Source organism: Amblyomma americanum, chromosome 4 (genome assembly GCF_052857255.1).
Source record: "Amblyomma americanum isolate KBUSLIRL-KWMA chromosome 4, ASM5285725v1, whole genome shotgun sequence".
NCBI lineage: Eukaryota > Metazoa > Arthropoda > Arachnida > Ixodida > Ixodidae > Amblyomma > Amblyomma americanum.
The window spans coordinates 145,120,590-145,408,252 of NC_135500.1; the positions used below are offsets into that span (position 1 = coordinate 145,120,590).

At 46.2% G+C, this 287,663-nt stretch overlaps 11 protein-coding genes across 22 annotated transcripts; 5 read left to right on the plus strand and 6 right to left on the minus strand.

Annotated features, from left to right (window-relative positions):
- Positions 1-401: 401 nt before the first annotated feature.
- On the minus strand, positions 402-33,861 carry Hmt4-20 (Histone methyltransferase 4-20). Its single transcript, XM_077661920.1, has 9 exons — positions 33,233-33,861; positions 32,291-32,455; positions 31,232-31,385; positions 26,713-26,825; positions 24,113-24,299; positions 20,983-21,119; positions 19,030-19,199; positions 9,536-9,613; positions 402-2,913 (listed from the first exon to the last, which is right to left on the minus strand). Exons 2-9 carry the CDS (start codon positions 32,434-32,436, stop codon positions 1,163-1,165), a joined length of 2,736 nt encoding a protein of 911 aa, XP_077518046.1. The 5' UTR covers positions 32,437-32,455; positions 33,233-33,861; the 3' UTR covers positions 402-1,162.
- Positions 33,862-33,984: 123 nt separating this feature from the next.
- Positions 33,985-124,173, minus strand: Orp8 (Oxysterol-binding protein-related protein 8). Of its 7 annotated transcripts, none has more exons than XM_077661916.1 (18): positions 123,905-124,173; positions 123,367-123,406; positions 91,179-91,280; positions 69,792-69,859; positions 69,356-69,421; positions 68,124-68,315; positions 65,911-66,033; positions 65,394-65,745; positions 63,287-63,468; positions 60,401-60,585; positions 57,155-57,335; positions 55,114-55,210; positions 51,191-51,387; positions 50,057-50,182; positions 47,782-47,882; positions 46,069-46,254; positions 43,393-43,778; positions 33,985-39,700 (listed from the first exon to the last, which is right to left on the minus strand). In XM_077661916.1, exons 1-18 carry the CDS (start codon positions 123,917-123,919, stop codon positions 39,396-39,398), a joined length of 2,904 nt encoding a protein of 967 aa, XP_077518042.1. In that variant the 5' UTR covers positions 123,920-124,173; the 3' UTR covers positions 33,985-39,395. The 7 variants fall into 7 exon arrangements, with proteins under 7 accessions (XP_077518042.1, XP_077518039.1, XP_077518045.1 ...); XM_077661913.1 differs by having other exon boundaries at positions 69,356-69,445; positions 123,905-124,095; XM_077661919.1 differs by lacking the exon at positions 91,179-91,280 and having other exon boundaries at positions 123,905-124,095.
- Positions 124,174-124,341: 168 nt separating this feature from the next.
- Positions 124,342-125,719, plus strand: Vps25 (vacuolar protein sorting 25). The gene has a single exon (XM_077661922.1). The coding sequence runs from the start codon at positions 124,492-124,494 to the stop codon at positions 125,017-125,019; it is 528 nt and encodes a 175-aa protein (XP_077518048.1). The 5' UTR covers positions 124,342-124,491; the 3' UTR covers positions 125,020-125,719.
- On the minus strand, positions 125,431-143,018 carry LOC144128487 (protein saal1). The gene is made up of 11 exons (XM_077661921.1): positions 142,847-143,018; positions 142,647-142,768; positions 142,317-142,439; positions 139,576-139,659; positions 138,981-139,060; positions 138,845-138,904; positions 134,490-134,605; positions 129,247-129,370; positions 129,018-129,103; positions 127,465-127,617; positions 125,431-125,639 (listed from the first exon to the last, which is right to left on the minus strand). The coding sequence occupies exons 1-11, from the start codon at positions 142,857-142,859 to the stop codon at positions 125,458-125,460; spliced, it is 1,143 nt and encodes a 380-aa protein (XP_077518047.1). The 5' UTR covers positions 142,860-143,018; the 3' UTR covers positions 125,431-125,457.
- Positions 143,019-143,093: 75 nt separating this feature from the next.
- Positions 143,094-147,599, plus strand: LOC144128489 (non-structural maintenance of chromosomes element 4 homolog A-like). The gene is made up of 2 exons (XM_077661923.1): positions 143,094-143,721; positions 146,632-147,599. Exons 1-2 carry the CDS (start codon positions 143,200-143,202, stop codon positions 146,983-146,985), a joined length of 876 nt encoding a protein of 291 aa, XP_077518049.1. The 5' UTR covers positions 143,094-143,199; the 3' UTR covers positions 146,986-147,599.
- A 4,574-nt stretch (positions 147,600-152,173) lies between these two features.
- On the plus strand, positions 152,174-170,529 carry LOC144128490 (tRNA (guanine(10)-N(2))-methyltransferase TRMT11). The gene is made up of 14 exons (XM_077661924.1): positions 152,174-152,324; positions 152,390-152,455; positions 152,528-152,598; positions 152,857-152,938; positions 153,015-153,110; positions 156,807-156,941; positions 159,021-159,177; positions 163,734-163,814; positions 166,046-166,210; positions 166,293-166,362; positions 167,200-167,331; positions 167,602-167,722; positions 169,053-169,153; positions 170,419-170,529. Exons 1-13 carry the CDS (start codon positions 152,259-152,261, stop codon positions 169,146-169,148), a joined length of 1,338 nt encoding a protein of 445 aa, XP_077518050.1. The 5' UTR covers positions 152,174-152,258; the 3' UTR covers positions 169,149-169,153; positions 170,419-170,529.
- Positions 170,530-171,604: 1,075 nt separating this feature from the next.
- Positions 171,605-179,305, minus strand: LOC144128491 (ER membrane protein complex subunit 2-like). Its single transcript, XM_077661925.1, has 8 exons — positions 179,195-179,305; positions 178,550-178,663; positions 178,200-178,264; positions 178,018-178,103; positions 176,859-177,144; positions 175,247-175,357; positions 173,991-174,095; positions 171,605-171,794 (listed from the first exon to the last, which is right to left on the minus strand). Exons 1-8 carry the CDS (start codon positions 179,232-179,234, stop codon positions 171,726-171,728), a joined length of 876 nt encoding a protein of 291 aa, XP_077518051.1. The 5' UTR covers positions 179,235-179,305; the 3' UTR covers positions 171,605-171,725.
- Positions 179,306-199,211: 19,906 nt separating this feature from the next.
- Ythdf (YTH domain-containing family protein) lies at positions 199,212-212,489 on the minus strand. 4 transcript variants are annotated; one of them, XM_077661926.1, is made up of 5 exons: positions 212,070-212,489; positions 206,252-207,643; positions 202,685-202,749; positions 202,543-202,604; positions 199,212-201,048 (listed from the first exon to the last, which is right to left on the minus strand). In XM_077661926.1, the coding sequence occupies exons 1-5, from the start codon at positions 212,098-212,100 to the stop codon at positions 201,045-201,047; spliced, it is 1,554 nt and encodes a 517-aa protein (XP_077518052.1). In that variant the 5' UTR covers positions 212,101-212,489; the 3' UTR covers positions 199,212-201,044. The 4 variants fall into 4 exon arrangements, with proteins under 4 accessions (XP_077518052.1, XP_077518055.1, XP_077518053.1 ...); XM_077661929.1 differs by having other exon boundaries at positions 202,543-202,601; positions 202,685-202,746; positions 212,070-212,480; XM_077661927.1 differs by having other exon boundaries at positions 202,685-202,746; positions 212,070-212,480.
- Positions 212,490-220,347: 7,858 nt separating this feature from the next.
- On the minus strand, positions 220,348-241,129 carry IntS9 (integrator complex subunit 9). Its single transcript, XM_077661930.1, has 19 exons — positions 240,889-241,129; positions 240,653-240,780; positions 236,087-236,150; positions 235,953-236,015; positions 234,350-234,489; positions 231,322-231,405; positions 231,077-231,197; positions 230,576-230,665; positions 229,870-230,026; positions 227,916-228,096; positions 226,772-226,875; positions 226,542-226,673; positions 226,383-226,438; positions 224,669-224,818; positions 223,990-224,076; positions 223,596-223,694; positions 222,450-222,560; positions 220,593-220,649; positions 220,348-220,504 (listed from the first exon to the last, which is right to left on the minus strand). Exons 1-19 carry the CDS (start codon positions 240,895-240,897, stop codon positions 220,385-220,387), a joined length of 1,953 nt encoding a protein of 650 aa, XP_077518056.1. The 5' UTR covers positions 240,898-241,129; the 3' UTR covers positions 220,348-220,384.
- A 214-nt stretch (positions 241,130-241,343) lies between these two features.
- Fip1 (Factor interacting with poly(A) polymerase 1) lies at positions 241,344-268,380 on the plus strand. 2 transcript variants are annotated; one of them, XM_077661931.1, is made up of 5 exons: positions 241,345-241,509; positions 242,760-242,951; positions 254,008-254,352; positions 262,524-262,709; positions 265,631-268,380. In XM_077661931.1, the coding sequence occupies exons 1-5, from the start codon at positions 241,363-241,365 to the stop codon at positions 266,432-266,434; spliced, it is 1,674 nt and encodes a 557-aa protein (XP_077518057.1). In that variant the 5' UTR covers positions 241,345-241,362; the 3' UTR covers positions 266,435-268,380. The 2 variants fall into 2 exon arrangements, with proteins under 2 accessions (XP_077518059.1, XP_077518057.1); XM_077661933.1 differs by lacking the exon at positions 262,524-262,709 and having other exon boundaries at positions 241,344-241,509.
- A 1,067-nt stretch (positions 268,381-269,447) lies between these two features.
- LOC144128496 (protein ILRUN) lies at positions 269,448-285,157 on the plus strand. Of its 2 annotated transcripts, XM_077661935.1 has the most exons (7): positions 269,448-269,749; positions 270,197-270,351; positions 271,691-271,845; positions 273,169-273,355; positions 275,846-275,985; positions 277,320-277,376; positions 282,443-285,157. In XM_077661935.1, exons 1-6 carry the CDS (start codon positions 269,595-269,597, stop codon positions 277,356-277,358), a joined length of 831 nt encoding a protein of 276 aa, XP_077518061.1. In that variant the 5' UTR covers positions 269,448-269,594; the 3' UTR covers positions 277,359-277,376; positions 282,443-285,157. The 2 variants fall into 2 exon arrangements, with proteins under 2 accessions (XP_077518061.1, XP_077518060.1); XM_077661934.1 differs by lacking the exon at positions 277,320-277,376.
- The last annotated feature ends 2,506 nt before the right edge of the window (positions 285,158-287,663 follow it).

Here is a 287,663-nt window from a genome sequence, read left to right on the forward strand (position 1 = left end):
GTCAGTCAGCAGCACCAAGAAACACTCCAGCACCGAGGCTTCCTTGAAACAGCAGCAGGAACGGAATGCACTACGAACGCGTCTTCACTACTAAGCTGCTCACTCGTTGTTGTTAAGCCTACGTTCAGGTATTTTGTGGAACTACGCAAAATGCATGTCCACACACACAAAAAAAAACAGTGATCCAGAGAAATTGCAGCGATTTGAATGTACCAAAAATTAGTAGAGAACATGCACGACTCTCAAAACAGGATGGCTGAATGCCCATCGAAATGATCGTGTCCACCAATAAGTCCCGAACACGGCCGCAGGTGTTCGCCCAACAACTCACTTTATTCGCCGTCGGAAGTTCAGTGCACTGTGAAATAAAACAGAGCGGGCATATCACGTCACCCCAAATGCAAGTGATTTGAACATTTTTATTACAGGAAGGCCTAGCTTTCAGACGTACGCGATTACGCCAAGAGAAGGCATAAAAGGTTAACTTGCGATATCCACATGTCTACAAGAACTTTAAATTCCTTGGCTGCTAACTTCACAGTGCTTTTCTCCATCCAGTAGGAAAGTGTAGTAAATAATTTAGACAACAATAAATACAAGTGATGCGAAAAATAGGCAGTCACCTTTGAAACTGAAATGAAGGCAGCAATGTTCAGTTCGGATCGACAAAAAAGAATGAGGAAATACTATGCCAGCACGACTGCAAAATGCATACCAAGCAATACATCACTTTGCGCTCATTCCTGCATTAACATATCAGGTAGTTAACTATAAAAGCCAACAAGGTATCAGACAGCACACAATTTAGTGAACCTGTTTCCAACAATTTCCAGAAACCGGCAGGCTAACGGAACTTTGTACACAGAACAGAAACTTTCCATTGCAATCCTTCATTTCAAACACCACTGGCAGTGTGCATGCTATTTACAACACTTATACATTACACTTCTTTACTGCTTCCAGGAGTACTCAGAAAATGCAAAACAAATGACAACAGCCAGATGTAAGCATGTGCTACGGAACATTTCTTCACTGTGTGGGCAGAACTCAATGTCAAGAGCGGGAGTTCACAACACAGTTTCCTTTCAAACCACACATTTCGTAAATCCACTGCATCACATGGCAGTCTAGCCCACAACTTGCTGCAGCCACTCACAGCCTGTCAACAGCGCTTCTTACACTTGTTGGGTGGAATGTCAATGTCAATTGCATCATTGCCCAAGATGAGCCGGATACGCTTAGCCCCTACGGTCACAGGGGATGGCTTCTCTTCCCGCCTCCGGGCATGTTTTCGATGTTCACTTGCCTTCTTTTTGTCTTTCTTCTTCTTTTTCTTCTTGCGTGGTGACTCAGGAGAGAGGAGTGGAGGTGATAGCACCTCATACACAGTTCGGCGGCGTGCCGTAGACACTGGTGAGGTGTCGCCACGTGCGTGTGGGTGTAGCCGGCGTATCGTCAGCTTGAGGCAGCCCAAATGAGGTGGCACAGCAACTGTCTGTGCCTTGGCCTGGCTTGCGGGTGGTGGCAGTGACTTCTTAGAAGGAATGGCCCGCATGCGGGGTGTGCTCCTCGCTTCTGCATCAGTTTTGGCTTCTCTTTTTGGTGTTTCTCTCTTTGGCTCCCTCTTCACCCTCTCCAAAGGCTCTCGGCAAGTTGCACTGCCTGCCTGCAGTGTTCTCTCTGGCAGCACGGTGACCATGGGTGCTTCGAGAATGGCAGTGTCCAGTATCTGAACTACCGGTTCCTCATCACAGAGTTGTGCCATCTGTGGCAGTTCGGGCAGTTGCTCAGTCACCTCTAGCTGGTCAGCCTCAGGCTGATTGAGCTCTGGCAGGCACACTTCTGGCTGAATCACCTCCTCGTGAGTGACCTCTGGGACCAGTACCTCTTGTTGGAACACTTCAGACTGAATCTCTTCAGGCTGGAACACGTCTGCACCAAAAATCTCTCCTAGAACCAGGTCTTCTTGACTCTCTTCTGTTTGAACCACTTCTTCATCAATCACTTCTGGCTGAATCAGTTCAGGCTGTACCATTTGCAGTTCAATAGGTTCCACAGTACTTGCATCCCTTACAGCCACCTTTATGGCACCCCCTTCCAGTATGCCCACATCTGACGCGACCACAATTGGTGTACACTCGCCTGTTTGCTCAGCCTTGGTTGGTTCCTCTTCCTGCTTTTCTGCAGTGGAAAGTAATGTGCCCATATTCTCCTCAGACAATATGCACGCCTTTTCTTCTATGACTGCACTCTTGCCTGGCAGCACAGAAGCCTGATCTGTTGATTGTGCCCGAGTGCATCGTCTAGGCTGCCGTCTTTCCCTCCTTGGGGGCACAGGGCCTGATGTTTCCTTCATTCCTGATGCTGGCTTCTTTGTCTCTGTGGATTTACTCAAATCTGGAGGGCGTGCTGGCGTGCCCGAGACTACTTCATCTGGTTCGATTGCCAGTTCAGGAGACGTCGCTTCGTAAGACTTTTCAGAGTCGATACAAGGAGCTTCATAATGAACATCCACAGGAGACTTTGGTGAAGAGCCCTCCAAAATGGGCAGGCAGGAAGATGTCAGTTTCTCATGTTCAGACCCTGGCACCTCGAGAGGCTCTGCTTCCTGTGCTTTCTTGGTGGCTGTTGCAGCCTTGTTTTCAGTCCGCTGCTGGTTTCGAGCCCTTGTCATGACTGTCACTGCAACGGTGGCCCCGTTCACCTTCAAGATGCCGTCGCTCTTTTCTGTGGAATGGAGGGTGCCGTTCAAGCCTGTCTCCTTGATGGCCAGTGCTGGTGGGTTGCCTGGTGATGACTGCACAGAATTTTTATTTGCTAGCACAGGCTTAGATGACGCATTCTTTCCCATGTGGCCAGGGACCTGTTGATGTTCCTGCAATACTTCAGCATTTCCCAGCAGTTTCTTGTGACCTGACATGCAGGAGACAAAAAAAAGTGGCATTAAATAAACAAACGGCATGCTAAAGAGACTACGAGACGTGTGCAGCAAGAATAGATTTTACAGTAGAACCTCGCTGATACGTTCAGAATACAGACAATTTCCTGATTCACAAGCTCAAAATTGTGAGCAGTAAAAATGTCCCATAAAGTTGCACTTTTTTCTTCTGGTTAATACATTCGCGAACACAGCAGTTTGGCATATGTCTCCTGATCCCAAGGTCATGGATTTAATACCAGCTGCAGTGGCCGTATTTTGACAAGATGAAATGCAAAAAAGCCTGTGCGCTCTGAGCAACGTCAGCACATATTAAAGAACCCCAGGTGGTCTAAATAATCCAGAGCCTTTCACTGCAATGTTCCCATAGACCATGCATTGCTTCGAGACATTAAAAACCACAATTCACAATTCCCGGATAATACAGTTTTCCGGTGAGCATGTTCATAATTTCACCAAATTCTTATCGTCTCCTATGTTTAGTGAACAATCGTTGACGCGCTAACATACCAGCGGGCAGAGCTTAGGAGCACGCGACATCAGCAAAAGCCCACAGGAGTCAGGCACCACGGCGGCTTCGCTACAGTGAGTCACTGCGATGGGGCAAAGCATGCCTAAACAATGAGGAGCGAACACACAAGTGGGCCGAGCCTGAGGCAACGTGAAACGAAAAGCACCACGAGGCATTCAGCTACCACAGTGCTTTCCCCACAGCACATAAGAGCAATGCGGGTCGAGAGCAACATCTGGAATGTTGCGCTCGACCATCACAGATCTGTACAAAAAATTCATAGGAACTTACTGCAACGTGAAGAAGCGTTACAAGGCGACGCAACTTACGGCGCAAGAGCTCAACGTCAAAAATATTTTTGTTGCTTGAAACAAAAATATATTGATTAAAAATTCGGAAATGAAAGAAGGCAGTAATCTGTTACACTAAACTCACCATCATTTGTATTTTTACTTGGACCACCTCATGATATGGGTGTTTATGGTTCAAAACTCAGTTTTCTGCAACTGCAGTATTTTATTTCACTTTTACATATTCAGTTTCATTGGCTGTAACATTTTTTTTTAGGTAATAGACATCTATGGAAGCAAGATGACAATTTCCTAATTTCAGAAAGGAAGTTGATTTTTTTTTTAAATGTCAATATAAGCACAATTTTTACACGTTATTTAAATTCCAAGAAAATATTTAGACTGTCCAAAAATATATGATCTGAATCATATCGAAAGCAAGAATCTGTACAAAAGTTACTAAAAAATTTATAGTGTTTTCTAAAAACTAGGATTTTTTATCAATTATTGAGCAGAGCTTGGTTTCACGGCCTTTTGAACAGTTCAAACTGAGCTCACCTCATGCATAATTTTTGGCGGCAAAAATATTTTAGGTTTAGATTACACGTGCTGTGATAAGTTTCCGTGAATTTTTTTAACAAATCGGAGATGGCCTTATGCAACGTCTGGGACATTTGACGTGGAATGACCCCAAAGTGACCTCAGCTACTTTCCCATCGCCGGATTGGAAAGGTTACTGGACAGTCTCTTCCACACTAAGGACCTCACGAATGAGGATATACTGCATATACTCACGTAATGAACCCACCCCCCCTTCGGTCGGTGAAAATTAACTTTTCTTTTTTTAACCGTTAACTTTTCGTAAAGCATTTCTCAGTTTTTGTGCCGTCCGCAGTACACACCTTGGTACGCCGATAAATCCACATAGCGTTCATCTTTTGACAAAAGCACCTATGGAAGGCAGGAAGAGACGGGGAGGGGGGGGGGGGCTCCACGAACTTGGCAGAGCACCTTGACAAAAGTGCCAGCGGCAGCGTCTTGGTCGGCGTGATGCTGCGCGCAGGCTGCGCTACCATATGCTTAGAAAGCCGGCGAGCGCTGGAGCATCGGAGAGGACCATAGCAGTTTAAACCAGTATCCTATGAAACAACCTCTACACTGAAATGCTATGAAGGAAGCAGGACCTTTTGACCTCCAAGCAATTTGGCGAGCTCAAGATAGAATTGGTTTTTTGGGGAAAGGAAATGGTGCAGTATCTGTCTCACAGCTGGGCCCACACCTGAGCCCCATAGGTAAGGGATAAAGGAGGGACTGAGAGAAGAAAGGAACAAAGAGGTGCCATAGTGGAGGGCTCGGGAATAATTTCGAGCTCCTCAGGTGCACTGACATCGCACAGCACCGCCCCCATCGAAACGCGGCCGCCGCGGTCAGGTTCGAACCCAGGTACTCCGGATCAGTAGCGAAGCGCTCTATCCACTGAGCCACCGCGGCTGGTAATGCGACCTTGAGATCGGGAGCAAGAAATGCCTAACCCCTCACTGTCCTGCGTGTTTTTTTCAACCTCGCATAAACGCGCACGTGACCTTGAGGGCCAGTGTTCAGCATGTTCGCTTTATCTTCGCCACGATTTGCCGGCGCCGCCGGCTATTACAAAATAGTTGGATCACGCTGTGATACAGCAAACATCTTTTGAAGAGACAGAGGCTAAACACCGGTGACAGGAACGCGTCTGACCATGTGCTTTTGTTGCTGATGGATGGACGGATGGGCGGGCGATACGAAATTTCGACTCTCCCAAAAACATGTGTTCAAACTTTTTGAACTGAAAGCTTCACTACGCCAGGTTTTCAAGAGGGTAGTGTAGTTCCGTTTATGACCTTGAAAAGCTTTAGAGGTCAAACCATGGAGCAAAGTCACGTAGGCCATGGTGGCGCATATATGCCAAACCAAGATGATGGGCCACCCCCAAATCTCTCGAAGGTCAAGGTCAAAGGTTGAAGAACTGGGACAAATTGCGATGTTGTACGATGGTGATGTCATGTCAAAGGAATTTGAGTAAATAAGCTCATCAATCATGCAGATAGATACTCTGCTTGACAACAGGGGCAGAGCCACCGTCTGTGACGTCAATGGAGAGCTGTGCATATATACCAACGGCGAGCTGGTGGGGGTAGAAACCGGTTTTGCGATGGAGGAGGAAGAACATCCTGCTGTGACAACGCGCCAGAAAGCAAAGCTTCAACGTTTCAATGAGGCCAGGAAGAAACGCCGTGCCAAAAAGACAGAAGAAGAACGTGCGACACGCAACAAGTAATGACAGAAGAGTGCTACTGCGAAGGAACAGCAGAAAGTACTTCAGGCGTTACGTCTCACCAGCGACGCAGATTAGGAGGTTTCTTTCGCTGCTCACCAGGTGTAACCAAAACTAAACCACAGTTAATAATGACCCCCCCCCCAAATTGATGTCAAATTTTCTGAAAAAAAAGTGGGTTCATTACATGAGCATATTTTGAAAGCCCACAAGTGCTGACCGACCTTTTTAGGGAGTGGAAGTGCCAATAAATACCTTTGTGCTTCTTCTTAAGTAACGTTTTTCAAAATCATGCATTTTCCTGCATGACATGCTTTTTTGTTTCACAATTTTTTAGAAAGTGAACCAGCGAGATTCTACTGTATTATGGTGGCACATTTGGTGTGTTGGCACAAGCGACATGCTTTAGTGACTGAAGTGCAAAAAAAAAAAAAATTGCAGCCTATTTTGCTTACTTGGACAAATGCAGTTTTGCACTATAGTCGGATACAACTTAGGAACGCAGCGGCTTTTCCCCGTCAAGGGACACCTTCCAGCCAATGGCATCGGCCAATTCTCATGACCCTGCTATTGTGACAAAGCAGGGAGTGATAGATGAAAGAGGATAATCCCTCCCCTCTATGGTCGGGGATAGACCCCTCTCTCTAGTATTGTCATGAGAATTGGCCGACGCCACTGGCTGGAAGGGGGTCTTTTGATAGGGAAAAGTCACTGTGTTCTTGAGTTGTATCCGACTATAGTACACTGGTGGTCAAATGTTTCAGGGGAAACCCCCAAGGTGGTGTAGATTCGTAATAAGGGAGTAATTACTCATTGGCATCCACCCAAGCGCAGCCATACGGCTACAAAACTTCGCAGTTAAAGAAAAATTCGTCCTGGTCCGGGCTTCGAACCCGGGACCACCGCTTCACCACAGCAGTTGCTCTACCAACTGAGCTAACCGGGACAGCAAGCTTATGAGAGGGCGAGAGTGAATTGATCAATAACTCGAAGTGGGAACAGTGTTGGTCAAATGTATTAGGGGAATCCCCCAAGGCAGAGTAGATTCGTAATAAGGGAGTAATTACTCATTGGCATCCACCCAAGCGCAGCCATACGGCTACAGAAGAAAGCTATAGAGCTTTCTCAGAAACTCTGCAGTTAAAGAAAAATTCGTCCTGGTCCAGGGTTCGAACCCTGGACCACCACTACACCGGAGCAGTTGCTCTACCAATTTAGATAACCAGGACGGCAAGCTTATGTCGAGAATAATTACATGCCAATATTCATTCTCTCGATTTTTTTCAGAAGGGCGTGGAAAGGTTATATATCAAAGATTTAATAACTTCCTCGAGAAAAACAACATAATAACTGACTCCCAATATGGATTTAGGAAAAGACGATCGACAGATATGGAATTACTTCTACTAAAAGAACAGATAGTTCAAAATAAAGATTCTGGTCTTTTTTTTTACTCTTGGTCTGTTCATTGACTTCAGTAAAGCCTTTGACTCCCTCAACCACAATGCATTGTTAGGTAAGTTATCACAGTATGGAATACGGGGTGGACCCCTCAATTTAATTATGTCATACCTGAAAGATAAGAGTCCACTGCGTCCGTATACATAAAGTTGAGTCTTCTCTGCTGCCCCTATAAACCTGAGTACCACAAGGTAGTGTTTTAGCAGTAGCATTCTTTTTAAGGGTGAAGATCCAAACGATTTAGCTCTACAGTGCAACCGAACACTTGAATCACTATCAGGGTGGTCCCACTCTAACTGCATAATAATCAATCCCACTAAGACTAAGGTTTTACTATTTAGGCCAAGAAAAAAGTTTTCACACTGCAAAATAAGATCAATTATAAGAATAAAGATATAACAATAGTAGATGATCATAAGGTTCTTGGTGGTACTTTTAATTCTCACCTAAACCGGGATCACCACATTAATCACGTCTGCAAGAAGCTGTCTACTGTTGCAGGCACTCTGTCCTGCTGCAGAAACCTCATTCTCGAAAAAGTTAAACTCCAGTTGTACCAAGCGTTATTTGCACCCCACAAATTATTGCAGTCTTGTCTGGAGCTCAACAACAAAAAGAAATATGGATAAAATTAATGTGCTCCAGAAGAAAGTCTTGTGCTATGTGGCAAATGTTGGAACGCACACATCTACAAACAACCTATTTCCGGAGTATGGGATCATTCGTTTTCATCCGGCTTTATTTTTCGTCCGTTGAATCTGCAAATTTTCTTAAAACTGCTGCAACATTACAACAGCGAACAACAGATGTATTCACTAGAAACCCCCCACACTGGCTAGTTCCCTACTTCCGCACCCAAAACAAGTTTCCGTCATTAAAGCATAATGTTCCATCACTTCTAAACAAATATCCAAAGGATTTTTTTCCATCTAAGAAAGAATGTAAAAATTATTTCTGTAACGTCAACTGAACTCTTACGTGTCACCCTGATCTGATGTATCTTGCCTTGGTTTTAAACTGACTAATTGTCCTTTGACTGTGTGCTTCCATATCATCTAACAATTTTTTTTTCTTTTTGTCTCACTGTTTGTTTCGTGTATATATACACTTTTGAGACCTGCTTTATTGCCCCTATATTTTCAATGTGATCTTTGATGAGTGCAGTTTTCTTTCTTTTGCTGATAATCTGCATCGACTGCTGTCTGGTAAGGTGGCCCCTGGGCCGTCGTCAAGTTGCTTAGTGCAACTTTTAGTCCAGGGGACCATTCAGAGTTTGCGTTTGTACCGCTCTAGAAAATAAACGAATTGAATTGAATGGCAGGGTGAGAGGGAATTAATCAATAACTCGAAGTGGGAACAGTGTTGGTCAAATGTTTTAGGGGAAGCGGTGATCCTGGTGCACCGGTGAAGTGGTGGTCCCGGGTTAGAATCCCGGACCAGGACGAATTTTTCTTTAACTGCGAAGTTTCTGAGAAAGCTGAAAAGCATGGCTGTAGCCGTATGGCTGCGCTTGGGTGGACGCCAATGAGTAATTGCTCCCTTATTATAGTACACTGCACCCAGGCGCGGTACAGTCACGGCCATATTTATTTTATTCCTGCAGGTCTAGCTGGCTTCGTGATTGGAAGCCTTAGTGCTAGTGCACCAAAAACAGGACTAAGGACGAAAGAGTAGACAAGGACGAGCACTGACACTCATCTACTCTTACAACATTAGTCTCTTTCTTTTTCCTCTCTTTTGCGCAGCAGCCACTGCGACATTAAGCTTATACACAGGCATTACTGTACAAGGGCTACTGCTTTGTGACTCTGCCTTCTACAATGCCTGATAAGTGGGTGCAGTTGCCACTCCTCCTCAATGAGAAAGGGTAGAAAGTTTAAGCGTCATCATTACCACTTGTGTACTTTCATAAACAGAAGGGTACATGTAACATTTAGGTACACAATCTTTGAAAGCCAACAGCTGAGTGCCAGTGTTCTAATGCATTTCGCCATCTACGATTTACGAAGTGCAATGCGGCTTACCTGCATTTGCCCTGGTAGTGAGACGATTACTCTGGTTGTTGCTATGCCGAGAAAGTGCTTTCCGAGCTGGCTTGCCACCTGCACAAAGAAAAAGGAACAATACAAAAATACGATGGCCCTTCAATAAAATGATCAAGCTAAACATTTCCAGCTAAGCAACTCATAATCTTATCTTGGTCATGGACTACTGTGATGCCCTATAAAAATTAACGAAGTACAATCGAATCCCGCTTAAACGAAATTCACGGGACCCGCGAAAAGTTTCATAAAAGCGGAGCCTTCAGTGTCGTGAAATAGGAGGCCACAAATTGACAGATAGGGCCGGATAGTTCATGAACAATGTTTATTTTCCAAAAATTTGTCAGTTTTGGTTTTTCGCCGTTTTGAAAACAGTGTCGTGGCAATTTTCTTGGCACTCCGAAAATCTCGGAATCATGTAATAAACGCGCCCGCAACATTTGCTATCAAAACTAATATTTTTTTTTTGCGAATGAGTTTTAAAAGCGCCCTTGCTTTCGTCGAGCGAGAACACGTACTTAGACCTCGCTGACTGGAGGCATTTCAGCGTGTACAATGCGCACATGTGCCGCCAAGAACCGCCAACATTCGCAGTGGCTGTATTCGGTCAGTGCCGAAGTACACCAGACAAAAAAAAAAAAAAAAAAAAACCACGCTAACACGATGCTCTTCTGCGGTGCAAAAGCGAGACTAGACTGGCATAGCCAGCGTCAGGCTTCTTGCAATGACGTGCCGCCCACCGCCGTGCTGGGCGACAGCAGATCGTTGCGCGCCACTTGCTCGGTGTCGCTAGGCCTAGCACCTAACGTGTTCTGCAAAAAAGCGTCGGAAAAAGTGCTCTGGAACTAGCCACTGTGGAACCTATTGAACCGCAAACGTTACAGCCTGATATGATTCAGCCAGAAATGATTGATGAAGAAGTGGTTTAACATTTTCATCGATTTCTATTGACACGACTGCTTCACACTGATATAAATGCTGTAGAACTCATTTCCGTTTTGCGTTCGTCAGCGAAGCAAGTGAAAGCTGCCATCCACCAAGGACCGCGCTTCACAAGCACAGAGTCCAGGCTCTCGGCAAAACCATCGGAGGCAGTCGTACGCCACATCAAATCTTTATGCGTACATGACTGCACATTAATTCAGATTCTCCAGGGAATGTCACATCAAATCTTTATGCGTACATGACTGCACATTAATTCAGATTCTCCAGGGAATGTCAGCTGCACTACTGAAACTATAAACTGTCTTCGGCATCTGTGTTTGGTAAAACCTAACGAGATATGGGCACGTGTGGGTGCATAAACAAATGAAAAAAATCGGCCTCTTACTTGAAAAAATTTTGTTGAAGTGGAATTTCGCTTTGAAAATTGTTCGTTGTGACGAAAAATAACTGCATTGCTTTGTATGGTATGCTGACTGGGAATCGGAAATATTTCGTAGTGGCAGAAATTTCGCTGTCACGGTGTTCGTTGTAGCAGGGTTTGACTGTACACCAAACCTTTTGCTAGAAGACCATGAGTCCATGACAGCACAGATCCATGAGGTCATAAAGACCATTAAGGGGGAAGAGGGTCTTAGAAAAAAATTTTTGTTTATGAAGTCACAATAATTAAATCTTCAGAGAACATGTATTTTTGAGTGCTGATTCCAAATATGCCATTTAATTTAATCTACAACAAATCCTCGTGCACTTATTAAATATGTTATGTAACTTTTTGTGGAGAGCTTTCAAGGAATTCTGCTGCAAAGAGCTTGCTAGGATGCATGCCATTGGTTTCTCTTGACATTAAGCTATGCAAGTTCAAAACCCTGTAACTCGACTTCTATGATAGGAAAGATAATAATTTTACCCTTATTGCATAGCTTGATGTCAAGACAAGCCGATGGCATGCATTCTAGCAAGTTCCATGCAGCAGAAGTCCATTAAAGCTCTCCACAAAAAGTTACATATTGTATAAGTGCACAAGGACTTCTTGTACATTAGGCCGCCGCGGTGGCTGAGTGTTTATGGCGCTCGGCTGCCGGCCCAAAAGATGCGGGTTCGATACCGGCCGCGGTCGAATTTCGATGGAGACGAAGTTCTAGAGGCCCATGTGCTGTGCGATGTCAGTGCACGTAAAAGAACCCTAGGTGGTCGAAATTTCCAGAGCCTTTCACTACGGCGTCCCTCATAGCCTGAGTCGCTTTGGGATGTTAAACCACCATAAACCATAAACTTGTTGTACATTAAATTAAATGTCATATTTGGAATCACCGCACAAAAATACATGTTCCCTGAAGATCTCCTAATTGTGACTTCATTAATAAAAATTTTTTTTCTAAGACCAGCTTTCCCCATTAAATTTCTGCTACTGCTGAATCCCGGCACAACGAATGCTGCTTCAACGAAATTTTCGCCACAACGAAGTATTTTTCATTCCCCGCGAAATCCCCATAGGAGTTAATGTATTAAAATTCCCTTGAAAACGAATTACTTTGTGAGCACGCATTCGCTTCTACGAATTTTTTGCGAGCCTTCACCGGTCAGTGGCCTGCCTTTCTTCAAAAGTTGGGTGCTGTACGAGATTATTCCCTGCTAAAGCAGTGGCTTGGAGCAGCTAAATAATGCACGGAATGTATTTTTATTACATTTTCATGTATTCCTTATTAAAAAAATTTGGTTGGGAGTCGTTTATTCGTCATAGGGAAGCAGCGAGGGGACTTGTCGGCGCCGTGCGAAGGCCGCCGGCCGTACGAGGGCAAAAGACGAATCCAAATCCAGTCGCCAGCCTCCCCTCCCCGCCTTCTCCGCAGCCCTTGCCGCCATTTTCTCGTGTGTCGGTGTGTGTTGATCGTCGATCTCTCGCTGCAGTCTGATCTCGTCGATCGCCTCTGCCATGTCGTCTCCAACGAAGAAGTGAAAGTTTATTTCGCTAGAAGAAAAGGATAGAATTATCGCCGAAGCGGAAAGAAGAAGGTAATTACTGCCACAGATTTTGGCATTGCGCCGAGTTCGCTATCGACGATTTTGAAGAGTAAGGACAGCATTAGGAAGGCACTTTCATCGGGCAGTTCAGCGCAGCACAAGAAAGTGATGCAACCAACATATGAAGAGCTCGACCAGGCTGTCTAAGCTTGGTTCGTCGATACGCGAGCAACAAACATGCCCCTGAGCGGTACAATTGTACAGCAGAAGGCCCTAAATTATGCTTGTTTGCTAGGGCTGAATGACTTTAAGGCAAGCATAGGATGGCTGAATCGCTTTAAAGAAAGGCATAACATCGTTGGCAAGGTTTTTTGCGGTGAATCGGCATCTGCGGACGTTGACGGTGCATCGGCATGGGCGGTGGACAACATGACTGACATAATGAGCAGTTACGCTCCATCTGATATTTATAAAGCAGACGAGACGGGCCTCTTCTATGAGATGCTGCCAGCGAAGACGCTTGATTTTAAAGGGCAACGTTGCCACAAAGGCAAACATAGCAAGAAACTAGTGACTGTGCCGCTGTGCACAAATGTGGATAGGTCTGACAAACGCCCCGCGTTAGTTATTGGCAAAAGTGCAAAACCGCGCTGCTTCAAGGGGAACAGGAGCCTACCTGTCAAGTATGTGGCAAACAGCCGGTCGTGGATGACCCGTGCCATTTTTGCTGACTGGGTGGTGGCACTTGACAGCGACATGAGCAGACAAAATCAAAAGGTTTGATGCTCTTGGACAATTGTTCAGCGCACCACATTGACGACGTCAAGCTGTCAAGTGTGGAGCTGAAGTTCTTCCCGCCAAACTGTACCTCAGTCATTCAACCCCTGGACCAAGGCATCATCCGGAGCATGAAGTCTTCCTACCGGGAGAGGTTGATCCAGCGGCTTCTCCTGAACACCGACACTGGTAGGGAGACGAAAGTCGATCTTTTCATGGCTTTAGAAATGATGGCTGCGGCATGGAGAGCAACACGGTGCAGCGTGATCCGCAACTGCTTCAAGCACGCCGGGGTTGTCAACAGCAAGGCGACCAGCACGACTGCAGCCGCGCAAAGTGTACCATCGTCATTGACTCCGGGGATTGACGTTACTTGGAAATCGCACCAGGAAGCTGGAAACGTCCCTGCTGACATAGCGCTGGACGATTTTCTCGACGCTGTCGCGGACGTGATTGTCCACGACGAACGAAGCGATGAAGACATCATCAAAAGTGTTCGTGAGCCGGAAGAGCCGTCCGATCATGAAGACGACTCCGCTAAAGATTTACCTGCCCGAGCAACCTCATCGCAAGTACTGGATGCCTTCGACGTTATTAGAAAATTCCTTGGCACACACGATGACGACGTTGCGATGTCGCTGTTAACAGAGTGCGAGAGTCGCGTGACGCCGCTGCTGGCAGTGAAACACAAGCAGGCTAAGCTCACAGAATTCTGGCAATAAACTTATGTTTTGCTGGAGTTATTGCCTTGCATTTTTGGTTAATTTCTCGACAGCGAAATTTCTCGTGCGTCCCGTTGATTTCATTGTAGCGGGAATCAACTGTATTTATGCTGCTAGTCAATTTCTTGCCACAGATTTCTCACATCAGAAAAGCAGTGCATTAACATCACAAAACTACAGAGTGCCATATGAGAGCACACACTAAAATGAAGTTGATTCACACAGGCTCCAAAGCATGTTGCAGCACGCTCTGGGTACAAATGCAATTGAACAAGTACAGTTCTGCAAAGGCAATAGCCATACTAGTATCCCAACCAAAGGTTATGGGGTGCTAAATCTACAAAAAATAATGAACTGCACCCGCTTCAAGCAAGCAGCCTGCAAATGAATGGTCCAGTGTGAACTTGAACAAGCTAGCACATCGATCAATACAGAACACAAGCTGTGACCACAACTATCCTGCTCACATAACGCTGTGCAGTAGCCAGTAACGCCACATACATCCACAAGCATGTAAAGGTGGTGCGCTACCCACAGCAATCGGCAGTCGTGGAGTAATCATTCGCCTCAAGTGCAGTAGAATCTTGGTGATACGAATCTCATGGGGCCGTGAAAAAATTCGTATCATCCGAAATTTGGTATCACCCAAATGAACAAAATATGTGTGCAGAATCATAGAAAATGCATGCACGCAGATCTGTTTACGGCTGACAGGATTTATTCACGACCGTGCGGCCACGCTACTCGAGGTGCGTACCGCACGATCAGCGAATTTCGGCGATGTGAGGGTTGCACACCACCGCTCACTGCTCGCGGTGCACACCGCACGATTAGCGGATTTCGGCGATGTGAGGGCCACGCACCGCCGCTTACTGCTCGTAGTTAGCACTGCACGATTAGCGGATTTCGGCGACGTGAGGGCCCCGCACCACCGCTCACTGCTCGCAGTGCGTACCGCACGATTAGCAGCTTTAGGCGATGTGAGTGCAGCGCTTAATGCTCGAAGGTGCGGTCGCGGCTCGTGTGTTTGTATCATCCGATGTGGTGCAGGAGAGAGTTCGGAACATTAGGAATTCCGAACGTTGTGCACAATGCACTCCAGCCGGGGAATTTTACGAATTCGTATCATCGCAAAATTCGTATCAACCGGGTTCGTATCACTGAGATCCTACTGTACTAAGCAATGGCACACCCAGACATGCATACATTCATGGGGTCAACTTTGCAGCCACTAAGGATATTTGGGATTCCAGAATTCCCACCAGCCATAAAACAAATTTGTGTGAATGCACTTTGAGCTTCAACATGGAGATTTTATTCCGTTTTTGATGATACGAATTACGGGCCAAATGAATACTGCGTTTACACGATTAAAAGCTGACCTATTTTTCAAAATTTGAAAATCCAAAGTGTGGGGGGGAGGGAGGGTCGACTTGCAATCGAAACAAAATCATGACACCATAAATAAAGGCGAGAAAAACGATATACAAGCATGCTACAGCGCGGTTGCATTTTTGCTGCCACCTCCACTCTCCACACATAGCTGCAGATTGCGGCTGCTGATAAGCGGCGGCTGCTCGATAACTCATTCGCGTTCTACTCTTAATAGGCGTCCTCCAAGTTTTTTTTATTAGTACTTTCAGCTGCGCACTTGGCGCTCAAGGAAGCGCCGATAGTTGATGGAAGGGCCGCTGTTCCAATCGCGGCGGCACCGCCACTCGGACCGGCAGCGGCGCTGGGGAGTGTCAGTAGCCGACGGAGGAGGCGACGCTGCTCGCGCGTAGTTTCTCTTTGGCTCTGACGCATTTGACTACTGCCGGCCGCATTTCAGAAGTTTTTAATGTAGTGCTTCATCATTCGTGATTTGTGCTCCGGGTCTGGTAAGCGATCGGCGCTTGTGCATGGCTACATTCAAGATGGCTGTCATTCTTTACGCCGAGGAAACGAACAACTGTGCACTGGGTTTCAAGTTCGACGTTCACAACGGGTGATACAGATGTGGCAGCTGCAGCAAGGCAAAATTTTCAGCTGTTCCACATGATGTCGCTGTTTGCGAAGTGCGGGATTTCGCTAAACGTGCTGTGGGACTGCAGCAGCGATCACGACGGCAGCGCTAGTGAGGACGATGGCGCAAGTGTGGACGAGTAGTCGAGTGACTGATACACATTCGTTTTGGAATGCGCCCACGGGCAAGCCCGCGCGCGGCAGCGGATAGCAGCTGGCAATAAGCGGCTGCCGCAGGTTAATGCTGTCGCGTTCTATTAATAAAGGCCAAGCTTAAACAACCTCCAAGATTTTTTTTTTTTGTGAAATGTGATTCAGGGAGGGAGGGAGGGGGGGGGGGGGGGGGTCGACTTACAATCGTGTTAATACGGTATTTTTCATGGCCACATGCATCACTGAGATTTTACTGTAGTAATACTGTGTGCTAATTGCTGTGTACAAACTTCCATTTTGGCTTTTTTGACAAGTTACATGCACTAGAGGGGTTGCTTTCCCTACAAGCTTTTCAGAAGCACGGATATTTTGGTGTGATGTAGGCAAAATTTGTTGGGCCACAATGCCTACAGTAACTGCGTTTTCAAAATTCTAGAAACTGATATGAATATTAGTTATGATGAGCTACATGCCTCTCATTAATTAAAGAGCCTAACAGTAATAGTTAACTATTCAATATTAGCTAACCAGCCTGCTATTTAGCACATCTTAGCTGTATTCTGATGTACTACACCAATGACAATGCTATGCCAAATAAAGCACTCTTCTAAATAAAAAGCCTATTTTTAAAAATTGTGTTAAGTCTTAGGTGAAACACCCTGTATATGGACCACAACGTGGAACTCGCCTATGTCTGTTAAATAATTTATATTTTAATTTCTTCTCTCATGCTGTTTCGATTTACATTTTAACAGTCAAACAGCGTCTATGACATCAAGATCGACCTCAGGTCACCTGAGGCATAAAAACTGCGACAAATGCGCCGCTTCGTCACTTAATTAAGTTCTTTTGGCATCCGGCCCCAACAGCCAAAATGTTAAGAAAAATCAACAAGAAGCTTTAATGTTCCAGTTTTTTTTTTTTTTTTTATGGCTAACATAACCTGGAATCAACTTTGATTCACAGCCGTCGTCTGACTGTTGAAACCAAAACATCACAAGAGAAGAAATTCGGTTATACAGTTAAACCTCGATTTAACGAAATCGGTAAAATCGGCAGTTCACTTTGTGATATTTAAATATCGCAACATTGACATTCACCTCCTAGCATGCTAAGAATCCGCCAGAAACATGCTGTGGATAATCACAGGAAAAGGCTTCATTTGCGATTAAAATGCTTATTCTGCCCTTTCTTCGCTAGCAGCTACGGCGTTACGTGCATCTTATGTCGCGAGCCGAGCCGCCCCAGCACGTCCATCACGTCGACCACCACGTGGGTGACGGGAACGACACAATCGTCTCGAGTTTTGCTTTTCTGTCATCATCATCCTTTTTTAAATGCTCCAAGCACACCGCAGATATGACGTCGCGTTCCGCCGCTGTCACCGCTGCAACCTCGTGGCAGTCGACGGTGGCCTCGCGACGGGCCATGCTGTCGGCCCCCTCCGTCCCTTGCATTTCCCTTACTCTTCAGTCTTTCTTCATGTAGGCGAGAACGAGTAGAGTGTCCTCCAGTCGTCAACCAATGAAATGAAATCAGGCCAACCCCGCTTCTCGTTTTCTGCCATAAGCGAGTGTTTTTGCACATACGCGCATCATCTGTGTTAGAAGCAAGGTTGTCAGGTGTGATGCGTGCGACGGACTTCAAAGCTGACGGGTGTGCCAACGGCACCGACTTTCCAGTCCCTTGAGCATCTGTAAACGTGATAAACGTGACGCACCGACTTCGAGCACAAGCAGCACGTCACAATCGGCGTTGATTCGCTGATTTTGGACGAGCTAGCGAGAGCCGCGGGCTGGCCTGCCAGGTTGCCAAGGCTGCGCAGACGCTCACATCAGCCTCGCCCGTACTGCCCCAGATTGCATGGCTGGCGGCGTGCTTACTACTACGTTCATCACCTTATTTATATTTGCCATGCGCTCTCTATGTGGGAGCAGTGCGGCGCCCATATTATGGACGCGCCACGACACACGCTTCGGCAAACGCTCCGCTCAACCACTCGCGCCCGCGATACAATTTTTCCGCAGGTTCGTTTCCAGCCAGCAATGAAATTTCGTTGCATTGAAAGTGTGCCAAAATCTACTTCGTTATATTGAGGCTAAAAATATATGGCGTTCTATGAACGCGAACTTATGAAAAGTGGAATACTTCGTTATACTGAAGTTCGTTACATCGAGGTTTAACTAAATTATTTTACAAGTGTTGACAAGGGAAGGGAAAAGAGGGTGTTGAAACTTCTTCATCGACAGATGTCATCATCATTTGCATTTGCGCGTTCACGTGGAGCGTATGATGCCATACATTTAATACACTGTGGTGCACTTTCATGTAAGGTCTCGTCGTAAACCCCAGGTCAAACCCACGTTAAATGTTTGGCTTCATCTTCATAAAAAATAAAGAGAATGCTTCATTCCTTTCAGTCGTGGCCGTCTCGGCTCCGCTACTTTGAGGCGTACACGCAACAGCAGGTGGACCCTGAAGTCCACCACAGAGGGGTTTGTTATCACATAAATGACGGAAGCCAACAGTCACAAAACCTTAGGATCATGCTTTTTTTGTGGTGTTTATCAATGAGAGATCGATAAGGTAATGATTTTATTAAAGATAATTAGAAAGCAGCAGAAAAACAACCACATGCCGTCGCTGGGATCCGAACCCACAACCTCCGAATTACAGGTGTTGGCGAGTTTGCTGTCTTGGCGAGTTGGCTGTTTGCTGTCTTGTGCATCATCACAAAGAAAGAATGCAAAACCAGAATTTTGTGTCTATGCCACTTTAAAACCAGGCTGTGACATGCAAAAGCATTAGAAGCAACATGATACATGCGGGTTTGACCTGGGGTTTACGACGAGAGCTTACATGAAAGTGCACCACAGTGTATTAAATGTATGCCACGGCCCGACACAAGTGTACCTGGCTGGTGGTGCGCCTGCGGCTGCATTTGGGGCCTGTGCTGTGGTGACTTGATCTGTTGCTTCCACCGGTTGAGGCGGTTGTCTGTCTCCCTAAAACTGTATGCCAACCGGCTCTCCATTAGCGTTTGCTGGCGGCCTTTCTTGGTGCTGAATGCCCCTGTCCCTCGCCTGCAAACAGATGGCAATACAAAGTCAGTTCTCAGTTCTCAGGACCAACAGTTTTGGCCACCATGATCAATGTGCACTCTACGCGCCGCGGCGGCGGCTCAGTGTTAATGGCACTAGGCTGCTGGCCCGAAAGACGCTGGTTCGATCCCGGCTGCGGCGGTCGAATTTCGATAGAGGCGAAATTCTAGAGGCCCATGTACTGTGCGATGTCAGTGCACGTTAAAGAACCCCAGGTGGTCGAAATTTCCGAAGCTCTTCACTACAGCCTCTCTCATAGCCAAAGCCGCTTTGGGACGTTAAACCCCCATAAACTAAACCATAGACCAAACCATAAACCAAAGCAATGTGCACTCTACTGAGTGCAGATTTTTATTTTAAAAACCGCGAGAGATATATGTTGGTGCAGTCTGCAGGTGGACTGCATAGCAAGGCAGACATTATGCACATAATACAGCTCAATTAACAGAACACAATTTATTAACTAGAACTAACTTGTCAATTTTTATTTTTATTTTAGCACAAAAGATGACATTGAAAAACTGAAGGCAAGCCGAGATTTTTAATTTTCTAATTTGGTATTGTGGTTTGAAATGCTGAGAATCAAAAGTAGGCTTTTGAAAGCTCACTAAGTTGGCTTTCCTGCAGTGCATATTCTTAAAATGGCGTCGCTACACAATGTTTAATCGCCGAAATAACATTGACTTCTTCTATATCATAAAATACACGCTTGAATTTGCTGTATTACAAATGCTAACAACAACTTTCTATAAATGTGCAAAGCGGGAAAGCCAACTCAACGAGCATTCAAAGGTGTATTTTTGATGCTCAATGTATGAATCACAATGCCAGTTTAGAAAATTTTCAGAAAACTGGACTTTCCTTCAATGTTGCCAGCCTTCAATTTTGCAATACATTCTTGAACCCTGAAACCAGAAATTAATGATGTGGTTAGTCAATTTAGTCGATGAACCATCTATTAATTCAGCCCTATCACATACATAATGTCCACCTTGCTGCAAAATCCACCTGCACAAATCTCATCTATGATCTCTAATGATTTATAAATAAAAGTCTATAACATTATAAAAAATTAATCCAAGAGCATTGCAATTTTCCCTATCAATGGAAGGCAGTGGAGTCAGCATCCAGTGTCGATGTTGACGCTGGACTATTGTCTACTCATGGCATGCAATTTGTTTGCGTCATAAGAATTATCAAAACACAGATTTGTGCGAGCTGGTAATGGTTCACACTGATAAAACAGCACAAAAAAACAACTGACCAGAAGGAAGATACAGGACAGTGCTTGACCTTCCTTTTGGTCATTTTCTGTGCTGGTTTACCACCATGTATCATAAGGAGCTTGCACCCGCACATGCATTAGGTTTTTTCTTTTTCCTGCAATTCTGGTTTTTTGTTATATTTTGTTACCTTGATTTTGCTTTTTTCTTGAAGTTTGATTACGGTGCTTGCCATGAGAATTTTGCGGCTGATACGTTATATGTTAGCAGCAGCTACAGTTTTCAATGACTGTTACCTGTCCGTGAAAAAACGCCTAGGCAAGTTTCGACTTTTGGTCAAACATTATTGCACATCTAACTTGTGTTGCAAACAATGAACAATCAATGACCCAACTGAATAACAGAGTGGCCCAGCTCACAGGAAAGTACTAACAGCCCCCCATCCATTTTGCCCATCAACATTTTCGTCCTCATGAAACCTGAACTGGTTGACCAAGTGTTCTGGTGGCAGTACGGAAATAGAAGTGGGAAAAACTGTTCACCTTTCACACGTTTCACACTCGCAGTAGCTGTTGCCATCACCGAAGAAGTCCTCGCCATAGAAACAGGTGATCTCCTCGCCCTCCTCTATGTCTCGCAACACCTTCACACATGCCGTGTCCCGACCAGTTGACACAAACTGTGGGGCACAGCAAACATAAATGGTCCATTGAATGAGGCAAGACAACTGCCCTCAATGTGGCCACAGCAACGCCAAAAGCTGTTCCCGCTTATGAACACTGACAACAGTGCATACATTCAAACCTCGTTATAGCAAACAGATAAAAATTATAAAATAGCCGAAATTCGAAATTCATAATGTAAAATATCGCCGTACACCCAAGCAGGAGAAGCACAATCTAGACAATGAAAGGATGGCAAATGGGAGAGACCTGTCCCGAAGTTCTAGCACCATTTATTGGCGGCGATTGCAGAGGCCGCAAAAACAGAGCGCCAAATGCCAGTTAGGTTGTCTTCTCCGCATAGCACCACCAGCACGCAGTGGCGGCAGGTCAAACACGAGCTAGGGTAGTTTCCCCGTATTACAGCGGTGTTGCGTGAAAAAAATGTATGCCTGAGCGAAAGCTATTGCCATTTTCACCACCTCTATTACAGCTGATGGCTACTCGAAAGCTACAACCGACCACGCCGCAGGCTCCAGGGCACTATCGATGGGTGTGAGAGCCACAAATGGGTGCCGACTGCCTGGCTAACCAGCTCTCCACGCCATTAATTCTTCCGTGGCGCTGTTGGCAAGCGCGACATAAAGCGTGAACTGTGGCACGAATACTTGCCGCACCACCACCAATCACTTGTGAAGTGGGGAAAAGCCTGCCGCCTGTCATCCTAGCAGACACAGCTTGGCGCTCTACTTTTCCATATATCTGTTTTATGGTAAACCGCATTCGATATATAAAGCAAGAATTTCATGTACCTGTTAAAAATACTTAGAAATAGTTCGATATAGCCACTTTTCGTAACATCCGGCTTCACTACATCGTAATCAAAAACCTAATGGGTATTGTTCAAGCAAGAGGAAGCATAAGCCCGAAAAGTCAGGTGGCAGTCCAAGAAAGCTTTTTTTGATACGGCTACATTGATCAGTTGCTAAGAAAGTCCTGTGAAACTAGGTCTAAAAATATAGAAGGAAAGCTTTCTATATTTGGCCTTTGTACATCTGTACTGGATGACAACAGAAGCATTGAATGCCAAGTCAGTACACTCGAACCTCGCTACAACGAAATTCACGGGCTGCGCGAAAAATTTTGTTGAAGCGGAAATTTTGTTGTGGCGAAATCAGCCCAAGAACACTCTGCCAGGTTGGACAACATAGTCCCAAAACATCATTTATTTCCAAAGAAGTCGGTCAGCTTCTTCTGCTTCTCTTTTTTTGCCACAAGTACCGTGGCGCGACTTTCACACTTGATGAACAGTTGCATCGCGACGTCGTCATTGTGAGCACCAATAAATCCGCGAAGCACATCAAATGCTTCCATCACTTTTAGTGCAGATGGTGGTGCTAAATCCTCTGCATCGCTGTCATCATCCGATGATGCGTCGCTGTGGCGAACGCCCTCAATTATGACTTCATCACTGAGCTCCTCGGAAGAAAGGAACTTCCGCTTCCTAGACAAAGTTGCCATGCTCGTGTCGATTGCAGCGCACAAGCACGAGAATGAAAAAAACCAGGGCAAACAGGCTGCTGCTGTTGCCAGGCTGTTGCGTCCTTTGGCGACGGATTGGTTGCGGCTCTGGCTTGGAAGAAAAAGGGATCTTACACCCGCGCCTTGTCGCAAGGCAGCCAGCCTGATTGTCATCGCCACAAAGCAATGGCAGTCTTCATATGCGCTTGAATGAGTGAATAAATTGGTTCCAGCAAAAGTTTAGTGAAACAAAGCAGCGTGGACCTACGTAAGTACACAGATGGGCAGCGTTATGCTCGTTTTATTGTAAGATAGATTTTTAAAACCAGCTTCACATAGCAAAATTTTCGATGAAGCAGAAACGCGCCCCAAAAAATAGTTCGTTGTGATGAAAAATTTGTTCCATTACTTTCTATGGTGAGCTGAAGGGGAATTGGAAATATTTCGTTGAAGCGACGTCCGTTGTAGCAGGGTTCGACTGTACATGTATCTGTTAAGAATACTTAGAAACAGTTCGATATAGCCACTTATTCGTAACATCCGGGTTTGCTAATTCAAGGCTTGACTAACAGGACATTTAGGGAGGCTCAGGAACAAAATATATATACTAGAAAAATTAAAAGGCTCCTAGCCTTTTCTCTCTGCCTAGAGGCATGAAGTGAAAATGAGATCTAGACCTCACTCCTCCTCGCCCCCAGAAATTTTTATTCATGATATACTCCACCAAAGGACTGTGAACAATGCCCTAAACACCAGGGAAAGTCCCACACACAGCATGGGTATAAAGCAAGAACACCTAACAACACAGTGTACACTAACTAACATGCAGGCTTTAATTAAAGCTTTAAAATGTGTTTCAGAATACTGACTGTGATGAGAAATTTGAAAAAAAAAAAAAAATGAACACGCACAGCATTGATAAAGGATTGAACACAACAGATTTTGCAGAATCTCATCATAATATGAATATAAAATCTCCTGAAGGCATCTCAGTGCTACCTCATATACGCTACGCTAAAACAATACATGTACACTGAAAATGAACTGTTGGATTATTTGACAGCCGCCGCGGTGGCTCAGTGGTTAGGGCGCTCGACTACTGATCCGGAGTTCCCGGGTTCGAACCTGACCGCAGCGGCTGCGTTTTTATGGAGGAAAAATGCAAAGGCGCCTGTGTGCTGTGGGATGTCAGTGCACGTTAAAGATCCCCAGGTGGTCGAAATTATTCCGGAGCCCTCCACTACGGCACCTCTTCTTCCTTTCTTCTTTCCCTCCCTCCTTTATCCCTTCCCTTATGGTGCGGTTCAGGTGTCCAAGATATAGTATATAGTGTGAGACAGATACTGCGCCATTTCCTTTCCCCAAAAACCAAAAATTGGATAATTTGACATGCACTAATCAGCTTCAATCCATCAGATTAAACGGATGGTCCACAGACAGTGTTGAAACTCAAGTGCTTGTGTTTGCAAGCACACCTGCAGGCACTCACCTTGCAGTTGGGCCGGCAGTCGTGGTTGATGAAAGCAGCTGGACCCAACCATAGCTGGGCACAGTTCTTGCGGCACGAGTACATGACGCTGAAGTCGTTCTTGCCTGGGCACAGCAGCTGACACTCTTCCTCTTCCGTGAGCTCCGCAATGCAGCCCACCAAGTGCGGGATCTTTTCGTTCTTGTACCTGTACACCCCGGACAAATGGGATACATTGAGGTTCAACAAGCATTGACAAGAGATCAGGACATTTTCTCTCAGTGAACCATGATCACCACCTCTTCTAAATGTAAAAGGTATACCATATGACAGTTGATCTGTAAAGTGGTCAGGTAACACAAGTCACTTTGATGGCTGCAAAACAGTCTTCCACATTACCCCTCAACACAACAATGACCAAAGAAATTGTATTATACATAGGTCCCTTCGTTTTCAGGTAAAACCAGATTTTACCTGACTCTTAAATCCCCAAAAATTTAAAGAAAGTTGGATAAGACCAGATTCTGTCCACAAATGCGCCACTAGAGAACCCAGTTTTTTAGTGCACAAAGCTGCAGACGTCGGACAAAAATGAGCGAATATATTGTCCTTATACTAGTGGAGAGCGGTTAATTTAACTCATGATTTTAAACCTCTTCTAACGCTTGTCATTATTCATGATGCAGCTTAATTTAAGGATCAGCTCGATAAGTGCATTTAGAAGCAAGAGGCCAAAACACAAATGCTGACCACATGTGCTGTTGGCATCAATGTGTCAACACTACCCTGATGGCGACATCCTACTCCAAGGCTCCTGAGTGTTTAAACCATGTTGCATGGATGTTTTCGCATAGTACACAGGCAGGAAGGTCTTGAACGGATGCAGAAGTGCGTCATAGGAGATGGTAATTCATGTAGCAAAATAAATGTAAGGTGAAACCTTGTTATAGCCAACAGGTAAAAAATCGTAAAACACCTTGATTTAGTCAAAATTTGTAATACAAAATTTCGCCAAAAACTCAAGCTGGAGAAGCTAAATTTTGTACGCAAAAGAACTGCAACTCGGAGAAACCTTTTCCGTAGTTTTAGCACCGTTTCGAAGCCATTCACGACAATTGCGGAGGCAACAATATACCGAGTGACAAACGCCACTTAGAGCGGCTTCCCCGAACAGCACCGCAGCATGCAGTGGCAGCAAGCAGGTCAATTGCTAGTTAGGGTGGCTTCCTCGCATCACAGCGGAGTCGTGTGAAAAATTGGATGCCAGGACGAAAGCTATCACTGTTTTCACCACCTCTGTTCTGTGACAGTCAAAGTGAGCAGAGGACAGCTGCTGGAAAGCTGCAACCAACCACGCCAGAGGTTCCAGGGCACTATTGAAGGGTGCGAGAGGCACAAACATGTGCTGACAGCCTGGCTACTAGCTATTCTTGCCGCTGCATTTGCCAACTAAGGTGCGGTTTGGCAAATGCAAAGTAAAGCGTCAACCACGGTGTGAATGCTTGCCGCTCCACCAGCAGTCACCCTCGCAGTGAGGCAAAGCCTGTTACCTGCCATTCAAGCAGGCACAGCCTAGCACTTGGCAGTTCGATATATCCGTTTAATGGCAAACCGCTTTCTATAAATAAGTAAGAAATGCATGTGTTTGTTAAACAGTTCTATACTGTCAATAATTCGTAATATCTGTGCTTGTCTTAATGAGATTTGACAATTTTATTTTTTTAGTGTAGTTTTTAGTGCAACCTGCCACTTCCATACTGTTTATGAAAATAATGAGCAAATATAGTATATTATGTAGCGCACAAAAATAACTGCTTGTAGTATGAACTCATTTGTTGCAAAATTAAGATCTAAAAAAACTAAACTTACGGATTTTTTTTTTTGAATAACGTACCTGAATTTGGGCTAAAAAAATATTGCCAATTTTTTGCCCTCGAATTAAAAGAAAAAATAAAACCTGAAAATGAAAGGCCCCTAATTATACATAATTACAAATCACAAGATGAACAACGTTCCACCATCAATTGAAAAAAAAAAAAAAAAAAACCTTCCTGGACGGAAAGCCCCTGACCCTAGGGAAACATAGGGAAGCTCAATAAAGGAATTTGTCCTTGACAGAGATGGAAGCAGCAGAGCATCTAAGAAAAGAAGAACAAATGGTACCATTAACTGCACCCAGCATATAAAATGCCCTGCAACTGGTACCCACGGTGGCTCAGTGGTTATGGCGCTCGGCTGCTAGCCCGAAAGACGCGGGTTCGATCCCGGCTGCGGCGGTCGAATTTCGATGGAGGCGAAATTCTAGAGGCCCGTGTACTGTGCGATGTCAGGGCATGTTAAAGAGCCCTAGGTGGTCGAAATTTCCGGAGCCCTTCACTACGGCGTCCCTCATAGCCTGAGTCGCATTTGGACGTAAAACCCCAATAACCAATAAACCAAAATGCCCCGCAACAAAATGGAATAAAAGATGCAAAACTGGTGCCTTCTGGCAGATTCTGTACTTTTTATTTGCAAATCCTTAATCTTACAATATTAGCTGTGCTTCTGCTCACTATAAATAAAATTGTCACAATAAGTAAGCCCCCCCCCCCCCCCCCTTTTTTAACTAGACAAATGCTCACCATTTCTTGGTTGCACATATCTTTGCCCCGACATTGCCCTCCATTGAGTAACGGTCACATCGCATGAGCTGGAACCCAGCTTCCTTGTCGAACATGCGAAGGTAACGAAAGATCTGAAATGCAAAATTGTGAGTTTTCGTCAATACTGGCCACTGCTGGTCAACACAATGTGTTGCAAGCAACATGTCATGATAAAAGAAAACCATGATAGATAAACGGCATGATAAAAACCGTGATAAGAGAATACCCAGGCTTTTCACCTTTACCTGGTGTGAAGAAGTGGCCCAACCCCTGGATGAGGTTCTCACTGGCACGCACGTAAGCGCGAGGATTTTCAGTGACACTATGGTAGTGACACCAAAACGAAACAATGGTAGCTCAGGGGGTTTTTCGAGGTTACCATATTATAATGAAACTTATAATGCTGAAGGTTTTCCTCTCATTCCTGATTACTTCCACCAAGTCTGGCAGCCACACAACATTTCATTCTGGTGAGAATCGATCTTGAAGTTCGCCATTTCCGTGGCCTCAGCTCAGATAATTTCTATGGGCAACACTGCATTTTTGACATCGCAAACATTCTCCACTCGTTAATACCCACTCCCTACTTCACTAACAAAATTTTGAGGCATGTATTAGGTCATCTCAGGTGTTTTATCAAAGGACTCACCATTTTCAGTAGCTACTTCAGCCGTTCAATATGCGTATGAGTTTTTCTGGTAATGTTTATGATGTTGTGGCTGCGCCACACAATGCACTGTCCCTAGCTATAGGCTAAGTTTCGGTTTCAGTTCGCTGTTTTCACTGTTTCGAAATGGTACCACTGGTTATTTTGATAAATGGCCTGGTGTTGCACAAGAAGGGTCTCAAAGGAATGTGACGTGACTATCAACTCAAAACCTTTGAAAAACCTCCGGAGTTGCCCTTCTGCATTGAAGAAAGACTCTCAAACATCAACCATGCTAAAAGGAACAAGTTTTGAAGTTGGCAGCTGCGCTTCATGCAAAAGTTAGCGCTTTAAAGCAGCACAGTCCGCCATTTAACACACGCATCAAGATGTGTGCTTGAATCGGCATGGTTCACTTGTGTGGGAACAAAATACGCTATACATAATACATAATGCAATATATGAAGCATTCCCAAAGAAAACTGCACATGTGTGTAGCTGTTATTACTTATGACCAAACTTATTCAGGAGAATTTGATCGATTACTCCTAAGAATGGCATATATAGCTAACAAAACGCTACAGATTTATGCATGCATCAATCTCTTATTCAACTTTGCAGGTGTAAGCCATAAATGTGCAGCAGGTCATCAATTATATGCCATTCTTAGGAGCAGAATATCAAAACCTTGAAAAATAGTTTGTCAGGAATTGCACAATTAGCAAAAGCTACAAGCACAAGTGACTGTCTCTAAATCTGTTGCGAGAGCTCAACAAGAGCATTTCATAATCACGTTTAGCTCTAAAATAAGAAAGAGTGCCAATGATGTATTTTCATAATTGCTATATGATGCAAGATTAGACCAATGGTGTGCCAGAAATGTAAAGCTCTGAAGAAAAAGCAGGAAAGAAAAACATTTAGGACCGGTTTGTATATTACATAACTCAGCATTTGAAATGACTGGAACACTACAAAAGTGACTGCATAGCATTTGGAAAAGCTACATTGGCATCTCCACTTAAAGGGACTATGCAATAAATTAATTGGGATTACGTAAAGCAGACGAGAGATGGGCATTTCATCACTCGTCACCCCAAAGCAAGAATTTTTAAGCTAGCATCAATAGCACCGAAGATATAGACGATTAAAAATTATGCTCCTCAACTCGTACACGCGGGGCACCAGACAAAAATTAAGAAAACAGCTCTGGGACTGGGCCCCGCCCATGAATACATCATCCGCTGACGTTCCTTTTGCAACTTCCAGTTGTCGCTCCTAGCACCCCAGCAGCAGTGTCGGCGGCGTGATTATGGCGCGCGTCGGGTTTCTTTGCTTGTCGTCTGATGTAGTTAGCAGTAATGGACCCAGACTTCGAGGCGCGACTTCTCGCTCTTACGGCCACGATGGGCATCGAGCCCTATGCGTTCACGCTGTACCGGCTAAACGCAAGCGACGACAGTAGCGACTTGGCGAGCCACTGCGAGTGGCTCCGGAACTCCTGAGAGAAGGAGGCGGCAGAGGAAAATTGAAACCATATGCGCGATGCCGTAGCTCGCGCTTGCCCGAGAGGGTTTCGCGGTGGCACGAGCAAACGATTTTCACGGCTACCGGAAGTGCGCCCGTGACGTCGTAGCTGCCGTGGCTCCAGTGAATGAGAGCGTGTGGTGGCCTGGCGGTGTCATGGGTAGAGTGACGTCTTTTTTTACGATTTTAGTTTCAAAATTGGTCACTACGAGCACACCAATCGGCCCGCGAATTTTAAAAAACACGGTTTTTAAAAATTCATAACGAATTGCCAACTCAGTTCCGAAGACTGATACTTGGTGTGAATGCTTCTTAGTATCATTTCTAAGCATTGAAAACATTTACAGGCGACATTTTATTCATTGCTTAGTCCCTTTAAGATCAACCACACAGGCCTTGTCAACATTTTGGAGTTTTGAAGCCAGACAATGGGTGCTTTGGATATTATGAAAAATAAATGTAATAGATAAATATATTGCTGCTTTTATGCCTCGAAATACAAATCCATGTTTATTTTGTCCCAAAGCACTAACTATTGGCTACGGTGGCTGCCATACGGCAAAACCATATGGTGGAAGTTAGCACTCATAACAACTGCTATATACATAAGCATTAAATTCTGAAAATTTTTTCTTTAGACAAAACAGTGTTAGTGAAAGAAAGGTCCAAGTAAGACAGGAAAAAAATGGTTTTAAGTCTATACTTCATTTCATACAACAGGAGCATGCTGTGAAAGGTACAGAAGTAGTCCGCAAGAAAAATTGAAGGGAGGCGTGTTACTCTGTGCTTGTTTTGTGGATAAGTGGTCTAAGGCATGAGGAAGCACAGCGTGTTGTCAGCAATAAGAGCACATTGAATCAAGCTCATCCCAAACATATCGTGTAATAAGCCAGCAGGCAAAGCATTTATTTTTTGCTCGCCACAATCAACCCACTGCTTTTTGATCACAGATGTAGGCAGCACAAATAAGAAAATTGGTTTCGAGGAAAGGAAAGGTGCTGTAACTGCCTCAGTTCATGGTGGACACCTCAACCGCACCATAAGAAACGGGAGTAAGGTGGGAATGAAAAAAATTGGCAGTGACTTAGGGGAGCTATGCCAGGCCATACGTAGCCAGAGGTGTGTTTCCCTGGCTGAGCTTGTTGTCGTCACTGTATGTTTAGCAATGAGAGATATATTGGCTCCATCTCCGTGGCTATGTGCCGTCTTCCATAAGCTCCATCTCTTCGGCTATGTGCCGTCTATTACGCTCGGCATTCTGTCATCTCCATTTGGCAAGCCGTTCCTCTCTCTGTTCGGGCATCTCTGCTGCTCTTTTCGCCTTCTTACACTCATTCTCTCTTTGTTGAGTAGCCAAGTGGCAGGCGACAACTTTAGGTTCGGAAGAGTTAATCTTCTCTTGTCTATACCGCCATTTAGGAGCGGCTGGACTCTCCTTCTCTGCATCCATGTCAAACGTTGTGATACAGCCATCCATTACATCTCTGCCTTTTATATGGAATGCTGCGCATGCGATGCGCGCTTCGGGTGATAGAGCGGCATGCAGTGAGGCGGTGACGAAGCGTGCAGCGCGCTTCGTTCCGACAGTGGAGCGGGCGTGTGGTGGCGGCTACGGCGAAGCGCACGCCGCACCTGCTGCTCCTCTCCAGTTGCCATGGTAACGGCACATGTGCACAACTGGCCTCTCCCAGCCACCGTGAAATGCTCGACTGGTAGCCCAGTGTAGCTCTCGCTACAAAATGAATGCCCTAGCTTTGACGCTATGTATGGAACAGAGTATAACACAGCTAAGCTCACAATTTCTTTTTTTATTGCCTAACTAAGTTTGCATTTCCGAAAATCGAAACTCCCAACCAATTATTTCAAGAGAAAAAAAAAGGTCAGAATCACATGATGCACAAAATAATTCTTTTCCATGCATCACAACAATGGTGCTCACAATGTCAACACAGCAGAAGTAACTACATGAATGCACAGCATTATTCCAGAAGGCTCCGCTGTGTCCCCATAACCATTAGACAAAGGCTTTTGTTTCGTGTCTGCTGTGTAAGAAGTACTCCAATGAGACAAACACTTAAATGGACAATACTTTACTGAAACACAGCTGTAAAGAAGACGATCAAATGGTGCATATGGGCATGGAAGAGAGAAAATGTAAGTTCATCCCCCTCCCATTTCAGCCCCTCTAGAGTCTTCTGCATCGTTTGCATAGTTCACATGCCAACTACTAATAAAAGCCCGGCCAGGTGCTCACAGCTTTCATGCCCCAAAAATGGATCATCCACACATGACATGCACGCAGAAAGCAGAAACGTGGACAGCACTCACGTGTTCCTTGAACGGACCCTGCCGAGCCTTAGTGAGAAATGAGGCCGGGACGAAGTCCGTCAACTTGGAGAACACCTTCTCATACTGATTGTGTTTCTTGAAATCTGTTATCAGCTGCTGCAGCTCCTGCTTGTGGGACTTGTAAGGGCGAAACCTGGGACCAGAAGAATAGATAACTGAAACAATGCAATATATTGTGTTTAAATGCCATCAAGGCTTTTTAACAGATTCAGAAGACAGTTATGTGCAGTGCACCAGATAATATTTAGCAGCAAGCATTTATGTCAATTAGTGCAAATTGGCTTTTTTTTCCCACAGTAGACGAATAGTGGTCCCAGCAAAAAAAAAATAAAACTTTATACTTACAAAACGGTACCGCTAGAAGTGCAAGAAAGATGCAAATGCATTCGCCAGGTGTGTAAAAAAATTTTTACATGCAGGGCATACACAGGCACAGTATCATAGCTCAATGCAAAAAAAAAAAAGCTTACCAGCCACAATTTGTATTTCCTAAACTAAGTGCAAATTCTGAATGAAAAGTAGTTAAATCATGGCACAGCATAAGCCTATATTTAAGAGAGTGTTCCGATTCTGCAGATGCACACAGGAATCTGTGAATGCACTTGCAAAAAATAAGTCTGAAGTTATCAAACATGCAACATCAGTTCATAGGTTGCCCCTAAGGCGCAAACGACTAGTGACTGTGTGGACATGCTGTGTGAGGACAGCACGCTGCTTTAACCTACACAGCTTTTGTTACAAACTTCTTTAAGCACTACACAAGTCAGCTTGCAGTACGTGACAGGCACGAAGTTCAGGTCAAAACAAAAATTCGTATACCTCACGGTGGCACGTATGTTTGCAATGTAACATGGCAACAGATAACTGAAAAAGTGTTTCAAGCCGCTCGTAGAAAAAAAAAGGGGGAAGTTGATAGGCATGTAACGCAAGGTTCAGCTCGCGAGTTCAGTGCGCGGTGTTGCGCACAGAATTCGCCGCAGCGTACAGCACGCACTGAGCCGTGGCAGTTTGACGCTGCGTTGACAGCCCGACGCTAACCTGAGGTTCATTTTGTGTGTAGCGAAGCCCAGGTAGGGATCGAGGATGAGGCTCGTGGCCTGGTCGTCGCTCTCGCATAGTTCGCGAGCAGTCATGCCCGTTGACGGGGCGTAGCGGCCGCCGCTCCGAGGTCCTTCCACCACCATGGTTGCGGCGGCGACGGGGCTGGAAATGCACAAAACACGACTTGGTTGCCACTCTGTTCACCGAGAAACAAGCCCTGCACACCTTTGGAACAGCGCTATAGCCGGCACGCTTCGCTGGCACAGAAACGGGACACGCAAGATCGCGAGAAGCTAGCGCGAACAGGCTTGGTAAAAAGCGGGGACGAAGTGGAACACTGCGCGATCGCTGCATCGAAGCGGCAACAGCCCGATCCCGACCGACACATTCAATGTTTAATCAAAGAATATTACTGACTGACGTCCAAAAACATTTCAGCAGACTCTACCCCCAACTGGGGGCAAGTGTAATTCAATGCATCTCCCACATCCGCCACTTTAGGAGCATGCTCTGCAGGCAAGTTGGCGACGCGAGAAATGAATGCCGAGGCATGCCGACACCACGGTTACTGCCGAACCCGAGCCATTAAGCCATATTCTATGCGTGACTGAACACTCATCAAATGCACGCAAACACGAGTGTCTCGCACAGCAAAAACTAACGAGAGGAAGGTATGGCCCCGTAACCCTGGTTTCACTCATCCCACATTTTGACACGAATCAGCACCAGTATCTCACCGTTACATTATCCTAGACGATACGTTGCTACGTGATAATGCACAAACCGTTATGCTTAGCAAAATTTCTTTTGTACTTTCTGAAAAGAACGTTCCGAAAAAGATGGAGGGACAGGGGTGATGCAGTCGGGACATCTTCGTTCCGTCGCAAATGACACCGGTCAGACTTTGTGTTTGATGTTATTTTCCAACTAGGCACTCACCTCAGGTCCCGCGATGCTAGTCAAATAGTCTTCTAAAGTTCCCACGAACTCGTAGCACGAATTTAGTATACATGGGACTGTCAGGTAGGCGAGCGACTCACGAAGCCCAGACAAACAATCGCACAGCGCAGCTCGCAGCACCGTGCCATTCGCCGCGTTCGGCACTGCCACCCGTGCACACACGCGCTAACATTTTTCACGCTATCAGTCTAGATAAGTTTAAATCGTTGATACGTCCTTGTAAAGTCGGCTAAGCATATTCTGTTCACCAGAAACGTAAGTTTGGCCGAGGATCGCTCTGTCAGTACACAGTAGGCCTAGGAAAGTTTTGAACTCAAAATTTTGCTCGGCATTTCCGAGCTCATTTGACACTATTCGAGAATTTAACAAATTTCTACATTTTATATCACCGCAATGCTTGTAATGCATTCCTCATATAATATAATATGCCACAGTAAATATAAACACGGTTTCATTGTTTGCAGGCGCTACTTTTTCGGTCGGATGATCGCGGAGGGTGTTAAAAGGTCGGTCGACCATGCCGAGCCGCAGCGGCGCTGCCTCGATCAGGCATTCGTGGTTCATTCACCACGTGCAAACGCCCGTTTACTTGCTTGCTCGAATTGCGCAGCTTACCTGCCGTGGCGAGTTCACGGTTGCGACGAGGCTGCCAGCTGTATGCTGTTCCAGTGCTTCCAGCGAAAGCAGAAAACGGAACCCGCATACAAATTAATGGGGGCCAACACAGCGCGCGTTGCTCGTAACGTCTTGTTTATTTACATGCTACAGTAACCAGCTCTATAAAAACAACTCGACAGGTGTCCAACGGTACTACACAGCATCACCGTGAAGGGATGTCGACCTGATCAGCTGCACACGCCACTTGTAAAAATCGTACCTTCCAAGTTCCAACACTTGATCGAGACATACAGTCAACAATGGTGCAGCAATATGAACACAGTAAGACAGTAATAAAATAAATGCTCGTCTGCCCATAATGCCGACAAGTAAATTCAGGTAACAGACACAGACTGCACAGCAAATACTGTAACTCATGGCACAAAGATGCAAAATGATGTGCGCCTACAGGAGAATATAACATTTTTTTTACAAAACATGTAAAAGCAAGAAATACTGAGCCACTGCTAACAGGTACAGTACTACAAACAACCGTTCCATAACAGAATGTGAAGATTCAGACTAAAAAATTGGAGCAAAATAGAAAACAACAATACATGTGGACACAAAATATTTACAAACATGCGGGTGGGTGTTACTGTGCTCATAAGAGAAGCACGTTTCAGCAACATGGTCACATGTAGCCACACTATGCACAAATGCCATTTTGTGATCGACTAGCATATTGGGCTTGCCGCAGTTTTTTCGACAGCGCCTCACTGTAAAGTAAATTGCAAGTTCCCCAAAAGCTCTTCATATATCACATGAACAAAGTCATGAATACATTCCAGTGTGAGGTCCAAAGATCATTTCAGACCACTCTTGTATCAAAAGCAACAGACAAAGTGCGCTCTTGGCTTTGCTTACCGTTCATGGCCAGTAGTATGCCTTCCTCAGACACGTTGCCGTTCCAGCATCCAGCATGCACATATGGCAACAAGTTCAACTTTCAAGCCTCTATCAGAGTAGACAATGTCAACTTTTAAGCATACTAACAAAATGTCAGGAGCCTCCTGAGTTGTTTATAAAATGCTACAACTGCATGTACTGAGCTGAAGATACAATGCTAGCATGCTTTAGTTCAATAAATTGCTGTTGCCATTATGCAGACATGTATGTGGTGTAGCAAGCATTAGGAAAGTTGCAAAACTACAGCCAAGTATTTTGGAGAAACGTGAGTGGCATTCACGGGAAGACTCGAAAGTGTACGTGAACACTACATGTACAAGGCTGGCGACCAGTAACAAGCCAATTGGAGTTTCCATAGCTGAAGAGGGAGCTGCTGTGCATTTTTGAAACAAAGAACCAAACACGATAACCTACGAAGCCTTGTGCACAGAATAAAAACAGAGGCGCAAAAATGAGTTAAATACATAAAAAGAACTACAATTCTGTGTTTCAACTATCGATACATCACTAGCATCTTACTAGTATGTAAACAATTTCTTTTGTTGCACATCAACTGCAAGAATTTGCCGGACATGCATTACACACGCCTACAACACGAAACGTGATAGCTCAGATTACATCATGATACATAACGGATTCTGTCGACTACCCAAAAAATAAAGGCGCCAGCATTTTACAATAGGAGAGCAGGGAATAAGGTCATAACTAAAGAGACCTCAATAAAATGAAACCCTGTGGCTGCGCGATCTACCAGTTGACTACAGTGCCAGCTTTAAATAAAAATGCAACTTTGCAGTTTCGAGGAATCGTAAAAACTTCTCCAACTCTCTTAAAACTGGAATTATGCAGTCAAGTAACTACAACATCCCCTGTTCCCATGACCACTAAGAAAATTTGTTTGCACAAAGAAAGACCTGACATTGCTTTTATGTTCACCTGGGGAGCATACTTTGAGAATGGGTATAAAGAGTTGCAAAGCATGTCACATATCAGATAAAGAAGAGACTAAGTACTATATTGTCTTGTTCTCTGTAGGCATATCTGGCACAGATCCCTTTGATATGCAGTATGCAAATATTTGTACTGCCACTCAGGATAAACAGGCTACAAGCACAGACTCCTGTGCACTGAAAGTTCTTCGGACAGAGAAAAGCAAGATTACTTGGGCTTGACAACATCAACTAGCTAACCTAACCAAAAAGCTCCACGCACAATGCCTCAATACAACTTGCTCTGCAAAACCATGGTTAATAACACCAGACGAAGGCCCTGAGCTACAACCACAATCCAACCTTCCAAGAAGCGTCCAATCTAGTATGTGCTGACGGGAATTTAACAGCACAGATTCAAGCCAGGTAGGAGTACACACATGTTGGAGCAGCCCAGCAGCACTAATCCGCAACATTATCTGCTCTCCATTCTTCTCAGAGGGAACCCATCTATTCCAATCCTCAACAGCAAAGCGCCAGCCCAAAGCACATCAACTGTAGCCATTCTATTGCAACTGTGCATAGATTGGTTAACGCCTCCCCAAAAAAAAACACTATTGTTCGGGCTATCAAAAATCTAGCACATGTCCCTTGGCATGTGCCCCTTCCTTAGTGTACACTAAACTCCGGTTGTTGAAGTCAAGTTTACAGATGACATTGCAGCAAAGGAGAGAGTAACAAGCTTTCAAATCTAAACACTACAAATCTGCTCACCTTAAAAATCACACATTTACATTATACCCTTCACGACCCATGCAAACAATTCATTGCACACCTATGACAACACAACAGCATTGAAGGAAGCCTGTAAACAAAGCATTTGCAGCTTCTTATGGACTGACTCTCATATTCCACACACACAGGCAGGCAGTTATGTGTGGCCTGAACAAATATGCATGTATGAGCCTTAGAGTCATTTCACAAGGATGGAGACGAGCAGAAACCTCTTGAACAATGCTGCTTTCCTGTTTGTTGTTGCACGCAGTTTTCTGGTCACACAAAGTCCAATTCAGAAGGACCACTGCACCAACAAAATTCAACTGCTTTTTAAAAGCTTACGAATGCCAGATTAAAATCTTGGACCCACAGAAAAATGAGCAAACACATAATGACCATATCCTTTTTGCCAGAATAGGCAGCTTTGCCTCACAGTTCCAGCCAAGTTTGATCTGTTTGCGATATTGCACAAGAACAGCAGGATAGAGTTCAAGTAAAAGAAACTGTGTTCCATCACTGATGGAAATAAAGAAGTTATTATTATTATTAATGCCTATGGCTTTGAACACTGATTGAACCTGCCTTATTATTTTGACTTCTTGCTATGAGACATTTTTTCCAAATCGTGCAAAAGGAGCCTGGAAGAAAAAGCTCTCCAGTGCCAAGGCTGTCATGGCTACTGAGGGCAGGTGGTGCGACAGCAAATAGAACTTCCAAACTTCTGAAGTGAAACTTTTTCCCCAACAAACAGAAAGCTTGAGCCCAGTAAGAGCAAATGTTTAAAAGTTGCAAGGAAACATATGAAACATTTACAAACCTTCACCTCTTTCTAACTGCAACAGAGGCAGGTGAGAGGCTCGTTATCCAATGCTTATGTAAGCCAAGCACCACAGGAATAGAATTCCTGCATTTGTGCGGTTGTCGATGCCAATGCCAAGTGTGCAAGTGCATTGGACTTCACTATGGCTGCCAGAAACATGTCCTGCTGCTTCATTTCATTTTATCTACTCAGAATTATCATCACACTTTGCAAAACCCCATGCAAATGCTTTGTTGACCAGCTTGCATTCTAACATGTATGGCACGACCAACTTTATTCACATCTGATCAGCCATACTGCTGCACCCCATGAGAGCTACTATTCAAAAGCAGCAGTAAACATTGCCTGCATTTTTGCTAACAACTAGATGCAACGTGCTATTAAAACTATCACACTTAGGCTTCTATGGACAGTGATTCCGTTGATTAGATGTGCTCACCATTCAATTCCTTTTGCTCAAACATTGGTACTCAAACACTGGTACAGACTCCACCCTAGCTCACACAGCTCTCTCTGTCTTTTGTTTCCGTGACTCTCTGTCCAACAGCATACTCATGCATCAAAGCCATGGCCTGAACAAACAGTCACTGGCAATGTGGCAGCGGTGTTTTCTGTTTTCCTCAAAAACCTCTTGCATGTTTTGCATGAATAACAATTGTGTACCTCATGCAACTTTGGTGACTCTCTGCACAAATTTGGCCGTGGCAGCCACTGCATCCAACTGAGTGAGTGCATTTTCACATTCGAGGTACACTTGCACCACATGTATCAGCTATGTGGAATCATATCTTGAAGTGGTCTTGATAAACTGCTCTGCACAGGCACCTGATGGCCTTTTACCTCAATTAACCAAGAAAAAAAATCGCTAGGAAATCAAGATGTGGGCTCCACCATATGCATACTTTTGCTCAAGGCTATAACTGTGAGAAAGTTTAATCGTGTTTACACCAACCTAAGAAAATGCAAAAAGGCAGACTGCATGAGTTGAAGGCAAAGTACAGTAGCAGGAAGACACCTGCTGTTGCGCATTTCAGCTAGTTCAAAGCCACAAGAGCTTCTCTTCTTTTTCCTAACACCAATAAGGTTACGCAAGGCCAATAAGTTTTCTGCAGTCAGCCTGCCCAGCTGGTAGAAAACAAACCAGGCTAAAACCAAGTGCTAGGCTTTGTGTCCGAATTCCATCATGATGACACAAAAAGGATACCGATGGCAGACATTTTTGTCTGCGCTCCACACTGCAGTATGACAACTGCACAACAATCACTGCTGAGTGCTTACCTCAGCGGTGGGCTCACTCACATATAAGGCTCTACTTCTGAAAGATTTGCTATATTTCAACAACTTCTTCCGTAGAGGAAGCATTTTTTCCCCACATGTGTAACACAGTGGAACTATGGTAATGTTATTGTGAGGACTGCTATGCATTTAAGCACTCTACTTGTTTAAGCACATTCAAAGCATTTGAAGCAACTTTAGCTTCAGTTGTGCTGATGAGTATAGGTGCCACACAGCAATGCTCACGCCAACAGTTTTTTTCCTTATATACAAGACATGCAATGCCAGAAAACACTGCTTCCGTTGCCCTTCCCACTCCCAAATTCCTAGCACACTGACACCGGAAGACAAAGATCTTCTTTTCAACCACAACAGTTGCAGCATACAGCACAGTGCCACATCCCTTGTTTCTGCAATAGAACAGTTTACCTCATTCTTCTTCACACTGCAGAACATTTTCCCTCGGAAAGCACACTTTCTTGGCAGTGGCACTGGGCAGTACAGTGACCACATTCATGACACACTAAATGTCACAAACCACTGTCTCTATGTACAAAATGACCTAAGGGACCAAAGCCCTTTCCGAAGCTTTCAGCAGCGGCAGCAGCAGTGGCAATGTTTGTACCCGCAGACAATGCTTTTGTGGCGGTGCCAACAAATGGTGCACTGCTGCCACAGCATGCTGACTACATGTCGTGTGCAGACATCACATACTGCATGTGTGCCTGGGCGGGGAGTATTTTTCTGTCCTCATGAATGGGGCAGCGGAGCGCAATCAGGAGGGGAACCAGGCCCAGAGGAAAAGGTGCAGCGCCAGCTGGATGCCCACAATGAGGGCGACGGAGGTGACGTCGCTGCGCTGGCTCAGCCGGTGTTCAAGCTGTCGCTGCTGCAAAAGCACATGCTCCAGGTGCCGCTGCAGCGTGCTCAGGGTGGCGTTGGCCTCGTCCAGAGAGCGCTGGAGCGGGGCCAGAGTGTGACCGAGGGACTGGGAGATGGAGCTGCCACCGACCACCCCTGCCCGGCCTGGCTGCAGGCCCAACCGCGCTGCTACGCCCTTGCCCGCCTCTGCTGCCAACACTGGTCGAGACGGAAAAAGAAACAAAGGGAGGGAAGAATGAGGTCCTCATTTCCTGAGACAGCTAAAACCTCAAATTCGAAGAAGGACGAATGAGTACTCTTTTGACCCATCGCTATTGTCAAACAAATGTGAAAGGCCAGCCAACTGAATGCTTTGCCACTCGCACTGATGGTCGATTCGGCATACCCTTGCCACGTGGGCTGGTATAATGCTATTTAATCAAGTGCTGCATGACCACAATTATAATGTGAGGGTCACTTTTGGCAGAATGGAAAAGAGAAGAATGACCTGGTATTCATTAGTATTGATTCAATTATTACATAAGAGGACCCTTCTCAGTTTTACTGTCAGGACAACAGACCCTCAATACATTCAAGTAATATATAACAATTCAGTTACATTTATGTATTTCCTGCCACTCATCAATGGATGAAGCAAAGCCACACCCCTGCTAACAAGTTGCTCGAGCCCATAAAGATTAAGAGAAGGACAGAATGACAAAGGGGAGAGAAACACACAAAAAAAAAGAAAGTCAAAAATAGAATGGATCTGGTTTCATAAATTCCATATTATGTGAGCCCTGATATCATCTGCTAGCTAGTTAGACCATTTGGGTAAGTGACTGCCCTAGTACGGCAGTGATGCTGGGTCAGTGCCATAGCAGGACAGATTTATCTTCAAATCTGATAAAAATTGCATGCATTATTTTCATAGCTGTTCAGCTGCACTCAAATGGATGCCAGCTGTGCAGTCAATCTCTGCTAATGCAATGAAAAACCATGTTACAACATACCTCGTGACACCACGGAAAATCTACGCACAATGCGGCAGTACGCTCAACTGAGAACAGCTTAAATGCATCCACCTACCTGATAAAGGATGATATGTGAAGTATTTTATAAAGTATAAGGCATAAGAAGAAGTTCCCATTCATGTAGGACTACAAAAATCCGTAACTTTTGTTCGGCAGCAAGGCAGTCTCACAGCCTTAGTGGAGCCTCAAAGGTACTTAAAGCACGTCCCAACCTCTCAGTTAGGCCCCTTTTTTGAAAACAGGTGCAGCCCTTTATACACACGCAGTTTCTCCACCTGTAGGGCCTGGACTGCCTTCAGTTTCCTCGCTGGCCTGACTTACTGAATCTAAGGAGCACTGGACACTAGTCATGCGAACCAGCTGGACACCAGCCCATGTGAATGGGACGTATGTGGGGACAGCAAAAGTATGCTGACGCCCCCAACGACAGGAAGGAGACTGCACCTGCAAGGCTACGCTTTCTCCGCACATCCCACCAGCTCCAAGCATACTTGTCATGTACCGAGTTGTATCAGTACTAATTTATCAGCACAACCTACACATCACGAGCATTGGTGAAACTTCTTTGCAATGTGTGGTGTAGCACGTCGCTCCTTTACAAAATGCCCTTCAGCCTCGTGTGCGTGATCGTAGGTAAATGCTAACCGTGACATCTCAATGAGCCACTATGTTGTAAGTGGACACCAAATATAGATGAGGCCTAATGAAAGCAGTGATGCAGATTTGATGCGACTACATCCTAAGTGAAACTACTGCTTATTAAGCAAGTATGCTTCGACAAGATTTTACTATATCAGTTATTTCTCTTCGCCACTGAACAGGCAGTTCAAAAGCCCTGACAGCTTTTCATGCCAACTAGTTTTACTACTGGAGCTGGCATGGTTTTGAAATAATGAACTTTCTTTCTTTATGGAAAAAGGCTTAAAATACCAGATATCACTACAAAACATAAAAGAACGATTAATCAAAGGATCCGTTATAAGCACTATTCATAGTGATTTACGTTACGTTTACGTTTTCACGTTCAAAATGTCGGGCATGCACTGACAAACTGTGTTTCAATTGCAAAGATTGCAGAAAATGAATCAAATTGCAAATGCAGTTCAATTGAACTTGGGGTAAGACAGGAAACCTACTTTGCCTGCCACATCCCTAAAGGACAATAAGCCCACACAATGAGGGGGCCTCTGGGGATATTTTGAATAAATAAATAAAAGCTTCATTTTCGGTGAAAGTAGCCTCTATCATTAGAAAGCGATAACCTATTAATACAAGACAACTTTCATTTGTCCTCAGTGTCCCATTAATGCCCGATAAACCCCCAGACAAGAAGGCTTAGCACTTTGTGCCTGAGCACAAACTGCTTGTTTCATGAGCCCTCTCTTGTGGCGATGTTTCACCTTCAATGCAGCATGCATCTGTTATCTTGCATTGCACAGTGAAAATTTTGGCCTCCATGAGTGGGTGAGAGTTCAATGAGTACTGTGCAGCCTCACGAGACACTTGCCGAGTGTCCAGTGCACTGGCATGGATTACAAGGCTTCACAAGGGTTGGCTGTATGTGCGTTTGTTTCTTATTGTTGAGATTAAGATTTGATACACAAAAATACTATATAAAGTTCAACAAACTGAACAAAGAAACTACCACTTCAGTGCAAATAGCTGTGCAAAAAATAAGTAGTGAGGCTAGGCATTTTTGAGAAGTGAATGAACAACAAAAAAGTAGTGCTTGAATGAACCCCAGGCAGGCACAAACTTTTGCGGGCCTTCAATGTTGTCAGAACATTAGACAGGTGATGCTGACAAATGCACAAGCAGCACACATGACAAACCTTTTGAGAAAATGCAAAGCATCAGCATGGCGAACCTATTAAGCCACCTTTTCATATGAAGCAATGCTAGTATTATTGTGCTGAAGTCATTTGTTGATGGGCTCAAGAATCTTTTGTTAGGTTTTTCCTCCAGCCTCCTGCGATTACAGTTTATCGCTAAGAACAGAAATATAGCAGTCTCAATAGCAAAACAGGATTTCTGATCAACTCTTTTTTAACAACAAAGACTCTGACCACAGGGTACACCTTAGTTTTGAAATGGCCCATCATCCCACTAGAGCCTCGTGGGAGCTGTGATTGTCCCTCCCCTTGTCCGGCCAGCAGCCTCTACTGGCCCCCTTAGAGTCACTGTATACGCTCCCGTAGTTGCAAGAAGGTACACCAGCTCTATCTCCAAGAGAAAAGCGCCATTCTAGCATACAGAAGCCATGCTTGGTGCAGCAGCTACAGCGAGTAGTACTCATTCACTTATTTTTGGCTCTCAAACTTGCTTCATTCTAAGAAAAACATGCTCCCAGTGAGCGAGACAGCTTGTTAGTAGAGCACCAGCTGCAGCAAGACCTATCTCAACAAGTTATCAACAGAATTTTTGCCGTGTGAATGATTGGTGTTATATAAAGAAAAAAACTTAAGGAAAAATTGTGTGTTCTCTGTACAGAAACAACGCTTCAATGAAAATGGACGCCAGGGCAAAAAGAAAGCCCTCCAAGCACAAGAAGAGAAGGCAAACCAATGGACATTCCACGGCAGTCAAGTGCTAAATGGCGCAGAGGTGTCAGCTTCACTGCAATTTTGGAGCCATGTGATTGTGCTTGGCGACAAGTGGAGCAAGCAGTGCGTGGAAAAGAAACATGCAACTCTGGCTCCACTGGGGAACCTGTGGAGTCGCCGCACGAGGGCCAAGGCAGCCAGTGCTGGGCTTCTGAGTTAAGACCACCCTCAATCTCAGAACTCTTCAGTTTCCCCTCTGTCTATAATGTCTGTTTCGTTTAAGGTGGGTATTCTTTTGAAACCTAATAGCTGCGTGTTGCAAGTCGGAGCTCACCCTCGCTATCGGTCGAATCGCATGAGAAGCAGGCTCCCCGCTCTGCTGAGGAGCTACCGCTGTGGGCCAGCCCCAAGGCCGGGCCCACTTTCTTCTTGCGCTCCTTCTTGGAGCCGGCCACCCCAGAGCCCTGCTGCTGTTGTTGCCTGTGGTGGTGGTGGTGATGGTGGTGGTGGTGGCGGTGGCCGAGGTGAGCAGCAGCCTGCCGAGGGCTTGAGTGCAGGATGCGCCTGCGCAAGCCTCCCTGGGGCTCGGGGGGACTCCCCTCGATGCTCACAAGGCTGCCTCCCGAGGGCACGATGGGCGTCTGGTGCCGCGTCTTGCTCTGGATGACTCCGTTCCTCTCAAACTGCACCACATCGTTGCGGGGATCCCAGGGACGAGAGCTAAATATGAGAGGAGAAAACGCAAAGCTCAGCAGTCTGACAGCACCCCGGAGCAGAGGTAAGCAAATATCGAGAATTTCGAATACAAGTTGAACATATCTGTTGTTCGGCTCACATTTGACTCGGGAAATGCAATTAAAAAATGTTTCGATACCTGGCAGTGACCGAACACCGCCAATTTTCAAAAATCCAAAAGAACAGAAAGTTGGGCTAGCTGTACAGAAGTATTCATTTTAATTTAAATATTACTAAAAAAAAAAAAGACAGGAGGTAAACACAGAAAAAGACAACAAGATTAGCATAAATCCGACTGATTCAAAACCACAACATCTGGGAAATACGTCCTCTACACTGTTCCCTGTCGTTTATCACATGGGCTGGTCACAGCTGTACACCGCTGGCCTTGAACCTTACGCGCAATTCCGCTAGTGGGCTTTCCCACATAGAACGTGATGATACCAAGATGGCAAACTACCCGCTTTGAACAGCCGGGATGCGAGAGCACGCATTTTTTTTTGTTTACTCCTGCCATTCGCATTTAACGCCCACATGGCATGACATGACATGGCGGGCAGGAGGCTTTACTGTGCCACCGTAATAAAACAAACAAAACACCCACGGCACTCATCCTATTGCCTTCCCAACTCTTCTAGTGAGAGCACAGTCATCTCATTTTTCGGGAAAGCCCACTTGCAGAACTTCGTATGGGGAACCGAAAAGGGGCCGAGTTGAGGTGACCGCACAGTTTCGTTTTCTGAGCTCTACTGTCAGACCGTGGCGACAGCGGCTATCGGCCACACAGATGCCTGCCGACTGAACCTGGCTGCTCGTAGCTTTTGAATGCCGAATGGTGCGCCCTGGTTATTTCTTCATTTAATAAGCAGTCTTGTCGTTCTGGCACCAACGCGTGTTCTCCAAGCTTATGGCAGCTTTGTTCTTCCATCCTTTTCAGCATGCCAAAACTGCACACTTGTCATGTGCTGTTCGCTGTTTGTGCGATGCAGCGTTCTCATAGGGCTTCACAAGCTTGTGAGGAGGCAGCAGTACAACAGTTATTTTTTCTTTCCAGAGGGATGAGGCATTCAATGATTCAACCTTCAGATAAGTCGAATACTTTTTCCAGTCCCTTGAAGTACGAATTAATGAAATTCTACTGAGCGGTATGGCTGCTCATTTTAGCCGCCATGTGGTCATGGGTCAATCAGCAATTTCATTTTGCCACTCACTTTGCATGACCACATTACAGGCTGCATACTGTGAAGCTGTCTAGTCAACCAGTGTACAGATATGTGCACATCATGTATTTTACAATTTACATGATGTAGTGTCAAGTCTAGTTTTGTTTAATTTCGGTTGCAGAGACCATACACTATTTTGAAAAAAATTAAGGAAAAAAATATCTGCCTATTTATCTTTGTGAATTTTTTTTTTCACCATGAACATATATTCAATTCAAAGCCATTTTTTCTCCTTATTCGTATTCAATTTGTACTCAAAAATTTTAATATTCGCGTACCCATACTAGAGACCCATTTGTACAAATTTGAGCAACAAAATCTAGTAAATAAAAAAACTGCCTCTGCCTTTGACATTTCCCAAAGCTGTCTTGAATGCATCGGTGTACCAGCATGCCAAAACTGTTCCTTCAGTGACGTCTGCTTCCTTGTGTTCGCGCACAAAGAAACGAAAGAAAAAAGAAAAAGACTGCCAGATCTGGAGTGCTTCTGCAAAGTTCACACCAGATTCACTGACACCTTTTCACGGAAAAGTGTACAATTACATCTTCGAGCATTTATGCCAAAGATAAAGGGAGCCATAAGTTAGACAAAGGGACACTGAGGATGATTCTATGGAATTCTTGTTCTCAGAAAAAATAGATCCTGTGGCTCTTTCTGGCTATGTTGATACTTGTCTGGCAGAAAAGGACATATCGGTTGCCTAAAAAAAATGGATATAAAAATGGAATTTTTTTTCCATAACACCCGATTCAAACTTGTGTCATCAAGACTAAAAGGCACTAAGTGATCACTGAATGGAATTGAATGGCAGCGAAGCCTGGCAACCAGGATCCAAGAGCAAAAAAAACTGCCTACACATCACTGCAGCTACTTCTTGAAAACGGCCAATGCCGGCCCTTTATTTTTAACCTCTTCTAGTTTACAGCAGCTCTGTTTCCATCAAGAGTACTCTCTTCGTCATAAGAAAGTGCTTATCTATTGACATAGTCCCTTCAAAATATCCATCCACACAGATTACTCGAAAAAAAAAAAAAGCACACAACAGAGCTTACTCAGCATGCTTGTAGAGGTAGTCACCCGTGAGCAAGTCCTGGATAAAAAAACGAGGCACCCAGGGCTCCATGCGTGCCTGGCGCTCTTTGGTGCTCCTGCGCTGTGCCTCCTCGAGGATAGTCTTCTCCTCAGTGGCAGCCACCTGGTCACCCCGCACTATGGCTGCTGACACATGCTGCCACATCCTGCATGGAACACAAAACAGCACGCACCACCACTGCACCTCTGAACAATTCTCAATCACAGAATGGCAGAAATATGGCTTCCACCTGACTCTGCAAGCACTTAGTCAACTGGCAGGCATACTCTGCATGTATGCGCCTTTTTGTCCCCCGGAGCCCACCTGCAGCACATGGTGCATGCACAGTGCCGAGGTCTAGTCATGCTTGATTGCTGTGTTGTGCACAGGCCAGCGCAAATGAGCTATGCTTTCCCTACCTGCACCTTTGTGCACAAGCACTGAGAAGCTACCTTGCAGGGTGAGCTAATAATGCGGGGAAGCTCTCTTGCAGGGTATGCTTTCTGGCAAGGAAGCGTTCTTAACAATTTCCTTCTCTAGCTTGCTCTGAGACTGCATCGTGGCCACACCACGGGTGCCGCTGCGCAGAGTTGCCATGAGTCACTCTGTGGAAGTTCGCCTTACCCAACGGACAAGCGAATAGTTCGTCTTCAGCGAGTCTCTTTTGCACTGAGTCTATGGGAACGCAACCAAATGTTCTCATATTGTTCGTCTCATCCAAGAATTCACCTCAGCCGAGTCTGTCTTAAAAGAAGTCTACTTCATTTTATCACAAAAATTCTGTGGAGCACTAAAATTAGACAAGGCAAGCTAACACAGCTTCCATTTTTATGAGTGCAATACAAAACAAGCAAGACCGCAGCGGTGGCCTAGTGGTCTGAGCATCCGTCTCGCATGCGGGAGACGCGGGGTTTGATCCCCAGTGCCAACGGGTACCCATTGGTGATACAAAGGGTACAAACTTTCCCCTGGTCTGGTGCTCGGCTTATCTGGGGTGAAATGCTTAGGACATGGGTCTTTGACCCCGCCTTGGGTAGAAGAAAAATACCTTGTGCCATGGCACTCTTTGGCCACAGATGCCCTTGCGCCATAAAAATTCATCATCATCATCAAAACAAGCAAGAAACGGAGGGATTCTCACTTCAAGGACTGCTATAAATATGTTCTCTGCAGCAGATAGAGGTAAATAGGAATAATAAAATTGAGGCGCTCATAAGAGTATATATGCTTGAAGATTACAGACCTTGAAATCAGGGAAACCTTGAGGAAATAACTTTTTATCTAGTGAAGGAAACTACTAATTTAGTATTCATTAAGAAAAGAGATCAATTGGAAGTACTAGAGGAAAAGACAGTATGCCATTAGGGGGAACTGAACTCATGACTTCCACATGCCGCATGTGGTGCTCTTCTATGATTAACTATGCATCTCCCATACTTTTCAAACATAAGCATTTCACTTTTGTTAACTGCAACAAAAAGTCAACTATAAGGCTATATACTAAATTACCATATATTGTCGCATACAAGTTGACTCTGAATACAAGTCAACCTCCAAACTCACAGCCCTCGATGACGGAAAAACTTTATTCGAAATGTAAGTAACAATATGTGCACAGCTAGGCAGCCCTGAGCCGGCAAATTGTAATGCACGTCCTAGTACTTGAGCATGGATACAGAGGAACCAGCCTCACCTTTCAGATTCGTATTCTTGCTGGAGCTCCACCGGCACAGTAGAACGTTTGAGGCGCTTAGCTCGCACATCTGGGGTTGGGTTCCACAGCACCTGCTCCTCCTGCAATTTTGATAACATACCACACAGTTCCAACTAGAAATACTAGCAATATGCTAGAGCCACTTCACTAAAAGGCAGCTATGAAAAAAGGAAAAGAAGGATGTGAGTGAGTTTCTAGAGAATAGCGAGTATATACATTCATTAAAGATTTATCCGGTGCAAAGTAAAAAACAAGATGCTAATAATGGCACAGTTTAAATGTTGCTACATTAAAGGTTTATGAGGGTTTAACCTCCCAAAGCAACTCGGGCTATAAGGAAGGCCGTAGTGAAGGGCTCTGGAAATTTTGACCACCTGGGGTCCTTTAATATGCACTGACATCGCGCAATACATGGGCCTCTAGCATTTCGCCTCCATCAAAATGCGACCACCGCGGCTGGGATCGAACCCGCATCTTTCGGGTCAGCAGCTGAGCACCATAACCACTGAGCCACAGCAGCGGCTGTTGTTACATTAAAGCTCAGCTCACACAGAGTGCATTCCTAGCAAATGACCTAAGAAATCAATGACAAATCTAAGAGATAAAATGCTGATGTTTGGTCTCAAATGCCTCACCTGTTGTGTCGGCCTCTAGGGCATCAGCTACATCTCACACTAATTTTGGTTCAGTACCATTTAAAACAACTGACATAAAAAGGCAACCAGTTCCTTTAGCTTATTTATATTTCAAACAGTCCAGTGATAAGGTGCGTAACTCTGTTGGTCTTTAACAAGGAATACAAAAAACAGTAAGGTGCAGACTACCTAAACCAGAAGTTCTCAAACTTTTTTGCCTCAAGAAACCCCAACAGCCTTCAACATGCAACAAGGAACAACACTCCCCCCAGGCCTCCACGTCACAATCTGTCATCAAAAGTGTTACAATAGCTCGGGGTTTACTTGTCAACGCACCCTTTGTTTCTGCTGTTTCGTTCACTTTTGTGCATACCTGTTGGCTTTCTTGCTTTCAGCAACCAGTTTTTTATTGAGTGCCCGTCTCACTCATGCTCGGACCACTAACCCCAAGACAAGAACACAGAAAACTACAGTCACAAGGCAAACATTACACTGCATTCATGCACACGGTTGGCTGTGCGGCGCACACAATCACTGCTCCCTGTTCTGGCATCAATGCGGCATCGATGTTTTCTTCTTTTTTTTAATTTCTACAGGTACTGGCTTTCCGGCGCAAATAGATGCGCCGGCGGCAAGACTTCGGCCCAGCATCGCTGACCCCATCAAATCGCCTGGAAAAACACTTGATGAGGCGCAAGCTTTTTTTTTGTCTTGTCTGGGCTCTGCTAGCACAACGGTGTGGACCATACATTCAATCACCACATGCACTAGTGCTTGTGCCACATGTCACCTTGTGTGCCATGCCCCTTCCACACTATCCTGCTGGTGTTCTAGACATATGCACTGGCGCAGCTGGGTGCAGCAGTGTCTAGGCATACAACTAAGTTCCCCGGGCAAGCCGCTCTCGTTGGCGCTCCCATCAAAACATAAGCCCACGGCACCGTTACATGCATGCAGCATCTTGACGCACTGCCAGGGTATGTGCTGCCGACACGAGCAGCCTGTGGAACCCAGTCTGAGAACCCCTGACCCAAACATTACTGCTATAGACTATAGAACATTGGAAAGGCCATCTTCAAGACAACATCCCACATGTGCTCAAGACAGAGTCCCTGCTTTAATCTGAGCAGCCAATTTCCAGCAAGTAGCCTGGTCGACCCCACAATCTTCCAGGCGTTACATAAATTGGGTGGCACTTTCCTAGGCCCCACTGAACATTTTAGGACTTACTGTTCCTAACACTAACATTAACTGAACAAGCAGTCCCACTACTGTGACTTAGGGACACCAATGAATGGCTGCACAAAGATAAGGAAAGCCATTGTGTGCATGTGCAGATTTATTATAAACAGCTCTGATCAACAAGCACAGCTAATGGTCTTCAAGAAAGTGCATATATTCAAAAAAGCAAAATGTTCTCCATTTTTCCAATTCTACTAATAGTTTTTTTTTTTTTTTGCTGGTAATTGCAACTTTTAATGCATCTATCTGAACACACTGCAGAATACACTCCGAGCAATAAATGCCACAAAATCAGAAGACCAAATGCAACAGCAAATTTCCTCACATTTGCTCAATATTGAAAAAAGCAGACAAGGTTGTTGCACTGATTCCCGAACCTGTGTTCTTTTGTCGCGCAGGTAAATCTGGCCATCCCAGTGACCCTGAATGAGAAACAGGGTCTCCTTGCCAAGTTTCAACTTGCCCATGACCAGGTTGCACAATTCAGCTCCACCCAGGAATGGCTGCACAGAAGAAACATGAAGGGACATGAAATCATGTGCATGCTTCCACTCCTCCAGGAACAGGAAAAGGTGCAGGCACCAGCAGAAAAAAAGCGGCTGCAATGCCATTAGCACTGTTTCAATAATCATCACAGGAGCTGCCCTCATGTCAAAAGTCAGTGAAAACTATATACCCGTACACCTAACACTGAAACAAGATGGTCATCACAATGAGAAACTGCTCACAGCAAGGGGTCACAAATGCAGTCTTTAATAATCCTGAGGGTAGACAAGATACAGAAACAAACGTGGCATGAAAAGATAAGTAATATTCTTTTTGCATTTCAAAGCCCTCACAAGCACTCTTCGGCTCCCTAGAAAGAGCGAGTTGACAAAGACACATCAGATACAATACCAGTTTTATCAAGGAACTGCTCCTAGACTCCACTTTTTAAAATTAAACCCATCAAACCAAGCAGAGCACATACTAATTTAGGGGGGGGGGTAATCAGGATGATGATGATAACGGATCAATGAGGTTATAGCATGGCTCAAGCACTTGTCTGTCCCCAGCACTAGGTTACTTATTCCATGTGCTAATCACTAGTCAGTAAACATTTCCGCACCATAAGTCTCTTAGACACATCTTTCAATGACGTGACTCAGAGATTAAATGACCTGCATTCTTTTTTTCTCGGGGCCAGCTGCTATTTCATTTTCATGGGCTTCCTTGCAAGAGTGAAGTTTCTTTTATTATTATTAATACTCAATAGGTCTGTTAAACACCAACAAACTATCTCCAAGTTCGAAGACTTCTCCAATGCTAAACGTTGGAGATTCTTCTTGCCTAGCAGCCACATTATCAGACTCATTGTGCCTCGTCACTGTGCAAGAATTCATAATAGATGTGTAAGGCCAGAACACACTGAGAGAACAAAGCAGAGCATCAGAAAAACCTTGGAGTTTCGAGAACAAACGCCTCCTAAAAGATTGTCCCCACTGGCTACACTGCGAAACGTGCTCACCCACCTTCAGCTTGAATTCAAGCTCGGTGCGGTAACCGGTCTTCTCGGAGACTATGTTCACCTTGCCCCCCAGCTCCATGGTAAGGGTGCCCATAAGGATGCCTTTGCAGTGAGCATAGGGCATGGTGATGGTGTATGTCTCTCCCCTGGTCAGAAAGCACAGCTGCGCCGTGCCTTCGAGGATGGCCGACAGTGAGTTGCCTGCAAGAAGGCACCACACATTACAATCGAGCGCGGCAAAACATCTCCATGCGGAAACCTACTAGTACTTGGACAATATTTGAAGGTTATTAAAAATGATTCATTTGGCTTTAAAACAAGAACCATGTCACACACAGAGGCTAGGACCATGAATTTTCCTTAAAGACAACTTGAAAAGGTCCAAGTCTTAATACGCATAAAAATGTCTGATACTTCTCCCATGGCCATATGGCACATCTAGAGGTAGAGCAATTTCCGGTATTTCTTTCTAAGCAGCGCTCCTTTTCTCATGAGCACTAATACTTTCGTCAAATGCGCTTCTTTTAATACAGAATAGTCATCTGTGAGAACCTTGCCCATTAAGAGCGTTTCCCATAAGTCATGCTTCTGAATGTACCACTGAGCTGGATCTAAACACATACACTGCTGGGCATCACTCCTCAGGTGTGCAGTAGGAATCAATGCACAACTGGTTAAGGAACATGCACTTCACAGCAACCTTTGAGCAGAAACACGAATCGCATTAACTGCTCACTGCAGATGAAGTGAAAGACTGTGTTGTGTTCAAGGGCAGCCTTCGCTTTTCCTTCCATCCCGACAGTACACAATTCAGCTGCACCCTTTATGAAAGTTTTGTCATTCGCTCTTCAAGGCATGTGTCTCATAAGCACCCGGTCAGCTTTCTCAGTGACAAGCAGCAAGGAAGGAATCATTTCATGGTTTACGCAAAGAGCGTACAGGCGCTAAAAGATGGAGACAACACACACACAACAAGACCATGTCATGCTACAACCAACTAGCTCAAACCATAGTCTTGCTGCAAGGAATAATTTGTTTTCTACCTGTGGCCACGTCTCATGCATGAGACTGGTAAGCATGACAACACCACAGGGTAGGAGCAGCAAGGTACAGCATGCACTAACATTAGGAAGCTTATGGTTTTGGTTTAAGGGGGTTTAATGTCCCAAAGTGACTCAGCTGCTACGAGGGACACCATAGAGAAGGGCTCCGGAAATTTCAACCACCTGGGGTTCTACTGACATCGCACAGTACACGGACCTTTAGAATTTCGCCTCCATCGAAATTCGACCACCGCGGCCGGGATCAAACCCGTGTCTTTCGGGTCAGCAGCCGAGCGGCATAACCACTGAGCCACCATGGCGGCCTAAGACTAGGAAGCATTCACCCCGTAAGTTGTCTCTCTCACTATCCTTTACTCCTGAGGTTACTTGACCGTGCCACTAAACCTAGTTCCTGCAGCAATAAAAAGCTGCACTTCCAACATTGTCAGCCTCCTTTAAAGTCAAACAGGTTTTGAAATATGAAAGGTGATAAAAAAAGTAGTTATTTGTGCATTTTTTCTTCACTCAGCTGAGCACTACGCTGAGGTTAACACCAAAAAGAAGACAAATGGAGTACTACTATGAAACACTTAATCAAAACAAAAGCTAGACTATTTTTCATTACTAGTGGTAGGTGGGAGGCACACATAAGGATGCACAGTAGAACCCCGCTATAGTAAACTCGGTTATAGTAAAAACTCGGACATAGTAAAGTGAAGCTGCAGTCCCATTTCGCCTTCCATAGATGAGATTTTTTTCGATTATAGTAAAATTTTTTTCGAAGAAACGGCTATAGTAAAGAGCCAACAGGGCAGAAAACTGAGCTAGTTGGTATACGTTCATGATGATAAACCCAGGCACTCACAAACAACGACACAGAGGGGACACAGCGCTTACTCGCAACTACAAGAGTTTTTATTCAGAGGCTTCTATATGTATATACTACAAAAACCAAAACAAACCCAGAGAAATCGCACGCCACATGCCGACCGATGAGCAGGGAAAAAATTATCTCCCCATCAGACAAGCCAACTGATGGGTCACTAACACATGTATGTCCCGTTTCCACGATATGATAGGGTTCAACTATCTCGGTGACGAAAAAGAACACATGTTTTGGAAAAAAGGGGGGAACGTTTCTTCTTGCGCTTGCTGCAGTCACGACAATGAAGAACCATATTGTTTCAAGTGTTACCTTTTTGGAAATCTCCGGCATGCTCCATCAGCCGCACATTCAAACAACGACCACTCTGGCCTATGTACACTTTTCCGCACGACATGGGGATCTTGTACACTGTGCCCACTTTGCAGGCGACATACGATGATACATGTCTGAGAGCACATCCTCCTTTTCTTTTCTTCGCACCCAGCTCCGCCTTAGCTTGAATCGCGGGGCCTAACGTTGACAGTTTCTTGGGAGCCGAAAACATGACATGAATGCCATACCTGCCAGCAACTTTCTTAATCCCGTGTGAAAGTCGATGCACATACGATACTACCACGGGTTTGCTGCGTTCTTCTTTTTTGTCGTTTTTTCCCCGGCCCTTTACCCAGCGAATAACCTTTTCGCTGGCTCTGCCGATCACATGATCTGGATACCTGCTGTTAATCAGTCTTTCCACCTGATAATTGACACTTTCCTTGATGCGATGGTGGCAAGTCTTTGATGCAGCTGACTTCAAACACGAGACCGCGATTCCATCCTTGATGAGCTTCGAGTGCGCTGACGCAAAATTTAACAGGCTTTTCGTGGAATGCGGATGGTAACTCCAACAAAGATTTGTTGGAGTTTGTTGGGATTCGTTGTCTGTGAGCGCCTGGATTTATCATCATGATAATAGTAAAGAGCGCCTGGCCATGGCGATGTACTTTCCGCGGAATGATGACATTGCGGTACGCGCGAAGTCTAGGATCGCGAGTTAGTGTATAGATACCAAATACGACAAAACGGCGCTCTTTGAGGTAGCTTCATCACCGTGCTTGAAAGGCATGAGGAGAAGCTAACATTTTGAACACCTTGATGCCGTGAGGCGAAGCGCGCGGCGGGCACGGAAAAAGTAAAGCTGGCTATCAACGTAGAAAGAAGGCGGCGCGGGTCGCGAGAAAGGAAAGGCAGTAAATGTGCAGTGAGAAGCAGAAAAGGGAAGAAATGGGCGTACGTTCGTAGCAAGGCAGCACGAAGCATGGGGAAGCGGCGGCAAGCAGCAGAGGCACGGCGGCACTGCGTAGGCGGTTTTGCCACTCTTGACAGTGTCGCATGCATTTCTTAACTACTGCCTCTTAAATGACGCTGAGGCCACGGAAGAAGACGATGCGGTGATCTTTCACATGGTTTTCACATGGAATCAAACTGGCGTTATATTAGTAGCCACATTGTATTCGTGCAAATGTAGTGCTTCCAGAAGACGTAAATCAGGTCGAAAACACGATAAATGTGATCACTGATAATAAATAATTATCAGATGAAGGGATGATAAGAGCAGGATGCAAGATATTCCTGATTGTTTGTTTCATAAACCAACACTTCGTGCTTAGTAAGCAGCTAGAGAGCATAGTCAGAGCCATACCATCACCAACAACTGATATAGTAAAGACCCTAGTATAGTAAAGATTTTTGCTGGTCCGAGCCACTTTACTATAGAGGGGTTCTACATTGCTTCATAAAGGAGCTGTCATCATGTGGATGTAAACAATTTGAAACGACCAGGCAATATACGACACAGATGTTTCCAACTATGGCAGCAAGTTAAATATGGACCATTTCCTTTCTCAAAGAAAATCTGTAAAAGTCATCACTGAATAATGGCATCATTCCCCTCATTATGTATAAATGTCCGAGGCCATTAGGCAGAGCAAGCTACACTGTTCCAAGCAGAGGGCTCACCGTAGAACTTTGATTTTGCCAAAATGGTGCCACTGATGCAGAAGCCGTCTGGCCGGTTGCTCACATAGAAAGAGGAAATGGGTGGGTGGTGGGAGACCTGCAGTTGCAAGAGGCCACCAACACATCAGGCTATTGCGCTGCTTGCTTTAGTATGGAAAAGAGCATTTTCGTCAGCAAATCCTAAAATCTACAAAAAGCAAAACTGACAGAAAAAATTGACTTATTTAATGTATGTTGTGAACAAGACTCTCTAAAACTTTCATGCAAAGTGTGATCTACAATCTAAATTTTGTCCATATACAGTCGATGACCAAAAATTCAGACGACTAATTTTTCGAACATGCTTGATTATTCGGACTTTTTTGCGGCACCGCGACATGGCCCATGGAGCCAATGTATAAGAGCGCCTGAAATTTCGAACGCCTTGCAACGGACTGCTCAATATTTCGGAACTCGTTCGCATCCGCCGCCAATACCAAAGCAGCCATACAATTTGTCAAACTGCAGGAGAGATTGAAAACTTGATCAAACAAATCGAAATTCAAGCTTAAAGGGAGCCTCTAAAATTGCGACGCTGAAATTCTGCGCGAGTTGCCACATTGTGCCCGCGTGGTTTCGAATTCATACTGTTCTTGAATGTCTTCCGCCGCAAGTAGTCAGAGTTCGCTGAACTCATCTGTGCCGAATCTTTCTTCCCGAACATGAGAAGAGGTAGCAGCAAATTGCGTGGGAGGCGTACAGCTCATGCGTAGACGGCGAGGTGAGCGTACTCGCGGCAAAACGCACCGCAATTGAACTGTCAACTTCCGATCGCAAAACCGTAAATAACTGGCATTCGATGACAGGCAAGACGGCTCTCATTAAACGCAAGCCACTGCAGAATGCATACCACTGGATGCGATGCCGATTTTGGCTCCAGTCACTAGGCCTAGTGATGAAGGCCAATGCCGACGGAGCACTTGCTTCGGCCGTTTTTCGGTTCTTATTGTTTCGCCATACACTTGTTCTCATTCCGGGCCCATCATATTGCAGGCGCAGTGCAGTTCCCGCAGTGGCATGTGTGCTTTCCCGTTTAGACTTTGTCCCAACCCGTGCGTTCACTGGCTACATAGCGAAAGCAGCACAGCAAGGCCGAGCTCATGAAAACGGTCGCCGCCCGTTGTCTGTGCACATGACGCGCTGCGAAAGTTAATCATGAGGAGCTTATTTCAGAATGTGTGCAATACAACTGACCCCTTCCTCCAGCATACTGGCAATAAGTTGTGATTTTTTGTCAGGGAAATTTGATTTTCCAGACTGCCCAATTTTTCAATCCTTTTCGCGGTCCCCAGAGAGTCCGAAAAATCGGTTGTCGACTGTACATGTGCATTTACATATTCATACACAGGGTGATCCAAAAGTCACAGAAAAGTAAAAGTTCAGTCATTCAAAAAGCAGAGGCAGTAGCACGATGCGGTTTTCGTAAAAATGCTTAGAAAAATGCTGAAAATTGTTTTCATTCCCACTGAAAGCTAGTTATTTACCCTTTCAGTTGCATCAACAGTTCGGATAATGCCGCTACAGCGCTACTTTTCAACGACAATTGTGGCAATAAAGCTTTTCATTGTTAAAAAAAATTCCATATCTTTCAGTACACCTCTGTGGAAACTGCATGGCACTATTGTCATTACTTTTTGAATGATCAAATTTTCACCTTTTCTGTGAGTTTTGTATCACCCTGCACATAAATAGATGTGTTCACATACATGCATATGTGTAAACAGACCTGAACATGTGTATTTACGGAATTTGAAAAAAAACCTTTTGTTACAGAGATCCAGGCCCATAAAAAGAGCAGTTAGACAGTTATGAAATTGCGGACTTCCATACATTTCCTTGCAACAAAAAAATGACGGCTTTAAGTCCTGCTTTCATCAGTCAATAGGTATTTCACCCACATTAATGCTATACAGCTGAACTCAAAATTAACCCTCGGCCATCAGAACCAAAAGCAGGAGAATTAGCAGGGCAAAAAGCAAAGAAATGAAATGAAGCCACCAACCTGCTCGGCAATGTAGAAGGTGCGGCTGCCAGTCTCAGGGTGCCTCCAACAGCACCTGAACACCTCGCCCAGAATGGGGTTGTAGGGCTTCTTCAGGCCTCGGGGCTTCTTGTAGAAGCCAGACAGATACCACTGCACCACCAGCTTCATCCGAGTGAGGGGGTCATCCTCCTGCACCGCCCTGTCACACAACGAGATGCTGCTGACGAGACAAGCGCTCTCCTGTGGCAGGCATTCTCCTTGAAGCACCAGCTCTTACAACCAGACTCTCCCTCCCGAGATGATGTGCTTGTTATTTACGTGAAATGACCTCATCACATGGCAAGATCACATGACCCATTATCATTAGTCAAACTACCAGCATGTCCCATGACCCATTTAAATGTAAACCACTGGTGTAGTGTGATGATGATAGTGAATTTTTATGGCGCAAGGGCATCTGCGGCCAAAGAGTGCCACGGCACAAAGTATTATTTTTTTTTGCTCAAATTGGGGTCAAAGACCTATTTCCCAAGCATTTCACCCGGAATAAGCCGAACACCAGGCCAGGGGAGGCTTGTACCCATTTTATCACCGGTGGGTACCCGGCGGCACTGGGGATCGAACCCCGCACCTCCCGCATGCGAGGCGGATGCTCAACCACGAGGCCACCGCTGCGGTACTGGTGTAGTGTGTTGGCGATTGTGGTGGCCAGAATCCAAAGCATTTAAGTCTTGGTGAAGAGTTAAATGGGCTCTGAAAGGAGCTATAATAAAGTTGCGGTATGCCTGGAATGTTAAATCACGCCGCTTGACAAATATTGTCCAGCAAGAATTTTTTTAATGCGCTTTGTACAAGCCGAGTTACAAGTAGTCAAAATTTAAATTTCAGCGTCTTCACACCTTTCTCTCTCCTCTCGTAACTTTTTGCGCGCTGGAAGGTCAGCGCTCCACAGCCGGCCTTCCCTCTGCTGCGTGTAGAAGTGTATTATTTGGCTCAGGTTTATATGACAATTCAATGCAGTTATTGAGCGAGTTGATGTGCTCTCCTCGGAAGCTGTTTCAGAGCCCATTTAAGTAAAAAGAAGCCTAGCACAGAAGACAATGATGAGCAAGTGAGCACTGCTCGCATTAGAGATTGGTGCCGGCGCACGGTGCATACTCCTGCACGGAACATCAGAAGGAGGTGGCTTGCAGAAGAAAAGCCAGCAACCAGCGAATGACCAGGGCCAGGAATTCCACTAGGCCACATCAGCACAGTGATCGTGCTTTCTGGACCATCCACAGTTGTCGCCAAGTCACCACATCAATGCCAGTTTATCATCAAGCCATCGTCAAGACATAAGGTCCTTGCGAAGCCATCACCTCGCCATGGAGTGCAGCCATGTGACAGAAAACTGTGAGATGCCACCAGAGACGCAGGGCTCTCATGCTTGCTGTAGAGTATGCGCACATTTATTCTGCTTGCCTCTCGTGTTTTTAAAAGACAGCACAACTTTCTCCACAACGTTAGTTCCAATAAGCACTAGTTTCTCCGCAACTGGTCGTTGGCGAACGACAATAGGTCAGTGACTGAACCCCTGAATGCACATTGTGGTCACAGTCTCTGTTCCACATCCCTTTTAAGCATATACAGCAGACACTGAAACTCAATTCACATCAAGTTTTGTAACGATAGCTACATTATGGTAGCATTTCGAGCCTTCAGCGTGGCGGCGCCGTGGAAGTGGCGGTGCCACCACGCTGTCACGTGGTTGGTCACATGGTGCGGAGCAGCTGCCGGCAGCGCAGCGCCATGGTTTGTCACGTGGTTGGTCACTTGACCAGCTACGTGGTGCGGAGCAGCTGCTGCTGCCGGCGGTGCGGTGCGCCGGCGAAACCGAGCTGCCACAGCTGTGCGCAAGTGCCGTATCAAGTGGGACGAAGATGAAGAAGGAACGCCCAGCGAAAGGGAGCGGCGAAAGACTGACTTTGCAATTCAACTGAGAAAGTTCCACTCGGCCAACTGTAGCTATCACATCACTCCAGGTTTAACCAGACCTAAACCGCCGCCAATTTTTTCTTTTTTTTTTCAGTTTTATGCATGACTGTAGGAGAAAAGAAGACAGCAGGAAACCTGCCACTTGGAAAGTAAAGCAATTCCAACTGTAGCTACGATTCAGAATTAATTCAATACTGTAACTGTGGGCAGTAGTAAGCACTTTTTTTTTGTAGACGTATTGTAAAACTGATGGTAAAACTGACCAACTGAAATGAATCTGATTCGTTGTAGCACCATGCATTTTTCTGTTCACAAATAAAATGTGGTCTGTTTAGACGAGCTGTACGATTGTGGATTTTGAAATCTGTGCTACAACTTCAAAGCCTCAAGATCATTTGCTTCATAACAGGGGAGTATATATGTAGTAAACACAACAAAAGCCTCTGATCCAAGTTTACTATTAAAAGATGTTCCAATATGCAGCCAATAATAGCACTGCTGCCATAATTGCAAAGCTGTGCTGAAAGCCAACAATACTTGAAATGTTACTAAATACAGCTCACAGATCGGCACCTCAGTACAGCAAAAGCTACAAAAAGTTAAGGACAGTGAATCTGGCTCTAAACTATTATCCGAACACCATTCCCAAGTGCCTCGCAGGCTCTACCCACCAAAGCATGACTTCTGAAACTCAACACTGAAACAGTGCAAGAGTGCAACAAGTCATACCACACGCTAAATCCAGTTTGGATTTTACAGCGCCAGCTGTATAGGCTACGTTCCTCAGAATCATGTCAATGGTGGTGGCATTCACGCATGCTGCACTCCCATCACCCCTATATCATACAACCTACGCAGCCACCCCACTAAACTTCAAGGTCAATCTGGGTAGCAACACCCACTTGTGCACCATAAAACCACAACACAACCCTACACCCACTCACTCCTTACTACATTTGGCTGCTCCAACATTGTCAGTGCAACATTCCTCCACCCGGGTTACCTCTTTCGCCATTTCTATGGATGGATGAATTATGGATGGATTAATGACTGTGCATGACCGTGACGCATGGTCGCAAGCATGACGCATGCCTACCTTACATCCCTACACACACCCTCCTGCTCAGAGTTGCTACTAAACACTTGGTCCATAATCAACATTCTGCAACCCCCCAGCTGTCACTGATGTTCGCATCATCACAAGCGTAAATGCCCCGTAGTTTTTTTGGATGCATCCCTGCTTCTAAAAGCGGAATGAAATTTACAAGGCGAGCAACAAGCACTCACTTGGAAAGGATGTCAGCGTGGTAGTAGTAGTCCGAGAGCTTGTCGAGAAAGGATCGTGGTTCAAGGATGAATGTGGGCAGCACCACTTTGGACAGGTCCATGCCTGGCCGCACCTGCTTCACCAGGGCCCAAATGAGGCTGCGGTTTTCCTCTGCAACCTCCTCAGTCTGACCTGCATCCCCTGCCTGCACATTAAAAAAAAAACGCTTTGGGACTCCTTCTACAAACAAGACAAACAGAAACGGTGCTGCCTTTACTGTCTACTATATATTGAAAAATTGAAAATTGGTTTTGAGGAAAGGGAATGACACAGTAACTGTCTCACATATCTCTGTGGACACCCAAGAAGGCCATGCACTTTAAGGGAAGAGATAAAGGAGGGAATGAAAGAAGAAAGGCAGAAAGAGGTGCCACAGTGGAGGGGGCTTCTGGAGTAGGGGCTACGGAATAATTTCCAGTAATTTCAACCACTTGGGTATCTTTACCATGCACTGGCACTGACATAGCATGGGCGCCTTTTGTGTTCTGCCTCCATCGAAACGCGGCCGCTGTGGTTGGGTTCCAACACGGGTACTCCGGCTCAGTAGACGAGCGCCTTAACCACTGAGCCACAGCGGCGGGTAAGTCTGTCTGTATATTTAAGGTAGTTCAGTGCATATTTACGGCAGTTCGCTGCAACACTCAACCACAATTCAGCTCGCTGAGGCAAGCACTACTGCACTGAGCACTTGCTTCTTGACAGCATTCTAAGGTTTTCATCACGTACGCAAAAATTGCTGTATCCTGCCTACATTGTAAATTTGCACACCACTTCGTCTGCTGCCAGGATGGTGAAACACTAAGAAGGAGGCAGAAGAGAACTTGGCCACTGAAAGAGGGCAAGCAATTGCTTGGCCATCAGCCGACCCTTGGCACCAGCATGCTATTGTTTTTGCAGAAGTATGTGCTTTTTTAAGAGAGCACAATTTCAATTAAATTTCAGCTCTTTTATGACAAACTATGAGCCCATTTGGGTTCATAAAGTTCAGATGCTCCTAATAACATCAAAACCCCAACTATGCAGACTGATGGAATTATACAGGCTTTCACTATTTCAAACTTCAACGGACCAAAGGTTTTTTGTTTGAATTAGCAGCAGTTCACCTTAATATGATCTAAGACCAGCTTATTTTTCTAGATATGTGAGTGCACAAATTATATTTTGGAACTTTTTCTGGGTAAGTGTAGTTGTAATCATTAGCACGTCATAAAGTATACGTGATGTTTACTTCGTTATTCAACCTGCAGCCTCCAACTGGTTGTGTGGTTGAAAAAAAATGTTAACAAAAATGCACTGTTTTTTTTAATACAATAAAACTCCGTAGCATGGGACTTCGATGGACAAAAAAGAAGTCCAAATTATTCGACGATTCAATCATTGAGTGGCTCAAAAGAAAACTGAAGAATTTAATTGAAAGCTCTTGAGTGAAAGCTGAGCACCAATGACTATTTTTTTCAGTTTCGTAAAAGGCACCTTGCATGCACACTGTCAGGAGTGTTGAGCTGAAGCAAAACTGCTCCAGAAAAGCAATGGTATCCATGGCCTTTTTCACAGTGTGACCAGGTAGTGATGGTGTCTGCTCTCAAGCAGTGGCACCAATTTCAGGAAGGCTTCACCGCCTAAACAGTGAGTAGCACACGAGCACGAAGTTTCAGCCATGGAGTTAGGCTCAGCGCATTGGAAAACAGAAGAACCATGTGTACGGAAGCGAGGGCAAAACACATGGCTCAGGAACGTTGAGACATCTTCAGAGAAGATAAAGAGGAGGCTAGGCATTCATCAGCAACTGAAATGGCACATTGAAATTATGCAACCTTAATGTATGTAAGCTCTGCATATAGCTTTCGGCAGATTTGCACGGCATTCGCGAATGCCATCTCTGCCAGAACCAAGGGCATACCACCTCACTATCCTCTCCCAGCTTCCACTGCACTTCCCTTCACACCTGCTGGGAAAGCCGAGCACATACCTTCCTCTACAAGCTTTCACCCTCACCCTTAACTGCTTTTCCCCCCTCACCTATAAGCAAACTGTCGTGTGTGTTCTGGGAGGACATCGCATATACGGCTCTTTGTAAAATGAAACTACATGGTGAGGGGGCAAGTGCATGTGTTTGAATGGGTGAGCACCCATGATTAGCTGACTGGCACAAATACAACACTCCATTCTAGCAGACCTGTGGGCTTTCTTCCCAAGAGTTAATCCGAGTGCTATAGTGCGTGGCATGCGAGGCTGCAAAGATGTGTTCACTAGCGTATTTCATTTTTCTGCAGTCTTTAAATTGGAGATGTTGTGGGTGCAGTGATGGTCCGAAGACTAGACAATAGAACAGTATGCTCGACGGCAAACACACTGCAATGTGTGAAAGATACCATAGGCTCAAGCTGCCCTGCTGCTCTCTCAAGAACATCCTCTTACCTCCAGGCCCAGCTAGCAGAATGCACCGCGCCCTCACACTGGTGTTAACCTTCACGGCAGACACCAACTTGCGCAGCGCTGCTCTAACTTCACGTGTCCAGGCTGTGCCCTTGCTGCAGTGATGTGATCTGCCTACATTGTCCCTGCGTCTCCCCTCGCCCTGACCACCCTTCTCACCCTATCCTTTAATTCCATCCCCCCTGCGTAGTGCCGTTGCAGTGATCCCTACAGCGGATCCAGTTGTAATGCTGCGCTCCCCCCCCGATTTCACTACCGCTATCCCCTCCATTTATAACTATTGATACCTACCACCCTCCCCCGTGGGGATCTGTCCCGAAACGAACAAGCCTGAACAAGTGTCAGTGTCTGAAAACAAAGTCACAAGCCCACCCCACAGAAGAAGGTGGCATGCAGTGTTGCTCACTCACCACACCCAGTTCTTCAGTGCTCTCCTCCTGGTAGGGTGTCTCTGGCACTTCCTCCACTTCTTCCACTTCCCCGCTATCCTCCGTCAGCCGCTGGTGCTCTTCCTCTTCGGAGTCAGTGTCGCTCGAGCGCAGGCTCTGAGTGCCATCCCGCTGGTCGTCCGTGGGTGCATCATCACCAAGGTCTGCACGCCACACCAAACAGGTGCTCACTCAGAAAATGCTAAAGCACGAAAGTACACCAACCAGACACGGCACTTCGTTACAGCATCTACAGTGTGGCATACTGTTAAAAGGCATGAGCAGAGAGAGGCAAGTTATATCTGGAGTCAGATGTAGGACGGCCTCCTTACTGACACCGCATACTGTTATTCTATCTCCAGCAAATGACCCAAAGATTAAAAAAAAGGCTTGAAAATGCTATTAATTAAAGCAGTGCGCTAGCATGCAGGACTTAGCCTGGACTGCTATCTCCGTCACGTGCTGTCAGGAACAGTAGTCATCAGCTTGGAGAATTTCTGAAACTGGCTGCAGTGTTTTCATGATACTCCATGTTTCTGACCAGGCAAAGGGAGGAAATGCGCACAAAGCGCATTGAGATAAAGGGGCCAATAAATGCACCGTACTGCATGCTGGCCTTTTGCAAGGCAACACACTCTGTGGCCTCTAGCCTGGTTTTACGGCTGGCCTTTAGCCTGTTTTTCAATAGAACAAGTTTCTAGTGACTGCTGCGAGGCAGTGAAACTTACAGTAGTCCACTGCATTGTTACGCACACAATAATCCACTGTTATGCTTCCAGTAGTTTGCATTTGTCAAAGTGCTTTCTCTACTCAGTGGTGACAGGCAAGAAACACGGACTATTCAATGCCTCTCCATGTCACCACACTACAATCAGAACTAGGCAGATGTCAACACTTCAGGTCAAAGTTTTCACAAGTTTCCACCATTCTTCTCTGATAGTTTGCACATATCTCTATGAGTTCACTATCTGCCGACTGCTTGGAGTTTAGCTGCAAAACTTGGCAATGAAACATACTTATTTTCGAGTTGAAGTATAAGTTGTGCTTCGTTCACAAAAAAACACTTCATTCCCTTGGCATGCTGCATGTGTTCGCGAGCTAAGCAGTAATTACTCCTTTCTTCTCTTCTCTACCCTTCTCTACCCAGTGCATACCGCAGAATTCATGGGACTAAGACTAAATTCTATGTGCACGAAGAACAAAAATGCCCTCTTGGTGCTCTTTGCTATCATCGTGCTAAAACAAAATGCAAAAAGGTTGCGAAAAAAAGTTCGCGCATTGATGGTCACAATTCCACCCTTCATTACAATGCAGTGATCTCCAGCATCAAAGACAGATCTATCAAGAAATGATTTCGCCAAGCAATTCCCATGTGTGATGCGCAATGCATGCGAAGAGATCAACTCAGCAACAGAATGCCATACTACTGTCACGTGGTATGTCTTTGCATGGGAAAAGAAAAACGGCCATATAATAAATCTGGCCACTCTGTAAACGTTAGCAGTGGCAAAGCGCCACGGCGTCCAATATTCACAGCGTGGCAAAATATCTCGGAGGTTGGAGGCCACACTGTTGGGACTGGTCACACTTGACATTGTAACTTAAAAATCCATGCAGTAGAAGGTCAAGGTGAACTGCTCAGCAAATTATTATCGGGCTCAAATTTAAAAGTTGATGATGACAATGATTATGCTGATAACCACAGCTACAATGATGATGTTTTAATGAAGGGCAGCTTGGCCAAATAGTGGCAGCATGGCTAGTGTGTTTTGGTCTGCATGAAATTTGGTCAAAGACCTAGTTCCTAGGCATTTCATCCCAGAGATGCTGAGCATGAGGCCAGAGGAAAACTTGCACTAGCAGCCATTGGAAGCTGGCGGGTACTCAGCGTCACCGGTGATTGAACTGTGAACCATCCGCATACAAGGCAGATACTACAACCTCTAACCTAAGCAGTATTTTTGAAGCTTTGATATCTCTACACTGCCAGCAAAATCCCATTTTTGAGCTCAATAAATTTATTTTGCCAGTACAAATGTGCCTAAAATGCCTATCTCTCCACAGCAACTTCCCTTCAATGCCCACACACCTTGGTCTCTGAAGTGGTTCTCAAGGTCACTCTCGTTCCAGTGCCGCTGCTGCGACGGGATAGCGGTGGGCGTGCTGGCCACCATCGAAAGCTCTGCCTCAGCCCCACCACCCCCAACTCCAGTCACAGAAGCAGAGTCCCGAGCAGTTCCTCCGCCTCCAGTCGCAGTGCCACTACTGTTGCTGCGCAGGTGTCCCGACGTCATGGAGCGCAGCAGCAGCGAGGAGCAACGAAGCGAGAGCTCCAGGGCGTCCATCCAGCACTTGCCAGCTGCCTCCGAGGGTGCCCGGAAGATGAGGTGGCTCACTGGCAGTGGCTGCACCAAGGCCCCAATGGCCTCATTCCGAGGACCCTGTGGTTTCCAGCGAGAGCAGGAAAGGAGAGTTAAAACCCAGACCATGTGCATCAACTCCAAATCACATGCATCAAACGGCTGTGCTGAGAAAAATATCACAAAGCTACGTGGGTGTAATAACAAGGCCCTATAAAAACCATAAATAATTATCGGACAGCATACCCGTGACGCCCAGATGGACTGTTCAAGTGGATGAAAGATCTTGAAGCAAAATCCGTCCTTCTTGGAGGGCCGCTCTATCAGCTCACACGCGTTCAGCAGCACAGTCCCAACCCACTGACTACTCTGCAAAAGGAAGAAAAGAAGGCGTTTCAGAACGGCGTCCCGTCACTGCGATCAAGAAACCCAGGCGGGCTGCATAAAACAAAATGTGACCCCACTTAAACAACAAGCATGAAAGATTAATTCTGTTTTAGAACTCAGTAAGAATAACGGTAGCACTAATAATAATAGGAGAAAAAGAACCAGCTGACCTCCACCTAGCGTATGCAGAAAGCAGAAAATGAGTGAAAGAAATGCAAATAGGTGCAGCTTCAAAACAGCAACGAGCTTCCGTGCTTTGTTAACGCATCAACATTCAGAATGCAGAAATTACACCCATGGTACCCCAGAGGTAAGAAGAATGTAAACACCAAGGGCTTTGGCTGCACCACAGCCTATTCATTCTCACAATCACAGCACTCCCATACATCAGATGTCTCATGCACATAAAAAAATTAGCTATGGTTCAACTACTGCTGAACCTAGTTAGAGCGCGAAAGCTGTGCTGTATCGGGTAAGTAGACATGGCTTGGCCTGTAACGTTGAGCGCATTCCACACACTGGATAGGCAATGCGCCCACCCTGCCAGTTGGGGTTTTAATTCATGGTTGATCATAAGAGGTTGGTCACCCAATGAACCTTGTTGCTCATTGCTGCAGTGGCACCTGTCTGCCACAATGTCATCAGCGCTAATGTATGCAGCCCACATCTCTCTCTCCCCACCACCACCTACCTCAAAGCATGATTGAGGCATCCACGACTGAGGCGTCCAGGGAGCCAGTTATGCACCTTCCTTTCCTCAAAATCATAGGAGTTTACAGCATTGTCAAGCCAAAGAATGCCAACCAACCATCTATAGCTTCAGTGCTACTTTTCTGCTACAACTTGTCAAGCATGAAGGGCGCATCTGTCATCTGAAGGTCAAAACCAAATTGTTGCAAGGTAGTGTAGTGAAGCGTTGGTAGTCAAGCTTTCCCTTCAATATGATTTGAGTTTTGTGTGCAATTTCGTGCACAACAAATGCCATGGCAAACAATGCTGTCTAGAAGGACAGCACATTTATTATCTTTCTTTTTATTTACCTAAACATTCTGCAAAGCTATAAGCAGACAAACCTCAGGACAACGAACGGACTGCCGCACTTGTTGCCTCAAAAAAAAGCAATGAAATGAGAGAGATAGAACTGTAGTGCACCCAATCTCAGGCCAAAGTGAATCACTTGGCCGCAGGTGGTGCACTTTCGAGAGCACCCACACCCTGGCTCACAAACCCCTCATGGCTCGAATCAACCTGGGCAATACTGCCTCCTCTAGCTAGGCCATGGATGCAAGAGTTCTTGATTGCAACTTCATATGACGGTGACGCCAACGACGTTTACTCTGCTCAATGCCCCTCATCGAGCTGTCACTGTCGGACACCCTTTAAAGATATACCGAGAACACACTGAAGTTGGCCTGGAGCGATAAATTACCATGCTCTGGTGACAGAGACGTACTTTCACCGAGAGCTGAGCTTCATTAAACTAGAAAAGGTTAAAAAATTAAATACAGTTTTTGCCATACTTGACCCTTTTCACATGAAAACTGCAGTGCGCCGATGCAGATTTTACTGTGTGCAGATCTCTAAGGCTCTGCTGCTTAAACGTTCATTTCCAAATGGTGATCACGGAGTCCTTTTTGGTGTGAACATCACAAGCTTGAATACGAGTGGCAGGAAAAATTTTAGATGCAATTTTCTTCGCAATGTCTTTTGCAGCCGTACAAGTCAACAAAGCCAGGAAGAACCAAAGAATCAATTTTTTCCAACAGCAAAAGTTGGCTGGAGTTGCCCTTTCAGTGCTCCTTTTAGGCCTGACATCTTTGAATTATAAAACAAACATGGTGCACCAGTATAACATGATAACACTTCATGTAAGAGGTGGCCATGGCAACAATTGTATTTCATTATGGCTAAACCACAGGTGCAATGCAATGCTGCTGAGAACACTATCAAGTGCTCGTCTTCATCACAACCAATGCAAAAAACTGATTTTCTTGCAAATAGAGGACCATGTTTAAACCATGCTGCAATGCAACCTAGAGATTAACATGAGCACCTACTCCAGAAGCACTCACCTTGGCAATCTTTGGGGTCTTGTAGAGCAGAAGCAAGCCAGGCTTGAGCACACACCATAGTTTTGTCCAGCCCTTGAGGGTGCCCCTAACCTTCAGCCAGTCAGCCAGCACAATGATGGAAGGGTCCGTCAACGTGCTGGACAGCTCCATGGCAACCCGCTTCTTTTCGCATCGATAGTGCTTCCGCTGGGCCTGCAGTGTTTCAGGCAAAAGCTCAAACTCTCACCCTATCCTATAAGTAATTTCTCACATACAAAACATGACACCTTCAGAAAGCTACTCGGAGTTAAAGCATAAGTGAAACAGTGTACATGTTACACTTAAATATAAATGATTCGGTTACTGTCTGTTACAAGTCACAGAAAGATAGCAGACACAGTCACACTTTCTGATGATGTGAGTGAGAAAGAGAACTAGGCAGATCGCAGAAGCAAAGAGAAGCTATGCCTGGCAACCTGCTACTGCATATACTGCAGCATAAGCATCCAAGCTCAACTGAGGCCACTCTCATTTCTGCTCGTCTCGTGCCATGCCTGACACACAAAGATATGGAACTCTACAAACCGAGTGCTCATATCTCACCATTCAGAGTGTGCTCTTGTTTTCGTCATGACCCAAGCTACCCATGCCAGTAGCTTTTAGTAGCACAGCTGAACGATCACAGCATCATCTGGGTAATTTATGCCACAACTGTGGAAAACATTTCTTTCATTACTGATCCCATACTAGTACCAAAGCCTCAATCATAAGTATGCCTCAATGACAGTAGGGAAGGGGTTTGTGTGTAGTTGCTATTTTGTAAGTGTGTGCAAACGATCATGGCCTCCAAGAAAATATCGGCTATACGCCCAAAATTCAATCAGTAAATCAACAAATAATTACATTACTAAAAAAATACCGCCAATTTAAGCTTAACAATGCCAATCAGGTCCTGTACCAAACACACCGGCATATACAAATTGCACTAAAAAGAAATGCTGCAGGATAGAATGCAGAGCACCCTCCCGCATTTAGGTGGAATCTCCCACCCTTAAAACTGCAACAGGCTGCCACAGTATCCTGAAATCAAAGTCACGATGGAATACTCAGCAATAATGCAAGAGCATTGTCTACACTGTCAACAAAAAAGTTCGTGCATTAAATATAGCAGGATAAGTGCTCAATAGTAATTTTTTGCAAATTCATAAAGCAAATATGACAGTTAGAAACCTGAAAGGACATGTAACACTCACCTTGTACGATTCCCTCTTGGCGATTTTCGCAGACATTTGGGACGAGTCACCAGCCATGATATCCCCCTTAGAAAAGTCACAATTAGATTGCTGAAAATCCAGAAGTCGCCAGCAGAGAAAATATTTATGTTAATATTGAAGACATTTATACATTACATGCTACTGGTATAGCCGTTTTGTACATGATATTAGGTTCATAGCAATGAACCATCTACTTCTCTCAAAAGAAGAAATCAATCTCTTTCTAACTAAAACATCTACTTTTTCATATCCTTGTGAAAGCAGCTGGCTCTAATAAGCCACTTTCAGTGGGTTAAATGAAGCAGCACACAATCTCTCCTTAGGCGTATGAGCTATGAATGATAATGTTAGGGGGAAAAAAAGCAGAAATGCCCAAAGTAAGCCAAAAGTAATGAAAAGCAGATTTAAGGCTCACCTTTGGTGATAAAGATGTGGTACTCTGTGTGTCCGAGAGACGAGGTTCTTCCCCGCTAGCCTCAGGGCCTATACAGATGAAAGAAGAAAAAATTTACTGAGTGCGATGAACCCAGCACAGAAATATGAGACAGAACAGATGCACGAATGGACAATGCAATGGTCATCTGCACATGAATGCAAGCATAAGGAAGGAATCCACATATACAAGTCATCACAGAGACATGCTACCTCATCTTTACTAATGCACTCATCATACTAACGCATATATTGCCTCAGTGAAACATCTTGAAAGCTAAAAAATTTTGTGTACTTTTGCCTCAGGGCGTCTGTTGAGATTAATGAGTTGATAAAAAAGCACTTCAAGTGGGTGGTTGCCCAGCCCTCCTTTTTGCGAGTTGGCACATTCCCTTAACCTATCACTGATACACCTTCCCATCTGCAGAATGTACACAGATCACACAGGGTACTGGTCACATGCCAACCAGCCTAAATTAGTTTACTGAAGGCTTGGAAGACACAAAATTATCTCGTAATACTCCCAGCAAAATAGCAACAAAAGCATTCTGCAAGGAAAAAAAAAATTTGGAGGACGCTTTGGAGGCTTTAAGAGTGAGACCCGACAGCGAGACCCGACAGCGTGTTGCAGCCCTGCCAAGGAGTCCACGCAAGGGAACACCAACCCCCATTCTGTGCCGAGGACGCCGCCCATTGGACAATTTAAAGAAAGGACGCCTGTCTCACATACCTCTGTGGACACCTGAACCGGGCCATAAGGGAAGGAAATTGAAATGAAAATTGGTTTTAATGAAAGGAAATGACGCCTGTCTCACAGTTCTCACTGGACACTCATACCACGCCATTGAGGAAGGAAAATCCCTTCCCTTACTGTGCTGTTCAGGTGTCCACCTAGATGCACCATTTTTCTCTCCACGGGCTTTTCTGCAACATGAGCTCCTTAACGCTGTCATGTTAAAAACTAAGGAGAAGTCACTTTGTACAGATAACTAATATGTTCTCAAGAAGAACTGACATGTTCAAGAGATGTTAACAAGAAAAAACGTTTCTGTCATTCATTTCATCTTTCAACATACATATATTGTACTAGAATTTGTGTGGACCCTAAAACCAACAAGAAACAATGAAACTACAGCTGCACTAACTGGCACTTGAGTTGACCAAAAGAAACAAGTGCTTTTAAACATGTAACTTTACTACACAATTACTAAATACAAGTACCAAGGCAAAGCAAAGGAACTAGTTCCATGTCTTTGCTCGTAAATCCATGCACAGCAGCAGGAAACAGTAGTGATGATAAACATTATTATACAGATGCTAGTGAAGATGAATGATGACTGCACCCTTTCTTTAAAAAAAAGAGAAACCTTTAGGAACAGATTTTGCCGACCAAGCTCGTTTCTGTTTTGTAATGCCATGAAGAAGCGACAGTGAATTTTTAAGTTCTTAGCTGTAGAAAGCATCAATGGACTGCTTTTCGTAACCTTATTGTACGTTTTTGTGAATGCGTCTTCGGGTGCATGCACCGACTCCTGCCCTATGTTTGATGCCAACCGCCTCCAAATAAATAAGTTATTTGCTCGCCTTATGTTTTTGCTGTGCGTCATCATTTATTGCAATTTCTCATGCCTTTACAAAATAGAGGGGAACCACAAGCTCTAATAGCCATACGATGTATTCTCTCCCAGTGCATACAGCATATGAACTCTGTGCAAGCCAAGGCTATCCCAATCCAGTTACAGCGCTGAGAAATCTGAGTACAGCCTCACATAATGTGCTAAAATATATTGCACTGCATTAGGTTCTCCATGTTATTTATTACATTGCTGACCGTCTATAAGACACACATGCAGTCGCATTAAAATGCATTCAGCTGAAGGAGTAACCAGCTCTGAAGAAAGGGAGCAGCATTACACTACATATTTCTTTTTTAAATACATGCATGTTCAGCTGAACGCTACTGAAGGCTTTTGTTGCTTTTGCTATTATCACTAATGCCCCCAAAGAATGCCTACTGTAAATGTAACCATGCTGAACTGAGATTTAAGACATTATTTTTTAAATGGCCCTCATGTTACAACAGATGCCAATACTTTGGTATAGATGCACCTCTCTGCAAAGACTACTAATCAGTCTAAACATGAAAAACGTCTCACAGAACCTTCTGGAATGGCCAACAGCAAAAACAGCCCATCAGAGTCAGGAGAGACTCTTGCTACTGTGCAGCCTCTTCACAAGACTGTGTGTGGCATCCCAAGTAGGTTGCATGCAGGATATTCACACATGACCAAAAGCACATGAATTTAGACACAATACATCTGAGAAGAGCATTACATTCAACTCAAGCATGTCATGTGTGTTTTTGTGTCAGTCCTTCAAAAAAAAGCACTGAATTTATTTTCATTGCAAAAGATAAAATGGTTTGTCTAGTTCAAAGCTCGTTGACCAAAATTATGAAGTGTACAGGTCACACACGCTGACCAGAACCACAATCAAGGATAAGTGCATAGCAACTACATATGGGAGAGTGGAAACTACACATGAATCAGCAGATAAACAGCATGCAAGCTGAAATAGTTTGGAGCAGTACTACCAAAAGCAAAGTGCCAAGTGAAGCATGTGCTCAATGTTTACAAATCTGTCATTTCATACAGCTACAGCTACCAGTCCTGCCATCAATAAAGTAATGCAAAATGAGAAAACAATAGCACAAGAGAAGTGCATTAAAGGTAGTATTCGACAGTGGACATAACCCAAAAGTACACAACTATGGTATATCCAATTCTTACTGAAAGTAAAGCTTAAACAAGTCAGTCAAATCCAGCCAGCACAAAACAAGCTTATCTGTTCGAGGTTTGTCGCCACGCAAGCAATGAACACGCGTTAACATCCTTACGACATTCAGCCTAATGCAGCACTGCATTAAACTGTGAGGAAAAAAGGTGTTCAAGCGCAAAAGCACACAACGGCCGAGCACCAGGCGCCATCAGCGACACGGTCTCCCGATAGCCACGGGAAGGTTCTCGCAGCACACGAAGCGCACGGGCGCCAGGACCCCGACCAACCACTTCTACACACGCAGACATGCACACACACACACACACCTCGGGCGGACGCATAGCCGCCTCCAACTATGCACGTGGGTCGCTTGGCGATCTTGTGCTCACTCGAACCCCGCTTCATGATCGAGCTACACGGAGCAGGCAAGGGCCGCCGTCGCAGCAGCCGCCACCGCACTCGGAAGTCAGCGGCAGGCCTAGCGCGCCCAGGCAAGCGCCGACGCGCCCCCTTCTCTCCCTAAATCCCCCGCCTCCGGATCCCTGTTTATCCGGCCGCTCCTCCTCCTCCCGCGAGTGGGGGCAGCATCCATGAGCCGCATCCCTCAAACAGGAGGATTCATCCGCCCTCTCTCCCTCGCGGCACCCCGGCCGCAAAGAGCCGCTCGCGACAGAAAGCGAACCGACCGCGTGAGCTCCAGCGATCGCCGCTAGGAGGAGCCACTGTTCATCCTTCCGCTGCCCGCGGCGCAATCGTCTGCAGCTCGGCGAGTGACGACGGGCGCAGTAGCGTAGTAGATGCCGCACCCCCCTCGCCCTTAATGCGCCCGGACACAATTATCGACACTGGCCCAGCTCTGGCGTGCGCCCGCACCAATTAAAGCAGAGAAACCCGAGTGACCCACTGACACCGCCCGGTCGGCCGCGCTGTCGGAGTGGAAACAGTTGGGAAAACAAGCACTTTTTCAACAAAGGATACATGATTGATAACTATGTCGCGCTTCTTTCTCACAAGGGGCAGTGGCGAACCAAAGCGATATCATGGCATAATTTGCAAGACCTCTCTAGAAAAAAATCGATAATTAGGTAATTAAATAAACAAGTCGCACCCGAAACAGAAAGGATCATATGCAAGACTCGCGGGTTAATCGACAAAACACCATGGCAAGGCGCACGACAGTGTGAACAGTCTAATACAAACACTTAACACAAGCAAAAAAAAACAGAGACTAATTAACTTACAGTCACCACATTCACGAATGCACTGAGGCTGGGATAACGTATCGGTGCCATGACCAACTGCGCGGCGTCTTGTTCGTCGATGCAGCATGCAACAGCATAGCCTTCCCATATTCAATCGACAGGTGCGCAACGAAAACATTCTTTCCTATTCATGTATTCATACTTTCTGTTTCTTTCTTCGCGTGCCAAAGTAGAGTGTTCGAGCTCGGCACACGCTACAACAGCTGGCATCACAGCAGCTGCTGGGGTAAGGACGTCACGTAACGTCACCAAGCCGTTCGCGCAGGCGCACAGCGGCAAGTCCGAGCACTAAAAGACAAAACGGAGCGCGGCGGCAGCAACGAATGCTTCCGGTATCAAAGCCAACTCCATCGGCATCGAAGTCAACTCGCAAAATCTGAGCGAGCGCGCCTGGACGGCAAAACGCAAGCCGCACGCGCACTCTCACCTGGGCGGCGCGAGGGGAAAAGAAATGAGAAAGAAAGCAGCCAAGCCTCCGGAAAACTGAGCTCCGACGAAGCATCCCGCCGGTCGGAGCAACTTCTTCGCGGCAGCGCCCTTTCGTCTTGGAGTCGATACGCCTCAAAATACGTCCCGGGATGCGTGGCGAGCGCGCCACGGAAGGCGACATTCCTAGAAGTAGCGTCGCTCCACTGCAGAGCTTAAAATGTCGAGCTTACACACAGACACACTCACCGCCGCTTACGGGCAACGACACCTCCCCCCGCAGGCGGCCAGGGCAAGATGCGAGGTTCGCGCGCAAAGCCAGCCGCTTCCCGGTACAAAAGCCAGAGAGCGGCGAGTCTTTGTCGTCTGCTCCCCGAGGCGCCGATCGCCGCCAGGTAGCGCGGCGATGACAGAGGGCCGCGAGCCACGTATAGTATGGAGTTTCCATGCACCGTTATTACCGCGAGGCACTCTATAGGGAGTCGCGCGGGGCGCAAAAAAAAAAAATGCGCAAGAAAAGATAAGCACGAGGTACACGCTCGCTAGAGCTTTCAAATTTTGGAGCCAGATTCCAATTTTTCTCTCGGACTGGCTCCGAGCATTGTTATTATTATTACTTCTTTTTTTTTTTTTTACCCTCCGCCGCCAAGGCCCGCGCGCGGCCCGGAGGCAGATATATCGCAAGCAAAACAAGAAGAGCGAATGGAACTGAGCCCTCAAAAATAAACGCTCCCTCTTCTTTTCCGACTCCGCAGCCCCTCTCACTTCGCCGTGCTCGCCGCTTCGGGAAAGCACGCGAATTCGACGACCAAAAGGGCGAAAAGGGTAAACGCGAGGCAGAGAATACAAACAAAAATTAGAGCTGCGCACATGGATACTTGGCACTCTCCGGTGAAAGATGGAACGGGAGCTCGAGAGAAAGGAAGACAGAGGCAGCGCGGCTGCGTTCGAGCCTGTGACACACTAGTGTGTGTGTGTGCACGAAGCGGAGGCGAAAGCAAAAGAACGCGCAGAAAGCGAAAGCAGAACTGACCCACAAGTCGCTGAGGGGGCGCGCACGCATCGACAGCGCCGCGCATGCGCAGTCGTCGTAGTCTGCTTCGTCGCCGCCCGATGGGCCGGATGGGGAGGGGGGGGGGGGGGGGGGCAAGGGCAGAACAAAGCATAGGGGGGGGGGGGGGGGGTGCTCAAAGCTGCGCTATGGGGGAAGAAATTATCCCGCGCCGACTCTCCAGTGTTGGTTGTTCCTCCCGCGTTGCGCCAGCAAGCGCTCGCGCCACGGCCGACGTTTGTTCGACCGCGCTCCAGCCTTGAACTTTTTCATTTTCTTTTTTTCCAGACCAGGGTAGGCGGAAGACACGATTTTCAATTTAAACGCGAAGGCCGAAGGAACAGCTGGAGACGAAAGCGAGCAGCAACGACAGTAGCGACGAGGACATTGATAGCCCCGACGTTTATACGAATTGCGATGCACTGTTTATTTCGGCCACGCGGCGGGTACGCATCGTGCCCTGCTTATTGCTTTTATTTCCGAGGCAAATATAGGGAGAGGGTTTTGAATTGAAAACTGTGCGACAAATAACCTTACATCCGCGGAATAAAAAAAAAAAGAACTCGAGGCACTGGCGATTTTAGCTGTTTTTTTTCTCCTCAGTCCGACAAATTTCGAAACCGCAGAAGTGCGATTCGTATTACGCGGGCATTGTAGAAAGTCGGCTTTAGCGCACACTGCCTGGAATAAGAAAGAAACAAGCTAGAGACAAAAATAAAACTCTTCGTTTCAACTTTTTGTCTGAACAAGCTCAACAGAAACCGGCGCCCTCATTCGAGTCTTACTTTCTTGTTATTCCCTTCGTTTCGTTGTAAAACCCCAGATGAAAGAGCAGAAAAAAAAAAAAAAGTCTCGCAAGAGGGGCTTCACATTACGCACAAGATGCATGCAGAGAAGCGCGCTTGCGGGTATCAGACATCGGCCGCGTTTATTTCATGGTTGTATTTGTGTTTCCTGCGCTATTCATCTGCTCGATAATAACCTGAAACGTAAACACTCCCTCCCCTCCTTCCACCGCATATTTTATTTACGCTACATTTACTTCGAACACCCATCACGGCACCCAATGCTTACTCAGCATAGCCTAACCCGCAAAACGTCTATGGAAGTAAAGCGAGACAGAAAAATAAAAGTTATCCGAGGCCTTCTAGGCAGCGTACACGTGAACACGATTGCAAAATAACAGCGGCCAACATGAAGTAGGTTAGAAGGTAGCTGCAACATTGCAATGCCCGAAAGAGCGAGCGAACGCAGTGACGCAAAAACGCGAGTCAGAAGGGAACGAAATCGAACAACGCGATTATGCATGCAGAAAGCACGCGCGCGCGAACAGCCCCACTTTGAATATTCAAAGTTTACACTTTACTTTCGACATAAGGCGCAATCCAAGGACCGTGCGCGTCATAGAAAAGAAAAGACAACCTTCCGCCTTCCTCGAAGAGACCGGAGATTCGAACATGCTAATACCGCATCGGCAGGGCGGCGCTAATTGCTAATGCGAACAGGCGGTGTGTCCCTACTTTGCTTGTGCCCGGGAGATTTCGCAAGGGAGAATAACGATCGATGAGGCCCAGGAAGGAAATACGGTAACGAATACAGAATTGCGCTTTAAAATGGCATCGAGTTCATTCCGCTATACAAGGACGCTATGCGCCTTGCCCAGATATCACATAGACCAGGGAAACAGGGGACGAATTGAAGTTTGCCTGCATCGCCAAATTACCGATTTCTAAAGGCAGATACGCTAATTTCACTAAAAAGTGGAGCTTAAGACAGTTTTTTTTTTTAAGTACGCATCCTTGAGGCTAGGCTACACGATCGATTAGGATCACCGCTCAGGAAATCAGGAAACGGTGATCGCGGAGCCCTTTCCGGCCGTGACATCACGAGTTTGAAGCTAGAGGCGAGAGAAATTTTTTAATACAATTTTCTCGTCAATACATGCGTCTTCCGCTGCCTGACAAACGTCAACATAGCCAGAAAGAGGCACAGAAACGATTCTTACTACGAATGAAAATTGAATGGAGTCATGCTCAGTGTCGCTTTAGACGTGGGTGGAGTTTCAATCTTATTGTTCGTCTACAACCGTATATTTAAATGCGCTGCGTAGCCATGTTCCATGTTAGTGATGCATTAAAGCTTTTTCTTACGATGCGTTATCCTGCTGCCATGTTCCGAGTGCCAGTTATACGCTGTTGATCGCTCTATTCTAATGCTTCACGGGCGCTGTTGGGTAACTGCAATAAATAACTACTATAGTACATATATTACACCTTCCCGAACCGCGTCTCTTGGCGCCCGTGTTGTCTGCTCGCATGAGCAGGAAAGCAGACAACGCGAAAAACTTGCAGCGTTTAAAACCGTGTCTGCAAACCTTCTCTTACGGCGCGGTTCAGGTGTCCAACGATATATGAGACAGATACTGCGCCATTTTCCTTTCCCCAAAAACCAATTAATAATTAATAATTAAAACTGGGGGGAGGCTACCGTAGTCGCGTTCAGGCGTTGAGCGAGCTGGTGACAGAAGCGACGTACAAGCGAAGTCAAAACATAAAACCGTACTCTACGAAGCACTTTCCGGCACAGCTTTCGTGCCGTTCATTCAGACGAGTTTGTAAAGAGATGCAGGTGCTGAGGAATAGCCGGCTGCTGTTCCCTCACGTTAATAGAGAGCTATAGAATAGGGTGACCCTATCGCTCAAGGTGATCGGGGAACAGCGGGTCGCCAGTGCGCATGCGCAGAAGCCAAACGCGCACTGGGTCGTTGGGTTAGCGCTCGCGGTAAATGAATGGCGCATGAAACTTATTTCTCTCAAGATGCCCGCACCACAATACTTGAGCGGTAAAACGCCTCAAATTTTATAATTCCTTCTGGAGTTGGACAGCTACTTAGGGTTAGCGAGCACGGGTTGTTTGGGCATCATGAAGATGCGACGTCTGAAGGCGCGGGATATTCAAACAGTTGACGTTGCTCTTTTAAAATAAACAGGTCACGAACTAAGGAGCTTCACGTAATACTTTGTTGTAGTTATTTATTTGCTTACGCGGGAAGTGCAAAGAAAATCAAATTCGGCAGATTTGCAATTGAGAGTCACTTAAAAGCCGAAATGGCGCTGCGAGCGTCTAATGTATAATCCAGATGCGGTCGACCCGATCGCAAGGCCGCCTGTACGCGGCGCGAATAGGGGGGGCGGGGGGGGGGGGGGGGGGGGGGGGGGGGGGCTCAAAGTTTGGGTTCCCTAAGCTAAAACTCCCTAATAAGAGCACGAGATCGGCGATAAACCGGACGTCGAAAGGAATACATGGATACTACAGTATCGACAAAGTCGACGCCCACATGAAGAGAGGTATAAACTCGGCGCGCAAAGACACTGCTCACAACTGTGATGTGCGCCAACGGGAGTGACGAACGCGGTGTCACCAACCGGGCCATGCGACTGCGCGACAGCGGCGGAGTGCTGCAGAGCTGAAGAAACCACGGCACTGAACAGAAAGCAGTAAAAAGGAAGTTGTCCTCTAGAACACTCCTTTTTATAAAAGGGAGTGGCTCTAGAGGACAGCTTACTCCCCATTTACTCCCATTTAAGAGGTTTCGCGTTTAGGTTTATGGGGGTTTAACGTCCCAAAGTGACTCAGGTAATGAGAGACACCGTAGTGAAGGGCTCCGGAAATTTCGACCACCAGGGGTTCTTTAACGTGCACTGACATCGCACAGCACACGGGCGCCTTAGCGTTTTGCCTCCATCAAAATTCGACTGCCGCGGCCGGGATCGAACCCGCGTCCTTCGGGCCAGCAGCCGAGCGCCACAACCACTGAGCCACCGCGGCGGCTAGGTTTCGCGTTTAGAGTGTACCCAGCGCTCAAATGAGGTATGTATTTTTCCCCGCGCGCACACACAGTCAGCTGACGCAACCGAGTGTCTGGAATCGCACGGAAGCAGCTATGGGGAGTGGCTGCGGCCAATGGTTGACGCGAGCGGAGATTTTCAAATGTTCCCAGGCGATCACTGTCACTATCTCATTCAATGCCACGGACCATGCAGAAGCGCTTGACACGGAGTACAGAATGACTGGAGAGCACCAGGACAACGTGACGCCGCTACAGACAGGGAAAAGGAGGAGGGGGAATACAGACGACCCGCGCAACAACACGAAATCCACTCGTGAATGACGAATGTGAAGGATGCAGCCGCTGCAAGACATTCCAAAGCCATGGAGACGAACCCGAAAGGTCGCACGAACAACACTACCTCGGCGCGCGAAGGAATACTCGCTCTGCACACAGCACATGCGCAGCGCTGCATCTGAAAATAACGGCAAACCCGAGAGAGAAAAAAAAAAATGAAGAGAAGGAGTTGTCGCATATAGACGGCACACAACGTGCTTCCCGGCAGCGCACATAATTTAAGCTATACATAGTCGGCGACATTCGCAACGCCGGGTCTCCTGCCGTGTGAGTTTGTTTGCGCACACACGGAGAGGGGGAAAAAAAAAGAAAGGTCGACTCGTATCGATTCCGCAGCCCACGCGCGCATCGCGGGAGACGAAGACGCAGGCAGCAGCGACCGACTACATCCGCCGCGTTGCGCAAGCGCGCGCCGACGGTTGCCGAATTCGGACGCAGAGTCGCGTTCAGCACGACCTGCAACACACGCCGGCGGTGACTGCAGCGCCGTCTGCGCTTCGCACCCTCGTCGGAAGCCGGACCCTTTCGAATGGCACCGAGAGGTGCGTAACTTTACACCCCCACCGGGCTCTCACTGCTCTGTGAAGAAAGAAGCTCCGGTCACCCTTTGTGTGTTGCAAGTAACATTAAGCGCGGCTGTACTTCGACCTGAAGAAGAAAAAAAAGGGGGGGGGGGGTGGGGGGGATAAACACTTTAAGATGGAGGGGAACCAGCCCTCAAACGGCTGCATGTGTCCGTTGCTGCTGTTCCCTCAAAACAATCACAAATGCGATTGGTCGACACACTATCGAACCACTGCATTAACACACAGCTCGGACGCTGCACCACGTCGAACTAACACCCGAAGTTTACATCGAACGCTGCGGTGACTCAACGAGCCCCACCACTCGCGCTCTACCTGGCATGCCCAACATTCAAGCAACGCCTGGAAGGTGGCCGCTGGCAGCAAGCTAGTTGCAGTACGGTTATGCGGAAAAGCGACCTTTACGTTCTCTTTCTTGGAGGCGGTGGTGGAGGGGGGTTATCGGGAGGGCATGCGAAGCGATAGGCCAATTCTGATTAATAGAATACGAATATCCGGAGGAAGAAAGAAAAGTTAAAAACCGAGTCGAACACCCAATAATCCACTATTCTAAAAATTGAAAAAGTGAAGCACGACGGTAGGAGAGTAAACACACCTGGCAAATATCTTTCAAAAACACCCAGTAACGTTGACAGGAGGCGTAAATATATAAGCTTCAGCGAAGAGGGCTTCTATTTCTGTCACCATGACAAGAATGATGCAAAACAGGCTCTCACAGCACACGACTACAAACTGCACGCAGAAAGTCCGAACTGTAGCGCGTTAAGACAGCTGCACACAACGAGTGTGTGCTCGAAATGGGAACAATCGCACCCCCTAAACATCCCTCCGCCGAACGAGCTCCACAATGAGAAGGGCCCATAAACGCGCCGCGTAACGACTGCATTACGTCCGAGAAGAAATACTCGCATGCAAAAATTTTCCAATTTAACACGAACAAGAAACACACTATTAGCGCCCGCAATACGGGACATTCACATGCCCTCCACATTTTGGAAGAGATTAACGAGGCTTCCCTGCGTGTCCCGTACGCCGGGCCCTCGGATTACCCCACAGGCGACACTTAATCCGGGCCTGATGAGAAGGAGCGTTAATCGAAAAGTGGAATACCTGATTTCCAGCGTCCAGTGCCGACGAAGTTGGAGCTGGATGAGCCATGTTACAGAGATTGCTTCGCGCTTAATGAAACCAGCATCACGGTGTAAGTTACAAAATAACAGAGACAAAACAAGATCCAATTAAAAGAGCATTTTTTTTTTCGCACGCCTTCAGCAATGCGTCCTGTTTACTTACATTGGTGCTGCTTCATTTCCGGTTTCTCCGTCCCTCAAGTTCCCGCCTAGCCCTTCTAAGTACATTCGTTTGACGGCTAAATGGTTAATGATGTTTCAAGCGTCACAGAAACACTCAACAGGGGGCTAGATCGACTATATATATCAAGCACCTTAAAGGAAGACAGTGACTGGAACTCTAAAAGGCTGGCTACGGTAGCTTACGGTACGACAAAAGAACTCCCGCAGAAAAAAAAAAGGGGGGGGGGGGGGTTACCTCAAAGCAGCACAGTGGCTATGACGCACGACGTAATGGAGAGGCTCTGCATCATTTGGCGCAGCCTGCGCTTCGCTAACGTGCGCCGAAACATCGGTACGCGATGCTACCGTTGCGGGACTTGTGCTCAGAAGACGAACCCACCGAACGCCAAAGCCGCTCAGCTCCTTCCCTACACGACCCCGATCAAACGCCACGCGACGACCCAGTGATCGGTGATGCGCACAGTGGCTTTATCTGTTGAAAGATTAGCCTCATCGGCTCCCTTTTGTTTTTTTAACGCGATAGCGTTAAAGGACTCGTTGTCCAGAAAATCTGGCGTCAACGGTGTCGGCGTTGTGAGCAAAAAATCACGAGCACCACTCTGACAGGCGGTGCCCAGAGAGCAACATAGGAGGCAGGTGGGCTACCTAGGTCAGTCATGTGACCTTGCGGCGTCATCAAATACTCGCATACTCTTCGCGCTGAGACCTTTTGTCAAAATGAGCCCAACTGTCCACGCCATATCAGCAATCGCTTATTTGCTACCTCGAAGCGAAGGCGAGAAAAGGTATCAAAGCAGTCCGGATAGGTTTAAAATTCAGCAGAAAAAAAAAAGAAAGACCCGTTCCGCAACAGTCGCGCCTTAATTATCTTTTAAAGCTCCGTCCATAAAACTGTCATCCACCCATCGACATAGCCTTCGTTTTTGTTGTTGTTTTTTTTCTGCCCCGGACACCGCGGGAGTCCTTCGACGCGATCGGCATAAATGAGGCACCCCGCTGCGTGCTCTCTCGTGCATGGGTGCTCCCTGAACCCGACCCACTTTTAAAGGCCGGTCATTACCGGGAATTCGAGACAGCGCCCAACTGCAGTACCACTAAGCCTAGCGGCCTGTGCACGTTCCGCTGTGCATCCACTCGATCACTTTCTCTCTTACGTCACGGATGACGTCAACGAGCTATTTTTCAATGTCCAAAGCCATGCGACAAGTGGTATAGCAGCCAAGGGGAACCAGGAACGCCTGTCCGGAGTTTACGGTAATGTTTAACGCGCCTTTCGCACCCATGCACCGCACCGTCGCCGGCAAAGCTTCCGTTTAAAGTAGATGAATACGAAAGCAATAACAAAATACCAGAATGTCGTACCAGTTAAGCAGAGGCTAAGGTGCGTCAGGGCAAGTAATCAACGCCTTGACGCCCGCAATGTGACAACGACAGAGGCGTCCTTCTCGCGCAACGGGGTCGAAATATAAAGTTCGAACCCAAAGCGGTCGGCGATCTGCTGCTGACAGGCACCATCTGCGCATGCGCAAGATGCGTGACGTGCGGGCGCACACCTTTCACTGCGCAGACGCAGTTTGGTACTCCCCTGAGCGGAAGACGGCCGTGGAAAGCAGATCTCCCTAATGTAATGCCCACTCGCCCTCCCTGAGCCGAGACTGACATAAATGCGGCAACCGCTTGTGGGTAACACTTATTGCATACGGGTGTGATTGGCGGCTACATGTCACGTGACGCTTTCTGTTGTGCCCGCCATCACTAACGCGCCACTCCCGATGTATACCTCCCTAACTCAACGAATGAGGGCTATTGTAGACCAATGGAACTAACTGAATGTCGTGACCCACCGCGGTGGCTCAGTGGTTAGGGCGCTCGACTACTGATCCGGAGTTCCCGGGTTCGAACCCGACCGCGGCGGCTGCGTTTCTATGGAGACAAAACGCTAAGGCGCCCGTGTGCTCTGCGATGTCAGTGCACGTTAAAGATCCCCAGGTGGTCGAAATTATTCCGGAGCCCTTCACTACGGCGCCTATTACTTCCTTTCTTCTTTCACTCCCTCCTTTATTCCTTCCCTTACGGCGCGGTTCAGGTGTCCAGCGATATATGAGACAGATACTGCGCCATTTCCTTTCCCCCCAAAAACCAATTATTATTATTATTTAATGTCGTGAGACATGTGCGCTACCCATTCGTGTTTCATTTTTTTGTTCGTCTAATTTCGCGCGATAAATTAATTACATTACACTAATTACGGTGGTCAGAACCACTGCCTACTCACCAGTCTGTATACTCTGAGTTCATGTGCACAACAGGCTGCTTTTCCAACCGGGTAGGAATGTTTCCGCTAAAAGGCCCAGCCAGTTGGTATACTGGCCGTTTGGGCGCGCAGCCAGCCACTCCACGGAAACACATACCCCCTTTTCCTCCCTATCCCTCTCTCTCTCTACTTTTTTTTCTTTCCTTCAGAGCAACATGGTTCCGGCTTTGAGAGTTCAGATTAAAAGCCAGAAAGGTTCGAGAACGGTCGCTCGCGGGTCGAAGGAAAAGAGGAAAGCAAAAAAACTCCGTGCAGCAAAAAGCGAAAGCAAAGCAGACACAACGACTACCGAGCGTTGCAGCAACAGAGATGATTAACGAGGAACGGCGAAAAAAAGTAGCAACACACCGAAATTAGGACGACCAGCGTCCTAACTTCGGCCCAATTTCTCGTTTTGGGAAGATGAGAAAAACAGGCAGCGCGAATGAAATAGAAACGGGCTGCGGCCTCTACTGCTGATGGCGGAGTTTCCGGCGTCTACGCTGAAGGAAGGCAGGAAATGGCATTTGCATTTTATTTTTTTTTTAAGGACGATACGAGACGCTAATAACGCGCAGGGCCTTCCTGAAAACAGCGAGAGAGCGCGCCCTGATTCAATCGCAGTTTTAAGCCGTAATGAAAACCTCGGCGTATACTGAAATATTGAATATCACTCGTTTACCCTGAATACGCTCGTTTAATTAATGTCCTCTCTTTTCAATACCTTGTAATGTGATCACCATGTTATGTCCCTCTTTTTACACAATTCAACCCGCACCCACGCCCCCTGACGATGCGCACAGAGTATACAACCTCGGTAAAATGTCTTCAGGCTATACACAGTTTGATTTTAAGCAGTGCAGTGAAGCCCTTTTTAACGAACACTGAAGACATTTTCATCCAATCTCTGATCTCAGTAAAAATTGATTCACTGGCTATTACTCAAGAGGGAGCCTGAGGACATTCCCATAAGACATGAATGAGATTAGCTCTGGCTTTGCATAGCTTTAGACTGGCTAGAGTGCTGACCCGGGTAGCAGAGGCTGCACAACACCGGGTTCGGAAATGAGCTGGTTTGCAAGCGACGCCAAGTGGCGGTTTGGGCTCCTGTTTAAGGATGTATCAGTAGCTTGGTTTGGGCTAGTTGGTAACAGTTCTTAGAAAACATAGCGCAAAAAGGACACGGACGACACAGCGCCTGTCCTGTCCACTTCTGTGTCGTCCGTGTCCTTTTTGCGCTATGTTTTCTAAGAAGGATGTATCGGCTGGAGGGTATTTCAACCCGCCCTATTATGTATAGTGTTTTGTGATCTCTCCGTAAGAAGCTAAGCGGTCGCACCCCGTGAAGCCCTCGGCGAGCCCACCAGCTCGGAAAGTAAGTCCTCGAACTAATTCGTGAAGAAGCGTAAAGTCTTTAGACCAATGGGAGGCCTTACTCCTCAGCTCCTATCCGGAGATTCAACTGAAGACCGTCCGACTGGCCAAGCACTATGTTCCAAGGACTCCTGGCTGTCGTCTTGGTGGGAAGGCTACAACCTTCCCTACATCTGTTGAACAAATAAAGTTTTACACTCTTCCCCCTCCCCCCCCCAATAAAAAAAAAGAAAAATCTTTGGCTCTACCTAAACAAACGTTTCTCTTTTAAGGGCATTTTCATTCTGTTCCTCCCTTCTCTCACGGCGCAGGCGAGGCGTCCATTCTGAGCAAGGCAGTTCCCAGAAAAGAAAACGACACATTAACACATATTTCGCTTAATTCAGCGGCGTAATCGGAAAGCTGTAGGGCAACTCATAGCAAGTTTTACGCTACATGAGGCGACTCGCTGTGCGCTTCGAGTTAAGACGAGGAGTGAGTTTCCCTCTGCTCACCCCTCGTCTTAACTCGAACGAACTTGAAAGGTCGTTGGAGGCGCGACTCGGCTGGCAGGACCTTGGAAGCCAGCAGGCAACCTTGGACCAAGCCGAACGAGCCGCTAAACCCAGTGGGGCCCTGGAATAAGGGCTTCAACCGCAAGACCCACAGTCTGCTTTTTCAATAAAATGTTTATTCCTCCTCCTCCTTAGAGTTAAGATCTTTGGTTACGATTGTTGCCATGACGACGTGAATGATGCCCCTAGAGTGCAGTCGCACCCACGGAAAAAGCAGGCACGTAATTGCAGGTAATGCCTTGCGTTAGCAAAAAATACTCAGAAACCTCGGTCGGCATAGCATAAAGATTCCTTCGCAAATCGATTCTATTTTTTTTTAATTTGCTGCCCTTCGCCATCGGCTGAATTAACTCAACGCCCTGGACTTCAGCCAACAGCGAAAAGCGGACGCTGGGCGTGCCGTTCCCTCGGCCAATGGCGAACAGCGAGGAATTCAAAAATGGAACACAATCGGTCTGAGAATCGCCATATTAAACCGACGCCGGTGCGTTCAGGCAATGACTATAAACAGCATGACTGGATTTTATAATTATAAGCACAACAGGACCTAACCTAAACGCACTGAAACGCTTGTAATGCAAAACAAAGCAAGAAGGAACAAAGACTGCGATCCCTCATATAATGAATGGTAACCGATCGTCGTTTAAAAATTACAGGCCCGTTTAAAATAAATGCCTCGCCGGAAGTACTCGGTGCTCAGCGAACAGGCCAAACGCCGTTCAAAATTAAAAATAAAGAAGAGATTTCCAGGAGAGAATAATAATAATTGTTTTTTTTTGGAGGAAAGGAAATGGCGCAGTATCTGTCTCATATCTCGTTGGACACCTGAACCGCGCCGTAAGGGAAGGGATAAAGGAGGGAGTGAAAGCAGAAAGGAAGAAATAGGTGCCGTAGTGGAGGGCTCCGGAATAATTTCGACCACCTGGGGATCTTTAACGTGCACTGACATCGCACAGCACACGGGCGCCTTAGCGTTTTTCCTCCATAAAAACGCGGCCGCCGCGGTCGGGTTCGAACCCGGGAACTCCGGATCAGTAGTCGAGCGCCCTAACCACTGAGCCACCGCGGCGGGAGAGAAAGTTAAAAAAAAATGAACGGCGAATAAAATTAGCAGCGCGTATTCTTTTCAAACAATCACGATAACCGCCGAGTGCGCTAGCGGGATGTGCATACAATGACGCGCGCGTAAATAAAGGGGGCTGGATTCCACGAACGCTGCCCTTTACTCGTCGTCCCTTTGTTTCGCGGACTCCACTGATGTCGCCAATAACAAAATCAGTTTTCAAACGCGCACTTGCCTGCGGTTCGTTGTCCGAGCATACCGTCACCTGCGCGAGACAGTACAATTAAAATCGCGGAAATAGAGCGGAAGAGGTTGGTCCGGCGTGGTGCCTTTTTTTTCTTCCGCCGGCTGTCACATTTACGAAGCTGATCAACGTTGCGTTATCCTCTTCCCTTCTTTTCGTTTCCTCTGCCTCCGGTGGGGGGGGGGGGGGGGGGGGTGAACGTCCTAAACTATAATTGAAAGACGTCAAACGGGGGAAAGGGAACACGTACACGTAGTTCCAATACGAAATGGAACAAAGCAGTTAGCCCGAAAGAACTAATTCTGTTGTTACTTCTGCGCTAAAGTATAAAATGCCTCGTGGGCATTAACCGTGCAGACGAAAACTATAAGAAAGAAAAAGGCATGATTCTCCCTCCTATATATCACTCACTCATACATAACTGGATGTGCGGGGATCACGTGCTCGCTTTAATATTTAAGCCACCTGCAGATTTAAGTCGAAGCCTAATTCGCCCACAATCCGCCTTTTTCACGAGATGCTGTGCCCTCTGGAGAGTGCGCGAAAATTCGTCTGCTACCCAATAAATTGGTTGAAAGCAAACCAGCATGGGCGATGCAGGCGGAGCCCGCTTCCACAAGGCGCAAACTGCTTATGGCAGCTTGACAGCTGCCGCCATCTGTCGCCTGCCCCTGTCACCAGCATCAACTGCGCATGCGCACTAGAACCTGGTGGGGGAGCTCGGGAGAAAGCAGATGAGAGGCGAGTATGTGTGAAGCCGCCGTGTGAGAACGGCGGACTGGCAACACTTGCCGAAATTCACATTTTTCTGCCACCAAAAAAAATTTGAAATTTGGTTTGCTTCCTTCAGATTTCCTCGGATCTTTCGGAAAGGTATAGGCAATATAGTGGCTAAAAACAACAAATCAAAGAGCGAGAAAGAATAATCGCCCCAGTCTGCAGACAAATGACAAGGAGGCAGAATTTGACGACATGCGTCAAACAATAAATTTCGGACGGGAAAAAACTGCACAGGAGATCATACGAGGTGATGCGACAAATCTGCTTTAGCAGTGTTCGTTTTTACGCTGATCGTCTTTCAATTTTTCTTTGAGTTTGCTTTCACCGAAGGTTTCTGGTGGGCAGAAGTTATAGAGGTATGTCGTTGGGTGGATTGTGGAGGGTCGTAAGTGTTGCATGCACCTTTACCGGTGGGTGCCCGGAGTTGCACCCACTGGAGGGTGCACCGGAGGAGGTAATAAAGGTCCGTCTTTGCTCTAGGCGGCTGTGATCCGAAGGTGCGGGGTTCGAATCCTAGTGCCGCTGGTGCACACTGGCTTTCCAATAGGTACCAACTTTTCCCCCTTGCTGGTGATTGGCTCCCATGTTATTAAAAATCATGCGAAAATGGGTCTTTGACCCTACCTTGTGTAGTTAAAAAGCAGGTTAGCTATGGTGCTCATCAGCCAAAGTGCCGTTGCGCCATTAAAAACAAATCATCAGGTGTCTGTTCCAGTTTTATCACCTCTCGACGTTTGATTCCAGTGCTCAGGGCAATGTTGACGTTACTGTCGTCCGGTCCTGCATCTTCCACAGCCGCTCGGTATACAGATGTGCCGGTCCTCTCTACGAGATGTGCACGTTCTTTCGCTTGTAAGCCTACATTTAGCAGCGGCAGAGCGCATACCGCCCTCGCTTTCATAACACGAGATCGCCGCAGCAATCACAGTTAACAACCGCGAACACATACTGGAGGCCGATGTTTGCATGAAGTTCGCCCCAAAACGATGACTGCGCAGCGCCAAGCGCGGTCAGAAAAGTCGCGCGCTTTTGTGTTCTTTTGCAACAGATTTAAGCAACCGGAGAAGAAACCTGTCAGAGGCAAAATCACACAGGGTGTATAAAACAGTCTTTATGCCCAGCGCAGATACACCGTATAAACAGTGTATAGTTAATGGTCCGGGATGAACATCGGCGTAATCCGCAAGCGACGCTGACCTCAGCAGTTTAGCCTAAAATCTATACTCGCGCTGATCGTAGGCGGTGAAGGCCTCCAAGGCACTGCTCCGCTTCTTCAGAACTTCTGGCCTGCACGATAGGCTGCGACTTACCGAACGCTTGCTGACTATTCACGTGACTTCAATTTTCTGCTGCTCTCTTTTCTCCTTCCCTTTTTTATCCCCTTTCCCCCCGTTTAGGGTAGCAAACCGATTCTTCTTCTTCTTCTTCACTTCTTCTTCTCATATACTCGTGCTGACGACATGAACCTGTTCGCTTTGTGAACTGTTCCAACGAGGACATGGTCGCATTTATTAACGAGTCGGCCAGCGTACAAACCAGGCGAGAGGGAGACATTCAGTAGGTTAGACGCCAGACAAGCGCGTGGGAAACGCATATCGCCATTGCTCTATAGGTTTGCTCGGAGTTGGTTAGGTGTACGGTTTGAAACCGTTTCTTTCCGGGCCACCCATCCAGTCATGAAGCGCGTGCTGCATTAAATTAATAATGAACAGCAGAAAGAACGCGGACGCCCAGAGTGAGGAGGTTATTACATCTGAGCTACATCAGAGCCTACAGATCAAGTCTTCGCAACGGTCATAAAGTGCGACGTGAGCGCACGCGTATACAATGTAGCGAACCGTCATCGACCGCGAACTCGGCGCATGCTTGGCTATATAGGGTATGCACGAAACGCGTTCACGAAACATAAGAATATAGCAAATGAACCACGTACATCGCAGACAGCGCAGAAAGGCGTGTATACTTATGACGGCGTTTCCGCACACAGGCAGAATTTTGCCAACCAATGTAGCCGCATACATTCACAATAGGAGCTATAAGCGAATGCGAATTTAGTCTTCCACGACTCAAGGCTGCTTCTCGAAGCTATTTAGCCACACCGTGGGTCGAAAAGCCCTCAATTTAAAGCCCCCCCCCCCCCCCCCTTACCTTCCCGTTACCTTCCAACCTCCATTTTGAGGAGGTTACTAGTGTTATACAAACACGTTTCATCCGTCCATATTCCTCACACATCACGTCGAGCGCAGGTCGTGATCTGCGCGACGCCGCCACCGCCACCTTTCAATGAGGCCCTATGGGATTGTTGGTTAGTGCCGACCCAACTATACACTTCCATTCCCGCGGCCTCAGAGAGCAATCAGAGCACCGTGCGCCTGCGAGACCACGCGTGGCAGCAGGCACGAGCGCTCGATCAATTCGGCGTTTCCGTTTAATTACAGCTAGGAAACTAATCCGGCATTCATGGAGCTTGTGGAAATTACCTAGAGGGAATAGTGGCGCCACCCAGTGCGCTTGGAAGTGGAGCTCGGGCACTGTGGACGCAAAGATTGGCGGTTGTTTAGCTTTGATTAAACCTGGAGTGACGCGATAACTACAGCTGGCCGAGTGGAACTTGGTCACGTGACCGACCACGTGACGAAACACGTGATCGGCCACGGCGCCGGCAGCTGCTCCGCACCACGTGACCAACCACGTGACAGCGTGGCGGCGCCGCCACGCTGAAGGCTCGAAATGCCACCGTAATGTAGCTACCGCTACAAAATGTTTCCGCACTACAGCGGAAGCAGGAGTGGATGAGAACTGGACGTGCAAGCCAAATAATGCATTCCTGCATTACAAAGAAAAGCACGCCTCACACAGAAGCATAGTAGTGGTGTGATCGTGCGGAGCGTGCAATCAACACGATCCATTTTCACATTCTATCTCTCTCTCTCTGCCTGTCCGTCTGTCGTCAGTGTGTCTGTCTCTCTCTCTCACACACACACATACACACACGCGCGCGCTCACACAAACACACACACACACGCATACACGCACGCACGCACACATATACACACACACGCACACACACACACGCACACACACACACACGCACACACACACACACGCGCGCGCACACACACACGCACACAAACATACACACGCGCGCACACGCGCGCACACACAAACACACACGCACACGCACACAAACATACACACGCGCGCGCGCACACACACACACACACACGCACACACACACACGCACACACACACATATATATACACACGCATACACACACACGCACACTCACACAAAAATACACACACGCGCGCACACACATATACACGCACGCATACACACACACGCACACTCACACAAAAATACACACACGCGCGCACACACATATACACGCACGCACACGCACATACACATATACACGCACGCGCGCGCACAAACGCGCGCACGCACACACACAGACCCACCTCTGACGGCGGAGGCGCCGAGGGGCGTGGACCTCGCCGTGGGTCCTCCGCCCTGGGAGCCCAGGGTCCGGTTGGCTGCCGGCCCCGCCGGAGTCGAGCAGTCTGCGAAAAGGCAATTGGAGGACGTGGTATATATATGCAGCACAGAGAAACCGCCAACTGCCGCAACGCTATCCGCACAAGCCAAGTAAAAGAGAAAAAAAAAAGAGGGCCCTGAAATATACGCACGCTCAGCTGCAGCGGCAAAAAATGAAGCATTACGCATCAGACATATCATAACCCGATGCGCCGATTACCCTCCGAGGTTACCGCTTACAAGACAGCGGCTCCACTTCTGCGCCAGTCACGGAGCAGACGAAGGGCGCTATCTCGTAGCGATCGCTTACAGCAGAGAAACAAATTTGAAGGAAAACTTTTGCCGCTCTACAAACAAATCACTAGGCGTCGCACCACCGCGACCCTCGCCCAGCATTTGCTCACAAAAATTTAGGCGTTCTCCGGCTTTCGACGGCTGGAAGAAAAGAAAGTAGATCCTTGGAGGAGTTCGCAAAACCATGCAGAAAGATTTTGGAAAAGTTTCCACGTAGGATCATTATTTGACGGTCGCTATGTATTCGCTGAAAAATGCGAATGTGTTTTGCGCGGGCCTCTGAATTAAGAGTTCTGACTGCATGCATGCTTCACCGGAAGCGCGTCAAACGACCTCCAGTTCGTTTGCCAGCCGTAGCTGAATACGACGGACTTCCTTCCGCGCAACAGCGTTGGCGAACGACCCTTACGAAATTTCTTTGGGAAGACTATGTACAGTCTATCCCCAATCCGTCTACAGTCCGCCCGCCGTAGTCCGTCTGCAGCAGTCTGCAGCAGTCCGTCCGCATTATATAGCCCGTCTAGAGTTTGTCTACGGTCCGCTTATAGTTTGCTCACAGTCCGTTCACAGTTTGCCTGCGCACTCCGTCTATCGTTTTATCCACAGACCGTCCGTCCACAGTTTGCCTACTTGTTTATCCACAGTTTGTCCACAGTCCGTCCACCGTTGATCCCAGTCCATATCCGCAGTCTACGGACAGTCTAAAGTAATTTTTAAGTGCAGCATGTCGAAACCAAAATCTAATGCTTTCATCTACTGCCCAAAAGGGAATGCTGCTGCTGCCCTGATGTCCGTGAGTGGGTGCTCCAAGGTGGAGCTGACAGCAGACAAGGGAGGAAGAAGGGATCGGTGCAGCTGCTGCCACTGGTCACCTCTTCACCAGTCACCAAGATAGAGGGTGAAAAGTATGGCAGTGTCTTGTTCTCAGTGACCTGCGCTCTTTGCGGAAATGGCAAAGACGCCGCATCTGCATCAGGAGTGTCGCCGCGGCTTGCAGGGAGCCCTAATTTGGCGTCACTACCCCCCCCCCTCACCCTCCCCGCAGACAGAGAGGAAACCTGATTCTGCGAACGTACCAACAATTTGCCCCTACCAGACGCGACCGGAGCGAACGGAAATCGAATCGGCAAGCTCGGCTCGGCGGGCGAACACCACACATTTCCTCCGCTGCACTTTTGTCGGCGTCAGATCGAACACGACCTCAGCAGAGCGACAGCGTGACAGAGACGGAGCGAACGCTTTCCAACCGAAATTTTCTTCTTTAAAGCCGCACGCTTCGTGAGAGACTCACTACGGTGAATAAGGTCCGGTGAAAAAAAAAAACAAGCATCTACATCCGGTATATCATAGCGCAGAATTCGACTAGTACGTTTATTAGGGATTGATCGAAAATTTGTAACTCATTCTTAAATACAAAAATTTTCGGTACAAACAGCATAGAATCGGCGGCAATGACGGTAGCTACGACACTGCAAACAGCATTAACGACGGAGCAGAGAAATAAAGGCCTATTTAGCATCATGATGTAAGAGGCTGTGTGTGTGTGTGTGTGTGTGTGTGCGTGCGTGCGTGCGTGCGTGCGTGCGTGCGTGCGTGCGTGCGTGTGTGCGTGTGCGTGTGTGTGTGTGTGTGTGTGTGTGTGTGTGTGTGTGTGTGTGTGTGTGTGTGTGTGTGTGTGTGTGTGTGTGTGTGTGTGTGTTAAGTGAGGGGCTCGTTTGGCCAACATATGAAGGAAGCCAAGTCACCGAAACCAAGATGCACAGGGGAATGTTTCTTTTTTTTTTAAATTTGTAGTGCCAATCAATTGGTTTTTAAAGAAAATTACTTATAAAGCAGCAGAAAAACAACCATGCCGCCGGTTGTTGTGACGTCGAGCCCACGCAGGCGGTCAGGCACGCGCGAAAGCAGCGCTGATCCGCCACAGATCCATCTTATTACTGCAGGCTTCGGGGTCTGCCACGCGAAGGGGGCGAAGTCGGGCATAATATGCGAGCGCAATCACGCGCTTCGGCGCGCCGCACTGAAGGAGAAGAAAGGGTTCCTTTCCGGAACGTCTCTCTTGTGTTTGGGCAGCTGAACTTTTAATTTTTATTTTCATTTTTCCTCGGGAAGGCGTCTGCAAGCTTAGCCGCTCGGCAGATGACCTCGCTAAAGAGAGAAGACACGACGCCGGACGGCTGGCGTGCACAGTGACGCGGAAGAATGCGGTGCGACGACGATTCATCACCGAAACTGAGGGAGGATCCGATGCAACATTACTACGCGCGACTGTTGCCGCAAATAAAAACAAAAAAGAAACTGAACTCAGCAATATGCGCGCGAGCTTAGTTGACGCATTGCTCTGGAAACTTCCGCCGTCTTTTCCAGGAGCCTGCTGCACTATCCACGCATGCCATTGACGATTTAAGACGACAAGGAAACACTATTCCATTCGACAGCCTCCCCCTCCCAGACATAAAGGACGTTCCATTTCATTCAATACAGATTTTTACACGCAAAGCACCACTTTCCATGCTGGGTTAGCTAGTCACGCGGACATCTCGTTCAACCTTACTTGCGACTATTAACTGAAGTGCATAGCGCACTGCATTCAATCATTTTACTGCGCAATATGAAAAACCTCTATACATCTTGTAAAAAGTTTGCGCGTGCGCGTGCGTGCCTGTCTGCGGTAAAACTTTTTCTAAGATCGATATGCACCAACTCGCCCAAAATGTTTTCACGAAGTCCCCTCCCCAGGTGGTCGAAATTATTCCGGAGCCCTCCACTACGGCACCTCTCTCTTCCTTTCTTCTTTCACTGCCTCCTTTATCCCTTCCCTTACGGCGCGGTTCAGGTGTCCAACGATATATGAGACAGATACTGCGAAATTTCCTTTCCCCCAAAACCAATTATAATTATATAAGTCCCCTTGCAACGCGCGCAGCTGGCGCACTGGCGTACAACGGTTTCAACGAAGCACGAACCCCCCCCCCCCCAAACACACACACAGCTCTTCAACCTAACACGCCACGCACCAGTGAGGAAACCTGTATCCCGTATTTCCTAACCACTCTCAGGAAAAACGCACGGGATGGCGCAGCTGGCCACTCGGAGCTCCTTGCCGATGCCCAGCACACCTCTGCGTACGAACGGGCAGGCACTGTGTCCGCGTCGTCACGTCGCCGTGTATATCACGGACTCCGCCCAGACTCGGGAAAGGAAAAGCTGCGCGCACTGCGTGAGGCTCGAAAAGAAAGCCGGATTTTTTTCGACCCCTCCCTCTGGCGAGATCGATAGCAGTGTGACAGCGGTAGCGGTGCAAGGCTACTGGAAACGAGTTGTATACCTCGTCCAATCTTGGCCACAGGCGCCGAATTCCCGTGGAGAAGCGTAAATCTTATCCACCTTGAAGATGATAGCATTCCTTGCGTGTACGATGGTGTATATTTGTTCGTGTTGCCTTCAAATAAATCAGTTGTGAGTGGCACGCCGTCCCGTCTTTCTACATTGTGCTGTGTCTGTTTTCGCGCCTGTAACCAAAAAGATGTAAAAAAAAAAAAGCCCGTGTAGTGATATTCAAGTGCACGCTAAAAGATGTCCTCCTCACACAGTGGCATCTAAGCGGTCGATTTTAATTTGCATGCCGTATGCGTGCTCGCTCGGCAAAAGAGGGGGAAAAAAAAACTCCGTTAACCACCAATCAGGTTCACGTAATGGGCACAGCAAAACAACACGCGAAGTAACGCCCCGATACTAATACAGTGTCACATGGAAAGAATGCATGTTGTTGCCCGCAGAACAGTGATGAGCACGATGAGCATGAATTACGAAATATCGTGCACACGCGATTGCTGCGGATACTTTTTTTTATCCTAGCAACTTGAGAGGCCACGCGCAATGACAACATGCAGAATGTGGGTTTATGGGGTTTAGCGTCCCAAAGCGACACAGGCTATGAGGGAAGCTGTAGTGAAGGGCTCCGGAAATTTAGACCTACCGGGGTTTTTTAACGTGCACTGACATCACACTGTACACGGGCCTCTCGAATTTCGCCGCAATCAAAATTCGACCGCCGCGGCCGGGACCGAACCCGCGTCTTTCGGCTCAGCAGCCGAGCGCCATAACCACTGAGCCACCGCGGCGGCTCCACGGAGAGCATGTATGCAGTGAGCTCTTGTTATAGCAGTCTCTGAATAAGGCCTGTGCGACAGCGAAAAATGGAAAAACAATGAGGCCCACGCAGCGAGAAGTCAGCCCGGAAGCGGTATATACGACTCCGAAAGACAGGCCACATTTTCGAGAAGTGGAATGGAGCGCTTCGCGTTCCTCGAATGACTGCGACAGCTGGGGCAGATGGGCCGTGCAGCCAGTCGTGTATATATACGCGACTGGCGCCAACAAGTCGCACAACGGGCGCCTCTGCGAGCTTCGCAGACATGCAATTACAGGCGGAATTTCTTCGCGCAAGCATCCGTCAACGCTACGCTCAGCAACAACCATCGCTTGTAACTCCAGCTCCAGCTGCCTGCACACAACAGCGTGCGTATAGGAGCAGCGTCAGCAATTGCGGCATGTCGAATCTCACCAACATGTCACATCAGATGTTGGTAAGAAATTCATTATACGCACCTGGTGGAGTACGCATTGGATATACTCACTTCAGTAACCGCAAAAATTTTGTGAGCGCGCTCTCGTGATAAAAAAAAAAAAGCATTCTTACGCCAGAGAGATTCACTTTCGGAGAAACCGTATATAGTGCAGGGTTCGGGCGATCGCCGACATGGACTGCTCTTCATCAACAGGAGCCAAAAACCCGCAGTACCCGCGAGAGTTCTTGCAATCCCGAGGGCAGGAGCCAAGCCCGCGTGCAGGCTCGAGCTCGGTCGAATGACGTCACAAGCGCTGGCCGCGTACAGTCGCGAGTAAAAAATCAGTAGTGACGTGCCACCACAGCAGGGAGGTTGGCTTCCTAGCCCTACGGGACTGGGATCTGGGGCTCTCGCACATGTGCTGAGGGCTCCTTGTCACCGGGGGTATCTGTTGCTAAACCGTCGTCGTCACTTCAGATGACGCGGTTGTTGCGACGCCCGTCTTTTCTTTCAACCTTTCCCTCACATCTCTTTCAACTCTCCTCTGTCTGCACGTGGTGGCGATTATGGTTCAGCTTGAGCCAGTCGGCAGTCCCGCGCACTTTCCTTTTTATTCTTCCTGCAGTCGCAAGAACAACACCGGAGCAGCAGATAGCAACGCTCGGCACTTCTGTCACGAATACGCCCATAACAAAAGTGTCGGGTGTGTTCGCAAAGCACGGCGCAGCGCCAGCCGGACGGCGCGATTTTCGCTGCTCCGCTGAGGTCACTGTGCTAATCTTTTTAATCGCGTCTGTACATCATTTAATTTTAGCCAGCTTCAAAGCAACCAAAACTAAAAGAAAATCCAAAACTAAAAGAAAATGTAAAGACTAAAATTGTGGCCCAGCCTCGTTTGTATCGTGCATGCATAACGAGCGCTTGGAACATCAGTTAGCACCGCTATACAAAAGCGTTACCCAAAGCCACAGTGCCCGTCATTCTCTCCATTTCAGTGCGATTTGGTGCACACTGTACTTTACCACGCATTTAGGTCGCATGCGCTTAGGTTGTAAAACAGGGCACGCGTTTTACCCTCCACATAAGTGTGGACGTCCAACCACATAAAAAAAATTTGAACCCTTAAAGGTGAAACGCCAATGACTGCACCTTTCCATACCTTTCGTTTTCTTTTATTATGGGGAGGAGGGGGGGGTGCACTGAGCACGTTAGCACCTTTAATGCACCCTTCTAAAGTGCACGGGTGTGTAAGGGTGTAACGTGAAAGTTACTGAATTATTTAAGCTGAAGCGCGCAGCATTACTGCCTGCAAATAGGGGCTCGCTGCAATGACATATATAAACTTGGACAAAGTATGAGCGTAGTGGCGAGTATGTATTGCGCGCAGCAGTGGTGCCTTCTCAGCTGAACTCTCCTCAGTAGCTTTGTATGACTCATTCCAGTCACGCTTATACCTGTCGATGTTGCTTTGGCAAAAATACGTGGCACATTATAGCATCGTGTTACTGTGCGAGCGGGTTTGCTGAAGGTTAGCCTCTTTTAGCACGCCTTTATTTTTTATTTTTTGGATGTATTAAGCCGTGAACATCATGCAGACCGCACAAATGTGACTCCACAGCAAACAGGTTGAGAAGCACCGTGAAAGACACATCTGGGTAATATAATTATAGTTGGGGATGGCCGTAACTGTAGTCCAAAGTTAGAGAGGTCATCGGCGGCTTTTCGTAGCGTTTAGCTTCCAACCAAGAGTGCATCAAAAAAAAAAAATGACCAGCGCCTTTTAAAGCACTCAAACCATATATGAAAGCACTCGAAAAAAGGGTGCAACTGTAACGATCCCACCCTTACTATGGGTGTGACAAGCATAATTTGCACCCTTTTGGGAGGGCGCACGGGCGCGAGTAACAGACATGAAAATGCACCCTTAGGGGTGCAAATTTTTTTACGGTGAACGCAGAGTCCCATACTCGATTTCTCTTATGCACGGCGACGCAGGCCGCTACAGATCACGCATGCACGCAAAAACGGCATATGCGACTGTAGGCCTATAGGTCGCATGCCCGCACATATCGGGCAATTTTTGCGGCGCTTAAGCTCCGGGGGGCGGAAAATTCAGTCCGAACAAACCTACCGCGTCTGCCGGGGCGAATGCACCCCCCCCCCCCCCCCAAGTCCGCCAACCTGGCTCTCAGGAAACGGGCAATTTTGCGGCGCTTAATATGCGATGCACGCTCAAGCCTTTTAACGTTCTGAACGTTTTAACGTTCTTCAATGCATACGCTTCCTTCGGCAGATGCGGAGAAACGCGTTTGCGCACGGGCCCATGTATATATATACCAGCTCCGCATGAATGATGGGGCGTGGCCAATGCAATGCACGGAGGCTATTCTCCTCAGATTTGGTTTGGTTTGGTTGATGGGGTTTTACGTCCCAAAGCAACTCGGGCTATGAGGGACGCCGTAGTGGAGGGCTCCGGAAATTTCGACCACCTGGGGTTCTTTAACGTGCACTGATATCGCACAGTACACGGGCCTCTAGAATTTCGCCTCCATCGAAATTCGACCGCCACGGCCGGGATCGAACCCGCGTCTTTCGGGTCAGCAGCCGAGCGCCGTAACCACTGAGCCACCGCGGCGGCTCGCCTCACTGAGACAATGCGGCGGGTTGTATGTAGTACACACTTACTCCAAACCCCTCGTTTTCTTCCACACTCTAAAGAGAAAGGAGTAAAGAATGGAGTAACCTGTCCTCTATAGCGCACTCCCTTTTATAAAAGGGAACGCGCTTCAGAACAGCTTACTCCCTTTTTTTACTCCCATATAAAGCATTCGTCTACAGAGTGCAGGCAGCTGCCAAAATTAGAACCTGAAAAAGCTAGCCGCTTATAGCCTCTTCTCCCCCTTGCCTCAGTCATTCAGGCGGACCCACACGGAGCAAATTTCCTACGAAGAAGCGACCAACTTCGTTCGACGGCGTCCGTCCAACGACACGCCAGCGTCGGAGAACCGACTGTGCCCCCGTGCTTCGTATGCGATGACCACCACCATGCACATTTCCTCGAATAGCTTCGTTTGTAGTGCTGCCACGTGCGCCTGAAGCAAGCACACCAGCTACAATCTGCTGGATCTCAAGGCGTTGATTTCAAATCTATAAGGCACACAACAGCGTTCGCAGACGTTTAATCCAGCCACAACCGCGCCGTTCTAAAATTCTGCAAACATATATACTTCCAATCTGCAGTGCCTACAAAACGTGCAGCTCGAGAGCTGCAGTGATTTCTGCTTTTTCTTTTAACAATAATGACTTTATTCCCGTCGCTTATACCCGACGCTTGGGGCCTGCAGAAAAATCTCCCACATCGACAGCTTGACAAAGCCGCAGGCCCCCCGCACTGGCAACATCGCGTTGCCGTAGCCAGAAAACATTTAGTATAAACATACAGAATACATAAATACAATATACATATATACATACAAAAATAGCACTGATTCTAATACTGGAGCATACAAGGAAAGGAAAGAGAATACATTACATTTCAAGGCACAATTTTAAGAAGTGAAGAACTATAAATGCTGGCATTGAGATCGAAGACACCACATTACAAAGCTTACATTCAACGTGAAAAAACACGCAAGGTATAACACAAACAAGGTAAAATAAATCGACAAGAAAGCTTGGCTCAACAAGAATGCAGAACAGTTTGCCCAAGGATTCAGTGCCGCAGACAGAGTACTATAATAAAACTATAGTATCTGGGACGCTAATGGTGTCGTTTTGTGGTCTTGTTTATGTATTTTACAACCTTCCTCTTTCTTACCTGCAACGAAAACTATTCAATGTTCAATGTTGTGATTAACAGTTGGGTTCATGAGATTTCTTTCTTTCGCATTTTGCAGTATCTTGAACTTGCGCCTTTTGTCCCAAACCTGCCACAGCCTCAAAGGGGCTGTATACTCGTCTGCACCGACAGTATAGGTATGTTACGAAAGTAGCACCGAAATTGTGCTGCCTCCTAATCACTATCTGCGGATGCGGACGTTCTTGCGTCAGCGGCGTAATGTTTATCGCGCTGAGCATCCGTCTCGCCAATAGGGGTTGCAGTTCCTGTGACGGCGCATTCGCTTCCAGATCTTGCCCCTCCCGTTGCTACACTACTGCACTGCACACGGCTCGCTAACAGGCCACGGTCCATTACGCTCACATATGCGCAGAAGAAGCGCAAAGTACGCACGCTCTCGTCTGCTTAACGGTTTGGAAGGCTGCGCAAGAAGAACGACGCCAAGCGACGCACTTTTGGTATGCGGAACGGCGAAGATCGCAGTGCAACTGTCACTCATAACACGCACCACAGCGGCAGGGCGAATAAAAATAATACAGAAACGCTAAGAAAATTGGTGGGGACACTTAAGCTTCACCTTAAGGATATGACGCGATAGATAATGGGTTAATGCCCATATATGAGAATTGGGCATTCTCTACACCCGCCGCGGCGGCTCAGCGGTTAGGGCGCTCGGCTACTGATCCGGACTTCCCGCGGGTTCGAACCAGACCGCGGCGGCCGCGTTTCGATGGAGGTGAAACGCAAAAGGCGCCCGTGCGCTGTGCGATGTCAGTGCACGATAAAGATCCCCAGGTGGTGTAAATTATTAACCGATGACCTCCACTAAGGCCACTTCTTTCTTATTTCACTCCCACCTTCCTCCCTTGCCTTACGGCGCGGTTCGGGTGTCCACCGAGATATGTGATACACTTGCTGCGCCAGTTCCTTTCCTCAGAAACCAATTTAAAAACCAATTAAAATTAAAAACGACCACTCCAAGAAGGTGCGCGAATACAATTCTAATACAAACAGTTTTTATAAATTATTCTTTCCACAAACTGTGAAAGACAGGAACTTGCTGCCGGAAAAGTGTGTTTCAGTGTTTGATAATCGCGATTTTTATTGTCGTCTGTATTGCTGAAAATCCGCTCCTGTCTTACTATTGCTCAAGCTTTCTGTTACCTTTAATAATGTTCACTGATTGTTTTGTTTTACTTTGATGTTAACAACTTCGCTTAATGTTCTTGTTGCTTTTTTCTGTGAAAAGAACACGTTGTTTTCAAACTGTCTCCCCTGCGATAATGCCTTCGAGGCGACGCAGGTATTCTGCAAATAAATACAGAAATTCTCTATTTTATATCTACAGATCCCTGGGAGTCGTCATACCACTGCGCCAGTCATACCCCTCCTGACGCAGTGGTGCAGCGGTTAAGCGATGCGCCACTGCCCTGCGATGGCAGGTGCTGCCCCCGGCGGCCCATGTTGCTCTTCCCGAGCAACCAATCATTAATTTAGCTGCCACCTGCCACGGTGGGCAGTTTGCTCACTACCCGATGGGCATGATGTGAAGTCGCGGCAAGGTCACGTGACCTAGGTGGAGCACCTGCCTCCTAGGTTGCTTCTCTGAAGATATTTCGGGGATTTTTCACTCACGGTCAACGACGCCGACAAAGACGCCGTGATTTTCTGCTACACGCGAGCTCCCTAACGCTATCGCGTTAAAAATATTGCGAGTCGGGCAGCGAAAACCAGTTGCCGACGAAAAAAAAATTGTCAACAATTACACGGCATTGGAATAGCATCTGCGCCATGAATTCTAACTCAGGATGTGCTTTCGATTTTTCACGCACTGATGTAATACGTCCGCTTCTTATTTTCGTATTCCTGTGGCTTGTTACAACCTTTGCCCGTGAAGTTTCGAGACTGACTGTGCGTAAAGTTTCGAGATTTAGTTATTTTCTTCTCTAGAAATGATTCCCCAAAACAAATGTTGGTGCGTATGTGTAGAGCCATCTTTTCAGGCTAACCTGAGCGATTTACGTTAATTGCTGTGGCAGCCGCTAGATGGCACTACATGTAGAAAAATACGTTGTCACTAGTCGTCTGCGCATTCTACTGTAAGTGAATGTGGAGAGATGGACGTCCACCTCGAACAGCGTGTAAACATAAAATTCTTTGTGAAGCTTGGCAAGACAGCCACACAGACGTATGAGCTCCCTCGTGACGCTTACGGCAACGAGACGTTATCGCGGGTGCGAGTTTTCGAGTGGCAGAAGAGGTTCGTTTTGCGGAGAACGTCGGTGGAAGACGACACAGGGCCGGGGCGCCCTTCAACCCCACGGAATGAAAACAACGTGGCTCGGATCAGGGAAATCGTACAGCAAGACCGCACCTTTACAGTCCGCATGCTATCAGATGCTCTCGACATTAGTAAGACGACATGCTACCAAATTTTGAGTTAGAACTTAGGAAAACGAAAGCTGAATGACAGACTTGTGCCGCACTCCCTCGCACAGGACCAGAAGGACACGCGAACATCAGTGAGCGCTGATTTGCTCTCCGATGCAGAGAAGGATGCAGCATTCGTCGGCAGCATCATTGCTGAAGACGAAACATGGTGCTTTCAATACGACCCAAGAACAAAGAGGCAGAGCGCCGGATGGCGGTCCACAAGCTCTCCGGAGTCGTCAAAATTTGGCTACGTCGTGCCAAAATACATGCGCTTTCAAAAAGCATATGCAGGCCAACCAACCTTTCGTGTGCACGTAACTAGTAAAAAAAAAAAAAGAAAGCCCAATTTTTTCGAGCCACAGCGGCGAGGGTAGTCGCGTTTTCGAAATTCTAAAAACTAATATGGTCATTAACTAACGGCCGGCTACAAATCTCCCATTGTCATCAGGTGCCTATTGGTGAAAGTTAAAAGTTAACTATTACATTTCAGTTAATCACTTTACTAGTTAACATGACTCGCCTGTTTTTTGACGTCCGCCAACACTGGCATTATTTAAAGCTTCTCTTTACCTCGGAAACCCTATTCTTAAAAAAATAAGCGATCACCTCCCCTGAAATACCCGGTATACTGGTACAAGCGAACAGTCATATTCGCGCGCGCAAACGCACACGGCGATCCCCTAGCGACAGCACGGTGCAGCAGAGCGGGAGAACAGACGTTCGTGCTTCCCAATGTGCGCAAAAGAAATGAGCATGTGCGCCGAGAACGCGGAAGAAGGAAAAAAAATAAGGATAACACTGCCAGACCAAAGAGGCGCGCGCCATGTTCGTAATAGTATACGTAATCGGCAGATGGATGCCGCGAGGGCCAACACATTGTGCTGCCGCTGACTCGGCCACAATTCTGCAGGAACGTACCGCGCAGTGCTGATTTTTATTCGCCGAATTACCGGACTGTCCGGCTCTTGTGGTTATAATTTCCCTCTGCTGCACAGGCTCGTTTTGCTCGCTCGTTCTGCTAGTCTTGGTTTGTTTTCGCAAGTCCTAGTGAGGTGAGGGCCGCTTCGGCAGAGCTCTAACAAACGAGCTAAGATAACGCGGCTCCACTGTAACAGCAACTTGTAATTCTGCGGATCGTTTCATACCCCATTCGTTGAAAAAAAATAATGTGTCAGTGACAGCCTGACGCAGGACAACGACGAACTGCGTACTCACTAGATAAAACACCAGATAAAGCGTATATACGAGAGTAAGCTGTCCTCTGGGCACCCCCCACCCCCCTTTAAGGGGCAGGTTATTCTGCCCGGGCCTCGAGGCAGAGTTCCAGAGATGAAAATACGGAACACGTACGGTTGGCAACAGAAACAAATTTATTCCCTCTCGCAAGCATGCGAAGTTCTAGAAGCTATACGTAAATTTTAGCCCATGTCTAAGTCCCCTCTATTTGCTAACCTAAACACCTATTGGGCCGCGCTTAAAATTTAACCTCCACCCATTGCTGACTGCATCAAGTTACTATGCTTTACAGTGGGAATACGCCTCCGTTTGCCAAAAGAATGCACTCCGTATATTTAGTGATCGAAGTCTACCCCGGTGCTTTGGCAGCATACCTTGCCCCTGAAACAGAGTGCGCTAGAAGACAACTTACTCCCTTCACACTCCCATATAGGCTAACTTGTGTTCGGAGTGTATAAGGCATCGGTTAATACACATGGCCACGCGGAATTCGCCTAAGTGCAGCAAATGAATTGTTTTTTTTTTCTCCTCTCATGTTTCGGTTTCAGCTTCAGCAGCCTAACGGTGGCTATGGCGTCACAGACAAGTTGAGACAACGTTGAGGTCCCGCGGGGCGGGCCGAAATTGCGGAGCTGTTTGGTCCATCTGTTGACGTTTCTGTCCTGTTGTCAAGCTGCGCTGTGCTTAACCCGTGGCGCCGCTGACAGTTCAACACCGCGGCAAACGCGAGCGCAGAGCACTCGGCGGCCCCTTCACGAAGGCGTTGACAGGCTAAATTAACTGCACGACGAAACCGAGACGCGACTTGTTGAGAGCCCGGCCTACGTCCTTGTACTGCGCAACGACTCGTGAACAATTCCGCAACCCGCGCTCTGCCTCCGGGCGTCTCTCTGTGCGGAACGCGGAACAAACTGCGCTATAGCTGCCAAGCGAGGACGCACTCCCACCTTCGCTTTCAAACGTACAGTCTAACACCCGCCGCAACCATAGAGTTTCTTACTATTAACTATAGAGGGAAAGCTGGCGGCGCTGCACCTGCCCCTCTATGGGCGCGCAAAGCATCATGGGGCGATGAGCTACTTGGTGCGAGACAGTAGATTTTTTTCAGGAACACAGAGTGGCATTACTGAGATGTCCCATTCCGGTCCACGGCGCGCCCCGCGCGCAGACGACTTCGGCGTAAAAATAGTGTGCAAAAGCCACAGTAGCGAAAACGCAACATCACACGACGCCAATAAAAGGTTCTTGTTTTCCGAAATGCTGTGGAAAAACCTTTTAAAATTTTGAAGCGATAACATTTTTTTCAAAAACATATTAAGCACGAAATATTGGCTTTTGTGGTCTGCAATGCTTGGCCAACAGGAGAGCAAGCCATTGCCTAATTTGAGCAAAATTTGCATTTACATGCTTTCTCCTCGTTTGTTACGATTTATAGACAGGAAATTGAACGGTAGGACATTTTTAATTATCGAACAACGTTTGTTTTTTCATTTTTTTTTTGGCCAAAAGTGGTAGTTCTGCAGTCGGTAGCTCTCCACCCCATGATGCTTAGACCGCCCATGGTGGTACAGGTGGCCTCGAGGAAGCTCCATGCAAACTCCATAGGCGGGGCGCCAGCTTTCCCTCTAGTTAATAGTAAGAAACTCTATGGCCCCACCTGCCCGCGTGATCTACAAAGGCTTCTATAACCACAGTCGACGGCACACACATAACGTGCACTCCGTAACACGCGTGTCATCAGAGGAAAGAGCGACGACGCCAATAACCCTACTGTAATCCACCCCTCGATACAAAAGGATGCGGCGCTGACCTGGGAGCTGCAGTTGGATTACACGTGCTATTATTGCCCTTCTCGCATCGCGCTAACGCCGGACCTGTTGCGAAGCTGGAACCGAAACAGGGCAGATCGGTATGCAAACCAGGAATACAAACGACCGAGCGCCCCACGAGACGCCAGTCACGTCCGAATAAACGGTTGTCGTTGTTAACCAGGTCTCAGCGAAGTTGCGTCGTTTTAAAACCTAACCTAACCTAACGAACGCGATAGGGCCTGCGACTTGTCTGAGCTGACGCGGCCCACATCAGGAGCCAGAGGTAACGAGGGGGCACTCGCTCGAAACTTGCCGTCACGTGCGGAATTCATTCTGGCTACTTCGTAAAAAATAGGTGACGTACGGCATCGCGCATCGGTGCAGCACCAGTAGCGTTGCACGTGCTACACCTTCGTGGTGTCGGCAGCTTACAGCACGTTTCTGATGCCGAGACGAGAGGAATGGAAAGGCACCAATTTCGCGCAGTCCCGTTTTTTCACACAAATATTCTACGTCACACTGTCTGCTGCATGCACATACCCTCAGAGACAGCGAAACGACAGGTTAGATACAAGAGGAGGAAACCGCCAGTGCAAAAAACGCGCGACGAAGGGAGTTTTCGCGCTTGTGTGGAGCGGGCTACCCACTAGTGCGATAAATTTGATGAAAGGTGGCGTCGGGCTCACTTGAAATTCAGTACAGCGTTTCGAGGGAAACGAATTAGTCGGGGCTTGTTCGCCACGTACTATCCGGGACAAAAGTCCACGGTATATTCCACGCAGCGGGAGCCGGAACAACGGAAAACTGCATCGTAACGCCACCTAACGCGCGAAACATTAAAACGAGTCAAGCGACATGCCTGCAGATAACAAAGGGAGCCCATCGGCTGCCTCGATCCCAGATGCCGCCTGCAGATGGCGTTACGGCGCAGTTTTCCGTTGCTACGCCTTCCGCTGCGTAGATTATACCACTTTTGTCCCCGATAGTATCTACATAGAGAGCCGCATAAGTCGCCTTCCTCGTGTAAACCGGCCGAAACGTCAATGCGATATACTTTCGCTTGAATACCAATTAGGAAACCATTGATAACGGGCTACAACTGGAACTTTGCGTGAGAGAGCTGCAGGCAGGAGGTAGAAAAATGGGAAGAGGAGACATGCGACAGAGAAGGTCCGCCAGTTACGCAGAAAAAGCAACGGTTCCCAACAAACGGGCGCAAGAGAAACAAAAACACGCACGGTGTCGGCACGAGTCCAGCCTCTCCACACGGAGACAGTGGCGCCACCAAACGTTTCCCGATACGGCATTGGAAGCGAGAGAGAGCTCTTGCCAGAACGGCGGCATGCAGACGAGACCCTACGCCATCGAGGAGACAGCCGCGACGGCCGTGACACTTGGCTACAGTTGGGTGCACTAGCGTGGTGTTCATTTACGGCCCAACTCGAGTCTCAAATGGATCGCGCGCAGCAGAGACGCGATGCCGCCAAGGCGAGACGAAGACAATGCCCATTCATTCTTTTTTTTTTTCCCCTCGATGTTCTTCAGGCACCGCGATATACTATCCTGGATATGCTATCTGTTGCGCATAACCCTACCGCCAGGCGCGCATGTCCCTCGCAGGCGCACGATGCGTGAAACAGCGAGCCCGTCAACGTCCTATGAGGGAGCCGGAGGTAGTGATAAGTAGGTCGCCACTCCGTTCGGCGTCTCGCGGTCACTTATCCCTGGGTATTAGAACATCGGCAGAGCGCACTCGGCAAAGAAGGCTTGACAAAGCCCTCGGGAGCCGCGGACTCCGAGCGAACGCCACAGACACGTATACTGCGGTCGCCAGGCGCCTCGGAGGGCGAAAGCCAAAGAGAAAAAAAGAGACACACGTTGGGGCTGTTGCACAACGGTGGCTGATCCTCTTCTCCCCATACCGGACGAGCCCTCTCCGGTGTAGCACAACACCACTGCACGGAAACTCTACGCCGAGCCTCCGCGGACAGCCCGTACACGTGGTCGTCGCTGTTCCTCACTGTATAAACAGGCGCTCGCGCGTACACAAGGCGGCCGTATACACATCCGCCGGACTGTATAAACACCGCGCACAGCGTACACGCCGAAGTGCGTAACGCGAGAGGCGTTCCGCGTCGCCCGGCCGATCCCCCCCCCCCCCTCTCCGCCATCGTTGGCGGCATATGTAAACGCGCGCGCGTCAGCAAGGAAAAAGAAATGCATGTGGCCATCCTCGGGTTTTCCTTTGGGCCGGCGCGCGCGCGCCAAGGCCGCGGAAATGTGGCAGCGGGAGCAGAAGACGCGCCGCGCACACACAGCCTTGGGTGCGGGTCTGGCGTCTGCGCGCGAGCGCGTAGGAGCCACCGGAACGTGCGCGGCCAGCGAGCCGTTGCGCGCAAATTTACGGACGCCGATTGGGCGCGACACGCACACGCGCGCGCCATTAGGCACCGCGGACGGGGGAAAAAAAAACAGGAAAATAAATACAGGACGAGTGTGCTGCAGGCCACTATAGTAGGTGGGGTTCTGTCTTTTATATAGGTTGGCTCCTATTCCTGTGCCTTTACCGTCGCGGCAAGGACGACACCGTCCGAAATAGTTCGCGGAAATATGCATCGTAAAAGTGGTCGCAAGATCGCACGCAAACCTCCTCTCTTAATGTGACCACAAATACATCCAGGGACTGGTTAAACAAGCCGATACCGCTCTCCACCTGGGTCCCGAAATGTGATCGACATCTTGCACGTGGCGCCGTCCCTTCATACCCCCCCCCCCCCCCCCCCGCTCCCTTTCTTTCCCGCCTCCCTTCCTGAAAGAAAAAAAAAAGGCTGAGCGGTAAAACATGTCGGTTATTTTGTGGCAACAAAAAAAAAATGAACGCAGTCACTGCCTTCTGTGGTCTTCATTACAAGCAGGAAAGCTACCGGCGTGATGTTTCGCAATCCCAGCGCAACCGGTGACCTCGCAGCGGAATAAAGAAAAGTGAACGGAACAAAAGGGTGAGGCGGACGACCTAGGAGGAACGGCCGAGATTTCCATCAACTCTCATTTCAGAAGATGTTGCGCAATATTTAAAAAAAAAAAAAAGGCTTTTTGACTCGGACTCTTTCGGCATAACGTTCTCAGTGGTGCAGCGCATCAGAATGCACCTAAGACGTGCTAACTTGTAGGCTGGTTAACTTACATTCAATTGCTAACTTTAACAATTGTTGTTAATACAGTTATTTATTGAGAGGCGTGTAGCCCACCGTAATATCGTTATATCCATGTAAGTTTTTAGAACTTCGAAAACGCAGTTACCCTTGGCTCTGCGGTCCAACAAATACTAGCTATTTCGACCAGTTAAGTGCGCTGAAGGGGTTGCTTTGCCTGCAAGCTTTTCGAAATCACCTGCACATTGGCGGACAGTAGGCAAACTTTGTTGAGTCACAGGGCCGAGGGTAACCGCGTTTTCGAAATTCTAAAAAAATGATACGGATATTACTTACGGTGGGCTAGACGCCTCCGAATAAGTAAAGCGACTAATAGATGAGTCCAAGGGAGGAGTACTCCCCGCTCCAGTTAAGTACCGCGGGGTGTTACAGTAATAGTTAAGAAATTAATTATGAAATATTAGTTGACCAGCCTTCTATTTAGCACGTTTCAGCTGTATTCTGATGCGCTACACCGCTGACAATGCTAGGCCGAAAAAAGCGTTCGTCTAACACAATAGGTCTATTTTTAAAAATTGCATAACATCTTAGGTGAAACGCGCGGCATACAGTGCAACCAGCGTAGATGAAATCCCGCCGCGCCACAAGCGCCAACCGGTCGAGGAAACGACTCTTTAGAACTCGCGAGACGCAAGAAGTTGCGTCGCGCCATCGCAAAGGTTACACACCGGTATTGCTCGGAATAGTCGGAGGAAACTTATACCACGCACCACGAATAAACTGAAGTTGCTTTGTGCGTGTGTGTGTAAAAGAAAAGCCTGGGAGGCCAACCCGACACCACCGTGACTCCAAATGAGAAAAGGGGGATCGAGTCTGTCAACAAGTGTACGTTATCGCGAACATCACGCGAGACCGGCGCGGCCGTGTGCTAACAGTCTTGATAAAAGAACCGTCGGTTTGCATTAGGGGCCAATAGGGAACGTCCGGAGCGCTCGCGTGTACGGCCTGGGAAAAGGTGCGCCCATCACGCCACACACACATCGCTCCGGCAATTGACCGCATACTGGAGCATGGACAGAGGTCAACTCGTATAGACAACGTGCGCATCCAAGCTGTCGGGACATCCGCGAAGACTCACATATGTCCCATCAGCACAAAAGCCGCCTTCCGTCGGCGTCACACGGCACGAAATTTCCCTGTGACGTCAGCAGCAGACCACAAGATAGTGACGTCTACAGCAGAGAAGAAAAAATAAAAAAAAATATTCCGAAGGTGAGGAGGAATTGAAGCGATGAGGTTGCGAGGCGAGCACGCCACCGATGTAAGCCACCAAACAGCGTTACTTCTCGGCGAATGAAGGTGAACCGAGCGTGTGAATTTCCTTGCGACTATATGCTAATGAGCAGGCGTGTCAGTCGAAAGGAAGGAATCTTTAATCAATCTCTCAACAGAGCTCACGATGAGACAATGATTTCGCATTCGAAGCGCGCAAGCAGTGCCCCTCCGTATTTTTGCTTTTGCTTTCACCGATTTGCGTGACTATTTTAACGCCTATATATATATATATATATATATATATATATATATATATATATATATATATATATATATATATATATATATATATATATATATATATATATATATATATATATATATATAAGGCTGGTCCTTATATATATAAAAAGGCTGGTCCTCCAGCTGAAACGCCGTGAATTAAATCCTGTTATGTTTCTTCAATTTTTGGTGATTTTATATTATATTGACCAAATCAGCTGCCATAAATCACTTTTGGTATATATATATATATATATATATATATATATATATATATATATATATATATATATATATATATATATATATATATATATATATATATATATATATATATATATATATATACAGAGCTCGGAAAAACATGCCCGCACACCCCGTTACGTGGAAAGCACGCAGTCCGGAACGCGTCCGCTCTTTGACGCAAGTCGGCTCTCCGCGGACTTCCCACACCACGCAGGGCTTGAGCCGCGGTCGCTGCCGTCACTGGGCCAAACACGAGGCGGCGATCGTTCGAACCTTGCGGTGCTTCCCGCAAAGACGTCCACAGTGGCCCCCTCGTCCTAAGTAGGCTTCGCGTACAAAAGCAGTGCCGTTTCTTCGCCGCTGCTAGCGTCCTCTTCCGGGTGGCGCTGTCCCTCTCCGCGCAGGCGGCCGGAGAGGTCCTGTGACGCAACCTCGGCTCCATTGTGTGCAAATCACGCGGCGTCGATATCTGAAGAGAACGTCGCGGGTGCACCGTCCTTCGACGAGCTCAGCGGCTTTCGGTCCTCGAAGGAACGCAAGCTGATTCGCCTTCGCGGTAAGGACAGCTTCGTGTATTTAAGCGAACGGGTCTCGAACAACTCTTCGCACAGCCAGCGGTCCTCAACGACACGGATTCATTTCGTTAATAGACATGCTTCAAATCGCGGCTAAACGTCCCCTATATGCCGTTACTATCCCTACAATCCATATGAGGTCAAAGAACGTTGCACTAGAGCGTTTTAGCATAGCTTGAAACGCTACAGAAAGGTATCGACAGGCCCCAAAAACGGGCCACATTACCAGGGATTATGGACACCGCCCAGCAAGTGGCGCCAAAGCTAGCGACCAATCATGTTCTGTTCTGCAGCCACTCAGTCACTCTTTTTTTCTTACGTCGCAGATTATGTCAGCGCGCCATTTTAAAATGCTCAAAGCCAGACGCCACGTTGTGGCAGCCAAGGGAACTAGAAGCAATTGTCCCGATTTCCCGGTAACGGCCGGGTGCCTTGGTGCCTACCACGGTCTGCCATCTACCCATGCGCTGTTGAAGATAGCAGTATACGGTATGCTAAAAGGACAGCTGTCAATGCGCATGCGCTTTGCCTACTAGCGGAAAGCAGCAGTGCTGACGGCAAACGCAATGCTAAAACTACTTTCTGACACACTGTCACCGTTTTTAGACAGTTCTAGCTGTGCGTACGCAAGTGCTTGCGTACGCAAAGCGCTACGGCGCTGCGTGCGTTACGGTGTCTGCTCCGAAGTATAGTTTTAGCTGGCCGAGCCGCAGCGTCCCTCAGGCGCACGTGGCACCATCTAGTGACAAGACGTCAAAACACATCAACGCTCGGTTGAAGAAAATTTCATCCGTAATTACTTATAACTAGTGTGAGTGCATTGGGAGCCTTTTTTTGTTACAAGAAGAAAAACTATGCAAACCGAAGAAAATGTAAGAACTGGCTAAAAGCTAGAAAACTGCTTCGCCAGTTGTTGCTACGAGGAAAACACTACATTTAGTTAGGCCTATGAGCTCGAAAATCGCCAAATTATCTGAAAAACAGGGGTTAGTTATCGGTTATACCGCTACGTGTGAGCAAGAGTAGGCGAAATAAAAGCGAACCGCTACCATTTGAGCTAGCTGTCGCGTCGGAGAATCCAAACGGCGACATGTATTTATTCCGAAGCGGGCGAGCTGGGCGCCGCCATCTTGTCAACGTTAGCGTACGCAAGCCACGCAAGCGCCGCAACGCAAAGTCCGCTGGCTAGCGTACGCACGCAAGACGCAGGGCTTGCGCTTGCGTTCTGCGCATGCGCACTAACGTCCCCGCAAAGTCCTTGCGTACGCTAAGCCGTCGCGTACGCACAGCTAAAACTGCCTTTTGCCTGCACGGTTATACAGAGACATCCAGGTGCCAACAGCACATGCGCGAGGAGCGGCGTAGATAGCACGGACCAGGAAGGCGCCGGGCAGGGCTGCTTACGTCATGCAGAGTGGTAACGTCATGGTAAAACCCAACAAATGCACATCCGCTTTTCATACCGCGATGGGCTTGCGCAGTTAGCGCCTGGCGCTGGTGGCATGACGACACGGAGGTAGCAGTAAACAGAGCTCACCTGAGGCGGGCTTGTGCCTTCTCACAGGCGTCCCGGCCGGGATCGAAACCATGTTATCACCTCTGTTTCACACTGTTGGCAATGGAATGGAAGCTACGGACATACTCCAACGATCTCCGCAAGCGTAACAGCCTTAATTACGAGGTGACTGGTTTATACGCCGGTAGACGCTCAGGAGCTCACAAGCGCACGACACGTATCCGGGCTAGAGAGGCGTGATACTGCGCTTCTGACCGTGCTGGCGACAGCCGAGGCTTCCGGTCACCTCAGGGCCAACAAACTGCGCGACCGAGTGTAAAGTGATCCCCCTCCCAAAAATGGGCCGTCTGTTGTTTCACGGGCTAGGTACACTTGAGCCACGCACACACTGCGGTGAGGTGTATAGAAGTTTGTCCATTTTATTTATTCGCGGATAACGCGCGTTATCTGTCGCAGAGCATGTAAGCCGGGCAGCAGAACACGCGAATTCAGGCGGCCCCGCAGATATCCCGCGTCAACAAGCGTCTACAGTCGGGGCTTACGAGGTAGCAGCGTTTGCCAATCGCTACGCAGAGGGAAAAAACGGGAGAATGGGGGGGGGGGGGGGGGAGGGTTACAGTTTTCTGCACTACTGCCCGTTACTCCGGCGACTTCATCGTTGTTGTTGTTGTTGCCTGAAAGATGATGGCACATACCACGGTGGGGGATTGGCTATAGGGTTTGGTGCAGATCCAAACAGGGAAGGTCTAATCCAAGTGAACCTCAACCGGCTTATCAATTCAGATGATTGTGAGTGAAAAGGAAATCCTTATTTTGATTGAGCATGAGGAAATCGAGTTGTAAATCAAGGAAACAAAGCTGTGCGAGTAGAATTACTAATGTATCCGCCTCTTCTGGCATCTCTATGCACACGCAACCACGTTACTCGCTTTTCACCTTCACACCATCTCTCCACTCGGCTACGGCCGGAGCGACGCCCTCCTCCCATTGGCTGCAGCTGGCGCGACGCCCTCCTCCCATTGGCTGCAGCTGGCGCGAAGCCCTCCTCCATTCGCTGCAGCTGGCGCGACGCCCTCCTCTCATTCGCTGCAGCTGGCGCGACGCCCTCCTCCCAGTCGCTGCAGCTGACGCGACGCCCTCCTCCCAGTCGCTGCAGCTGGCGCGACGCTCCTCGGAGCTTATCCGAATTACACCGAAGCTTCGACATCGCGAGTCACGGCTTTTTCGTTAGTGAGCAGCTTAGAGCTAGCCCATGTAAAAAAAAAAAAAAGGCGGTGATGGAGTAGCGGTCCAACGCAGTGGCCAGCGAGAAGCTGCTTCGTTTTTGATTTCAAGGCACTTAGTATTCAATTTCAAATTTATCCGCCATAAATGTGTCTTTTTCTGCCGAACGAAAGTGAACAGGACGTCAAAGGGGGGCAAACACTCGAATCTCGCCAAGGACAAAAATTGGACACAGCTGTCCCATCGAGTGAAACAAACAAGGACTGCACGCCAGCGAACCCCGGGAGAGCTCCCTTCGCGCGCCTAGATCTGCTGCAGGGCAAACGGTGTTCGGGTACAGGGGGGTGCAGGTGGAGGTAGGGGCCGGCAACGTGACTCGCTTGGAAAATTGCGCGCGCGCAGGTAGTCCGCGTGACGGGAAGTGTGAAAGCGGCACGCCGCGCGCGCGCTCAATAACGGCGAGTCGTGGCCGCTTTGCGAAGAGACCCGCAGTCGCGGCTCAATATAATTAACCGACTTCGTCGACCGGTCGCGTCCTGTATAAATCGAACAGGCGGCATCGAACACCGTGGAACCGCCGATCCCGAATACACTCTAATAAGAAGTAAACAGGGAGTCAGCTGTGAGAGAGGTCACCTTACTCCCTTTTTTACTCCCATATGGGTGTGTAGACAGCCCCGCACTACAAATGATAATAGCGGCGGCGCACACGAACCGCCTACCGTCGCCCACAAACTTCGCACGAATGCTCTAACGCGCTTGTGTTGACATCACAGTGTGCATGACGGTGTGATGCAGTAAACCTTCGTTGTCAGTATCGGTTAACTGGAGAGACGTAGGGGAGGCCTTTGTCCAGCAGTGGCGTAGTCGGGCTGCTGCTGATGATGACCAGCATCGGTTGTACATCTCGCTTTTCCGTTGACCGCCACTGGATTTGCTTTCGCCGTAGGCTTCTGATGGCTGGAGGCATCTGGAGGGTGAATGTTGGTGGGTGAAGGTTTCAGGCTCGTAGGTGCATATAGGAGACACATTTTCACCAGTGGGTGCCCGGAGGAGACACCTGCTGTGCCCGCGGTGCCCTGAATTTCGGGACTGACAGAAAGCGAGTTTTCGCCCAGACTATACTGCTACCGCAGTAAAAAGTGGGAGAGACAGGTGTCGCCGCCACGGGCCACTTTCACAAGCAAACTTCAATAACGTCATGCGAAATTTTTCACCACGGATCTTGGGGGCAATAGACACATCGCTCGTCTTTTCCCGGCGCGATCACGCGAGTCCCGAAGCGATAGACGCCACCACAGTCAGTAATTTGAATCTGAGCGACTAGGAAGAAAATATCCGCCCAAATTTTCCAGAAATCAATACTCATTTCGCCGCCAGGCCCCTAAAAGTACAGCTATCAGATCTTGGAACAAATACCCAAAGCGGTTGCGTTCAGGCGGCAACGGAGACATTGGTTCTAAATATTACCTAGGGGAAAAGCTGGCGCCACCGTCTATGCGAGTTTCTTGAAGAGCGCTTCATCCATCGTGGATTCCGAATGCCGGGAAGACGAGGTTTCGTAACTGGCTTGGCTCGTGTAGGACCGGAAACATGGATTCTGCCTCGGAATCGGTAGCCGCGCCGCGATGCTCTTTTCTGCGCAGATTATAAATAATTTCAAAAGTGCGTTTTTCACTTTAATGAATTTAACGCAATTAGTGAAAGTTCGGCGTTATATAGGCTGGTACGGAAACTTCTGCGGCATTTCTTCGAGGTTTGCGCCTAGGCGCAGTTACGGCTCAATCCACATTTCACGCCCCAAAATAGCCAAGCCAAATAAGAAACCTGACCTTCCCGGCATTGCTGCAGCGCCCCTCCATGTTGAATTAAGTGCAGTGCGGCTAATTAATTTTCCATCTATAGCTAATACTAAGAAACTCTATGAATGGAGATGTCAATGGTGCTACTGTTGATGATGATGATGATGATGGCGACGGTGACCATGCTGAGTAGTGGGTTCACTACGGAGGAAAAACAGCCGTCAGTACGAATTGCTATCCACAATAAATCGTAAACCCTGTTTTCCCCATAAAAAAAATCAAAATTAAATCATCCCTTCGGGAAAGGGACGGAAAAATTCTGTTGACGGGACACGACCGGCACGACGCTCTGCACACCAGTGTTACACTTGTTTGTCGAAACACCGCTATTCAGAGGTGAAGGTACTCACATCAGAGGCTTAAGTGAAACCGTTTTACTTGGAGCAATTAGTGCTTTCTATTTCTTAACCCATTGCACACGAGGAAGGAATAAAATTCAGGAAAAATATGCGGTCTTTTTCTTTTGCCGTTACCTGCAGGGATCTCTCTTGTTCAATAGAATTTTCCCATTACAGAGACGAAGAAAAAAAAAAGCCCTTTCAGCGGACTGACATAAAAAACAAAACGCATAAGTTTTTTTTTTTTCGTACCTTATTTGGGGCCCCGCCTCCATCACTGCGTTTATACGTGGCGTTAGTTAGCAAGCCGGGGACGTGTTTAGCGTACACGTACACCGGTTAGCCAGACGCCGGCTGCGCACGCATAGTGGCCCCGCCCACAGCCTCGCCGCAAGCTGTTCCATGCGCTGTTAAGGGAACAGCGCCCATTACAGCGCAATGCAGCTGCGTGAGGGCGCACGAGTTTTTAAAAGGCCGATCGAGGGGGCTGTCCGATGTTCGTGCATTTTAATGAAACTTTACCTCAGGTTAATGGGTTTTCGCGTTCCCAAGCAACTCTCAGCAACGAGACATGGCGCACAGGAGGGTTCCACATAAATTTCTACGCCGATCAACATTTATCGTCTCAGCAATTCATGCGGCGTTGGCTTCCGGGTTCAAAAGCGCCAACTCGTCCTCGGCAACGCTGTGCCACGGCGGCTGATCCACCACGGCATTGGGTTGCCATATATATATATATATATATATATATATATATATATATATATATATATATATATATATATATATACATATTAACAGACAAGGCAAATGAAGTCAGGGGCTCGTTGACAAACATATTAAGGAAGCCAAGAGTCACCGAAAGCAAGGTGCATAGGGTGTTAGATGCGGGCCCCTGGTTCGTTTGTGCCGTCTCTCGCCAAGGTCGGTGTCCCCGGGTTCCGGATCGGGAGACTGCTGTGGTGGGGGTGACGAAGAGATGAGAGGGTCTTCGAGGTGAAGAAGAGACTGAAGGGTTTATTTACATTTATACAAAGATTGAAAGAGTGAATCGGGAGCTGGCGAACACACGCCAGATCGCTGCTTAAATAGGGTCCCCTGTCCCCAGGTCCTTAGTTGGGGAATCTAGTTCATTAAAAATGCGTCGAATCACTGTGATGTAGATCACGTGTCCAGTCTTCCGGGTCCGCCTTCCAGGACGCCCCCAGCCACACACTCTTGCCACTTCTGGCAGATTATGGTCCGCGCTGTCCAGGCTTCAGTGATGAAAGCCCGAAGGGGGTCCCATGGCAGCGTCGAAGGTCAGTCACCTGCACTTCACAGCGGTAGCGTGGGAACGAAAGATTGCCACCGCAGTTTGCAGAAGCTTTCACGTGGAGCGTGGGACCGAAAGGTTGCCACCGCAGTTTGCAGAAGCTTTCACGTGGAGCGTGGGACCGAAAGGTTGCCACTGCAGTTTGCAGAAGGTTCCACGTATGAGGAAAAGCACAGTCTAAGACGAAGTTGTTTTCGAAGCACGAGGATTCCGGCGACGTTGGCTTAATCAAACCCGCCGCATTTGCCACGGCTCATTTGCAGTCCCGCCGCTCGCCGGCTCCTCCGTCGTCCCCTCCGGGAGAAACATGTCCCGGGTGGGTCCGGCGTTGAGAACAAAAGACAGGTTCACCAAAGCCGTTCTCAGACAGCGGAGGGCCGTTTCACCCCGTAAACAGCAGGGAGGGGGGGGGTGGGGGGGGTGGGGGGGGGGGGGGGGGGAAGGACCTTTGTAGACGCCACCACCTGCACTCGTGGCGCCGCAACCACATCGACGGCCCTTTGAAGCCTCTGTAGATTGATGATTCCCAGTGGCTTGAATATTCTTGGCATGTTGGTGTCTCCAAACGTAACAAGGGGAATGTTTCTTCTTTTTAATATCTAGTGCCAATCAATTAGTTTCCTTTAAAGATAATTACTTATAAAGCAGCAGAAAATACAACCATGCCGCCGGTGGGATCCGAACCCACGACTTCCGAATATCGCGTCCGGTGCTCTTACCAACTGAGCTACGGCGACGGCTGTCCAATCTGCTGCTTTCGTGGGTATTTATGTTTTCCGTGTAAGCGAACCTTGAGAGTGTTCACCAGCGCCACCCTCGTCCATAGCGGTGGACGTAGCACGTCCTGTAATACCGCAAGTGTGACGTAGAACGTCATCTAACGGCGAGGGCGGAAACTGTGCGAGAGCCCTCTTATACCTAAGGCATCAAGACTGCCAGAACCGAGACCCCCGTTAAGCTATTAGCAGACAAAGCAAATGAAGTGAGGGGCTCGTTTGACAAATATATTAAGGAAGCCAACAGTAACTTAACGGGGGTCTCGGTTCTGGCAGTCTTGATGCCATAGGCAGTCTTGATGCCATAGGATTGGACAGCCGTCGCCGTAGCTCAGTTGGTAAGAGCACCGGACGCGATATTCGGAGATCGTGGGTTCGGATCCCACCGGCGGCATGGCTTTTTCTGCTGCTTTATAAGTAATTATCGTTAAAAGAAACTAATTGATTGGCACTAGATATTAAAAAAAAGAAACATTCCCCTATGCACCTTGCTTTCGGTGACTGTTGGCTTCCTTAATATATATATATATATATATATATATATATATATATATATATATATATATATATATATATATATATATATATATATATATATATATACAGCAAGTGCATGTGTTCCATGCTACACTTCCACGGTCCCTCTTCCTGTTCCGACAGTTTGTACTAAATTGCACAGCCTTGAAGGCTTCTGGTCCTGCATGATCTATACTTAAGGGACGCTGAGGAGAACTCCGTCCAATTATAACCATCAATAAAAATTTATGATCTGGGTTTTTTACGGTATGTTAACGTTTGCTCGCCAGAAAAGAAAAGCGTTTACGGCTGAGAAAATTGGCGTTAAAATTTTCCCGCCGCTAAGATTCAAACTCGTGACTTTAACACCGAAGAGGACTCCGTGATCACCGTTTTGAAGTGTACGGTGGTGTTGCATAGCATCTGGTATCCGCAAAAAAAAATTCGCTGCCGACGCAAGCACATTACTCGCGAAATGGCCCGGTGGCGACAGCGACACCTGTATTTAGTTTTACGGTGTTTTCCAGCTCATTAAACCTCCGTTTTTGGCGAGAGTGGCCTTTTTGTCGTTAGAATGCCGTAGTCTATCGACACAGGCCAAACTTCAATTTGTCATCGGTGTCCCTTTAAATTCGTACCTTTCTTGGCCACGTGCTGAAGTGACCTCCACGAGCAGCCCTTTATACGTTTAATGCGTCGCAAACAATACCCGCCTGTCGATACTCGCACCACGGTCACTGAACGAGAAGAAAAATTCAAGATACTATCTATGAATGGGAGCCAGGATGCGAGAGAAATCACTGAACCAGATTTAATTAGAAAAGCGGGTGCATCATGCGTCAGCGCACCATCCATTTCAGCGAATGTCCGAATCATCATTTCTAAGTTCGGCCCCCTGATGTTGGCATTTTCAGTGGGATGACGTCATGAAGCAAATTGTATATCATGCACTTGTGTGAATAAACCGTTAGTTGGAACTGAGCGCTTGTGTTGTCTGCGTCCTTGTTTGTATGCGCTCGTACGTGGTCTTCCTTTAAAGCTATCGCGTTAAAAATGGATGATTTAGCGTAGTTACACTACGTGCAAATTTAGATGCGCTTGCATTTCGGTTTTCATTCTCTCATTGGTTATTATCCACTTCGGAGTCCTCCTGGCGCAGTGGCTAAGCGATGCCCCACTGCCATGCGATGGTAGGTGCTGTCACCGGTGGGGGCAGCGACATTTTGTGCAAAATAACTTATTTTACATAAGGACAGCATTGCTGAGATTTTGAGCACGTTAACAATGCTTACAGTAAGGCACGTTCTTTTACTAGCTTGCAGGCGTTATCGTCACCGTGACGTTAGTGTGGGTTGGTTTTTGAGGAAAGGAAATGGTGCAGTAATTGTGTCACATCTCTATGGACGCCCGACCCGAACCGCGCCATAAGGGAAAGAAAGAAAGAAAGAAAGAAAGAAAGAAAGAAAGAAAGAAAGAAAGAAAGAAAGAAAGAAAGAAAGAAAGAAAGAAAGAAAGAAAGAAAGGTGCTGTAGTGGAGGGCTCCGGAATAATTTCGACCACCGGGGACATCGCACAGCACACGGGCGCCTTTTGCCTCCATCGAAACGCGGCCGCCGTATAATGACATTAAATCTGGACGTGCAGCACCAAGTCCGAAAATAATGACATTAATAGTCAAAACTCATGGCCTAATGTCATTTCTTGTGCGCCGCGTGTGGCACGGGTGTCCGTTTAAGAGGCCGGCACCTTCGATCCGAAACGTCGTTTCCATACAGATTAGTGACCGTCTTTTCCCACTGCAGCAGAGACAACAAGCGCGTCCGTGAGTCACTCGAGGGAGCGTTCACATTCGAGCGACATTCATCTCCAGTGGGGCTCGACATTATCGTGGCCTTCAGTGCATGGGCGTGTCCGCCGTCGAGTGGGACAGACGTCGGGCACCGAGGATGTGGTCGAGGTACTTCCTGCGTGATACGCCACAAGCGACCGCGCGGACAGACAGCCCGCAAGTATGTCGAGAGAAGAAAAGGTTGCCCCCACAGCACCTCGAGCGCACTGAGTCGGAGAGCAATAATCTAGCCACTCCAAACATTATGAGTCGAATCACGATAATTCCAACTTTAAGGGAACAAAAGAATCAGTTCGAATAGACCGGAAGCTCGAAATAACGAGCCCCGCAGAGCACTCAACATGTCGGCCGTCAATTCGGTTATCTTTTGTTTTTTTGCTCATTTGATTCGGAGCCGTTCGTGTTCAACAGTAGCAATAGCCGTAACGGTGATGTTCCTGCTCCAAGTTTGCGAAAGCGCAGAGCGTCGTTTTGTCCGAACACTGTGGAACTTTTGAACTTCCAAAATTCACCACATGTGGCCAGATTTCAGCCGCGGCTAAGTAGCTATGGAGGAGCGCTGATCCATCTGAAGCAGCAGGCAACTGCAGCACACTGGCCAGCTCGCGTCTGTGCCATTACGACCCCTTCTATTTGCTTTATTTTGATTCTATGACTGACGCCCACTGCAAAAGCTCGCCAGCCTCGCTGGACCACCACGCTTCATAAGTGGCATTCAATGAGCAGCGGCAGTTTGAGACACACACATAGCAGCGACCGCATAGCGGCCGCCACCTTTGGGATCAGAAACAGTAGCGAAAACCTGAGTGTTTTGCTAACCCACTTATCGCCAACCGGTTCCCACGTACACTGTGGAACCAAGCCTCTGTACCCAAATATGGCGGCCATGCCTTTATGTGAAAACTATTAATGCGAGAGAACCCACACCCAGTCAGTCTAGATAGATGATCTTCTGAAGATTTCCAATATTCCGCCAGAAAGTCTAGGTAGATAATCTTCTTAAGATTCCAAATATTCCGCCAGAAAAGTCAGTCTGCACAGAAGCTCCGCCCACATTCCGGATTTAAAAAAAAAAAAACAGCCACAAAAGACAAGGGACAAGAGATGGACTGTTCACGCCACAACGACCGGTGGCGTGGTGGTTCACTGGTGGTTCGCGCCACAACGACTTGTCTTTTGTGACTGGTTTTTTTTTTCAAGTTACTATGAACCAACTGGCCCGCATTTCAACCCTTCTGCATACATTCCGGATCTCCGCACAGATCGAATTCCTCCACGCCAAAGAAGCAGTCCGTTGTTAAAACTTCGCTTGTTGCCTAAACACGAAGCTAATTGCGAGAAAAAGATTACAAGCTCTAGAATATTAATACCTGGCTTGTTTAATAAAGCGAAACAATAAAATACTGATTTCGCTTGCTGTTGTGACAGGCTAGCGGAGTATTACAGGACGCCGCGGCCGTGGCCCAGTGTTAACTGCTGTTTTTTTTTTTAAGTTGTATCCTACTATAGATTATCTCCCGAGGATGCCAAATGAGTAGATTCCATCAGAAACAGATTTTCAAAGGAATATAACAGCGCAAAAGTCAAACAGCACCATCGATTAACTGTTCTCTCTTCCGCACGAGTGACAATTTTTCGGCAAAGCAAGCCGGTGGCCTGAGTACCGTGACGTTTCCCAGCGTGACGTTTGAGAAAAATGCAAGGCACGAAAACCGTGAAAACAATCAACAGGAGGCCTCGCTTCCCCTTTCAACGGCGTCGAAACAAGCAGCTAGCTAGTCCAATCATGAAACACGCCAATAAGCCGTCACGCTTAACTGACCATGACGTCACTACACTTCTTTGTAACGTCACGATGGCGAACATTGTGGCAGGAAAGACAAATTTGGTCATTTAAATGCGCGCTCTTTGGTTAATGAAATTAACGGCTTTGCGCGCCCAACGAACAGGGAAGAAGATATAACTGCGAAGGGCATAACGATTCGAATGCACCAAAAAGAAATGCTCCTCGCTTAAATGCACGTTTTGTTTCTAGTTTTCTTTTATCATTATTTATTACAGCTCTTTTTTTTTTCCTTTGTGACAAAGCTATATCTGGCCATCAGGTACTTCGTTGGGAAGGCTCGGGATTAATTCCGCCACTGCACTCAACACTATTGAGGCAAGACAGTCCCCACAGATTAGTGCGAACTTCAGTGTGAAAGCTAGAGGCCCGTGTACTGTGCGATGCAGCAGTGCACGTTGAAGAACCGTAGGTGGTCGAAATTATCCGGAGCCCTCCAATACGGCGTCCCTCATAGCCCGAGTCGCTCTGGGACGTTAAACCCTATAAACCAAACCTAACGTCAGAACAACCGTTTGGACATGTTGAGGTGTCAAAGTGAAAATTGGTAGGCCACATTCACCTAGCCGATGATTTTTGGAAATCACGATGGTGGCGTGGCTTCACTGCGAATAAGAACCTGCCTGCGTCAAGCACATTACGCCATGCCCACAGCTATCACACTTGGTTTGAATCGTTATGCAGAGAGTTCGTGTAGTGCTCTGTGCGCTACTGCACTGTACTACTGATACATCGTTCTGCTAAGACCAGCTATTGCAGTAATGACGGTTAACAGGAACACTGCAGCGCGTGGCCTCGAGCACTATCAGCGCTTTTTAACGGGGCCGCGAAGAACCTGTGTAAACAGAGACCGTGCTCAATTTTGCCTGATTACGACTCCGGAACGGAATTAGGCTGCAATTAACGCAGGCAGCCACGCACTACACAAGATATGGCACGAACTCTATGCAGCAGTGTTTCGTAAAAGGAAAACTGAAGACGTAAGACGCAATTTACAAACAGAAGCAACGCAGCGACAAGTTTCAACAAATGAAGAAGGAAAACGAGGCGCGAAAAGCCGAAACCACGCGCACCGCCGAGCTCTGCAGTCCAGCGCTCGTTCCGAACCTGTCGCTTCACATAGCGCGAATCCATCATAAGATTGCAAAGGCGTCCCTTACCTCCGGACGAGCTGACAGGGCGGCTTTCTTTAAGGTGGTTCTGCAAAAAAGAAAGACGGGGGAAAGGAGAATGAGAAGCAATAAACAAAACGCAGCGGTCGACACAGCTGGCTGCTCAGGCGACTCCTCGGTCCAAGACCGCCTTACTGCTAGAAAGAAGTTGCGTGCGTGCCCAGCTGTTTGGGCCGCAACCGCACAGCGGGCGAGACGTGACGATATGAAGGTGCGGGGATATTGAATCGCAACGACCAAAGCGGAGAAACGCTCGGCTCCAAAGAGAACCGAGACGCGAGAAATGCTCGACACAGCTGATCGATACTGACAAGGTGAACAGGCGTTTACTAGGCGTTACACTACTGAAACGGCTCGCAGCCAAGCGACAACTTTCCTATCGTTCAGGACGCGCCAGCTCCGACCACGAAATACGCCGCCGGTCATCCTTCGCGAACGCTAATTCTCGCGGCAGCAGCTCTCACGGCTCCTAGCACATGAGTTGCGGACCGTCGCAGCCAATCGATGCGGCGGCCCGACATCTCACCGTTGAATCCATCATGCCTTTGTCATCGTCTCTGCGGCACAGACGTGAGTTTTTTTATCGACGACAACGCAACTCCGCTCCGTCGCGCACAGCCCAAAGCCACTTAAACCACGCCACTCCTCTTGATTTCCTTCTTCAGCGACACCTGTCTTTCAGCGTGCTCCGCTTCGCCAGCTCCGCTCTGGTAAGGTGGCTAGCTCTGGCCGCGACGATCCGAACGGCTACAACACAGACAGTGAAATATGCCGGTAACATGGTGACATCAGTTACACAAAATCACAAACCAAAATTCCTAGCAATAAAAACGCAGTACTTGAAATCCTGGCTTTGTATCATGAAGGTATTTTATACTGCAGAATAAACTAAATGTTTACTTGTAACAACGCTAGCAATTAATAATTAAAGCCATAAAGTAGCATTTCAGGAAGCCAATCCAGGCTAATCCACGAGCGCACTCCGCGACTCCGCCCCGTTGACAGTGAAGCGATTGCTCTGCGCCTGTGTTCTTGTGGTAGTGCTGTTTGTCTTTAATGCCGTTACGTTATTTGACTCCTGTTTTAGCTTGAAGTTTACAAGAAGAATCCACAATGACTGACTTCGATTGGCCGTGGCAGTACAACTTTCCGCCGTTCTTCACACTGCAACCGACACTGGCAACGAGAGAGAAACAGCTAGAGGCTTGGAGCAACCTCATACTGAATTACTACCGAGCACACAAAGGGTATGTGCTAGACGTCGCCGAAGCCCTGGCTTCGCCGCTTTTCCACAACAAGGGCATATCTCGAAAGCTTTCGGCAGACGCTCTTCGCGAGATCCTGAGGTCGATGTCATCGCAAGGCCAGGTAGCCTGGACGGATAAGCAACAGACGCGTTGCTACGTTTTCTGGCGGTCCCCCGAGGAGTGGGGAAAGCTGATCTACGACTGGGCCGACGCCACAGGACACCTCAACTCCGTGTGCACTTTCTACGAGCTCGTACAGGGCGACGACACAGCCGACACCGAGTTCGCTGGTCTCGATGTGGATTTGTTGCGACTATCCTTGCAAGCACTCGAGAAGCAAGGAAAGGCCGAGCTGATCACTTTCGATGGTAGTGAAGGTGTCAAGTTCTTTTAACTGCACTGTTTTGTTTTTGCCGTTTATAAAGTATGAGTGTTGACAGCACTTGAAGATATGTCATGCGTGTACCCTTCTGCCTCCACGTCTATATCTGCTTCGTTAATGTGAACACACACACACAAAAAAAGCCGCGTTTTCGTGCTGCAAACTCGGGGCACGAGATTTGTCTGAATTAAGTAAAAAAAAAGGTTAGTGAAGCTCGAGATTGTCTTTGTTAGCTAGTAATTATTATAGCAAGTCTGATGAAATTCTCGGTCGAATTGACTGTAAAAACAGCAGTATAGTTTTGTTTGCTTGACTCTTTGGTGCCTGTAACACTGTATCTCGCTTTTCATATGGAGAAGGTGCAGTGTAGTGTGCCTTGCAGACTCAAAATGCTTTTCAAGTAAGCAACGAATCATTTTGTGCTGCTTTGTACATCAAAACAATTTATTTTCATCCTGTACACTCTTTTGCACTGACACTCAATGCTTGTTCAAGAGCACTGTGCAACAAGTGGAATGTCTCATCGATGCTCTCGGGCCGTTGTAACTTGGAAAGACTAGACGACTGTGTTTCTTCCAGCCATTCTTGGAGTGCAGAGAACGTTTCTTTCAGCATTCCATAAAGGCCATCATCTACGATGAAAATTTTGCACATGTTAAGCTACAATCACAGAAAAACCACAGTGAACATTAAACTTGTTGGTCACCTAATGCTTAACAGTGTCCATTTGGCAAATTTCTGGCTAATCAACACACCCAAAAAAAAAATCAAATTCATTTCAAAGGTGGATTCTTCCCACCAGCCATATGACTGAATACATCCACAAAAGGAAAGGCACGCTGCAAGGGCTTGCTGTTTTGGCTGCAATTTTTCTATAAACTTTCACGTAATACCCAGGTCACACTGAGTGTCGTGTTCCTAGCAATTTTGTCCAAAAATCTGTGCACTAAGTTAATACACAATACCGCCTTTGAGATGTTGAGCTTCAACAGTGCTCACAGGTTCTGTACAGTCATTAAGAAGCTGTCTTCTTCACATGCAGACATAAAAATATACGCCAGGAAAATTTCACATTGAGGACAAATTCAAAATAGCCCACGCTACAGTGGCATTTATACCAGCTCCACGGTCATGCAGTACTTCAATGGGCGAGCAGTTCAATGCACCTTGTTGACTGATATCAAGTCGGGCCTTTCCCAAATTTGCCTACATGGCAGTTTTAGTCTTCAGCAGTCCATGTAGGCAGCTAGCATGCAGTAATAAAGCACATGCACTTGCTTTTTGCGTCTAACTTGCACAGGCTGTAATTCAATAAGTACAGAACATGAGACCAATGACTGCAAACCGCATATGGTCAACTTCTACTAACCTGACACTGTTTAAATGTTCCACGGATGCCAGAACAGGTTTCGATAAGTAGATTACAGAAATGCACACTTTCTCACAGGGCTCCTGGTTTGCAAGCTTAGAGGTCAAGAAAAGGAACTTTATTAATTAAAACTCAACATTCTACTTATTCTAAATTCTGAATGCAAACAAACTGCCAATAAGCAGGGTTTTGGTGATAGACAAAATTTTTGTTAAAGTTGCAAGTCTTGCAGCGTTTGAACCACACTGAGCACGTTCCAAAGCATACCACTTCATGTACACACGGCTACTTAGAAAAAAACACCAAAGTAATAAGGATGATCAAAGTACAGTGAACCCTCTAATGCAGCGCTCGTGTGTTCCATGTGTCATCCTTGTGTCCTCGTCTTTCTTTGCGCTGTACATTTCCATCATGTCACAGAAGTCGCATCATGCCTTGTGTTGGCTAATTGAAGCACGCGTTAGCAAAGCATGCAAGAATAGCTTGTGACTAGCTGGCATTTTCTCTGTCACATCGCTCACTACCGTGATTGGCCACAACAAGCAGGCTGGCCAGTCGGGCAACATTGTCGGGTGCAAAAAGCTTTGTGAGCATGTCTCTGACAAAGTGATGAAAGTTTTAATGGCCACAATACTGCACAATTGTAGTGAGACAGCAGCAGTGACAACAAGCGAAACCCAAAACTGCGACTAAGCCTGCACACAGTTCTTTCAGCACAAAGGCAATGCTAACCCAGCCTCGCAGAGCATATGAACAATGCAAGGTTGTTTATATGTCACTGGCTTCTGAGTGCAAGTAAAGACCACCATCACAAAGCATTTAAAGCAAACAAAAGTTTAATATGCCTCTTTGACAAGATGTTATTAGGGGCATGTAATACAGGAAAGTGGTTGAATGCAAATGCGATGCCCGTCGCAGGCGTGATCCACTTCTGTGAGTCACCAACTCCACATGCGAAATGGCAGGTGTGCACTTGCAGCTGCCGCTTGCACCCGTTTCCAACATGAACTGTGCACATGCAACACAAGCTGGCAGTTTTAAACCAGTGAGGTCAACCAGTACCTGGAAGTGAGAAGCCATTTCCTCACCTTTAACCTGGCTGCCAGTGGCTTGCCGAACACTGCTGACAAGCGTCACTGCCGAACCAAGGGTCCGCCAGTGGTCCCTTGCTGGCAGTGGCGATCCCTCTTGTCCCTGCAGCCAGTCCACCAACAAGGACTCCAGCTTCTCATTACGTGGCACTAAGAAAATGACAGCACATGTCAGCAAAACAATAACTTCTCATCAGATTTCACTGCCAGCATTCATGGCATAGCTAGTCTCACTTGAAGAAAAATCTTGCATATTCCTACAGTTGCTGCAAGCAAATTAAATGCATGACCAGGTTATACATCAATGACCTACTGCTTCAAAATGAAAGGATGACTAAAAACTCTCAATATAAATATTAATTCAAATGACTCTTGAATCAGAAAGTAAGCAAAAAGCTCATAGTGTATGAACAGACCAATTTCAATGTGTATGGTTCACTACACAAATCACAGTTTATTGACGAACAGAACACACTTGTGTGACATGCACATGTATTTGTAAGAGGCCACTGTACTTGAAATGGGTTGCAATAAAATTAAAAGTTTGCCTAGTTTGTAGGTCCTCATTATTGCCAAAGCAGGGAACATGTAACACACAAGGAATGCATTGCATTACGCGTCCTATGTGCAGTGCATGTGCTCTGTGCTGCTTCTGTCTGTCGGTGGTCCCTGCATTGGCAAACAGTGAGTTCTTACCAACTTGCTCAGCTTCCAGTTTTATTGATTTATAAGATTATGCAAGTTTATGCACAACATTCGGATGCTGAGCAGCCGGAGTTTACTTTGTAAAAGCTAGCTGTCATCACAATCTAAAACCAAACAAAGACCACTCTCATGTCTGCATCCAAAGTATCAGCTCGATCATACACAAATTTCCAGGTTCTAGCTTGCAGCCAATGGCAAGAATTATAATCTTTAGCACTGAAACATGATGGCAAGCACATGCAGTGGAATTTCTACTGCTGTAGCAGCTTCCCCTGTGAATACAGCAACATGAATACATGCTTCTCTTGACAGGTAAGGCAACAGTTCTGCATTTTATTTATATGCCTCATGGCCAGCTTGCTGAAATAGGCACACAAATACATATTATAAATCAGCAGAGAAAGTCTGCAAAAGAGAACACCTGCACTGCGGTTGCTGAGGTGTCGGCCCGCATTACAGATTTACACTATGGTGACAGACATTTAATTTGTTTTGGCTTTTTCTCTTCCAGCTATGACGGCTTTGTAGTAGTGCATCAACGAAAATTCCCAAGTCCTGTGAAGTTTCTTGCGACTAATGACAGTACACGTATGTGGCCATGCCAGCTCTCTCCTGCTGATGGAACTCTCTTTCTGTGCAAGGACCTCAATACTTTCACTTGAATTCGTTGGCTCCCTGGCATATACATGACACTATATTTCACTACGACCTGCTGGTTACGCTGCACTTACTTTGTCAACATGTCAAAGCCTATTCCACGCAGATTATAATCAAAAGAAGTAACATTAAACAGGAAACATTCATTCACAAAAACAAAGAGCCACATTCCTCTATGGAGCACTTACAGATAAATTTTTTGGCATCCGTTTCAAAGTCCATCACATGCAGCAGGTGCCAGAATGCATCCAGAGAATCGTACTTTCCTCGTGAGCTGCAACAGCAAGAAATACAAGTCTGAACGTAGCTCAAACCCGATGACCAAGTCGGTGGGCCTCCTCCAAGCCCAGATTGATATGTTCATTGAGCAGCGGACAAAATGGTTTGCCCATTCCTGGTCACGAGTGGTACACCCACCTTAGGTAGCAGGCAGCAGTGAACAGAGCTTCAACGAAGTTTTCATTCACACACAATGCACACAGCTCGGTATCCTCATCCAAGACACAGTCCAGGACTTGCAGTGTGACCTTGAGCAATTCCTCTGGGGAAAACAGGAAAGGTAACAACATGGTAAAGGCACTGGTAGTAGTGCACTGAAAGTTTTCTCTAGGTACAAAAAACAGACACGGCAGCAAGATGCATTTTTACTGTTGATGTTGCCCTATTTCATCCTAGTGCGTGTGAGAGATAGGTTCCATCGATCTGTGCAATGACTGCTCTGCAAGAGAATTCACTACGATTACCTTGAATGCTGAAAGTGTCACTTCCTCCTGCTGCAAACTGTAGCAAAATCAATCAGATATTTTTTGTAACCCTGTCACGCAGGTAACCCAAGTACCCACAAACCCAACATGACAATCAAGCTCAATGGGGATCAGTTCCTGCCTCACTGTTATTTTCAGTGACCACTGAATTTAGTGGCCATTAATTAAAAGGTGTGCGAACGACCATTGAAATTTCAGGGGCCACTGAGACATTCACTATAAGTTGAGATGCACAGAATAAAAATTAAAAAAAAAAACTGATCAACAAAATTCTTTTGTGTTATGTTATTAATTGCAGTGCATGTTTTCACGAAATTTTTATCAACTAATCAAAATAACAGCCTAGCGGATGGTCAGGTGCAAACAAACCTTTGTCATTTTTGTTGTGCACTACATCGGTGTGTTTATGCTATGCGTGTTTTTGCCTCTCTGGATGCTTTGTGATGGCCAAACACCAGGGTTCCTGCACCAGCACTCCAACAACAGCGGATGTGGACACGAGTGCTCATTTGCAGATTCAGTGACAAGAAACAAATGCTTCCAAAATGAGATGTTCAGTGAAGCCCAAAGTACACACACGTCCATAATCTGTAAACGATGTGAAACTGTAAAGCATGCCAGTTTCTCTTTCCATATAATCTTCCACTAAAAACAGTACTCAGAATCGTGCCATCAGATTGGATCTCTGGCCTCACCCAATGAATTCATACTGGATGCCACCTGCTAACTATGCTGCACTAGATGCCATCTGTTATATCACATGCACATTCCTCTACGACCCTTGCAGTATGCCATCGGGCAATGAAGTGAGTGGATGGCACTTGAAAAATAAAAATAATGGACACTACTGGGCACTGAGATCACCTATCTAATGGGTATTACACAACCAGCAAAATCAAGCACCGCAGTCCATTCAAGTGATGAGGCTTTTACATGCAGGATCGAGACAGCTAATTTAAAAGCAAGATAAGAAGGTTGATTATGCATCAAACATTCTCCGATTACCTGTACTTGGATGTCGGAAGGTCTAAATTGTTAATACTGCACAAATAATGTCTGCATTAATTATTTATTTTCCATCTCACTATGGAGTCTTTCAGCATTTCTAACACGACGCTAGTCTCGTTTTTGTGCGAGCAACATCCTTCAATGAACCCAATCTTCCTGCACAGTCGCAATATCCTCTTTTCTGTCTTATAGGTTTCTTCCCCTTTGCGGAGGTATTTTCACTTCTGCAAACCAGTAGATGGAGGCGGCCAAATGGGACAAATGCGTCGAGCAAAGGATTGCTTCAATGAGCTATTAAAGGCCTAAATAAGCAAGGGTCTTCCGTAATAGGACACTACTGTTATTGTGCGCAGCAACAGGTGATCAAACCTAACTCGGCAAGAGCTTCTGGAACATAAAGCGATGACACGTGTCTCGCATACTTCGCACAAAGAACAAAAAGACAGGAACAGTAAAGTTCCTCCCTTCTAGCTTTAGTTCAACAAAACAATACTGATTGTATGTGTAAACACTAGGATCATAGTGATTATGTAACATATCATCAACACCTAAAGGACATTTTATAGTTTTATTTTCTCAGCTCATGCACTTCAGACATTTAGCACGGAAAGGGCAGCTCCATTGCTAGGAGGGTGCCATTAAATCTATGGGACCTTCTTCGCTTCCAACAGCATCTGAGAAGATGAGCCAATTTTATTCCACATTATCAAAATCAGAAGTGGATTCTGGCCAAATCATAGCAATAAGTGAATTAGATTCTTGACCTCCACATACATTTACAGAAAACAGTTTTGAGTTCAAAGTGCACAAGCACACAGCCTAGTGGAATTTACCAGTATGCCCTTGTACCAGTGTTTCAGTGCTAAATTTATGCACCAACGCATATACTATGCCCACAATTTTCCAATATTGTGCAGGCCAGTGCAGTTATATTATGGAACCATGCCACAAAGTTTTCTTTTCCCACAAATAGTACATCACTGTGAAATGATAGAACTTCCTTCTTTTCAGATGCTAGGGGCTGTTTACACAAATGTCTTACTTACAGATTACATTTAGTTCACAAGTAAAATGAGGACCAGGTTCGAGGCCTTCCCCAGTTGTCCCCCAGGCTTCCCTTTAAAGAGTGGGGAACATGGTGCAATTTTTTGAAGTGACTGCTGCATGACAAATTCACCTTCATTCACTCACTGTGCAATGTGCTAACAAAAATGGATGGTGCATCAGGCTTTCACTGCACCTCACTTCATCTGCGCCATGAAGTTCTCATGGTGGAATGGTCTTCCTTGAAAAACTGGATCCCAATTTACTCTCAACATGAAGTTTAATAGGTGTAGTGACGACAGAAAAGTAATGCCAGAAGCAGCAGGTCGTTCAAATAAGAAACAATTCAAGATGACTGCAGCAAACTTTATTAGCAATAAAAGTCCCAGTTGCAGAAAATCTAACACGATCCCTGCAAAGAAAGCTTGAATGCTTTGTTAGATACAAGCTTTAGCCCTCTCGAATTTGTTTTCAACGCGTAATTCGCAACGCTTTATTAAAAATCAGAAATTGTGTGAAATCTAGTGCATTTCCTTTCTTTAGTTAAAACATGCTTCCATGAATGATTGTTCTTTCTCAAGAAACTGCACCAAGGTTTCCACAAAATGGCATGTCAGTTTTTAGAAGGTACTATTCATGCATTCATTTAATTGAGTTATATAATTAGAGCCAAGTGGTTTCTTCCTTTTTTTGCTATTCCATTAACTTTTACAGACCACTCAGGGAAGACGTGACATTTTCAAAGAGGCTCCGCAGTTTTTGCGGCGTGCAAGCATTAACATGGTTGCATTTTACGCAGCACCAAACATCAAAGAATGTTTACAATGCTGCCATCTAGTAGATGCAAGTACTGCCAATTTGAAGAATAAAACTTTGGTTCAATGCAAATCATCAATTTATAGTCAGTTTGCAGACACTGCTTCTGATATTTCATCACGTACAGACAAATCAAATGGGATGTCGCAGTGGCTCAGTAATTATGGTGCTCGGCTGCTGAACCGAAAGACATGGGTTCAATCCCGGTCGCAGTGGTCAATGCTAGGTGCCCATGTACTGTGCGATGCCAGTGCACGTTATGAACCAGAGATGGTTGAAATTATCTGGAGCCCTCTGTTATGGCGTCCCTCATAACCCGAGTTGCTTTGGAACGTTAAGTTCTAAAGAACCAAACCAAACAAAAAAATGTAATGCATTTTCTAGAGGCCAGCTACTTTAATAATGAGCGATACCCAGTCTGCCTTTTTTAAGGATATTTTTACTCATTACAGGCTTTTAATGGCAGTCTGTCCTATAGAGATCTTCATGCCTCCACAATCTTAAGACATGACTGACAGCAGCTGCAAGGTGGCCTCTTTGCATCCAATATGTCTACAAAAATGAACTAGGGCATTCGCAAGCTTGAAGCTGTAATCTGTGGCTATACAACCACCATAATCCATCACGAAATTATGAGAAGCATTATGAAAATGAGAGGAAAAAAGCAAATATTAATGTTGCAGTGCTTTTTTTTGCCAAATGCAAACTCGTAAAACTTGCAATGAACACTTTACAGACACAGAAGCATATTCAACCTCTCCACTCACACAGTCTACTGCATGAAATGTCTTTCAACAGGAGAGCACAAAATCTCTTCAAGAACAGCGACCATATTTCTCTTCACAGAATGAAACTATGTCTTGGCATGCCACTGCTACCACTGCCAGGGGCCAGTTGTATATGCCTGTCATTGCTCGCAGGTATGCACATGGTGCCCGACAACAACACTAGCATAATGATAACATTTTTCAGCAGTTCACGTCTCGAGATGTGGTGCCTCCAAAAATGATATTTCTAGCTCTCTCTTCCTCTCCGGGAACACTGCCCGTTTGCTGCTGAGGATTGAAAATTTTGTTGCTCGCAGTTAGTACATTTCTCACCCTTCTGTCTGTGTCCCCCCCTCGACCATGCTCTCCATGGAATGGGGCACTGCGACAATTGTATGCAACATCTCCTTGCAGCATCCCTCAAACAAGCCAATGCAAGATTTCCCAAGCTGTACACCCTTTCTTCCCCTGAGAGTTAGTGATGGCAAACTCTGCATCACAAAGGATGGCTTAGTTTGGTTTATGGTTTATTGGGGTTTAATGCCCCAAAGCGAATCAGGCTATGAGAGATGCCGTAGTGGAGGGCTCCGGAAATTTCGAGCACCTGGGGTTCTTTAACGTGCACTGATATCGCACAGTACACGGGCCTCTAGAATTTCGCCTCCATCGAAATTCGACCGCCGCAGCCGGGATCGAACCCGCGTCTTTCAGGTCAGCAGCCGAGCGCCACTGAGCCACCATGGCGGCAAAGGCTGGTTTAGTGTACAGTGGCCCATCAGGAATTATTTTTTCCTGGCATTCTTTTACTTCGTTTTTTTCAAAAAAGTTTTATAGTTGCCTAAGGCATATGCTTGGCAGATCACAACAAGACCTCTCTTTGTATGAGCATGTTGCGACGATGACACTGGTGTTGACAACACTTCCCTCGGAGAAAATCAATGAGACAGCTATTGCTGCAAAACACATCATAAATGGTGTGGTATGTGGGGCTTAACATCCCAAAATCTGCATATGGGATACGGGAGATGCCATAGTGGAGGGCTCTGGATTAGTTTTGAACACATGGGGTTCTTTTCCACTGAAATTCAAGCGCCATGCACGAGACTCAATTTCGTGATCTTGCACTCAGTAGCCAAATGCCATAGCCATTAAGCCACCACAGCAGGTAGAACACATTGTGTTACGAAGGGGAGAATGATGATCTGTTGCTGTGCTGGGCAGAACGAGAAAAACAACAAGACATGATGACAGACGGACTTGCCATTGATCGAGTTTTCCAGGATGAATGTTATGCCTGAGAGGCAACTGTCAGAAGTGTGAATGGCTTGAAGCCATAATGGCAATGACTCTTCATTTGACAGGCATGTGTGGCAAAGCCTGGAAAAAAAAAAAAGCAAACCATGCAGGACTTAAATTCTTAGAGTAGCACAGTTACCTGAAACTATCAGAGCACTCCTTGGTATTTAACATGCACTTCTGGCAATAGTAAACTCTGGATAAGACTGTCACTTCCCGCCAAAATGTGCAGAGCTGTTGTACAAAGTCCACTTGCAAAGAATCAAAATGCCACACGGAGCTACCCTACCACAATGGTAGAGTGGCGGCCTCAGGAAGTTCCACACCATTGCCAGAATCCACAAATTAGACTCAAGTGCCAAGATATACCACTGCAGGAAACTACGAGCCATGGTGCAGTTCCATCTTGTAAGTAAAGAGGCAAATTACAGCAACATTTTATTTATTTACAGGACATGCAGGCGAGTGCAAGTCATTCTCTATTTTACATTCATAGATCCCTGGGAGTACTCATACACCCCCTGATGCAGTGTTGCAGTGGTTAAGCGATGCACCACTGCCCTGCAATGGCAGGTGCTCCCAGCGGTGGGCCTTGTGTGGCACAGGTTGCTATTCCCGAGCGACCAATCAATAACTTAACTGCCACCACCCACGGTGGGCAGTTTGCACACAATCCGGTGGGCATGTTGTGATGACACCGCAAGGTCACGTGACCTAGGTGGCCGACCTGCCTCCTAGGTTGCTCTCTGGCCGCTACCTGCCAGAGCCATGCCTATGAATTTTTGCTCACAACGCCGACGCCGAATTTTCTCATCATCAACGGGGTCTTTACGCTATCGCGTTAAAACAAAAAGCATAACTGCACAAAAGACACCAATGAATTTGATACAGCTGCAAAGAAATCATAGGTGCACAATAAAAATTAAATGCTAAAAGTATAAACTGCAGACATCAAATGTGGAATGAGATGGTTAGTCGGTACGGCAGACAAAGCATTAGGCAAGCACTAAATACTCAATCCCAGCATCTATTAAGAACTGAAGAAAGCGGGCAGGCAAATTATTCCAGTTGGCAATTGTATTGGGGAAAAAGAAAAATTCCAGGTCAGTCTCTGCGAAGAATCGGGTAACAAAGTGGATCTGTACCATCTATCTAACCCTCAAACAACCAGACTTGAAAAGGTGCCACCGCTGTTGCTAAGGCTAGCACATTTCCCCAGTCTAGAAAGTGGTTGAGCCTTAAAGACCAAGTGGCACCTTTTAAAAGCCATTCTCCCTCAGGTAAAGCCAAGAATCAGGGCAAAAGACACTTGTAACCAACAAAAACTGCCATGTTTTCTTTGACACCCAAATTTACACCCAGTACTTGCTATGCATGAGGAAGATGCTTTACTAATACGCCACTACAGAGGTGAAAAGCTGCTGCATTTGAGCATGTGCTTGCTTCATAGCAAGAGCTTCAGTCTTTTTTATTCGCAAACATATAAACAGCTTGCGAAAAGGGCAACATTTTAAGCTGAATTTTCTGGTTGTAGTGCCACACCATAGCAATGTGGCTTGGACTTTCCCACATAGGTTTTTACACACCTTCAACCTCTACATTACATAATTCCTGACCAGAGACAAAAGTACTGTGTTGCATTTACACATGGTGATGTGCCAACATAAAAAAATGAGTAGTAGATGCTGCCATCCATTATAGGGACATTCATGCAGCTTAACGAAACCCACTCAGGCATAGCATGACAAGATACTTCCTTAGAATGCCACAGGAACTACTGCAGATTGGCTTTATATAGTGCAGCAGTTGTTCAAAAGAAGGAAATACACTCTGAAACACTTCTAGAATTTCTACACAAGCATCAGGCAGTAAAAGAAGTCAGTGATATTTCTCAAGCATAAAGGATTACAATAAACAAGGTGCGAAGAAAAAATGTGCAATACTTATACAGCTGTGGTCCAACACAGCAGGCAATGGCTACTCCGTACAGTGAAATAATGCCACTTGAACAAACTTTTCAAGTACATGTGCTTAACAAAATTCCCCACCAAAATGCCGATGCATTCAATACAAATGCCTTTTAAGTCTAAGTATTTCAGCACACTGCAATCTGCAGTTCAGCAAGCAGCTTGGAAAGTACTAGTTACGTGCAGGGCCGATCACTAACAGCGGGAACATTGCCACCTAAGAGATCATTGTCCGATTCTCTGGAACCTTGCACAGTACTATATGGTTCAATGGCTAAGCGAGGTACCCACAGCTGTTGCTGCGCAAGTAGCAAAAACCACACATTTAAAGGTCCCTGCTATCAGTGATTCACCCTGCACTCCTTCGCCATGCAATGTCAGAGCACATTAAAGAACCCCAAGCAGTTTAAATTATGTACTCCAAATCCCTCCACTAAGGCACCCCTGTCTCTTCCTCCTCTCTCCTCCCCACAACACGGTGCAGTTGAGGTGTCCACCACCACACCAGACAGTTACTGCGTCTTACCCTTTATCATTTTTAACTTTCGCTTTTCAGGTCAGAATGCATCGTTTCACCAGATATACAGAAATTTGTATCTGAAAAGCTGCGGACACTGCAGTTTCGAAACTGCGCAGCTCAAGAACATTTGCAGCACCGCATTTTTGCTTGAAAAACTGTGGGCACCTATCTGCTTTAGTTTAGCATGGCTATTCAGGTGGCTCGTGGTCCAAGCAGTAGCGGCATGTATTAAAAGCACACTTGGCTTTGTCATAGTCACATCCATGACCAGATAGTAATCGCATTTCATGAGGCAGCACAATAGCATTTGTTTCTTTAGTAGCAGAGTGTTTTATGTTTTGCGCAACAACCTTAAACGCCAACTGAAGAGGTTTTAGAATTTGATGTGTTTAAAAGGGCTGAATATGTGAAACATGCAGTTAAAGCCTGCGAAATTGTTTAGCCCTGGCATTTGAAATGGCGGCGTAATCGGCAAATAAAACGGCGTCGGCGCTGAGGCTTCTCTGCAATGTACAGCAACGGGCAGAAGCCCCGATAATGACGTCACGTACGATGGCACTATGTTTGCAGTGAAGAAACAGTTGTTTCACAGAAGTAAACCAACGCCATCAAAGGTGAAGCTCACAAAGCATTGCTTGGCAGCATCAGATGGCGCACAGTAGCATGCAGGCGAAGACAGCAGACATCTGAAGTTTTGGCGATAATGACATCACTGCAAATTTTCTCGCACTTCCCCGACACAGTGAGGAGAAGCCTGAACACCACCGTGGTTTTAATCGATGTTTACGTCACAATTTTAAATGCTAGTGCAAAAATACTTTGCATGCTGTCCCTAGAAGCTCCGGAGGTTCGAATTCTTGAATAACCTCAAATTCTCAAAATAGCATTTCAGCTTCCCTTTGAATGCCAAAGCTCAGCAGAAAATTAACAGGTTTTATGCTATGTGCAAAGTACATAATACATGTCAGGAGTTCTCACTATGATGAAATGCCTTTGGGAACCATTTGAATGCGTGATATATTTACTTGCAATCATAAAAAAGAGCTCTATGATCATTTCAATCCATCAACTTTCACTTAAGAACATTTTCCTTGAGGTCCTTTGAGGTTCCCTCTAGTGGCATTTACTTTATTCACGAGCCAATGTAGTCCATTCCTTGCTGCTGCACCTATCTAGTGTGTGCACAATGATAGCGTCTTTATGATGAGCATCTACAACTGTGCTTCATGCTCATATTTGGGGAATAAGTGTGTACCAGATAACAATAAGATGTGTTGCTAGTAATATTTAAATGGAGATATACAGTACTGCGATACCAACAGTTCGGCCATATGTAGCCTCAAAATTAAAAAAGTCTTTTTCTGGTATAAGGCAATGCGCTTCCTTCACAAGAAGGAATATCACTTTTTGCATACATTATATAGTACTTTGTGATACAATGTATGTTACTGTGCACTGCTTGGTTGTTTATGGTTTATGGAGGTTTAACGTAGACTCAGGCTATGAAGGATGCTGTAGTGAAGGGCTCCGGAAATTTCGACCACCTGGGGTTCTTTAACGTGCACTGACATCGCACAGTAAACGGGCCTCTAGGATTTCGCCTCCATCAAAATTTGGCCACCGCAGCCGGGATCGAATCCGTGTCTTTCGAGAGAGCAGTCGAGTGCCATAACCTATTCTGTAACTTTAATTTCTACTGTCATGCTGCAATTTACTGTTGTGCAGTCTGTTGTGCAGCTGCCCAGATTAGTTTCTAGAAACCCCAGTTTCTTCATTCTTTTGTTTTCAGCGAAATCAACTGAAATAAAATGGCATTCGAAAATTGATTTTCACCTCAGCACTTGAAGCAGAGTAGGAGTGTCCGTCCCTCCCAGCAGCTGCATGGCCATCTGCCTGCACAAATAAACAGTATACCAGCCGGGAAGCTGGACATGCACAAAGCAAAATGCAAGTCTCTGCTTATACTCACAGCAAGCTTTCCTCTTGAGAAAGGGCCAAACTCAAGTCGGGAAATACAGCCATGTTTCCTAAAATTCCAATTAGGATTTCCTGTAGATGCAGAGGTGAAATAAATATCCGACAGGCATTAAGAACCATGTCTCATAGCCACATTTTCAGCAAAAAAACCTAGACAGAAATGTTTTCACATGCTGCAACAAGCCGAGATTTTGTTGAAGGTTAGATCAATCATGAAAGATTTACAGAGAGAGAGCAATCCGTGGATAAAAAAAGAACGGAGCTGTGGTAAACAAGTTTGTCTCAGATTTTTTTCTCACTGCACTGGCTTAACGACACAGCAAGTCATTAACAATGCAGCTAAAAATGTGACATTGAGCTAACAACTGCTAATTCTGCAATTCAGAAAGCTCTCAAAAACTGCTCAACACTTAAAAACTACCATCATGCTGTAGCAAACTCCACCAAGGATGGGTGAGAGAAAAGAAAAAAAAATGCTGAATTTCCATTGTGAAAACTCACAAAGCACAACATTCCAAGATTTTAATGTCACCAAGTGAAGATTAAAAAAAAAAAGTCAGAATGGAAAGCAATACATCAAAGCTCACCACAAGCCGGGGTGATTTTGAAGTGGCTACAATCTGCAGGAAAATTTCAAGGGCTTTGAATTCATGCAGGAAGTGTGCGACATCCTACAAAAAAAACAAGAAAAAAAGAGGCAAAAGGCAGCTGGAACCAAGGCTATAAAACTAATATGCAACTATGCTTACTTTACAAGAATAATAATTACTCAGAATGAAAATCTGACTGGCTTGGCATGAATGAAAATTAGCTGACAAGCTGGCTACTTTGACTCTCCTAATGCCCCACACCAGGTAGTAACCAGACGGCATTTATGCTTGAGACAATCTAAACAGTAACAACCCTCTTCATTTCTTTTTTCATAACAAAAATTTACTTTCATAGTCAGCATTAGCAGAGTCATCACAAGTGAGCGAAGCTCAAAAATAAACACGCCATATTTCTAACTCAGCAAACTGTCTGTTTAAAATATTCAAATTTTCACAACTCAAAAGCAAGGCATTTTATCACAAACGCTTGTGAGTCATACATAGCACCTTTCGCTTTCGGGTAAAACCCAATTTTACCAGATTCTTGGACCTCAAACAAATTTCTGAAAAATCTGGCTAAACCCAATTTATACCAGGAAATAATCCTTCTAGGGAACTTAATGTTTTTGCGCAGAAAGCTGGAGACCCCACACAAAAATTAGCGGACGCCTTATACTTATTCTAGAGAGATGTTTTCAGTCAACTGATGGCCATGGGTCTGGCCAGACATCTTATTGGCATCATTGTACAAAGCATTGCTCACTCTAACAAAGTCGTGTGCCAAGGCTCTTCTAACGTTTAAAAAGATTGCGGTAATGTTGAGGAAGTGCTCTCGTGGTGTACAAACAAAGGCAGGCAAGTATTGCACAGACACAGAACTGCTGCACAGCAGATGGTAATGTACGTGGCAAAATAACTACAATAAATAATAAATCAAGGAAGCACCTGGGTAGGTAAAAGTTTTGCAGTGCAACCTGCTATTTTCATATTGTTAACAAAAATAATGCGCGAAAAATAGAACATTTATTGTCCCGCACAAAAATGGGCGCTTGGAGTAAATTGCCTACACCTGGAAAATACGACACGCTAAAACCCGTACTAAGGAAATTTTTTCTGAATTACCCGATTTGTACCAGAATTTTTTAAAATTAAAAATATCACCTGATTTCGCCCCCAATTTCTGAAAATAAAATCCAAAAACGAAAGACCCTAGGCAAACAGCTGCCGATACATAAAAAATGCTTACTGCCCATGCACCATACTGAAACAGCTCATCTTTCTAGTTTGCATGGCTGATGTGGCCTTGCAATCGAACAGACTTTACCAAAGAGACCCAACGAAGTGGAATCGTTTGCCATAAAGTGGTGGTTCATGTTTAGCATTGCAAATGACACAACTCATTTAGCCAAACTGGTTAAACAAAATGCACATTATACCACAAAGTGACAGCTGACCTTTATCACTGCATGGGTAACACTGACACACAAAACCAAGCCACCCGCAACGAAGAAAAATTGTTTTTGTTGAAGTTTTCTTCAAGGCTGAAGGTGCTCCAAACACGTATTTACTACATGAGATTTATCAGTTTGGGTGTCAAAAAAGAATGGAAGAAAATATCGTCCAGTCCGCACTTACTACAAGACCGAGAGAGAGAGACTTACAGCTTTCGCATGAAGCTATGAGCAGTCTTTTCTTCTGAAGACATGTAGACCAGCTCTCCCTTGACCAAGGCAACTATGCTGTCTACACTGTGGGGCTACTGTACGTGTGCACTGTCACCGTGATACTAGCGTGAGCTAGGAGACATCCTGCCCCCCAGTGGGGAAGCCCTTGGAGCAACATGGGAGTCACAGGGGACGCCACCACAGAGCCAAAAGGGTGTTTGAGCCAGTTTAAGCTAAACACTAGGTGACCTGTGCACCCACAGTGAAAACAACACACCAACACACTTCACCCAGCATGCCACAAACTAGAAGCATAAAGCCCAGTTTGTGCACTGAGCTCATTATAGCATCAAAATATGTTTCATTTCACAAGGGCCATTGTTATAAAATAAAAGTCATTTTATGCCAGGCTAAAGCTTTTTTACCGTAATTCATTTATTCCTACGATTTTGCAAGAGTTTAACCACCTTTGTGCCCTACAACAGAATGACCATCAGTCCTGCACTATAATACCTAACCCTGTATAACAGATATAACTGCTTTCGCTGTCTTTTTGCATTACTGTGTGGTGATATGCAACCCACCTCCGCATAAAATCTTGCAGCCTTGATGATGCAATAAAATAAACAACAATGCAACAAACAATATAAATAATTTTCCTAGTCAATGAAATGACCTCACCCTCTCAAGACTTGATAGCACAGGCCAGGGCAAAGTTCAATCCTTTATATTAGTATTTTCTCCCATGAAGGTCTACCATATATACTGTGAAGAGCAAAGGTGGTGTATACCACATGCCGTCGCATGGCTCACTGCTCTTGCAAAACCTTTCAGCATTTTTGCCAAGCGATAACTTTTTTTTGTTTGATTTATGCTCATGAAAAATTGTTTTCGAGATAAGAGCAACAGCTGTGCTGCAATCTCGCACCTCATCTCTGTTTACACCATGTCATCCTGCGAAGCTGTCGCCTGATGCTCCATAATGCCACTGAAGTGCAAAACTTGGAACTGTCAAAAGCGACACCAGGCAGAGCATGCAAGTGGCAGAGCATGTTTGTTGGCTTCAGTACTTACTGAGTTGGCTGCCATGTCCCAAAGTGTACAGAGTTCCTCCTCAATCTCCCTGTCCAACTCCACGACCTCTTCCTCCGAGGGCAGCTCTTCACCTTCGCGGGAAGCGTTCTCATTTTCGGCCGCCTAAAGCACAATTACGGCGAAACCAATGTTATCACAGACGACGGCACAGGGTGCAAACAAAAACACGCAGCATGTTGCGAGAGCATGGAGAAAACACAAAAATACAGCAGCTCATTTTAGTCACCGAGCCACGTCGCCCTGGACGGTTGCAATTAATCTGTACCGGAAGCAGAAAATACCGAGCACGAATGCAAGACATGGACTCACTTTAATGGCCTTGAGGAGACACTGAAATACCCAACGTTGGCTGAACACTGTATCGCCAATTCTGACAGCGTCAAAGCTTTTCTTGGCTTCTACAAACTCTGGTGGGGGAGACGGGTTTCTTTCTGGAGGGAGAAACAGTTCGCGTGAAATATGTTCGTAGTTTTCAAGGAGATCGAAACCCAGCTGCAGAAGAAATTTACCTGGTTCACACATGGTGACAACAAACTCTTTCACGCCAGGGGCGCTAGCTGGACTATGGTAAACATCAAAAGACACGCGGCAAGCTTCAGCTCCTTGGAGCGCTTAACAATGAACAAACCACAAGGATGGGCGTATGGGCGCTGCCATTTTAGACGAGCGCCGCGTATGATTGGGCGCAGCCTCACAGCATCCGCATCCTGTCCAAGCAGAAGCGTTTGGATCCAAGTCAAGCCAGCTTGTGCTCGTTTTTGTTAGGGCGCGCTTACCAGAAAACGGCGACAGGTGCACGAGTGCTGGAAGGCAGTCCGCGTTCACGCTCTATGCACATTTGTGCGTTTTTAGCGGTTCCGAGATGGCGGTCCAGCAAGACGATGACATCTTTACGCAAACGCTCGATGACAGCGACGATGAGGTGGGGCGGGGTGAACTTATCCACGCTTACCAGGCCCTCATCGACAGAACAGCCGAGGAAGAAAATGTCAGTAGTTCTCTTCTTACCGAGACAATTGGTATGGCGGAAAATTTGTTCGAGGCAGTAACCCGTACTCATGAGGCAGCGGTAGACTCGACTCTTATGCGTGCGGTCACGTCCCATGGGCGCAAGCTTGCCGCCGCAGCGTTGCCCGAGCAGACCCTTGATACTGAAGAGTTCGCGGACCGAGTTCGCAGCGTGGTGTCAAGCTCATTGCACGCGAGCACGCTGGACATAAAAGCCTGGGCGAAATTAGCGGATTTCGCTGCGGGAGCTCTGAAGACGAGCGCCCCTTTCTGGTACCTGTACGGCTCGGCAGGCGAGGCGCCGATCAAGGTGCGGCGAGCGCGTACTACAGTGCGCGAAGTTGCTCCGGACAGGCCTCCAACACTTCCGAAAGAGGTAATTCTTTCCAGTTCTTCCGGTCCTGCCCTTGGCTGCCTGTGTTAGGGTTGTTCCTGACGTTAGGGAAGGCAGGTACTAGAAAAACAAGGCAGCGTCCCTGCGCACTTCGTTGCAGGTGACAGTGGGGTTTAGTGGCAGCTAGTGAGCCTTTCAAGTTAACAGCGCCCAAGAAAGCAGGGACCAGAATATAGGCCCATTGCGGCGCTCACCGCACGTACTACCTTGAAAACGAATAGTGATTCGTTTTCAACACAGTCGCGCGACCTCTGCGACTCTCAAGTGTGAATGGGCCCTAAGGGAACACGGGGGAGACGCGTGCAGCTTTGTTCTCGTAGCTGAAATGAGCCCTTTTCCAGTGACGTGCCTTTCCCTTACGGCACGATTGAGGTGTCCGCCTAGAAGTGAGACATTTCCTAAAAAAGGAGCCACATTTATTTTATTTTTTTTTCCCAGTGGCGTCAGGGTAAGCCCTATCCTTCACATGTATTTTATGGCATATTTCAGTACACTTTACTCAGCAATAAATAGAGATAGCTACCTGATTTTATGATTTTTAGTGTCGTTTTATGCCCTTTCAACTGGGCCAAAACTATGTAACAATTAAAATACAAATTTTTATTAATTTTTTTCTCTGGGCGACTAGATTTAAAGCCACCTTTGGCATTGTTTCTCTATATAACCAAAGCAGATAAATGCACATACGTAATTTTGGTTCAGTATATTTCCACATGCTCAAATAAAATACAGGCTAAGAATTGACCTTCTGCCTCATATTGTCTTGAAGCAAACGGTACTGTCGTAACAAAAAATCTTTTGAGATAAATGAGTTCAAACTAAAAAGCAACTTCATTACCAAGTTTTCCATTTTGCCAACATTTGCTGACCGATTTATTCCTCAGGCACAACCTCCATAGTCATTATTCAACTCATTGTTGTGTTTCTTTGCGTTTTTGTTTCATAGGTTTTTTTTTTTTTTTTGCTTGCTGTGCTGCTCAGCCAACGGAGGAAACATGACACCAGTGAACTTCTCTCAGCCGGTGGAGAGTATTAAGGCTTCAGATTAGCCCAAATGCCTATAGAAATTTGGCTCTTGCTACTTTTTCATCATTTATGTTATGACAGCATCTGCTGTCAACATCCGTACTGCCTGTGGTACGACAGGCATTTTTTGTACCTTGCTCCTAGATGATTGCGAATGAAGGACTAAGATGCTATCATAGAACCTAAGAGCTGTAAGGCTCTTTCTAAATATGTTTTTACTTTAACTAAACTAAGAGGCATTCAGTTCCATTAATTGAATTGTGTTTCAAATGGCGGGTAAGACATTTCTGCCGCAAAAAAGGTGGCCTGGCCATTCGCTTCCTCCTTTTCAAAGCTTTACCTTAAAGAGAAATATCTGGGCATGAAGAAGTGGGATGCTGAGAAAGATGCAGAAAATAATGTCTCATAACAAATGAAACAAAACTAAAAATCAAATTTTAAATTGTTTTGCTTACCCTGGCACTTCTTTCTCTCTACACTAGGGGACAACTTTTTTTTGACAATGCAGAAGCTAGGCAGGAAAGGGAGAGAGGCTGGTCTTTGTCTGGGTGTTGTGAGGGGTGGGTTTTGTTGTTCTAGGGAGAGGTGAAAGGGGGGAAGTTACAGCTATAGGTGTGGTGTCATTAGGGCTGAGGGGCTCACTTTCCACAGCATAGGGACACAGACCCGTCTCCTTTTCCCTTTCCTGCCTAGCTTTTGCTGCATTGCTAAAAGAAAAGTTGCCATGAGTAATGTTCTTTCCCTCCCTCCTTCCTTCCCCCAGATGTGATTGAGGTGTTTGCTGAGAAGTGAGACAGTTGCTGCACCTAAACTTTCCTCAAAGCCAAGTTTCAGGGTGCTTAGTTCGAGCTCATTGTGCAGGAATTCTTCCACAAACGGGCTTGAGTATGGGATTATATGTATTAAGTGCAGCACTGGCAACGTACAGCACAGCAGGTGTGTCCACAGATGGGTAATGCAGATTTCTGGCTAGACGACGCCAGCACTGCTATGACTATTCCCTATAATAAGCCTAAGTAGCCAGTGTATAGGGGTTTATAAGGGCAATTCGGTAGTTGCAATTGAGGGCTGCATGAGAGGGACGCCACTGGAAAAGGCCTGTTGCCTCTGGTGTTCCTGTTTGTTAGCCATTTTCGTCTGCATGGTGGAAGCACGGCACATTCGAGCATTCACGGTCTAAGGTCTCTTGCTTTCCTTCTCCTAAGCGGTTGTGTGCACTGCACTCGAACCAATGCCAGTACATCCCGTCTACCCACCCTATACCAGCGGGAGCACTCTGCATTTTTGTTGGGCGCAGCAGTGGCCGCAACAGCAGAAGGCACAAACCCTTTGCAGGACCTCTGAGTCGGTTTCCTACATAATGAAAACTTACCCTTTCCTTGAGGCAGATATTAATGCGTCCCTGGTGTCTTCTAGCTTTGGCTGGATGCGCACGATTTTCTCAGATGCACTTGCCAGGGTGCAGCTTGCCTGCACTGCGATAAAATATCAACATAACGATGCCGAGGAACCACTCGATATCCAAGAGGACACATGCGAGAACTGTGAGCCTAATTTTTCCTCCATAGATAGCCTGTGCTGACGTGGTAAAGAGCTTATATAAAGCTCTTATAAAACTGATGTCTTGTAGAGAGCGAAGCTTGATAGTTAGTGTTGCCTGTAGTGCAAGTCGTGTCTTAAGCTGCATACTTAGTGTTCAAAGGTCAGCTAAGATTGTCAATGCCGCATGTTGTATCTCTTGCCCAGGTTCTGTTAGCATTTGTGCAGGAATTAAAGACAAATATATTGCTTCTGTGTGTTGAATGTGAAGTTTGTGGGCATGTATTGGTATTTAGCCAACCCTTCTCATTTTCTTTGTACTTCCAGCTTACCTCAGTGAAAGAGACCGCTGAGGAGACAACCACCAGCCGTGTGGACGAGATCTACTGCATCCTCCAGCGATTCCACAAGCGCCTAGGGAAGCCAGTGCCATTCTTTGAGATTGTTCTGCACCCACGGTCGTTTAGCAAGACTTGTGAAAACATTTTCCACGTGTCCTTTCTTCTCAGCAGAGGTCAAGCACGCGCGAGCTATGATGAAAGTGGCCAAATGATGGTGATGCCTGTGCCTAAGGACACCCCTCATCGTCCCGCCTACGGCCAGGGCATAAAGTTCACTTGGAAAGAGTGGCAAGGTCTTGTCCAGAAGCTCAGGATCACACACCCAGTTATTCCGGAATAAGAACACTCTTTTAGTATGTGTGTCTGGTGTCTCAATGTTGCCATCTGTGCCTGAATTTCTGGTTTTTGTTTATCATTCAGTGGCATTAGATAAATGCAGATGGTCGATTGTTTTGCATTAAATGTCAGTGCACCATCACTTTTGATCATCCCTGTTTTAATAATATTTGGAGTTCTGCTGAGGGAACATTTCATAAAAGTGATGGCAACTAATGTGTTGAACTGTTGGTATTTGCGCAAGCAGTGGGCTCTTTGCCTCAAGGACAGTGGTCATATATTGGACCTCTCTATCGATTTACCTTTTTCATAAGATGTGGCACCCTCTGGCAAAAGCGCAAAAATTCAACGGCATGGGAAAAGGCAGAGGAGGAACGTGTGTATGTGTAGAGCGGGTATGCAAAAAAGGCAGATTGTACAAAGTGCTGATAAGATTGGCTGTGTATGTCTGTCATGTTTGTCTGCCATTTGCAAGTCTTGTTTTTAATTTATTGTGCCACTAGAGAGTGGAGACTCACTGAAATGAAGCTTAGTGGTCATTGCTGATTAGTAAAGCTCTGTCCTGCTACTAAGCAAAGGAGGGGGGAAAGGAACAATAAAAGATTACCTTCGGCAGTTGCTTTCTCTTCTGTTGATATTCTTAGCCTGCCATGGTGAAACATAAGCAGGGATGATGACTTCTTCGTCTCATATTGCTGCTAGGTGTGTAGATGAAGAAATGTAATCAGCTTCATCCCCTACCTATCGAGGCACTGACAGTCGTCACCCTGCCTTTAGTATACTTCCTCTTTTATAACCGTTATGTTGCTTTCCTTCTCTCTGTGCCTGGTGTACTTCCTTGCTTTGCGTCAGTCCTTTGAATTCCTCCAACTCGCATGTGTTTCTACTTTCTGCAAATTACCTTTACCTTGGTGGCTTCTTTATACCCCAAAAGTTGTTCAGCATCACTCATTGCCTCATTATGCACGGCTGGAGGGCCTTACATCATATTAGAACATGCTTCATTATTTCCTTGTCTTCTCTGCAAGAATACGTCTGGGTACAAATAATGCTACATCGAGGGCCGAAAGTATCTACCACTGCTTGAATCTATTGGTGAACTATTGAATTGTTTTAACTGCTAGAAAAATGTTATCATAGTGAACAGAGGTCTCATTAATAATTATTGGAAAAAAAATTAGTCCATGCCAATTCAAGTGTTCACTCTCTTTATTCACATCATAAAAAGCAGTTGTCCTTATGTGGAGCTCCTCGCACACCACCGGGTATCCTTGCTGGATGATTATGACAGCAGGTATAAGTGCGCTCAAAAGTATGAAAGTAAGGCAGTTGGCAAGAACTTGTCTTTTGTTGTATTATGTTGCTTTTTCTGGTATAAATGCAAGTGAGAATGTGTGGCTTTGTTACAGCATATTAGCATGCTAAGGAATCTTCTACAAAAGTTGTACTGCTTGTGCGACTGCAAGGCATTTCCAATTTCAGAATTCCTTTATGAAAGTTATTCAGCATGGCTGTATTAACACTAGAGCTTAAAGGAGTATAGACACCTAAATTTTGGGTGCATGTTTTCTTCTTTGTAATGATAAGCAAGGCATCACTATGCATGGATTACCACCTGGTATTCTCCTACGACCGCTAAATAATTTATAATCGCATCTTTCTCGTGCTGTTTTAGTTTCTGTTTCAACAGCCGAATGAGGACTGTGACGTGAACGTGTACTTACAGGTCACGTGAGGCATGAAAAAACTGCAATATATCGCTTTCCTCATTCATTTCATTCCGGCTCTTGAAAAATGCTGGCTTCAGCACTGCAGTAAATTAAAACCTTGAAGCGGCAATTTTATGGACGTTTTTCCACGCCTCGCATGACACAAAAGCACACTCTGACGTCACAGCATCCTCTTTGTCAATGACCCCAGCACATGACAGCCTGTATGTTGTCGGGCTTCAGACATGGTAAAAGCTCACGCATGCTCACAATGAAATCATTGCGCATGCACTGGACACTGTGGTCGATTTGTCGCTGCAAGTCGCAGTTAGGCAAGCCATGCACACAACTCTTTGATCCAATAGCACTGATGCACACTCGCTTTTTACTCATGTCATTTTTCCTGTTTGCAGCCTGGGGTAAATAGAGTTTTTGGTTCACAGGTGGTGGTGATCAACATTTTATTCCAGAGCTCTGGGAGGGTCCCTTAGTTCAGGTAAGGTGGCTAATTCAGGGCTGCTACGGTCTTAGCTGTTTGCTGCGCCCGGTTAACACGATCGCCTGGTTACAGTGACCGAGTTTACGTTGCCCAATCATGTTTCATTATGAGCCACAATAATGCTGCTCAGGAAAGTAATGGGCAGCATCAGAGCACCAGCACACAACAGCTTCCATGATTCCAAAGTACGATTGAAAAACATTCCTCTAAATTCATCGATAAACTTTCTCTACTGCAAGGAGATTATATTGGACTACATTCATGGAAAAAAAAAACTGCAGCGTGGAGTTCGAACTAGTTCGAACGAACCATCAAACTCATTCCAATTAGGGTTCCTCGATGCAAGGATAGGATAGGATAAACTTTACTGCTCTAGTTTCTATACACTTCAGAGTGCAGAGGTCGTCTTCATCTTGCGATGTCTTGCCCTCTTCAGCGAGTGGAGCCCCTATTCCAGGGCCCCATTGGATCTGGCAGCTTTCACAGCATGTTGTACCAGCCTTCGTTGGTTGGCTGGATTGTGGCTGGAAAGCGCTTCCTCCCACTGCTGCCGACACGGTTCTTTCTGATTATGGAAACTATAATTGTCCTTGCACTCCCACGTTGTGTGACACACCGTGGGTCTGCCTCCGCATTTGGGGCACGTGTCCCTGTACTGCATTGGGTACATCTGATTTAATAGGAAAAGATTAGCTAGGGTTTCTGTTTGGAGCCTCCTCCATATGACCGCCTCTTCCTGAGTCAGGCTAGAGTGCGGTTCCGGATATCTTTTCCTTACCCCCCTGTAGTAATTGGTGATTTCTGAGGCCCCATCCGGCCTGAGTGGATGAGAGGCTCGGTTCGTGTAAGCTCGAGCGGTCTCATCGGCCGTGAGGTTGCCCCATACTTCTGCATGTCCGGGTACCCAGAAAATAACATGCCTTGCCTGGTCCTTTTTTGGAGCCACTTGTGCTAGGACCTGTCTTGCACATTTACCTATCCTTCCTTTCATGTAGTTCCTGCACGCCTCTTTCGAGTTCGTAAGGATGGTTAAACATTTTCCGATCCGGTTGCCTTCGGTGATCGCTAGAGCAACTGCGAGTTCCACGCCCTCATCAACCGGACTGTTTTTAATGGATGCGCTAGCAAATTCTGCGCCCTCCCAGTTGAGTGCTACCGCTGCCATTCTCATGTCTCTTCCTCTATATCTGGACGCGTCCACATATACTGTATTTTCTTTGACCGCCAGTTTCTCTTCTATGTATTTTGCTCTCGCCTTTCTCCTAGCCAGGTGGAGGTTTGTGTTCATGTTTTTGGGGAGCGAGCAGACTTTGATAGTGGGTCTAATGTTGTCGGGGATGTGTGCTTCCTTTTCTGGTATTTTTTCTAAGTTGTATCCCAACTTTTCTAGGATTCTTCTGCCGCTTCTTGTTTGCACCAGCCTTTCCTTTTGCTTCTCTGGCTGTGCCTCTTCCAGCTCTTCGAATGTATTGTGGATGCCGAGTGCTAGTAACTTCTCGCTTGCTGTACGCGTCGGCAGATGAAGGGCCGTTTTATAAACCTTCCGAATGATTGCGTTGATTTGGTCCCTTTCCCCTTGGGTTGTTTGGAAGTATGGGAGGGAGTAGGTCACCCTACTTATGATCAAACTTCTTACCAGTTTCAGAGTGTCACTTTCTTTTATGCCACGTTTTCTCTACGATACTGTTGTCATTCTTGCCACTTGCGTCACAGCCAGCTTAAGCCGGTTGATTGCGAATCCGCATCTCCTGTTTGTTTAGATCCACATTCCGATTATTCTGACCTGTTCCATCTCCGGAATGTGGCTTCCTTCGAGTAGGATTTCTACCTTCTCCAGGTTTTTCTTCCCTCTCTGGATTCTGAGGATCTCAGACTTTTCAGTGGAGCACGCCAGTCCTATTTCTTCCACATACTCTTCCACACACGTCGCCGCTTATAATTGGTTTTTTGGGGGAAAGGAAATGGCGCAGTATCTGTCTCATATATCGTTGGACACCTGAAGCGCGCCGTAAGGGAAGGGATAAAGGAGGGAGTGAAAGAAGAAAGGAAGAAGAGGTGCCGTAGTGGAGGGCTCCGGAATAATTTCGACCACCTGGGGATCTTTAACGTGCACTGACATCGCACAGCACACGGGCGCCTTAGCGTTTTTCCTTGGAGAAAAAACGCTAAGTCAGTGCACGTTCTTGTAAACTCTCTTTTTGTCTTGGAGTTCCCTTGTTGGCCCATATCGTGATGTCGTCCGCATAGATTACGAAGCTGATGTCCTCGATCTTTTCGAGTCTTCTTGCTAGTTCTATCATCGCTACGTTGAAGAGTACCGGTGATATGACCGAGCCTTGCGGCGTACCCTTGTTTGGCGTGTTGATTTTTTTCTCCTCTGAGCTCCCCGATGCCCACCGTGGCTGTCCTGTTGCTTATGAAGGCCCTAGTGTAATCGTGGATATTCTTTCCGCAGTTGGCGTTGAGTCCTTCCATGATGGCGGCGTGGCCTACATTATCAAAAGAGCCTTTGACGTCTAGGGCCATGGTAACGTTTTCGCCATTGTACGGAACTTGCGTTGGGACTTCTTTGATCTGAAGGAGGACGCCCTGCGTGGACAGCTTTGCCCGGAAACCGAACATGCTGTCCGGGTAGTGCCTCTTCTAGGTGTTGCTGTAGTCGACGGGTGACTATTTATTCGCTCAAAAGTTTTCTTAGGCACGACGTTAGCGATATTGGCCTGAGGTTTTCTATTTGGAGCATCTTTCCGGGTTTGGGAATCATCGCCACCGCGGCGTGTTTCCACTCCTCTGGTACCGTTCCTTTCTCCCAGTGCTCGTTGATGAATTGGGTCAGTTGGTCGACCGCTTCGTCGCTGAGGTTTCTTATCATGGAGTTTCTGATTCTGTCTGCACCTCGATGCAAGCGCGCATCGAGGCACACCAAAGTCCTAAATTCAACTGAACTGTGGCGCCATGTGTGGCGCGCTAAGCAACGCTAACCATGCAAGAGCCAAGCCAAGCTGAAGTCATAGTCAAGTCGTGGATTTTGTTTACATTTGTGCACGCGCATGTGGTCCGGCTGCCGAAATGATCGGAAAGGGAACAAAATATTTGATATGGTTCGCTCATGAGCACGTGCCTTTCAGGATGCCCGTAAGTTTCATTCGCAAACCGTCTCTTTCTGTCTGACCGCCAACATTGCAGTTATTTGTTTTCAGGAGCTTCATGCGATTGCATCCATGTTCGGTGTCAGTGTCAAGTTCCTGGAACAACCGAAAGGAGAGGTACTGACCTGTCTACTGCATTGCTTCAAATAAGTGGACCGGACTAGCACTGTTGTGACTTTTCCTTTTCAGCCGTACGCAATCGTTGAGCTTTCGTCGGAAGACGACGCAAGGAAACTGGCGTCGCGGAGCGTGCTGATACGGTATGTTCTGGTTTAGCCTGAAACAAAAACAAGCTAATGAATAAGTTGGCCAATGGTCACGGCGTTATTCAAACGCAATTAAGGCTTTCATTTTTTCAGCTTAATCAGGCACGTCATCTGTTTCATTCACTGTCCGCAGGTGCCTCCTATACAGCACTTCTGCATGGTCCATAAAACAACTATGCACTTTTTCTCATGTACTATATTCGTGATCAGCGTGTCTAGTAAGATCGCACGAACGTTCTTCTGGTCGTATAGGTCCATCACTGAGCTTTGGGCCCACGCTGGAGAAATCGATGATGTTTGTGATCAAGTCAAGAAGTTTCCCGCCAAGTTTTGGGTTGGTACCCCTCTTCTGCCGCATCGAAAGTCTGCTTTAAATCCTTTAGTGTTACTTAGTATTTATTACGTTTCAGGACGCCTACGGTGGTGCAGACCAGTCTTTCAAGTTCAGCGTGGAAGTCTTTGGCAAGAGGAAAGTACCCAGGGAGGTCAAAGTAGAAAAGATAGAAGTAAGCTTCTGCATTGTCCGAAAGCAGTTTTCCTGCCTTTTCTTTTCGTTTATTTCTTTGTTATCTTTTTCCCGTCTTTCTTTTTGTGCGAGCGTTTAGCTGGGGAAAATGGGTTCTGGAAATAACAAGAAAGCTCTCTGAGCTAGAACAGCTCTGAGCTAGAATAGCTCAGTATCATTGTCTAGCAGGGGTTAACTCCTGTGCAGGAACCGTTTGCTGGTAGCTCAGATGTATTAAAAATGATCCTCTTCCAAGGAGACAAAGGTTCTTCATAGCATGAAGCAATGTGTAAAGTCCCACTGTAGTGGCAGACATTAGAGAGAAAGGCATTCAGAGGACAGCTCCATAAATTTTTGTTTTTAGTGTTACTCGGTTGTTTGGCTGTGTTGATGACCGTTCTGCAGCAGAAGACACATTATTGTTGAGGCCGCCGCAGTGGCTCAGTGGTTATGGCGCTCGGCTGCTGACCCGAAAGACATAGGTTTGATCCTGGCAGTGGCAGTCGAATATCGATGGAGGCGAAATTCTGGAGGCCTGCGTACTGTGCAATGTCAGTGCATGTTAACGAACCCCAGGTAATCGGAATTTCTGGAGCCCTTCACTATGGCGTCCCTCATAGCCTGAGATGCTTTGGGACGTTAAACCCCCATAAAACATAGAAACGTTAACATTATTGCTGAGAAATTAGATCTGAAATTGGAACTTTGTTTTTTCTTGTCTCTCAATTCAAGCTTGTGACCTCAAGGCCAAAAAGAACTCTATGATCATTGTTTGGAAGTGAATGGCCATGTAGCCTACCCTCTGAGATTCACATACAAAAATCGGCCTTGACGTCACCGCGGTTTAGTTACGAAAACAGCCAGTGGTGGCGATACCAGTGTCAAATTTTTTGCCCTTTTCTAGCTTGCAAAAGCTCAGTTTTCAGTAAAATTACTTTCTTTGCCATTTTAATGTTGATATCTATCCATACTGGTCAACTTTAGTTTGTCTTCTGTGTCCCTTTAAAGTCATGGGAAAAGTGAATTCAGTGCCCTTGTTGTAGTCACAATGTGATCCTGAGAATGGCATTAAAAATAGTAGGTGCCTAGGTTTGCTCATCATGTACAAGTTCACTTTGGTACAGTTGGCCAAATATTGTGTGTTCACATCGAAACAACAAATCCACCGGTGCATAGGAGGAACACAAAGCACATCGGAATTGCTGACGTCAAATTATGTCTGGAGCTTATTTCATGCTTACAAAGTGTTCCTGTTGGTCAAAATTTACATTCTAAACATTTCATTTGTGTTCATTCGTGTGATGCTAATTGTAACTCATTCCATTCAGCATAACTTCCACAATGTGGGAACAAAGTAAATGCAGCAGGCTTTGTCTGAAAGTATAGTGTGCTGCAGGAAGCTGACTATATATAATTGGTTTTTGGGGGGGAAAGGAAATGGCGCAGTATCTGTCTCATATATCGTTGGACACCTGAACCACGCCGTAAGGGAAGGGATAAAGGAGGGAGTGAAAGAAGAAAGGAATAAAGAGGTGCCGTAGTGGAGCCCTGTAGTGGAGGGCTCCGGAATAATTTCGACCACCTGGGGATCTTTAACGTGCACTGACATTGCACAGCACACGGGCGCCTTGGCGTTTTTCCTCTATAAAAACGCAGCCGCCGCGGTCGGGTTCGAACCCGGGAACTCCGGATCAGTAGTCGAGCGCCCTAACCACTGAGCCACCGCGGCGGGGCCAGGAAGCTGACTAGATCATGAAAACTCATTTCTTTAATGGTAAGCTTGGCTCATAGCGCAGCGGAATGGTCTGCTTCTATGTCACGAGTGTGTCTATACAGCCACTGTCAGAAGAAGAGTAATGAATTTGCTTTACAGCAGAAATATCATTGCAAAAAGGCCTTGTGGTCTCTGGGTGACTTTGTTCCCACATTGTGGAAGTTATGCTGAATGGAATGAGTTACAACCAGCATCATACGAATGAACACAAATAAAATGTTTAGAATGTAAATTTTAACCATCAAGAATGCTTTGTAAGCATGAAATAAGTTCCAGACATAATATGACGTCAGCATTTCTTTTGAGTTATCTAGGAACCTTTCAGCACCGTAGCAGAGAAGCTAAGTTGGCAGTTATGAAGTTAACAGTTTCAGTTGCACCTCATGTTACAAGTGTCAGCTTTCTTGCATGGCATGTTCACTGTTGTCATCAATAGCTTGTTGACCCCATGAAGGCTTAGCAAGAATTTATTCAGTTTGTGGAGCCCACGCAGTACATTTGAAGCAACTATATCTGCTTCAAGAAAAAGAAAAGAAAAAACAAGTTGATCTCCCTTTCACAAAATCACAGGTCCAAGATGTCACTGCTCTTTGGGGGGGGGGGGGGGGGGGGGGGGGGGGGAAAGGAAAAAGCATTTTCCTCTTGTGGCTCTCTTAGGCTTAACTAATCAAAACCATTGAGTTTGGCTGCCACTGTAAAAGTTTTGATGGACACCAGAGTAATTTGAGTAGTTTTTTAATGAAGTTTCAGTCCCCTACAGTATACTCAGTAGAGGTGAATTCTTGACACACTGTCGATGAGCCAACTTTATGAAAATAACTTTACTGCCGTAACTGTATAAGGGATGGCAAACAATGTTGCCATCGTAGTATGTCATAATCGAAAACTCTCACTTCCACGTGATGGCCACTGATTACATTATACAGCTCGGTAAGGGCTGCATGGTTCATATGGACTGAGAATGGGGTACTTTCAAGAAAGTGCTATGTCAATGTCATGGCTTGGTGTACACCTCCTACGCCTGCCATGGAATGGGGCACTCATGGTGCTGGCTTGCCTGTCATGAGTCGTTGCCACGGTAGTGAAAGGATGGGGCTAAATCCAGTAAATATCTTTTTTTAACATGATAGCATTGAACGCCCTGTTGTCCAGAAAATCCGATGTCCGTGTTTTGCAGGGTCGGCGTTGTCGGAATTGTCAGCGTTGTGAGCGAAATCACGAACATGACTCTGGCAGGTGGCATCCAGAGAGCAGCCTAGGAGGCAGGTGGGCCACCTAGGTCACATGACCTTGCAGCGTCATCACAACCTGGCCACCAGATATTGAGCAAACTGCTCACCGTGGCAGGTGGCAGTTAAATTAATTATTCGTCACTCAGGAAGAGTAACCTGGGCTGCACAAGTCCCACCACTGGGAGCACCTCCGATCGCAGGGCAGTGGCGCATCAATCAACTACTGCATCATAGCGCCAGGAGGGGATGAGGACTCCCAGGGATCTATGAATGTAAACTCTAGAATGAACAATTCTGCATATATGGTAATTGACCCAATACGCTATCGCATCATACCCTTAGGTAGAGCTTAAGTTTCACCTTCAATTTTACACACGCACACACAGGCAGAGAGAGAGAGCTTGGCAACGATGTAGAACAGGCATGCTTGCGGCCTGTGTGCCATTGTTCTGGAAACTGGTGTGGGAGGTGCACACCGACCCATGCAGCAGTGCAGCAACACAATGTGACATCCGTGTTCATAGGACCGGTGTAGTTATGAGCGTGGGCACTCTCCTTGTAGATGTAGTAAAGCTATTGGCACTTCTTTGCCCCCGGGGACAGCAAAAAGGCTAGGGGTTTTCTCTTTTCATTTTTAGACTTGTAGCGTTAGTCTGAAATAGCAGTGTCTTTTTGTCTTGTTTCCTTTCAGAAGTTCGATTTTCTTCCTTTGAATGGACCAATCAAATTGGAAAATCCTGACCACGTGTACCACCTGATAGAATATTATGGTATTGTGCCAAACTGCATCCCCGAGAAGCCACATGCCGTGTTCTTTGGACGCTGGGTGAGCTGCCTAAACCACCACAAACCTCCTCAGGTTGTTTGTTTTAGTGCGCAAGCACTAAAGCCTCCACTCAGTCTAAAATCTGTGTCTGGCAGTTTGTGCAGTCCCTCTGTGTGCCCATCAAGTTGCGGGCAACCTTAGGTGGGCCAACGAGGTCATGCGACCTTGTGATGTCATCACAACATTCCCAACGTATTGTGAGCAAACTGCCCACTGTGACAGGTTGATTGACATTAATGATTGGTTGCTCTTGCAACCTGTATGTCACAAGCCCCACTAGTGGCAGCGCCTGCCATCGCAGAGCACTTGCGTATCACTTAACGAATACACCACTGCTTCAGGAGTGCAATGAGGGCTCCCAGTGATCTTTGAATGTAGAGAACATTGAAAACCGAGGCTCGAACCGAAACCGAAGTGGAAACCAAAATGCTAGAGCACCTAATTTGCATTTGGCCTGACTACGCAAATCAACTGTCTTTTTTTCTTATTCTTTCACCTACTTGTCTCAAGTGCCGAATATGCGCACACCAGTAAGCAATGTACCTATGCACAGTTGATGCCTCGGGCTCTTTACTTTAGAAATTACGGAGGAAAGGCATTGCCAGTGGTTCGTGTAATGATCGAATGATTGGATACCACGGATCAGTGCAACCTTATCCAGTGGCTATTTGGGGCCAGGAAGCAATCGTAGTTTAATGATATGAATATTTAAATATTGGGTGCTATGTATTTTGCTATTTTTCAAGTTGGCACTTGACTGAAAACTGGGAGTTTTTGAAAACCACTAAAGATATTGTATGTGGGCATGCACATGCACATGTGTACGTCACTATTCAATAACTAAGTTCTTTTACCATATAAGTCAACATTGTTCTCTAAACATGGCCATCTGAAATTTGGGGATTGACCTATACATAGGGTCGACCTATTTGTGAAATCCAAGGTAGCTTCAGCTGAGCCACAGGTAGCACGCGCATTGTGCCGGTGCCTATTCCTGGCAAGATGCATGGAGCTCCAAATTGTATGCGTGTTGTATGTATGGATTATTTCTGCATAAAAAAAAAAAAGCACTGTCGTGTGACTCCTCTGACAAATTCATTTATGTTTCCGGGAAGAACATTTTTATTGCAGAGCTCCTAGCTACAGCAAGTTTTTTGGTTTTATCTAAACCATGTGATACCTACTGTTCTAAAAACCCATCCATTTCCTTTTTTTATTATTACTTGGCTTTCAACTTGTGCACAGCAGGCTTAGTTGGCACACGAGGCCCAATATGGCAGCCTTGCATGTACAGTTGTTATGACTTTTTATTTGAATGGCCGTCATGTTTAGTTGTCACTTATGTACAAAATGTTCATTATGCCTCATAGGCAACAACCATTGGAGCCATGCTTGAGGCAGCTTGTTAAACACAGCAGTATACCCTTTACCATCTGTAATGTTTACAAGCTATGGCCACTACAACATGTCTAGTTATGTCCATGGCCATCATGGTTCTACTCGTTGGGAGTTACATTTTTGGAGACAAGGCTGTTAGTATGGAAATGTTCTTACTGCTGCACTCAGTAGCAGAAACTTGATGAGGTTATGCAAGGCCAGTGTCTGTAAGACTAGGTTCTTTGCAAGCCAGTTGTAAACATTGCTAACTGCACCATGTAAATCATTGTATGTGATACATGTGGCTATAATGGAGTGCAACTTGTATTAAGCAAGCGTTGCAAAAATGAAATATATTTAGAAACTATAGTACTAGAAGCTGAACTGCAGCAAGACCTGCTGCTTTATTTTTTTTTTCTTCTTTGTGTCTGTATGCATAGTTGTGAGTGTACGTGCAGTCATGCCGACCGCTGGTTGGTAACCTGCTTGTGAGTAGTAATTGGTCATAGTTTAACGTGGTTAAATTCAGTGCAGGTAACGTGCCGCTTAAAGGCTATTTTTTCCTGGTGATGCAACTGTTGCGGTGGTGACAGCATGATTAGCAAGCAAAATCTTCCAGTGTAGTATTTTGCCACCTACATCTGAGATGATGGCCGATTTATGATGTCACCAGCTCTTTCCCATGTTTTTTGCCGGTTGAAGGTCTGCGATGGCCAGAGGTTTCTGAAGAGTCACCTGGCTCTCAAGACGCGCAAGTTTATTGCCAATACGTCCATGGACCCTACACTGTCTGTGATAATGGCCAACATGGCCAGAGTTCAGAAGGACCACTTAATCCTGGATCCATTTGTTGGATCTGGTATGTACCTGTTCTCACCTTTTTGTCGTATTGTGTTGGTAGAAAGCAAACATAGTTTGTTTCGTGTATTGTATACCATATCGTGTTGTCACATGTCAGCAGTGTCACTTCAGTGGAGAGCTGCAGGCTCAGTGACGGTGCTTATTTTTTGAGGTTTGAGAGGGAGAGCATTTGCTTTCTGATTGCTTCTTCAGTGTGCTGGCCAATGACACCATGCTTATCCCCTTGAAGGCTGATGAAACTACAGTAAAACCTCGACTATATTATTCTCATGGGATGAAGAAAAATATTCATGTCCATCCTAAACTTTTACCATCCTAAACCAACAAAATCTGTATGCACGACTGGATGCCACTCATCGGCAATGTGCCGGAAGCACTTAATGCCTGTAGGTGGTCACGAGGTCATCGTAGTGGTGCGGAAAAGTGTTGTTCAAGTGCACCTGAAACTTTGCCCATTCTAAATGGTGCACTCCAGCTAGGGAACTTTATGAATTAGTATCAGCCATGGTCATATCATTGAAGGTCTGCTGCATAGTATAGTATAGCTGTAAAGCAGAAAGGAGGGGAAAAAAAGGACTTGAACATACACTGACACATGAAAATTGATACTTCAGAGGGACAAACCAAAGTGAGTTTGGGAAAGGAATAAAAATTGGTAGGGTTTTAACATGATTAAACTGAGTAGACATACAAAACCATATGTTTTGCCTGGTTGACTCATTGCTGGGTCGTCGGCACGTCTGGTGACAGTATTAGACTCAGGTTAAGCCCTGATCGAGGTTAAGCTGCTCTGATCTGTTCGCGATGGAATTTGATGAAGATAACGATGTGCAATGCACAGTGTGAGAGTGTGTTGCAGTTTAACACGAGGCGTGATCGGCTGCGGCGATAGCATAGTGGTCTCGTGCAGTGGCCAGCGAAGCTAACCTGTTCATGCCACTGTGGGTTTGCAACCCAGTCGTGGCAATATTGATTTTATTTCTGCATGAACTGTTGCTGTGCTAGGTTTGGTCAAGGTCACCCTCCCATTGGCTGCAGCTGGTGCGAAGCTCCTTCGAACTTACCCGAGTTACTCCGAGGCTTCACACAAGATTCTTGTTGTTTGAGACCATGTTAAGTAGTGCTTTCGCACTAATATAGAGAGAGAAGACAAATGGCACCCTTGATGTGAAAGTTTTTCTTGTGACCATGTGAAACAGGGCTTTATGCATACGTTTGCAATCTCTGAGCAAGCCTGTGAACAGTGAGGCTGCTCAACACCATCCATAAGAACTTTGTGATCGATTTTAGTGTTAATGTGTTGCAAGATATTGTATGGTCCAAAGTAGCTGATAAACCACTTTTTGGAGGTGCCTTGGCACTTAACTGTTTGTGTAGTTTGTACTGGCACTGTCTTTGAAGAAGGTTCTGGCAGTGTACATCTGTGTTCTTTTGCTACCCAGTGCACCCCTGGGCCAGTTTACAAGTCTCCACAACGTACTTATACAACTGCTCTGCATATGGAGTGAAGTGACTTTCGTGGAGCAGTTGTCTGAACTTTTTCGCCTCTAAATGAGATTAAATGGTATAAAGTGTGTTGATCCCTGTATCACACTGTTTGCAAATGTGACATACGGTAATACCTGATCCCAAGTGTGAGTCTTGCAATGACTCACACAACTTTTGTTAAAAATTCAATTCCTCAACTGTGTGCTAAACACTGCCCCTTCACGGTAGAAGGTCGTTAATTCGACCACCATTACTTCGGGAATCCGGATAATTCGAACTGCCGGCTTGGTGTCCTGGCCGACGCCCCTGTAAGTCTTTGGCACTGGGTGCTCGCTAATTCGAACGTGACGAGTCTTGCACATGTTAAATGGAACGGGTTCCTAAAGGGAGGCCTTGTCCAGGTATGACCGGCGCGGCAAGAGATCGCCAAAATAGCTCTACTCAAAACCCAAGTTTGAAGTTGCAGAGTCACTCGCACACCCCTGACGTGCGAATGATGGCAGGCTTTACGAAAGAGGGACGGCCCAGTTTCTGAGCACTCGTCGTAGTGGCTCAGTGGTTGGGCGCTCGGCTACTGAGCCAGAGTTCCCAGGTTCGAACCCGGCCGCGGCGGCGTTCCAGTGGAGGCGAAATGCAGAAGTGTCTGTGTGTTGTGCAATGTCAGTGTACGTTAAAGATCCCCAAGTGGTGGAAATTATTCGGGAGCCCTCCACTACGCCACCTCTTTCTCTCTTTCTTCCTTCACTCCCACCTTCCTCCCTTTCTGTATGGCACAGGCGGGTGTCCACCGAGATGTGAGACAATTACTGTGCCATGTACTTTCCTCAAAAAACCAACCAATTTCAGTCTGGGAGAGTCAGACTACTTAGTTTGGGTTTTGATTTTCTGCGCTTCCTGCCAGCCTGCAGGGATGGCTGCTCGACCAGTGGGCATCACCAGCCAACCTAATCCAGCCGGGCACCATTTCGGATGCTTATTGGCGCATCGCTGGTGTTTTCTTGCCTTCCCTCCCCACCCTTCTTTTTTTTTTTTTTTTCACGTGCACCTCTTTGGGCAGTTTCCTTCACTGTTGTCTGCATGGTTCCGTTCTTCCCTTACGCCGAAAGTGCTCGCTCACCACATGCCATTCGCTGTTCTTGCGGTGAAGCCCTCACATGCGATGGCGCCACTTCTGGTGGTTGAGATGCGGTAGTGGTGGAGCTCCACGGCTAGGCAGCATGAAAGATGCGGGAGGCCCTTATAATTTTGGAGCAGCACTTGCTGCTCCAGAATCATAAGGGCTGCTGCTTCGATGCTCCTGACGTTACGCATGCAATAAAGCATTGATGAAAACGTGAAGAACAGTCATTGCCACACTGTCCTCATCTTAAAATCAGGCAACGATTGCCCAGTATTTCACCAAATAAATTTACCGTGATGCAAGTAGTTCCTGACACTGTTTTTGGGATCATTCATTAATTTGATAATTTTTTCCTGTCTCTTGAAGTTCGAATTAACGAGCATTTACTAGATTGCACATGGTTGGCTACCATTTCACAGAACAGTGTTATGCATGAAAAAGAGATTTCAGCTTAAACTTCAGCATAGTTCAGCGATGAATTGCAATAGCATATTTAGGTGTTAGATGCTTTCTGTAATTTTTCCCTTGATCTTTGACATGCATTGCATTCAGGGAACTCGGTGAGTTTGCTCCAGCTCTTCATGCAGTTTATGAGCGGTGCTTAGAAGTGGCGTCACATTTCACCAATGTGACGACCCACCAATTTTGTCTGAATTGTCATTCATATGCATTCACTTTCTTTTGGTGATGCCATCACCAAAAATCATTTATGGTTCAGCAGAATTGTGATGACTGAATATGAACGATCTGATTATCAAATACATGACAGGAGTACACAGCAAGTGCACTAGAATGTGTAACAGTGGAGGGGCATCGTTCCCCCTCCGTTTCAGTATGACTAAGGGACCGTAGTCTGACCGCGCCCAGTGGCCACAGATATGGCTGCAGAGCAGACTGTCCCCCTAGTAGACGTGTAGCCGTGACTTCATGCTAGCAGTGAATGGCAGGAATGGCAGCGCCAGGCTTTCTGTCACTCACCATGGCACCATCATAGTCATGATATATACCATTTAGAAAAATAGTTCCAAAAACCGTCGCCATGTGCACATCAGTCGCTCCGCTTTCTTTTTTTTTAACCATGGTATTTAAAAATAAATAATAAATCATTGGCTCCGTTCCAAGGACTCATACTTAGTGCGAATGCTCATAAGCATTCATCTGCACAGTGAACACATTTGTCAGCAACTTTGAAGCCATTTTATAGTCTCTTTGATACACTTGATGTTTATGGGACTGTTTGAATCAAGCGAATTCAAATTAACAAGAGTACACTGTATTAGTGTCTGTCAGCCTTGTGTATGCTTGTTGCTGAATAACTCCACCAACCAATCATTTCAAAATACTGCAGATGTACACTAGAGCTATTATTGCCATTTTGTGGTCATCATGTCTGTGAATCGCAAAGGACTCTTTATTGGAGAACTGCCTCTGGCTTGGTAATGCCTGCCGTTGTGGAGTAATGATCTCATCAGTCCTGAAGTTAATCGTAGCTGAACGTTGTATAACAATGTTTCAAAGCATGCGTTGTCTGTGTTGTCACACTGTTGACTCCTGGAAAGTTTCACTTCCTGTGAGTGGTTACACTGTCAATTGCTGGAAAGTAGTGCCATCTAGGCCTGCTAACCTTCAGAATTCGGTGTTTGGCTGCTTTGACTTTGTAACAGTGTTGTTGTGACTGTAAATGAACAGCTAACTGGTCAACCGACCTCAGTACTTAGCACAGTAAAAATTGTTATTTAAAGGAGAGGAGAGAGAGGTCTTATGAGCAAACTGCTAATACTTTGCAGAGAGACAATAAAGTAGGTGGTGATGAGAGCGTAAGGCGATTTTCATTGGTCCTCTTGAGCTGTTTGTGACTATGGGATCATTGAACTGTGGCACTGCATTCTGCAGTTTGTCCGATAAAGCAAACATTTCTTTTTTCCATTCTTGTACTTTTGCTACAGGTAGCCTCCTAGTCCCCGCGGCCTTCTTTGGAGCATATGTTTTAGGTACAGATTTGGACTATATGCTGCTCCATGGTAAAGGTGAGTTACTAATGTGTATGCTGGGCACACATTTCATTTGTGCTGACCATCTAGCTGACCATTTGCTGGCCATAATACTTGTATTCACATGTTGCTTGTGTAAAGGTACAAACACACTGGCGGGAAACCGCACGCGGCGTGCCGACGGCGGCGAGACACTTGCCGCGAAACCTGCCGCAGCGGCAGGTTGATCTGCCGCGCTACGAATAGGTCGAGGAGCCATTTTCAGCGCCTTGCCGCATGCCGCAGAGCGGGCAGACCAATGAGCAGTGCCCAACTTAGTCACGTGGGGAGCATCAGTGCTGCCACCTCTTGGCTCCTACCAAAGTTACATTCAAGCAGCGGCAGCAGAGCCGCACGCTCTCCTCCAGAGGCAGGAATCTCGACCGGTTTGGCATGAAAAGAGCTTTGCATAGCAGCACGTTCTCGCGCACTCCTCACCGCCGGTATGGCCTTCCCTTTTGCACCATGAATCGTACCGCCAGCGGCTTGTCGCGTGTTGTTCCACTAGTGTGTTCATGCCTTAAGGTTCACGGCTTCCTTGTGAAGCCAAGGTATCTACAATGGTTACTGGTGCCAGTGTAACCTTTGGTTCAAAGCAGATGTTCTCAATCTTTTTAACCTTGAGAAACCCCAACAGCTTTTGATAAGTGCTCAGGAACCCTGCATGTTTTAGCGCCTATCCCTTCCTGCGTAACATAAGCCGCCGCGGTGGTGGTTCAGTGGTTATGGTACTTGGCTGCTGACCCGAAAGGCGTGGGTATGATCCCGGCCGCAGTGGTCGCATTTCTATGGAGGTGAAATGCTAGGGGCTTGTGTACTGTTTGATGTCAGCGCACGTGAAGAACCCCAGTTGGTCGTAATTACCCGGAGCCTTCCGCTAAGCCCCTATAGCCTAAGTCGGTTCGGGACGTTAAACCCTATAAACCGAACCACTAAATCAGACCTTCCTGCCTAACATGCATGCAGAAAAAAGCATGAGGATACACAGCTTCTGAAAAAACACTCAGATTAAATAAATAACAGTTGGCTGTATAGTTATACATTCTGCAACTATATGAAATTACAATAGAGTGTGTCCTGAAATAAAGTGGTTAAAGGAAAAGTGGGAGTTGAGGCATGCATGGTACCAGGCGCTCAGGCCATTCCATGGAGCCCGAGGGTCCCACAGAAACTAGTTAGACACAGAACCTATTTAGAGAGCCCTTAGTCTAGAGCAGGGGTTCTAAAACATTTTTTTTCTCAAGGGACCCCAACAGCCTTCAATGTGTACAAAGGACCTCATCCCCCCCCTGTCACAATCGATCGTCGCAAGCGTAAGAATCGGTCGATGTTATTTCAAAACTTTATTTCCAACGACTCGTTGGGGGTCATCAGGCAAAAAAGCTGCCATTGGCAGCTTGAGGGTGCCTGATGCCCGTACAAGGCAGCAGCATATAGCCAACACAAAATTCTGAACACATGTTCAGTTACACTTTCACAGAAATTGACTTTTGGTTACTTTGTGCATTTTTTTACTGTTTCATTCACTTTTGTAAGAATTAGTTTTGTGAAGAGGAAGATGACAAAGACAAAGCAGATGACTCATGACAATGAAGAAGGTGGCCCTGCACGTCAGCCGTATTGCTATCGCTATGTGTGTCTGTACCAGACCTGGTTGCCCTCGGACTGTTCTCGTCGCTGCTCCCGTCCCCCCAGCTCTTTTCAGTAAACCCGCGCCTTACAGTTTGTTTTTTTTTGCCTTAAGGCCAAACCGTAAGGCATCATTTCTGCGCCTACTGGCATCGCCGGAGGCAAAATTCTGACACTTGGAAGGTGTTTGTCTGTATTAGCCAAACAGCAGACGTAGAGGACCCTTAGCTGGTACCAATCACTGCATATCATTGTGCTCGTAAGATGTCAGCTGAGCCTGTCAATTTGAAAGTAGTCTGCTATGTGAGATATCTGAGTTGTTTTTTTTTTATGACAGTGTTAACACACAAAGTCGTAACACCGTCAGCATTACTTGTTCTTTTCATATGTTGTTGTCATGAATAGTTTAACTCAGTGCTTTGGCTTGGTTTGTAACGGTGCAGTCCAAAATTTGCGCATGTGGTTACTTTAATCAGGGCTGCTTGCAGCAAGCTTACAATTTTCATGGGGAAACTTCACTATGAGCGGAGCAAAAATCTCATGGTCTGAATTTGTGATGGGTAATGTGAGTTTCTTCTCTTTGCTTGCATGTTCCTTAGCCAAGCCAAGTCGCTGCAATGAAAAACGGAGAGCAGATGACGAGAGTGTGCGAGCGAACCTACAGCAGTACGGGTGTGAACAGCGCTTTGTGGAGGTGGTTGTAGCTGATGCATCATTGCCATTGTGGAGAGCAGAAATGCGTTTTGATGCCATCATCACCGATCGTGAGTATATTTTCTTTGTTGCCTGGCAGCAACTGTGCCATGCAACACTGACAACAGTGATGTTGCATTCCCTCTCATTTAGCACCCTATGGTATACGCGAGGCTACAGAAAGGATTGGAACTCGCAAGACTTATGAAATTCCTGGCCACCTGTAAGTTTCACTTTGTTCACATAATTGTATCACTGGAAAAGTAAGGCTGGAGGTTAGAGCCTTTTAGTAGCCAAGTTTATAGTAGCACAGTGCTTAAGTGTGTTTTGAATTTTTCTGTCTCAACATCTGTTGGTTTGCTTTGGTTTTTGAAGCTGTGTCCACACTACATTAAGAATTCACCTGAGGCACAGCCAGGATCACTCAACAGCATTAGGGGGCCTTTTTCATGTGCAGTTTGCTTACACAAGACATCTCCAACTTTTCCTTGACATCAGTACCTTATAGTAATTGATGACATTCCATCAAGCAAACTTCCTGTTTTGTTTTTAGAGCAGAAAGCTCTACTCTCCGCATGCAAAGCTGAAGGTCGAAATTGCTTGTCACTGATCTTCGACGAGGAGGAGGGCAGAGGTGTGGCTATGAAATCAGATCACGTGCCTCACTCACGCAACCTAGGGGCAGGTGGACCACCTAGGTCACATGACCTTGTGGCATCGTCATAACCACCTACAGGATTGTAAGCAAACTGCCACCATGACATGTAGCAATAAAATTAATGATTGGTCGTGAGAGGTTGCTCGGGAAGATTGATGTCTCAAGCCCCACTGGTGTCGGCGCCCGCCAACGCAGGGTAGTGGCACTTTGCTTAACCACTGCACCAGGGGTGGTATGAGGACTCCCAGGGACCTATGAATGTAATGTAGAGAACGACCAGTTCCTCATATATGGACATTAATGCATTAATGCTGTCACGCCATACCCTTAAGGCAAAGCTGAAGTGTCACCTCCTGTTTGATTACTCAGACTTGCCTCCCATCTTGCTTTCTGCCGATTCAGAGCAGCGCAACACATTCCATCCAAGGTGTCCTACTGCCTGAGGGACGTCATGTGCGACTTGCTCAACTTTAGTGCCCACCACTTGTGTCTCAGTGGGAGGCTGGTGTTCTGGATGCCCATCTACAACGAAGAGTGAGCATTTGTGCCTCTTCACTTTGCACAGGACCTCATGTCACATGAAGCTTTAACGCTCTGCCACAATGGCGCTTTGCAGTACTCACAGGTTACGCCTGATTGAAATGATTTTTAGTAGACGATGCATTAAAACAACTTCGTAATATAGCACTTTGCTATAATGAGGCAGCATGGCATTCTTCGTGCTTTTTAGTTTAGTTGCCGAGGCCTGGTATAGTGTGTCTTGCTTTTCAAAACGGGATGCTCTGGTTCCTTCTTTTCTTGCAGCTTCAATGAAGCCAGCCTTCCACAGCATCCTTGCCTTAAGCTAATAACCTATAGTGAGCAGGCGCTCACTAAGCATTCGTCCCGACTGCTCATCACCATGGAGAAAACGAGCGAGCCCGATGTAAGCATCATCCACTCACACTTCACTGACACGTGTCTATCACAAGTGTTGAACTCGCAGTGTCACTAGGTATGCAGGGATTAAAGGGACCAACATCTGAAATTTAAGAACCCGTTTTGTTTTTTTTTGCACATTGGAAACCTTAGTCTCCAAGGTGCCCAATTCCACGACGGTTTATTAGAAGCACTCTTAAGAGCTTTTTACTGAAAATTTTTCTGTCGGTGAATGCAGCTGCTTTTATGTATCCCAGTGCTGCAAAACTATGATCAGTGAGCACAACAGTGACTGCACAAGTGATGAATTAAAACCTAATATATTCTCACCCACCAGAGTGACAGTTGGACAGTTTTAGTATAGCATAGCATCTATTTGAGTTTCCATACCCAGAGCAGATAAGGCAGTCATGTGGACTGTGGTTACTGTATCAACCAAGAAATGCAAAACACTGTGGTGCCATTCTAATAACAAAGGATCAAACACTTCATTGGAGATGCAAAGGGAGCATTCCTTTTTCATCAACGGGCACTCTGGAGAGAGTTTAAACTACAATAAAATATGACGAACACTTCTGAAAGAAAAAGTATGCACTGAGTATACAAGATGTGGTCACGTTATGGAATAAAACGATAATGGCAAGGTTTCATCACAGGATGGCACTTCAGCTTTTTTTATACAAGTTCAAGATTAAAAATTAGCCAAGTCAGTAGAATTTGTATGTAAATAAAAATACCAAATTTATAGATAATACTGGTTAGAGAAATATAGAAACATACCGAGCGTAGTGGAATCTGCCACCACCACATTTCACAGAGGACGCTCCCAACATCCACCCATCCATTCATGCAATTTTCAGAGCCAAATTAAAATGATAAATCCTCGTTTCTCCAAAATTACAGCACTCAATTCCTTCGCTATGAGTCAAGATCTTTAAATTACACCACGATCTTGTGACACGTTTCTGTCAGTTGTAGATCCCTTTTGCCTCCCAATCCTGCACATGGGCTGTGAGAGAAGCTTTAGTGGAAGGCTCCGTATTAATTTCATTCACCTGGTGTGTGTTAACAGGCACTGGGATTGCACTGCACATAAGCATGTTTTGCATTTTCATCTCTATTGGAAGCTCTTCTGGTGCTGTCTGGAGTCAATCCCATGACCTTGGGCTTGGCAGCCTGTCGCAGCAGCTAAGATACTGCAGTGGGTGTGATGTTAGCAGGTGTTCTCAACAGAGTTCCAACATGGTAGTTTCCTTGGTTAATGGCTACCAAGCTCCAAGACTGATTAAACTTATATGCTGTGCAAATCTGCAGCGGCTCCATTTCATTTGTCACAGGAGACATCATATGCCATCATGTCATCTACAGCTGACACGTTCAGGGACCGATATTTCACAGGTGCAAAAGCCAGAGCCGAAGACACGAAAAGTTGACATTGGTAAGAGCCCTACTCCCACTTCAAGATCTTGTATTGAGCGGTTGACTGCCTATTGGTTTATTTTAGTTTGTTTAGTTTAGTTTATGGGGGTTTAACGTCCCAAAGCGACTCAGGCTATGAGAGGCACTGTAGTGAAGGGCTCCGGAAATTTCGACCACCTGGGGTTCTTTAACGTGCACTGACATCACACAGTACACAGGCCTCTAGAATTTCGCCTCCGTCGAAATGCGACTGGCGCGGCCAGAGTCGAACCTGCGTCTTGGTGTTATATTCATCCTCGAGAAAACCACAGACCATTTCGAGCTCGGTTCCTAGTCTACCGCAGAGCTGTTTTAATTCAGTGCTAAATGCAGGGTGTTCAGGTACTAAAAGTCATGATTTTTTTTTTATCAGCGCTATGTTAAGATAAGCCCACAGCTGACACCTTAATTTATACAGTACAGCAGTACGTCGTTCTAATTTTAGATTTAGATGACGGCAGTCATACCTCCACCAAGAACTCATGGAAAAATTTGGCATGTGGTCTTGCCACTGCGGCCACGCCTTATTGATATCTAAGAGAACCTATTGCATGCATTTAACATGACATCATAAGGTTTGTACATTTACGGTCATTTGAGGTTCACGATCCAGTGTGCAAGTGCCAACAGCCGTTTGTTTAATTCTGCTCACTCTGACTCTCTGTAGTGTCCACTTGCGTACGGACATGAACACATTCATTGTGTCCTGGTTTTCTCTCACTAGAGACAACCACAGACCTAAGCATGCCTCCTTACATCCATTCACTCATGGCACTCTGCAACTGCATAGGAGGCAGTCTAGGAGCCCTCAACACTTTGACCATTGCTTTCAAACTGAAACGTGTTAATTTACTCACAGCACCATGTATGTAAAACAGCCAGTGCAAATTTGAATTCCATCTTTTCTTTGGGGAGAGTGGGAATTATTCTGTTTGGCACCAATTGCATCATAACTAATGCTGTTCTGAAAAAATTCTCTCTGGTGTTCCCCAACAACCATTTAGATTCTCACTGAACTCCTTGGGGTTCCACTGGAAATCTTTGGAGTGCATAAACAGTGGTCAATTTTTCATTGAGCTGTTCGTAGCACAAATCTTAATGCATTTGCTGACATGTTTGTGTTCATAGTGTTGTGTTCATTGGCTTATTTGCCCTCTAAAACTAAGTGCTACCATAGCATCACGCTCCCTGCATTTCTGCTACTGAACCCCTTATTACCACTTTTCTTCAACCTGCTATTTCCAGGTCACATGTTTTCAGCTTTGGACGGTACAGGTGTTCATCGTGAATCGCTACGGCGGCATTATTTCATTTCAAGGTCTATTGGAATCGAGAATAAATTGTTGTTTCAAGAAACTTTTCCTGGCATGGAAGTCACTGTATTGCTGTAAGACGGCTCATGTCATTTACAGAAGCTTGCAAGAAAACCTCAGCAAGCATATTCATAAACGTGAAAAATACACCTCTGTTTCACTTGTGAGAGGCCAGTGTTGCATAACATGATCCCAACATGTTTCCTGCCACGGCGAAGCACATCTAGCGTTAGCAGTGCTAGAGCTGCAATTGCTTATGTAATGATCTTATTTCATTGTAAATTGCGGAGATTAATGTCCCAAAGCGACATGGGCTCCTTTTGCATTTTGCCTCCAGCCGCCACCACGGCTGGGATTGAACTCTGGTCTTTTAGCTCAGTAGCTAAGCTGACCTTATTTCATGTTTATAATCAGAATGCAAGAGTACTATCGCACACCACATAAAGCTTGAGATTTTGATTTTTGATCGCTGTGACAAAGCCACATGCTGTCTCAACTCAAACTTCACGTATAGTATTCGGCTGGTGCAATACAAAATAGTCAAGATAAGGAACTCGTATTTGCAGTGATGTAATGTGCAGGTGCAGACATCAGTAAACGAAGTGTGCTGTTCCGTTCTAATTGCAATCACACCTTCCCTATCACACATGAAATATTATTTGTCCATGAGAAAGTGCACTGGCTTTCACTAACCAGCCTCCACATACCGCAGCTGCCAGTTTCAATTATTCAATGCATGAAAAATGTTAAAAGGCGATAGCGTACTCTGGTTACTTTTGTCCACACCTGCACAGTCGAAAGCTTTATGAAAAAGAACATGGGAGCACGTGGCAGATAACCTCGAACCCTACTTGTGGCAGTATGCGGCAGCCGATCTCGGATACAAACTGGAAATAGAGGTGTGAGCCAGACAGCAGAACCCTTTCGACCGTATTGTGAAAGGTGACCGCTGCGTGCAGCCACAAGTAGGGGCTCAAGGCTATCTGCCGAGCGCTCTGGTGTTCCCTTTCATAAAGCTTTGGGCTCCACATAAATGTAATTCCTTGCATGCCATTTGGATCAGTACCACATGCCCCAAGAAAGTGTCAGTCAAATGCGTGTAAAACAGCAAAAAAAAAAAACGTTTCAAAGAGTAATTTATGCAAATATCATATATATGCTCCTACAGTTTTTTTTTTCTTTCCGTATAAATACAACGTGTGCATGTAGCAAGTGGCTGGATGGTCCAAAGAGATGTCCTCAGTTGATCTGTAAAGTGGTCAGCATGTTTTCTAGCAGTTTCACTTGGGAGTCTTCACACTGCCTTTCCTGCAAACCAAGACAAAGCACTTGATTTGGCTGACTGGCAGGAAATGACACCTTCTCCAAAGTTTAGGCAAGACCATATGGCTGCTGCAATATTCAAAATAGTGGCACTAATACAGTCGAATCTGAATATAACGAAGACAGACATTACAAATTATTAAGATATCAAACTCTTTCAATATGTATAACAAATACATGCAATTTTTACTTTACATATCAAACGTGTTCGGCCACAAAACGAATGTATCGAATTGCCCTGCGCTAAGCGGTGCCCGCTCGGATGGCAGGCTTCGCCGCACTACACGAGTGAGTGGTGGTGGTGCGGCAAGCGTCTGTGCCAAGGTTCGCACTTTTACACTATTCAACAGTGACACAAGATATAGCAGCGTGAAGGGTTGGTAGCCAGGCAGTCAGCATGCGTCCACGCCTCTCGCACCTGTCAACAGTGCCTCAGAAGCAGGGGCATGGACAATTTTAGCTTTGCAATAACCATCCTGCGCTCATGTCAGCTGTTGCAGAGGTGCTGAAAACAGCGATAGCTTTTTCTCCGAAATGCCATTTTCCACACGACACGGCTGTAATGTGGGGAAGCCACCCTGACTGGCACTTGGTCTGCCACCATGGTACGCTGGCAGTGCTGTGCGGGGAAGCCAACCTAATTGGCTCTCGGTTCTAATGCAATGAGTGTCCACATTGCTGACCGTTCAAGAGAGGTAACGTGACCTTTTGATGTCATCAAAACCGGCCCATCGGATTGAGAGGCCCCAAGACTTTGTGACGGCATCATAGCCTGCCCACTGTGGCAGGTGGGAATTTGACAAGTAAAAGAAGCAAAAAAAAATGGCAGGAAAATCTGGTCAGAACCAGTTCTTGGCTACAGCTACACCTAAGCAGCAACAATGGGGATCTTGAATGCTATCGCATTTCACTCTTCAGGTGCATTAAGTGCCTCCCAAGTTTATTTTGCAATCTCCGGAAACACCACGAGTGCTTTCGAAATGTCGTTAAACTTTGAAAAAGGTCTCCCTGCTTCTGTAGTAAGGATCTCCTCAGTTGCACCCCTTCACTGACTAAACTTGCTCTTGCATGCGTTTTAACAAAATTTTATATTATGGACGTCATTATGAGGTTCGACCGTATTAGTGGGACTTTCCTTGTGTACATATATCCAGTCCTGATCAATCGAATCGAGCATGTTTACAGGTTTCTCAAAAATTGTATGTCAGCTTAATCACAGAAGCTAACAAAATGGTAGAACTGGGAGGCCTTCTCACTATTCCTGTTCACGCCAATTACTTCAAGAGCTTATCTTTTGCCCAGCTTTGCATCTAACTGCACTACACAAACCACTGCCATGGTCACAGCATAACCATGTGCACCAATCCATTTCGTTCCAAGCACAACGGATAGGAAAGAATGAATAACAGATCAGTAATGCCCTGCCGTTTCATGTTGCTCTATTTGAAAGAAATGGGACAGTCACCAACTAGCTCAATTATCAGTTTTATCAGCATGTGCAAAGGGCCACCTTCTGCCGCCTTGACCAACCATTGGCACAGTTACAATGTGCAAACAAGTAAGGAATTACGATGAAAAAATTTAACATCATTTCAAAGGCCAAGATATCTGAGTGGTTAAGTTCCTTCAGTTACATGGATACCTTCAACAAAGCAATAACAGAAAAGATAGCGCGGGACATATGTCGGTATTTCATTTTTCATGACTTGAGCCAGCGATTGACATGGACAGAGGGAATGACATGGACGGGGTCACTCAGTACAGAGTAGGACATCTTGAGCGCTCGTTCCTATTTCATTCAGCAGTGAAAGATGCCACACCATGCGCTGTCGGGAGCAAAAGTGGTGTGCACCATATGAGCTTTGACTCAACCCTCTTTTACTGCTGCAACTGAGCTTTAATTGAGCACTACTGGCCGCGCCTGCTATCGAGACAACTGAAAGGGGAACCGCTTTTATCTGTAGGCATGTCAGTCTTTGTATCAATCTGTCGCATTCCTGCTGATAGAAAAGAAAGCACTTAAAACATGGTGCTGCGATGCAGTTAGCCGAAGCTCACATGGCGAACACCTCTTTTGATCTCAACAGCATTTCTGTTAAGTATTCACATACATATCAAACCTCCCTTGCAACAAACAGCACCAAAAACTTTCACTGGCCTGCTGGCCTCTTTGCCACTTACCTGGTACTTTTTGGTGATTTGCTGAGAAGCCCAAGCTGCGTACCGCTGGTTGTCTTTTTTCTTCTGTACAGAACTCTTGGGATGTGAGCCAATGTGACTGGAAGCCTGAAAAAAAGAAGGCAATGATGTCATATGCCTACTTGCTGCAGAAAAGGTGCCATTTTTTTCAGCAGTTTTCAAAACACACAAGTCAAGGTGCGGCCTCTACTTATTATATGGCCACTACTGCATCCTAGCCGTCCTGGTTAGCTGACTTGGCAGAGCAACTGCTCCAGTGAAGCTGTGGTCTCGGATTCAAACCCCAGACCAGGACGAACTTTTCTTTAATTACAAAAGTTTCCATGGAAACTGTACAGCTTTCTTTTGCAGCCATACGGCTGCACTTCGGGGGTGGATGCCAATGAGTAATTGCTTCGTTATTACAAACTAGATTTGTGCTTTTTCAGGGTTTAAGAGAGTGCCTGGCCAGTACAAGCCCTTGGCAGCGGCACGATTTCCTCCAGCCATTTCTTATCATTATCACCAGCTACGTCAAGTCCAAAAGCCCCTAGCAGCAACCTTCAGTACCACCCGTGACCGCACTGTTACTTGCAACTCCCTGACCATGCCACTCCACCACGCAAGAGAGTAAAGTAACTGGCAGGATATACTGGCTACATTTGCATTCTTTTGATGAATTATCAGCAAGCCATTCTTCTTTATTTCAGAGTGTCTGCTAAATCCACAGCAGGTTGGTCTTAATCTCATGCTAATTTCTATTTTATGATCTGGATCTACCAGGACAACTTTTTCCCAACAAACATACACGCTCACAATTTCCAATACTTAGCCACATTTATTAAACTTGATCATGTGACTGTGGATAATTTAAAGCAACATTTCAAATAATACAACCTAATTTGAATTGGCACTGCCTTTTTTGTATTTCCACCAACGAATTAGTACAACAAAAAAGAATGTGCCGCATACCACACAAAAATAAAGCACAAATGTTAACGGCCACAAAAGTGACAAAGTAATAGTCATATAAAAAAAGAAAACGTTTAGCTCCATTACAGCAGTGGTATATTAGAACCCAAGGTTCCCACTGCACAAAGAGTGGAATGGAGCCCTAGAATTTCTACTCCATTATAAATGTGTCAGAAAATTCAGAACTTAATGTGCCTAACCTTTAAGAGTGGTTAGGCTTATGGCAGAAATTTCGGTTTTCTATTGCTGAAACTAAGATTCTGGACACTTAAAGATGAAACACTCACCAAGAAAAGCCCATAAAGTGCCCGAATGTTGCTGGGATTCAATTTGACTGCTTGCGCAAAATATGATCTTGCCAACTCCATTGTTTCCATATTGCCTATTGTGTACTGGATCTGCAGAAAAAGGGAAACAAAAGAATAGTTTGGTCTGGTCAACAGAGCACGAAAAGGTTTCGATTGATCTGTTTATGGCCGTTTAATGTCCCAAAGCGACTCGGGCTATGAGGGCCATCGTAGTGAAGGGCTCCAGAAATTTTGACCACCTGGGGTTCTTTAACATACACTGACATCACACAGTACTCGGACTTTAGAATTTCGCCTCCATCGAAATGTGACCGCCACGGTCAGGATCAAACCCGCGTCTTTTGTGTCAGCTGCCGAGCGCCATAACCACTGAGCCACCGCAGCGGTGACAAAGGAGTTCCAGTTGTGTAGAGAACACCATATTTTTCAAGCATTAATGCATGTCCAGGACGAGTAAAATAAAATTGCTGGTAATTCATGCAATCTTGAAAGATAAGGCACCAGCAACAGCTTTTAGAAAGAGACTCAGTCATCTGAGATAAATGATGACCATTGCAACAAATCTGTTGGGTTGTGTGTCATATGCAACACTTGTGTGAGAGATTACTCATTCAGACTGAAAAATGCAGCGGCGTTAAAGGGACTATGCAATGAATAAAAGTCGCCTGTAAATGTTTTCAATGCTTAGAAATGATGCTCAGAAGCATTCACAAGTATGAGTCTTCGGAACTGAGCCGGCAATTTACTATGAATTTTTAAAAAGCGTGTTTTTAAAATTCGTAGGCCAATCGGTGTGCTCGTAGTGACCGATTTTGAAACTAAAATCGTGAAAAAAGACGTCACTGTACCCACGACGTCACCAGGCCACCACATGTCATTCGCTGGAGCCACGGTAGCCACGACGTCACGGGCACACTTCCAGTAGCTGTGAAAATCATCTGCTCATGCCGCCGCGCGACCCTCTTGGACAAGCGCGAGCCAGGGCATTGCCTTCGCGCATATGGTTTCAATTTTCCTCTGCCGCTTCCTTCTGTCGGGAGTTCCGGAGCCACTCGCAGTGGCTTGCCGAATCGCTACTGTCGTTGCTGGCGTTCAGCCGGTACGGAGTGAACGCATAGGGCTCGATGCCCATAGCGGCCGTAAGAGCGAGCAGTCGTGCCTCGAGGTTCAGGTTCATTACTGCTAACTACAACAGACGACAAGCAAAGAAACCCGACGCGCGCCGCAATCACGCCGCGGACGCTGCTGCTGGGGTGCTAGGAGTGACAACCGGAAGTTGCAAAAGGAACGTCAGCGAACGACGTATTCATGGGCGGTGCCCAGTCCTAGAGCTGTTTTCTTTATTTTTGTCTGGTGCCCCACGTGTACAAGTTGAGGGGGGAGAGGAGGAGCGTTATTTTTAATCGTCTATATCTTCGTTGTTATTGATGCTAGCTCAAAAATTCTTGCATTGGGGTGATGAGTGATGAAACGCCTATCTGTCGTCTGATTTACGTAATCTCAATTAATTTATTGCATCGTCCCTTTAATGAAAACTTGCACATCTGCGAAATTAAACAAAAGCAGCCATTCTACTTTAGTAGATACAAACCTCAGCGTAGCGTTGATAGTACAGGTGGTTGTGTGGGTTGCAAAGGATCAGCTCCTCGAGGCAGAAGGCCGCGCGAGCCAAGTCTTGCTCCCGCAAGTACAGCCCGCATAGCTGAAGCCAGGCTTCCTGGTCACCCATGAAACGGCGCAGGTAGTCGCTCAGCTCACGCACCGCTTCCCCAACCAACTGCTGTGAGAGCAGCACCGCAACTCGCCGCTTGTGGACTGCAGAATTTGCCTCGTCCTGAACCAGCAGGGAATCATACTGTGCGAACGCCTCGTCATACCTGCGGCAGACAGAAAAGACGAGAAAGCTTTGTACGACTATCCACGAAAGGCTTCAACGACAAACAGGAGGGAAGCAGAATTCTTGGAAAGGGAGAGAGAATGATGCTACTGTGCTCATTAGACCCAATCATCAGAATAATACACACACACAGATACTTCATCTAGGTGTCAGCTGTAGCAGTGTTTTGTTTCTGCACAAAACAGCATCAAACTATTTCAAGAAATAAATGCTATAGTCTACTTCAAATTCTGATGTTGGAAAGAACCAGACTTTCATGGCTATAGCACAATTTCTACATAAGGAAGACTTATCCAAACTGCAGACCGTTTGCATAGCTCCCACACAACTTATGGGTGAGCTACACAAAAAAAGGGAAATCTTGGCTCAGCTACACTATTACTGGCACAGTGCAATTGCAAAAAGGAAATCTAGCAGTGTGTATGCACTTTTACAGCAGTTCAAGCATTGTGTCTAGAACTGAATACCTGCTTAAAAAGTTCACTTTTGCTTGCAGTGGTTTATGGGGGTTTAACATCCCAAAGCGATTAAGTCTATGAGGGACGCCGTAGTAAAGGCTCAGGAAATTTCGACCACAACTTTTGCTTGTGTCAAGGCAGTGTTCAGGCACTCTACACAAGCATACTGATGAACGTACAGGTTGAATGCAAACATTCTCTCGGAGAATGAAAGATCCAGTGAGTAATTGTACGTTGCACATTTCTATCGCTCTGCTCAACAATGTGCATATGCCGATGCAGCAGCAGCAACCCAGCTTTTTTCTTCCCACTCTGAATGGGCTGTGCTCATTCCATGCTATAGAAATTACAAGGAAATGACTAAATAAATACCGGTCAAGTTTCCAGACACTTACTTTTCAAGCGCTTCGAGCTGCATCGCTTCCAGCTTCTTCACTCGTAAACTCCCAGGGAACTCTTCGTCCAGCTTGTCTAAACACTCCTGCGGAGAATGTGCGGAAATAAAGCAAGTGTTAAGCTCATTTCTATACGCGACGTCGGTACAACATGATCGGATGCATAAAACGCATTTTTTCACCTTTGCGAGCGCCATTTCATGGCAGTCCAAAGCGGCTATGCATACTTGTTCGTAGACGACCCACTCTGTAACGGATGCATGGCGGTGAGATCAAGAACATGATTTCGTGTGCTGTGCGATGTCAGTGCACGTTAAAGATCCCCAGGTGGTCGAAATTATTCCGGAGCCCTCCACTACGGCACCTCTCTCTTCCTTTCTTCTTTCACTCCCTCCTTTACCCTTCCCTTACGGCGCGGTTCAGGTGTCCAACGATATATGAGACAGATACTGCGCCATTTCCTTTCCCCCCCAAAACCAATTATTATTAGCACCGCCTCGATTAGGGCTCGTACTTTCATGACTAGACTTACTTTCGTCTCCCAGTTTCTTTATGTGTTTGGCGATAACATTGCGCCATAGCTCGACTGTCTCTTCTGATCTCCTGTCGTTCTCTTCTCTCCACTGGCGCAGTGTTTCCCGTGCATCTGGAATGACGGAAAGCGCTAGTTAGACAAGCGGGTGTATCAAGAGAGCAAGCTTCACGGCATTATTTACTTACTGTCCACTTCATCTGCAAGCAAAACGAAGTGCTTTATGAAGGCTTTAATATGGAGCGAAGAAAACTTAGCGACTCACACGGGGTCATGTGCAATACAACATAGAAACCTGCTGAGGTTTAAACTGTTGAAGTTTCAGTAGTGTTCATGCTCTTATGCCAGCGCGAAAATGATCGGTACACAAGCAAATTTTAGGGGCCACTCTGAGCAACGTTCGCAGTTTTACGCTACTAGCTGCGCACCGTCGCACCTGCACCAGCAGGAAACTGAAACAAGCCAGCGCGTTTTCCGGCACGGACCAGCGGAGTACCACCACATCATTCAGAGGTTTGTGACAATCGTTCAACACTTAAGGGTGAGAAAAAAAATCTCTTCTCCTCATTTCTGTACTTTGCGAAGGCAGGCGGCAATGCTGAAGCGTAAACTGCGATGGCGAGGTATCTCATCTACGGTACGAACCTTCCCAGCCCATACGCAGGTCGACGGCGCCGGCAGCCATGTTTGATGATTAAGTGGATGGGAAGGAGAACGCTAGTGACGGTAGCGCCAAAGCGCCAAGCAACTCTCACCGACTGCCTTGCTAAGTGTTACAAAATTTTCTTTTCTTTCAATTATTACATTTTGTCTTAATCATTCTTATTTAATTCCTTATTATTATTATTATTATTATTATTATTATTATTATTATTATTATTATTATTATTATTATTATTATTATTATTATTATTATTATTATTATTATTATTATTATTATTATTATTTCTTTTGAAATCAGAACTCATCCCTTTTCTGTTCATGAGGAAGAATCCACCGGTGTTGCGTTCCCGTGAGCTTTTCTTTTTTATTAACTGAGTACAGGTAGGGTGGCTAGCACACACATGCTAGCACAGGTAAACAGCCACCCGTTTCTTAGCCGATTCCCCCAGTGTGAGTAGGATATGTGCTATATTTTGATAGGCTAACAACAACTCTCTTAAACAGCTGAAGGCTGTTCGACGAACGTTCCAGATTTCACAATCTATTCATGTGCTCTGCGCACAGTATCCATGTCCTGTGCGCATACACTGGATTCGCGGCCATGCCCAGGATCCACATAACATTCAAGCGGATGCTATGACTCATCTTCATACATTAGACGATCCGCCACCTTCCCCTCTTCCCCCAGATCCGTTCCTGTCCCACGTTTCCGATTCCGAAGTTCTGCGCCAGCGAACACGCGCTCTAATTCCTCCGTGTTCGCACCCTCTCCCCCGTAGTCTTACTCGGCAGGAGGAGGTATCCGTGCGCCGGATTCGGGCAGGGGCGGCTCTGACACCATCTGTCCGTCATCGGTGGCGTGCCAAAGATCTGCCACTACCTGACAGGTGCCCTCACTGTGGCGCTGCACCGGACATATGTGATGTGCGGCACTTGTTGTGGACGTGCCCAGCGACGGCTGCTATCAGAAAACGGCTCCTCAGGGAGGTGGGCCTGCGGTGGAACCGCGAAAGTGACTTCGTGAAGTGGACAATGGACAACCGTTTCATTAACAACCTCTGCGACTACCTCAGCGCAACGGTTCTTCACTCCTTCTTTTAACTTTCAATCCCGTGCATTCCTTCCCCCCTTTCCTTTTTCAACTTATGCCTCATGGCACACTTCTCGAATAAAAAAAAAAAAAACTCTTGCCGAGCTCTGCACTCTACGTGCTTTGAGCGCTCTGAGCAGGTATAAAATGTGCCGCCACCTAGTCTCTCTTGAAATTTTTTTGTGTGTGTGCGTGTGCTGATGCCTGAGTGTGAGTACTATACGGGTTAATTAAATTTCAAAACGAAAGCTTTACTGGCCGCGAATTTGCGATTTCGCCGTGGCGGTGCTCCGAGGAGGCACATGACTTCACAACGCGCGCCCCCTAGTTACTACTGTGCATGCGCCACTAGTAGCGCCGAGCCACAGGTGTTCCGCCGCTGCGTAGCATCGCGCCTTTCCTCAAAATACAACTTTCAATTTTCAGTTCTTTCTTATTTCCCTCCCTCCTCTATCTCTTCCTTTACGGCGCGGTTCGGGTGTCCACCGATATATGTAACACGGTTACTGTGCCATTTCCTTTCCTCAAAAACAAAAGAGGTGAGCCGGGGGCGTTCATAGAGTTCGTTGGCGTTGACAGCTTTGCAAAGGCCGTTCATTTTCACGAAAGGAAAGGCGCACAAGCGGCTCCGTGGGTCAGTGGAGACCTCAATCTGGCTTTCATGTACGCGGCGTTGGTGTCCAACTGCAAAAGCCTGCTTTGATTGCGTTCCGCACACTGGGTAGGCAGCGCGCCCTCCCTGCCACCCTGGGAGGTGGCATGCAGTTAATGGTTGATCGCGAGAGATTGATCACCAAATGAACAGAGCGGCCTAGCTATTGCTGCAGTGCCGCATGTCAGCCACAACGCTGTCAGCGCTATGCATTCAGGCCACATCTCTCTCTCATCAGCGCCACATGTATCAAAGCACGAATGAGGCGTCCGCATATCCAGGGAGCCAGTTATGCGCCCTTCCTTTCCTCAAAGCCAACGCCGTATAGAGCATTGTCAACGCCCATGAACACAGCGAACGCCGGCACCTTTCGCTTTGTATATCCTGGATTAGCTGAGCTAATCCACATTAATTGCTCGTTGGGATGAGGAAATGGCGCAGTATCTGTCTGACATGTCGACGATCACGTGATACCGCGCGCCGTAAGGGACGGGTCAAAGGAGGAACTCAGAGAACCAATGAAGAAAGGTGCCGTAGTGGAGGGCTCCGGAATAATTTCGACCACTTGGGAGACCTTGCTGCGTAGCCCGGATCGTGAGCACCAGCTCCTCGCCGTCCAACTGGCTGGAGGCCGCCAGGTTTCAAGAAATCCAGGCCAGCATCTGACGCGGCGACCCTGTCCACCCCAATCCCTCCTGGCCCTCATCTGTTGTTCCCTCAAATGCGATTGCACATACCCACGGTAGGGTATTGGCTAGGGTTTGGTGCAGATACAAACAGGTAAAAACTCATCTGAAGCGGCTCATAAATATAGAGGAATCTGAGAGGAATCTCGACCACCTGGGGATCTTTAAAGCGCGCTCACATCGCACAGCACACGCGGGCGCCTTTGCATTTCACCTCCATCGAAACGCGGCCGCCGCGGTCGGGTTCGAACCTGTGTACTCCGGATCAGTAGCCAAGCACTCTAGCCACTGAACCACCGCAGGAATTGGTTTTTTTTAGGGAAAGGAAATGGCGCAGCATTTGTGTCACAAATCTACGGACACCTGTACCGCGCCGTAAGGGAAGGGATAAAGGAGGGAGTGAAAGGAAGAAAGAGGTGCCGTAATGAAGGATTCCTGAATAATTTCGACCACCTGGAGATCTTTACCACTATGGCACCTTTTTTCCTTTCTTCTTTCACTCCCTCCTTTATCCCTTCCCTTATGGCGCGGTTCAGGTGTCCACCGAGATGTGAGATTATTTGCTTTCCTCAAAATCCAATTTTCAGCGTGTAGGTGGTGTAGGTATATCGTCTCCTTTAGGCGATGATGCGAAAGCTGTTTTGTAGAAGAAATTTAAGGTGTACAGCGTGCGTTACGAGTTGTACGTGGACACCGCCACGTAATCAAAGGTACTTTGGTGTACTCAAAGTACCTCAAAGGAAAATATTTTGCTAGCCCCCGCATCCGCCATCACTACGGAGGCACCTGAGCTGGGGCAGCGGAAATAACGGATAGCAGGCAGAATGGAGAAATTAAATAAACAAGCTTAGCACGGCTAGCGGAAAACTTCCCTGTTTCTAATGTTCGCCATCCACAAATGTGGTATGTCGCCAAATGCAGAATTAATTATGGACATCAAATGCTGAAATTTCTACTGCCCACACTTCTAAATCGCGTATTAGAAGAAACTAACATTGTCATATCTGGTATATCACCATAAGAACTGCGTGAAATGTTTGTATAATGATGCCATACAGCAGGTTCTTTCTTTGCCTGGTATTTTCCTGCTCGAGCGATTTTATGTGTTTGTATGCGATTGTATGTGTTTCGTCCAAGTTTATTGTACTTCCTTAGTCGCACGCTTCTATGCTGCCCCGTGTGCTATGGGGTCGGGGCTCAAGTTGTTTCTCACAGCTTTTACCTGTCCTCCTCGTAACTTTTTTGTTGCGGAAGAAAATTTGATTAGATTTGATTTGAAAAGACACCTCAATCGCACTTTGAGGCACGTGGCACTTAGAGAAGTGTGACTACAACACTTAAACCACGCAACTTCCAAAATCCAGAATGACAACAATGTATCAGCAGTTACGTTGCAGTTTTTTTTTGGTACCCCACGTCACTTAAAGGTGAACTACTTGTTACAGTCATCGTTACGTTGATGAAAACGAAACAGCGTCGAGACGAAAGTGAATTGCAAATTATTCAGCGGTCGCAAGTGAATATCACACGGTGATCTACGCATACTGTCTAACGTGTCATTTGAAAGAAAAAGGCACGCAAGTAAAAATTTGGTGCATCCTTTGCTCAGCAGATTTCAGCGACCCTCGCAATAGCATTATTTGCCAGCAATGATCATAAGATACCAATGCTACATACCCAGAACAAGAGGCCGTTCTGAACCGCTTCCACAGCAACTGCTAATCCGGTCTAGTATGGCATGATTAGAACATCTTTAGGACATTCTGAGGTACACTCAACAGGACATTTCTGGAGTGTTTTCAGGGCAATGAAATGTGGGCGCCAATCACTGCAATGAGCCAACCATTCTGCTTTTTTTTCTTGTTGGCTGATTTCAGACCATAGCGACCTGCACAGTATGCAGATTCTGCAGTGCCCCGCCCTCTTTATTTGGCTCATAGCCTTAACAAGCAGAAAATCCACACCGACAGCATCCTCAATGCTGCTCAAGCAGCCAGGTCTGAAACTGCTACATCGCCAGAAACTTTTCAGCCCAACCCACACCTTAGCACCATACCGGAGCTACAGAAAGACACCAAATTTTCATCGGTCTTTGCTTTATAATGATGTGCGAGATTGCTGAACATGGACTGCCGGGTCACATTCGCCTACGCATCCCCCCTCCTCCCCCATGTACGTAGTTCCGGTTTCAGTAGTCGAAACGGTGCTTGCCACATCACAAGTAGGCATGAGATCACGTGAGGCATGCAGGTTTCTGGAGCAGGATAGCGAGTTTGTGCTAAAACGATGGAGCCAAGATTATATTAATTTCCGCATCTCACGCGCCCTCATACCTATTGTGCTCATCGCTCTGCGGAAAAATGCGGAAGTATTCCTTACTTGCAAGCGGTTCAGCCGCACTCTTCCTTTTTAATTTTTAATTGGTTTTGGGGGGAAAGGAAATGGCGCAGTATATGTCTCACATATCGTTGGACACCTGAGTGAGTGAGTGAGTAAGAACTTTATTTTCCACCGATGTAGGAGACCCCCTACTCCCCATCCCCGGCACGCAGGCCTGGAGAACGGGGGCCGGGGTCTCCGCGACTAAAGACAGGCGAAGCGACAGTGTTTCTTCGCGGCTTTAGCCGCCAGGCGGATGGCTTGCTGCTGGTGGGCGAGGGACTCGCTTCGCAGCATCAGTTCCCAGGCTTCTCTACTTCTTATGTTCTCCTTGGCGCCCGGGGAACCAGGGCATTGCCAGATTATGTGGTCTAAAGTACCCCTCTCTCCACATGTCGCGCATTTATCGTCGACTCTTTCCTCCACTTGCGTGTGGTAGAGCCAGACGGGGTTCGGGAAGTTCCCAGCTTGCAGGCGCCGCCATGCGACTGCCTCCCTGTTTGTTAGCGCTCGGTCCGGTGGTGGCAGGGACCGTCTACCAAGTCTATAGTGCTCTATGATCTCTTTGTATGTCTGCAGCCTCTCGTCCATCCCTTCGCAACCAGGCGGCTCTGCGGCTGCCCGGAAGTAGAGTGCTCGGGCTAGCTCGTGCGCCGCCTCGTTGCCGGGGACGGATTCGTGCGCGGGGGTCCAAATTATTCGAACTCGTCTATCGAGTTTTCCTTTTTCCAAGATTTTGACTGCCTCCTTCGAGACCCTCCCTTTTCCAAAGTTCCAAACTGCTGTTTTGCTGTCGCTAATGATCGTACTGGCTTCCGTGCCAACGCAAGCGAGCGCTATTGCAACTTCTTCGGCCGTGTCTATGTTTCGACTTCTAACGGAAGCGGCGGCGACGGGTACGCCGCGGCCGTCAACGACCGCAGCCACCGCCGCCCCCAACTTTCCGCTAGCCGCGTCCACGTAGGCGACTCCTTTCGGCCCTATTTTGTCCGCGTTTTTTGCGAGAGTCTCGGCCCTCTCCGAGACTCTCGCAAAAAACGCGGACAAAATAGGGCCGAAAGGAGTCGCCTACGTGGACGCGGCTAGCGGAAAGTTGGGGGCGGCGGTGGCTGCGGTCGTTGACGGCCGCGGCGTACCTGAACCGCGCCTCTTCCTTCCGATTCACGTTTCAGCATAAAGTTTGCTCTTACACCGAAAGTCATGCGAGGAAATTCGGGGGAAAACTTCAACCGCGCATAGAGTAAATGCATACACCGTGAAACTTCAGTGGTGCTGTATGCTGTTGTTGTTGTTGCCTCAAATACGATAGCACATACCCACGGTGGTGAATTGGCCAGGGTTTGGTGCAGATCCAGACAGGAAAATTCTGATCCAGGTTTATCTCAAGCGGCTCATAAATTCAGAGGACTCTGACAGAAAAAGAAAATCACGAATTTTGCGAGAGCTTGAGGAAATCGGAATGAAAATCAAGGAAACAAAGCGGTGCGAGTAGAATAACTAAATTTTAAGAATTGATCATTGATCAGGAAGAAAATAATTTTGAGAGGAAAGTAAAGGCATCGAGAAATTAACACAGAAATCTCCCGGTCTCAATGATATACTTGTGAAGAAGCTGACACACCTGCCTAATGGCATGCCCTTTGAAGGTTGCACCGAAAGAGAGGAGGACGGGAAGAGTAAACGGCAGCCCTAATTGAGCGAGAGGATTTTCCAAAAACTGAATTCTCTGCCGTGAAAACCGCCGGCAGTAGAGGATGAAATGATCTATCGTTTCAACGTCCCCGCATGACGCACATAGATTCGACGGCGTGAACCCAGAACGGCATAAATATAGATTAAGGCGAGGAATCATACAGCGCAACAGCGTCATGGAAACCTCACATTGTCTTGATGCGCAGGAACGTATATTCCATGGGAATTTCAAATGTTCGAAATCTGCTGCACCGAGGATGGGCTCATGGCTTAGGTAATGGTGAATTTGGAAACGTTCATAACGGGACGTGGTCAGGAGTTTGAGGTTTAGAACGCCCTGGGCAACAGGGCCACTGATGGCCGATTTCGCTAAAAAATCGGCCATAGAATTTGAAGAAAAGCCACAGTGCCCTGGGATCCACTGAAAACGCACCTCTAGGAGATGACGTGACACAAAGTACAGTAGGGATCGGTACAGGAGAGTAGTTTGCGAGCTTTCTATTGCAGCCAAGACTGAGCGGCAGTCCGAGAGAATGATGACTTGAGAAATATTGCTGGGAACGTTTTGAAGGGCCAAACCAATAGCGAGAAATTCAGCAGTGAAAATTGGTGTATAATCAGAGATACGGAGAGAATAACGCCAATCTAGTGCTTGTGAATAACACCTACTGCTGCCTTTTCGGCTTGTTGAGAGGCATCTGTGAAAATTGCAGCATGGCTCGGATACTGCAAGAGATATTCCTCCAGGACACCATTTAGCACGTTGGCAGGTAAGTGCTTTGCGTAAAGCGGCAGCACATGGTCGAAGCAAACAGCTGGTGCAGCCTGCAAATCGCTGACGCATTGCATAGACCTAAGCGAGACTGCAATTCTAGACAAAAGGTGCTCAGTAAACACAAATTGAGGAAGTTTGTAAATCGGCCAATGTTTATCTAGAAAGAATGCTGGGGTTGTCAAAAAAAATTGGAGGAGCCACTCCAGTCATTGGCTCAAGTCCCCGTAAGAAGGTGCGCACTGTGAGAAGTTGGAAGCGAGAGTTCAAGTCCCGTATGCGAGCTTCCAGAAAGAGGACACAATTCGCCACTGATTTTGGTAATCCCAGGCATAGCCGTAGAGCACGCCTCTCCAAAAGAACCAGTGGTTGAATTTTATATCTAGGGCAACCGAAGAAGATAACGCAACTGAACTCCAAGATTGGTCTTACGTAAGTTTTATAGAGAAAAAGAGAGTGTGTCTGCGCATACCAAATTTCATATTGCTGATTCGCATAAGGCGACCGAGAGCTCGCTCACCATTTAAGACTATACTTTTGATATGAGGTCGCCAGTCGAGGTGAGGGTCGTAAATTACACCTAGGTACTTTAAGGACTCAACTTGCAGGATTTTGGCGCCACAATACTGTAGACAGATATAAAGAGGGGACGCTGGATGAAAAATGAGAACGGAAGATTTGCTCACGTTGAGAAATAATTGTAACTTGACCAGCCATACTTCCAGTGCATTGAGGTGGGCCTGCAAAAGTTGGTAAAGTGAGTGAATGTCTCTAGCTGAAGCAAGAAACGCGATGACGTCCGCATACACATACACTTTGACGTCACCCTGAATTGGTATGTCTCGCATAAGTATATTAAAAAGTAAAGGAGACAGTACCGAACCCTAAGGCACACCCCTAGTCTGTGAAAAAGTCTCGGAAGTAAAGGAACCGTCAGAACAGAAGAAACGCCTATCTTCTAGAAATTCCTGAACCCATGCAAGAATGTAAAAATGCGGCCGAATTTCGTCAAGCTTGTTCAATAGTATTGAATGCTCTACGGTGTCATATGCTTTAGCGATATCCAAAGTGACTAAAGCCACGACCTCTTTCTTCTCCATTGCAATCCTAATTCTGCTTTCCAAATCTAAATATGCGGTCCAAATCAAGCACCCCCGACGAAACCCTATCTGAGAAGCACTGAAGGCTTGTATTGCAAGAACGTGATCTGTAAGACGGCTGTGAACAATGCGTTCAATAAATTTTAACTTAGACAAGAGGGAAATCGGCCGAATGCTATCAATCACAAAACCCTTGTTTGGATTTTTTTTTTATTTTATTTATTAGTTACCTGCATCGCCCCGCAGGGCATTACAGCAGGGGGGTACAGACTTCATTTATAGGTATAAAGCAATTATTGCAGTGCATGGAAAAATGCTTCGTTAGATGTAATACATACAATGCTCGATGGCAAACTGTTCCAGTCCCGAACAGTTCTAACAAAAAAAGAATAACGCAAGACGTCACCCTTGCAAGAAAATTCTCTGACCTTCAAACAGTGGTCTAGTCGCTTTGATATATAATGAGGTGCCTGGATATATTGTTCGCGGTTTATGCCAGTTTTTGAATAATAAATCTCATGGAAAAATTTCAATCTGATGTACCTTCTACGGTCCTTCAACTCTTGCCAGTTAAGTTTTCGTTTGCTTTCCGTCATACTAACTTGCCAATTATAATTACCAAGAACAAATCTAACTGCCCTATTCTGAATTTTCTCTAATTTTCCTACACACTCAGATGTGTGTGGGTCCCAGCAAACACATCCATATTCAAGTATGGAGCGTACGTAACTGAAATACAGCTGTGTTTTTAAGTTACTTGGTAAATGGCTAAAATTCCGCCGTAGAAAACCCAAACGTGACGCTGCCTTATTCGCAATATAATTAATGTGCTTATTCCATCGTAAGTCCGATGTAAAAAAGACGCCTAGATATTTAAATGACTTGCTTATGTTGAGAGTAAGATCATTAATTCTATACCTATACGGATGATTAGCACGTTTTCTTGTGAAGGTGACGTGAACAGTTTTGTTTATATTTAAGGACATGTCCCAACGTACACACCAGTCTGCCACAGTATCTAAATCAGTTTGCAGGATTTGTGAATCAGAAGTGGAATTTACTACTCTGTAAACAACACAATCATCGGCAAACATCCTGAATGAAGACTGTATGCCAACTGAAATATCATTAATATACAGCAAAAACAAAAGTGGTCCCAATACTGAGCCTTGGGGAACTCCCGACGTAACTGGTGCATACTGTGAAGAAATACCGTTCAGAACAACAGCCTGCCTTCGTAACGACAGATATTCTGCAATCCACGCAATTATTTTACAATCCAGGTTATACGCTTTCAATTTGGAGAGAAGAAGACTGTGCGCGACAACATCAAATGCCTTGCGGAAATCCAAGAAAACGCAGTCCACAATTTGTTGCTTATCGATTGCCGATGCCAAATCATGAACGAACTCCACCAGCTGCGTATTGCAGGAAAATCCACGCCTGAAACCATGTTGACTAGTGCATAAGAGATTGTGTTTGGTGAGATGGGCCATAACGCAACTATATATTACATGCTCCATAATTTTACAGGTTATGCTGGTTAAGGAAACGGGTCTGTAGTTCTGAACGGAGTTTCGCATACCACTCTTATGTATGGGCACGACACGCGCTACCTTCCAATCAGCAGGCAAGTCGGTTTCATTAAGAGACTTCTGGAACAGCCGGGTGAAATACAGACATAATGTATCCGCACAATTCCTTAAAATTGCGGCAGGAATGTCATCAGGGCCACAAGCCTTAGCCTGATTCAAATCCTTCAATAATTTACGCACACCGTCAACACAAAATCTTTGAGAAGTAAGATTATTTCCGCAATTTTTCATTCAGGAGGGAGCCAAGCTGTCTCCAGGGACACATTAACCATATGCAATACATCCGACGTAAATTCTTCCACAAGAGACTTCAACATACCGATAGAGATCCCGTCGCATCCGGGAGCTGCAGGTTTGAGGCCAGTAACAATGGAAAATAATTCAGAGGGTGTAACCGCAGTGAAGTCTGCGTGCGGAAGGGGTAGTACGAATGGAACTACCAACCGCGCTTGAAAGCCAGAGCAAGGCCTTGTGCTATCTGGTCAAGTTGTTGTTTTTTTGCATCCTTGGTTGTTAACACCACTGACTGTGTAACATGAGAGGACGGCATTTTATGGTTGCGTTCCATGATTCGGTACAAAGCTTTGCAGTTATTAGGGCTTGATAGCTAACTGTTCAAATTCTCATTGTACTTCTCCTACGCCTTACCAATGGTCCTTTTAAATGAAGCCCCGAAAAATTTGTAATTTATCCAATTCCGCGGGCAGTGGTTATGAGAGAGGGTTTTCCAGGCAGCTTTTCTAAGTCGATATGCTCTCTCACAGTCATCATTCCACCACAGGGAGGGCTGTTTGTTTTTGACCGTAGACTGCACCGTGAACACGGGACGCTCAGAGGCCCCCTAACACGAATAGAGAACTTGGTTTACGCGATACAAGTTATCAGATGATGCAATGGAGGAGAAAGGATTGTACAAGTTTTTTTAAGTGTGTGGTTTACGAATTTTTGTGGAGAAGCAGTCGCTCTTAAGGGAGAAGCTGCTATTGTGAAAGATATCGGAAAGTGGTGACAGGAAGTACCACAATCCACTGTAGACCACGAAGAAACCTGCACCCCGTTCACAGCCAATGTTAAGTCAATGACAGACCGAGAGTCGGAAAGCAAGAAAGTAACTCCTGGACTGTTACAGCAACGCACGTTCCTTGCCGACATCCATGACCATAGAAGCTGGCCACATGCATCAGTACGAAAATCCCAAATTACGTGATGAGAATTGAAATCACCAGCAATCACCACTATATTGTTAGACCGCAAAAGAACATTTAAATGATCTGTGCTACGGACACCTGAAGGAAAGTAAACATTAGCAACGGTAAGGGGAGCAAACTGTGGAACTGCGACATCAACAGCCAACAGTTCGCAGTCAGGTCTTTGAATTTGGTGTGACACATGCGCCCGATGAACAAATTTAGAAGAAAGTAATGTTAACAAGCCACCACCCCGGCCGCAATTGCGATCGGCTCGGAATACCCGGAAATTTTTTAGAATGACCTCTTAGAAGTAAGCCAAGTTATAATAATAATAATAATTGGTTTTTGGGGGGAAAGGAAATGGCGCAGTATCTGTCTCATATATCGTTGGACACCTGAACCGCGCCGTAAGGGAAGGGATAAAGGAGGGAGTGAAAGAAGAGAGGAACAATGAGGTCCCGTAGTGGAGGGCTCCGGAATAAGTTCGACCACCTGGGGATCTTTAACGTGCACTGACATCACACAGCACACGGGCGCCTTAGCGTTTTCCTCCATAAAAACGCAGCCGCCGCGGTCGGGTTCGAACCCGGGGACTCCGGATCAGTAGTCGAGCGCCCTAACCACTGAGCCACCGCGGCGGGGCATAAGCCAAGTTTCCTGAAGTTAAATTATGTCTGGGTCGAATTGTGAGACAAGGTTCTCTAAATTGTGAAAAGATACGACTGAACGACAATTCCACTGTAGTACTTTTAACCCCGCCATTGTTACTGTAAAAGCAGAGAGGCTGTGACAGCCTCCTTTAACACATCAGTTTTATGTGGAATACTGGGGGAACCTTTCTTGCTTTTGTTGCTTGGTAGGGCAGGCTTCGACGGAGAGGAAGCAGCTCGACGCTTCTGGGAAGTATTCCCCATCTCGACGTCCGTAGTGCAAACGGTAGAGAGGCTGGTATCCCCGGCACCATGTACAGGCACAGACGAGGACGCAGCAGGAATAGGAGCCAGGGAGAGAGACCAGAGAGGCTATGGGAAGGACTAGTTGATAGAACGGGAAGTCCAACAGTTGAATGAACAACCTGACTTGACCTGGGATAGAGCTTCACTGAATATGTAGTCAGCATGCGGTCCACAACACCTGCAAGCGCCTTCTTGACAGCTGACATCAGACTTTGTCAGCAACGCCTCTGCCTCAGAACCAGATGACCTTGCAAGACCCGCATAAAATTGCTTCTTCCGGTCTAACTGTGCATAAGCATCAGCTCTAGAGCACCTTGTCTGCTAAATGATGTCCAGAACATTCTGCTCTTCTGAACGTTTGGGACAGCCAGCATCATCAGCCGGATGAATGCCGCCTGTTACGTCTCGCCTACAGCGCGCGGTATAGCCGGCGCGGATGCACCGGATGCCGCGGCTTCGTTCATCGCTGCCGCAACGCCTCCCGCCAAGCGCGTCCAGGCAGGTTTCAGTGCCACGTGTCGTCGTGCGTGCGTGTTTGTGTGTGTGCATGTTTTGCCCACGCTTGTCAAAGCGCGGCAGCCGGGGAGAGGAGCTCTCCAACTGGGAGGCGAGGAGGTCTGACCGGCGCCGGCCTGGCGGACGCGCCCGTCACGCCTGAACATGTTCAAGCGTCGCCGTATCGGATGACTCTTCCCAAGCCGTTCCCTCTTGCCCTCGACTCCGTGGGTATAAAGGGGGCTGCCCCGGACGCCAACGAGAGACTTCGATTTCGTCCTTCGAGTAACGTGGTCGCTCTGACCGGCTGCTCTTTTGCGATGCCAGAATAAACAAGTTGTTCTGTTGCCAGTCGACTCATCCTTTGCCGGGACCTTCGGATGTTTCCAGCTTTGCCCCAGGCCGCCAGGCCAACGCTACCCTTGGGGCTTGCAACCCAAATGCAACAACTGGTTGCCAGCGGTGGGATCCCGACAACGGAGGCCAGCAGCGAAGATATGCGGTCAACTGTATGCTGAGCAGCACAACGACCATCCGGGAGCAGTGCAACGAGCCCTGTGTGATGACTGGTTGCCTGCAGCGGAACGACTGCGCTGAATTCGTGGCTGCGAGGTTTGGTGAGTGCGGGACTTTCTTCTTCTGAGTTTTGCCAGGCTTTTGTTTGCGTCAGAAACAGAGCTGGTAATTGTGTTGTCGTTGCTGCCGGGATAGTTTGCGGCAAGACAATAGTAGGCAGTAGAGAAAGCAGCATTCGGAGCAGTCATGGATTTGAAGTCGTTGCGCAAACCGAAATTGCTGGAGCTTGCAAGAGAGTTGGGTCTGGATGTCTCAGACAAACTCAGAAAACCAGAACTGCTAAGGGCTATTCTTGAGTTGGAGGCTGATGATGACGAGCTGTCGGAATGCCTTGAGACCATTGAGGAGAGAGAGCAAAAAGAAAAAGAGGAGCGCGAACGTAAAGAACAAAAAGAGAAAGACGAGCGCGAACGTAAAGAGCAAAAAGAGAAAGAAGAGCGCGACCGTCAACACGCTTTGGAAATGAAGCGTCTCGAGGTAGAGATGGAACGCGCTCGTAATGGAAGTCAGGCACACGGTGCAGGAGAACGGGTATCGTTCAAAATGACTGACCTGATGCGGCCGTTTAAGCTTGGAGAGGACATTGGTTTGTTCCTGGTTAACTTTGAGCGAACGTGCGAGAAGCAGGGGTTCTCTCGGGAAACGTGGCCACAGCGCTTGCTCACTTTGTTACCCGGCGAGGCGGCCGACGTAGTCGCTCGCTTGAAGAGAGAGGAGGCAGAGGATTTCGACAAAGTGAAATCGAGTCTGCTAAAAAAGTACAGGCTGTCAGCGGAGGCGTTCCGTCGGAAGTTTCGGGAAAATGAAAAAGGCAGAAATGAGTCATATACAGAGTTTGCCTACAGGCTTATGTCAAACATGCAGGAGTGGCTCAAAGAAGAGAAAGCGTTTGGTGACCACGAGAAAATTCTGCAGTGTTTCGGGCTGGAACAGTTTTATAGTCGGTTACCTGAGAACGTGCGGTACTGGGTCTTGGATAGGCCAGACGTTAGTACAGTGGCTAAAGCCGCCGAGCTAGCCGAGGAGTTTGTGACGCGTCGGGCTCGCGGAGCTAAGGACGGTCAAAAGGGTGAATTTGGCTCCAAGTCTGAGAGGCCGAAGTTCGCACCCATGAGAGCAAGGGGGGACACGCGTAGTGCGGATGCGAGTGAAAGCAGTCCGACCGAACGTAAGGAGACGGCGGCAGCCGAAGCCGAACGCAGAAAGCGGTTCGAGGCGAGGCAAGCGCGCGTGTGTTATACGTGCCAGAAGCCGGGTCACTTTTCGGCGCAGTGTCCAGAAACAAAAAGAGAAGTCGTGTGTTTGTCATTATGTAGCACTGACGAGAACATGAAGCTTCTCGAGCCTTACATGCGAGACTTCCTCGTGAACGGGAAAGAGTGCCGAGTGCTTCGTGATTCCGCAGCTACAATGGATGTAGTTCACCCCTCTTACGTAGAACCCGATATGTTCACGGGCGAGTGCGCATGGATCAAGCAAGCAGTGGAAGCTCATAGCGTGTGTCTGCCCGTAGCAAAAGTGCTTATTGAAGGACCTTTCGGAGCACTTGAGACGGAGGCCGTAGTGTCATCTAGGCTGCCCCCCCAGTACCCGTACCTTTTTTCGAACAGGTCCGATCACCTCCTGCGCGAGAAGGGGCTTTTGTTTGGTGAGGCTAGCGTTCAGGCCTTAACCAGACCGAGAGTTCGGGAGCTCGCTGCAAAGGCGGTAGTTTCGGGGCCGACGTTGTCGAACAATGAGAAAGGGTCGGAGGCGCAGCAAGCTGATATTCCGAGCACGTCAGAACTGGATAAAATTGAGCCTGTAGCGTTGAAGGCACCAGGTACTGGAGAGGAAATGCCCGACACGGGAAAGTTAGAAGAGCTTCCGGTCGAGCTTCCGGGACTAGGCTCAGTGACGAACAGGGAAGACACTGATCAGGTCATTAGTGACTTAATCATTAAAGCACCGCTGTCAGCTGAGCAGAGAACCGAACTACACCAACTCTTACAAGAGTTTCAAGGTCAGTTCTCTGAGAGGCCTGGTAGGACTTCTGTCCTTACGCATGATATAGAACTTACCTCCCCAGAGCCAGTACGATCCAAGGCGTACCGGGTGTCACCCCGCCAGCGCGATATTATGGAGGCTGAGGTAAAGAAAATGCTACAGCTCGGTGTTATTGAGGCGGGTGAGAGTGATTATACCTCCCCCTTGATTTTAGTTGAGGTACCGGGCAAGGAACCTCGTCCTTGCGTCGACTACCGCAGGCTTAATTCCATTACTAAGGATCAAATTTATCCGATCCCTAACATCGAGGAGCGCCTTGAGAAAGTTAGTAGCGCTCAGTTTATTTCCACCCTAGATCTTGTCAGGGGTTATTGGCAGGTTCCACTTACAGAAGAGGCTAGTAGGTATGCGGCGTTCATTTCACCAATGGGAACATTCCGTCCTAAAGTTTTGAGTTTTGGTTTGAAGAACGCGCCATACTGCTTTTCAAGCCTCATGGACAAAGTGTTGCGGGGACAGGAAGAATTCGCTTTACCGTATTTAGACGACGTAGCGATATTCTCCGCATCCTGGTCTGAGCATATGGCACACTTGCGGGCAGTGCTAACCCGCCTGCGCGAAGCGGGCTTGACAATCAAGGCTCCCAAGTGCCAATTAGCACAGGCCGAGGTTGTCTACCTCGGTCACGTGATTGGACAGGGTCATCGCCGCCCCTCTGAAATAAAGGTGGCCGCTGTGCGAGACTTCCCGCAACCGCGCACGAAGACCGATATTCGGTCGTTCTTAGGTGTCGCCGGCTACTATCAGAGGTACATCCCCAGGTACTCCGATATCGCGGCTCCCCTGACGGATGCTCTAAGAAAAACAGAGCCCCAAACAGTCGTCTGGAGCGAGACAAAGGAAAGAGCTTTTAGCGCCCTAAAGAGCGCCCTAACAAGCCAGCCTGTGCTACGATCGCCAGACTACACAAAAGGGTTCGTTGTTCAGTGCGATGCTAGTGAGCGAGGCATGGGCGTTGTACTGTGCCAAAGGGACAATGGAGAAGTGGAACACCCCGTCCTGTATGCTAGTCGTAAGCTGACCTGTCGTGAGCAGGCGTACAGCGCCACCGAGAAAGAGTGTGCGTGTCTCGTGTGGGCCGTTCAGAAATTGTCATGCTACCTAGCCGGCTCGAGGTTTATCATTGAGACGGATCACTGCCCTCTCCAATGGCTGCAGAACATCTCTCCCAAAAATGGCCGCCTCCTGCGCTGGAGCCTCGCTTTGCAACAATATTCCTTTGAGGTGCGTTACAAAAAGGGGAGTCTCAACGGTAACGCCGATGGCTTAAGTCGAAGCCCCTAACGTAGGAATCCGCCTCAAAGTTGTTGGTTACTGATGTTTTCTTCCTGAGGCAGGATTTTTAACATATTGCTTTTGTTTAGTGTTTCAAAGTGATTATGTGCTTTCTAGTGCAATTTTCCAATTTGTGGACGCGTTCTGAGTGCTGCTTGACTACTGTAAGGAACTAGGCAGTAGTATAAAAGGGGAAAGAGCCTGGCAGAGCTTAGTGAGGGTTGTCTCGTGCTTGCTGACTGAGCGGTTGCGTTTCGGCGTAGTTCTAACGCTTGCTGGGAACGAGCACAAAAATGGCAACTCTCCCGAAGTCACTTTGCAGTGCCCTGTATGAACCTGAACCTGAGAACGAGGCCTTCTCTGTGCGCTGCGCTCAAGCAACGTCGAGGGACCACCGGTTTCGATTATGAGCATCATCGAGCGACATCCCTCTGGACAGCGGATGCAGTCCCCTGACCATCGGGATCTCCTTCTCCCGGCGGGGCGGTCTGTTACGTCTCGCCTACAGCGCGCGGTATAGCCGGCGCGGATGCACCGGATGCCGCGGCTTCGTTCATCGCTGCCGCAACGCCTCCCGCCAAGCGCGTCCAGGCAGGTTTCAGTGCCACGTGTCGTCGTGCGTGCGTGTTTGTGTGTGTGCATGTTTTGCCCACGCTTGTCAAAGCGCGGCAGCCGGGGAGAGGAGCTCTCCAACTGGGAGGCGAGGAGGTCTGACCGGCGCCGGCCTGGCGGACGCGCCCGTCACGCCTGAACATGTTCAAGCGTCGCCGTATCGGATGACTCTTCCCAAGCCGTTCCCTCTTGCCCTCGACTCCGTGGGTATAAAGGGGGCTGCCCCGGACGCCAACGAGAGACTTCGATTTCGTCCTTCGAGTAACGTGGTCGCTCTGACCGGCTGCTCTTTTGCGATGCCAGAATAAACAAGTTGTTCTGTTGCCAGTCGACTCATCCTTTGCCGGGACCTTCGGATGTTTCCAGCTTTGCCCCAGGCCGCCAGGCCAACGCTACCCTTGGGGCTTGCAACCCAAATGCAACACGCCACAGAGACTGCAAATGGGACCCTCAGATGTGCAGAGGTCTGCGGAATGATTCTCCCCGCATAGTCGGCAACGTGTCGCAGATTTGCAAGCAATTCCTGCATTGTAACGGACGAGGATGTAGCGGGTCGACTCGGTACACTATGGACCAAACCTTTAGCTCAGACGGGCATGAAGATCCTGAAAATGTTGCAATCACAGACTCTGTCGGCACACGTAAGCCATTAGCATCTCTGGTGCAGCGGCAAACTCTCTGGTGCAGCGGTAAACTGATAACACGCCAACACTGGCGTCCTCAAAGTCAAGTAGTTCCCGAGAAGCCGATGGGTCCACGCCGCGGATGATCCCTTTTAAACATGCGAGTTGCTCTGGAATAAAAGGCTTTACTGGAAATAAGGCGAAGGATGTGCAGCGCAGCAACTCCGACACGCACTGCGCGTCCTAAACTCCCCTGTATGTAATAAATTTCCACCACCTTCAGCTGCTCCTGGATCATTTTAGATGTTTTTTCAATTTTAGGGCCCCGCCTCCAAAGGGTACAAGCGCCACTGGAATGTCACTCACGCCATTTCGACCGAAAGAATCCAAGGGGAAACTTTGGGCCGGCAGGCTGGCGAACCAGGGAGCCGGACCCCCACCCGGGGAAGCTAAAGACATTGCACTAGGCCTAAGGGGACACTGCCCCTAACTATCGATACAGCAATAAAAAACACCTGGCCAAAACCCCAGCACGTAGAACGGCCTCACCGAAGAAGGGAGTCCGCGTCGGTCAGCCTTCGGAGATCTTCTGAAGACCTGAAGTCTTCAGGCCCGGACACACAATCTCACGACGCTTCTTCGTGGTGCCCTTGCGTTACGATGGCAGTTTCAAGAGCCCTTCATCTCCCTCGGTAGCGTGACGACCATGTCAATCTTCCCATTATTCCTGGCAGTGGCAGCATACACGATATAGCTTAACCGAAGCCGCATTTCCTGGCCACATCGGCTCTGCACACTACTGTTCACGCAGCTGCCAGAAACTGCAGAATAGAAACCTGGGCTAATTGCGAAATGTTGATTATTCATACACTAGCGCTACTGTAGTACAGTCATATCCACATCCGCCCCCTAATAACATTGTGCAGGCGATGTTGAAGTTCACACCACCAGTCATTCAAACCATGCGCGAGACGCCTACTGATGGAACTTGTACAGAACCAGAGCACTAAAGATGGGCCTCATTAAGCATAGCGACGCAGAAAGGGGGTCTCAATAAAGGTGCTATATGTCTGGGATGTTAAAAGACGACGGTTCATAATTATTCTCCAGCAAGAATTATTTTAATGCGTTTTGTGGAAGCTGAGTTATAAGCAGACAAAATTTGAACTTCCGCGTCTTTCCCTCTCTCGCACGCCAAAACAGCGGCGCTCATCCGCCGGCCCCACTCACTCGAAACGTGGTTATTTGGTGGGGGGGGAGAACCCTCATACTGGGTGTAGGGAGAGCAGAGGGGAAGCAAGGGAGAAGGCAGTCGGCGCACGCGGGGTGGCCTCGGTAGAGCGCGACGTCTGTATTCGGCGCTGTGAACCAATGACAACCCCACCGCTGCTGACGTCATTTGCAAGACGTGACATCGTCTGCCAGGTTTTTGCGCGGAAGCACGGCACCGCGCGTCGCGGCGAGGTGCGAAAGCGGAAAATTTAAAGATTGTAAATTTCTCGCTCGCTTTTGAGGTCTCGTACGTGGCATGGACGCTCGGAAACCTGTACTCTACATAGTGCAAGCATTTTAAAGCCAAGCTCAAACACCCCTTTCTGGGGCCCTTTAACACCGAAGACTGCAAATTGTACCTTAATGCCAATTTCACAGTTCGTCGAAGACATCTCAAATATTCAGAATGGCGCATCGGCAGCACAACCCTAACACCAACGAACAAATAGCCCACGGCTGCTTTTAGATGTACAGAATGAAGCACCTTGAGGTTACACTAGCTAGCTAAATAAACTATTGCATTCGAAAGCTATCAACCCTACTTTCTTTAGCATTCCTTCCAAACGCACTTCTGCATTTGGAATGAAGGTGGCTGTTCAGTTATCACATAACATGCACCTTTGCAGTATGCGACCTCTTCATTCGCAAAGCCGTTATCAGTACTAAACTTAACACTTGTGTAGCTGACATCTACAGGATATGATGCACTAGTGTTCAGAAGGGGAAAAAATTCTGTGCATACTCAACAGGACATCACAGAGGCACTGGAAAATTGCCACTACTGCAACATTCACTTTTAAAATTTTGCCGACACATTTTGCAGTGGGAGCCGTGGACCCTCCAAGCCAGGCAGCTCGTGGAAATGGAACGCAGTCCTCTGAAAACGTTTTCAGTGACTCCAGTCTTGCCAAACAACAAAACTACCGCTTAGAAGGATGACAAGGCTGTTTGCCACAGTGAAGAAGCAAAAAATAACCACACTGTGAAGTTCAGTTACGCATACTTTCGTGTAGTTCATTCGTGCTCAGTGTTTATTGGCGAAGTTAACAACAACAAAAGGATGCCATAGACCTCACACAAGTAACGAGCGCAGCAGTTTCCTGCACGTACCGCATCTTCCATTTCATTCAGCTCGATATGCAATTCTTTGTTTTTCATGTCCTTGCATTTGAAACGAGCACTTCAATGGAGTTTTTCAACAAGGTGTTTTTCAAGTTACAGAAAGCACTAGAACGTGTTTTTAAGATGCTCGAAAAAAAAAAAAAAATGGATCCACACGTTCTGCACGCCTCTGGCCATTTTTCTCTTTTCTTTTTGTAATGCACAACTGTCAGAAGTGGGCCACAATACACGTGCAATGACTCGCAATGCGAAATACACCAGCCTTCTAGAAAAAGGGAACTAAAAATACATGCAGGTATGCATCTTCTACATGGCATCCAAATTGCTTTCAGAAAGTCGACTCAGTCCAACAATTGGATTCAGCTTTCGCCGACCAAAGAAAATAAACAAATTAGAAGTTCAGTCCAGAAATAGATACAACTAGTCACACTTGACAACCGTTTTTCAGCCCCCCGACCCACGAAGCAACAGTACAGTTCTTGCAAGTCCACACTGTCCAACGAGCACGCACAGGCCACATACATCCTGAAACACTGCGCGTCTGCTCTTCACAGTGGTGCGTCCAGTCTGTCATTGGTCATCAAGTCCAGTGTTTTGAGTCCATTGTTTTCTTCTTTTTTTTTACAAGTCCTAGGAGTCCCAAATTCCGACAAGACAAACAAACACAAGGAGTCCATCCAATGATGCCAGTTCAGGTTTTTTTTTTTTCTCTAGTCCCTTCTTTTCGGTAAACCCACCGACTGATAAAATTTGTGGTCAGTTCCATTTTCCCACAAAACAATGAGAGGAGGTCCGGGAGGCTGTGCAAAGTTCACTCACTTGCCCCCAATCCTACTAACAAGAAAACAAATGACATAAGAAAAGCAAGAAAAAGTATCCCAGAAAGTCCACGTGTGTACCGCCACCTTATCTTTTTTTTCAACATTTTGCCCACTATAACCATTCTTTCTTTCTCGTTTTTTTTTTGCATTACGCTGCATCAACAACCGCATGACAGGAGTTGAGAACCAGTGAGGTAGAGAAAAAGAGAAACAGAGGGGGGAATCGAAATCCACGCGCACAAGCCATATGAGAGAGAGCAAGAGTACAACGGCAAGCGGCAAGAGGGATTAAAAGCTCATGGGATGGGAGGGAGAAATAATTGTTGCCAAGCTTTAGACAAGTGGCGGCGGCAAATAAACCTAGAAAAAAAATGGTAAAAGCTCCAGTCTACACATTGCCCCCGCCAGCCCAGCCTGCCCCCCTCAAGACATGCTGAAGACTTCCCCTCTTCCAACTTTGGCAGGAAACTTCGTGACAGTACCTCTCCACCAGAATCATCGGCTGTTGGTTGGCAACCGTGCAGCGCAAGAACAAGGTTGTAAGAGGGCACGGAGAGAAGAGCAAGAAGCACTCTGTGGGGAACAGCGTTTACAGGAATAGAGAAGAAGTGGCCCATGGTCCTTGCCTCAGCAGAGGGCAGCACAACACGCGAGGTGCACGCGCACACAATTGCACACGCACGTACGCACACAGCAGAACCACACAGAACAGGGTGTTGTCACCGCAGAAGACGATGAGCCCCTGGCACACAGGGCATGTTACGGTGGCGCTTTCCAGTCATCATCGAAGGGGTTTCCGTGGCAAAAAAAAAAGGAGGTCTTGCGAAGGGGGAGGGGGAGAGAATGCCGCCGAAGAAGGCTCCGCTTCAAGAGCTGCCTCACCTGCGGTATGAGGTAGTGCAATAGCCCTTGTAAGGATAGCAGCAGTGTAGCCACTCCTACAATACAACGCGTGCAAACAAAGCTACGTTTCCAAATAACGTGCAGCAGAACACACTGGTCATAAGGCCTGGGTGTGCAGCTTGCTCATGTGAAGCTATCAAAGGAAGAGGACATGCAAAAAAAGGCTCACTGTCCACTTTAAATGTGAAATATGTCACTCAGACAAACTTCAATAAGGAAAAAAAAGTGTGTGTTCAAGAGCCTGTTTGGGGGGGGGGGGGGGGGGGGGGGGGCATAAGATGACACACCTATATATGTGTCATCTGTATTTTTGAACTCTCTAACCTTCACCAGTGAAGAAACCTCCACTTTTCAGCAGCTATTAATAGTGAAGCAGTTTTGCTAACACACCACCTTTACTCAAATGCCACTACAAAGGAGCAAAAATTGAAAGAACCAGCTGCGTTGTTGGCGATGCAATTTAAACAAAGATAAACCATAAACTGAAATGAACCATCCATTCAACAGGGCACGCAACAAGGGTTAGCCATATGTTTGTAGGAAAATGCTTTTCAACCCCAGCATGCAACAAAGTGGAAAAAGAAAGCTTGAAAATAAGGAAACTAAACATTCACCAGCACAACGTGGGCACTGCTTCTCAATATGACAAGTATTATTCCAAGCAACCAGTGTTGTACTGCACAGCCAATAATGAAGCTGATGCCTTTTCAGCACTTTCTGTTCAACCACCCCATCCTTACCCACTCAATCTGCAGTACAGAAACTCCAAACTGCAGCCTACTCACTGAATGCTTAAAAGGGCTCAGAGACACCTTCTGGGAAGAGCACATCTACTCGTTCAATCACTGCACTGTGTTGTTATGAATGCATGAGCCAAACAATACACTTCTACATGCAGCAGAGAACCCACAATCACGAGCGAAAGTTGGCGAGCCCTTCCTGGCGATTTTTTCATGCTCGCACCCTTCTCCATCCCCCACGCTCCTGGGTATACCAGTTCAGAGGTAGCTAATAGTGAGATTGTTTCAGGCGTGAGGCAACTGCAATGGCCGCAGAAAGTAAGCTGTGCTGCTCCGGTGGGCCAGGAAGCTCTGCCCCCGGGGAATTTCCGCACAAGTTGGCAGTGGGACCGGCAGAGGAGCGCCGGCCCTTCAGCGCACATAATGCGAAGAGAGGAGAGTGAAACATATGAAGACGCTGAATTTCAAATTCTAACTAAAGATAACTCAGCTTCTACAAAGCGCATTATATGTTTTGCTACGATGTTCAAGAAGCAACATCTTTTAACATTCCAGGCATACTGCAACTTTATTAGAGCCCATTTAATAAAAAAAAACTGAAGCAGCAGCTAAGGGGCACAATACATACTTAAGCTCAGCGTCAGCAGCCAGGTATATAATTCTCCATAATGCAAGAATGCAACACTTCCTTAAAAAAATGCAAGCTCGGGCAAAATCTGAACACACAACTTACCATGCCTGTTGATGGTGGTACCTCGACTGCATGTGGTGGTTGCTTGTTGGCATGGGCATCTGCTACAAGTGCAACAAGAAAAAGTCAGATACACGAATGCAAACCCACTGGGCTGTGCTCACACAGCCGTAATGCATGTTACCTTGTTGTCCTTCATCGCTTCTGCAGCTTTCAAGTGGTCGAGATTGGGCAGCAGTCCTGGCTCTGCTGCATGAACAAACAGCACATTTAGCATCTACGACAGCCAACCGATGGCAACTCTTGAGAAGACACAGGAAATAGCACAGCCTGCCGCTCCCAAACACCACATGACAGAAGGAAATGCGTTGATTTAAGGGACCAAGGACAAATTGAAGATAATAGAAAACTTTTCTAATGACAAAGAGGTTTTACTTTCGCTGCAAATGGATCTTTCATGAGCTAGAAAAGGTTAAAAAATTAAATACGTGTATCACGAACACCAGCTATTCTCGTAAGTAAAACTGCGGAGACGTTGAGGCATTTTATCAGCCATGGACACCTGAAGCTAGGCTACATCTCCGCTCACTTCCATATGGCAACCATGGAGTCCTTTAGAGTTGAGATCGAGTAGCACAGAAAAAAAAATTTCCATTTTTACATCCAATTTTCTCAGCAACAAATGCATCCTTTGCTGGAGAACAAATAACACAGCCAAATAGGGCCATGCAATCATTTTTCCATTAAGAACAAAAATTAGAAAAAAGGGACAGAAGTGTCCCTACAAAGTAACCTCGCTGCATCACCCAGCAAACAGTGAAGTGAAAATGGATGGTCACACCCGATGTCCTCAAGATGTGATACCTCCTAGCAGAATGACAGTGCAGCAACTCATAGTGATGTACATTTCACCATCAGCCAATTATACAATCCTTTGCTGAAGTGTACAAAAGGAGTTTGCTCACTGCTAAAAGAAAAACCTCTGCACAGACTGCAGTGGAATAAAAAATATTTTGTATCAATGCATTTACTTCTCTTGCTGAGCAACATCAGCTAAATCATGGTGCTTTATAATTGCAATAATAATAATAATAATAATTGGTTTTTGGGGAAAGGAAATGGCGCGGTATCTGTCTCATATATCCTTGGGCACCTGAACCCCGCCCTAAGGGAAGGGATAAAGGAGGGAGTGAAAGAATAAAGGAAGAGAGAGCTGCTGTAGTGGAGGGCTCCGCAATAATTTCGACCACCTGGAGATCTTTATTGTGCACTGACATCCCACAGCACACGGGCGCCTTAGCGTTTTCCCTCCATAAAAACGCAGCCGCCGCGGTCGGGTTTGAACCCGGGAACTCCGTATCACTGGCCGAGCGCCCTAACCACTGAGCCACCGCGGCGGGGCTATATAATTGCAACATTTCCCATTTCTACCCATTAAGATGCCTTATTTAAGACCACTTAAATGAGAACTTTAACAGACCACACACATAAAGATTCAACGTTAGCTGTGACTAGTTACTAGTATAAGCAACAATGAGAAATGGAAGTCAGTGACCGCAATTGTAGGCAAGTGCCTTCATCATAAACATACTTTCTTATCACATCTCACACCTTTGCCCCAGTAAATGATGACAACAAAGGCAAGAATTTTCTTTGCCACTTACTCTGATATGTAAATATATGAACCAAATGAACTCATGATCAGAAAGGAGCCTCACGAGATGTGCCAAATTTAGATGTTCACCAAATTTATTTTAATGCAAGATACAGGCGCCCCAAAAGTAAAACGGAGCATGTTTCTGGAAAGATTTGGTTTTCATTTTATTTTTGGGGCACTAAGAACTAGCAGCAATGGAGAAGTTCTTTTGAGATGATAATTTCTGCCACACTCTCTCCCAAAGCACTTGATATAACCTTGCAGTTCTTATTGCCCCTTTCACTGCAACAGGACCATAATCCCAGTTGTTCATGCCTTGGATATCAACGTTGCACTTTTAGCTAGACATTATCAGTATTTTGGAGACTTGGCAAAGGAGATGACAGCCCCTCTTCCCAAACACTCCTGTTAACCAACATTTCTAATGACAAAATGAAAGAAACGACAGCAGAAGGCACAAAAAAACAATGCAACAAAAAGCTGACACTGTCACTTCCTGCTCATCAAAGAGTGCAATGCCTGAACTACGGGGATGTTCGCAACCCAGCTTTAATACCAAGCTGCAGTACTGCCACATCACAAATCTCAAGTTCAGGCTACGGGCAAATCCCGACAATAAGGCAAGGTCTTGCGCGAATTCTCCTCACTGTTATAAGCCAGGTAAAGTGCTGCCACCTCATTAGACTGTGAATTATGAATTGGGCAATGGTCACCATTAATCCATACACTGCTTATCAACAGGATGACATCATGCTGCAAGCATCGTTCAGTCTGCAATAACACCCCATCAAAGACAAGGCTTGTCAGTGTCAGACGCTTATACTACTGTGCCGACTGGTGCATTTGTAAGCATATTTGCCGGTATGAAATGTGTTCAACACAGGGTGTCGACATGTGTTAGGGCAACAAATACATTAATGGTGCATTTTGCTTTGCACCCCCCCCCCCCCCCCCCTCCCCTATCAGACTGGCACATCCCAGCAGCAACACATACACTGCTTCCATGACTGCTGGCCCAACACCAGCCCATGTTATAACTGACCTCTGCTACTGCTTCCAATGCTTCAACCAATCAATCTGTGCTATCTAGTGCAATGGCACCCAACTATGAAGATGTCTGGCACATCCATTTCATATACCAGCATGGTTGCTTATTAGAGTGCTCATATAAGAGGTTCGCTCTGCAACCCTGCATCAGAAAAATGTAATTTCAATGAATGTGGTGGCTGGCACGAGACATTACCAGAAAAGAGGCAAACGTCACAAGGCTTGCGAATTTCTTGCCTGATCACAAACTGACAGAACAGAGGGGCACCATAACAACGTTGTCGGATGAGTATCTGTACAGGCCCTGTCTGAGCATGCATCTGCAAACTTATATTGAGCTTCAATTGCAGTTATGTCATGTGACAGACATGGTAATTTTTTGACAAACATTTCTTGTGAAACAGTCACATTCAGTTTAACAGCTGCGAAAAGAGTTCTTGTGGTTCAAGACAAAATCAGTTAACCATTCTCAAACTCTGACTGACCTGATTACTTATCATGTATATCTCCTTCCAAGCAAACTGAAAAATGACAACTGCTTCAGGATAAAATTTTTGAAAAATATGCCCATGTGACAAGCAGCACCTTTCAGTGTTTTGTGTAACTGGACAACGCTCACTAGGGCCTACACCCCACCTCACAGCACATCTACCCTGAATGAACAGTTACTCCCTAGTTTAGAAAACCACGCCAGACTGCTTGCACATCACGGCAGGGTCTTAACGGCTTGCATGTCATGACATGGGCGCCATGATGGTGCACCCCACACAGCTTCAACAGTGCACATCAAAGCAGGTAGTGATGTGCAGACTTTCATCATGTTCCTGATCTGCCAAATTGGCAGTCACTATGACATCAATGCAAGCTATCTATAGAAGGCTCGCAAATGCTCGGACAACCTGCTATACCTTGGCTGCAAGGCAATAGATAAATGCACACTGGTTATACAAAACACGAGGCACTTCCCGAAATGGCACAGCTGTCTACAACATGCGCAAAAACATTACGAAATGCCTGAAAGAGAGACACAAGAGATGGGAGCCAGACCTGGTCCTCCTGCAGGAACCGACGGAAACTCCCGCTGTTCGTCCTCCTCCTGACGCTTTTCATAGTGGAGGAAATCGTCAAAGATGGACGTGGTGTGCCTGAAGCCGTGCAAGATTTTGAGCACTTGGCGGCCCTTTTCCGGAGGCACCTCCTGGGTGTCACGAGAGTTGGTCACTGGCTTGTTTTCGTTGTTCTCAAGCCGGATGTGCCGCAGCTGCGAGTTGGGCACGTCCTTGACATACACCCAACGCACACGAAACTGCCCCTTCCACTTGTCCTGGGCCCATACCGACGAAGAGGCCGTGTAGTCCACTGGCGACACCATCTCGGCCATGCCACAGAAGTGGCCCGACCCATTGACGCTGAAGAACAGCAGCACGGGGCCCTGCGCGTCACGGTACGCAGCATCCAGCCGCTTGTTACCATGCTCCGTTGAGCACCAAATGGAGTACTTGATGGACCGGTGGATGTCGTCCTCGGAGTAACTCTTGATGATGAAGTACCGTGCCCCCTTTGGCTCAAGGTCAAAGTCCTTGGGGTTGTAGTTGTTCTCCAGCCGCAGCTTCTCCAGCACGGGATGCGTGTAGCTGCTCTCGGGGGGTGGTGGTGCCTGGCTCGCCCAAGGCGCCGCATTGCCTCTGGGCTTGGCGCCATTCTTACCCTCCCAAGTGCCAATGTCCATCGGGTGCTTGCTGGGTGCCGCTGCAGGCAACAGCGGACTCTTGCTCTTCACTGCCTTTGGCTTTGCCGGCTGGCTTGCCACCGACGCCCACGAGAGCTTCTTGTCACCACCAGCCACCTTCTTGGGGTCCTTGGTGTATGGCTCCTTGGTTGCAACAAAGTCCTTGTCACCACCCAGGGCCAGAGTCCGTAGTCCCTGCTCAAGATGCTTCAGCCCCCGGTCCATTCCCGTCTGATCATAGTCACCCCGATAGTACTCTTCGGGATAGCCCTTGCTTGCCGCTGCTGCCGCTGCTGGCTGCCCAGAGCTGGCTGCTGTCCCCCACGTCGAGTAGTCGCCACCACTGCCCGGGAAGAAACCAAAGCCCTGGCCATAGCCCGCAAAGCTGTTCTGACTGAACATGCCAGCGCCACCGTCAACGTAGTGCTGTGGCGGCTGCTCACCACCTGCCCCCATCTGACCCCCGTAAGAGCCAAAGAAGCCAACAGGGTCACCACCATTGCTCCAGGCGCCATCACCAAGGCCCTGGTTCAAGTAAGGAAATGACATGGACGCATAGTAGCTGGGGATGTACGGTTCGCCAAGGTTGGATGTTGACAGGTGGGGCTGGTAGGTCGTCTGCTGCTGCGCCGCTGGCTGGGGCTGCTGGTTCTGGTTGCGCCACGAGTCAAACTCTTCATCCTTGACCATGTCCTTCGGGCCGTTGCTCACTGTCAGGGCAACCAAAGTGGTAGCAATCAGAAACCAAACCAAAACACATGCTACGGAAGAGATGCTGCAGAAGCTCACAACACGCAAGTTAAATGTAACAAGCACAATGACAGGGCCAGCAGTTTCTACACAGCCCGCTCAAATAAAATGTATTCAGTGGATGTTGCCATGGCTACACTGACACAAACCACTAGTGCCATAGCTGCACAAAGCTACAAGCTTTTGCCCCACTCTACAAAATGCCCAAGACTTCCTCATGTGCCTTTTAAATAGTCAAGTTGCCCTGAACTGACCTCCAGCAAGAATTTTCCAGCTTGCATTAGTGCAATAAATACACCCACTTTGAAGCTTACCATGTCAGCCTAGGGCAGAGACTTACACCAATATATACATCTGTCACTCCCAGCAGCTCTACATGCTTGAGTTACTAAGCACTGATGGTCTCTATTAGACCATGTGCTCTAATGTCTCCTAGACCCACCTACATGAGCTCCCTGCATTCAACAGCACCCATAGCAGCAGCACACTCATTTCTCATAAGCTATGTTCGGCATTTCTGCCACTATTTTCAGTGCTATGCTATAAGTTTTTCTTCATCCACTATAGTCACCAAACACCGATAGCAATTCACCAGGAAGCAATTTGCATTGCCTTCTAACGCTGTACACAGAGGCTGTACACAGTTTTTCATTCCTTGAAAAAAAAGCTATGCAAGATTTGCATCAGTTATTTTTATACTCCTGTCACATCGGCAACCTCGATCATCAGTGCATTTTGTGTGCAGTGAACTTCTGAAACAAAAAATTACGGAGTGCACTTAAGACTACCTAGGTGCTTTGAATGTTAAGGCAGTTTTTATTTTACTTTTATTTCCATTTTATTTTTCACTCCTTTCCTAATGACAAACCTACTAATTAGCATACAGTCATAAGGCAACGTATATAGGAGGTTCACCATTGTTCACCAAGAAGCATCGCAGTTTAGTGGGCCTATGGGTTGCATGCTGGCCTCGCAATCTGAAAGCCCTGGGTTCAATTCCCCCCACCTTCGGAGGAAAGTTTTGTTTTGCTTTGAAACCACAGTGACATCTGGGATTTTTGGGACCACTGCTACTAATCAATGCCCATGTCAGGTTTTGTTGCCGACGGGTCACATAACGCTTTCGCATTACGATCATAGTCCATTCTCATTAGCCCAGCTATCTCCCTGCCGCTGCCTTCTAGGTGAATACTTATGTTTGAAGCTGTGCACTGCAATTTACAAGTGTGCTTGCAATAGCCGAAAACAGATTAAACAACACAATCAAAAAGTACTGCAATGCACATAGCTGCATGGCACGAACTTGAAACACTACCTCGTGAATCCATCCTCAAAATGAAACAGAAATCTTGAGGCGAGGTGTGTATCAATATCAAAATTTACGTTTCCTCCATCTTATTGGGCACCTATTTGAATCCTTTAATGCCCAGTGTTGCAAATTAGTGACATACTGTTTGCATCCATACCCATTACTACATGAAGATGGGATCAAAAGTTTGACGTCAACATGCTGTTACAGTAGCCGATGCATTCCAGTCAAAATGCTTGGCACCACTGTGAGGAAGCTGTGTGAAGAAAATCAGCATACAAATGTGACTTCTGGCCAGCGTTCATCAACTCTTGATTGCAGTTTTTGACAACTTTTGCAGGAAAGGTAGTATGAATTTGTAAGGTAAAAATGAGTATGTGCCTGGGCCTTTAGCCTTTTTAGACAACCCCTACTACTGCGCAAAACAGAGAAAATGACCTCTTATTGCGAATTTGAGACATTGATTTTTCAAATTTTAGTGGCACTAAAATATTTTTTTATTTGGCTTCAAAATGTGGGTACATTAGCACAATGTGGTGCGTAATACTTTCTTAAATTAGGCATTAAAAGGTAAATGAACTAGAGTGTTCTTGACAGACTCCAATTATGCTAGATAATGCTGACTGCGGTTAGCTAAGTGCGAATTAGTCAAGCAGGTTTGAGAAACACCATGATGCAGCACTCAATCCACAATGAATTTTACTAGCGCTGGCTGAAGCACGACTGACAGTAGTGAAGTACTGCCTAAAAAAAAAAAAAGCATTTCAGGCAGTACTTTTTGGAGTCTGCAACTACCATAAAGGCTTTTGGTAGATATGGTCAAACAAGCAACTGCCAGCATCCAACGAACCTTTTCTTTATACACAAAAGCAGAGAAAAACCTGCTGTCCTTCACTTAATTTTAACATCAATTCTACTGCTGACAGAAAATTTCATGGACAGGCTACCACTACAGATTACTGGACTATGTAGCATGCAATCTCCTGCAAAGCCAAGTAAAATAAAGTATCCATCACTTGAAGGACACTATATTAGGAGATTTCACCCAGAAAGATTGAGAAGGAATTTACTGGACGAATACAATTCTGGATAAATTAAATGTTTCAACTCTACACAGCAAGTAAAAATATAATTAAAAGCGAAATATCTCAACTGCAAAGGCAGAAGCAGTTCTTAGTAGATATTTGAGCCTAGTTTTAAGTGAGAAGAATGAGGATATTTTAGAGCACTGCAATATCCAGTAGCCTCAAGTTATGATTGTAGATTGTAGGCAAGATTTAGTTAACGGGACACTAAGTACAAATTGATGTTGGCCTATATTGATAGATTAACGTATAGCAGGAAGAGCTTTCATTGAAAAGTGGAGCTTTTGTAACCTAGAAAATGAAATGCAGATATCGCTGCCACAGGCCTTTTTTCATGAACTAAATAAGATAGCATTACCGTTTACTGTGAGGGTAGGCCTCACCACTAATCACTTCTAAGCAGTGATCACGAGTCCTTTTCATCATCATTAGGATTATTCCATTTTTAAGCCAAGTTTCCTGTGCTATAAGTGCACCTATTACTGAAAAAACTAAGCGCTACCACAAATAGCCAACAATCGATTTTTATAAAAGAACCAAAAATTAGATTGAACTCAGTGACCCTTTAGTGCACAGAAAATAGAAATGACAGATGATTGTAGATGGCACGCACCTGAAATCACAGATGCTATAACAGTAGACCACGTGCAGCTTCTAAAACGCACATGAGAGCAGGTGGCGATAAGTACTGGGTAAGCATGCAGTCTTTCACCGAGGTCCTGGTCCACAACGAACGGTGGTCACTATGACGGCAGTGGAAGCCATTCATAGGACTCGTACAGTGACCGCTGTCTTCACACTGATGTGAAGGCAGAAATTGACCAATCGTGTAGTGGGGCTGCCTGATGGATACACAGTACCTATGGCGGCAAACTCTACATATAGAGCTTTTGCTCGTTTCTTGGATGACTAGCCACCATTATATCCAAAGCACGCAACACACTACCTTCGCTCGGAATAAACCTCGGAAGATGATAGACCCCCCCCCCAGGTGGTAAGTTCTACGACACTTTCGGACGATTCATCGCCCTTTGCGCAGCCAATCGCCCCCTTTAGAACGAGCGATATGGCGGCGAACGCTTTTCCATTACATTTACGTCACAATGCTTCTCGCCTCACGCTATCAACACGCCCCATCAGCCAGTGGGCATTCCGGTCCGTTATCTTCACATGCGGCCGACTCTCCTGCAGTCGCTAGGTGCTCTGGTTCGAGAGAAGAGCCGTTTATCTCACGTCGGCAGCGGCCAACCCAGCACCACTCGGCAACGGGGCAACGTCCGTTGCCAGGCCGTTGCCATAACGCTTCGGATGACCGGCACTCTACGTCGGCTCCGAGCATCACATGTCGCCACCGCCATCGCTCGCTCAAGGGGCGCCAAAACGGATGTGGGCACACCTTGGGCGGATGAATCTGCCACCGAGAAGGCGACCGCGACACGTATTGTCGCGACTTCCGACGCAGTAAAATCTCGAAGGCGAACGCCGCCGCGCAAACAGCGTCTGCGAGTGGTATTCGGGGACGGGGTCGCCGTTCGGCAAACAGCTGGCGGCTGCGGAGGCGGCGTACTACGATGCGCAGTGACCATCTGCGCGCTGTGTGCCACAAGCGTCAACGCATCCGCTTCGGGCGGCCTTACAGAGCTAGCCTCCACCCGCACCAGCGTGCCAACGGCGGTCGCCGTCCTCTGCTCGAGGCGCCGCAACTGTTACGAACACACAAGCGCGAAAAGGTCGCGGGGATCAACGGCAGCGAACAAAATTGCACCAGAAAAAGCAAGGCGCGTTTTAGGCTTAGAAGAAGCACAACACTGCTCCACACTTGCACACATGTGAGCAGAGGGACGTCGCAGAATTGTGGAAACGCCCAGAAGCTCAATGCGCCCGCAGATGACACGCACTTATCGTCCAGAAGCAGCTCGGGTCGCTGCGTGGGTCGAACTGCCCACCACGCAACTGGGCGACTCAGCAACAGGCCGCCACACAGATCCTCACCTGGATTTCCTTGACTTTTCATGCGTTGCATCTCCAGGAATCGGCAAAACGTGAACGAAACCACGGAAAGGAAAAAAAACTGATCGCTCAACTGTCAGCACAAATGCTGTCCCAAAGTCTTCACGTCCCAGGCCCCCACAGAGCACTTCAGAAAAAACACGAACGTAGGGTGGCCATCTTGGATGTCGTTTGAACACTGCGAGACATCACACAAACCACCGTTGGCCGTTTTGCTTCGTCTTTGAGGATAGATTAGCGGTACGTTCGACTCCTCCTGGGCGTGTCTCCTCTTTCCGGCAATTTTTTCCCGCACTGCTCTGCGTATGCAGTCCGCGGATAGGCTACAATTGTCTTAAAACCACCACATACGAAACACGGGAACAATGGCGGCTCCTCATGTGCCCGACTCCCGCCTGAGATGGTCACGTGGAAATAAACGTCACTGCATGATGCGTCCAGCGATTAGGCTTCCAGCAATTAGGCTTCGTGCCGCGTTTCGTTCTCAGATGCCATGAAGTGGCAAGCTCAGCTGCAAATGGCAAGATACAACGGTGGCAAGCACAAAATCAACGCAGAACAGCTCACGACGCCGAAGCTCTCCGCAGGCATATAATGAATGACATGGCGACAGTGGTTACGCAAAATGATTCGCAGTTTCAAAACCCTCTATATTTGCGCCTTCATCAAAACACTAGCTAGTAACTTCCAAAAAAAATTGTGTGCTTAGAAGTTCCAGTTCTTTTTTGACTGGGGCCGCAACCCATGACAACAATGCATATTTAGGGAAGTTTAATTTTTTTGAGGCTGTCACAGTATTGAAATGCGTGGAGAATTGACGGGAGTACAAATCACCGCACGCCTTTAAAAATAGCACATCGTCAAAACAAGGAAACGCAGCCTTGACCGGCATGTTGACCGCGGCGGCTGCGTTTCGATGGAGGCGAAACGCTAAAGGCGCCCGTGTGCTGTGCGATGTCAGTGCACGTTAAAGATCCCCAGGTGGTCGAAATTATTCCGGAGCCCTCCACTATGGCAACTCGTAATTCCTTTCTCCCTTTCCTTACGGCGCGGTTGAGGTGTCCACCGATATGTGAGACAGATACTGCACCATTTCCTTTCCCCAAAAGCCAATTTTAAGCTAACCAACCTATATATATATATATATATATATATATATATATATATATATATATATATATATATATATATATATATATAAGTGGCGCCATTTCACCAAAGGAGGGAGGTGGGTGTTTTGCGGTAGGTTTGAAGACTCTTCTTCAACTGCTTTGATTATCATTGATCTAAAAAAAAATTGCCCATAACTGCACTAAATTTCAAGTCTTTCGTGAAAAAGCGTCTTCAAACCTCTCACGAAACGCCCCCACCACCGTCCTTTGCCGAATCTCCACGGCCGACCAACGACATATGGCGCCAGCGGTGCAATATCGCTCAGATATATAACGGCTTGTTTTGTTTCGTCGTCGCCGCAGACGTTGCGAGTATTCGACTTTTTTTTTATCGATTCAGGCAAGTACCCCAAACGAATGTACCATAAAACAATTCTGCCGACCAAATGCTATTTCTGTGCGAAATTTAAACTCGAATAATTCCCCAGTTTTGCTCACAGAAGCATTCTCTGCGGTACGAGTTTAATTTCAGAGCACGCTGTATATTAGCAGAGAGGTGATGCAACAGTCCTCAAATCTGTGCCATGATGACAGCCGCATTTTTCAGCAAAATTATGCTCACATGGGGTCGCATTTTAATGCTGTCTGATGCCTAAACTATATATATAGTTTAGGCATCAGACAGCATTAAAATCAATGCATCAATTGATTGAAACATTTTGGAAGAAAAGTTTCCTCTAATACCATATGCAGATGTCGACGGCCCCCCGCCACCTCAGCTTCTATCCTAATTATGACGGAGAATTCGGCAGACGCATGGTTTCACCAGGCACCGTCGCTGCTGTACATGTGCGGCGGCGCGGGCTCGTCTCACGTGGTCACTGCCGTACATGCATGGCGGCGATCGGGTGTTCGAAAGATCGCGCCATGCTGGGAGGTGGCGCTATCTATTGAGATATATAGAACAGGTTACAAAAGAAATGAAGCAACGAACTGCTTTATTTATTGGGCAGGCAGCCTGTCTTAAGCCCGTTGTGCCATTGGCGGTGCTGGCTGGGCAACATTATTTTTATTTCTTTGTTTCTGCCCACACTAATATCTGTCTGTCTGTATGTGTCATCAGCATCCACCTGAGCGCAGCCATGCGGCTATGTTGGAGTAAAAACCATTTTGCTAGCGCTTCTCTCTTCCGGAAGAAAAAAAACTAATTTCTGCCACTGCTGTCTTAAAGGTACAAAGGAGGAAGGAAAGAATTTAGGGGAGGCCATTGCATTACATTTTTTGAAGCCGGACGTGAGGGCTTAAATTGGCCGCCGTCTCAGCGAACTTGCGCATGCTCAGCAGACGACGCTGCTGCGTCCAACGTTACTATTGGCTGCGCCGTCGGCCAGTCCTTGCGAAAAAACGTGACTTCATGGCGATGGCCTCTCCTAATTAGCTTTCGTTAAAGGGCCCCCGAAACACATTTTCAGTGCATTGTTTTGTCTGTTGGATGCATAGAATGGGTTATAGTGATGCTATTAGCATCGGTCGTACCGCGTATACTGTGGTCTTTAATATTTTAATTAGCTCGCAAAAACAAATTCGTGGCGCTGACGATGTCACCATACAGTGGCGGTTTTTAGCAGCGGATATGACATCACTTTGCGCTAGCTTGATGATTGGACAAAGAGTAAATACACTGCGAATTGGGTTAATAACTAGAGATACGTTTTGTCAAGTTTTTGTGTTTTATATTACATTAACAAAACCAGCTTGTTTGCCCTAGATAAAAGCACTGTAAATCAAGTAAAACAAAAACACGCCACCAGAGGCACTGGCTACTTTTTGCATCGAAGGACTTTGCGCCTCTGTGTAAACATCCTACGACCTAGCACTACACACTTATGGCTACTCTATGCATCTGAGAGCGGCTTTGCGGAATCGATCCGATCGTGCCATTGCATTGTATAAGCGTTCGTTTCGGTCCCATGGAAGGATGCGTTCGTTTCACATTTAGCAGGCAGTGCGCATCGTCAGTTTGTGGAGGATCACCAGGCGGTGGCGCCAGATGGCGCCACGTTCCCGTCAACAGCGCGCGCTCTTTGCTCGCCGTGGCCAACCAGCGCGCTAGGAGAGCGACGGGCGATGGTTGGCGGTAAGCAGTAGCGGTACGCGCTATGCTAAATGTGTCTGATATCTTGCGCAGGCTGTCACACTGTCGCAGTATCTCGCGCTCGAGTTCGGATCCATAAGTAAGGGAACGTCACTGATCAGTGTTCCCTTCTGCGCCGTCGACGTGACGGTGAAGCATCGCTGGGTCAGCTGGGCGTTCACATGGTTGTTGTAACCATACAAACGGCGCTGCCAACCTTGGCATGAACGAGTTACAGAGAACAGGCAACCACGGAGTGCAAACTTCCGCCACGTGCTAAGATAGGCTGTTCTGATTGGTCGCCCTAGGTGTCGTCATTGGGAGAATGAAATGGGAATGGGAAGCTGCGCGAAAATAGAGTTGAGGGCAGCATTTTGTTAGCTTGTATTTTGTTTGCTTGTATTTCTTCATTAAATAACTCCCGTTCCTATGCATCGATTCTCGTAATTATTTTTGAGTCAGCATCTGTGTGACATAAAGAATCCATCTGAAGCGTAACCGGCATCCGTTCAAGCGGTGTTTCGCAGCCCCTTTAATGCTCCATGGAGGCACATAATAATAATGTTTTTTTGGGGAAATGAAATGGCGCAGTATCTGTCTCATTTATGGTTGGACAGATGAACCGCGCCATAAGGGAAGAGATAAAGGAGGGAGCGAAAGAAGAAAGGAAGAAATAGGTGCCGTAGTGGAGAGCTCCGGAATAATTTCGACCACCTGGGGATCTTTAATGTGCACTGACATCGCACAGCACACGGGCGCCTTAGCGTTTTTCCTCCATAAAAACGCAGCCGCCGCGGTCGGGTTCGAACCCGGGCCATGGAGGTGCACAAGAGCCGATTTTTATCATGACTGGCAATTCGCTTAGTAAATTTCTGGCACTCACTTGTTGTCGCTCTCAGCTTTGTTAAGTTTACTTCGAGGCGTTCAGTTGTGCAATGTCGTTTTGGCAGTACAGGGCGTTTTTTTTAAAATTGTACCGAACTGAGGCACTTTGTTAGCTCAGAGACGTCAAATAAACAAAGAAAACACCACGGGAGCACCTTTGCTGAGAAAAAATTCGGCCTTTAGATGGTTAAACGGGTTCTGAAAGGAGCTCAAAATAAAGATGCGGTATTCCTGGGATTTAAAGGGGCTCTGAAACACCTTTTGAGGAGAGTGCTTAAACTTTCCCAATCACGGCGTTCACTCGTCACGAACACTTGAGACAACTAATACAAATTCTACACGCAGCAGTTCGCTAGTCGTTGCTGGCGATTTATTGATGCACGCGACCTCCTCTGAGACACGGTCCTACATATTTCTGTTGAGAGATGGTTATTGGTTAGATTCTTTCAGGCGTCACGCAGCTACCATGGATGCGGCCAATCAGCCTCGTCGCTCGGGCGCTCCGCCTCCCGGGAATTACCGCAGTGGGACCGGCAGAGGAGCGCCGACCGACCGTGGAGCGTGCAAACAGTGACAGAAAAACCCCTGTCCTTTCTTACTATCGCTCCCCACTTTATTTCCCTCTCCCTGTCCTTTTATTCCCGCTAGTCGCAGCTCAGGTGCTTCTGCAGGTTCCGATAGCAGATGCATCGGCTAGCAACATCTTTTCCTTCCATTGTTATTTTATTAATAAATAGCCGCTAACAACAACAACAAAGGAAATGGCGCAGTAAGGGAAGGGATAAAGGAGGGACTGAGAGAAGAAAGGAAGAAAGAATGGAGGGCCGTACGCGTAGTGGAGGGTAGGTAGGCATAGTAGATAGGTATAGGTAAACTTTAATGATTAAAATCAGAGGAATATGTTTCTTCAGGCTTGTGGTTGGGGTCTTCATTCCAGGACTCCACTGGCTTGAGCTGTCAGACGGACCTGAGCGCTGTTTGATCTTCGATTGCTGCAGCGTGGTCAGCATCTCCGTCCACCGCACAATGACGTGTACTGCGTCTGTAGGTGGTTCGGTTTCGCCCGCATCCCGACAAAATGTGGAAGAGTGTTGGGCCTCCGGAATAATTTCGACCACCTGGGGATCTTTAACGTGTACTGGAATCGCACAGCACACGGGCACCTTAAATTTGCATTTCGCCTCCATCGCAGCAATAATATTCGCCACGCCTCTATTACATACCCGTCGCGGTGTCTCAGTGGTTAGGGCGCTCGGCTACTGATCCGGAGTACCCGGGTTCGAACTCGACCGCGGCTGCTGCGTTTTTTATGGAAGCAAAACGCTAAGGCGCCCATGTGCTGTGCGATGTCAGTGCACGTCAAAAATCCCAAGGTGGTTGAAATTATTCCGGAGCCCTCCACTACGGCACCTCATTCCTTTCTTCTTTCACTCCCCTTTATCCCTTCTCTTACAGCGCCCGGTTCAGGTGTCCAACGATATATGAGACAGATACTGTGCCATTTCCTTTCCCCAAAAAACCAATTATTGTTATATTATCTCACACATATATGGCAGTTTCTCTCGGGCTAAACTTCCAGTTTCTGGGACTGGCAAACAACTATAATTTCCCTTTCTTTATGGTTTAAATAAAAACTATCATCCCCACCAATTTTTCGAGAGGCGCAGGGCTTCATACGTCGTGTCGACTCGTCGCTTGGAACTGAAGGATGGTCTATAGCAGAGGTTTACAGTAGCACTGTTCGGCGCGGAAACACGTTAGTAGCTAATTTAGAGTTAGTTTATGGGGTTTAACGTCCCAAAGCGACTCAGGCTATGAGGGACGCCGTAGTGAAGGGCTCCGGAAATTTCGACCACCATGGGGTTCTTTACTGACATCACAGAGTACACAGACCTCTAAAATTCGCCTCCATCGAAATGCGACCGCCGCGGCCAGGATCAAATCCTCGTCCTTTGGGCCAGCTGCCGAGTGCCATAACCACTGAGCCACCGTGGTAGCTAGTAGTGGATTTAGAGTGCAGGGGCTATGCAAGGGACCGCGCTGGGGAGTACAGCCCATAGGAATGCATTTAAACAGAAGTATGCAATGTGCTTTCCTGATTTTGCAGTGAGTTTACAAGTTGGTTCTTCCGTTAACAAAAGCTGAGTACATCCCAAAGCAGAATGCGTAAATAGAGAACATCATTTAATTCAAAAGCAATATATTTTCAAAATGCCAAAATATAAGCATGCCATGCTAATACCCTAGCATCAGGATACTGGCCTCCTGGGAGCACGGCCCATAGAAACAAGCTAGGTGTATTTCAGCATAATGACCGAGGCCCAAATCTACAGCAAAACAAAAGCTTCTCCCACAAATCTCCAATTACATTCGTGTCCGACCAAAAACTCATTTTTGCCAGTGCAGTACGTGTATGCTGCATATAGCTCGAGCTAACAAGCTTTTTTCACATTTTAGTTCTTGCAGCTGCAAAAGCATTTCCAGAAGCTTCCACATTAGCGTGCTCTGCCACCAGCAATGCTGCTTGCGACAGTGTGGGAGCCAAATTGCCATGGGTAATAATGCCGCTGTGGTTTTGGTGAGCGAGCCAATGATTCTGTAGGAGAGGATTCGAATTGTGGTATGCGCTTGCGCTATTAGGAAGTACTGTTTCCAAATGACATTGTTTGTAAGGCATCCTACAGCCTCCACAACTTTTCTTGCAAGTGACAAAGGGTGGGTCAATCAATGCCCCCTACAATATGTGTTGTATCACATGATGATGAAATAATTTTATTTGCACCCATCAAGGATTCAGAGGGCGATGAAGGCTTGAGTCTTGACCGCCATCATCTTCCTCCCCTTTCAGCAGGCTGGGGTCCTCTGGGATTCAGCAGTGTCCAGGGCCAGTCGGATGACTTTCTTTTGTTCTGTCTTTCTGGCTGACCATTGAAGCCACCCAGGACCCTATATTCCTGTCTGCTTTGTTGTGGCTAGGGCATGTCCGCACCATGTGGGTCATGTCTGCAACTTCATTACACTTCATTACACTGTTTACACCTCGGGTCTTGGATCGCCGGATGCCATCTGCCGAGTGCTAGTGGGTTGGGAAAAACCCCCGGCTGTAACTTTCTCCATATGACCTCTTCCTTTTTGCTGAGGTAGTGTCTGTCTTCCTAATCTGTAATGACTAAGAATATCTTGGTACGTGTTCAGCTCCTCGTCAATCTAAAGGGGCTCTCTGCTCGACGAGACCGCACTGGGATCCTGGTGTGCGAGTCCTCGGGCCAATGCATGCGCTGTCTCGTTTCCTCGGAGGCCCTCGTGGGCCGGAGTCCAGACTAGGTTGATTAGCTCTGCCGGTGTCGGGCCGGCAGTCAGAATTTTGACTGCTTCGGCAGACACCCTGCCTGTGTTGTAGTTGCGGACAGCCGATTTGGAATCTGTTATAATCACCCTGACGTTCTGTTGAGTTAGGGCTAGTGCAATGGCTGCCTCCGAAGCCGCTGTTGCGTCCCTCTGTCAGATGCTGCAGCACGACACTCGGTCTCCGCCCTCCCTGGGTGCTAAGGCTATGAAACCCGTTCCGCCTTCGTATTCCGCCGCGTCAGTCTAAACCATACCCTGTCTGTTGGCTAGTTTTTTCTGTAGAGCTTCGCTCTGTCCTTTCGTCTACCCCCATGGTGTACCGGATGCATGTTCCTTGGGAATGGTGGCATTTTGATTTTGTTCCTTATGTCTGTTGGGATATTCTCCGTGTGTTTGAGCCACTCTCGAAGTTCATACAAATTTTTGTAACAATGCACAGACTAACTACAATTCATACATTGCAGCATTTCACTGACTTGTAACCTAAAATGCATGACAACTTGCTAAGATAACACAAGTGCAGAACAGAATTTGAGGACTGCCACACAACTCTCACCAAGGTGCCTGTAAAACATACACTATTGCCACTGCTGAAGGGTTAATGCAATGTTTCATCGAACTTCAACATGCATGCTCACAACAACAACATGCTCACAAACTGATGCTGCTTCATGCGTAAACAGAAACAATCCTGTTACACTAACAAGTCACTCAAGTGCTTTCCTGAACTAACCAACACAGGAATTTACAGTTAGTGTTTGAAACAAAGTTTGGCAATAAGAACAGTCATTATAATATTTTATTACTTATACATATTTTCAAAACTTGTTGAGACACTGCAGCAGGAGATCCCTAAGCTGAGTTCGGACAGCGTAGTGACCGTCACAGAACACGTGCGTTGAGTGCTCATCCACTTGAATGATTGTGTCTTCGTTTGGCTGAGCAGAAAAAGAAGTAAGAAAGCATAAAAGCTTTTCCATGAAAGTTACAAAGCGCCCACAAAAGGAGGAAACGCACAACACTTACCAAGTGAACAATCACGCCTGATGCAGTGTTTTCCACTTTTACATCAGTAAATCCAGCCTGAGGAAAGTATAAAGAAAAGATCTTGAACAACCCAAACATTGAAGTGTGTTTATTTGAATTACTCTTAACTGCCAAAAACAGAGAAAATAACCAATCAAGGAGAGACACACATCTGTCTGTAGCTAATGCACAAGTGATTACCATCTTTGGTGTCTCCAAAGCAAGAACATAATTAAACAAACAATGATCACTTGTTCCGAATCACAAAGATATAACTTGTCCGTTATTTTTTAAACGTGATATAGCCCAGTTCTGTTTGCGTGACAGATTTGGAGCCTTTCCGAAAGAAAATATTCAAAGCAGACTGAACGAATCACATCCACATACATTAAAACCTCGTTGATACATAAAAAAACAAAACAATGTGGATGAAAGACGTATTATTTGGGTAAACGTAGAAATCAAATCGTTTAATTTTGAGAAATGTAACAGCTGACTGAGGTAGAACGGCATCAATTGACATTTTCACTGCATAAAAATTTTGATTAGCATTCATTGGCACAAAGTCTGACTAGCTCCATTTCTAGTACTTGCAGAATTCAGTCCACATTTGCATTGTCCTTGGTAGGGAAGAAACTTTGCAAAATGCCCTATCCGTCGATGGTAATGGCAAAATTAGCTGGGTCTCTTCAGCGTTTACGGATGCTTTGCCCCCCTTGCATCAATGCGCTGCGGGGAAGCCGCCGCGGCGCTCTTGCTCAGCGTTCCTCACACCCAGCCCACTCGAATTATGTAAGCACATCGTTGCAGTTCTCATATGCTTTGCCCCTTTGCCCTAAGGCACTGCAACAAAGCCGCTGCGTTTCTCCTCTCCGTGTGGCGTTCTCGTGGAACAGCCTGCTCATATGTATGCATAACTTATATTTATTTATTTATTTATTTATATGCCTCACCCTTTGCACCTTGGCACTGCAGAGAAGCCACCATAGTGGGTGACTGCCATTACAGCTCTTCATGTCGCTTGCCTTAAATTCGGCCCACTCGTATGTTTGTACATGTGCATTTCATCACTAAATGTATATTATACGATCAGAATTTGTTGACATCTTGAACATAGTAGCTGGGAAATCATTTTAACCGGCAACATATCGACAAGGTTTCACTGTACTTATGTTGGCACAGTTGACAGTCGTGAGGTTATTAGAGTTAGCAGATAAAAATCGTGTAGTTCATTATACAATGTGTATATTATTAAAGAATGTGACATTCAGTATACCTGGATATTGCTCACAGCCTATTGTTTGGAAGCTACGCAACTGCTCTGCTCGATGTGAGCTCACCGCATTTGCATCAACAGCGTAACATTTACTGTGGTAAAATTAATTTATTTCCTTTTTCAGTGCTATCAATGATTTATGCTGAATATTACAGCACTGTACAGTCCAGTCACACTTCTATGCGAATCCAGCTGTGTGCTATCGGTTTGCTACCTTTTGCTTGTTGCTCGCATACACACTGCAAAGCTGGGCTCACTTTCATACAGGTACTTTAATTTGTAAAGAGAACTCCGCGTTTTGAAGAATAAAATCAGGACTATTCGCATTGTTATTCTCTCCATTCAGCCTTCCTCCAATTTTCAGAACCAAGAAATATGCAGTATTCAATAGTCAAAGTTAGTTTTTCCTAAATTAGCATTTAACCTGCAATTTAACCTGCTCACAAAATTTTACTATAGCTAACAAATGACAAAAACCTGTTGAGCAGGACATCTTACTAAAGGCACCCTGCTCTTCTGGTGTGTAACAGGCGTAATGGCATTACAGCTTCTAAGTGCATGGCATAAACAGAGAGGCATACCTTGTCTAGCTTTCGTGCAAATTCTGTAACATCCAGGCTACCCCAAGTGTAGATTTTTGGAGGGGTTTGGCCATTCCATTTCTTGTTTCCACTTGACTCCTTTTGCAGTGGCTGTAATGAATTATGCCCACTGTCACATAATCACTATTCCTGAATCACTTAACCAATATTAACTTGATGACAATAATAAATTTTATGGCACAAAGGCAGCAGTGGCCAAAGAGTGCTATAGCACAAGGTGTTTATCGCCTAATCAAGGTGGGGTGAAGGACCCATTGCCCAAGCATTTCACCTCCGATAAGCCGAGCACCAGGCAAAGGAAAAGCTTGTACCCATTGTAATGCCGGCGGGTACTCGGCAGTACTGGGGATCGAACCCCACACCTCCCGTAAGCAAGGCGGATGCTCCAACCACTAGGTCACCACTAAGGCTAATATCAAGTTTTTATTTACAGCTGACTACAAATGACGAAAACTGTATGCGAACTGAACAGAATATTTCTATACACATATTGTTCACTTTTAGTTTTGTTTTCAATTAAATATATTTTCATAAAAAAATGGCCCTCAAAAGAAGCACATGCACCACAAATACTGCAAAAAGTTTGACATGAAAGTTTTCGTTAATGAGTACATGACAGGTAAGCTTACTGCAGGTTGCTACTATAAAGTAATTTAATCTGTGCACCTTGTCCTGCAAGCAGAACATGTTTCCGATAGTTTAGATTGGAAATGATGAAACTGACTTGCTTTCAATCAGACCAATATGGCTAACAGTATGCAACAGCAGCATCTTGCATCGCTACACATTTTCATTTGCTGGAAGCTGGAAACAAACTTCATGAGGAAAGAGAATGCTCACTGTCGCACCAATGCGAGACAATGTCAATTTTCATTAGTGAGCACTGTTCCAAAATTCCACGATGTGCGACCACATGTTCAAGTAAACAGGAAATTTCTTCTGGAACTGCTACTCAAATTCTGGAACTGCTACTCAAATTTTTGAATATATATTGAAAAGCTCGAATACATTAAGCCGTTAAGGTGTAGTGAAAAATTAATCAAATAGCAGTGACCATTCGCGAACCATTACAAATATTGAATACTCAAGCTACACGACGTGCTAATTTAATAAAACCTACTTTACCTTGAGCACGCAGCGGTTGTTGTTGACATGAAGCGCACCTGTAAGTGTAGCGATGCCTAGCCCGCACTTCACTTCCACAGGCACCAAGGACGAAGCCAGCTAAAAATGAAAATGCACAATCATGTCTAACATGCATCACATTTCACACGTACGGATAATCAGAAATAAGGAAGAAACGATACTTTAAATTGCAGCAAGAAGATCAAGGCAGCTAGCACACAACATGCACCACCAAAGCATGTGCTTCAGTCTGAAGTCATTACAGAGCTCGTTAGCGATGGGCTCATTACTGAAATATGGTCACCAAAACATGCACAATCGAACACATCTCTGGAAAAGAGAAGTAGTTTACAAATTTGTATCAGCCCAGAAGAGAAAAAGATTATTAAGTTACCTCTGAACTCATTTCAATCCTCTGATACCTCCGCTGCACTGGAATGTGAACAATGCTGCCACGTGTGTAAGTCTGCACGTCACAGTCCTGCAAGAACAGAAGGAAGAAGGAAAATTATGGTCACAGAACTGAGCACTAACTATGCCCTGCACCAATGTATTAAATGTTCAGTCATAATCCTAAATCTGAAACCAAATCCCGAAACGAAACTCACCATGAGAATATTTGTTTGAGAAAGGATGCTTCATATGGAAACAAATATGTATTAAAGAAATACAGTGGGCTCCAGTTAATTCAAGTTCATTTAATTTGAACTTCTAATTTATTTGAACTGAAGTTTTCGTGCTCTCACCATCAAGTGTGTTAAAAAGGCTCCCCCTAATTTGAAAACAATTTGCTCCAACCTTCAAATTTTAATTACTGACAGTCAAGTGTAGACAAAGGGGATGAGTGGTTTCCTGCCGGAGTGGATGCAATCAGCATCGTCATTAGCCCATCTATATCAGTCTCCTAAAGAGGCCTAAAAGGAAGATGCAAAATATTTTCTTGAATAATAAAAACAAAGGATGCCATGAAGCACTGCCCTCACAACTATATTTGGTAATGCACAATCAAAGGTCAAAAGTGCTTTTGCGCCGCTATATAGTAACGCAGCAGCTAAGCCTAAACAAGTACGCACCGTTTCTATGACAAGTTCAGTGCGGTGCGGCTGCAGAGGGGGTGGCTTTGTGTACTGTACGGGAAGAATGAGGTTGGTCGGCTTCAAGTCGCGGATGAGCTTGTTCGCCTGTAGAAAGCTGAGACTGGTGTCGATGGGGAAGCACAGGGTCTGCATACAGATACACGTGCAGAAGGGAAAAAAAAATTTGTAGCACTCAAAATTACTCAATCATGTTGCACCAAAAATGGAGAGTGGGCAGCCATCATGCACTGGATTTGATAGAAGAGCCAGAGAGCTGTATCAGTGAGAGGTGGCTCTTCAAAGGCCTCACGCAAGGCAGCTTTAACTAATGCCACCCTTTGATAGATATGAGCAAAAAATTAAATGAATGAGTGTAGTAAATGGATCAATGAATGCGTTATTTTTATACAAAGTTGTATGGTGTCTGGTTTAAGGAAAAGAGTGGGTTGAAGTGGAGTCCTTGGAACCATATAATAGTATATAAAAGAACTGTCTGAACACACCTCAGTATAATAATGAAATGGTCTGCACAGATTTAACGCAAGAAGCCTGTCTTCCCTTACAAGCTCCCATTAGAATCTATGTACATTTTGTGCAGCAGATTTCCCTACCAAGAGATAGGAAAATCCAGTTTCTGGGCTGCATTCTTCTATTTGAAACAGTGCAAAATTTCGCAGTGCCAATATCTGATAAAGTGAACAAGCCATATAAGTGAGGGTCATGGAATTTCTGCTGCGGACATGACATGGTTGACCAGCATGGGATCAGCCTCTTCTTCATGAGTCGCAAGTACTGTGTCCCATCCCACATATGTAAATACCTGGGGTGCACTCTGTCTATGGACACAATGAAACAATGACTGCACGCAAAACATTTTGGCATTCGTTCGACAATATTCAAGTTGTAGAGCCTGCCCGATACGAAGGAGCAGTGCTTGTGGGATCTCAAACCACAACTCTGCTTTGAATGTATCAGTGTAGCAATCACTGATCGAAACTTGCTCCTCCAAGCCTGAGGCTTCTCCTTGTCCCTGGCTCTAAACTGGAAGCTATAAATACCTATATTGACACTTCTTATCTTTCTGAAAAGGGCTATTGCGAAGTTAGGTACAGCACACCAGTACTGTAGGTTACCACAATATTTCAGCAACAGCAATCTAGATGTTTATGAAATGCAAGAAGCTGAAAAACGGTGCTGGAGGCATGAGTGATGGTAGGGATTTGAAGAAACAGCTGCACTGTCTTAGGTGTTCACTGCCTCGAAACTGGGCAAGCTTATCTGGTGTGCTGTTAATGTTTCAAGACGCATTTAATGCACCCAATATGCCAGGTTATGAATATACAAGTTGAAAATATATTTTTGTCACATTACCTATATTATTGACGAGTGCGTCATTGCAGTCTACACCACAAAACAGACAATACCAAAATATCAAAAGAAATGTTACAGTGGAGTCCCGCTCACCCCAACTCGCTTAATTCGAATATCCAATTTATTCAAACTGGTGGCTTGGTCCTGTCAACATAAACCATATTAATAAGAGCCATTTTAATTTGAAAAACTTTTGTTTGGTTCCCTTTGAGTTCAAATTGTTGAGAAGACTTTTTTTTTTTTTTTTGACTCCAGTGCCAAGTCAACATTGTGCACATTAAAATTATGGAGAAAAAAAAAATAAAGCAAGAAAGCAAAAGGAACACAATATAAAACTAACCTTCATTGCCAATGGTTGAAATGGTGCAATTGCCTCTGCTAAGCTGAAGTCAGGTTCTGCGCAGAAGACATGAAAAACAAGAAGAAAGTTGGTCTAATTTTTCTTACGCACTGACTTTTAAAAATTTTTCTCATACACTCTAACCTCTGATCACTGTACCTGTAAATATGACTGCATTGTTTGGCGAGGGTCCCCAGAGCTCCATGAAGTGGACAACGTCACCAAACCGGAGGGATGGATGACCAGCAAACACAATACATGGGGTGTGAAAATCAGCAGTGAATCCCTCAGCTGAAAAAAGAAGAAAGCGAAAGCACCATGTACAAATGGCCCGTCATACATTATCCACAATGTACAGAAATCTAAGGGTCTTGAGAGATGCACTGCACCTTTGATGCTGGAGAATGGTTTTAAACGGCCACCCCGCACCAACTGAGCATGAGGGAATGGCTCTTCTGGTATATACACTTTTGCCTGCTTGGCTGAAGACAGCCTGCGATACGCCAGTAAGAGAAAAGAATAATCGTGAACATAAGCATCCATCACACACAAAAAGCAATGTAAAAATTCGTTCTTCTTCAGTAGTTTTTGTCGCCGGAACGAATCAGCAACTGGACAGTAACTGCCTCTTTAATAATAATGCAGATATTACTGTACACAGGAAACAATAAAACAAAAGAGCTCAACATTGTTGTGACAGTGCAAAAGATGATGGACAGAGAAAAGGGAACTCCCTCTCCTTCAAAGGCAGAAGCAACACACAGAAACCAAATTTTTAGGCCCAAGGTTTCAACCTTTGTCAAGGTCTAGCCTCAAAAGCTTCACAGTCCATCATTGAGGCACTACAGATTCTTTGAACTAACTTCACACATTTGTGAACATCGAACATTTTTTTCCCCCCAGCATTTATCGGACTGAGACAGAATCACAAAGAAATCCAAGTTTGCCTGCCCACCGGTTCGCCTTCCAACTGCTACACAGAACTATTTTCAACCTCTTTCCCTGACTCTCATCTATATTCGTGCAATGTGCTGGGAGTTTATGCATCTTCTACAACCTGCCTGGCTTGCAATCCTTCTCCAAGCACAGGTGAAATGACAAGTGGCTACACCCCCTTCTCTTTTAATAAAGAAGAATTGTTGGGTATCGTAAATATTTAAAACCTTGAAGCTTCATTTTTGTAACATATGAAGCATTCTAACAAAAATAGATACGTACCAGTATTCTATGAGCTAGAGAAGCCAAGTGCTTAAAGGGGGACGCGGCTTTCAAATCACAAAAACCTCGGAAAAAAAATCCAATATTAGAAAATACCAGATTCGTGACCTTACACACAGTAGCAGAATGCCGTAGTCATTGAGTCAATATGGAAACTGGAAAAGCAGAATAGCAGTTGACATAAAGCTCACTCTAAGGACAGGCTAAAAGACTGCAGTAAGGTCAGGACATCCAGCAAATAAATTAAGTTGTTCTCTTTCACATCATGAGAGTGAGTGAAAAGCGGGTGGCTCCAAGATGCTGGAACCCACTCACCATTCGGCAAGTATGGATGAGTAGGCGAGAGAGTTCTCGGCTACGGGTGACAAGAAGTACATGGGGACGTTGGCCTGTCCAGTGGTCTCCAGGTGACCAGAAAGGCACTCAAAGAGGTCGTAGGTCACGCCCGATGGGTAGCATGGGATGAGCACATTGCCACCCATCTTCACAGTCATGGCTGCAAGAACACAGAGAATGAGCTAAAAAATGCAGCTGCACTGCCTCTGATGTGCGCAGGAAAGACCAAAAGTATGGTGTAAGAGCACATCTGAAAATGCCACAACCCATCTTTCAGTCTTCTACTTATGTACAAGCTACTATGCCGAGAGCAATAAATTGACTCAGTTCTTCCAAAACAGTCCGATACAGCTCAAAAAGGAAGTGGCAAATGCCGCTCGAATGGTGTTAACTGATTTCCATGAATTAACCACACATGCCGACTTCAGGAATTTGAAAAAAAATTAAAATATTTTCAACACAAAATGCTTATTTCACTTCACAATTCAGAATCATCCTTTTATTGGTGGAAATTTTTTCTTAAGGTCGACTTTTGAGCTGTCCTACAATGTCGGATACTGTCACATGCTACATGAGTAAAGCTTCAAAAATTTGATATCGCGCAACATATGACAATGCACAAACATATGTCAACGCACAAAAATGATTAGTTTTTCATGCAGAATTACAAAGTAGTCGCTGAGGGGAAATTTCAAAAAACGGTGTCCGGAGAAGACTGAAGAATCTCTCTGAACGCATGCAATGCACAAAACTGAATGCACACAACACGACCCTTGCACAGGAAAAGTTTAGAACCCCTTGAACCTATGCTAGTGGGTGCAAACTTTTACACAATAAACTATTAGAGTTACCCCGCAAAAAAAGCAATGTGCTGCCTGAAGGATAACAATGTGGCCTGTTGGGCTGATGGTTCTGCGTTATCCAAAATAGCGCTGGAAGACAGGGACAGAAGGACAGAGACAGAGAGAGAGTGCGTGCGCGTGTGTAGTCTTCCTGTCGGTGTCTTCCATAATACATGTAGGAGGCTAGGCCTATATGGGTTCATAGGTGGTTACTCTCCTGTTTATTGGGGATTAACCCTGTAGACAGGAATTGATTATGAATGAACTGCTATGTCATGAAAATCGGTCAACGCCATTAGCTGGAGGAGAGGCATGTGCCGTTTTGATCTTGATGAGTTGCACCCGACTAATAGTATTGTGCTCCACAATTTTTTGACTGGAGGTGCACAAGCAATGGTCGAACTCCTGTCATGCAGGGGCTCAACTGTAGCTTCTAATGAATGATATAATACAGCGAAACTATGCTACACAATTCCCATAGTGCACAAATGCTTCTGCAAATAGAGCAACACCAAACACATTTCTGGACAAGGACAAAAATATGACCTAGAGCGGCATTTTAGAACTCCACTGATGCACTGCTGCAAAATTAGAAAACGAGCTTTACCGCAGCTTCTACAACACTAGGGTAACCTAACCATGCATGTTTAGTGAAAACAGATGCAGAGTGATTGCAATAATAATAATAATTTGTTTTTTGGGGAAAGGAAATGGCGCAGTATCTGTCTCAAATATCTTTGGACACCTGAACCGCACCGTAAGGGAAGGGATAAAGGAGGGAGTGAAAGAAGAAAGGAAGAATAGGTGCCGTAGTGGAGGGCTCCGGAATAATTTCGACCACCTGGGGATCTTTAACTGACATCGCACAGCACACGGGCGCCTTAGCGTTTTTCCTCCATAAAAACGCAGCCGCCGCGGTCGGGTTCGAACCCGGGAACTCCGGATCAGTAGTCGAGCGCCCTAACCACTGAGCTACCGCGGCGGGGCAATAGAGCAAACAAGAAAAATGCTGAGCCACAACCCTAAAAATTTTTCACAGCCAGCCCCTGTCACAATAGGCAATCTTAGAAGCAGAATCATTGTGCCCTCACCTACTGTGATGCAAAACTCTCCAAGCATGGTGTCTGGAAAGACCTGCGGTGTCTGAGTCAGGCTGGTCAGAATGAGAGCATCGGCATTTCGCAAGGGTGCGTGCTCGATGGGCTTGGGGTGAGTGGTCAGTGTCGATGACCCAGACATGTACACAATCTGCACCAAAGCAGGACAGGAGTGCAATGTCACAAGCTGCCTGGAGAGCAACTTGTCAATAAGTATATGGCAAAGCCCCCAAGACCACCCTGAGCTTGCTAGAGTAAACAGGACTATGCCTTCAGAGGAGACATCTCTCATTACTGTTTCTAAGAGAGTTATTTGATGACACTGTGCTCTGTAAGTTTCACAACTCAATACCTAAGCGGAGTTAAAAGAGCTGAGCACAGAACTATAGGCCGAGAAACTGGTCACACAGACTATGACAAAAAGAAATAATAGTAATAAAAAAACTAGAGAAAATACACCAAATTTTCATCGAAGGCTCCCCACTCCGCAAGCATGTGCTTCTGCAGATGGTTTCATGAATTTGAAGAGAATGTGCTGTGCCATGCTTAGCATGTGTAAAGAAGCATGGCTTCTCCACAGAGAGGTTGCTAAGAACTACATAAAAAGAAAAAAAAGGATAACAGGAAACCATGAACATAATTTCCAAAACAAAAGCTTTGGGACTGAAAGAGAGAACTAACAATTTAATGGGCTGAGTACCTTTTCATGATCTGCTGTGACAATCCAGTTGCAGCTTCCTAAGCAATAACCAGAGCTGACCGCAGACACTTGAACCATGCCAAAGACATCCTAGAGAGAGAGAGAGAGAAAAATAAAAACAAAAATAAACAAACAACAGTGAAACCAGCTTCCTCAAGAGCAACAGTATTGAAGTTTCTTGCCCACCCATGTACTGAAAGAATTCATTTCATATCAGAGCAAATTATCCCGCTAGGAGCACAATAGGAAACCTGTGGGTGCTTGAATTGATGTTTTTTTTCCCCTTGTAACCACTGTTCTTTTTAAAGGCTGACCTAGCAGAGGCAAACACAACTGGATTATGAAGTAGCTTTAGTTAAACCACAGTTCTGGTCCAAGACCAATTTCCTGAATAACTTCAAGCAGCTCCTGACATCATCATCCTCTTCTCCTTTGACAGAGTACTTTGAAGAGGCACGGTGTTACTTGTGCCCATAAAAGCGTGAGAAGCTGTATTCTCACCACTTTCTCAGCAAATCCAACCACCTTGACCTTGGAAAGGCTGCTGTTCACATCGTGCATGCTGTAAAGCTGGCGCCAGGACCTTGGCTTCCCCAGGTCAACTGAGGGAAGATGTAGAAACCTGGTGGAAAGGAATAGCAAGGAAAAAACATCGGAGAAGGAAGATACCTTCTCTTTCTTTACATGTAGAATATAAGAAACAAACAAACAATCTGCACAAAGCTCCAGAACATGCAGGAACTCACTTGAGTGCTTGCTGCTTCCACTTAGTGGCTGTTCTCGGCTTCGGAGTTCTTTCAATGTAGGTGACCAGCTCTTCCATAAATTGCCTGCACATTGCAAACAAGCCAACACAAAAAACAACTGCTGCAGTTCGTGCTCACTCTGCAAAAAGAAAACACTAATTCTGTTCGCTCATTCAGCTTCACATACTAAGCATTAAAGGGACACTGAGGATGAATTAAAGCTAGCCTGCATTGATAAATTACTGCATTGCAATGACAGTGAAGCCACTTTCACTGAACATGAATTTTTGTAACCCAGAAAAGAAAAAAAAAGAAATACAGGTGTTGCCACAATCAGTCGATTTGGCAAGTAAACTGCGGAGCGTAGACACAGTTTCTCGGGCATGGATCCCAGAGGCTAGGCTGCACTGCCATTTTATTCATAACGGTAATCACGGAGTTCCTTTTGATGCAGATGTCACAAGCTTGAATCGAATGGCGGGACAGGATTTAAATGCAATTTTCTCAGCAATAAATGCATCTGTTCCATGCCAAAAAAAAAGCAAAAGCAAAACATACCCAGAAAGTGCCAGACAATTGATCTTTACTGAGAACAAAAAATTTAGGGGACACGCGTTACGTGTTGAGAATGCAGTAGCACTAAAGTTTGAAGCCCATATGGCTTGCTTCCCCTCTTCTGTCACTGCTGCTCACTGCCTATGCTGAGCCTGTGCAGCCGCCGGTACTCCACCTTCAGTAACATACTTCCGTCGTTGCCTTCTCCGCTAGCGCTAGTTTTCCACTATGCTAGACACATGAATCTTTGATTCTAGCTTCATTCCAACCTGATACATGGAGCTGTCTAGATACAACCTTTATCCGTAAAGTTTTGAGACTGATTTATTTTCTTCTCTAGATATGATTCCCCCTAAACAAATGTTGGTGCGTATGTGTAGCGCCATCTTTTCGGGCTAACCTGAGCTATTTGTGTTAATTGTTGTGGCAGCCGCTAGATGGCACTACATGTAGAAAAATACGTTGTCACTAGTCCTTTGCGCATTATACTGTGAGTGAATGTGGAGAGATGGACGTTCACCTTGAACAGCGTGTAAACATAAAATTCTGCGTGAAGCTTGGCAAGACAGCCACACAGACGTATGAGCTCCTTCGCGATGCTTATGCCAACGAGACGTTATCGCGGCCGTGAGTTCTCAAGTGGCACAAGAGGTTCGTTTCGGGGAGAACGTTGGTGGAAGACGACACAAGGCAAGGGCGCCCTTCAACATCACGGAATGAAAACAACGTGGCTCGGATCAGGGAAATCGTACAGCAAGACCGCACCATTACAATCCACATGCTATCAGATGCTCTCGACAATAGTAAGGCAACATGCCACCAAATTTTGTGAGAACTTGGGGAAACGAAAGCTGAATGCCAGACTTGTGCTGCACTCCGTCACACAGGACCAGAAGGACACGTGGACATCAGCGAGGGCTGATTTGCTCTCCGAGGCAGAGAAGGATGCTGCATTCGTCAACAGCATCATTGCTGAAGACGAAACATGGTGTTTTCAATACGATCCTCAAACAAAGAGGCAGAGCGCCGAATGACGGTCCCCAAGCTCCCCGGCGTCAAGAAAGGTGTGGCGACAGAAGACCAAAACAAAGATGATGCTGATAGTTTCTTTCGATGCCAGAGGTATCATACACCATGAGTTCATCCCACAAGGGCAGACGGCGAATCTGGAGTTTTATATCCGCGTGCTCCAACACATGCGTGATGCACTGCGACGCCGTCGCCCTGACTTATGGGCATCTGGACAATGGAGCGTTCTCCACGATAACGCAAGGCCGCACACAACTCTCAGCGTGACAAAATTTCTTGTCAAGCACAGTATTACTGTACTTCCCTATCCGCCATACTCGCCTGACCTCGCCCCGTGCGATTTTTTCCTGTTTCCTCGTGTGAAGAGAGCCCTAAAAGGTTGCTGGATGGGGAGCGTGGAGGCCATTCAAGAAGCCACGACAAAGGAGCTGACAGCCCAGCCAAAAGAAGCGTTTTCCAACTGTTTCCAAGACCTCAAGAAGCGTTGGAAGCTGTGTATAGACTGCAAGGGAGACTATTTCGAAGGGGTGCTGCACAAATGATTTCAATGTTGAACGCATTTTTTTATGGACTCAGTCTCTGAACTTTACGGACAAAGGTTGTATGTCTGCGCAAAACCTAAGTACACCTGCCAACTTACGCTTAGCCCGCCATCACACTCGGCCAAGTCACGTGATCAGTGCACGTGCAACTGCGAGGGCATCTGCCAGCTCAGCAATTTCACGTGGTCTCGTGATGCCACACACCCTGTCGACCAATCAGCGAGTTTTACGACAGACAATGTTCGATGCCGGCGAGTCTTTTCTCCAATGAAGCTTTTAATGCTATAGCATTAAATCTGGATTGGGTTATCCTCAGTGTCCCTTTGACAACATCAAATAAAGCATGTGGCTTCTGCTCTGGAAAAGTCATGCAGCTAGCTGCACGAATGGTTACAATGCTGTAAACTGCACAAGGAACACACTGAACTATACTGAAGGAAATCTGGCAGGCAGTAACCTCTCTCTATAACTGTAATGGTATGAAGGCGTTTCAGGGAAGATCACTGTGAGCAAAACAATAAAGATCATCCACAACTGGTCAAGACACAGAAGCTAACTGTACTATATAAGAAACAGTGCTGTGTTTGTAGACCAACATACAGTGTGTTTGAAGGCAAAGCAAGTCGTGGACTTATCTATGGTTAGAAACAGTGCTTGTGCAGATGAAATAAACAGTGCTGCCATATCTGAAGTAAACTAATCTCTAAAGGTATTACTGGATGTATCACTCCACTTCTCTACCTTGCAGAGGCAAGGACAAAAAGTGAGTCCTTGCCTGCCACCAAAGGGCAAGTAAAATTTTTCCTAAAACACTATTTTTTCCTAACAAAGCTGCCACTATTCAAACAAATGGTGATCTACAGAAGGAGTGAAGGTCGAAGTACACGCCTTTATTTTCTTACCTTCCAATAAGAAGTGTGGGCTCAGTCATGTAAACGGTTCCCTTGAAGCCAGTTTGTTCAGTGATGTAGGGAAGTGCCAGCATGGATTGGTAGTTAGAGATGAGGATGACATCAATGTCGGCAAAGTCAACTAGACCCGTCTGCAATAAGATGCCAGCCATGCAAATAACTTTTTGGAAGGAGTGGTATATGGCGAGATATGGGATTTAACATCCAAAAGCTGCACATAGGCTAAGCGGCATATGCCGTAGAGGAGGGCTCCATGTCAATTTTGCTCACCCGAGATCCTTTAAACAAGCAATGCCTGGTGTATCACAATGATACAGATGGCAGAAATTAAATGTTTTCATATGAGTTTGCAAAATATTAATGAATCCCCACAGCATTCTACAAACTGCACTTCTCGACATATTTATGAAAACAAAGAGGAAGTGTCATGTGCCCGAGATGCGAGAGGCATGCTGAAATGTCACTGACTGTAAAAGCTAATCCTATTGGTAAATTCACCAAAAATCTCAGTGTCTATACTGCTACATCAGTATGTGACAAAATGATTACGAATATACTGTTATTAATTGTACTGTGCTATGCACCTTTATTGCAGTGACTTATAAATTTTTCCTGCCTGAACAGCTGGCTTGTTTACAGTGAAACTGTACATGGAGCTTGCACATTGCGGTAACTTTTGCTTCGTAGAAGTCCGACAATGGTACTTGGCTGGTTCGGCCGTGCACAGTGCAAACCAGTGACCATCTGCACCAAAAATGGGGAATCAAAAGTCGCCAACGCTGGGTTTCCTTCAAAGTGTGGTAGTGGCATCATCAAAGGAGCCGCGCACCTTGCAACACTCGTCTCAGTGCCTTTCGTGTTGTGGCACTTTCCTCTGCAGACAATAGATGGCGCCACCACCACCCTTTGCCAGAAGATCTGTGTTGGTGATTTCGGTTCCTCGATTTCAGTGCTGATGACTGGAGGCTTGCATAATGCGTGGCCGAAGCAGGTATCGTTATCAAAAGTTACTATGAAGCAAAATACCACAGTGTGCAACCTCCATGCACAGTTTCACTGCAATCGAGCCAGTGGCTCAATAATGAAGAATTTTAGATGTCACTACCATAAAGATGGACAACACTGTATGAGCCCAAGTATGTAGGTCCAGTTTTATCCTTCTTGGCATTCATAAATTATCCAACTCTATCCAACGCATTCATTGCACCCCCATCACAGGGTTAACATGCACTGAAATCTCAGTACATGGACGTTTTTACGCTTCACATTCACTGAAATCCAGTCACCACAGCTGGGATTGAATTCATCACCTTGTGTTCAGCAGCTGAATGCCTCAGCCACTATGGTTTGTACATAAAAGAAAACTAATCTCTGCAGCATCTCTGCATCAAGTCCAGAGATGGTCCATCACTTCCCTGCATGTGGTTGTGGATAGCAAGGCATGTAGCATGAAGAAATATTTAATATAATTTAGGTGCACTGGCTTTCCAAGTAGTGCGGCTAATGGGCTGACACGAAAGCTTTTTTCGTTATATCCTTCATCGAATTTGTCACAAAGGCCTTAGATGTTCGCATCAGTGAACAATGTCCTCACCTCTGGAAGGCAGAACTCAGGCGCACTGTCAACAAACACACGTCCATTTGCCTCCTTGAACTCCTGCACAAATAAATCCAAGCCATGTTTACAACTGTAGAAAAACTTCAAAGTCAAAGCCAAGATAAGCATACCCCATCCAACTGGGCATCACCAGCCTCTCTCGGAGTCCACAGGGGCAAGTTTGAAAGCCGTGTGCTGAAAACAGGAGAGGAAAAAATAATTTTTTTAAAAGAGTGCACAGGGCACAATGAAGTCAAGTACTGCCTCTTTAATCGACTGCATCATACAGAAATAATAGATACTCTTTGGCATCTGTGCTGGTCCAACAAAATTGTGTACAGTTGGCATCAGAATTGCGTACAGCACTTGGGCACCGTACTGCTCTGCAGACAAAGCGACACCCAGTTGAAGCTGCTAGGTTGTAGAGAATTTGTTTGCACAACAGAAGAGCCACATAAACTTACAAGCTCAGTGAGCCAAGCGAGATTACCAGAAAACCAACAGCTGCTGTCTAATTTCAGTTTGTGTAGCCTGTTTCGCACTGCTCAATCCTAACGCCAACTGTACTCGTGTGACAATATAATTTGAAATGTGACCTATTTATACTAACTGGCTTGCGCTCTCTTCTTTCCTTTTGTCTTAACCCATATTTTGGTGTAAAAAGTTGCATGCAGAGCCCAACAACCTTTACCCACAGACTTGGTTGAAAAGACTGAATAAAGTGTGTCTGTACTTCATTTTATCCATCTATGACCCATGTCAGGCCATATGTACACCACAGAGTCATTAAATGACACCAGGGTTGTTTACACACTATTTCATTATTTGTATACTCTTACTGAGAGACAGAAAAGAAGCAGTGCAGATCAGAGAGCTAACTCGAGATCGTGATATACAGGCAGAAATCAGGGTGAGGAAATAGACCATTAGAACATGTTACGCAGAAAACAGGTAACTGATTTACAGGCAACAGAATTCTAAGGGAAGGCAAATGAGTCAGACTGAGTATTTACAGTACTGGGTCCTCAGAGTATCTAAGTTACACTGTAAAGCATCACTTCACATCACGTAACACCATTGCTTTCGGACCGTTAAAGGGTTAGAATGATGGGTGCAATGTAGCTGTGTTCTCTAAATGCCTCTGCCCAAAGCCCAGAGACAGCAGAGCAATACTGGTGCAGAAAAACATGAGCCAAGTTCCGGCGGTGCTGGGTGTGCAGATCATCACATACTGGCTAAGTTTGTGCAGGCAGCCATCAAGACCAACCTGTCAGGCTTTCCTCTTTTCTGTGAACAAGTTAAAAAATAGCTTAGATTGAGCATTAAGTCTTAAACAGGAATTATAAATTTAAAACAGTAGCTTAGCTTGAGGGTCTTAACAGGAAAGCTAGGTATGCATGTACACCTGCTGCCATAATTTTGTGGAATGAGACTCTGGCGCAGTGGTGTACATTGTGTGTGTGTGTGTGTAAGGGGGGGTGTGGTCCTGCACCCCCCCCCCCCCCCCCCCCCCCTCGCTTAGGGTGGGGGTGGGGAGCCACAGCATGCGAGTGTCCCCCCCTGAAATCCCTGAAATTCCTCCCGGGACTACACGGTTGTCATCGAATGACACGAGCAACACACGCAAAATGGGAAAGCCGTGGGAGCGAGGAGGCCTTTTCTCTTCCGCAGAATGGCTCAGCAGAATCAGATCACAAAACCGTGTTGTCACAATTGCAATCTGCCAATAATCAAAGGACATGCCATGACTATGTGTGATTGTGTTTAATTTACTTCAAGCCTCTGCTTTTCTGGGATCGAGTCTATCTGTGATTAAGACAAAGATATTAAAGGGTAGTCCCATGCGTTCAAAGGTCGGCATCGAGTAAACCATCGAAGCTTTCTTTGGGGTCTTTCTCTTGTTCGGACCTGGCAAATGTTTTAACAGTGCGTGAGAGTCAGGACACGTGCTGACAGGTGTGACTCTCGTCTTGACAGCATGCATAAATATACTTCATATCAACTGGCCATCATTACTTTAAAAAAGGAAATAAGTAAAACACATTGAGCAACGTCTATCATCATCAATTTCAGTTTCTTAAAACTACAGGTCCGATTAGAAAATTGAGAATGTCCCTTCAACCATCTCGCTCACGTCATGAGCCAAAAATAAAGAAACATGGAGGTTGTGATTATAGAGTGAGAAAATGATGCTGGTTAAATGATGTAAAAATAGCACTTACCGCTGAACTGAAACGCTTAAACGGCACAACGCAGGCTTTAAATTCGAGGAAAGCTACAAAAAATAACTAAATAACGGGCCGGTATCTAGACTGGGCCCGGCCCTACTCGCTGCTACTTCGGTCCGAACTCCGAACAAGACCGCGGCCCGCTATCAATTTTTGATGACTGGCCCGGCCCGGTGCTCATTCAGGCCCGTTTGCTTTTTATGACGAAACTTCGTTCTTAAAAAAAAAAAGAGAGAAATACAACAAGCAGTGAGTAGACGTGTAGCAGATGAAGAAGTTGCAGAAAGCAAGAAGCGAAACATAAGGTTCATAAGCAACGAGTGTCTACTCATGTTGGGCACAACCGAAAGAAATCGGGTTATAAAAAGAGCACTGCATATCATCCTTTTCAGTGGCTCATGAGGCAACACAATAGGAGAGAAATTTCTAAAATCAACGGCTTCAGCACAAGTGTAATGTTTTACCCTCGTAAGCCCACTAGGACGCCTCCCTAACCTCCCTGCCTTTCCGTTCATTTTTCTCATTCTAGCGCACTACGTGCGCATTGTTACGGATTTCGCTTTGCTTACATGGCGAGGAGGCTTCGTACAGAAATGTGGAATCATATATTTTTCAAATAAGGAGAAAGCTCCCCTTCGAGCAGGGCTGGTAGCTTTATAATTACGCCCAAACACCGTACAGATTCCAAGAGAGCGATTTACAACCCCAAAGACCACGGCTGGTAGCTTTCTAATTACGGCCAAACACCGTATAGATTCCAAGAGAGCGATTTACAACCCCAAAGACCACACCTGCGTGGGTTACGCAAAGGTTGTCCGAAAATACGAAGTGTCTCCAATTACTACGTTTTTCATAGGTCAGGAACGCAGGAGAAGATACCATTCTACTCAATTGAAAAGCATCCACTGTTAAACAATGTGGCACACTGTGTTGCATTTAACTGTGCGCATGGGGCATACTGCAGGGTTTGTAGCTGGACAGTAAAAGCGTCTCGATAGGTTATGTTTTGGAGCCTTCTCTCGTCGACTGTCCAATTTGCTCCTCTCACCGCCCCCGGTCAGCTAGGCTTCTGCCGACGGTGGTGGCTTTGTCTATTTCTGCACCCGCATCTCGGACTTGCTAGGTGGGTGGCCTGGAGAGCCATGTACCCCCTGAAATTTGCGTGGATTTACACCACTGCTCTGGTGAAATTCATTTTTCATGCAATCAAGGTAAATCGCTTGAGATTTAGAATGCACTGTGTGGTAGTATTGTTTATTGTGGAAAAAAATAACATGAACTAAGTCGGATGTACTGTAACTGCCAATTAGGCAGCATACATCGAATTCAGAATGCGTGCAAAGACGGGAGTGAAATTAAGTACTTTCCCTGACATTTCGTTGCATAAACTTTTGATTTTGATTGCAATTGCACAGACTATGGGTGAACATAGAAAAATTCGAATAAGTAGCCCGAGTGTTAGTCCTCAGCAGAAAGGGGGTCGTCCACTTCTAGCTTGCACACACGAGCGGCATGGCTGCACTCTTTAGAGTTCCACTGTGTTCGTTGCATGTCTGCATCAAAGCGAAGCGGCAGATGACGAGAACCCACCGTTCCTCCACGACTGTGCCACTTCGCTTCGACACATGGCCGTGGCGGACGCACTGGCCATCCTAAGAGCACAGCCACACCTCTTGCGTGTTCAAGCTAGGAGTGGACAACCCTGTACAAGCATCGGTCGAACTCGAGCATCAAGGGCAATCCCTGAATGTGGTCCTTGTGTAGTTGTGTTCTTCATTACGTGTTGCTTGTGTGAAGCAACATACATGCTTCGCTCATAAACAGTGCCCCGTTGCCTACTTTGCACAAGTGCGATGTCAGTGCACGTTAAAGAACCCCAGGTGGTCGAACCTATTCCGGAGCCCTCCACTATGGCACCTCTTTCTTCTCTCAGTCCTTCTTTTATCCCTTCCCTTACGGCACCGTTCAGGCGTCTGCCGAGATCAGAGACAAATACTGTGCCATTTCCTTTCCCCAACAGCCAGTTTTCAACCTTCAAACAGAATTGAGTAGCTTCCCCTAATTAGCAAGCCAGTGGATGGCATGCAATCATGGCAGATTTGTGTGTGGCTCATAAACAGTGGCTGTTGCTTAATTTGCCCAAGTGCAGAACGAAATGAACAGCTTCCCATAACTAGAGGGCCAGTGGATGGCATGCAGTCGTAAAAGCTCTATGTGTGGCTCATAAACAATGGCCGTTGCTTAATTTGCACAAGTGCAAAAGAGAAGTGAGCAGCTTCCCCTAACGTGAGAAGCTTCCCCTAACAAGTGAACCAGTGAATGGAATGCAATCATGGCAGCATTGCGAGGCACGGTGGAATTTTCGGCCATGAGACGGTCAAGTTGTACAATGACAGTTGACAGGATGCCAGATCTTAGATTTGTGGAAAGGAAGATCGCTTGATAGAAATTCTGCGTGGCGTTTGGCACCTCAGGACAAGCGGTAGAGGCAAAAAGCCAAGCACGGAAGTTGCATCCAGACCGCAGTCGAACATGATGAGGGTGTTCTTGAACTTCAGAACGCTGCATGGCTTGTTTGGGTTGCTGCTCAGACAGAACTGGAACAGGATCGCAAAGGACCGGTGATTAAGACGAGATGACAGAGAAGTGAACACGAACACAATTTGTTCGCAAGAAAGCGGAGTCAAGACGAGCGATATACTTACGAGCTTCATTGCGATGCCGCAGACGCGAAATTAATCACAATAACAGGGATAACTTAAGATGGCATAAGGTGGCGCACATTAGAGTAGCTAGTTTCACAGCGCCTTGGTGCATTTCGGGAAGCTAGCCACGTTCAGTCGTCAAGGTCTTCGACGTTTGGTGGGTTTGATGCTGAACGCGAACTGAAACGTCAACGCAGTTCACCAAAGCGGGCGCCTTTCAAGCACGCAACTACAGTGAACTAACGCAGGGCACTGGCAACTCAGCTACACCAACGCTTTTATGACAACGATGAAAGGCCAAATATAAGTTGGAAAGATAGCCTACAAGAAGCAAGCTTGTTTCTAATATACGGAAAACTCTTTTTCATGTGTAAACTTTTTTCGGCGTCAAGCGGCGTCGCACGTGCAAAGCCAGTCGGCCCGATCGCTCAGAGTCCGACCCACATCCAATCCAGAAGTCCATGCGTGTGCAAAATGGCGGCTGCCGCAGAGGACGATGATGCTTGGTTGTATGGTGATAATGACAAAACAGATGCTGGCGCATCGAATGAAGGGGGCGATGATCCGAAGTCACAGACGGATGATTCAACACTTGTGCAAAATAAACTTGAAACGCAACAGGTACGCACAACCTTCAGCTTGGGTCTAACAACTTGAATGCCACGACCATGCATGGGCCGGTTAACACTAGGCCGTGAGTTTATCAAATCTTCGTGGAGAATAAGTGAGGCGAATTGCTGTAGCCTGCGGAAATCTCAAATAAAATCCGCTTTGCCTCCGATGTCAGGAGAGCTTCTGGGTAGCGACGAAGCAGGCCGCGGGTAGAACTTCGCGCGCCCCCGAATTGTTTTGTTTATATGCAAAGGAGTACCTTTGTAACAGGTTATACTGCAATGAAAACGAGCGTGTGTGTCTGAAAATCATCTATGTGCAAGCTTAATAGTTCGCCTATTGGGCAAAACAATAATATGCTCGTTGCATCAGCGTGTGCTTGGGAGAGCCTGCGTCGATTGCTAATCAGATCCGAAGTTAGTTCGTTGGTGGCGTCAACCTACAGCACATCATGTTAAAGCCACCGTCTTCTGCATTACCATTAGGTTTGAGCACAGCCTCAACGTGGGCCAGTTCCTTCAAACGTTAGAGAATGTTAAGAGCATTTTACAAATAAAAGCATGCAGTGCGGTGCAGTATGGTACAGGAAGCCAGTCGAGTTCTCACCTACTTACCTCCTGAAGCATTGAAGGAAAGATGCTATTGTGTTGTTATTATGGGTAATGAGCTCTGTGTTTGGTTATGTACTGAAGTATCGCCGAAGTCATCTTAGTGTAGTTGCTTGAGATAAGACATGACCAAGCAAAGAGCCTCAGCTGTTTCCAGGAGCTGTCTCTCCGTGTATTAACTTCTGCCTGGGCTTTCTGTGCCGCACGAATGCCTTAACGTGTCCTGCGTGAAAGCGACGTTGATACGTGGGTGTAGCTGGTGCAAATCTCACTTTTGTGAGTTGTCCTTTTCAAAAGTAGGTGCACCTGCATGTTGGAGGTTTGTGTTTTGAGCCTGTAAAACTGTCTGTTGCTAAGAAGCAGAGTAGGGTGAAGAGAGATATGAAGAAAAAAAATGATCTGGGCAGTGATGTATTAAATATATATGCCCAAATATGGTTGATAATGATCTACTCACACTTGGCGACTTGTCCATGAAAGCAGAAGCTGATTTTTGAGACTAATAAAGGATGCCTTGAGGTAGAAAGGGAAATACCTGATAGCAGGCTTTTGCAGATTTTCCCTCTAATCTAGCCTGTCTGGTTGTTGTGGGCAGTGCTATCTGAGAATGCCAAGGAGTAGAAACTGACCCCTTTTTGGCTGTCTTTGCAGGATGACAAGGAAGCAGGCGAGCTCAGCTGTGAGGATGAGCAGGGACAGCAGTCGGAGGGTGCAGCCACAGACCCTGTGGAGGCCGACGGTGAAGCTAAAGGCCCTGGCATAGAGCCTGACAAGAATGGGGATGCTGCTGATGGAGCCGATGACGACGAGGATGATGACGACGACGATGATGACGATGTCCAGGTTTGATTTCTTAGAAGCAGCGATTGTGCGTTTAAGTGTGGTGTGGTGAAGAAGTGATGGCACTCGAGAACTCCAATATCTTACTAGTTGCAAAACTTCCCATATGGTTCATATATTAAAAATGACAGTCTGGTTAGGCCAAAATTCGGCGGTTTGCAGATTGTTATAACTTATGTGGTCAATAACATCATCATCATCATAATTTATTTACTCTTAAAGGTCCTTAGGTTAGGGCATTACATAATGGGGGGAGGGAGATTCATAACATATCACAATGGTCAATATAATGACTCGAGTTACAGAGTCAGTGTGCATAAAGGCGACAAAAGAAACGAGTTCGTGATTGTACAATGGAAGAACTCGATCAAAATGTAAGCATAATGGGCACTGCAAATCGAGAGAAGTGACAACAAATGTGAGAGAAATAAAACGGTGCAGTAAGTGAAGAACAATCTGTAGCACCACTCGAAAAAAAAAATAATAAAAGGAGAGCATTCAGAAATGCGAAACAGTCATTTGATGCAGGGGCGGAAAGTTTTTAAGATGCACTGTTAGCAACTGCCGGAACTTAAGAGGGTTATTTTCAGTGACTGCGGAATTAGGTAGCTCATTCCATATTGAAATGGTGTCGGGCAGAAAGGATTTAATAAATATGTTTTTGGAGCCGTGTAGGCGTACACTTAAAGAGTTAAAAACTTGTGAAGTGACAGATGCAAGACAGGGTTTCTTAGCTGTGGAAAGTTGTAACTGTGCCCAAGTTGTAAACTTCGAGCTAGTTGATAAACAACCATCTGGTAATAAGATCAGTGAAATAGATGTAGTAACAAAAATGCTTAGATATAATAATTGTCAGAGAGATAAATGAAAAGGTAATACAAGCAAAAAAAAAAACACTTCAGAACATAATGGTGACAAAAAGCTACAGCTTTTATTTGCTGTTTCTAGATGGCACTGCCGTCTGTAAGCCTGCCCAAAAAATGGCCTCTGTGATTAGTCACTTTTTGAAGCAGAGTTTCCAATCCGGTATGATCTGAGAGGTCTGGTGGCTCTGATGCCAGTGGTGAGACCTAAGGTGAAAGCAAGGGATTTTCCTTCATTGATGCATGAGGCATATTTTCAAGCAGTTTTGCATCATTGCTTGCTTGATGCTTAGAAATGTCACCAGCTTAAGTTTTGTGTATAAAATAGCTGGCGGAAGAAAAGATACCTTTCAGGGACTGACAACTGAATTTTAAGGACCCAATTTTTTTTTTAGTGCAGTGGAAAACTGTGTGTCCAAGGTGCCTGATTCCATAATGGTTTTATTATCAACACGCTAGGAAATTTTTACTGAAAATTTTTTGATCATTTGACGCACTTGTTTTTATATATCCCAATGCTTGAAACCATCATCACCGAGTATGACAATGACTGTGTGCTGGCAGAATGATAAACTGAAAACTAATATAGTACCAGCTGCCAGACTGTAATTAACAGTTTTAGCGTAGAGTAGCGTCAGTTTTAGTTTTCAGACCAAAAGCTGTGGTGGCAATGTGACGTTTGCCCCATTGACAACAGCTTTAGTGTACCATAGTAACTGCTTCAACCAAGAAATGCAAACCATTGTGGCGCCATCTGTTAGAGACAGCTTGAAACACTTCATCAACGATTTGAAGAGTGAGTTGTTCTACATTGGTAGGGTATTCTGGAAACGATGTAAACTGTAGTAAAATGTAATGATCACTTTTTTAAATAAACAAACACAATGCACTCAGTAATACGTAAGTAATATTTTATTGGGATGTGGTCACGTAATGAAATAATGCAACGATAATTGCTAAGTTTTACCGCAGGATGTTGCTTCAGCTTGCTTTATGTGGTTTTCAATGCCAAATTCAAGTTATACTTGTTTCTTACAATATGTGTAAAGATATATACATGTTTATCATAATCTCAAGACACTTTTTGGTCAGTTGTCGGTTCCTTTGAATACAGTAAAACCTCGTTGATGCGTTCCCTGTTCTTACAGTTTTGCGGTTTGCATGCTCAAAATCCGGAGCGCTAAAAATAATCCGTAGAGTAACATTATTTTTGTCCCAGTTAATGCGTTCCTGGATAACACAATTTCCCGGCAACTATGTTTAAATTTTTTACAAATTCTGTTCGTGTAATACTTTTAGTGACGAACCAACCGCACATGCGCAAACCTACAAGTCGGCTGAGCCTGGGGGCACGCAACATGAGCTGTAATGCTAGACACTCATTGTGGTGGCTTTTCTGCAGTTCCTAGGTGCGAATGGGTGAAGCACCAAAAAAAAAAATGCTAACATACAAGCGGGTTGTTGCTGCAGGGATGCGACATGATGATAGAAATGAGCTAGCTTCTTCGTGGTGCGTAAGGAAAAGGGCATGAAGCATCTGAGATCTACAACGATGCACCTACATACGAATGGGCCGTATCCGGGGAACCCATCATGAAAAGTAATAATGCTGCAACGGTCAGTTTCTGAAGTAGCTTCCCTGCGGTGCATAGGTGTCAGGGAGCAAAACATCTTAAAACGACGAGTGGGAGATTTTGGATACTTTTGCCATTGCTGTCAACGGGCGGGATGTGTTACAAAGTTCTTTTCATGCTCAAGACAGCACAGATACGAACTGAATTCTGCAAGCACTGGAAAAGTAATTGTTGAGACACTGTGCCAAAAAATGCTAATTAACATTTTTATGAAGTGAAATTGTTAATAAATGTCCTTGTACTTTATTCAACAGTAGCATTTCTTCAGAATTAGGCAGTTTGGATCATATGTTTTTTTTAGTTTTTTTTTTACATATCAACGAGATCTCGCTGCATTGAACTTTCATCAAGTTCTTTAGTAAGCATGGTGAGTGGTGGCAAAGTATCAATGATGAACACGCTGCACGTCGTGGTTTTGAGGCACGCTTATTTTTTACGTTTGCCTGAAAGACCCAAATAGGCATTATAGAGGGATGGGGCTGTGCATGAGGAAGAGGCATTAAACAGCATAGTTTTAAAAGTGTGCACAGTAGTAGTGTGCATCTGGCATTCTGTGTGTGCCTAAGGCCAGATTGTAAAGTATCTGGCTTATTTGCCGCCCCTTTTAGTGCTGGTAACATCTGCCACATTTATTACAATTGAATTTATACCAGTATGAACGTCAACATGAGCAATGTGTTCATCTCTAGCTTAAACGGACTGGTGCTAAGTTTGGCTGTTGGCTTGAGGTCTGCGACATATGTTCAAGAGCTTCTAAAAGTTGATTGTTTTTGATAGTTTTCTCCCTTTTTTCTTCTTCACCTCATGAAAGGGGGTGCGGAGTGCAATGTATGAAGTATGCACGTGGGAGAGATATTGGGAAAAACGAGTAAAGCCAGAGCCAGTAGTGCACAAACATGCAGCACAACAGCATTGAGCGAACACTGGGAAATCATTGGCAGAAAGTGTCATGAATGGCAGTCCTATGGCATTTAGGCGAAGCGCTACCACTTTGACACATTGGCCCCGCTTTCAGGCCAGTTTTAAGCCAACGTTCGGCCGATCGAGCGGCCAACGCAGGCCTGGCGTTCGTTCTGCGACATGGACCAGTAAAGGCCTCGGATTGACTTTCCAGCTTTTGAACACTGGCATCCAGCTATCAAACACTGGTATTCTGCTTTCGAAAATTGGCACATGCAACATAACCCATTGCCCAATGACTGGAACTGTGGATGTACTATTCAACCTAGCAAATATTCATAAATGAGGGTGCCTAAGAATTCAGGAAAAAGACCAGTTTATTGCTTTGAGTTACAAGGATCACGTTTCTAGCGCATGCAGAATGACTTGCGCTGCTGCTAGTCATCCTGGGAATTAAAGGAAAGGAGGACCTAAGAGCATGGTGGCAGAGGCTCTGGGGAAATAATTTATTTTCAAGTTTGCTGCCTGCCAATGATTCAGGTTGGACAACTCAGCTCGGCAAGCTGCTGTAGCATGGCTAAGACATCCATTAAGTGCTTAATGGAGCTGTCCTGTGAACTGATCAGTCATATCTGAGGTAATCGTTGCACTCCTCTTGCAAGAGGACTCTTGCACTGCACTCAAATTCCTCGTCCAGCTCTTGCACGATGACCTCACAATGCGTCGAGCCTGCAAAGAGAGGCATGATGTCATGATGAACCTAAATATGGCCATCACAGGTCAAAAACAAATGATTAAATAACACTGAATTTTGTAGGGCATATGGTCACCACAGTACAAAAACAGAAATGATTAAACAACACTGAATTTTGTGAGGCACAGCCGGCGCGAAGACACTCGGCACACATTTTACAGGATAATTTGTAACAACTAACACCACATTTTTTTGCAAAGTGACATTTAATTTGCCTTGTACCAAATTGGTGATTTTTAGTTTAATGTGCCGTTTCGCACCTCCAGTAAAGATATTCACTGTGAAAAAAAAAGCAAAGTAATGTGATATTGAAAGGAAATTAATGTATTATTTTGTTTTAATATCATAACTACGTATCTCTAAATTGAGAGCGCATTTTTTATTCAGGTAAAGATGCACAGGTTATAGCATCTCCTTCATATGGATGTCAAAACAACAGTTTTGAACAAAGCTTGTTTTTTTGGATGGGGTTAAAAATAAATACGCTGCACAGAAAAACTCAGAACACCTTTGTTTTTTTATATCTAACAGTTTATCTTAGTCATTTCCAATGCATGTAATACAGATTCGAAACTCACTTGAAAACCACACAAAACACCCGTCTAACAGTCCAGAGTAACGCCTTTTATTCATTGAGATAACTTGGCAAAAGCTTTAGCCATAAATTGCGGATCTTCTATTGCACCTGCAAGTGTGTTAGCCAAAGGGAAACAGCGCGGAAGTAGTACATATATCCTTACCGACTGGTCTGAAGTGGAACACAAAGCAGTTCCGATTTCTATCCTGCATAACCTGTACATGAAAAACGTATCCCAGAATACATCGGATATCAGGTCACATGAATTCAAACCTGCTGTTTGACAAAGTAGTGAATGTTTGGTGAATTCATTGCACCAAAGACGAAAAATAATGTTCTTACTTTTCGGGCAGGTCTGCTCTGCGCACGACGTCAAGTCAGACATTTGGCATTGAGAGTAGGTACATAGAAGTCGTCCTCGTGCTTTTTCTCGTTCTCTTTTCCTGCCAGAAAAAAATAAAGCCGCATGTAGTCAAAGCAACACTTACTCCCAAAATCACATTCATTTTCGAACGTATCTCAAGATAAAATATTTGTAGTACTTACAAATAAGATATTGCAGGCCAGGGTAGTGGACCGCGTCGGAGCTCTCATATAGTATCAGATGTCGGTTTTTGCTTGCGCAGACTATGAACGGAGCCAGCTCTAGTGTGCATGCTCTTTCGTCACGCTGGTTGTGCGGTTGAGCGGCTGTGCCAGACAAGGCAAGACTCGTCCAGTCAAGAATGTTGGTGATACATCGCGCTGTGAGGAGTGGCAGTGGACCCCATGGTGGTGGTGGTGGTGGGGGAGGGGTGGTGGCTGCAGGGAGGAGAGCCATTATTTTTTACACAGCCTTTGTGGTCGCAAAAAAAGAAAATTTTCAAGCTGAAAGGTAGAGAAAAGAAGATTTAGGGGGGGGGGGGGAGAGAGAGAGGGGGCAAGAACGGCGGCGCAGCGCCCGAGAAACAGCTTGGAGAAAAGGAATTAAAAAAAAGCGCTTCGCGGGGTAGGGGGTTAGTGCGCTGCCGTGAAAAGGGCACGTTCAGGAGATGAGTTGGGGAGATACGGGACTTCGAAAGAGAGAGGGGACGGGGCCGAAACATGTGAAAAAGGCTTGGAATTCTCGGAGAATGAGTCATAAGCAGTTTTGAAGGCAAGGGTGTGGAAAACGCGGAAGCCTCAAAGTATATATGGGACATGTGGCAAACAAGCTAGGTTAACATGCGTCTAACACCATTTGTCAGTTGATTTACTTGCTGCTCGTCGAAGAATCCTCCAACTTCTTGTTGGTGTGGAAATTTCACGCAAAAAGCTAAAACAAACAAAACCGTGTTGAATTGTGGCTCGCAACTATTTCCGATACTTTTCATCAATAAAGGTAATGTTCGAAAGCAAAAAAAAATTAATTTGCGAGCAATTAAGTAAAGATGTCAGCAAGAGCTATAGCCTTCAAAGCAAATTATGCAACAGAACAATAAAATGCACAAAAAAACATTTTGAAACATTACGGTTTGCAGAAAAGGAAGGAAAAAGCAAATCGGAAAACACGGGAAGGCGCGATCACAGGGAACGACGTACGGAAGCGTAGGAATCTCTTACCGCGTGCTCGCGTGCGTTTATGAAGCGGCGGCCTAATATTTCGCGTGTGCGCAACTTATAATTGTAAATTACGAGGCCACTGCTTCGTTTTTGGACGTTGCTAAAATTGCGCACAAAGTTGGCTTAGGGAATGCACTTGCACTAAGTTATTATGTTTGATTTAGGATCTCCATTAAGCAGACACCCACTGCGCAGTGTGGCAGTGAATTCTCTAGAGTGAAGCAGAAAAGTGCTTTTTTAATAAAAAAATTTATGAAATGAAAGTCATGTCATTTGATTTTTTTAGAAGGAAGCCTCTTGGGCTGGTTTTCAGATACTCGCGCAAGCAGAGCATGCCAAAACGCTTTCAAATACATAAATTCCATACAAATAGGGGGTTATTATGCACAGAAATCGGACAAAGGCAACAGCGTGAGCTCTGTCTGTGCACTTCTCAAGAAAAGTATATTTTTTTTTTATTAGCGGCTTGGCTAAGCCATATATAGTCAGGGCCAGTGTCGTCCTGCGTTCCTGTTCTGTGTCTCCGTCCTTTGCGCTGGTTTTCTTTCTGCAACCATATATAGTTACACGAATCATTACAACTGGGTCATGCCAGTGCGCATTCGTTAATTACTAAATTTACGAGACCTTCTAAAAGGAATTTTAGTGGTTAGTTGCAGCCGCTTCTTGTCGCCCAGTATTAACGATAGACTTCTATAGATCTGTAGTTGTCGGTCTGGATGGTGTCGTTGTTGACAGAGCGGTTCCTCTGTGGCCGAATTTGCACAGTCCACTGACCACCACCGAATTCGCCGTCACATCGTTGCACCACTCAAAATCAGCGAACGGACAGAACAAAAGTCGATGGCAGCAGCACCATTGCTATACAGCGAGCGAATGCATTTGGAATGCTTCAGAATGCGTTTGGAAATTGTTGTGAAGCACCTTTAAAACCCAATTGATCAACGATGGAGCCCGCGGCAGATGTCGCCGCGCCGTGCCTCGACGGCGTCGACACGCTCCTCCTTTATTTTCTCCTGTACGAGAGCTCCCTCTGGCCGGTGCAATGTGCCGACAGCTTCGGTTTCGTTGAGTTTTTTTTTCATAACTATGCCTCTATCTTCGATTGTGCAGTTGGAAAATATTTGTTGTTTATCCAACTCCACACATATACTGTGAAAGTGTTCGGTAAGAAAAAGATGAATAAAAGTTCATATTTTTGAACTCGCACTGGCCCAGCTCATGAGCTCAAACGAGTTTTAGCGCGTTTGAAAATTATAAACTGCCGAGATGGCGCTTGACAATAAAATCAATCTTCTACCAAGTATAATGGCTGGTACAGTGTTCACCAACGTCTGCCAGTATACTTTTAACATTGGATAATGGGTGGCAAGCCAGGGCCAGTATAGCCAAGTTTCAAAAGTGGCTTAGCCAATTCTGGCAGAGTGGGAGAACTCTGGCTAACATGGCCCATGATAGCCAGGTTTCGAAAATGGCTTAGCCAGTTCTAGCAAAGAGTGGGAGAACTCTGGCTAACATGGCCCATGATAGCCAGGTTTTGGAAATGGCTCAGCCAATTCTGGCAAAGAGTGGGAGAACTCTGGCTAACATGGCCCATGATAGCCATGATTTGATGATAGTGCAGCCAATATCAGATGCTTATTGGCAACTCTGGACCTACTTAGGGCCACACTTTGCCATTGGCTCTCTAATATTGGCTCGCTATCATGTGCTACCTGGATTGCTGTACCAAAATATAAGGAGGCAATAACACCATAAAAAGAAGTATTTCACGCTACACTTTTACATCAACAGCTTAACAGGAGCTCTGTAAACATAACTGGAGTGTAAAAACACTAAGCACTTTGTTTCTTTTGTTCACTCGAATGATAGGGTGCCTGGCAGCTTGTTTGGAAGGGAAATGTTTTTTTTTGTAGCAGAGAAGCTCACAGTTCATTGGGTGAACTAGCGGCAAGGTGGCTGTGGTGCTCGGTACACCGCAAATGAAAATCCCACCCTTCCACATTAAAAGTGCCTGCGAAAAATGAATTGCCGTGACGGCATTTATATAACGTCTTTGCAATGCAACTCTCTGACTGATCAGAGGTGCCACTTCCAAATACCGGAAATGTGGCTGGAAATCGAAAACTGACAGTCAGCGAATTATTGGCAAGGTGCAAGTTTAGGCCGCATCAGCTCCCCGTTGTTTTCATGGGGGCTCTCCGCTGCATCAAGTTCGTTTACCTCTTGTTGGAAAATGTGTGTACGGTAGCAATAGGCTTTGTGGGTACGAAAGAAACTATGTGAAGTTATTGAGGGCGGCTGCAGACTGCAGAACAAATAGCTGATTGTGCTCACGATATTGCGACCATGTGGCCTTCGGTGCATTGTGTACTGTCATAAAAGTGCACACGTAAGCTTCGAGGGATCCTCAAAAGCATGCGAGCAGCAGTCGTGATCTAACGTATTTCATTCAACACCGCATCTGAGCGAAAATCTGCGTGTGTATTGTGCGTTTGTTGACTAACTATGAGTAGGTATGATCGTAGACAGCCCTTGTGATTGGCTCTGCTGTGGTTTTTTGTAATTTCTACGTTCGTAAATTGCTTCCTGTAGATGGTAAGCGGAGACAAATCAGGGTATGTTCCGCCCATCTGTAGTCTGTTGCCTGCCGGCTGTAGCTGTCATGGGATGCACGCATAATCTTGACGAAGATACATCAGCTGGTTGAACATTTTTCTTGCGGAAAACGTTGCCTTGTGTGCTGACGCCTAAAGTACTGGGTGCATGATCACCCTCATTGGGAAATTTTTTTGATTGATGAGCCAACTGAGGGGTGAGGGTGCATGCATGCGGCACTTCTCGGGTATTTTTCACACATCTAAAAGCATATTCGCCTTTCCACTGCGCAGAAAACATAGAAGACCACGCTCTCACATCGCACTTCACTCGATGACGTGCATGCATACGCATGTCTGCATTAGTGCATACTAAAATAAACACTTTGCAGTTTTATAATGCTACAGCCTCATAAAGTAGCTCACTCGACAGCTGAGTGAGAATGAAACCGCTTCACCGTTGAGAGGTTGCGGTTGTGAACTTGCTGTGTACAACATCTACATGCAACCTGTGCATAGGATGTGAGGTGAAAGCTTCAGTGGTCGTGTTTGCGACTAACCTTGCTCTCTGTTGTCTGTTATGCACTGTTTTAATTACGAGACTCTTTGCTTTGTTGGTTATGCTCACCGTGCTGCTTTCCTCATATTTCTGCGGTAAGTGCCCACCAAGGTGGCGAAATAGCGTCCCTCTAGAAAGCTCGTAAATATGTCATTTGTCATCACTGCACAAATCTTCAGATGTTTCTCCGTTTTACGTGTTTTTTCTGTTTTACTCGATTCTCTGGCTTATAAATGCATTGTTTTCGGTAAAGATGACATATTTGCTATCAGATGATGCTAACCTATCAGTCTAGCCGGGCTTAGTATACCCATTTAGTGTCTCTTTAAAAGGCACCGCCAGTGAACTTGCTTGTCTCAGAATTGTTACCACTCGTATGAGGGAAAGTGCATGGTGAGTCACTGTGGGCACCTGATGTCCATGCAGTTTTCGTTTTTGCCAAAGCTATGCTTTATTGGTAGCCAGTATTTAGCATTCTTGAAAGCTATTATGTTAGTATAGGTTTGTTTTATGTTGGGGTTTATAAAAAGTCCTTTTTTGTTCAGACGATGCTCTCGATTTATATTGAAGAAAAAATTTTACACCAAAATAGCCTGTGTAAGTGAAAAGAAAGCTGATTAGTTTGGTTTAAATGGTATAAAGTGTTTAACACCCACTGTTCATACCTGTTCATATTCTACAGGTATGTACACAGTTATGCAAAAAGTGTCGTGGTGGTTGCAAAATTTTAAGTGAAAGAAACAGATCCTCAAGGAGCCATGCAATCATTTTTGTTTTAGTAGTGGCAGATAGTGCAAGAAACCCAGAATAGAGTTATAACATAAAATCGGTTTCCATGTGTTGCCAAGTTCTTTTGAAAAATATTATCTACTTTATTTACTAGGCAACATGAAAAAATACACCAGTTATAATTTGATAGTTATCAATACGTTATAAGCAAAGTTGAAACAGATCGCTGCTAGGCTTAGCACACTCTTAGCTAAAACAGCAAGTTTTGTTTACACCATTACATGAATAAGGTCTGAAGTGGTAAAACTACATTGCTTTTGGCTTGGGTGTGAAACAGTGCCTGTCCAGAGTGCTTGTGTTAGGAGTAAATTTTCAAGCTGTGTGATGGTCTGAGCACAGTGCAGTTTGAATCACTGCAACTACTGAACTCTTATTTATAGCTTCCTCAGTACCTTCTGTACAGTATGTAAATATGTATACTGCTGCATTCCTTATGCTTATAGAATGGCTTCTATCGCTTTGCCACACTGTGTTGTTTTATTTGTGATACAGTGCAGGGTATGGAATAAATATCATAATTGTTCTTAGCCTGGTTGAATGTAGTCTTTTTCTCAAACTGTGGCACTTCTTACCTACAATGTTGGAAAGCATGGTGGCACATTTAAATAAAGGGTGGCCGTGCGCAGTAGGCATACTGTTTTGCAATGACAAATGGCAGCTTTTCAATTGAAATGCTGCCGAGTTGTTGTGCTGTTTAGCATTAGCAAGTTTGCATCATGAACAGCTTTTTTTTTGAGGCGGCAATATTTTTACAGCAAACCTGGCTGAGGCCATGTGTCAAGCTAGTGTGTTCGCTGCCATGTAGGTGACCATTCGGGACCTCAAAGCCTCGCCCTACGGCGGCTACCCGGGCCCAACCCAGACAGTGAACCTGAACATTAAGCGGGGCCCTCCCTTTGCCAACAACCTTGGGCCTGGCTCAGGGGTGCCCGGTGTGGGCAAGACCAAGGGCCTCGACGTAGATGAGGTGGGACTCGTCAACGGGGCCCCCATCTATGAGTTCAACATCGAGTCTCTCGAGGACAAGCCGTGGCGAAAGCCAGGTGCTGACATCACTGACTACTTCAACTACGGCTTCAATGAGGACACCTGGAAGATCTACTGCGACCGGCAGCGCAAACTTCGGTCGGATAACAATGTTCCGATCAAGGTGAGTCTGTGCTGCCATCTGCCCCCCGTGTGTCACTGTTTTCGCAAGAGTGTATGGTGCAGCGCCCCTGTTTCCTGCCTTACCTCACCCTCTCATGCCTTTTACATGTAGGTTTCTGGTGCAGGGAGAACAACTTCAAGCTTGCAGCGGTTTCTGCTGTTAGCCTGCAATTCGCCAAAAAATTATCTCGCATATAAATGGTGTTTTTGTACTAGCGGAATTTCAGCGTTCAAGCTGTATGCTTCCTTGGCATTAGCCTAAATTTTCTTTTAAAAGGCGAATTCGTAGGTTGTCACATTATGATTGTTTAGCCTCTGCCTTTGCATACCTGTGATGGTGGTGAAAGCAAAAATCATGGAAAAGGTTTTCACAATGAAAGCCCGTCATGGCACTTCTGTAGCCGTCCCTGACTGGTGATGGAGTTTGCTCAAAAACTGTCACCTGAAACTGCTGACCAGTGAGGCTGTTATTCAGGTCTTGTGACTCGGACAGCCTTGGCCTGTGTGGAGTTCGTGCTGTCGTGGGTTGGGAGGAAGGACAGAGGAGTAGAATTCAGAAGCTTGACAAGCACAGCACTAGTGCCTGTGCCAATCGTGCCATGACCCAACAGCTGTTGCTGTCACATCAGTTACGTGCTTGCCCAAATGCTTCAGTTTCTTCATTGATGCGTTCGTGCAATGCTTGCCAATGCATAGCCTCGTATCACCTCTTTACGGGGGGACATGGCTTTTTGAGACGAAAAAAAATCGCAAAAAAAAATATTTTTTTGTAAATTACATTTTCAAAATCTGGAGCTAATGTTCCTTTAATTCACCATGCATCTCATCTCGTGAATCACTGTTTTGGCCGCAGGATCAATTTATAACATCACTGTCAGCTGAATTCCATGCAAAAACAAAGTTTTCTCAAACCACCCATTGTTTATTTCTTGCTAATTTACTGCAGCAATATCTCTGCCTTCAAGGCAGGTAGAACCATAATTTTGATTGTGGCATGTATCTAAGAGTGCAAAGCACACAGTGTTAGGAACAGATTTTGGAATTTATGCTTTAACATTTTGCAGTTCTGCATTAGATCAGGCAATAGCATACCCACATTTGGAACAGTGAACTTGGAATTGCTATACCATCGCTGATATTTGTTACATCAAAATACTACTCCTAACATTTTATTCCTTATGATTTTTAGTACCTAGCCATATGTCAGTATCAATTTCTGTAGTGCTTATTTTTTCATTGTTTCTACAGGTTATGAACCATTAACTGTATTTATCTTTGTAACTAGTTGGCCTATTTAAAAAATAGATACTATTTGAAATTGGTGCAAGGACTGAATAAGAATAGCAAATTTCATCAAGTTTGGTCAAAAAATTAAAAAATATAGCTTTAAGAGGCATGCCCACCCTTAAGGGAATCTCCAGTAAGCTGTACTGCACGCACAGGCGCCATTGCATTGGTACGTAATCCCACAATGACGTCGGCTATGTTCTGTCGCTTCTCCATGCTATTTTGCACACACGCCGCATACTGAGAAAAATGGGGTTTATCATGTCTCTCTTGAAGGCATTGTCAAAATGGTAAGCGCACCTAGTTTTCAGGTTCTGTTGTTTGCTTATTTTTTCTTTCTTTCTTCTGGTAACAGGGCCTTTCAGACAACAGAACTTAATCGCGCCTGCCCTCCATGCTTTAGAAAGTTATCACAGCAGTGTTTTTCACCGGGAGTCCTGGTTTCAGTTCCCGCAGTTGGGGTGCCAGAATGGGGCACACAAAACTGCCGCAAAATCAGGTGCACTTACAGAGCAATGGCACATTGTCTGCTGCGTCATCTGCTGCATGTCGCAGAACTGCCACAAACCACGTGTGCTCGCAGTGGACTGAGGGGTATAGCAGCGAAGAAATTTATGTTGGTTGTTGCGTTATGTCTATCTATGTTTTAAACATGGAAGAACAAAATACGTTGATTTTACGATGTAGTCATACCATGCTCCCTTTAAAGCATATTGCACGTGCTCAGCAATGTGAAAAACCACAAATGTCTGTTTGTCTTAAGCAGCTTTTGATTTTGGATACAAAATACTCCAGAGGCCTTACTTGAATTTTTTTGAACAAATTTTTAGATAACTTATTAGCTCGATATGTATAGTTTATCAATGGAAAGCAGCTCTTTTGGGTGAAGCTGTTCTTGGACATGAGTAAAACTTTGCCTTTTGCCTGTTAGAGAACTTGCATTCCACTAGCATGAGCCTGCTAGATTTGCTCGACATTTTCTTGCTGTTTTTGCTCTAACACTTTCTTCCTCAGAACTTTGCCATTCCTTGGCTATTTACTACCGTTGAGCCGTCATAACAGCTCGTTGGTATTTACTAATAGCTGACACCACATATACTGGTGTAAGGGCCGCACCCCCAACTTGGTAGCCAGCATTTCGAAATAAAAAATAAAATCAACAAAAAAATGGTTTTATGTGGGCATGGTTTGCCCATATATGGCATTAAGCTGGGAGCTGATAGTCGATAACTGCCTGCGACGCTCGCATCGAAGCCGCATCGAAAGTGCTTTGAATCTAGTTGCGGTTTACTATAAAAGGTCTAACATTGTTGCCAGCTCACCTACACACAATAACCTCACTTTAAAATGAATGTGTGGAATCTAAGGTTTGACAAAATCTCGTCTGGTTAGGTAGTAGATTCATATGTCAAGAGAAAAACGTCATTAACATTTTTTAACAACTCCTTTTTGGTCTTTTGGTCAGCTTATTCCTTTCTTTTGACATATAAAATGAATGTGTGCTTGATTTCCGCAAAGCCTTCGACAGTGAAATGGGCCAAAATACAGGCCAGGCAAACGTCACCTCACATTGACAGCCGCGGGTTGCACACGTGGCGCGCCGCTCTAAATCTTCGGCCAGTCGAGCGCCAATAAACTAACCTAGCAATCAGTTTTACTTTATGCGGTTAGTTAGTGCCGGCTCTCGGGTGCGCCTCCTATCACCCATACTTTCAATGCATTATGTATTTGAACGATTCGCTGGGACTGCACTAATTCATCATAAAAATGCGTGTCGCAGCATAAAAAAAGGGTGCATAATTGCGCTTCACTGCAGTTGAAAAATTTTAAGAAGAAATGCTGGTCCCTATCAAAACCACGGAAAAAAAGTGCTGCCCTTAGATGAGTATATTCGGTAATTGTCATTGCCCCTGAAGTTTTCAGGAGCTTATATGGTACTGATATTTTGAGCAGTCAAGTCAGTCCTGAGTGAAATGTTTCAACTGCATGTGCAGCTCAAGAAGAGAGGCTCGTGTTATTTGTCAGAATGCAGCTGTAAGTGTGTGGTTTATGTAAATAAAAAAAAAAAACATCATAACAGATTCTGTGCAGGCTTAGCGTTTTTGAATGAATGTTACGATATTGGTCAGTGTAGAGGTGTGATATTAGTTCGTAAAATTTTGTAAAAGACTAGCAACTAACCCAGACTAACAACTAGTTGCATGTGGTGGTGAATGGTGTGAATAGTCTCTTGCGTTTTCTTTGTCTGTAAACCATGGCTGTAAGAGTAGTACATTGCTGCAGCAAAACTTGCTGAAACAAAGGTGAAAGGGTTGAAAACTTGGATGCTTATGCCTGCTGTGAGCAATGGAGCTACTCATTTGGCACTGTCCCTAAGACAGGGCAGCTTTTGCAGATTGCCGAACTCAAAATAATGCTTCTAGTATTTCAGGTGTTTGCATGGTGATGCCATATATGGAGGAACTGGAGTTGTAAACTTTGTAACTGAACCAGCTGCCAAATTATGGCTGTTTAACTGGCTACAAAAAAATGTAAATAGTAAATTATGACAGATTTATGTGTTCTGCATATTGTAGCAGCAATTTTTGTGGAAAACCTTGCACTATTATTTGCCCTCCGCTAGTTCAAATTTAACGCAACTTTTCATGGTGCTCAAACTGCCCTTATAGGAGATTACTGAAGATTGCAAATACCCCCCCCCCTCCCCCTCCCCCCCCCCCCCCCCCCCCCCCTTTTTTACCATCAGTTCTTGAGTTCATTTTAAACCTGCTGTGTCATCTTAAAGCTGCTGCTGGTTTCTGTAGGGTAGAGATTCTTGTTGCCAGCTGCATGGTAAGATATCTTATTGTGAATGTTTTTTGCATGTTATTTGTGATGCGTCCACTCATTGCCCAGCCCGTTATTGATTTGGCGCTGCGCTTCTTGAAGTTTTGTGCTTTTATGTTATTTCTACAGCTTGTTATGTGTTCTCCTTTGAAGCCACTCTATCCTGTGTGCACTTGCATGTGTCTCTCCTCTCTTCTGTTCTCTGCAAAATCTTTTTTGTGTTATATCTGTTACGCACTTCCCCATCACAGCTATAATATTTATAACTGCTTCTAACAGAGCTGTGCCCATGACTACATATTCGACACTAACTGACCTGCTGTATCTAGTCATCCAGTAAGGTTATTTGAAAGGATAGTCAAGAAATTTGCATAGGTTGACCTAACTGCCAGCAAAAATCCACTCTTGGATTCACGGCAGGTCCAACGTGTTGTAGATGGACTGACTGAGCTGGTTTTTAAGAGTACTGCGGCCCTGACGTGTGAAGTGGTTACTGTAAGTTTGCTGTTCCTCTCTCAGCAAGACGGAAGAGAAGGACGCAGCTTGTGCTATAGTGACAAGACTCTGACGACTCTTAGCACGGACCTGGGAGTGAAAGCAAAGGTATTTACTGCGACAGTGTAGGCCACTGATTTAGTCTGGGGTCGTGTGCTCTTCTTGCTTTATAACCCTCATGGCCTGTGTTCAGTTGCGCTCGTGACAAACTGCATACCGCCTCTTAACTGCATGTGCCGATTACATTTTCCTCGCATTGTGGTGACTTGTAGTGTACGTGCTTGATGCGCTGCTTTACCTTCCGCCAATGCATGCGTGACAGCCCTAGACAATAGTGATGTGACAGCTGTGGTTGTGCCCGCTGGAAATCATGATAGTTTCTTGTGACGGGGCACAGCTTTGTGTGTGTTATCTGCATTGCTAGTGTTGGGTCCCTGTGGAGTTGTGTGCCACGTGTGTCAAGAACTCGAGGCAGGTTCACGGCTAAAAAAACTAGCTGCCCATCTAGCTTGCTCTGGGATGCTCATGCTTACGAGAGCAAAATGCTTCAACAGAGCACATAGCTTGCTGGTCAGAGCTGGTTAAAAGAGCCATGGATCGTAGCGGAACTGCATTTTACACCTTCCCCGCTAAGACAGGGCAGCATTTTGTTGTGGAAGTAAGATGGTGTGAATGTGGCCTGTTGGCAGGTGGCTGCTCTCGAAGGGACTCTCAGGACAAAAATAAAGTTGGCCTTTGTTAATTGATTGCTGCATTATAATGACAAAGAGGTTGCTTTCAGAAGGGCAAAAAATTTACTATAGGTATTGCCACTACTGGGCATTTCTACAACCAAGCTCTGATGACGTCAGTACTGTTTGTTGTCATGGATCTCTGTGGCTGGACTACACCGCCATCACGGAGTCTATAATAATCTCAACATCATCATGAGTATCATAAGATTGAATCGAGTGACGGGAAAAGATGTTCCATTTTCAGCCATAAGTATGCCTTTTGCTGGTGTCACCATAGCTGCATAAGGCTGAATAATTGAATTTAACTGTTGTTAAAAATTGAATGCAGTTGTCCTCGGTGTCGCTTTGACAGTAAGAAACTGAGCAGGAGTTTTAGGTAATAAGGATTTTTAAGACCTATATTTATCTGATTGCTTTGTACCTGGTGTGACTAGCGAGGTGCCCCTTTCTTGGGGCACAGGATTGTAGAGCATTTTATAAACTGCAAAATTTATATTCTGGTTGTTGTTTAGGCAGTGTAATAAATTATGATTGTATGCCAACCTGTTTTTTCTTTCTTTTTTCTGAATGTCTGAAGTTTTGCACATTGCTGGCCTATTACAGTTGCTAAGTGTGGTGTGACCTGTACATCTGTTTACAAAAATGGCTATATTAAGTCAATCTCACAATTGTGTGTCATCTCAAAAGTAGCTATGGTTTTTGAATCACAAATTTGTGTTTAGAGCACATTCTGCTGAGCTTTTGAGTTCTGTGTTCTAAAAGGGTCTTTCTGTTTTACATATATTTGCTTTCAGTTGTTTTCATGCTCATTGCCAGTTTGTTGCCCTATAAATTTCATTAAGAGCTGTGTAAAAACAGTCTTTTTTATGTCTGTCATATACAATTAGAGTTATCTATTGCTTGGTAGATTGAGGTAGTTCAGAAATCATGGTCAAAAGTTTGTAGACAAAATGGGGCCCATAATGTAGCCTTGGTGGCTCAAGGGATCTATCACTTGAGGTGGTCACTGAATGGCTGAAGCAGTGAAAGTGGATGTAGTATGCAGCTGCAATGCAGTGTCATTTCACCAGCTAGCCGTCAAGATAATGGGGAATATGTTAGTAGTACTGAAACATTCGGAGCATTTGTGCTGCATGGCCTGTGATGCTGTACATGGGGCTATGGCATTGACAGTCTTGGGAGGCGCACCAGTTCTGTAACAGTCGCTTGTGGCATCGAAGGAGCTTGGGCATCAAAGGAGCTTGGGCATCTCTGCATTTATGTAGCAGCTATGCTTAAAAGCAGTGACCAAAAATTTAGTTCTTTTTACTGATGAGAAAAAGTATATTTCCAGACAGGTATTTTTAAAACAGCAGCTATTTCATTAATATGTATGACTATGTTTTTAAGTGTGTAGTGCTTTTAGGTTTATGCAACTGTGGCGAGATTCAGGGTTTCTATACCCATGGTGCTTGTAGTGTGACTGCACCACTGCACTATTCATTGCAGCTTAGTGCCACAACTGCTTCTGGTGGTTCAGCCAATCAGTGAGCATTTCGGGTTCCGCAAGGATCGATGCCCTGACGGATTTAAGTTATAACATGAGCCCGTGTTACTAAAGTGTCTCTTTCTTGTGATTGTCTTGCTCGCACTGCCGTAACCCTGCAAGTCATACAAACTTACTGGCCCAGATATTTTAAGTAAGCCTTGCTGCTAAGCAGGTTGATACGGCATGCCCAAAAAATTGTTAGCACAACAGGGACAAGACAAAAACTCACAGGACAGTTATGATACTCTGTATTACATTATTGCAGTGCAGCTGTTGGGTATTTTGTGTGATTGAACTTGGGCATGTGCTCAACCTCGTCCTGGTCAGGCGAAACGAGGCGGGTTCTTCTGTGGCACCGAGGAGGCTGAAGTCTACCCTGATCTTGTAGTGCTCGTTTAATGTGCTCTCACTTAGAAACTGCAACCACGGCAAGAAATTCCACTTATGCACTGCTCCTGCCAAGTACTAGGTGGTTTTTGCCAACATCCACCATTTCAGGTGCATGCTGAGTGCCCTGTCCTCCTTGATCGATTGAGGAAGTGCGGTTGCCATGTCGCCCACATCGATGCTCACATTCATTATGGGCCCCTGGATGCCCTAATGGCATCATCCGTGTATCAGGCGACGTGTTTGCATAAATGGGGTGTGAGGAAATACGAGTTTCCCACTCTCTGCATTCACTGGAAGCAGGTGATACCGCTTTGGCGGGTATTTGAATCTATTACTTGTTGTCAGGTGTGGCACCTGTCTCTTTGTCACCAACTGCAGACATGGTGAACACAAACAGAACTTGTCGAGGGCTGCATTTGCGAATGCCGAGCGCACATGGTTTGGTGGCACCTCTGCGGCAATGGCTGGAAATTCCCCTGAAACCAATGCCCTGCACGACTTGTGCTCTGTGCCATGAAAAAGACGAAGCAGCCGTGGGCACATGGGGAACACCTGGCTTGTTACAAAGTGTTGCATCCTACAGTGATGCTGTTCAGCCAGATTGTAAGGCTATATACAGTTGTGCTGTAAAACTCCAGGTATGGAAAGTAAAAGGACTAGAAGTGCTTGTGATCATTGTATCTGACATCCTGTCACTGTTGTGCTAACAACTTGTTGAGCTGGCTAGCTCAAATGCCGCAAAGTGTCGGCCTCTTTTCTCACTGAGAGAATGCCTTTTATTTAGTAAGAAAAGGTGTGTCCTGTGTGTTGTACATTGTTGGGGGAGAGGTGTCGTGGTCGGGCAGTGCCCCCGTCAGTGGCAGGCAACAGCAGCAAGGGCCCTGCACCCCCCCTCCCCATCCTCCCCTGCAGGTGCCCATCCCCCCAGTCAACGAGAACAGCAAATACACTGGCGTGAGCAGCGTGCCCCCGCTGGGCTCCAAGAAGGCGGGACCACCACCGGGGCGGAAGATGTCGGGCAGCATCGACGTCATTGGCGGCGGCGCCCCGTCCCTGCCCAGCCGGCGGCCGGGCGCCGCCAAGGAAGGGGTAATTCAGGTGCGCCCCCTCCCTCTCTCCTTGGGGAAGGGAGGCCAGCTATTCCCCATCTCTGCCGCCACCTTTCTGAACCCTTGCTTTTCCTCCTTCCCTATCCTCTTTCTGGCATGCTCCTCATGTTCCTGATAGTAGGGTTCACTTTGGGCAGTGCGTGCCTAGGTTTAAGGTTAGGGTATGCATGATTCGGCTCTGGCTGCTGCCTGTGCTATGTATGCATAGCTTGTTGCAAATACACTGCAGCTGTGGCCAGAATCGAAATCACAGGCTTCAAAACTGTAGCATGTGCTAGCAGCATATGCAAGAGCATGCACCAAACAGACTCCAACATACCTACTCATTTCCATGGGGTTGCTTGGTACAGGTTAACAGAGTTACTGCATTATGCTTATGCATATTTGGCCTTTTATATGTACAGGAGACAACACTGAGCGATCTGGAAAGACAGGCAGCTTTTTGCAGAAGCCACCTAGCACGTTGAGTATTTGAAAACATTTACTTGAAAAAAACTTACATAGCACCTATTTGGCATTAGAGGTCAAATAACAAAAAAATGTCTAATACGATGCTTAAGAACTGGCTGCTTTGGAAAGCCCTATTCAGAAACCAGAGTGGTTGCTAATGCAGCTGAGTAAGTGATTGCTTGTCTGTTCTTTGTTGCCTAGTTCACTGGCCCCACTCTGGTTTCTGAATAGGGCTTTCCAAAGCAGCCAGTTCTTAAGCATCGTATTAGACATTTTTTGTTATTTGACCTCTAATGCCAAATAGGTGCTATGTAAGTTTCTTTCAAGTAAATGTTTTCAAATACTCAAGGTGCTAGGTGGCTGCTGCAAAAAGCTGCCTGTCTTTCCAGATCGCTCAGGGTTGTCTCCCGTACATATAAAAGGCCAAATATGCATAAGCATAATGCAGTAACTCTGCTAACCTGTACCAAGCAACCCCATGGAAATGAGTAGGTATGTTGGAGTCTGTTTGGCGCATGCTCTGCTGTCTTAAAGCTTACAGGCTTTGTAACCATTAAAGGAAGGTTGAAATTAGCTTTTGTTTTGTTTTTATTTACCGTTGCAGTAAACATCACTGTTTGTTGCTCTGTTCTTTACCAGCCACCCATTCTGTCTTTCAACCTTTCTATTTCTCCTTCCTTTAGCTTCTTCTAGCTCAGCATAAATACGGGAACTTGGACAGAAGTTTGCAACACAAAGGCTTATGTTTCTGACACTTATATGTATCAGGTCAAACACATCATACAAAAAATAAACATTTCCAACCAGCATCAACTTGTCTTCAAGTTAATTTTTCTGCTTCTATGATGATTTGTCTAGGCAAACTCATTTAGAATGTTGTTGAAAAGCCCATTAAAAGAATAATAATGACCAATCATTTTGAGTATGCCACATGTAAAGAAAAAAAAAAGCTAAGGTAGCTTTGAACATATTAAAAATGCGTTTTTTTTTTCTTGTTTTACTGAAAACTTGTACCTTATGTTTGTAAGAGGGTTTGAAGGCAAGACATAGTATGCCTGAATGCTGTGCTCTGCACTGCCCTGCCCTGTGAAATGTTGGGAGGCCATCCTCATTCTAGATTTTGTTTGTTTATTCTGACCACATCTCTGAATGAGTTTTTCATGTCTATATCATGTTTCTTACTGTGGTGTATTGTTAAATATGCATTCCAGATTAAGATATTGAGCAAGCTGGCACTCAGTAGCATTTTGTGTCAGCTTCCAGATTGAGCAAGCTTTCCTTACCCATCTTGCTGCTGCCAATACAACCTTATCTTTCCAAATCTCTTTGTGTACAATTGGGACTGGTTACATGAAATGACACATTAAAGAATAATGTTACAGGCTGTAGCACCTTGTCTGCTCTATTGCAAATCGATATAATTGACCACTGCCGGTATAGAAATGGGATTGAAAGGGGTGGAGCTGGTACGTCTGCTGGACAGTCCCTGCCTTTCCTGGTTATTCTTGCTGTATAACATAATGACCTGTATGATTTCAAGAATAAAGCTCACTGATTGTCAAAGCCATAGGTTCAAACTTTTTTCAGTCTCATTTGTTGATATAATTTCCGTCATCCGCATTGCAATCTTTTATCACTAAGATTTTATTCTAGAATGGGAACTGACCTGCAGGTAGAGGGAACAATTGGATGGCTTGATGTGGTACAGTAGCAACAGTGACAGCAGTAGTTGCTGGTTAGCTGTTAATATATGTGCTGTCCTGAAGAACTGTTCGTTCTCTTCAGCAACATTTTGCAGTCCGTACATCCAGTCTCCAATAAAGAAAAATTAAAGCCATGTGATTGTCCATATAACCTAGCTGCGTTAGCTTATGCAGCATTTAAGTGATCACATATGTTCTTGCATTTTTTTGATAGAATAGTTGAGGATTTCGTTGCGTTGGGCACATTTCTATTCAGGCAGTTCAAGAGGTTAGGAAAAGCACCTTTTATCGCTGTGATTGACATTGAGTTTATTCCTTCACTGACAGTCTCCTCCTGCAGTCGCAGTAGTTTGATGTGCTGCTAGACTTCTAAACGATCACTGCACAATCTTTCTTTGTGTTGTTCTGTCCATGTGACCTAAAGTATGGCATTCTGCCTACGTACGCACTTGTGTCTGTCCTGGTTTCTCAGGTCCCAGTGTCTGCACAGCTGTACTTTGTTCTTGTCTGCTCTCTTGTACTCTCACATCTTTGTGGATCACTTCAGTTTGCCTCTGCTCTGTGAACGATTCAGGAAATGCATCCAAATGATACATTACGTGAATGCAGTATTGCTTTATCGCTAACTGATCGTGGTGGCAAACCGAAGACACCTCCCGTTCTGCAATCTTCATGCGTATTTATGTTCTTGTGCCCTACAGCCCTTGCTGTTGCATCCGATGAGCTTAGAGCACTCTCCTCCATCGGCCCCTCGCAGGTTATTGGCTCCGGGGACCAGGGCATGGGTGGCATCACTCTGCCCCCTACACACATGCCGCCGCCCGGCTACATGGGCATGGGCCTGGACGGGCTCGGCGTGCCGCCGCCGATCCCGGGCATGATTCCGGGCGTACCTCCGCCGGGCTACGAAACCGGCGCTTTCCCGCCGCCGCGGTTCACGCACCCGCCCCCGCCATTGCCTGGAAGCGGCGGGGCTGGTGGCAGCGGAGGCGGCAGCGACCGCGGCTCCTCCACATACGACGATGGCCGCTCGTCCTACTACAACGGCGCCGGCGGTTACGGCCAGTCGTACGGGGACGACGGCGGAGGAAGCACATGGTCGGGCCGCAGCGGAGACCGCGGCGACAGGCACGCAGACCGTCCGGACCGCGGCGAGAGGGAGCGCGACCGGGAACGCGAACGCCCTTCGTCGCGCCGAGAATACGACGACGAGGAGAGGCGCGAGTCCCGGCGCTACCGCGACTACTACCGCGAGCGGGAGCGCGATCGCGATCGGGACCGGGACCGCGAGCGGCGGGACCGGGGTGGCCCGGACGACGAGTACGAGGAGTCCCGCTATGAGCGGCGGCACCGGGAGCACAGGGGAGACAAGGAGGAGCGACACCGCTCGTCGCGACGCCGGCACCACCGTGGCGGCGACGACGAGGAAGAAGAGGAACGCCGCTCCTCCAAGCACAAGCACAAGCGCTCCAAGAAAGAGCGACCCGCGCCCGAGGATGCCGAGCCGTCGCCCAACGAAGGAGGCGCCCCCGAGGCGGCCGAGGAGGCCAAGGGCGAGTGAAGCGGTTGTTGCAGCCCTCCAGCGTGCAGCTGTTCACGCGCGGGCCAGTGTACAGGGGAATGAATTGTGGAGAAAAGCAGGACATACAGACAGGACTTGACACGCATGGTGTTGCCATATGTTGGGTGTATCCAGAATTTTGAAGAGTTTTCTTCAGAGCACCAGTTGGCATGTGACACTGCAGGGACATCTGTGGCATCTAGTGTGACACACAAAAGACGGCCAACATGCGATATGACGACACCCCTCCAGACGCCACACATGCTGCCCTATGTATTGGCCGATGGCAGTATCATGAAAAGCTCTTGCAGTGCCTTTAGCGATGCCAGGCATGTCTGGAACCTCTCAGTGATGTACCAAGTCTTTGAGAGGCTCATGTCCCACATCTGTACAGTGCTTGCTGTTTGATTGGCTTTGGTCCAACAGTGAGATGAAGTGTACTGTGCACTTAATGGAAAGATGACATGGAAATTTTGTATCATTTATAAAAATTTATGATATCTGTTTCGCAACTATTACTCTCCCTATTTCAGATTCTGCCATATTGCAACAGGTGTCATGCTTTGCTCCACACATCTTTATTTATAAAGCCCCACTGCTGTGCAAAGGGGCAGGTGACAGCTGCAAACAGTGTAGTTCAAAGCTTTCTGATGCCACTGCACACAATTCTGATTTAGCAAGCTTTTGCAGTAATGAATAGCACTGGATATAACGTTGATGTTCATTTTTTACTCTTTCTGCATATTGCTTGTGCTATATCTCGACAGCTTGTGTTGCGTGCAGAATTGAGACATGGCACACTAAGAAAACGTTGTGGAGAGTCCCATTATGTCCTCACGCCGAGTTTTTATTTCTGTAACTGTAAATAATTGAATTTAACAACCTGTGCATTTGTTTTCAATGCCTGACTGTTAGGTCATGACCGAAAGGTTGTAAATTGCTGCTTTGCACTTACACGAAGTTATATTTAACATGTGAATTCTTATCGATATTGAAAACCATTTTGAGAATACGCTATACATAAAAGGTTCATGTCTTTTCCATTAAGTGGATCCCACACTTTTGTCTCATTTCTGGGTACTTCCTTCTTTGTACAGATCTTGCTTTTCACGAAGCTGCTTGGTTCTTTTACATCTCCAACTGTTGGTTATGCAAGGTTAGCTGTTTTGCACATCTTATTTCAAAAACAGTTGTCAGTCATTGATACATGGCATATTTAGGTTATTGTGTTTGCATTGTTATTGGTTCTGTAGGTTTGTGAAGCCAACTAGCTCTTTGCAGAGGAATAGTGGTTGTGTAAAGTTGAGAACCAGCCAATGTTTCATCTTATGTGTGCATGAACCTCTCAGTCAAAGTGTGTGAGTGATATGATCATAGTGCACAGTGTGAATGACTGCAGATGTCAGAAAAAGAACTCTCTTCTCTTATTTTTTTTTAATGCAGTATTGTTATCGTGCAGCCATACATGAGCAAAATCTGAGGTGTGTTGGTTCGTCACACAACTAGCAACCAGTGCTGGTTTACAGTCTGACTTGGCTGTCTCATTGCATGCATTTGTGCTAATGAACTTTCATTGGTGTCCAGTTAGCATTGTCAACATCTTTGGCGTTGGCTTACACCCCTGGTTGCATGCTGACTTCACAAGTCCCATTTCATCAGTCTTCATGCATTCATGGCATTCATGTCAAAGTTTTCTCTTCTCGTTTTTTTGAACTGAAATTCCTGTGGGCAAAAAATAAATTCATTGAAAACTGCAAAACATTTCTTTGGCTGTTTGTGTGCCTCTTGCTTACGATGGCTGCAAAAGTTTCACATCAAGTTTACTAGCACTCAGCACAAAACAACTTTTTTTTTATGCAATTATGCTGTAGCCGGTTGTGAAAAAGGCAACTCAACTTACTTTTAGTCTACTGCATTATTAAAACCCGTTGTTTTTGCTTGCATAATGGCTTACATTGATTATTTTCATTTGTTTTGTAATAGTAATTAATGGAGATGCTAACATTTAATAGGCACAAAAGTGTAGTGCCTTTTAATGTCAAGCAAAGTTAACGAGGCTCACTAGGTAAAGCAGCTGACTCAACGGCATGCCCGATATCCTGTGGCAGTCCTTGAAGATATCCATGGGCAAATGGTAATGAAGGTATGGTTAACAGCGCAAATAACATCATCCGGGGTTGGTGGGCGCCCTCAGAAATCGTGCTCATAACCTTAAAAGTCTGTGGGGTGCGGGATTTGCAGGTACCCAAGCTGAACTTACTTGTATCTAATGACTGCATTCTAGATTTGTTGTTGCAGTCCACACTTGCACGTACAGTGTATTGCCGCTGCCTGCATCTCAATTCTGAGGATACAGAGCCAATGTGAACCTGCTTGAATTCCAGCTACGAATTTCGTCCGGAAACTGACGTTTACTCAGGCATTCAGAGTAACCAACATGGCAATTTGTTCTGTCTTTGCCTTTATTCATATTTTTAACTGGATTGTAAACTTGGTGTTTCGCTGATTACTCGTTTGTACATAATTGTGAACTAGAGTGGAAGTGTAAAATGAACTGTGGTATGGAACTTAGGAGACATGCAGTTTGCATTTGAAACAGTTTACTTAGAACAATGAGTGCAGTAAAAGGTAGGACTGCATGAATCATGAATCGGACAGAACGGGAGACACAAATGAAAACGACACCACTTGTGCAGAATTCCAATTGTTTATTTGTTCGCTTCGGTTCCTCGCATTTATAACGTGCTTTTGCTCATAATTCTTGTCCTATTCTTAACGCAGTCCTACCTTTCGTTGAAATGAACCATCTAGCCCGCAAGAACGCTCTGCTACAAAAGATGCAGTGCTTAAAAAAATTGTTTCGTAGCTTATTGGATTGCAAAACATTTATTTCGTCAGCTTACGACGACGTGAAAATTGAGTGTTCAGATTTCCCGCATTGGTTACAGCTGATGTAATCGTCACAGTAACACGTGGCTAATTGTAATATTACCCATGAGGCGATGGTTCCTACGTCATTTTTTGCTTGCACCGTCATGGCGTCGGTCTATGTTTGTAAGCGAATGATATGCGGTTGACGAAAGGGCTTTCAAGTCGCTCGCATCGGCGTGGGGATTCAGCATTCTGTTCTTGATGGGTAGCTCTCAATTCACTGGCGGCGATGGATATTGACAGTGATTTGGACCTTAATTTACTGCAGCAGTTTAGCTGCCTAGGGACGACCGACCGTGATGTTCTAATTGGACAACTTCAGAAGGTGCTTGGCTACCAGCTCAACACTTCAGAATGTGCTTTCTTTCTGGACATGAACAACTGGTAAGTCCCGTTAATCGCGCACCTCGCGGAACCGCTGACAGTCTGTCATTTAAGCTCCAGCGTTAGGGTTAGGCTCTCCTGCATTACTCATCCCATGACGCCAGCGTTTGCACGGGCTGGAACTGTTAACCAGTGGGCTTTCCACTCCTTAATAGCGCAGGCTGTGTGTTACATGAACGCATTCGCGAGAAATTTATTTGTTCCGCTCTCGGTCCTGGCAGGAAAGCCGCGTATTTTAAGTGCTCGCCGCAGCACTACTGCAGTTCTGCAGTCAGCTGCAATTACGCTGCATTGCCTGTGTCGTGCCTGTACCGTTAGTGATACGAGCACTTGCTTCTGCGATAAGCAGAGAACAGACTTGTCATAACGCGTTGTTTCTATAGGGCAACTAGCAAGCTGTAGATGGCCCGTACCCCTGACTTTGCGGTGCGTTCTACCGTCTTGCAGGAACCTTCAGGCGGCCGTGTGCTCCTATTTTGATATCGATGCTCCTAAGGAGAATGGCCCCTCCATGACTCTCATAAAGGATGTAACCATTGGGGACGGGGAAGCCGTGCCTCCGAACACAAGGTTTGTCAAGACGTGGAGGATACAGAACACAGGTAAGATTTGCCTGCGCTGCCCTCAATTGCGTCACGACCGTTCATTCTCGAGCACGCTTTTCAGCCGTCCCTGCGCGCGTGGGAAGTGAAGTGAGAAGTCAACTCCTTTGCTTGCGATAAGCTTAACGCCACGTGTGAGACAGATGCTGTAGCGTCTTCGGCGAAAGGAAAGAGTATAGTTTGCCGCTCCGACAAGCAATTTAACCACAGCGTTAATCATTAATATTTGTTTAAGTTGAAGGTTCCGCTTGCCATGAATAACCGCTCGCAAAAAAAAAAAAGTTTGGGGTACCAAATGTTTGTATTTCAAATGAATGCATATCAGACGTCGTTTCTTATTTTTTGCTAAGCCTCGAGTGCATAATGGAAGCGGGTATGTGTGCACTCGAAAAGAGAAAGTGTATCCATATTATATTTCTTTAGTGTTCTACTTGGGAGTGGCGAATGCGTGTGTTCTGTACTCCGCGCCAATATGTAAATAACGCTGGGCACCCCTTGACTGCATCCTCTAATTTGTTGATGGACACTGTTTGGTGTGCTGTCACACTAAGTATGACTTGCAGCGTGCAAGGTGTAATCAAACCTTTCTTCACAAAGCAGTGGCAACCCAGTGGTGATGAAGCTATACATCTGACTTAATAGCTATAGAAGAGAAATGCAAACTTCTTCAGTGCCCACAAAAATGTACATAGTTTGCACAGATGTCATATCAGCTGCCATCTTTGGGTCTAGAAAGCGAAGCAAAAGCCTGGGCAATTTTCTGATCTTCTTATCACCAACTGGTTCCTGTATACACTGTGGAAACTACGGTGTGCCCTAAGTTGGTGCTCGTCACATCACTTGCAAACTGTCTCTAGTGAAGTGCTGTAAAATGGCAATGGCACTATGGTTGTTACCAGATATGGAAGAAGTTAGCGCAAAACTTAGACATTCCGGGTGTTACGCCCCAATAAACAGTTGGTAGTAGCGCTCGTCTGTCGTCTTGTATGTTTCTTCTCGGTCTCTGTCTAAGTTTTGCGCTAACTTCTTCCATATCATGCAAAGCCAACTTGCCCGACAACACGCTCTTCTGAATTGTTACCAGAGTGTTGTGGTCATACTGAGAGTGAACCATTTTCAAGTACGCACATGCTTCCTTTCTAGCAAGATTTAGCCTGGCTGTAGCCCTTTTTGCATAATTATAACTGAGGTGTGAACAGCGTTGACTGCTAGAACCTTTTTCAGCAGTAGGCAGCTTCCAAAACTGTCGTTACGGCTCAGCTGCCCTGCTGACTTCTATAATTGCTTGTTTTGCTGGCAACTAGCTGTGCCTTGTTACGCCAACATCCTTTTCCTCCAGGTGACACTGACTGGCCGCCTGCCTGCTCGCTCAAGTTTGTGGGTGGTGACCACCTTGGACACATGAACAGAGTCAGTGTAGAATCCCTTCGGCCAGGCCACACGACTGATGTCTCTGTGGAGATGTCAAGTCCCGGGAAGCCGGGCATTTACCAGGTAATGTTTGTGTTGCTGTTGCTTTTTTTTTTTCATCTGTGGCTGTTTGTGAGTTGCTCAAAGCAGTTCCCGACCAGGAAAGATTTGTGGCTTTCAGTGCTTATTGTGCCATGGGCATTAAGCCCACCCACTGTTGACACATGAAGTACAGAGGAACAAGCTAAGCATGTTTCATTTTGCTGCTCTAGCTGCTGTGGTGCTATGAGAATTAAGGCCGCGTACCTGGGCATTTGAGCAGTGATGCTTTCTCTCGCTAAGCCTGTGATGAATTAGTAAAAGGTCTGAGTGAGTTCCCATGCATAGAGGAGCCTGTGTGGAGCTGTCCAGCATTGGCCTTTGACTGGTCCCTCTGTGCTCGTTTTCGTGGAACGTGTGCAGAGTCAAGCACATGGCTACCTTTTCTGCGAGCAAACATTATAGTGGCCTTTACTGATAACCCAGCGTACCAGTGAATTGCTGTCGTTATCTGTAGATATACAGGCCACACACTGCCGATGATCTGGGAGTCACTGGCCTCTGCTGCAAAAGACCGTGCAAGCTCTTCTATGTTACTGATTCTCGCACATGACTTCAGACTTGATTCTGAGGCTGAACTTATAAGCATGCCATAAATCAGACATCCCTAAATTTTAATTTGTATGATGTCAAATACGCACACATTGAGGAAAGTACTTCCCATGTTGTGCAGTCCACTTTGAGTGTCTAGAGCAGATGAAACGTGCTTGTTTAGGAGCTTTGCAAGCCTCTCTTGAAAATGAACTGCTCTACAGCACTGTTTGCCTGGATTGCTAAAGCACTGAGCATGGACAACTCGCGTGCTGTAAGGGCCTTTTGGGACTTGTGTACCAGCAGTAGAGAGTAATAATGGCCGTTGTTTTAGTTTTTAGTTGTGTGGTCTGCAAATCCGCTGGCGTTTCTTTATTAGTGGCGGTGGTTAGCGCACTCATTACTGACTTGCATAAATGGTTCAGGGCTTGTACTGCACTCCATTTTTATGAGGCACAATACAGTGTGCTTTGTTAATGTACAGCTAGCTGTAGTATGAAAGAAAACAGTCAGTTAGCACCCAAAAACGAATTATGTTGTCACTTCTTCATTGAAGTAGGAAAGTCTAATGGGCATCATTTATCTGTAGAAAAACTATTTGGAGCAAAGGGAAAACTGTGCTTTTCAATCATGCTTACAGCGTAAAATGAGGGTAGTGGGTTCCCTTTAATATTTGAGCTATCTGTGTGTCCTTGAAGAAATCTACATGCCCTCATTCAGTGCAGTGCTTTAGCAGAAAGCATTCGGTCTCGATGCCACTGCCTCTTCTGTTTCCAGGGCCAGTGGCGGATGGCCACGTTAACTGGGCAGGTGTTTGGCGAAGTGATATGGGCCATCCTGACGGTTGCTGAGGGTGGCCTGCTGGCTGTCACCCAGCAGATGGAGGCCTTCCACCAGCTGGGCTCACCCACCCACAACACAGCAACCTTCCCAACAGCCACGAACCCTTTTGCATCGCCCAAAGGTAGCCGAGCGGCCACTTGCCTCAGCGTTGGGCAAAACAGTCTAAGTCTGTAGGGTCACCTGACTGCTTTCCCTGACATGCTCAGTTTATTGATAAGTCATTCCATGCCAGATGCACCAGAGTTTGCGCTTTATTCTTCCCGACCTTAGGAGAATTTTACTCTTTACTGTCAACAGTAATTTTTCAGGCAGACTTGTAATTGTTCTTTTGAATTTTGCGGGCGAATGCCGAGCTAGGTGTCATCATAAAGTTAAAAAGAAAAAAAATTTCCTTAGTGATTTTTTTTTAAGTGTTTCAGCATTTTTCTTTTGTATTGGGGAAGACTGAATTGTCAGTTCACAATTTTTTTAGATTTTTATTCTCTAGTTTTTGCACAGGATGCTCCATTGATCATTTATTCTGCTCTTTTCGAAAGAGATCTAAATATTTTTTCTTATTAGTAATAAAAGACTTTGGACATCAGAGTTTATTCCGCATTTTCTTCTTTCAAATGATGCGTTAGATATTAGAGTACATAGGTCACTGTATGGTATTTGCCTACGACTGCTAAATGATTTAGATGGATAAAAGAGGGACTGAAAGAAGAAAGAAAGGGTACCGTAGTGGGCTCCTGAATAATTTCAACCACCTAGGGATCTTTAATGTGCACTAATATCACACAGCACAAGGGCGCCTTTGCATTTTGCCTCCATCGAAACGCGGCCGCCGCGTTCGGGTTCGAACCCGGGTACTCCGGATCAGTAGCCGAGCGCCCTAACCAGCTACAGATCCGGAGTGCCCGGGTTCGAACCCGACCGTGGCGACCACGTTTCAAAAGAGGCGAAACATTAACCAGCCTGTTTCAAGAGTTAGAATTACAACAAACGGCACTTCAGCATTATATAGCCGTTTTTTTCGTGTCCCACATGACCTAAAGTTCAACCACACGTCACAGCCATCGCTTGGTTATGAAACGGAAACAATGTCAAGAAAAAATTCAGTTATAAATTATTTAGCGGTCTAGGTAGATACCACGTGGTGCTCCATGTATATCATTGTCAAACGCATCTTTTGAAAGAAGAAAACACGCAAGCGAAAATTTGGCGTCTTTCTCGTGTCTGGTGTATGTAAAATTTTTATAGCCTGTCTGGAACTTGTGTAGAACTTTAAAAAATGTTTGAACTGGAATATAACTTACTAAGCATGTTGAAGTTTTGGATTTGATGGCCAGTTTTATTGCTGTCTAAGTGATTTCTTTTGAGGCAAGAATAATTTCCAAAGTTGGGCCCTTCAGTGCCAGTCATTGTTCTGTTAACCTGACAGTTAGTCTGGAAGCTGACGACCAATTATTGCTTATGCTTATGACTAAGAAAAAGAGAATTCAAACATTTGTTAATTTTTATTGGTATCTGCAATGAAATGGTTGGGGATGGGAATTCTTTTCTTTTTTCAGTGAAATATATGATGTCCCTGAGCAGTCAGAATTGAAATTTCTCAGCCTTAATGTTAGCATGAGCAACTCATGTACCAGTAATTAATGGAGAAATGGCCATATTCAGAGCTATCCTTGCAGTATACCACTGCTACAAAAAAAAAAATTAAAGTGTAGGATTTAATTCGTCACGCTGCGAGACAAATGTCAGTTTAGTTATAAAAACATGGTCACGGTCTGGTTACACTCTGTGTTGAATGTGAGTGCCGTGCACTTTGCAGCCTGCACGCTGACAGCAGTGCTGGAACTGCTGCCGAACAGTAGTGGAAGCCAGAACATGACACATTTTCGTGGCTCTTATGCATGGTTTTGCAGTGATGGTGGCTTATTACTTTGCGGGCTAGTTGACTGTGCTTAATGACGTGGTGGAGCCTCCTGATCTGCACCAGCGTTTCAATACTCGTAACCCGTGGTACCTAATATAATGATACCATCATCGTACCATGCCTGTGGCTCCAGCACTTCCTTAATTTTTCTGGTATAATAGCCAGCTAATTGGGACATGCATGTCGAAGGTATACTCACCTTTGGCTTGAAACGAGTTATAAAACTGCATTGTGTTTTAAATTGAAAAGAGCTTAAATTGAGTCCAGTCTCTAGTTGCAATGTAGCCCTATCTACAGTATGCAGGAGGGGCAAGTCCTGATTGCTTGGTATTCGATTAAGCTTTGTAGACTATCACATGACCATTGGCTATCCTAATTTGAGATGATGAAAGCCTGTATACTCTGTGAGCAAGAAAACTTGCTTAGCATCCTGCTCAAATTAAGGCGTGGAGTAATGTAGCAGGCGGTCATTGTCGCTGAAGGTTTATACAAGTGGGAACTGCACGTCGACCTGCATGTCGTTGCTAGTTGGCCCTGTTGGCACTTGAGGTATTGCATAAGGAGTTAAGTTCAGAAAAAGTTTCCTGTCTGGTTCAGCTTGACTGAAGTGAGCAGTGACATGCAACCAGGTTTGCATAGAAAATTGGAGTGCTAGCAGAAGTGGCTACATGGGGGCAACATGGTGTTTTGCAGCTGGAGAGTTGCCAGCAGTGTGTGAACAGTCAAACTCCCCATACTCTGGCTTCCCCACCACCCGTGTTGGCTGCCCCGCCGTCCAAGATGCACAAGACAGTGAACCTCACACTCCCATGCAGTCAGGCATCCATGATCCAGTGAGCATCCTTCCTCAGCACTTCGCATTGCTTTCTCTCTTTTTTTTTGCTATCCGTAGAGAAGGGAGTACAGGCGCCCACAGACATAACACAAATGAGGGAAACCGTGGCTTGGACTGCCGCCAATGCCGCGAGGCTATAGTCATTGGGTGCAAGATAATGCTGTCAGTATGTTTACGGTGGCTGATGATGCCTGGTGTGCAGCTCGCTTAGACTGTTTCTTTACCTGCACCTGATCGCCACGTAGACAGCGTGCTCGTTATTTGGGTGTTTCTCTGCTTTTTGCTCATGGATGCGGCACGCGGCCTTACACGCCTGGGCAACGTGTTGCAGTTTTCTTATCGCGGGAACCGGAAATTGCGCGCTAAGCTGCCTCAGCTTGTACACCTTGCTAGTTTGCTTTGAAGGCTGCCGATCTAAGAAAATAAATGCGAGCAGTGTGGTGTGCTGCCTGAAGTTTCGGCATATATGCGTGAATTTGGAAGTGCACCACACTGCTGAAAACATTCTTGTTACATCACCTGACCTAACTCGCAAGGTGCGTGAACTGAGGCAGCTTAGCGTGCAATTTCGGATTCCCATGATAAGAAAACTGCAACGTGTTGCCCAGGCATGCGAGGCTGCATCGGAGAGCAAAACACGGAGAAACGCCCACGTAATGATCGGGCTGTCTATGCAGCGATCGGGCGCAGGTAAACAAGCAGTCAAAGCGAGCTGCACACCAGCATTCGTCAGTCGGTGTACACATACCGGCAGCATTGTCTTGTCCCGAGTGACTATCGTTTCACGGCGCTGCTGGCGGTCCAAGCCACGGTTTCCGTCATTCGTATTAAGTCTATGGGTGCCTGTACAGTTTTCTTCCTTGATTGTTTTTATTCCTTTACGTGAGTGACGTGAGCAAGATTTTACCTTGTTATTGTTTCAACTTCAGGAATGGTCCTTTTGGCGGGCACCGAGGACAAAATTGACATTGGTCGGCATTGATCGACTACTGCGTTCTGTTAGCTGCTAAGTGTAATTTGCTTTATGGATATATGTGCGTACAAAGAGTATTTTGCAATTATTTCTCCATGGAACTTACCGTAAAAACCGGACTATATTTCGGACTGGAATATAGGTCGACCCCCGAACTAACCAATTCTAAAAATGAAAAAAATCCTTTTCAATGGAAAAAGTACTGATAGACACCCTTACCTTGAAACAAATGTGACTCGACATGTTGCACAATGGCGGCAGTATTTATTTTCATTTAAGTGCTGTTCGTATGTACAACCGGCCAATTTTTTAACAGTATTGCGCGCCCATCGACCCGCGTGTTTGTTTCTGACACGCAGAAGTACGGCGCCGTAGAGCAAAGCTCTTCCTCTTCATGAATCGCCGCACCCAGGATGGTGAGCCCTTGAATTGCGCCCTTGTGGGTCTAGAGGCACGCGCGATCTCTACCGCTTTCACGCGGATGCATTCGGCAGTCACAGGCAGCTATCTTGCACGCAGCGCAACCTTTCCTTCCAATCCTGAATGCGCTGTGGTCCGCCCACGAAATGATGTTTTCTGCTGGTTGCTGCAAGTTCTAATACGCAGCATCTGCCTCCGCCAGTACTGAATGCTCTTTTCGGATACTCCAAATTCACGCTGTGCCGCCAGGTTGCCATGAGCTTCCGCGTACTCAAACGCGTTTTTCTTGAAGGCGATGGTGAATTGCCGTCGGCTTCCGCACATTTTGAAACAAAATGTGAAAAAGCAGCCTTTAATCAAAATAGCTTTGCAACCACAGAAACGCATAATGGCAGCACTGCTGCTGATGGCGATGGTAATGGAGGCTGTTGAGTTCTGCCGCCCATTGGTGCAAGACTTCCATAGTTTTTCCGCCAATGACCAGTACTTATAAGACAGGGGTAGACTTTTCACCATGGTTTTTTAAAAAAAAGTTTGACCTATATTCTGGTTTTTACGGTAGCTAAAAGTGTTAACACAGCATAGAATATGTTTGAACGGCCTTGATATGTTTACTCGACCAGCAATCTCCGACTGGCTGTGTGGTTGGAAGAATTTATCAGTAATGCACCAGTTTCCAACAAACATCTGAATTAACCGAGGGTCATATCATCGAGTGGCCACAAACTTTCAAAAACCGTTTCACGCCATAGTAAATTAAATTGATAGGCAGTGATTGGCAAGGGATAGGCAATGACAATAGAGAATGATAGTCTGCTTTTGAGCGAAAACTGCGCAGCACTGATGATTTTTCATTGTTCCATAATGCTATGTCGCAAGTCTGCTGTCAGGAATATCAAAGTAGAACTGTTCCAGAATATTAGGGCCTTCCACGGCTTCCTTCACTGGTGCAACGCTGTTGTGGTGCAGCTTCCTTACAAGCGGTGGCGTCCATGTAAGGAGGTTCACCACACATACGGTGAGCAGCTCGTGATGAGTGCTCATTTTCGGCGCATAGGAAATGTCACTTTTGAGCCTGTTCCCAGCACATTTGTGCCAGAAAGCCGAGATGCTTTCTAGAAAGAAAAAAGACTAGCGATGGGCCAATCTTCAGTCCGAAACTGCAAGCAATTGGGCTTGGCCTGCTTGTGTGCAGCCGATTGCTACGATCTCTGCAGGGCTGGTAGCGAAGCTCTGAAAACAAAACTACAGTCACCGACCGATTTTTTGGACTCGGAAGGGACCCGGAAAATGGCCAGAATAATCGAACAGTCCGAAAAATCCGTGAAGTACAAAAAAACCACTTTATTGAGATGAAATCGGCTTAAAAATGTCACTGATTTTACCTTGCGACAAATTTCTCTTGCTGGCGACGATTTGCGCCTGTATTTACGCCAAAGTTGTGCTTTCACTGTACACGCTAGACAGCAAGGTCACCGCATTTAGTTGGAATACGTCCCACGCTTCTTTGACGGACCCGGTGGGTCCATGTTGTCCACAACACGAGTGTGCACCACACCGCTCGTCAAACACACGCAAAGATAAGGCACTTTTTGTTCAAAGCGGCAGAACCGCCGGATGCAATCACAAAACGGCGAACGGATGTAACTTCATGAAGACTGAGCACCACTCGGTTGACGCAGTCAGAGGAACCCAAGTGACGAAACGACGAATGGCAAACGTATGAAACCCGCCGCGGTGGCTCAGTGGTTAGGGCGCTCGGCTACTGATCCGGAGTACCCGGGTTGGATCCCGACTGCGGTGGCCGCGTTTCGATGGAGGCAAAACGCTAAGGCACCCGTGTGCTGTGCGATGTTAAAGATCCCCAGGTGGTCGAAATTATTCCGGAGCCCTCCATTACGGCACCTCTTTCTTCCTTCTCTCAGTCCCTCCTTTATTCCTTCCGGCCAAGATGCCAGATAGCTCCTGCACAATTTCCTTCCCCCAACAACCAATTTTCAACATATGGGACAAGCAATAACTGCCCGCGACAACGTCGGCGACCAAAACAAGTTGACGGCGATGACAATCCGGCTGCCACCTTGTGAAGTGTCAGAGATCGCAGGGACCTCTACTGGCAAGAATGAGGTACCGAAAGTATGTCAAGGCAATCCAACTGCACCGTAAATCCACCTCAATCCAAGATGGCACCTTTTGCGCCGGCGAAAAGCCGATAAGATGGCCGATTTTGGCCCGCAGGCGACTGAAATTAGTCCGAAAAATCGAACTTTCGGACATTTGATGCCCGAAATATCCGTCGCGAATATTTATGTGCTTCTATGGGGTGACTGACGGCGCCTCATAGAGGTCCGAAATATCCTACAAGTCCGAATTATTGGAGTCCGAATTATCCGTCGGCTACTACTGTATACAGTGAGAGGGCACCTTTGACCGCTTCGAGTGCCAGTTTGACCTCGACGCGGCCCCTCATTGGACTGCGTCTGAATTAACCAGTTGAAGGGGGCTGAATTTTCACCTCGTGCGGTGATGCGTGCTGCAAAACTGACGTATGCGACTTTGGCCACCATTCTTTTGCACAGTGGGAGAGTTGGAGCAAGGCAGTAGGTTTGAATCAAGGGAATCTACCGTATAAATGCGTGTAAGGGCCGCACCCTGTTTTTCTAAGGAAATATTAGACAAAAATAATATCCGTGTAAGGGCTCCACCCAAACTTTCCACAAGACCCACGCGAGAATAGCCTTCGAAATGCACGCACCATGGTCTCCGCGATCAGCTCTGGCTGCGAGCAACGGCGCGCTTGATCGCGGAAGTGATGCATGTGCGCAGGAGCTTCCGGGTGCCGCCCACGGATGGCGCCCGAGGCCGCGGCTCATCATCAACTTTTTCCTTTGGTGAGTTCCTGCCAGCTCCAGCATTCTGTGGCTGTCAAAGGCATAGGAGTTGTGGTTTACCATAGTTGTGGCTTTCATGTGCTGCTGCCGAGCATTGTAGTTTTAGCAGTTTTAGCACGATGGGCAAGCAACTTAATAGCTACGTGGCTGGGAGTTTGCTGTCAAACACTGCAAGCTTGCTGTGGGCAGGAAATTCGACGTGGCCGAGAAGTGCGTCCAACGATGGTGCAACCAAAAGGATGCATTGAGGAACACAAGCTGCAAAAAGCACGCTTTCTGAGGCAAGGCGTGCAAGTTTCCGGAACAGGAAGAGGAGCTGCTCTGCTAAGTGATGGAAGCGCAGAACAACGGCTACGTGTTGACAGCGGACGTGCTGCGCGAGTTCTTGTGGGATGAGCATGCACCGGATCACAGCACCAGCTCGAAGCCGGAATACACCGCGACTGTCGATTGAACGTAAAATAAATGACGCTGATTTCCTGATTTGTGTGTTTTTACTTAAAAAAAAAGCTTTTTTTCGCAAATCGCATTATGGGCCGCACCCCAAAAATTGGCCCTCAAATCTGGCAAAAAAAAGTGCAGCCCTTACACGCGTTTAGACGCTAACCGCCTAAGGGACACATTTTTTTTATTATTTGAAAATGGTACCAAAATGGTCATTTAGTACCTGTGATGCTGTCTGTTAGCAAACAAAAAAAAAATGCTTTGGGCAAGCCCTACTCGCCTTAAACCTTTAACCATCAACACTGAGCTGCACTTCTCATGATAGATTGTACCAGTGTCGCCAATGACCTCTCACACTTGTCTAGCCCAGTATTGCGCTGCTCCCACCGCCAGAGACAAGTTACAGCTGCCAGTTGCATTGCTTGAGTTTTTCAGAACTAGAGGGCAGTAGGTGACCGTAAAAAAAACATTTCGCACCTTAGTGTGTTTTAAGCCTTCAAAGTCATTTCATAATGGTGTCGCACATGAATGCCGGTGGCAGCGATGTCCCAAGGGAAAGAGCTGCTTCTTGGAACCTTGCTGACAGCAGCGTTGCTGTTGATCTAGAATTTGTTTCCGACACTTGCTCTGACTTTGCGTGCGAGGTGGAGGCTGCTTTAGATGACTATGAGAGCAATGGCATTGACAGCAACGGTGATATGCTGGGTAGTGATCGTTAACTAATTATGATGAAACCTTGTTTGTGTTAAGACGAAGCAATGTTTATCCACTCTGCAATGTGTTACAGCGTATCGGATGAAATAAATACTGCGCATTTCAGTACGTTGTAACCCATCACTATGGCACGCACTGTAGGAAAGCCATCCTTAACAGCAGCTTTCTAAAATTTTCGCTTTAATTTTTACTAGAACCCAATGAAGTTACATGGAATAATAATAATAAAATAAGAATTACATGGAAGAAATTGGCTAGTTAAAAATGGAAATTTTGGTACGTTTTTTGGGAATTAATTTAGCGTATAAGGGGTTAAACCAGGCACAGAGTGGCAGAAAACGTGACAAACTGGACTCGTCGCGAGCCAGAAATGAGTACTTACAACAAGCCTGGCTTGCCCAAGTCTGCTAGGGGCTTACGAGAAACCGCTGTACAAATTAAGCGGCTTTAGTATGCATTGAAAACGTAGCAGGTCGATCGCAATTTTCTGTATTCGTTTGAATCGACAAAGTACAAATTACAGTCTCCGATTTGTAATTATCTCGGCCATAGTTTTATCAACACTTGCTGTTTTCGCAAGCATACTGTGGAGACGTCAAGGCTGCTTTTTGCTTGCGGATCCCTGAGGCTAAGCTGCACCACCATTTGCTCTGAGACGGTGCTCAGGGAGTCAGCGTGGTATTAATGCCATGAGTTTGTGTTTTAGTGGCGGGAAAAAAAGCAAAGTTTCCTGTCTTAAATCAAATTTTTCCGGCAATAAATGCATCTTTTGCTGCAGAACAGACATTGACGTAGACAAGAGTCGATTGAGAACAGAAATTGGATGGCGCTGTTCTTGGTGTTCCTCCTGTCTGTCCCTTTTTGAGGAAGTGGCAGTCGACGGAGCCATTTTCTATGTAGAGCCCGTTTGGGACATGAGGCACGGAGGAATTCTGCTTGTTGGAGGTGACCTGGCATTTATGTTGTGCGGAATAGTGCACCCATTGAACTAATCAAGTGCCTTGTGTTTGCAGGGGGTCATGAGTGAGACAGTGATACAATGCCCACCACCCTCCTGCGAGCACAGCCAGGATGAGATGATGTCCTGAGAGAGCGCCCAAGTGTTGTCTTCAATGCTTCCCTTCATCCTTTTTTCCATGTTCCTTCTCTTGGCTGCTGGGAGGGGGCACTGAACATGTGCCGTCGGAACGTGTGTGTGCGTGCGCAGCCCCTATCATGTGCATGTGTGCTGGATTGAGTGTGTGTGTGTGCATACTTGGAAGGCTCAGGTAGCTGGCTGCGTGTGTTTGGCTGGTATAATTCCGTCTTCTTTCTCGCCACCTGCAGTGGCATTCAATGCTTGAGGCTAACTGCCGAGAGAGCCTCTTGGCTGAGAGGTTGAAAGTTGGTAGTGGACTGTCTGGTACATCTGGCGTGCTGCAGTGCAGATTTGTGGCAACTTTTGAGCCGTGCAGGTCAGTTCATGCCTTCAGGAAGTAAGACCGGGAGAATTGAAAGGCCTTTTTTCTTTCCTCTAGTGAAAAAAATCTCCAATGAAAGGTGCCTACACTACAAAGTGCAAGGCCTTTGTGTCTCAATTGGTGCATTGGTAGGGTTCATAAAACGTTGCTGCACAGGGCCTTGTGATGATTTCTTCCTACTGTTTTTTTGTGGTTCCCCTGGTGACTAGATCTGGTGACTAGATCCGCTTTCTAGATTTGGTGTCTAGATCCAGTGACTAGATGGCTTTAAGACAACTGCAACATGGACAGTAGCCGTGTAAGGTCAGGTTCCATTACCGTCATCATTGACACAAGGGACACTTAATACACAGAGTATGGTCTGAATCATTGCTCGCTTCACATATGGAGCTTTGCCAATGTCATTTTGAACTAGTAATCAGAAAACATAATTTGTACGGCTGAAGGTAAATTTTTATTAAGAAATGCCTATATATCTGACAAAAGCCTTCTTAGATGCTAAAACATAGAAATTTCGAACTTTGCAGTTTCTTGTAGTTAACAAAGCTGACGAAGCATAGTTAAAAGGAGCGTCATGAGGGGTTTAGCTGTCCATTGGCAACGTAAAGTCAAATGCTTGCTACATCAGAAGGAATTAGAACACACCCTTTGCCTAAAGATGCCTGAAGCAAGCAAAATAGTCGAGTATTGTTGAGAGAGAAACATGGCAGTAGGGTACAGCCAGGTGCTGTAAGTACCATAAAGCATTAGGAATGTTTTCTAATTTTTCGCCATGGAAAGGCACATCGCTGGTAGCCTTAGTGGCGCTGTGTAGAAGGGCTGCAAATGTAGAGGCTTGCACATGTTTCCCCGATTATTTTTTGCTGGTTTTGTTCTATCTTCGAGTGTGTTCTTTGTGCTTTGTTGTGCAGCTTAGTTTCGTTTGCACTGTGGACCTTCGTGGTACTTTTCTGTGATGAACATTTGAGTTTAGTCTCTAAAACTGTAGAAGTCTTTCGGACTGCTCAGGCATGCCATGCTTTCTCTTGTGTGTGACAAAGTTTGTGTGATCACGGGTTTGTGCTGATACCTCTTTCTATACTTGTCTTTTGTTTCTTGTCCCATTTCTTTTGTCGATAAAGTGCAAGTGCAGTTCTACATTGAAACTGTAGTTTTGAGCTGCTTTGAGAGCAGTGCTGGTTGCATGAGGGAATGGGCTTGTTTGTGTGCCATTTTGTTTGTTTTGTTTTATATTGCAGTAAGGACGAAAAGAAGTGCAAACATGTGCACCTGCTACACTCATGCTTGTTTTGTAGCTGTGCAGATAAAATGTAGTTTCACTCTCGTGAAATGTTTGTGAAGCTGTGTGACATGTTATGAAATACCAAATATATGCTACTGCTTCCTGCAGTAGCTTATTGATTTTTTAATACCCATTCCTGGGCTTTGTTTGCTTGCAAAAAAATAAAAATAATAAAGGGCTTATGCTGGAACTTTCAGATACTATACTTTGCACTGATTGGTGGTGTAAAGTCTCTTAATAGCCTGTTATCCTCAACCAAGTTTTGTCCACTGGTATTCTGTTTTCTCCTCTAGGTGCTGTTGTGCTTGTAAGAGCATTTTGTGTCCCTCTTTATTTCATCCTGGGAGTATGTGTTTCCGTATTGTTGCTGTGCACCATTTCTGTGCAGTGCCTTGGTGTTTGTGCTCAATACTTGTTGCCAACACTTCAGGATGCCTGCCAGTTATGGCCTACGAAGTAAAACGAGTGCAGAACTAAAGCTAAAAGATTACTTGTGGTCTACACATTGCTCATGCATACTGAACCTGTTCTCTGCTATTGCGCATTGTTTGCATTTCTTGTCGCCCTAACAGTGTTATGTGCAAAAACTGTGCGAACATACCATATGTGCAGAGGTGAATTTATATGGAATAGATTTATATATTGTGTTGTCTTTGCGGAATGTTGTAGCCCTTTGCAGCAAGGCCTCAATAGTGTAATTTTCCGCTTGAGGGATTGGGTGGACTACCCATTAGTGCAGTGCACATATAGTGTTTATATGCCATCTCAAATTTGTCTTCTTCCTGGAGGGTGTGCAGCTGTAGTTCCATAGCTGAACTCCTAGGTGTTTCACACGAACAAGAACATTTTATATGAGGACTCCTGTCTCTTCTTGCTCCTTCTAGAGTACTTGTCGATAACATTTCATGCTACAGAAAACTGTTCTTCACAGAGTTTTCTGCAAAGTGGAACTATCATTTGGTTTTTATAAAACTGACTGTGACACACTGGTTTTTTCTTTGCTTCTTCCGCCAGCACAGCCTTGCAGGTGCAAGGCTGAGCCTGGTGCTCAGAACACTTTCTCTGGACCACCTCATGTCATTTCCTTGATTCATTGATCAGTAGAGTTACTGGGGTGCCGGTGCAGCAGCTTGGCGTGTCACCCCCCCCCCTTCGTCTTATATATCTTGCTTCGCAGTAGAGCTAAAGTCACAGGCGCAGCTGAAGATCTGGTGGCAAGCAGTGCCCAGCACTATAACCGCTCTTAGTTTTTCTCTTTGTGCGCACTTATCGCCGTGACACTAGCATGTGGTGACAAAATTGCCTTCCCGATGCTAAGCTGGATGCTGATCGCTTCGTGGTATGGGTAAAACCGGACATGAAAGCAGGCTGCAGATGGACGGTGTTGGAGAATTCAGTGGAGCAATTTCATGCGTCATGCCAGCCACAAGCGTGCAGAAAGGGCCAGTGTACGGGAAAAGGAGTTTTTCAGTGAGTCCTACGCAATGAGGTGGACACCACATGAGGACGAGCGAACTTGGAGAGATGTGGACTTCCCTGGACAGGTGGTCTCAGATTTCTGAAGTGGAGAGGCAGATGTGGGAAAGTTTGCGTGCCAGTCGGTCTAATGACTCCTCGCAGCAAGCAGTATCGATGTGTGCAGACCCATGGGCAACGCAGGATGCCTGTCATACAGAGGGTAATACGGTAAAAAGACTGCTGTCCCGACAAGACCAGTACACAAACAAAGTAAGGTAGCAGTGGAGCAATGCCCCAAACACTGGTCGACTTAGCACGCCAGTCAATGTTCGGCTGAGGCGTTAAAGGCAGCACCTTGTATAACTCCTCATTTGTGAGGTTTTTGAGGGTCACAAATAAGAGATAATATTGTGATGATGGAGCCAAAACGGAGGACTTCATTGATTGTCCGCACCAAGTAACGGCCCCATTCAGTGGAGCACCACGATGGATACCATCCTGTAGGAAAAAGTAAACGGCAGTGCGACTTACGCATAAGAATACCCGATTGCATAACCAGTGAAAACTCCAATCTGATTATTGCCCTAGCGGGATTCCGAGAAATGCCCCACATGTGGAGGCCAACGCAATAAAGCTTTGGGGGGAGTGTCAAATGATTGAAGGCTCCCAGCAGTTGGCGTGGATGGTTATTTCCTGCTGTAACATTGGGCTTGGCAGACAACTTAGTGGCATACACAAACTGAACCTAATGAACCGGTAACAATGTCCGGTGCATTGTACATGCACGGTAAGCTCCGCTAAGGGATACCTGAGCGGAGTCGCTGTGCACAAGCATCAACTCGGAGGCCCGTCAGAATGAACATTGCTGCAGTAAAGAGTGCTATGTCAGGGGCTGCTGACTTGAGACCTTCAATGAGCGGTTGTAATGAGGAGCCTCATCTGTGTTCGCCGGCGATGTTTAGAAGGGCCGAAAAGACAAAATGCGAAACCCAATAGACCAGTTCAGTCACTGAAAAAAATGCCAGGTGGTCGGTAAACTGAGTAATTTCGGTCGGTGGGGGAGAGCGTCGTCACGGCTGGCATAAGCTACGACTCGTTCATTTTCCTGCCTGTGATGCGTGAAAACGGGCTAAAATTAGTGGCATAGTCGGCAATGTGATGAGCGACGAAAGGCTGCCGCTTGGTTACGGCAACAGGCAATGGAGCGTCATCCTGCTAAGAGCACAAGGATTTCTGTTTGTGAAGGAGCTAGCGAAAAGCTCCAGCTATCGGGAAATGGAAAGTTGATGCGGTGCGGATTTTACGGCGTTCAGTCACGATACAGAGGTATCAGATGGGCAACGATGGTGAGTGCTTGCTGCACCCGAACGGAAAATGTCAAGTATGGGAGAAAGCCACTTGAGGTGTGTAGAAAACAAAGGCGAAACCACAACCAAAGGAGGCAATCCAACCACAACATTGTTGAGGTGTAGCAAAGACACGTGGTGAAGTTGGAGCACCGAAGGGAATTAAGCGCCCATCGTCTGCTCGAAAGTGGCCGGAGTATATTACAAAAGCCAAGTGGCGTGATTTTAAAATGACAGACAGTCAGGTGCAGCAAACGCGGTCTTTTCGCGGTCCAAGTCATCTGCAGCGATCTACCCGTAACGACAGCGGAAATTAGATGAAATCGCGTCGTTACAGTATTTTGAGTTTATTTCTACACGAAGAAGCACAAGACGAGCTCAGCATTTCCATTTTCAAAACTATAATAAACACGGACGCAGAGCCAGGCCTCTGCGCTGGGAGCTGAAAAGGCATCTCGTGAACCAATTCATCTCCACTGGAAAAGCAGCGTCGCACCACTGCAGGTCATCTCCCCTTACCCCACGCGTGGCAAGTGCACCCCTCTTGAGTGCTGCACCCGGTGCAGTCAGCACTCCCCTTGTGACGCCACTGGAGTGATGTATCGCTCGAGCGCGTGTCTTCCACTGACATTAGCGCTGCTGGGCCTCGTCCGCTGGGTCTGAGGCAATGTTAGGGTTAAGGAGGGCA

Excerpts from the sequence above, each read along its gene's own strand:
- LOC144128490 (XM_077661924.1), top strand. The coding sequence starts at position 152,259 with ATGATCGGAAAGGGAACAAAATATTTGATATGGTTCGCTCATGAGCAC. Across the intron at positions 159,178-163,733 it reads GGATCCATTTGTTGGATCTG|GTAGCCTCCTAGTCCCCGCG; the intron begins GTATGTACCTGT and ends CTTTTGCTACAG. Across the intron at positions 163,815-166,045 it reads TATGCTGCTCCATGGTAAAG|CCAAGCCAAGTCGCTGCAAT; the intron begins GTGAGTTACTAA and ends CATGTTCCTTAG.
- LOC144128487 (XM_077661921.1), bottom strand. Across the intron at positions 142,440-142,646 it reads GTCTCCTCAAGGCCATTAAA|GCGGCCGAAAATGAGAACGC; the intron begins GTGAGTCCATGT and ends ATTGTGCTTTAG. Across the intron at positions 127,618-129,017 it reads GGATGCCAAAAAATTTATCT|TGCCACGTAATGAGAAGCTG; the intron begins GTAAGTGCTCCA and ends TCATTTTCTTAG.
- Vps25 (XM_077661922.1), top strand. The coding sequence starts at position 124,492 with ATGACTGACTTCGATTGGCCGTGGCAGTACAACTTTCCGCCGTTCTTC.
- LOC144128491 (XM_077661925.1), bottom strand. The coding sequence starts at position 179,234 with ATGGCTGCCGGCGCCGTCGACCTGCGTATGGGCTGGGAAG. Across the intron at positions 178,104-178,199 it reads ATGAAATGGCGCTCGCAAAG|GAGTGTTTAGACAAGCTGGA; the intron begins GTGAAAAAATGC and ends CATTCTCCGCAG. Across the intron at positions 171,795-173,990 it reads AAATCACCAAAAAGTACCAG|GAAAGGCAGTGTGAAGACTC; the intron begins GTAAGTGGCAAA and ends CTTGGTTTGCAG.
- Hmt4-20 (XM_077661920.1), bottom strand. The coding sequence starts at position 32,436 with ATGGTGGTGGAAGGACCTCGGAGCGGCGGCCGCTACGCCCCGTCAACG. Across the intron at positions 31,386-32,290 it reads ACACACAAAATGAACCTCAG|GTTTCGCCCTTACAAGTCCC; the intron begins GTTAGCGTCGGG and ends TTCTGGTCCCAG. Across the intron at positions 19,200-20,982 it reads GAGTGTGAAACGTGTGAAAG|GCGAGGGACAGGGGCATTCA; the intron begins GTGAACAGTTTT and ends ATCTGTTTGCAG.
- LOC144128489 (XM_077661923.1), top strand. The coding sequence starts at position 143,200 with ATGGCGGTCCAGCAAGACGATGACATCTTTACGCAAACGCTCGATGAC. Across the intron at positions 143,722-146,631 it reads CTCCAACACTTCCGAAAGAG|CTTACCTCAGTGAAAGAGAC; the intron begins GTAATTCTTTCC and ends TTGTACTTCCAG.
- IntS9 (XM_077661930.1), bottom strand. Across the intron at positions 224,819-226,382 it reads TTCAACCATTGGCAATGAAG|ACCCTGTGCTTCCCCATCGA; the intron begins GTTAGTTTTATA and ends ATCTGTATGCAG. Across the intron at positions 220,650-222,449 it reads TTGCACGAAAGCTAGACAAG|GCTGGATTTACTGATGTAAA; the intron begins GTATGCCTCTCT and ends TACTTTCCTCAG.
- Fip1 (XM_077661931.1), top strand. The coding sequence starts at position 241,363 with ATGGCGGCTGCCGCAGAGGACGATGATGCTTGGTTGTATGGTGATAAT. Across the intron at positions 241,510-242,759 it reads ATAAACTTGAAACGCAACAG|GATGACAAGGAAGCAGGCGA; the intron begins GTACGCACAACC and ends CTGTCTTTGCAG. Across the intron at positions 242,952-254,007 it reads ACGATGATGACGATGTCCAG|GTGACCATTCGGGACCTCAA; the intron begins GTTTGATTTCTT and ends GCTGCCATGTAG.
- LOC144128496 (XM_077661934.1), top strand. The coding sequence starts at position 269,595 with ATGGATATTGACAGTGATTTGGACCTTAATTTACTGCAGCAGTTTAGC. Across the intron at positions 270,352-271,690 it reads GTGGAGGATACAGAACACAG|GTGACACTGACTGGCCGCCT; the intron begins GTAAGATTTGCC and ends CTTTTCCTCCAG. Across the intron at positions 275,986-282,442 it reads AGTCAGGCATCCATGATCCA|GGGGTCATGAGTGAGACAGT; the intron begins GTGAGCATCCTT and ends TTGTGTTTGCAG.
- Orp8 (XM_077661913.1), bottom strand. Across the intron at positions 69,446-69,791 it reads CCACATCTTTATCACCAAAG|CAATCTAATTGTGACTTTTC; the intron begins GTGAGCCTTAAA and ends CTGGATTTTCAG. Across the intron at positions 50,183-51,190 it reads AGCTTGAATTCAAGCTGAAG|CCATTCCTGGGTGGAGCTGA; the intron begins GTGGGTGAGCAC and ends TCTTCTGTGCAG.
- Ythdf (XM_077661926.1), bottom strand. The coding sequence starts at position 212,100 with ATGCAACGCATGAAAAGTCAAGGAAATCCAG. Across the intron at positions 207,644-212,069 it reads GAAAAGTCAAGGAAATCCAG|TGAGCAACGGCCCGAAGGAC; the intron begins GTGAGGATCTGT and ends TTGCCCTGACAG. Across the intron at positions 202,750-206,251 it reads GGTTCCTGCAGGAGGACCAG|CAGAGCCAGGACTGCTGCCC; the intron begins GTCTGGCTCCCA and ends TTGTTCATGCAG.